Genomic DNA, 265,289 nt, shown 5'->3' on the forward strand with positions numbered 1-265,289 from the left:
TAATAATTGAATATTTCTAAAGAGCATATTGTAGTGCAGGACTTAGGACCTCTTACAGAGATTTAGAAAAACGAACTGTGGCAAAGCAGAAAGCAATGCTTCAAACCCCACACACTACAGCCACTTAAAAAGAAGGCAGATCCAGGTGACTTGTTTTCCAGAACACTCAAACTAGGCCATTTCACAATTCAAATCTAAGGAAGACTTGGACTGAGCCTGCTCTCCAGCAGTAGTGAATGTTTCAACAAGCAAGCCCACTCTGCAGAGAGCAGCCTTTGAACTTTTAGATAGTCCAACAGGCAAGGGGAGGGAGCTGATTTTTAAGGAGCTTCATAGCCTAAAACCTCTCAAAGCATACCAATCACTTTACATTTACAAAGCTCTCTCTGCCAGTAAAAAGTCCACACACTCTCTTTAGAAGTTAAAAAAATTATACATCCAATAAGGGTCCATTTAAAAAAAAATCAAATTACATATTGATAAGGTAGGAATGATAATTTCTAGAATCACTCATTGGCATTAGACATACCAACACAACCAAAGAAAAGCAATTTATAGAGAATAGTTGTACAAGTTTTATGGGTTTTTTTTTAATTTAAAAAAAAGTGTAGAACCAGAACACATGCATAAGAACTAACTTCCCCCAATTCAAGTTACACAAATTCACTCACAGTTTTATAGAATTATGTATTTAGCAGCACTGTTAATTCAAAGAGTTGAGCTGCAGTTACAGAACACAAAGGAGACCAACTAGTCAGCAACAGGCAAACATTTTCAGATTTTAAACAGGTTTCTAGCTTTCACATTGAGCACCAAAACATTCCAATAAACATAAATTAGAAAAGGAGATAAATATGGCAAAATTGAAAGCATACATGAGACATACAAACATATCAAAATAGAAAAATATATTCTCTGTAATAATATAAATTTTCCATCATAAAATACACAGGGGAAAATGTTCAAGAATTGTCTCATGCACCACACCACGGGTTGCAATATATTTCTGTTGCATATAAAGTAACACAGACATAGCTGGGGTCTAACAACTTTAATGGGTTGGTCAGGGGGGTTTGTTTTAACAATTTTTGGGTTCCCAGTAATACAAGCAAGAATTACAAAAGCACGAGTCAAACTTCTGAAATGTGCACTAGCTAAACTTGGGTAGCCAAATACCCAATGCATGTCTGCAAACCTGTGTGTTAGTCAAATACGTATGTAAACCTTGGCTTCAAGGGCACAGCGTGTTCGCACCCCTCAACTGGACATAAACATTAAGCACACATCTGAAAATCTGACCCCTATAACACGTTCTCCTCAGGTAGGTAAATTTATGGGCTACACAGATTGGTTATGTCTCTTTAAAACTCCAGCAGCCCTCTCCACCACCCCTTCCCCATATATATTCAATACTGCAATACTCCAGGAAGAAACTGTTGTGTTTGTTACAAACTAATTGTAACAGAACGAACATTCAGTAAACATACTCTGGAGCAAAGAAATGGTTTTGTCTGAAGCATTGTGTAGTATTCTACAACATCCACAACATTAATATAATATTTGGTACAGTACAAAGAAAAGTATCAATGATTTGAAGCTAGCTTTTAGTCTCTTCTCCTTTTTTTTTTGTTACAGTGAAGGCACAAATATCAAGGATCAGGTCAAGAATCCAGGCTTGATTCATGTTCTTCTGTTTCATCTGCCAGCTCAGCAGAACCACCACACACACTACTGTGGTTAACTGCAGACAGATTCAGCTCTTCATGTTCACCACCCACAATCTGAGTGGTTTCTTCCTCCTCCTCCTCTTCCTCTGCCTCTCCATCATCTTCTACATCCATCTCAAACACTCTGACATGACGGAGATTCGAACTTAGCTATGGAAATATTTAGAAGTTTTCATTAACAAAATAAACAGAAAAAAATTATTTGAAAATGTTGGCCAATGCCTTTAAAAACAGCACTTACCAAAACCCTGATTTTCTTTTAAATGGAGTGAAGTAAAGTAACAAGTTAGCGACAAACCTATTTCATTGCTACGGCTGATTAAGAATAAGGTAAATATGACTAAACTAACCTGTTCCAATCTATCTACACAGAAAGCAAGCAAACATTTAAGTTCTATTATTATAATTTTTTCGACTCTGGAGCGGAGATGCAAGTTGTCTCCTCCTTTCTTTCTAAGGATCTTGTAGAACACAGGATATAGAAAACATTTTTTTACAAAACAAATTAAGTGCCCTAAGAGTAACTGATGCAGAGTATCAATCTCTTCAGTCACTGCACCAGCAGACTATTTCCCTTAACGATTTATATGCTAGACTGTAAACATGATACTTACCACACAAGAAACTTTCCGAATGCCATTCACTGCAACATACTGAGCTTTCATATTCTCCAGTACTCTCCACTGACTTTCCAAAAAGATAGTACGTGTAGGAATATCATCAGATTGCTCATCCAGCCTACATTTGGTAAAAAACAGAAATTCATTGTGTGTGTGTGTGTTTGTGTAAGCAGCAACTCTACCCTGAGTAACCTCAGACAAAAATGACAGAATTAAAATTTTACTGTACCACAGGCAACAGGTTTATAAATGCTGTGATTCTCCTACTGCATATACTCTAGATTTCTGTTACTGGACATATTTTTCTTTACAGTGTACTGAAAATCTCTCTTCTCACCCTGAAACCATTATGGCAATATAAATAAGTATAGGAAGGCATTGATCCTGCTGTTTCGTTCCAAAGATAAGTTAGTTATGTTTTTTCAACAGATAGTGATAATACTCATAGGTACAACCACTGGGAGAATGAGGAAGAAATATTCCCTCAACCTTTTATTACCCTATCCCTCTCAGTGCAACTGCAGATCTTGTGCATTCACTCCTGTTCCTGAGTCTCTAGTACTCTTTTGAGTGGTGAGGCACAAAACCTCTTACACAGAAGCAGACAAAGTTTCTACTTCCTCAATACATTCTCAAAATTGCCTCTCTCATTTATTAAAAAAAGAGATGCGAAGTTCTATTATAAGAAATAGCATGCAATCTCAAATATGCACAAACATTAGATTTGGAAGTTGTAATCAATTGTAATCATCTCCCCTCAGAGGAAGAGAAAAAGTTATTTTTTTCCTCTTTAAAATACGTGTGTGTTAAGTGTATAACTGTATACAAATCAGATACTTGTATAATCCGCTTTTCAGCTCTTAATTTTCAGGGGGTCATGTTTTCATACCTTTTACTAGAATTCAAGCTGAATTCCCTTTCTTGGTCCTCGTCAACATACACTGAAGATAAAGGCAACTGAGCCAAGATTCTCTCTTTGCCTTCTTGTTCCGCATTCTCCTTAAGAACCACGGTTATAGTTTCATCATCATAAAAATGTGCATCTATACAACTGTAGAAGCTATAGCAAAACAGGTATGTTTATTTGTATTCTATCAAGTTTTACAAACAGTAAATGAAAAAGCTGAATGAATAAATACTGAAAGATCTTTAAGTAAGTTATCAGTATTTATGTTTCACATTTTAGATCCAAATTTTGCCTCAGCCCACAAATGACGTGTTCTTAACCTGCTAATGGGCTAATGATCATAAAGGTCATAAAAATACGCAGTCATGAACCTAAGCTTATAGAAAGCTTGGCAGTCCATGGTTTTTATGGCAATGCCATGTGCAGGCGATAGATGTTCAGGGCCAAAGTTTGTCTGATCCTTCACACAAAAAGGCAGGGAATGGGAATACTAAAAGACAGCAAGCAAGCCCCCAGGAAATATTTGGTATTGCTGAAACAGGTTGTCACGGTTCCTCCCCCACTCTGAACTCTAGGGTACAGATGTGGGGACCTGCATGAAAAACCTCCTAAGCTTATCTTTACCAGCTTAGGTCAAAACTTCCCCAAGGTACAAAATATTACACCTTGGACTGGCCGCTACCACCACCAAACTAATACTGGTTACTGGAGAAGAGCTGTTTGGACGCGTCCTTCCCCACAAAATACTTCCCAAAACCTTGCACCCCACTTCCTGGACAAGGTTTGGTAAAAAGCCTCACCAATTTGCCTAGGTGACTACAGACCCAGACCCTTGGATCTTAAGAACAATGAACAATCCTCCCAACACTTGCACCCCCCCCTTTCCTGGGAAATGTTGGATAAAAAGCCTCACCAATTTGCATAGGTGACCACAGACCCAAACCCTTGGATCTGAGAACAATGAAAAAGCATTCAGTGTTTTACAAGAAGACTTTTAATAAAAAATAGAAGTAAATAGAAATAAAGAAATCCCCCCTGTAAAATCAGGATGGTAGATATCTTACAGGGTAATTAGATTCAAAAACATAGAGAACCCCTCTAGGCAAAACCTTAAGTTACAAAAAAGATACACAGACAGAAATAGTTATTCTATTCAGCACAATTCTTTTCTCAGCCATTTAAAGAAATCATAATCTAACACATACCTAGCTAGATTACTTACTAAAAGTTCTAAGACTCCATTCCTGTTCTGTCCCTGGCCAAGACGACTACAGACAGACACAGACCCTTTGTTTCTCTCCCTCCTCCCAGCTTTTGAAAGTATCTTGTCTCCTCATTGGTCATTTTGGTCAGGTGCCAGCGAGGTTACCTTTAGCTTCTTAACCCTTTACAGGTGAGAGGAGCTTTCCCCTGGCCAGGAGGGATTTCAAAGGGGTTTACCCTTCCCTTTATATTTATGACACAGGTGTTGGCTGGTTAGCTCTGAAGGCAGTCGTATCTAGCCCTCCTTTGCTAGAAGGAGAAGTTGGCCTGACATGGCTTTTCTGAGATGTGGAGAGCAGAGAAAAGGGAAAACCTGGGAAGAGAATTCCCCAAAGACACTGCATTGAGAAAATTATGGCCAACCATTACACACTTCATGCATATTATTATTTGTGTCACTGTTTTTAAAGTGTCAGTATTCCATGTTTAGGCAAGAGCAGTTTCAGAACTAAACTAATTTTGTTTCCATCTAGCAAATTCTGACAGTTTCCTTGAACTTGAGTTCAAGTACAAAGTAAGCCACCTGCCCAAAATCCTGTAAGTTACTTCATGAAGATCTATGAGGATGCAAGCAGGTGCCCAGGTCTGCCCACAAAGACCCTGATCCTGCAAGTTGCTCTAAGTGTAAACAGCTGAAAAAAACATTAAGTAGGATAAGCAAACCCTTGAAGGAATATAATCTGACAAATTATTAAAGACCCTGTTTCCCAGATATACTAACCTTGTATCTGAGCTTTCATTTATACTGTTGTTCAAAAAGTTTCCAAAATCAACAGCAAGTAGTCCATTAGCAGCAGACCTAAAAGGAGGGAGAAAACTAGCTGTGTTACTCGTCCTTGAAGTTCCATGCCAAAATACCAGAATCCAAAGATTTACACCAACTACTGGAACAGACTGCAGAGCCTATTTGGATGAGAACAGACAGGCAAGCTATATGTTGCTTCCACTCTGAAGGATGGGCTGTGGAAGAAGAAAAGCAAAAGACAATATGGATGAAAGGACTGAAGTTACAGAATTGTGTTGTAGACCTTGGCATCAGGCGCTACTAACCACTGGCATTAAGAAATTAAGAGTATAACTGTCCGTATCACTGAGATCATCTTCCCATTTTTACAGACTGTGATAAGCTTTGTAATAAGTATACAAAGTCTATCACAAGGTTTGAGGTGTTGACCAAGGTGAATATTGATGAAGTAAGATGAAGAGCCCACTTAACATTACCATTACTGCTCACTGAAAGGAAGGAGCAGAGAATACTTGACACATTTCCTTTTCAATAAAGCATACAATCACAGAAGAGTAAAATAACTCAATCCAGCAATGAAGAGCAAGGTCCTAAGCCTGGAACTGGATCTAGATACATCTGGCTGCAAAATCAGGCCCCAAGAGCATACTTTTCCATTTCCAATCAATTTATTACCTGGAAACATCCGTGTGCCGCCTCAAAATGTAAATTTTAGAAAGAGAACTTTCTAACATCGTGAAGAGAACATAATGTAAGTTGGAGGATTTGTCATTCCACCTAAAATACAAAAACAAAACAAAAAAGTTAGACCCAAACATAAAACATGGTAAATGAAATACAGTACGAGAAGCAGTATACTTACATAAAGGGTAATTTAAATAATCGAGGGGTAGAGTCCTCACTAAAACAGAAAACCAAAAAAGAAAGTCAGAAGGTAACAATTACAATAATTCTATGCTCATTAACACTAAACATAATGTAGAAAAAAAAATGTACCTTTTAGATCCTTTGTATAGAGGCATGCAAACTGCTTGATGTACTGATTTTCCAATCACATCCTGAAACACACCATGAAAACATTCCAAAATGCAGAAAAAATTATTCAGTTACACACACACCTCCCGACTTTTTTAAAGTAATCACAACCTACCTGAAACAGACTGACTCAGCCCAGTTCCTTCTGAATAAATGTCCTTATCACAAAATCTCGTATCACTTGACACACTTTTAAAAATTATTTATTTAAACCACTGTACTGTTTCTTGGAAAATAAAATGAATTAAATTTAAAAATGGATTCTAGTTGTGTGTGTGTGAGAAGCAAAGAACTGAAGAGGCAGGGAGATTTAACCACCTTCTCAGCCCCATGACAGGCTCAAGACACACTGGAAGGGGAAGCTACATTACAGCCATCCTTGTGGTACACCATGTATATTAGGGGACTTCAGCCCTTAGGGCATGCAATGGGGCACCTTCAATGAGTACTAAATTCACTTTAAACAATTTAGAGTAATTAATGACAAGATCAAAAAACAGCAGCAACTGATGGCCCAAAATGCACACAGTTTGTAACAAACAGGACTTACAGCTGGTTTTTGTAGACACTGATCAATAATACCCTCCATTCGCCTTTTGACAAAATGCAGTGATTTCTGAGGGTAATAGGGAAACAGCAGTGGACTTTCTGCAAACAAATAATTAGGGTTTTTACTGAAAAATACAGTTTCTGTAAAGATACAGTTAAATGAGTTTGCATTCTAGCAGAAGTGTGGGTCTGGATATAGAAATCAGAACTGGAGTCTTGTTTGCCCTTTGTAGCTCTCTTCCCCACCAACTAATTCCAATAGTAGAAACATGAGACTTGCATCCAGCCAACAGCTAGCAATACATGTGTCATGAAGCATCCTGTTATACCAAAAAATGTTTTTTTCTTCTTAGCGAATCTACTGTCTGGGCAAAATGGAAATATTTTCAGCTAGAATTTCCTTGCTTTGAGACATGATACATTTGATGCACACACATTTAAGATTATTTGTTACTAATTATCTTCTGAAGTATATCTAATTCATTTCAATACAAAGATTTTACTGGAAAAATAATAAATATATGCTAAGTTAGAAGGTAATATAAACTACCAAAAACTGGAAATATAGCATCAGTCACAAAACCACTTATTATGTTCCTAGCTCCTTCAAGCTTACAGTTCTATGCAGATAACAAGGCAAGTGAATGCCTTAATACTTGCTGACTTGTGATACTAACAAGAAGCTGGTGTATACAATCATTCTCAAACTGTGCAGCGTTCTCTGCTGGTGGCAGAAAACTGGCTGGTTACACGGTGTTGGCTATTTCCAGTTACACGGTGTTGGCTATTTCCAGCCACTAAATCAAATGGAAAGATACCTAAATTATATTACATAACTTTCTAGATATATTTTGTCATATAAACAATTGCTGTAGTTGCCATAAGGATGCTACATGACTGTGAATAGGCAGAAAGGGTTTACAAGATAGTCTCTCTGTTATAATTTGGTCCATGCTATGGAAGAGTTTTAGACCACCAAGACAATCAAAAACAATTACGATGAGCATCAACTACTTGATGTCTAATTTACATGAGTGAGAGAAGAATATAAAAGGGAGAGGGATTCCATAATGCCTGAGGAAAAACAGTCTGCAAAACTGTGATCTTATTCTAGATTGAGCAGGGGCCTGTATGGAAACATCTTTATAGGGCAATGAGATCTGCAGGTTTGTTTCTACACCACTGATATTCTTTGCAACTGACACAGTATAATTTACTTGCACTCATGCCTACCCAAGTATGATTATTATCATCAAATCTGCACATGTATCTTTGATTGCACAGCATGCAATACCTTTAAGATGTGTGCTGTTTTGAAGGAAGTTAAACCACTGATTTCCCTCTGTGTTAGGTGGGGATACAAGGTCGTCATCTTCATCTTTCAAGTACTGCAAGAAATGACAGATCCATGCAGTAAACATTTAAGAACAAGATACTTCTGACACATTCACTGAAGGACTGTGTGAGAAGAATATGTGTCATAATATCTTCATTTAATTGGCCTTTTAAAAAAATAAATAACCCAGTTTTTGGGCCTTCTTCCCACATCTTTAGAAAATGTTTTATTGTCCATTCTAAATCAGATTATAACAGGTTACTCAAAATGCTGTGGAACTTCTTATCAGAGATAGTTATAAACCATTTCTCTTTGAAACTGCAATTTTAGATTCTAATACTAGTGCCCCAGGATTTGAAGGACATCAAGCAAACAGATTTCAATTTCATTCCATCAACATTAGTTTCAACCGTGTTCCACTTTTTTTTTTTTAAATACACCACACAAATGAAGGAAATAATTTATAAGATATGAATCCAATTAATTTTCCCTAATAATCAGGGAGATAAAATAGTATCCTCCACTCATAACACCTGTGTGTGTGTTGAGCAGCAGGAAGGGAGTTAGAAGGAGTGCTCTTTAGTAACTACATCATCTTAATACTCTAGCCCTTGCTCCCCTGTCCCTCTTTCCCCAGCTGGTGCTTGTCCGTATACTTTGTCTCTCTTATCTCAATATACAGCCTGATACTTTACCTGACCAACTCTCTCGACATTGAAGTATTTTCCTTTACGATTGTAGAGCTCTGGTGCCTGAACCAAATATAAAACAAATTTTAAACACAAAATACTGACTTGACAGTACTTAAGACAAGGGAAATTAGATGATTTTTCATAGTGAGACACTTTAAAAAAAAACAAAAGACAATTTAGTTTAACCAGCCTTTCCAGTTCAGTTGTCTGAAGACAGAATTAGGGTGCATGCATAAAAGCACTCAGTAAACTGAAATACCTTACCTCATTGAAGTGTTCAGTAAGAAAATCAGCAACAAATGTGATATCTTTTTGAGTCATCTAATGGAAATAAAAAGGGGAAAGACTATAAAATAACCATAATTCAAACAAATATAGAATGTAATAGGTTCCAAGGAGGCATGTGACAAAAGCCTACAGGTAGATATTAAAAAAAAAAGGTGACCTTAACAGAGAGCTAAATGTTGGGAGAGAGAAATGGAAAATTACAAGACGGTCATAAGAGCAACAACAGGGCAAAGTGGGGGACTTTGCTTACCATTTCAGATGTCTACACACAAATGCAAAGAGCATTGGGAATAAACAGGAAGAACTGAAAGTATTAGTCCATAAATTAAATTACTTAACTGGCATCACAGAGACTTGGTGGGATAAATCTCTTAACTACCGCACTGGCATAGAGGGGCATAGCTTGCTCAGGAAGGGCCCACAGAGGAACAAGGGAGATGTTGCACTGTACGTCAAGAACACACACTTGTTATGAAGGTCCAGAGGACGAGAGAGGCAGACCAATTGAAAGATAAAAGTGAGGAAGATAAAAGGGAGGAAAAGAACAGAGGCAATGTCATTACAGTGATCTATTACACACCAACAAATAAGGAAGTGGTGGTGGGTGAGGAATTTCTAAAAAAACAAAAAAAAACACACAGAAATATCCAAACATAAGACATCATAGTAATAGGGGATTTCAACTACCCAGACATCTGCTGGACAAGTAATAAGACAAATCAAAGTGTCCAATAAGTTCTTGGAATGCATTGGGGAAAACTTTTTCTTTCAGTAAGTGGAGGAAGTAACCAGCCCTTTTAGACTTGATTCTGACTAACAAGGAGGAATTGGTTGCGAACCTGAAGATACTTGGCGTGAAAGTGATCATGAAATGATAGATTTCATGATTCTAAGAAAAGGAAGGAGCGAGCAGCAGAATAAGAAAAAAATTGACTTCAAAAACACAGATATTAACAAACTTGGAGATCTAACAGATAAGGTCCTGTAAGAAGAAAAATCAGAGGGAAAAAGAAGTTCAGGAGAGCTGGAAGTTGTCTCAAAGGGACAATATTAAAAGGTGCAACAGCAAACTATCCTGATGTGAAGGAAGAAGATACAAAGAATAGTAAGAAGCCAATATGGCTCCCTTGAGAGCTCTTTAATGACCTGTAAATCAAAAAGGAATCGTACAAAAAGTGGAAGCATGGAAAAATTGCTAAGGATAAGTAAAAAAACCCAGCACAAATATGTAAGGACAAAATGAGTTGTACCTTGTGAGGGACATAAAAGGCAATCCAGAGAGGTTCTATATGTACATTAGGAAGAAGAGGAAGGAAAGTTTATGTCCTCTACTTAGTGGGGAAGGATAGTTAATAATGGACATCATCAAGAAGACTGAGGTGTTTAATGCAAATTTTGCTTCAGTCTTCACTAAAAAGGTAAACTATGACCAGATACCTAAAACAAATAATATTAAACCAGGAGAAAAGAACACAAGCCAAAATAAGGAAAGAACAAGAATATTTAGATAAGTTAAATAAATTCAAGTCAGCAGGACCTGATGAAATGCATCTTAGGGTATTTAAGAAACTAGTTGAAAAAAAAAAAAATCACAGAACCATTCTCAATTATATTTGAGAACTCATGGAACATGGGTGATGTCCCAGAAAACTGACAAAGGGCAAACATATCATTGTCTAAAGGGGAACAAAGAGAACCTGGGGAATTACAGACCAGTCAGCTTAACTTCAATATCTGGAAATATACTGGAACAAAATTATTAAAACAATCAATTTGTAAGCACCTAGAGGATAATACGGTAAAAAGTTAGAGCTGGTTAGAGCTAGTTTTGCTAGTGAAGAATACTGGGAAGCAACAATTTTCTTCGGAACAAATCAAACACAAAGCTTCACATTAGTAAAAGTTTAGATGGGCAGCAACTGCTTTTATATAGTGTCTAAAGGACTGCTGCAGAGAAGATCATGCAACAGCAGTGATATTAACTTAGACCCAAAGAAACAGAAGCAATGCTGACGGGGGCGGGGGGGGTGGTGGAAGTAGACACCCCAGTCAGGGCAAAGGTGCCCACTAGAGAGGGGAGCAGAGAGTAAGCCTCCTTCAAGAGGTGAAAAGATCCACTATACAGCCTACTCACTAAAATGGTCAACATATAGTTTACTCAATTTCAAAGAGAAAAGTGAGATTTTTTTCAGAAGAGTAATAGACATAAGGCTGACCACATTACAGCCAATAATGTGCAACTGAGGGCATTTCATGCCCTAACTATCCCAAAGGGCTAGCAGGACAGCATTATTCTTTAAATGCAATTTACTTTAAAGAAACAACCTTAAAAGGTTGGTTTTTGTTTCTAACTGCACTAAACCACTGGCTACCTTCAGAATTAGATTTTACATTGCATTATTATAAAAAAGCATCTAATCGGAAGAAGTTACTACTACCTTGTTTAGCTCTGGAAGAACATGATCTTCTGACATCCTCAGCATGGCTGGGGGAAAATAAGAACAGCGAAAATGCTATTTTTCCAATACACTTAAAATTTTCCTAAGGTAAAATATTAAGATACAGATGACAGAGCAGGAAAGTTTACTCTTTAGATGCAATATTGACTAGCGCAGGGGACAAGGAATCAAGATTCTTAGGTTTTATTTATTAGTATGATTCAGTATTAATATAGGTTTTGAAATGAGGAGAGGGAATGATTCCTCAATTAAGTGACTGCTCTTCATTTAGACTGGCCAAGAGCTACCACTGTTAATATACCAGAGCTAAACCATAGCCAAAGATTCCCTCCGCTCCGTCAATCACCTATATAAAGGAAAAAAAGTCACTTTAACTTGTATGAATTTCCAGGATAGCAATAAATAGAAAGTCATAACAGCAGCTCCACAACTGGATTTAGTCAGTCAATCTATTTTTTGCCAACATTTCAGTATTTAAATACAATACTGGCTCTTTTCATCATTTAATTTCTTTTTTAAAAAGCTATCAAGGAGCTTATCAAACTACATTTGTTAGAAGTCAATTCCACAGATTAACCCATAGGCAAATATTATTACACTAATTCTGGAATTGTCATAGAATATCAAAGCAAATAATTAAAATATAAAGGAGATATGAAATACTTAGGATATAATTAAGCTTACCCACATACAACCATCGGAAAAATGCTTTGAAGTTTTTCATACTACTGTCTATAACTCTGTATAAAAAAAAATGCAAATTGGTAGAAGACTTGATGTAAACAAAGGTCACAAGCTGCAAGTTTATGCAGAAGTTCTAACTGTATTATAGGTGGGGATGGCAGCAATGCCGTTTTGTTAAGTTGGCCTTTCGCTTCCCATTACAATACTACTTTCGGTTGTTTATAACTTTGCCAAACTTTAACTCTTTGAGCTGGACTTTCCCATACTAGATGTCTGCCTCAGGCTGAATTGTTTTGGAAAATTTCAGTCAAACTGGTTCAGTCATTTTGGAGAACGAGGCTAGTGAAAACTATGTTTCCCAGTTAAAAGATTCTGGTGACCTTTTCTTTGATACATTGTAGCACCCTCATGTTTTGGAATAGGGACTTGAAATTTGGAAGGAGGGCAGAAACTTGTGTCAGGGGGTATGTCTTTTGTTGTCTGCATGAGAATTCACCCAATATTTTGCCAAATTATAAGCCGGAGGGGGAGGGGGGAAATCATGGCTCACAAATGCTCAGTACAGACTTGCTAGACCCTAACAGCTAAAATCTCTGTAGATTCCATCCTCACTGAGCATGCTCCATCCCCAAAAAACTCCTATAGATGACAGGATGGTGCATGTACCATCCCCACAGAGCAGTGGAGCATGCTCCCTCCAGTCCAGGGCTATAGTGGTGAAGTTAGAGTTTTCTTGTAATTGCTGCTCCCAGCTGCTCTCTGAGCCACGCACTGGAACTGAGAGCAGGGAAATCTCTCTCCTGTGCTCTCAAACATCCCACTACTAACATCTACTGGAGGAGGAAGCCATTTGATTCAAATACTACTCCTGGGGGAATTCTGCACCCTGGTGTGTGTGTGCGCAAAATTCACATCCATCACAAAGTCCTTTGCTTCCCTACAGAAAAATTACTTTCTGACAGGGAAGAGAAGGGAAGCTGCAAGAATGGTCACTCACCCTTCCTCAGCAGTGCAGGTATATTGTTTCAGGCACTCAGAGCAGCCGGTGGGGAGGTAAATCACCACAGGGCTGGGGACACCCCAGCTGGTGGCTCCTACCCTGAGCTGGGATCAGCTGCTAGCTGAGCTGGAGGCAGGGGGAGGACAGGACTTCCTCTTCCCCTGCAAGGAACGGCTGGGGCTGGGTCAGACCCATCCCCAGAAAGCTCCCCCAGCTGCAGGAAGCTCAGCATCCTCCCTTGATTCCTACCCCCATCACTCCTCAGCCACGGGAGGAGGGGTCACTGTACGAGAAGCTGCTCCCCCATCCACCCAACCCCCTGCATCTGGACCTCCCCATACTCAGACCCCTCCCATCAAGCCTCATCCAGTACACCCAGAACCCTCCCCCTGAGCCCCAACCACCTTCACCTGGAACCCCCTGCAGAGTCCCACTTCTCCTGCTCCTGGAACCAACCCCACAACAAGCCTCTGTGCATCCAGATCCCCCTACACCTGGACCCCGACAATAAGCTGTCTGCATCCAGATTGTCCCACACAGAACCCTCTCACCCCACACCTGGATCCCCCCCACACTAAGCCTCTCCAAACTTGGATTCTGCCTGGTTGAGCCTGCCTGCCCCCTACCTTAGTGTGCCTGGCATGAAGGAGCAGAGCCCTGGGGTGTTTCTGGGGGCAGGCCCAGCCCTTGCATTGTGTCAGGGTTGGGTGCAGCCTCACTGCCAAATCAGTGTCCCAGGAGGGGGCAGGGGGAGGCTGCAGGGTGATCTCCCACCTCTGTGCAGCCAGTGGACTGTGCTTCCCACTGCCATGCTGGAGCCTCCACATTGATTTATTGTGCAAAATTCTGCAAGTTTTATTTGTCAATTTAAAAATATTGTGTACAGAATTTATAATTTTTTGGTGCAGAATGCCCGCAGGAGTAAGATGCAGAGGGGATAAAAGCCAGACAGGAGAGAGGGAAAGGAGTAGATTGGGACAAGGAGTTTGGTGAGACTAGGTCTAGAGGGGAGAGAAACTGGGACTTGGAGGTGGGGAAAAACTGAGACTGGTTGGGTGGGGAGGCTGGGAGCCAAATTGCAGGGAAGGAACAAGACACAAATCAGATGAGGTGTTGCAGGGACTGGCTGGGCAAAAAGCCTGGGACAGTGAACCAGGGACAGAATGGGGGGCAGGAGACTGAGGAGGCAGACTGGGACCCAGCTGGAGGGCAGAAAGGGGGAGAGAGATTGAACAAGGGGCTACGGTGAGGTAGAGAGGTACTGGCTGGGAAAGGAGACTGGCACTAGGTGTGGGGAAGTGGAGAAACTGGTAGTCAGTGGAAGAATGGGATTCCAAAAACAAGCCCAGAGGGGGAGCCTAGAATTGGCTGGGCAAGGAGATGGACTAGGATGAAAAGTCTGAGGAGTGGTGATTGGGAAGTAAAGAGAAAGGTACTGGGACAAGGAGACAGGGTAGGGGAGAGAAAGGACTGAGACAGGTTGGAGGGGATGGGGCAGAAGGGATCACAGCTGGGAGAACAGACAGAAGGGTCTAACCATTAGACAACACTCCCCTCCAGAGCTTGGAATGGAGCTCAGAATTCCTAAGTTTCACCATTCCTCTCATCAGTAAATATCTGTGAAGCCCAGTGGCAAAATGTGTTTCTCATCTTCTTGTAGTGCTGGTCCATACAGAGGGTAACAGCTTACTACTGCTGTTACTCCATTACCTCAAATGGCAGAGGATCTAAAGGTTCCAACTCTGCTGATGACCCATGTGAGTATCAAGATGATGCCACCTAATGGAATTTCTATTTTTTTTCAGTTTACTTTTCTAATAACCTAGGAAATTGCACATACATAAACTATGTGAAAGGAAAATTAAGATAGTTACTATATACTTAAGTTTAAAACTGCTCTGGTTATTGGAAATTACTCATTAAGAGAACTAATTTTGTTGAAATATGAACTGTGGACTAAACAATATCAAAAATTTTATATTACCCACAAATTTAGCTCGGTTAAAAGATTAACGTTAACCGTTATTCAGGTTGCAAAGTCAAGTGCATTTGCATTATTTGCATGTGCCTGTGCATTATGATACAGTCTCCAATTACATGATCACATGCTATTTTTCCCAAAGGACCCCAGTGTCTACAAAACTGGCACTCACAATGTAGAATAAAACGCCTCTATTGTACCAGTTATATTTCTTCTTTTCCTAAGATCCATTTTGGTTGCCCTACTCATCATTCCAATATCTCACTTGATCATTTCAGTTATGTTTTAAATAAAGGAGGTCATAGAACAGTTACTCGAGGGGATTATTCTAATACATAAAATGACATAGAAAAATCTTCAAACATTCATTTCAGCTATATGTTACATTTTTATATTTGAAAATTAGGACTGTCGCGCAATTAAAACAATGAATCGCACTGTTAAACAATAATAGAATACCATTTATTTGAATATTTTTGGATGTTTTCTACATTTTCAAATACATTTTTTCAATTACAACACAGAATACAAAGTGTATGGTGCTCACTTTATATTATGATTTTTTATTACCAATATTTATACTGTAAAAATGATAAACAAAAGAAATAGTATTTTTCAATTCACCTCCTACAAATACTGTAGTGCAGTGCTTCTCAAGCTATCTGATGTGGGGGGACCAGCAATTTTTTTCCCAATGTGCACGCGGACTGGCAGCCGATGGCTCACGGACCGGCACCGGTCCGCGGACCACCACTTTGAGTAGCACTGCTGTAGCGCAATCTCTTTATCATTAAAGTTGAACTTACAAATGTAGAATTAAGTACAAAGTGACATTTCAAATAAGAAGCAGACAGCAGTATCTCCCATAAAATGTAAACAAACTTGTTGTCTTAGAGACTGGCTGAACAAGAAGTAGGACTGAGTGGACTTGTAGGCTCTAAAGTTTTACATTGGTTTGTTTTTGAATGCAGTTTTATTTTGTACTTAATTCTACATTTGTAAGTTCAACTTTCACAATAAAGAGATTGCACTACAGTACTTGTATGAGGTGAATTGAAAAATACTATTTCTTTTATCATTTTTACTGTGCAAATATTTGTAAGGAAAAATAATAATATAAAGAGAGCACTGTACACTTTGTATTCTGTGTTGTAATAGAAATCAATATATTTGAAAATGTAGATAAACATCCAAAATATGTAATGAATTTCAATTGTTTAACAGTGCGATTAATCGCGATTAATTTTTTAAATCACGATTAATTTTTCTGAGTTAATCACGAGTTAACTGCGATTAATCGACAGCCCTATTGAAAATAAAATTGTGTTGCAACTCTCCAAATAAATACTTACTGAAGAAGCTCGTTTGCTTTCAAGATGAAGGAGCCCACAGCAGTAATAGCATCTGCAAAGAGAGCAACCATTTTTAGTTTTCACAACGAACATCAGCGTGATGAGTAGTAAGCCAATTACTGTACCTTCAATTCCTGCTGCGTCTAGTCCAAGAGACTCATATTTTTGTTTCCATGATGCCATTCCTTTCAGTTCACTCAAATGGTACAACAATGCCTCAGAGCCACTATTACAGAAAAGCATAATTTCTTAATCAAGTGGAGACTCGTTTAACTGACAAATATTTTACACATAATATCTTACTCTTATACAGCACTTTCTCATCCCTACTTTGTAAAGTTCTTTCAAATATATCATTATCCTCATTTTACAGAGAGCAAGCATTCTGTCCAAAAGCATTACCTACTTTTTTTGAATCACAGTCCCAAGTCCTTAAACATTAGCTACAGCACATTTCCTGTACAGTGTTAGACTTTTCTAGCTCTAATCAGTTAAATAAATCAAGTATTTCTTCCCTTACAATACTTTAGGGAGAAAAGAGTTAATATTCAAAATTACATTTTAAATTTTAATTTCTGATGTCACAAAATAATAACAGACTAAACTCTGCACGATCATGACAAGAAGTGGTTATGTTTTTCATTGGGCTCAGTTTCTTTTAAACTAAGGTTTACTAATAAATTTATCTCTGTAATTCATTAGGTGTTATATGACTTACCTCTGCAAGTGACTTATGACTAATTTTTGTATACTGGAGTACGAAGACTCTATGGACTGACCAAGCTTTTTTAAGCCCTGATAGAAAAGAGACATGCTTCATTATAGTATATTAATATGACACTTATGAAAGATACTGAAATAGACCATTTAAAGACAGTAAACATTACCATACCTTTACTGTTAGTTGGTTCATTAAAAGTGCTTGAAGTTCAAGGCTAAGTGACAAAAATTAAAATAAGTGTTCTTTCTTTAATCTGAATATGCATTTACAAGTTGAAACAGGAATATAAAAACCCAAGCAGCAACTACCTTGCTTTGCCCCACAACAGCAGCTGCATAAACTCATCCTGTACAGAAGTGGTTGTGTTCTTTTCCTGTTAATCAAAAATTACTGAAATAAACTGATGATTTTTAAAAATTACCAATTTACAACATTAGAATTGCAAACACCTCATTTAAAATACAGAGAAACAAAATACATCATTGAACACTGAAAATGCATTCTTGACCACTGGAAACTCAATGATTAAAATAGGAAAAAATATTCACTACTTTCACATTTATTCCATTAGCGATAAGAGTTTTGAACATTATTTTTATTAATTCAGAATGTATGTTACCAAACAATTTTTTAAATTTGTTTGTTAAATACTAGCAAGGATTACAAAATTTATGCCACTCCAACAGCACCTCATTGGTAGCTCCCTTATACATATTCTACTATACTTTTTCCTACTTGACATAGAGCCAGTGAGATGAACCAAGCTGCAGGTGCTCCAATTCAATAGTTATGATAATTGGAATCTGTGCTAGGAAATTATTTGCTTATAAAAAAGAAATTCAACTTTAGCCACTCACAAATTAAGAGTGTAAACGTACTGCTCAAGTTGTACACTTTCATGGACAGGCTGGTCAATCACTAACAGAAGTATACTCAGTGGGTTAGAAAACACAAATCTAATAAGAAGGCAATCAGCCAATAATTATATTAGTGGACAACCATCACTACTGCATGAACATGAATCCATTAAAATAATGAGATTGATGATGGTATACCAATTGACTGTTGTCAATGGACTAGAAAGTCACAGGATAAAACTACTGAACTCTCAAACAATGCTTTTTCAACTTCAAAGCACTTGACAAACATTAATTACTAATGGACTCCAGCTTGCCTCTGAATTTACAGAGACCATTATCCTGTGATAGCTGTTCATTACACACGATATAGACAAATTGGAAAAAGAACAGGAGTATTTGTGGCACTTTTGACGGATACAGACGAACACGGCTGCTACTCTGAAACAAATTGGAGAAAGTCCAGAGAAGAGCAACAAAAATGATTAAGGGTCTAGAAAACATGACCTTTGAGGGAAGACTGAAAACAACTGGGTTTGTTTAGTCTGGAAAAGAGAAGACTGAGAGGAGACATGATAACAGTTTTCAAGTACATAAAAAGTTGTTACAAGGAGGAGGGAGAAAAATTGTTCTTCTTAACACCTTGGAGGATAGGACAAGAAGCAATGGGCTTAAATTGCAGCAAGGGAGGTTTAGAAATTCCTAACTGTCAGGATGGTTAAGCACTGAAATAAATTGCCTAGGGAGGTTGTGGAATCTCCATCATTGGAGATTTTTAAGAGCAGGTTAGACAAACACCTGCCAGGGATGGTCTAATACTAGGTCCTGCCAGGAGTCCAGGGGACTGGACTAGATGACTTCTCAAGGTCCCTTCCAGACCTATGATTCTATGAAAGAAACAAAACTGAGATATGAAATAATTTAATATAAATAAGAAAGCTATTCATTCTCTGCCTTCCCCAAATAATTGCTTATACCACAATACCTGTACGAATTTGGTTAGACGTGAGTCCATCTGCATCAATATTTCTTCCCATGCTTCACACATACATGTCAATGATAACTTTATATACTGCAATGCAAAGAGAAGTTAGTGCAGTGACTTTTTTAAAATTGAGACTAAACATACATATGTTCTCAGAGGACTCTTATCTTTACATTTCTAAAGCGGTGCTCTATATTAACTTAAAATCAACCTAAATCCCTAAGTAAGCAAGTGTTTTATACTAATAGGGTTACAAAATCCAATGCCTGTAATAACTGTGGAATTAAAAAAAAGTCATAACAAAAATGTACCTGTAGGAGAGTTGAAATATGAGTAAATTTCCTGGCCATTCGAGTTACCTCAGGTAAATAAACCGATAGCAGACTGGTGTCCAGCTGTAATATGCAAGATAAGCAACAGTTATAATCAGATGGATGGTCTTTTTATTTTCTGTAACAATAGCCTCGATCACGTTCATTAAGGCAAAAACCACAGTCACTAAAATAGGGAATATTAAAATATATTTCCTACTATAATAGGGAATAATGAAATTATTTAGTTGTTAGTTTGGCAGAAAGGAGACAGTACATAAAAAGCCTTTAGAATACAGCTACTGTTCAGAAAAATGCAAACACTTCAGAGCTTCATCACTGTCAATCACGTATTACAACAATTTGAGTCAAAATGGAGAAGCCAAAAAACCTAAATAATATTACATGAACTTTAGAGAAGGTGGGAATAAAAATATTTTTATCGTTATGTAAATAGAAATGAGGACAATATATTAGAATTGTTTCATATGAGTAGTAAAAATAAATAGTTTAAATATTTTAACAGAACATTTAGAAAACACCACTATTTGTGTGTTTGCAGTCTGCATTTTACTCACCTGGAAATAGGTAATCTCCGGTACACTGTCTGGGGAAACTTGCACCTCTGTAATGACGGATAGTGATTTCAAATCACTAGAAAAGCATAATCCAAGGCAAGAACCTGCCACCTGAAAGAGTCCAATGTAAAGGGGTTAAAGTATCTCATTTTCTCAATAGCCCAATAGGTACAAGTACACTGATCTATTAACTGATGAACTGAACACATGCCCTTATTTCAAACAGAAACTGCATTCTATTTCTGTGTAAGTATCACCTGAAAAGAGAAATAAACATCTCAGCTATTGAGGGGAAACAAAAATGCGTGCATACTGTTTTGTTTTGTATAATCAATATTAAATTACAGAGTGGTAGCCATGTTAGACTGTATCAGCAAAAAGAACAAGTACTTGTGGCACCTTAGAGATTAACGAATTTATTTGGGCATAAGCTTTCGTGGGCTAAAACCCTCTTCATCAGATGCATGCAGCGGAAAATACAGAAGGAAGATATATAGAGACAGACACACACACACACCATGAAAAAATGGGGGTTGCCATACCAACACTAAGGAGACTAATCAATTAAGGTTTTAGAGTAGCAGCCATGTTAGTCTGTTTCCACAAAAAGAACAGGAGGAGTACTTGTGGCATCTTAGAGACTAACAAATTTATTAGAGCATAAGCTTTCGTGGGCTACAGCTGATGAAGCGGGCTAATAAATTTGTTAGTCTCCAAGGTACCACAAGTACCACAAGTACAATTAAGGTGCACTTTGTTTCAAATGATACAGGATTTGAAGATTTCCAGATGGAATACTAATTAAAAAACAAAATAAAAACCACACAACTATTCCTCTCTCTGGGTTTTAAGCATAGTAATACTGAAGTGTTGAAGTTGCAATACTTTACACTCCCAAAGATGAACTAAAAACTGTGTTTAATTAACAAAGTGTATTTTAAGAGGAGAAATAACAAGGGAAGTTAAAAATAAAAACAAAACAAAAACACTTACCCCTATTACTGTAGCAATCTTGTACATTCCATAAGCATAAACCTCAATGAATCCAGAACTGCCTCCAAGAACAAGGGCATTTAGCCTGATAACAAATAAGACTCAGAAATTACTCAGTGAGTTGTCCAAATGGGAGGGGACGGGGGGGAATCAAATTTTACTGGATTATGACAAACCTAGTCAGTAAATCACTAGTTGGCTATTTCTATTCCACATGAATACCTATTCTTAGGATTTAATATTTAAAAGTAATCAAAGTCTGTAGTGTGAAGATTATCACCAATATATAGTCAACATTAAAACAAGACAAAAATTTAAAATACATTAAAATATTGTTTAAAGAGAGAAATTAATAGCTCTACAAAAAAGTTACTAGCACCAATGTTATTAGTATAGATAGATGATGAGAGAAAATTTGATTTATACATACACCCTAACTAGCAATCTTCTTTCTAAAGAGTAGACAACAGCATATTTCCTCTTTTAAATCTTCTCTTATATTCAGCTAATTTTACTCTAATATAACTCTGAATATATCACCAGCAGTCACACAATGGCATTGCCCCACTCAATTTCAAATGCAATGAAAACTGAAAACAAATGTAGCACCTGAGAACAAGCACCAATGACAACAGCAACAGAAGAGGGAATCCCATCCAGTGGACAGGGCACTGGACTGGTCCTGAGAGAGTGGCATTTTGTTCCTGGCTGTAATGCTAACTTGCTGTGTAACCTTGGACAACTCACTTCATCTTTCTGTGCCTATGTTTCCTCTCCCATCCTTTGTCTGTCCATTTGTATTGTAAACTCTTTGGGGTAGGTGATCTATGATAGGGCTGAATCTGACCCTGTAATTGTAATTTTAAATTGAATAAGTATTTACCATATTTCCAAGTGGTTTCAGGCCCTGCTGAAGTAACAAACAAACCATTCCCTGCAAAAATAGGTCAATAGAGATCTTTTTTTCCAATTATATTAGAGGACGAGGAGGAAGCTGCAGTTAGCTATTTTTTAAGCATTTATGGTGTGTTTGATAGCACATTTCTCTAATCTAAGAAGAGGACCTATCCAAGCTACAAATGGGGGAGACAAAGGAAGGGAAAATGATTTTAAAGAATACCCATCACTTCCATTTGTTTTAAATAGGCTAGTTTTAAAGTGACTCTAATTATACTGCCAATGAGACAAAGGGTGGTTTTACAAGAATTTGTATGCTTAATGCTTATAAACTACGTCAGGGGCTTTAGGGTTTTTTTGCTAGTGGATTCTTTGGAAGCATGGAGAATTAGCTGAACTATGACATCACAAAAAACTTAAACGTGATCAGCTGAGAGATGAAGGGATTCTTTATCCGACTACAGAACAATTTAGTTTTGCTTAACATGTATTTAACTCAAGATTAAGACAATTTGAAAGAAAGCTCTCTGAAATATTCAACCAACTCTCCCTCTCTTTCAATTAAAGGGTAATACAGTTCCCACTTCAGTTCTATATTCCTTCAAGAAGTCCTCCAGCAAAGAGAGAGACCTGGGTCCATTAAATCCTTCTTTGCACTTTATAAAAGCCAAGAGACTTTCCTGCCACCCCTTTTGTAGGTCACCATTAAGAAAAAAAGTTACAATTTATTTTAAATCCAAACTTGCCGTTATTTTATGGATTTCAAAGAACAATACTTACCTTACATCACCCAAGAGCTTCATAATCTCATCTGATTTTTCTTCACTAAAAATATAAAAATGGTATGATTATGGTAACCCATAGGCAACCATAAGCATCATTATAAGAAGACATGAAGTCATCAATTCTTACCTGAAAATTTTTGCAGAGGTACTGTAGCTAAATTGAAGGCAAAATAAAGTTTGAGAAATAAGTGCCTTTAGTAAAGATGTCTTCTTATTTACTTCAGAACAGTTGTGTACTTTTAAACATAAAGAACCCATAAAATGACACCAAATGACAAATTAAGATATTTAGGTTTTTTAATTTAACACCTACTTTTTGGGCAATGCAGGTAATTTAGGCAGGAGAAGATTTGACTCATCCTCAGCATTATAAAATGAAGTGAGAACACTGAAAAAAAAGGAATCATTAAGAATTTCTTTGCCTTTGCTGCCAGACTTTAAAAATTGTAAAAGATTTTTTTTTTAAATTAAATGCCAGGTAGTAATTTAGACTTAACATATCATGTATGTTCAAAGAGTTACAAATCTCACAAGCATATCATTTGTTTTCTAAGTAAAGTCTTTTTAAAACACAATCACATCAATACAAGATGGCTAAAGAGCTCTCTTTTTGTTTTTATATCCTCTTCTTTTGACTTAGTGTTTCCCACATAGAAAGGCGAAGAACAAGTTTATATTTGCTGATTCAGTGGTTTGCTTCCCAAATCTTCCATTATTATTAATTATTTGCATTATAACAGTGCGGGGAGGCCCTGATCGTGGAGCACGGGACCCCACTGTGCTAGACAATGTACAAACACCAAAAAAAGAAAGATTTCCCCTGCCCTAAACAGCTTTAAATAATTCCTAGCATAAGTCTATGGGCCTGATCCAAAGCCCACTGAAGTCAACAAAAAGACTCGTCAGTCTAAAGCAAAGCCTTATTTACAACCTCATTTCAGGTTAACATATATCCACAAGTTAAGTGTCCAGCATATTACATGTTTATGCTGGAAGCATGAGGTTGCAATTAAAATTATGTAGAGATTACTGTAAAAGAGATTAAGGAAGCCCACAACATATTCTGCAGGAAATTACTTATGAAGATGCTGAGTGTGGAAACAGGCCACAAGGGCATTAGTCTACGGTTAAAAGATATCCCCTAGCTTAATATTTCCTTGCTGGTTCAGGGTTTGTGTTTATGGGGAGGGGGAAGAATGTCACACTTACCTAGCCTTAATCCCTTTTAAACAAAATTTTTGTTTATGGAATTTCTTGTTTTTTTAATACAGCCAATGTAGACTGGTTTGTGAGGACACAGAAATGGGGGCGGGGATGCCCCCAACTTCCCCTATGGCATGTGGAACTATGAAGGGCTCATATCAGATCTGTGCGAATGTCAGAGTGAACAGAAGCACAATTTATGACTAATGGCACACAACTTGCAAGACAATGGGGGTACTCTTATGTCCTGAGATACAAACATAATTAAGACAGCACTTCCAATAGCTCTGGGTTTTCCATCAATGCATTAAAAATAAACAAAATCACTAAAATTCTTGAAAATGTGGATAAAAATAATATTTTAAATTTATCACCTTCCATTGTCCAGGTACAATGAAGCAGATTACAGCAATACATTTGATATTGGTAGAACACCGTTACGTAAACTGAGCAGCAATTATGCAAGTCAATACTAGCTCATATATCTAAATAAATAAGCTATAATAAACTATAAATTAATAAATGGACGCACAAGATACTATTAAAAGTGTTCTTGTTCTTATAACTAGAAAACAAAAATATCAAACTTTTAGCACTAGAACTGCACTGTTATCAATAAATGTATGAAAAACCTACACTAGAAACAAAAAAAAGGGGATTTTTTTAAATGAAGTGGTGGGAAAAGTGACTGACCTATGTGACAGTTACTTTTTTTTTTTTTTTGCTTAACTACTATATTCCACTATTTAACTGTAAAGTTTTTAGAGCTACCTGCTTTCTTCAGTTACTTCCATCCAATGCATGTAAGTAATAGGAGCATCCACTGAGAAAGAGTGTAAACTTTCAGGTTTTTCTACATCACACAGGATAACACGCTTGGTATCAGCTAGGCCAAAAGCCAAAACTAGAGAAGTAACAGAATAATGTTAAATAATCAACACACAAAACATTGCAGCTACTCAAACATATGACAAGTTAGGAAATGTAATGATTCTTCAGTCATTAAATCCAAATACTACATACAATTTGAACTTTTTCTAATGTCACTTCTAATTTTAAACCATCTTACTAAAAAGCACACTTGAAGTCAACCTTTTTATTTTAAAATGGCATATTGGGTCACACCTGACAAAATGACCTGATCCTGCAAAGACTTACACATATGTTTAACCTAGGTCCATGCTTAGCTTTCTGTTACTCATGGGAGAAAACATAAGCTAAGCATGGATTAAAGTCTTAGCATATTTGGTGCCAAAAATACATTTGAGACACACTGTTCAATTAGCAAGGATATTTTATTGCAATGTAACATAATGCTAAGATTCTCACAAGAACTCATCCCTACTTGATTAGAACACTGACACGAATATTCATTGGGCAACATTTGCATAAGAACTTACATGAGTATATTCATCTTTTTGAACTAATTCATTCCCAAAGAATGCCAGGTTACAATATAATTGGAGATTCTGCTCATTCATATGCAGATGGATGATTGACATGGAACATCTCTGCACTATTAAGAGTTGAAAGCTGTGCCATGCAATTTGAAGAATAATATTCCCATAATTGCAATCAGATTTTAGATTTCACCTGTTACTTCAGTGCCACTATAATTTGGCCATTCTTTATACATCACATCACACATCAAAGGGGTACCTTTCACTATTATTTTAATAGTATTGCTACATAAAATTAATATTTTGTAGTGAGTATTTTCTTTTTGAGACAGGTGGTGCTGTGTTCACGAAAGGTATCTGCTGATTTCCAACACCATTTTTATTGCAGCACAAAACATCATATATTTAACATTACTTTTGCCATCTGGTCTCCAAGCAAGGGCTGTAACTTCTTTCCCTGTATTTTCATTTGGTGGCAAACTCCAAACTCGCTGAAAGTTTGCAAGTCGGTGAAGTAAAACCTGAAAAGCAGATAGATTAAATGTAGGAAACTTGAACATCTTCTCCTTTAACAATATTTTGTAAGTCAGCCACTAAAGTATCACTCCTTTTTATTAGATTTAAGAAAATCCCACATCCTGAAAGTCAGATCTAGAACTATTTGTATCAAGAAAGCAGTCATTCTACATACACACACAGAGTTCTGGGGCATACTGTCTACTATGAAGCAATGAAAAGAGGTTTTAGGTTAAGACCTGAAGTTTACAATCAACCTGGCTAATCGGAATAATATGGTAGATAGCAACTGTATTGTGGAAGCATTGCAGTTGATCTTCCCATGCATAGCCAGATGCATCATGAGGAGACCAAAGTGCAGAGGAGTGGTTTTTAATCTTTTTTCATTTGCGGACACCCTAAAAAATTTCAAATGAAGGTGCAGACCCTTTTGGAAATCTTAGGCATAGTATGCGGACCCCCATGGGTCTGTGGACCACAGGTTGAAAACCACTGGTGTAGACAGCAAAAAGAATGTGCTGTGGAGGGATAGAGGGAAACAAGGAAAACAGGAACTGACAGAGAGACCAGAAAAAGACATTAAAAAAACAATGCTCTCTGACAGAAGCAACCCCCCTACCCTGTCATCAGCAGACAGCACGGCCGTAAGATCAGAAGCAATATGTAGCAAACTGGCAAGGGAAGCTCTGAATTACGTTACCTCAAGAAATAAACTGAGATCTACAACATGTTGTTCCAGGACATACAGTCTGCCTCTGCACCACTAACCAGTTTTCGATGCTTCTATTGGTTTTAAAATTATTTTAAATATAAATTAATTTTTCTACACTTGTTAAATCACACACAAAAACATGCACTCTGCTGGGACACACAAAAAACCAGGTATTCAGCTGGGAATTACCATTTACTTAGATTCTGTTTTTTTAACAAAGGATAAAAGTAAGGCAAAAATTCTCCTATCACAAAATATATTCTAAAACTATTATATTGTGGACAAAGGACGACATATGTAGCAAAAAACACAGAGAGACAATATACCCACTCCACCCCCACCAGCAACTATTGCTCTTTACTCCCAGGGATCTTAACCTGAACATTTTGAAGATGAGTACAGAATCTTATGGTGACAGGATGAACATTTAAATGATACCCCTTTTCCAGAACACATCTGAAGAACATCAGGATTGTGAGAGAACATAAGACAGGAAGAAAATCAGCAAGCAATTTTTAAATACACTTTAGGAAAACAGGATGCTTCCCAAAGTCATCAGAGACTGAATATTTGAGATAGATTCAGATACAGCGTATTCAGGCATTGTGCCAGATTCTTCACACCACTGTTCCACCAAATTCTGCCTTGCAACACATCAAGCAGCTACTGTAAACCTGGGTCTCTCCTGCACTGATGCTGGCAACTGTGCCATACAGCCAGCATGAAAAGAACACAGTTCCTGGAACTGCCAAGATAGTAAACCCAGGGCACTTACCAAGTCATTCTCATGTGAAGGGTTTAAAATAAAACAAAACACTCATAAAGACACATGCTACGCTAACACTGGAGACAGCCAAGCACCACTATTCATGTGGCTGAAGAGGCCACAAGGAATAAGGAGGCGTGTTTGGGGTATGTCAGTAATGGCCATTGAGGGTAACCAATGCTAGCCCCCTTGGCACAGCACTGCCCAGCTGCCAAGGGGAAGACTAGAGTTCTTTCTCTCTGGAGTACCAGGTACGGGGCCCTGCCAGAGGCAGGGCACGGGACTGGATCCATGGAGCGGAGCCCTGTGTGGTGAGCCCTAAGGGAACTGCTCGTGGAGGGGCAGGCAGCAGGCCCCTCGCTGCGAGCGGAGACGGGCTGTCAGCCAGCGAACCCCGCTCCCCCTAGCAGGAGAGATCACAACAGCCCTGTCTCCGGGGGCGGTTTCTCTACCCACCATTTCCAGCTGGCTGAGCCGGGCCGACCAGCTGCTCCCCGTTACCCCCGGCCCCGCCTTACCTCCCCCACTTTGTTGGCAAGGGCGATGAGATCCCTCTTGGGAGACCAGGCCATGAAGATGATTTCCTGGGGAAGCTGCTTCTCCCCGACCTGCCGGAACGCCGGCATGGCGGGGGGCTCCGGCACCCTCAGGCTCGGGGCTCGCGGCCCAGCCTGCTGGGAAGCCCCCTCCTCTCACCGCCGATCTCCGTCCCCCTTAAACCCTCCCCACTCCCCCGGCAGCCCCCCTCCGCGCCCGGAGCCAGCAGGGACCCCGGCTTCACCGGGCGGCTGCCCACAGGACACAGCGAGAGCCCCCACGAGAGGCAGCTCCGCCCGGCGCTCCCGCCTTCCCAAGTTCCCGGCCGCCCTGCGCTCGTCACTGCGCGGCCGCCGGCTCCGGCTCCGCCTCCCCAGCCGGCCGTGCGGCGCTCAGGGGCCGCCCGTGCCGGGGAGCCAGGCTCCCGCCGGCGCCTCCCGCCTAGGCCTGCGCCGGGGGCCGCTCTCGGACTGGGGCCCAACGCCCTCGCTGGCCCCAGCCTAGGCCCGAGCGGGTGGCTGGCCCTGGCCCTGGGGCGGGCCCCACTCGTGCTGCCAAGCGGGGACCCCTCCGCTGCCACTCGGGCCATAGAAAGCCCCTTATCTCGGGGAGGGCCTTGGGATAGCAGCCTAAGGGGGGAATGTAAACCGGGTTAGGCAATTGCTGCAGCCGCCTGTGTGGACGCTCCTCCGTCGGTGTAAGTGGGTTTGAGTCAGCTGGGAACAAGCAGAAGTGGAACAGAAGTAAGCCGCTCAAACTGCACCAGGAGCATCCACACAGAAGTTTGTGCCAGTTTCACTGTATCCGTTTAAAAACCAATGCAGCTTTCCCCTATAGACAGCAAAAAATAACCCAGGGTTTGCCCTCATTTTGCAGATTTCAGTGCAGTGAGACTGGAGAGAGCTGCTTCAGGCCAAGTTGCTTTTGATCACTTTGTTCTCAGCAATATTTTTGGATTTTGAATCAGTGTCTCAGTTCCCTATTCTGCAAGTACACATGCTTAACATTAATCATGAGAGTAGGCCCTTTGGCTTAAATTAGACTACTCGCTTAAAATAAAGCACTTGTTTAAATATTAGTGTAAGTGGGGGGTGTAATTATCATTTGCTTTTGTGTGGGGTAGTTTGCTCCCGTGGTTTCACAGATTGGAGTTGTAGCTGTAATGCTAAATAGGAATGAGTATTTTCATTTCTGATCTTCCATTTTTTATGGTAGAGAGATTGTGTGCTGTTTGATGCTAGCAGACCAGGTGCCAGCTCATGCCAAACCCCCAGGCCTCACTGATGGATAGCTAGAAGATGGATACTTACAGATGGATAGCTAGAAGCCAGCTAATTCATTTGTATGTTAGTATAGATCAAAGTGATTGTTAAATGTGTAAGAGTGTATTTGGTGCTTAAAGTTCATGAAAATTAATGGAATTTTACCAGTGGTGCAAGTAGAACTCATTTCTTGCTGGTACACTGCACTCATGGGAGTGACACAAAGTGGGGGTGGGCACATGACCTCCCCACGTGACTCCTCTGCCTCCTGCCCCCCAGCCTGGGGCCCCTGCAGTCTTCTCATGATGAATATCCATCCCAAATTACCAGGGGTTGGTGGGGGGGCTCTGTCCTGCCTTCCGCTGCTGTACAGAGAGACCCCAGGCAGGAGGACTCAGGAAATGCCACTGCGTGGAAGGGCTGGGGGTAGGGCTGAAGGCAGTACAGCCACGCCGGAGGTGCTGCCAGCATGGGGCTGCCCAGCGGCCCCACATTCTGCTCCTTTAGCCACTGCGGTTCCCGGGAGATCAGGGCTCTCTGGAACCGCAGCGGCAAAAGGAGCACAAGAACATGGGGCCACCAGGCAGTCCCACACCAGCAGCTCCACCAGCATGGCTGTATCGCCCCCAGCCCTACTCCCAGCCCTTCCATGCAGCTGCATCTCCTGAGTCCTCCTGCCTGGGGTCTGTACAGCAGCCCGGTCAGAGGACAGGGCTGGGAGTGGTACAGCAGCTGCGCTGGAGGAGCTGCCAGCGTGGGGCTGCCCAGCAGCCGCACGTTCTGCTCCTTTCCCCATAGTGTTCCTGGGAGAGCACAGCTGTGCTGCCCCCAGCCCCTCCCCCTGCCCTTTCACTGAGATGTGTCTCCTCTGTCTGTACAGCAGCCCTGCCGGAGGGTGGAGCTGGGAGCAGTACAGCTGTGCCGGAGGAGCTGCTGGTGTTCTACTCCTTTTCCCCACTGCAGTCCCCAGTGGGGAAAGGAGCAGACTTCTGGCAGCTCCTCTGGTGCCTGTACCGTCCCCAGAACCAACCCAGCCCTGTCCTCCGGCGGGGATACTGTACAGATGGAGGAGACGCAGCTCCGTGGAAGGGCAGGGGGCGGGTGTGATGTTCCCTTGTTGTTATCTAAACCAGTGATCTGCTAGGTCACTCCAATCCTCAACTTTGGGAGCTAGCCTTACCCTACTCTGCTGTGAGAACCCCCACTCCTGTTCACACATAGCCTCTGGCATGAAAGCTGCTCCCAGCTACATGAGTGAGCACTTTTGGCCAGCTGCTGCTTGGATTGTGCAACTGAATGACACTAGCCAGTATCTCCAATCCCAGACACAACCCTAGGAACCTCTGTCTTGCAGTGTCCAATTATTCCCCCTGGATTCAGCAAGCTTATATGAGTTCATCAATTTAACAAAGAAAATGATATGTACCAAGCTTGTTATCCCAAGGGGAGTCTCTGACACACTTCAAACCAAACGCACTGCTTCAGGTAGAATAAACAAACAAATTTATTAACTACAAAAGATAGATTTTAAGTGATTATAAGTCAAAGCACAAGTCAGATTTGGTCAAATGAAATAAAAGCAAAATGCATTCTAACCTGATCTTATCACTTTCAGTGCCCTTACAAACTTAGATGCTTCTCACCACAGGCTGGCTGGTTGCCCTTCAGCCAGGCTCTCCCCTTTGATCAGTGCTTCAATTGTTTGGTGGTGGTGTCTGTAGATGGAGGTGGAAGAGAGAAGAAGAGTATGGCAAACGTCTCTCCCTTTTATCATGTTCTTTCTTCCCTCTTGGCTTTGCCCTCCCTTCAAGGTCAGGTGAGCATTACCTCATCGTAGTCCCAAACTGACCAAGGGAAGGGGGGTGACTCACTTGAGAGTCCAACAGATCCTTTGTTGCTGCCTAGGCCAGTGTCCTTTGTTCCTGTGCGGCTGGGCTGGGTTTGCCCCTTGCATGCCCTGATGAGGTGTGAACTGCCCCTCTTTCTGGAGTTTTGCCTGGACTTGTTTTAAGCCATGACGACACATTTTCAGCCTCATAACTACATACATGAAATTACAACCTGTAATATTACCATAACAACAATGCTCAGTGCATTGTGAGCCTTCCGAAGACACCCGACATGACAAACTTTGCATTGGATACCACACAATTGTTATACCAATAAAATAAAAACCAGCAGGATCTTATTAAAGGGGATAAGGCAAAATGCCACATTTATTTTGAATACAGAAAGAATCAGAGTAAGCAATCAGTTATAGCTATAACATCTCATTCACTCATACACACACACAAGTTCTGCAAAGTTGTTATAGTTACCAGCCTAGGAGTTGCTCGTGCCAAGTCACTGGCCAGGTGGCCTGGACATGAGGGTGGAGCAGGGCCTTGTCAGATGTGCATCCGATGCTGCTGGGGATTGGTTTGCAGAATCAGACCCAAAGTCCTCAGTCTTCAGGGTCTGTTCTTATAGGGATTTATTCTCATACAAGTTTAAAGGGTTTGCTTCATCATGTTGTTTTCATGTTTGAAATGATAATCAATCACTGTTCTCATGTTTGAGGTGATAGTCAATCATGCAGATGGCACAGAAATGACAAAATGACAGTATGTTGTTATCTTGTTCTTCAGCCCTCTTGTCCTTAGCCTGATAACCCTGAGGGCATACCTGTGCCATCTCGTCCACTGCTTTCTTTAGCCAGACGATCTTATTTTAAGGCTGGCACCTCAACCTTTAATCTTTCATTCCTCATTCAATCATACATACATGCATACAATCACACTCCAATGTATATCCTGTCACATCTGCATTTTATCATCTACCCATCCTTTAACAAACTGTTCTAAAATCAGTGGGACATGGCAGACTTCAATAAGTCTATTCATCCCACTTATTATATCTAAAAGGAAACGAACAAGATAAGCATGCAAGAGTGAGGGGTTCACACATCTTATTCAGAGTTCAGGAAAACAAAGTTGTACCAGCCATAAAGGCAGCTATTATCTTGTTACTTTTAGAACAATCTCTTTGTCTCTGGATGTGCTTCTACAATTAACACTGATCTTGTAAAACTGACAGGCAATTTCAATTAGCACAGACTCAGCAGGGTGGTTGAGAAACATATTTCTTTCTAATGGTCAGGCCAAATTCTGGGGTCTGCTGTGGAGTCACTCTTTCTTACATTGCCCATATCAGAAATATACCAGTTATCAATCTAGTCCAACATAACCATGTCATAAGGATGAACATGGGGATGCAGGGTGTTCCCCTGAAATACAGTGTCACAGCGGGGCTGGGGGCGGGCTTCTCCTTTGTCTTTCCAGTACGCTGTACCAGCTATAAATATCTTACTGGTATGGCCTATCGGACTGTACCACTGTACTTGTGCCACTGAATGTTACATACATTATAACAGGACACAGATAAGTGAAAACAATGTAATAGCAAACATTTACATTGTATATACTTATGTAACTATATAACTCCTCAAATATCAGCTCCCATATGGTCTAGTGGTTAGGATTCCTGGTTTTCACCCAGGTGGCCTGGGTTCAACTCCCGGTATGAGAACAGTGAAATTTTGGGGGTTGGACTAGATGACCTCCTGAGGTCTCTTCCAACCCTAATCTTCTATGAAATGAGAAAGAATCCTTGTGTAATCTGACTGAAAAACTTTAGCAGAAAAGTACTAATTCTTGCACATTTGAATCCAGAGGCAACTCTCGATTTAGTCCTGAGTGGAGTGCAGGATCTGGTCCAAGAGGTAACTATAACAGGACTGCTTGGAAATAGTGACCATAATATAATAACATTTAACATTCCTGTGGTGAGAAGAACACCACAACAGCCCAGCACTGTGGCATTTAATTTCAGAAAGGGGAACTATGTAAAAACAAGAAGGTTAGTTAAACAGAAATTAAAAGGCACAGTGACTAGAGTGAAATCCCTGCAAGCTGCATAGACACTTTTCAAAGACACCATAATAGAGACTCAACTTAAATGTATACCCAAAATTAAAAAACACTGAAAAAGAGCCACCGTGGATTAACAACCATGTAAAAGAAGCAGTGAGAGATAAAAAGGCATCTTTTGAAAAGTGGAAGTCAAATCCTAGTGAGGTAAATATAAAGGAGCATAAACACTGCCAAATTAAGTGTAAAAATGTAAGAAGAAGAGCCAAAAAGGAGTTTGAAGAACAGCTAGCCAAAAACTCAAAAGGTAGTAACAAAATGTTCTTTAAATACATGTGTCCATACAGGAATTATACATACTTTACAAAGCCATTACTATAGGTTTCTTGGTTCCCAGTCCATTAAATGTTGAAATGTTGGGATGTTGAAATGCCAATAGTTATTCTTGGGGACCCAGCCTACCCCTTGCTCCCATGGCTCATGAAGCCGTACACAGGCAGCCTGGACAGTAGTAAGAGGCAGTTCAACTATAGGCTGAGCAAGTGCAGAATGGTGGTAGAATGTGCCTTTGGACATTTAAAAGCTCGCTGGTGCTGTCTGCTGATGAGGTTAGACCTCAGCAAAACCAACATTCCCATTATTGCTGCTTGCTGTGTGCTCCATAATCTCTGAGAGAGTAATGGGGAGACGTTTATGGCGAGGTGGGAGGTTGAGGCAAATCGCCTAGTGGCCAATTTTGAGCAGCCAGACACCAGGGCAATTAGAAGAGCACAGCTAGGCATGCTGCGCATCAGAGAGGCTTTGAAAACCAGTTTCATGACTGGCCAGGCTTTGGTGTGACAGTTGTGTGTGTTTCTCCTTGCTGCAAACTTTTTTTATTTTAATTCCCTGTAAGCCAACCACCCTCCCCCATTCAATCACAGCTGGCAAAGGAAATAAAGTCACTATTGTTTTGAAACCATGCATTCTTTCTTTATTAATTTTTTAAAAAGTGAGATAACTGACAAGTAGCCCGGGTGGGGTGGGATGGGAGAGGAGGGAAGGACAAGGCCACATTGCTTATTGTAGCCACACTAAAAATCAAACTGTTTGAATGACAGCCTTCTGTTGCTTGGGCCATCCTCTGGAGTGGAGCAGCTGGGTTCCCTGGAGCCTAACTCCCGCGTTCTTGGGCATCTGGGTGAGAAGGATATGGAACCTGGGGAGGAGGGCAGGCAGTTATACAATGGATGTAGCGGGGGTCTGTGCTCTTGCTGGCTTTTCTGCAGCTCCAACAGATGCTTCATCATGTCTGTTTGCTCCCCCATTAGCCTCAGCATCACCTCCTGCCTCATGCTCACTTAATGCTTTTCCAGTCTCTGCCACTGAATGCCTCCATGCATTAAGCTGTGCCCTATCAGGGCAGGAGGAATGCATGAGCTCGGAAAACATGTCATCGTGAGTGCGTTTTTTCCCCACCTTCTAATCTGTGAAAACCTCAGGGACGGAGATGATAGGGGGAGCATAGAAACATTTGCACCTGGGAGGAGATAAAAAGGGAGAGTAAAATTTAAGATGATACATTTCTGAGAACAAAAGGGAGACTCTTTCACAGTGAATCAAGCAATTCACAGCACACAGCACATGTGCTTTAGGTACAAGGTTGCATTTTGCCTTTTATATTGAGCACCTGCCAGTATGGTGACACATCACAAATGGCTGGGCAACAGAATTTGGTTTCTAAGCAGCCATGGTAAGCCTTTTGGTACTCAGGGTTGGCTTCTTCCACCTTCATAATATGTCGGAATGGTTTCAAACTGCAGCGCCATCCTTTCCCATAGCAAGCAATGCCGGTTGGGTTTCACATTTAAAAAGGAGGGCCTGCGGTTTTCGAGTGGATGTGCAGTACACACCTCCCCTCACCCCACAACATGGCTATTCTGTGGGATGATCCCTTTTAGCCAAGCACAAACAACCCAGCATTAACAGGGTCCTTTTACTGTTACCTTACAAAAATTCCCCTATTTCAACCAGGTGACCATGAATGATATCATTCTCCTGAGGCTAACACAGAAAGATAAAGACCAAATGTTGCTCGAATGTGACCAAAACCCAGGACCATTTGTTGCCATGCTTTGTGCTGTAGTGATTCCAGACTACTTGCTACTGGCTTGACGTGGTAAAGTGTCCTACCGTGGAGGACGAAATAAGGCAGCCCTCCCCAGAAACCTTCTGCAAAGGCTTTCAGAGTACCTCCAGAAGAGCTTAATGGAGATGTCCCTGGAGGATTCCCGCCCCATCCCCAGACACGTTAACAGACTTTTCCAGTAGCTGTACTGGCCGCGAATGCATCCCAATTCTTCAGGGCAAATCAAACATGAAACACTATTGCTTTTAAACCCTGTACTGTACTTACAAATGTACATTCACCAGAGCTGCCTTCTCCGGCTTCAGGGTTGGGGATCCTGCCTTGGGAGGTATTGGCTCCAGGGTGATGAAAAGGTCCTGGCTGCCAGGGAGAATGGATTCACCGCTCACCTGCTGCGCATTCTCCTCCTCCTCTTCCTCATCCACAAAATCCTCCTCCCTGTTGAGTGAGACTACCCCTTTGCAGATGTCCATGGACAATGGTGGGGTAGTGGTAGGGTCCTCTCCTAGAATGCCATGCAGCTGATTGTAGAAGCAGCATGTATGGGGCTCTGACCCGGAGTGACCGTTTGCCTCCTTTGTCTTTTGGTAGGCTTGCCTGAGCTCCTTAACTTTCACGCGGCACTGCTGTGTGTCCCTGTTGTAGCCTCTCTCCACCATGCCGTGTGCGATTTTGGTATATATATTAGTATTTCTTCTTTTTGATCGGAGTTCAGCCTGCACAGATTCGTCTCCCCATACAGCAATCAGATCCAGTGTCTCCCTTTTGGTCCATGCTGGAGCTCATTTGCGATTCTGGGGGGACTGCATGGTCACCTGTGCTGCTGAGCTCGTCACGCTGACCAAACAGGAAATGAAATTCAAAATTTCCTGGGGCTTTTTCTATGTACCTGGCTAGTGCATCGGAGTTCAAAGTTGGTCACATTGGAGCACTCTGGGATAGTTCCTGAAGGCCAATACCGTCGAATTGCGTCTGCACTACCCCAAATTCGACCCAGCAAGGTCGATTTTAGCGCTATTCCCCTCACCAGGGAGGAGTACAGAAGTCAATTTTCAGAGACCTTTAGGTCGACGGAATGGGGTTGATTGTGTAGACGCAGTCATTTTAAAAATCTACTTAACGCGATTAAATTCAACCTAACCCCATAGCGTAGACCAGGGCTTAGTTGTTTATCAAACTATTTTTTCTTCCTGTCCCAGGATAATATTCTCCCTGTGTTCACATAGGTGAAGGAATTTGAGTGAGCGATAAACACTGTACTAGGAAAATTACTTTTTTATAACTCTCTCCTTTTAAGGTTTGAGCATTCAGAACAAGGTATTTGGCTGCTTTATAAACTTTAAAAAAAAAACCACCTTAAATTCAGCCTAGCATTCAACTTTGAACCTTACACTGCTACAAAACAAAATTGGTGTGAATATCTGATATAATTAAACCTATGTATCAATAAAAAAAATAGTAGTATAAAACGCAAACTGATGTTTTTCAATCAAGAAAGTGGAGTGAACCTGGATTGTAACCATGGGTGGTGGGTGAACGCCGGGCCCTGCCCCTCTCACCGGAACGCAGAGGTCCCCTCATGCAGCTGCTAGCCTTCCCTCTTCCCCGGCTGTCTGAGCACCCCAAGCCCCAGGCTGGTGGCACAGCCCCCCCACAGCCTCAGAGCACCAGGTGGGTGGGCAGGGAATATGGCCCTCCTCCCCTAGCCCGAGTTCTGGACGGTTGGGCGAGCAACACGCTTCCCCCAGCCCCAGAGTGCCGGATGGGAGGCATGTACCTCCACCCCCAAAGTTCAGGCCAGCCCCCATTAGCCGCAGCCTGGGCCCTGGCCACATGGGGGAATAGCCCTCTACAACACAGCGATGGGAAGCAGGAAAGGGTCGGGATGTGGAGCGTGGGCAGGGCTACACAAAGCTGTTTGGGGAGGATCAGACTTCCTCGGCCTTTGATACCCACCATCAATGGTTGTAACCTCAGACCTACACTTCAACATGCATGTCAATAGCTTATTTGCTCTACTGAAACAGCCTCTCAAACTCAGAATTCTTCCTGACCTCAGAGATAAATTGCCAGTTTTAGGCAGATAATTTCATTACACTACTGTGTTGCCAATATAAATGCTTAGAAGGATTTACATAATAAACATAATCAATTATTTAGATAATGGTATAGAGTACACTTATAAAGTTTGAAGACAATACCAAGCTGGGAGGAGTTGCAAGTGCTTTGGAGGATGGGATTAAAATTAAAAATGATCTGGACAAACTGGAGGAATGGTCTGAAGTAAATAGGATGAAATTCAATCAAGACAAATGCAAAGTACTCCACTTAGGAAGGAAAAATCAATTGCACACATAAAAAATGGGAAATGACTGCCTAGGAAGGAGTACTTCAGAAAGGGATCTGGGGCTCAGAGTGGATCACAAGTTAAGTATAAATCAACAGTTTGTAACACTTTCCAAAAAAAAAAAATATAGCAAACATCATTCTGGGATGTTTTAGCAGGAGTGTTGTCAGCAAGACACAAGAAGTAATTCTTCCACTCTACTCCATGCTGATTAGGCCTCAACTCAAGTATTGTGTTCAGTTCTGGGCACCACATTTCAGGAAAGATGTGGACAAATGAAGAGAATCCAGAGAAGAACACCACAAATGATTAGAGGTCTAGAAAACATGACCTATGAGGGAAGAATGAAATAACTGGGTTTGTTTAGTCTGCAGAAGATAAGATTGAGAGGAGACGTAACAGTTTTCAAGTGCATAAAAGGTTGTTACAAGGAGGAGGGAGAAAAATTATTCTCCTTAAGATCTGAGGATAGGACAAGAAGTAATGGGCTTAAATTGCAGCAAAGGTGGTTTAGGTTGGACACTAGGAAAAGGTGGTTTATCAGGGTGGTTAAGCACTGGAATAAATTGCCCAGGGAAGTTGTGAAATCTCCATCACTGGAGATTTTTAAGGGCAGGTTGGACAAACACCTGTCAGGGACGGTCTAGATCATAGAATATCAGGGTTGGAAAGGACCTCAGGAGGTCATCTAGTCCAACCCCCTGCTCAAAGCAGGACCGATCCCCGATTAAATCATCCCAGCCAGGGCTTTGTCAAGCCTGACCTTAAAAACTTCTAGGGAAGGAGATTCTACCACTTCCCCAGGTAACGCATTCCAGTGTTTCACCACCCTCATAGTAAAAAAGTTTTTCCTAATATCCAACCTAAATCTCCCCCACTGCAACTTGAGACCATTATTCCTTGCTACCACTGAGAACAGTCTAGAGCCATCCTCTTTGGAACCCCCTTTCAGGTAGTTGAAAGCAGCTATAAATCCCCCCTCATTCTTCTCTTCTGAAGACTAAACATCCCCAGTTCCCTCAGCCTCCCCTCATAAGTCATGTGTTCCAGTCCCCTAATCATTTTTGTTGCCCTCCGCTGGACTCTTTCCAATTTTTCCACATCCTTCTTGTAGTGTGGGGCCCAAAACTGGACACAGTACTCCAGATGAGGCCTCACCAATGTCGAATAGAGGGGAATGATCATGTCCCTCGATCTGCTGGCAATGCCCCTACTTATACATCCCAAAATACCATTGGCCTTCTTGGCAACAAGGGCACACTGTTGACTCATATCCAGCTTCTCGTCCACTGTCACCCCTAGGTCCTTTTCTGCAAAACTGCTGCCGAGCCATTCAGTCCCTAGTCTGTAGCGGTGCATTGGATTCTTCCATCCTAAGTGCAGGACTCTGCACTTGTCCTTGTTGAACCTCCTCAGATTTCTTTTGGCCCAATCCTCCAATTTGTCTAGGTCCCTCTGTATCCTATCCCTACCCTCCAGCGTACCTACCACTCCTCACAGTTTACTGTCATCTGCAAACTTGCTGAGGGTGCAATCCACACCATCCTCCAGATCATTTATGAAGACATTGAACAAAACCGGCCCCAGGACCGACCCCCGGGGCACTCCACTTGATACCGGCTGCCAACTAGACATGGAGCCATTGATCACTACCCGCTGAGCCTGACAATCTAGCCAGCTTTCTATCCACCTTATAGTCCATTCATCCAGCCCATACTTCTTTAACTTGCTGGCAAGAATACTGTGGGAGACCGTGTCAAAAGCCTTGCTAAAGTCAAGGAACAACACGTCCACTGCTTTCCCTTCATCCACAGAGCCAGTTATCTCATCATAGAAGGCAATTAGATTAGTCAGGCATGACTTGCCCTTGGTGAATCCATATGGACTGTTCCTGATCACTTTCCTCTCCTCTAAGTGCTTCAGAATGGATTCTTTGAGGAACTGCTCCATGATTTTTCCAGGGACTGAGGTGAGGCTGACTGGCCTGTAGTTCCCAGGATCCTCCTTCTTCCCTTTTTTAAAGATGGGCACTACATTAGCCTTTTTCCAGTCATCTGGGACCTCCCTCGATCGCCATGAGTTTTCAAAGATAATGGCCAATGGCTCTGCAGTCACATCCGCCAACTCCTTTAGCACTCTTGGATGCAATGCATCCGGCCCTATGGACTTGTGCTCGTCCAGCTTTTCTAAATAGTCCCGAATCACTTCTTTCTCCACAGAGGGCTGGTCACCTTCTCCCCATGCTGTGCTGCTCGGTGCAGTAGTCTGGGAGCTGACCTTGTTCGTGAAGACAGAGACAAAAAAAGCATTGAGTATATTAGCTTTTTCCACATCCTCTGTCACTAGGTTGCCTCCCTCATTCAGTAAGGGGCCCACACTTTCCTTGACTTTCTTCTTGTTGCTAACATACCTGAAGAAACCCTTCTTGTCACTCTTAACATCTCTTGCTAGCTGCAACTCCAAGTGTGATTTGGCCTTCCTGATTTCACTCCTGCAAGCCCGAGCAATATTTTTATACTCATCCCTGGTCATTTGTCCAATCTTCCACTTCTTGTAAGCTTCTTTTTTGTATTTAAGAGCAACAAGGATTTCACTGTTAAGCCAAGCTGGTTGCCTGCCATATTTACTATTCTTTCTACACATCAGGATGGTTTGTCCCTGTAACCTCAATAAGGATTCTTTAAAATACAGCCAGCTCTCCTGGACTCCTTTCCCCCTCATGTTATTCTCCCAGGGGATCTTGTCCATCAGTTCCCTAAGGGAGTCAAAGTCTGCTTTTCTGAAGTCCAGGGTCTGTATTCTGCTGCTCTCCTTTCTTCCTTGTGTTAGGATCCTGAACTCGACCATTTCATGGTCACTGCCTCCCAGATTCCCATCCACTTTTGCTTCCCCTACTAATTCTTCCCTGTTTGTGAGCAGCAGGTCAAGAAGAGCTCTGCCCCTAGTTGGTTCCTCCAGCACTTGCACCAGGAAATTGTCCCCTACACTTTCCAAAAACTTCCTGGATTGCCTGTGCACCATTGTATTGCTCTCCCAGCAGATATCAGGGTGATTGAAGTCTCCCATGAGAACCAGGTCCTGCGATCTAGTAACTTCTGCGAGTTGCCAGAAGAAAGCCTCGTCAACCTCATGCCCCTGGTCCGGTGGTCTATAGTAGACTCCCACCACGACATCACCCTTGTTGCTCACACTTCTAAACTTAATCTAGAGACTCTCAGGTTTTTCTGCAGTTTCAGACTTGAGCTCTGAGCAGTCATACTGCTCTCTTACATACAGTGCAACTAGATAATACTTAGTCCTGCCATGAGTGCAGGGGACTGGACTAGATATCCTCTCGAGGTCCCTTCCAGTCCAACAATTCTACGACACTTTAAGCTTTATATATCAACTTGAAAAAGTAACTACCTTTCCAACCCCTCTACGCCCAATCATTTTCCACATCAGAAAACGTTTGAATAAATAATGTTATTTGGAAACACAGAAACAGAACAGACAATTCAGAACACCATATGATTTAGTATTTTTTAGTCCTGCAGAACCAACACAGCTCTGGGCAAGTAAAATTCATTTTTCTTCTTTGCACATCAACAGATTTATTATAATTGCAGATATTTTGCAGATAATTGCAGATAAATTGAGCATATATGCTATGAAATTTAGTGAGCTTTAAAAAGTTACACAAATTATGACTGCGTTTTCTATATCCCTCTCATCTTCTCTTTCAATCACTGTGGTCAAGAAACAGAGCAAGATGACTGGGGTCTGAAATTAGCAGAGGAACTCCTGTTGCAAGATTTCATAAACCTGACAAATTATCCCTGCGGAAGATTTTGTTTTGCACACCTTAGCACAATGAAATTGTGTATTGGCAGATGGGAGAAGATAGACAGTGAAAAAATTGTCAATGACATCTTTGATATTTAATACTAAGTAGAAAATCAATTTCTTGAATCAAACAAGTACAGTTATAAAAAGAGTTTATTTCCACTGCATTTCTCATTTCATTTTCCTCTGAATTTGTTATATTCATGTCTAGCACAGAATCAAGAATAATTTGTATGAGTTTCCTTGAACTGCAGACTCATCACCACTAGTAAATGAGGTTACACATTTAAGTTTAGCTATTTTTAAAAATCCCTGATTTAAAAATATTATAACAAGGGGCACTTGTCTAGGAATTGTTTTGGGGAAGTTCTATAGCACAGGCTATAGCGGTCAGGCTAGAAGATCACAATGGTCCCTCACCTTAGAATCTATAAATCTATTGTTAAGTTTATCACTAAAATCCTAAAAATATTGTAACAGCTGGAGAACATCCTCTGAATTTTTGTTGTCTACAATGTGTCCACTGTGGCTAAAATTTAAAAACTACATACATCTATAGTTATCTAGAAATTATAAAGCACTGGTCTCCATTACTGCGGGTGAGACAATCAACATACCACAAGATAAATAACAAAAGGATGACTTGATATCTGTTAGACAGATGGCCACATTGGACGGCGTTGAGAGAGTAAGATTTGGGTGAAAATGTTTGTAAAAAAGGATGAAAATGTATGTGTTATTGTATAAAGGTCAATACCAAGATAACTGAAAGCTATTAAAATCCCTGTCCCTTTAACTTAAATCATCCTGTGTAATATTATTCCACTTTTTATTTTAGCACAGACATGGTTTACAATGTATATACACCGATTTCTATTTTGCATTTGAAAATGTACACAAATTGAAAGAGCAGCTTGTATAGCAGTTTTGTCCTACTGCCAATTACAAGTAGTAATTTTTAATTCAACCAGATTTTATCTGAAAGATCATATTAAACATTTACAGAAAATGGAAGCAAAAGTTGGCTGTAAAATCATTCACAGTTTTAGGTAACTGGAGATTAACAGGCAAGAGTGTTTTTGTTTTTCTTTTTCTTGTTCTTTATTTTTTTCCTTGAGAATGTAGCATGCTTCACATATGATCTTTTAACGATATCCATTTTTATCTTCTTGTTCTTTTTTAGCCTGTGATTTCTGTCAGCTCTGGAAAAAAAAAAGATAGACAAACCCATTACTACATGCTATCAAAGTACAGGGAATTATACATTGTCGTATACAAATACATAAATACAAGTTAAAAGACTGGACTGTTCATGAGCAAAAACTCAGAAGTATTATCACAAAAACAGCTATTAAAAGGAACATTTGCTTTGAAATTGGATTTGTGAGAGTCTAATTAATCTCCCCAGGGATAAGTTTATCCACTTTAACTTGAACACTGACACAGGATCACATTTATTTTGCACTATATATATATATATATATATATATATATATATATATATATATAAATCTTTACTCAGTCGTATAATTTTAGATCCAAATGCTTATAAACATTTAAAAGTGTGTGTGTGTGTGTGTGTGTGTGTATATAATCACAGATCAAATATAAAACATGGCAATTGTTGACACTGCATGTTCAATACTGAACTTCTCTGCTCACTTTACTATTGAAAAAAGTACACAATGTTTAACAAACATAATAATCTGCACAGAATACAGGAATGAAAACCTAAATAATTAACAAGTGGATTCTTTTCCATCTGTCATGGGCATCCAACATGCTATCAACTAAAAACTACACAATCTTTGTACTAACAATTGCATACATTTGCAGGTGTTTACATTAACTAGCAAAGGAAGCCCATGTTAATCCAACAATTCAATGCACTAGAAACATGTGGAGAATAATAATAAACAGTGGTCTGTAAGAAATACAGTATTTCAATAAGATATAGGTCTTTGATCTCACCAAAACCTGCCGGCATGCAAAGTTTCATGGAAAAGCAAGGTCACACTTATTTTCATGTAGATTTTACTTCTTTGAGGAAAAATATTTTTGGAAAAAATTATGAATGAGGATTTCCCCTACATTTTGGCTATATATTATCCATAATTAGAATGATTGGAAAACAGAAATGTTCAGCTAAGCCTTGCATTGATATTAGATAGCAAATTACACCTGAGCTGATGTAGTATGGACACAAAACGCTAATATAGTTTTTGGACTGTATATACAGAGGCATCTACTCATAGAGCCACAATTTCTGCCATCTCACCTATAAAAAGGAAAGGTTAAAACACTACATCATCCACTAATAAGTGCACATGCCTTACTAAACTTCAGTAACTGCATGATCTTATTATGGTCATCTTGGTTGCTCTGCTTTGGACAAAAAATAATGGATTTAAACTCAAAAAACTAAAACCTTACAGTAATTGTGGTTCTTAGAGCGGGACCCATGTGGACAAAACATCTCTAGGTGAATAGGAACCCCATGTCCACAAAATCACTCTTTTGGCCAACTGATGACCATGGAACCATCCAATGAGAGTCCCTCACTCAAATGCATAAAAGCAACACAGTCCCAACTGCTATTCAGTTCCTTCTTACCACCCCTGACAGTAAGATGGAACGCAAGTGTCCTTGTAGCTCTATCTCAGGGGTTCTCAAACTGGGGGTCAGGACCCCTCAGGGGGTCGCAAGCTGTCAGCCTCCACCCCAAGCCCTGCTTTGACTCCAGCATTTATAATGGTGTTAAATATACAAAAACGCGTTTTTTAATTTATAAGGGGGCGGGGAGGTTCGTACTCAGAGGCTTGCTACGTGAAAGGGGTCACCAGTACAAAAGTTTGAGAACCACTTCTGTATCTTCTCTTATTGTTTAGTTCTACCTAGTGTTAGTTATTTAGTAGCTAGTTAAGCTTGTTGACAAATTAAAATCTTTCCCCCCATTTTTAATAGTTACCTTGGTGTTAAGGCAGTGACTATGACTGAGTCTAAGTTTCCAGACTTAGAAACTTGTCTGGTCTGTGAGGCCATTCAATAATGGACATATTAAAGTGCCTTTATTACCTTAGAGAGGGGTATGTGCCTGGAATATGCTCAACATGCAGATCTTTTTTCAAAACACACCCACGAAAGGCCAAACACATCTATTTAAAATTGTTTTCATTAGAGTGCTTCAAGTGAGAGACTCTGAAGCGCTCTAGAAAGAAGCTCCTGTCTCTTTTAAAGTCACATCTACACGTTAGCTGGGGGTGCGAGTCCCAGCTTGAGGAGACATATGCTAACTCTGATCACGCTAGCACACTAAAAATAAAATGAAGCTGAGGCACTGTGAGCAGCTAGATGTGCCAAGTACTTGCCTAGCACCTCCAATGGGCATATATTTTTAGCACACTAGCTCAATCAGAGTTAGTGCAAGTATGTCTCCTTGAGCTGGGAATTATACCCTCATGTTAAAGTGTAGACAGCTAAGTCTGGCTCAGCCAATCATGGGTCTCCTAAGCTTCTTTAAAACCCGGCACTTTATCAAAACAGGCAGAGTCTCTCTCAAATTCCCCACAAAAGTTAAATAGATTGAGTGAGGGGCTCAAGGACAGGGTGCATGTGCAGTCCCAATGGACACTGTTGGCCAAAATATGACCCCAAATCCATGAGGCAATCCATGTGGACAAACACTTGAAGTAGTCGTATCTCCTTTTTATAGACAAAGCTGAAACAGAGATTAAATGACTTGGCCAAAGTCACAAAGGATGCAGGCAGCAAACAGCATGTGAAATGAAAAAACTCTCAGAACTTCCTCAATTTATTCATTATCACAGACAATTTGAGGTTACTGAACAACTGTTTCCCTACTTCTATCAAATCATTTTCATGAAATAATAGTCACGTCCCACAATTGAGAGGTGCAGTGTCAAACTTACTTGCCAGCTCTTTCAGTCACAGAAAGATTAGGACAGGTGCTGCGTTTGTGACCTGCTCCACTACAAATAAAGCAGACAGCTTTAGCACTCTCACAAGTGTGACCTTGAAGAGCACAGCGATTGCAAGTGTTGCAGTGAATCCAAGCTGAAAAATAACAGGGATTTATGATTTTGAAAAGACTCACAAAAATATATTAAAATTGAAACATGATTCTAACATCAAGAAGTTTACAGATTGCTTGCAATTTAAAAAGGTATTTTAAGGTTTACGTTTAGTTTCTATTTCACCAGCCATTTTTTTGTTTTCACTAAATGTGCTGGGAGAAAAGAAAAAAGGAACTAGGGACTTCCCCATTAATTCATTGCTTTTCTTTTAGTAAATCCAATAAATTGATAAAACTGTTCTGATGTAGTAGTACTATAGTACTAAGTACTATAGTACTAAGCTCATCACAGGGATGACAGTCTTAATCTTGGAAATATGATACAGTAGTTAAAGTAACCAAGAAGCTTTGGCTCTGAATTGATAAACTAGTCCTATGTATGCACAGACAGCTCCAAATGAGAGTTGCTGAGCTGCTTTCATGTATCTGAAATGATAAAACACCTGGCAGGGAGAGGGGACTAGGTTAAGAACCATTTATATATGTTTATAGAATTCAGCTGAGAAATCTATGTAAGAATTTTTTCATGATTCTACAATATACAGGAATCAGACTATTTAAGTTCTTCTATAACTAATACAGAAGGAATCTACTGTGCCTTGATTCAACAACAAAAATGTTTTTGTGCAGCTGAAATCCACTCAGACAAGCTGAATTTTGGGGGCTGTCTATGGAAGTTGGTTTTTTTGGTTTGGTATTTTTGCAAGGAATCATTGTGTCTTTTATAGTTTACTATTTTCATTTCTAGTTTTTGTTTTGACTTCTTTGGACTATAACTTATATAGTAAATGTACTTGTATTACTTAGAAAAATATTTTCTGTACTTACAGGGCTTTACGCATTTTTTGCAAAGAAAGCAATGTTTCCATCGCCTTCCATCCTATGAAATAGATTTTGTAAGTAATTTGTTAATTTTAAACACAAATATTTTCAAACATTACTAATGAAATATGTACTATAATTTTAAACTGTACTGTACTCCCAGTCTTCCTGGCATACATCACTGAAATATTTCAAAAATATGGCACATGCATGTACATAGTTGGCATATACAGATACCCTGAAAACACAGATCTTGAGCATCCTTTGGCAGCTGTTAGCAGAACTGATGTGCCTTAAAGGATAGCATATTTTTCCACCTTTCCAAACACAGGAAAAATGGTACATGGAAGCATGCTTTTGATTAATGGGGTCATGAGGGTGAAGGGCAAATGTGTAAACTTCTGGTGTCCTCCTTCCAACCCAAAATCAATCAGAAAAAGGAGACAGAAAATCCCACAGGACCTGATCAATAGCCCAAATCAACAGAAAGCCTCCCATATCCCACGAAAGATATACTGTCAATATCAGGATGGGTTTATAACAAAAGTATGCAAATACATCACTTTACAAGTGCTAAAATTCCTTTCCAGAAAGAGGGACTTACTTTTGATGTACATGAATTGCAGATCTCACAGTGCTGGTTCCCTGAACTAACATATCGCTGACACACAGAGCAAAACCTGAAACAAGCAGTTACAAAAGTATTGGTCTGCTGTTTGCTCAGAGAACCTTATCAATGGATCAACTCAACAAAAAGTTGCACAAGGAATGCAAATTTAGTTTGGTAAATTTAAAATCTCACTATCAAGCTATGGAATAATCAATTTGTTTTTTGTTTTTTTTAAAATACTGGCTGGAGTCACTTGCGCATACACTGTAAGCAAATCCGTTTATACTTTACCTGTAACCCTCTTCCACAGGAAGTACTATCATACTTGGGGAAATGTTGGTGAAAATACGAACAGGAGACTGTTTACGGCCTGTCTTTCCATGTTTATAAAGTGCATGATTATCATAGTCTACCTAGAAAATGAAGGCATAGGAAGAACAAATTAATTAAAAAAACCTCTAAACTTCCTCCCAAGTACTATGCTAAAAAGTGACAATGGCATTTAGCATGTTTACTCCCTTTCTACACCCTCCAAGAGGTTCATGTTTCTATGAGTTAGACTCCATCCCCAGTGCAAACAAAATAGCAAAATTAAATTATAAACTCTAGAGCAGATATTAGGTCATCATTATTAATTAGTGTGATTAGACTACTGGGGGTGACTCAGGGTTCCTATCACTTAACCTAGTGCATCTTCCCTTTTTATTACACTTTTGCGCTGGGTAAGGTTATTTTACAGTTGCTGCGGAGGAAAGAGATATATCTCCTTTGTTAAAATAATCCATTACTTAAATGAAAACTGCATCCAGTTTGCTCAGCCTGGCAGCATGAAAGTTCACAGGCTAAAAAGCATTTCTCATCCCACATAAAAAAGTTTTAATTACAATTACTATTTCTGAGCCTAGTGCTGGAAACTGGTACCTTGCTGTAGAAACTGTCACCTTGGACACTACCAAAATTACAGAGCCAAAAATGTAAACCTGTTTCCAATATAAACATATACAGCGTTTAAAAATATTCCCTTCTTTCCTCAGGCCATTGAACTGAAGTTAAGACAGGTTGGAAACTATTTACTATTGCTTGTCTTGGGCTCTCAGCAGTCAGTGTCAGAATTTCACAATAATAGACCGCAATCACGCATCAGACTTTCACAAGAGATGAAGCTCAGAATGAATTTTTCTATCTTAAAAACGTGCTGCATGGTTTATTTAAATAAGCATTTCCCCAAACCACCATGTCATAACTCAATGCAGAAGCAAACACCAGCCCTTGTTACTAGGAAACTGGCTTAATTGAATAAGTAAGGCGAGTTCTACCTTCCTAGCTTTAATTGTATGTATCAGTAGTGTCATGTACTCAGATGATATAGTGATGAGTACAATAGAAATGTAATATTGTTAGGACACCCAAGTCATTTTACACAATGGTATAAAAAACGGATACGCATAGTTCACCAATTTTAGTACAGAATATAAAAACATTTGTTTCACAAGGAAAGATGTTTTGTATGGATGTCTGTTAGAAATATATTAACACAATTGACCTCACAGATACAAATCCTTTGATATAGTACAACACTCAAACAATTTTACAAATTACATCTATCCACTCATGGAGCCAAAACCATTTCATTGCTTTATCCCTGACGCTTCGAACAAGCATTTGCAAAAAGAATGTTTGCAGTGGTATACAGATCCCATTTCTAGCCCTGATGGGTTGTGAGAAACAGACCTTCAGCTTTTCATTGGTCCAGGATTTAAAGTTATAAAACTTCACTGGCCCAATGGGTAAGAGAAATTCCACGTTTAGGAAAAGAAAACTGTTTGGGTCTTATTTATTTAAGAGAGCTGTTTGAGTAACTCAAAGAGCTTGTCTACAAAGGGATATTCAGGGTAAGTATACACTTAAAGTGCTGCATTCATGCAGCTGCACTGATGGAGTTGAGCCACTGTAGACACCAAATAGTCTCGGGGAGGTGGATTAACTAAGCTGATGGGAAAGCTCTCTCACATTGACTTAGGGAAGGGGTGGGCAAACTACAGCCTGGGGGCTACATCCGGCCCTCCAGACATTTTAATCTAGCCCTCGAGCTCCTGCTGGTGAGCAGGGTCCGGGGCTTGTCCCGCTCTGGCACTCCAGCCAGGGATCGGGGTCAGGGGTTTGCTCTGCTCCACACGGCTCCTGGAAGTAGCAGCTTGTCCCCCCTCTGGCTCCTACATGTAGGGGCAGCCAGGGGGCTCCACACGCTGCTCCCGCCCCAAGCATGGCTCCCGCAGCTCCCATTGGCTGGGAACCGCAGCCAATGGGCACTGCAGGGGCGGCACCTGCGGATGGGACAGTGCACAGAGCCGCTTGGCCATGCCTCTGCGAGGAGCCAGAGGGAGGACATGCTGCTGCTTCCAGGAGCTGCTTGAGGTAAGAGCTGCCCAGAGCCTGCACCCCTGCCCCAGCCTTGATCCCCCCCTCACCCTCCAAACCCCTTGGTCCCAGCCTGGAGCACCCTCCTGCACCCCCAACCCCTCATCCCCAGCCCAACTCCAGAGCCTGCACTCCCAGCTGGACCCTGCACCCCAACCCCCTGCCCCAGCCCGGAGTCCCCTCCCACACCCTGAACTCCTCATTTCTGGCTCCACACCAGAGCCTTCACCCCCTCCCACACCCCAATCCCCAATTTTGTGAATGTTTATGGCCCGCCATACAATTTACATACCTAGATGTGGCCCTTGGGCCAAAAAGTTTGCCCACCCCTTCACTAAGTCAACAGCACAGTTAATCTACCTCTCTGAGAAGCAGTAGCTATGTTGGCGGAAAAAGCTCTCCCACACAGCACTGTCTACACGGGGGGAGGGGTGTGTGTGTTAGGTGGGTATAACTATGTTGCTCAAGAGTGTGGATTTTTCCACACCCCCGAGTGACACAGTTATACTAATAGAGGTCTGTAGTGTAGATCAGCCCATAGAAATATTAATCCAAATTAACTAAAGGTGGGAATTTAAAATGGAGTAGCTATACTGCATTAAATCCCTGTGCGGACACACTCATTCAGAATTAAAGCAGCCATATTCACTTTGGAAATTAAGTAAATTAAACCGAATTAAGGCCACTTTAATTCTAAATGAGAATGTCCACACAGAGGTTTAATGCAGTTTAACTAATCCACTTTAAATTCAGACCGTATGGCTGGTTTATGCTGAAAACTTACATCTCTCAAGGATCTGAAAAATCCACCTTTGAGAAACATAGCTGGGTTGATGGAAGAATTGTTCTGTTGACCTAGCTAACATTTCTTGGGGAGGTGGATTAACTACAGTGACAGGAGAACCTGGCCCATCACTTTAATGAGTGTCTACGCTGAAGTCCTGCAATGGTGCTGCTGTAGCATTTTAAATATAAACATACCCTTAGTTAATGATTAACTTTCCTGAATGACCCCATGTGGGCAAGCCCAAAGCTTTGTTATATTAAAAGCATCTCAAGTGAGAAGGATTAGTGGATAGCGGGCTGCTGAAGTGTCAAAGGAGCTTGATGAAGGCATCACAGTGCTCCACAGTTTATCTGAGAGATCACCAATATAAATGTGGAATATATGTATCAGGTTAAGAAATAACTTGACAGATGTGGTGTTTGCTCTGCTGCACAGTAAGGCATGAAGTTGAAGACAAATTGCCTTTTGCACAGAAGTATTTTGATTATCTACAGTCCAGCCCATTTTAATTTCTAATATATGTAGGGTAAATTAAGAGCATTAATTAGATTTGGTCATACCTGGTAATCCATCATACTGAAGCTTGGGAAAAACTCAAGAATGCGAGACTCAAAGAAGTATGGAAATATCCAAAAAATGGGCAACTCTTTGCTACTGTGATCTAATAATAAAAAGATTCAGATATATTTTTTGTTAAATAAGGAAAGCAGAATGAACTGCATGAAAATGTACTAATATTTATGCACCCAAAGCAGTTGTGTGTGTGAGAATAGCTCAAACGGAACCAATTCCGTTAAGAGGGCAGAATGTTAGCCAGACCACTATGGGTAGTTAGCTTCCACCTGGACAACAACCAAGGACAGGTGTAAGTGACATTGATTTAATGTCTTATCCACAAAACAAACATAGAAGAAATTAAAAAAAGAAAAGAAAATGAAACTTTGTATAAAGAAAGTGATTTGTTGCAATGTCAAGACATTAGTCAAGAGCACCTCAACCATTAGTTAAAACATACATTTAAATTTAGCATATTGGTCTTACATCTTTAGAAACTAGAATGAAAATTTGTGTGCATCAACTCAAGAGTCAGGTACCATTTTAAACAGTAGTTTATTATTACGGGGTGATGAAGTTATTAACTCCATCATCTTATTTGCTTGTAACACATACCTTCCTCTTGAATCTCTCTCCATGTTGCAATCAGCTTTTTGAAACTAAAAGCCAAGGGCTCCACCAAACCTCCAAATGGGGGGTCAGTCACCAATATGACTCCTTCACCTTTCTCTTGATGCAAGAATTTTCTACAGATTTCATGTGCAGCCTGCAGGAGATATAGGTTACTTTCCAGAAAATGAGCTCAAAAAGTTTAAGGACAGCATTGGGCATTATTAAAAAATGTGTTTTTTATAAGTGTGCAGTTTCCTTTTAGAAGTCTGAAAATGTGTATTGCATTTTAATTTTTTTTAGTGAATTTAGTGTTTGTAAAAACTGATAGATTAACAACACTGAAAATGAGTCCTTTATATTTCATAGGCTAGATATAGTAAGGATAGCAACAGCTCGAGCTTCCTAACACTGCCCTTCTTATTGGGTCCTAACCCTGACCTGGAGAGATGGAGGCTGCTAGGAGCGAGAGAGTAGCTCAATCTCAATGCCAATTCAATATCTGCTCTTTTCCCTTGGCTGGCAATTAGTGCAAATTATGAATGCAGATGGAGAATAGCTACCCCACTAGGAATTAGGATAAATTCACCAGTTCATTCCATATCATTACCAAATCTATTACTTTTCAGAAACCAACATTCCATTTTGGAGCTGGATTTCCACTGATAGCCTTTCACATCTAGATTAGTATTCTACTAACATCTGTTAGGATATAGATATTCAGGTCTGTCTGTAAAGGCCTATACTCTAAGAATTTAGGTGTATTCTTATCAGTTGGCTAGTTCTAGAGGTATAAAATAAAGAATCAAAATCACTGTCTGCTGGTGTAAGGGCCTTCTCTTACTGTGACAGTCTGAGGCCCTGTTCTTAGCTAAGGCCTTTGGCTAAGCAGCAGAGGCAGCCATAAACAGGGAAGTGAATGGTCACATCCTCACATTCCAAACTAGTCACATTGAAATAAGGTGCTATTGGGCTGTTAGGAATACAATCCTGTCCTGATAGTTCCTATCACTTCCAGAGAAAGGGAAGCACCTAGAAAATGTAAAAGGAAACTTAGTTTGATAGCATCCTGTCTGGCAAGAACTCACTTATCAATAGCTGGGATGTGAAATCCTCACTTCTGTATTGTCTTGTCATTATAGTTCCCACTTTGCTATTGTTTGTCTGTATAATCTCTGTCTGGTTCTGTGATTGTTCCTGTCTGCTGTATAATTAATTTTGCTGGGTGTAAACTAATTAAGGTGGTGGGATATAATTGGTTACATAATCATGTTACGATATGTTAGGATTGGTTAGTTAAATTTCAGGAAAATGATTGGTTAAGGTATAGCTAAGCAGAACTCAAGTTTTACTATATAATCTGTAGTCAATGAGGAAGGGTGTGGGAGATGGGAACAGGGAATGGGGGAAAGGAAATTGCAATCATGTTTTGCTAAAGGGGGAAATGGGAACAGGGAATGGGAGTAAGGAAGTTGAAATCATGTTTGGCTAAGGGTAGGAATGGGAACAGGGACACAGGTGTAAGGCTCTGTGGTGTCAGAGCTGGGAAGGAGGATACTAAGGAAGGAAACTAGAATCATGCTTGCTGGAAGTTCACCCCAATAAACATCAAATTGTTTGCACCTTTGGACTTCGGGTATTGTTGCTCTCTGTTCATGCGAGAAGGACCAGGGAAGTAAGTGGGTGAAGGAATAAGCCCCCTAACAACATCCTACACAATCATGTACTGTTCCTTCCCCTATGAACCATGTCCAACTCTGTCTGGTGGAGGGGGTGGGGGGAAATCTTTATAACAACTTCTATTCATAAAAGTGCAGTGGTTCGATAGCCTCAAATAATTTATTATACTATTATGTATACACTTCTATAGTGCCAATCATTTGAGACTTCCCATAAGTTAAAAAATTAAACTACAATGGGGTGTAACTATCCCTAATTCACTTTTTTTTCCTTTTTCTTTTTTTTTTAAAGTGAGACACAGTAATACTTTAATAGAATGATAAAGGATTGGATTTGAACCAAGAAGGCAAGGAAAGTTTATTATGGGCCTGAAACCTCAAATAGCTAGTTTCACTCATGAACGTTATTTTTCTTTATTATTTTTGAGTCAACGTTAAAAGCTATGGTTTATGATGCAAAAATATGAATCCTAAGTGAAACCAAACTAAAGGGCACTGCTACAGATATATTATTATAAACTGGTATCTACAATAACAATGGCTCCAGAGGAGACTAACATTTATTGTGTAAAATTACTTGGATGAAGGTATTGTCAGAAACAATCTCAAATTTGTAGGTTATATTACAGTATGGTTCCACTCTGGAAAGTGACTATAAATATGGCATTGTGGGGTTGCATGTTTCTTTTCAATGATTTCCAGACCCAAAGTGATCAGTATACCAGTAAAAAGATGTTTTTGCTAACTGTCAACATTACATATTTGTCCTCATTTCAGACAGTCAAGCTGAGATATTTCGATCTTGAACACTTGTAGTAAATCCTGCCCTCAGTGGACCAGTGTAACCCCACGGTCTTCAGTGGGACTTCAATAATAAATTCTACTAGTGATTCACAAGTGGGAAGCTTGTTCCCTCTTCACTGTGTTGGATCTGCAAGACTAACTGGAGTAAAAAGCAGTAGCCAGCAGATAGGATTCTGAAGACACAAAGGGAGTAATCTGCTGAGAAGGGTGGGGCCTTTTTTTCTCCAAGTCACTTCTCAGAGTGGATCCTCACTTCAAGCTAGTATAAACAGAAAAATAAGATACAGCAGAACTTGATCACTGAGTACACCAGCTAACAGAGCGCCAACTACTAACGATCTGGGATTGAGGAGGAAATTTTCCTGTGGATGGATTATTGTCCATTATAGGACTTCTGACACCCTCCTCTGAAGGATCTGGCTTTGGCCACTGTCAAGACAAGATACTGGACTAATGGGCCACCATTCTAATCCAGCATATTCCTAACTCTGCTGCATTCCTCAATATTGTCCATTTGAGATGCTTTCTTTCTTATGTAAGAAAATAACTTGTACTGAAACTCTCTCTCTTTAATACAAAATAACTAAAAAGTATTTAAAGTAAAAGTAACTAAAAATATTTAAGTAGCACTAGTTAAAATAGGCAGTGATGTCCTTGGATATAATGGTATAAGTTACTGAAGAAATTGACACTGCTATTCTTTGATCTAAAGTAGAGTTTGCTGGGCATTACATTATGGTAACTATTTTATAATATGTTTGACCATATCGGTAATATGGACAAAGTTCTACATGAACAACATACACAGCTTTGAGAAAACATTCAGGGAATTTGACTGGCCCTTACCTCTCCACCAAAGAAATAATGGTTAAACATATTATAGTGGCAGAAGTCTTCCTCTGTATAAAACTGTGAATACCTGTAAAATAAGTTTTGAATGTAATAGAAAACATAAATTCCTGTATGTTAGTAACAAGATTTAGGGTGAAAACTTGTGAGCACAGGGCCATGACTGGTTAATTACAAAATATCTTGACAGGCTGAGTGCAGAGGACAAGTACTTATATTGGCCAATCATTGAGCTAGTTGGAAAACAAGTATACCACATGGATCCTGGCTAGGGGAAAAAAAGAACAGATGGCAAAAATTAAAAATGAAATAAACCACACAGAAAAAATAGTTTGTATATGTTCCCCATACAGACAGACACTTAACAAAACCTACCTGAAATCAATATCTAGCAGAAGGCTTTTAACACTGGACTCCTGTTCTCGTGATGCTTTTAATCGGATCAACTCATGAAGCCTGAGGTAATTAAAGCAAAGCAGTTTAACGTATCATATCATGAGTGCTTCAGAAAATAGTTAACTAGACAAAGAATGACCAATAGTTTTCCAAAGAAAACAGCTTATTTTTCAGATGAAATCACACTGAAATCTCCCAAATTCAAGTTATCAATCTTTCAGTTTCACTACTATTTAAAGTTAGAAAAAAACATCCCATTACCTGAAACACGATATTAGAGATTATAAAGCAGTGGAGATTGTTGAGCCCAACAGAATTCTCAATACTTTTTTTTTTTTTTTTTTAAATAAAGAGAGGCTTCTTGTGTCAAGGAGAAATCCAGTGCACTTCAGTGCCACTACCATGGAAGACAGCAAAATTCTACTTTCTAATGAAAGAAGACTGTTGGTACTTCACTATAATATTTATAAGGCCTTCCCTTCCTGTATCTTCATAAGATCTTCATGAGCTGCTTTGGCAATACCAAGTACCTCAAACCAGAGCTCATGAAGGCACTTTAATATCACATACAGAGGGAGAGAACCCTTCTGCTAGATACTGAATCACGTAAGAAAAAGGACTAAGCAAATTAGGTCTTGTCTATACTACAAAATTAGGTCGATTTTATAGAAGTCAATTTTTAGAAACCAATTTTATACAGTTGACTGCGTATGTCCATACTAAGCACATTAAGTGGGCAGAGTGCTTCCTCACTACTCGTGGCTAGCATCAACTTACAGAGCGGTGCACTTTGGGTAGCTATCCCACAGTCTCCACTGCCCATTGGAATTCTGGGTTAAGCTCCCAATGCCTGATGGGGCAAAAAAATTGTCGCGGGCAGTTTTGGGTACATGTCGTCAGGCCCCCCCTCCCTCCTTCGCTCCCTCCGTGAAAGGAACGGCAGACAATCATTTCGTGCCTTTTTTCCTGGGTTACCCGTGAAGACGCCATACCATGGCAAACATGGAGCCCACTCAGCTCACCGTCACCGTACATCTCCCGGGTACTGCTGGCAGGTACTGCATTGCTACACAGCAGCAGCTCCTTGCCTTTGCGGCAGATGGTGCAGTAGGACTGATAGCCAACGTACATCTCCTGGGTGCTCCTGGCAGACCTCGGTGAGGTCGATCAGGGGCGCCTGGACATACATGGCTATCCTCCTCTTAGAGCACCGAATGGGAGTCAGAGACTCCAGGTCATTCTCTTCTTTAAGTTTTGTCTAATGGAGATTCAGTCCTGCCTGGAATATTATGTGAGCTGGAGGCCTCTCCCTCAGGCTGCTCTCCCAGCCAGCAGCACCGCGCGGTCGCACCTACCCCAGCCTACCCCTTGCTCCCATGGCTCATGAAGCCTGGACAGTAGTAAGAGACAGTTCAACTATAGGCTGAGCAAGTGCAGAATGGTGGTAGAATGTGCCTTTGGACATTTAAAAGCTCGTTGGTGCTGTTTGCTGACTAGGTCAGACTTCAGCGCAACCAATATTCCCATTGTTATTGCCGCTTGCTGTGTGCTCCATAATATCTGTGAGAGTAAGGGGGAAACGTTTATGGCAGAGTGGGAGGTTGAGGCGAATCGCCTCTCGTCCGATTTTGAGCAGCCAGACACCAGGGCAATTAGAAGAGCACAGCAAGGCGCGCTGCTGCACATCAGAGAGGCTTTGAAAACCAGTTTCATGACTGGTCAGGCTTCAGTGTGACAGCTGTGTTTCTCCTTGCTGCAAACTCACCCCCTTTGTTGATTTTAATTCCCTGTAAGACAACCACCCCCCCCATCTCGAAATAAAGTAATTATTGTTTTGAAACCATGTATTCTTTCTTTATTAATTAAAAAAAATATGAGATAACGGACAAGGTAGCCTTGGTGGGATGGGAGAGGAGGGAAGGACAAGGCCACATTGCTTATTGTAGCCACACTAAAAATCAAACTGTTTGAATGACAGCCTTCTGTTGCTTGGGCCATCCTCTGGAGTGGAGTGGCTGGGTGCCCGGAGCCTCCCTCTCCCCAGTTCTTGGGCGTCTGGGTGAGGAGGCTATGGAACATGGGGAGGAGGGTAGGTGGTTATAGAGTGGATGCAGCGGGGGTCTGTGCTCTTGTTGGCTTTCCTGCAACTCCAACAGATGCTTCATCGTGTCCGTTTGCTCCCCCATTAGCCTCAGCATCGCGTCCTGCCTCTGCTCTTCGTTCTCACTTAATTCTTTCCTGGCCTCTGCCACCGAATGCCTCCATGCATTAAGGTGTGCCCTATCAGTGCGGGAGGACTGCATGAGCTCGGAAAACGTCATCGTGAGTGTGGTTTTTTTGCCTTCTAATCTGCGATAACCTCACGGACGGAGATGATAGGGGGAGCATAGAAACATTCTACGCTCTACAGTTCTGGGGAGACTGCATGGTCACCTGTGCTCCTGAGTTCGCCACGCTGACCAAACAGGAAATGAAATTAAAAAGTTTCTGGGGGTTTTCCTGTGTACATGCTAGTGCACCAGAGTTCAAAGTACTGTCCAGAGCAGTCACAATGGAGCACTCTGGGATAGCTCCTGGAGGCCAATATCATCGATTTGCATCCGCACTACCCCAAATTCGACCCAGCAAGGTCGATTTTAGCGCTACTCCCCTCATCGGGGAGGAGTTCAGAAGTCAATTTTAAGAGCCCTTTAGGTCGACGGAACGGGGTTGGTTGTGTGGACGCAGTCATTTTTAAAATCGACCTAATGCAGCTAAATTCGACCTAACCTGTAGTGTAGACCAGGGCTTGGTAACAAGAATTTCTTGCAAGACATATTGATGCTCACTAACATACCTTGGTGTGCCAACACAAAGCACTCTTTTGAATCCTAGAGCAATAATAAGGTCCAGCAGAAACTGACAGCTTCTATCTGCAAACAAATACTGTGCATTTGTCTTCTTATTCTTCAGTGGACACAAAAGTTGACTGGGCCTTTGTAAATGGGCAATGGAGAGATCACTCAGTATTTGATGGCCAGAGTGTTTTCCCCACTCCATTGGCAATAGCAACTGCTGGCATTCTTGACAAAATTTCCTTTTTGATAATGGCAATAGACCAAACTGCTTAAACCTTCAAATACAAGATAAAATGAGGAACCAATTTTAGAAAACAAACTATTGAATGAAGGTATGAAATTAGTCCAAGTATTTTATAAAAGTTTAAACAATACAGTAGCACTATTTCAAAGGTACTGAACCTCAATCAATTAATGGTTAGGAAAAAAAAAATGTTCAACAGCATGCTTGGGAAAAGCCTTACTTGACAAGAAAAGGGTGTAGCATGGGGGCTAACTGTGTTGTGAATCTCAACAGAGATTGGTATACATAGAGAAGAGCCTATTCCTGCTACCAGCTAATCAGCTACTCCTTTAACTTAAGTGGTAGAAGCCTGTTCCTTTGGTGCTAAAGGTTCAAATGACCGTAGTAACTGAAGAAATTGGGCCCCCTCCAGACTTCTAACAGCAACACGGTCAGCAATACCCTTGGACTGGGGCAAAAACTTCTTCTACAAACTCTGGAGTAGGATGATAGCAAGACCTTTATGAAATATTCAGTAGTGTACATTTCTTTTGTGCTATCCAGCTCACTTAGTCGAGTAATTGGCTTTCATTTTTATATTATTTTCCAACTGCATTCACTACTTGATTTGAACTCCTACTACTGCTGACCTACATTATTTTTATTACCTTAGCACCCACGATGTGCTAGGCATTGTCCACTCATACAAAGATACAGTCCCTGCCCTGAAGAGATCACAATTTAAGGAAACTTTTCATGTAATTTTATCTTCATAGTTTATTGGTTCTTATTTTCCCAAATCTTGTCTGTAATTTTTCATATTTTTAATCAGCATAATGGAGGGATGATCAGTACATATGATGTACCTAAACTATCTACATGCTCATATTTAGTAATGAAAATGCACATAGTAACAATACCTTTCCACGTTCTGTCTGTGTGACAAAGAGGGTTGACAACTTCTATTAACTCCTTCTCGTGCTGAAAGTCTACCTTCTAACACCTGTAGATATAGAAAATGTAAACAAAGATGTGAAACTAACTATGCTATACGAAAAGTTCACACTTCTCTGTTGAAAAAAAAGTATGGATTCCCAGAAGACCTAACATTTCTATTTCAGCATCTGACTATCCCTGCAAAAGATCCTACTACTCAGAAGAATTCCCACAATCCCTGCAGAGATCATGGCAGCATTCAACATACTGGAAAGGTGATTCCCTGAAAAAATTCAAACAGCCTATGAAAGGATAGATTCCCTTCTTTTCATCCTTCTACAATAATAAAACCAGGAGTGGGAAATCAAAAATGTTCTGTTGCAGTGGAGTGAGAGAAGGATTTACCCACTGTTAAAGGATGCCACAGTCTTAAATGAGATTCTAATCCCCTTACGGAGTATAAACCTGGTCCTGCCACCGAGGACAATGAGAATTTTGCCATTGGCTTCAATAGGTGGAGGATCAAGGCCTTGTAGCTGTCCTGAAGGTATGACTGACCCTCCCCAAGTATTTTAAAAATATTTATTTTATTCCTATAAGAAATTCACACTTCCTGTCAGATTTTATTTAACCTTTTTAATGCAGCTGCAAAACATCTATAAAGAAGCGACAAAACTAGTTTATTTAAAGGACACAATGGAAGGCTGTGAAGTTTAATGGACTAGGAACCAAGGAACCTAAAGTATGTATAATTCCTGTATGGACACGTCTATCCACTGGCAACACCACTTCACTCCACACAATCCAGCGAATAGCCATCTCACACAGTTTTCAAGTTAGACAACTTTTCATCACTTCCAAACAGCTGGGTTTGAACAACAGACCAAATGGTGAAAGGCTTAAGAATCGGATTGATAAACGTCCATGCTAATATCATCCCCCAAGAAGTGAGTTTTAAGATCCAATTTGAATCATGCAGACATGTTGAGAATAGTATTGGAAAAAGAGATAAGTTACACACTCATGAATGTGAAGAAATGATAACACTAAGCCCAGTGGGAAGATACTGTGGCAAGCTATTCCCTCCGAGCTCCACCAATGCTCATCAATCCTAAGTTAACATTATTTTTAAATTGTCTGAGCAAAGACATACAAATCAGGAAAGGGTGCAAGGAACTGTATTGTGTTTTGTAATATTCACACAGAGTGACATTTAACCTCAGCTGTACTTCCTTTGAAAGCAAATCCTATTTGAAACTGGATCTCCAGAGCTGCAGGGATATTTCACCATTTAGCCCATTCTCTTTGTCCAACAGCTGGAACTTTAGAAATAGTAAATATTATTGCTTCTCAGATAAAAGAAATCTTCAGTTCAAATATATATATATATACACACACACACACATACATATACATATACACACACACAGGAAAAAAAAACATTAACCATATCTTAAATAGTATTTTCTTACCTTTTCATTTTCCCACTGAAAAAAATTGCAGTCTTTCCTATCTCTACATGCTGAACAAGCATAAAATCTTCTTCCCTCTTCTTTTCCTTGGCTAACCTTTACAAACAGAAGAGTAGGACCTAAAGAAGAAATGTGCTGAGATCAGTACCTTTAAAAGAAAAAAATGCAATTTTTGCATTTGCTACAACACCAGCTATAAGGGATTATAGAATTAGATTTGAGATATATCTATGGCCATCCCTCCCCGAACCTGCCTACGTCCCCTCTGCTACAACTCGCCCCCATTCTCTCCAGCCCCTTCCCGTCCCGAGTTCCCTCCCCATCAATCTCCGCTGGCCTCTGCTCCCCTCCAACCAGCCACCATTGTCCTCAGCCCCACCTTCCCTTCCCTTCCCCTCCCCTGACATCCCTCCCCCCGCTCCCCTCCTCCCCAGCCCTTTGGCTCCCCCCTGCTCCCCTCCAACCAGCCCCACCTTCCCTTCCCCTCCCCTGACATCCCTCCCCCCGCTCCCCTCCTCCCCAGCCCTTTGGCTCCCCCCTGCTCCCCTCCCGGGCTCCGTCCCACTGGCCGGGCTCAGGACAGCGCTACCCCGCGACTCACCGTGCGGGCAGCAAGGAGCGGGCCGGCCGGCCTCCTGCCCCAGCACCACCGCCACCCCCGAGCCCCGCAGAGTCCTCTCGCTTCCGGCCGCCGCATCCCCCATGTCAATCGCCAACCCCCGCTCCGCGGAAGCTGCCATGCCACCGTCCCGGCAGCCTCAGCGCCCGCCGCCAGCATCGGGTGGTGATGAGTCCTGCGGACGAGAGAACACCATGCAAACCCCACGCTGCGTGCGCCGGCTGCAGCGCCACCCCGTGGCCGGAGGAGCGCCCGCCCCAGCTGAGTAGCACCTGGGATTTGCAGCCCTAGTTAAATGACAAACATTAAGCGTTTTCCTCACTTCTGTCCCTCCCCTCGCCCCCATCCGCACAGAGAGCTGCGGCTGCACCTGCCCAGCCCAGGCCCCATTTTGAAATTTTATTCTCGCACATCTTTTAAAAACATGATCTCCTTGCTGGAGGTGGGGAGAGCTGAAGGAGTCCCATTAGCTCTGGGTTTTCTTGTTCTGCAGGAGCTGCGCCTTGGTTCTTGTCAAGGAAAACTTAGCACATGTGACTCCATTTTGGTTTGGGGCCCACCATTGTCCAAAAACAAGCACATCATGCACCAGGAGGCCTGTTCCCTAGCTACTGCATTCCTGTGAAAATCCTCCTCCTTGTCTCCAGCCTGCCTTGACTCCCAGTATCTGTTCTTTGTCAGTCCCTAAACTCCCTATCTCCTGGCCTTTGATGTGAGGTCTCCCATCCTTGGGGGGGGGGGGGGGGGGGAAGGGATAGCTCAGTGGTTTGAGCATTGGCCTGCTAAACCCAGGGTTGTGAGTTCAATCCTTGAGGGGGCCGTTTAGGGATCTGGAGCAAAAATTGGGGATTGGTCCTGCTTCAAGCAGGGGATTGGACTAGATGACCTCCTGAGGTCCCTTCCAACCCTAACCTTCTATGAATCTATGAATCCTGATAATAAAAGTTACTGATGCATGGCTTTAGGACCATGCTGTGTAATTAACATACTAGTTTAGCATGAGGAATGCACCAAGCAGGGATAGGTGGTAGATAAGAAAAGGGTTTGTTTATTGGCTAAGGTTTCCGCTGCACAAGGGCAACATGCTTTGCTAAAAAGTATATAACCTTTGTATAATCTGTATTCGGGGTCCCCTCCTGGTTAGCAGGGGGGCACTACGTTTCAGCATAATAAACTTAGTGTCTTTTGGGAACTCTGCAGTTGTGGACTTCGTTTATGTGCCTCAGCCTAGATTTGAACTGTGCATGACCTATCAGGTATAATTCGCAGCATTTGTCTGCGTTTCCTACCAGGTATAATTCGCAGCAGTTGTGTGCGTGTCCTCTCAGGTATAATTCGTAACATTCTCACAACTCTCATCATTTGCCACACTCAAAACAGGCTTTTCAAAAGTAGGGGAAGTCTACTCCTTAGACTGCAACAGGAACCATTTGAACTGGAACTGTATTTTAGTAGGTTTTATCCGATTTTTCTGTATCACTGCTCTTGAAGTGCGACATCCATATTTTCATGTGTTTATACTTTAAAAAGTTACCTTTTAAATTGATATTTTTCATACACATTGACTTACACAGACAGAAAGGGTGGTTTTGCACAGGTAGGCCTCACGGTGGGCCTACTCTGAAATTTGACTTCAGCACAGGAAAGTTTACGTGTGCAGCTGATCCCTTTGCACAAGCGTTGTTTTCCAATTTCAGTCACAAACAAGTTTTTACTGCTGTGGATGCCTATTTCACCTACAGAATCAATATAGCTGAGAGTGGATGAACTGCATTCTATTCCTTCTCAATCAAAATTCTTACTGAGTGCTCATTTATACAACCCCACTGAATATACGGGAGTTGCACAGATGTCACACAGAGCAGAATTTAGCCCCCACAACCTTTGTTACAAGTCATAGATATAAGAAAACCCAGCTGGTGTCTCAGGTGCCAGGTGGAGGTTATTCACTGTCAGATAAATATAGAAATCAGCTACCACAGAATGCCCTTCTGACGGTGACAGTGGCTTCTTTAAGTAGTACTGGTTCTGAAACTAGGGGGTGAAAAGCATCTCTCCCTGTGGTAAAAGTGCAGTCCTTGTGACTCCATAGGACCTCTGCTCCTTCTCAAATGTTACATACATATACACACACACCCCAGAAATTTAAAACAAGGCGTCACCCTCCACTAAAACAGCAAAGAAAAAAGGGATGTGGAAAATCCTACTCTCTTAGAATCATAGAATATCAGGGTTGGAAGGGACCTCAGAAGGTCATCTAGTCCAACCTCCTGCTCAAAGCAGGACCAATCCCCAATTTCTGCCCCAGATCCCTAAATGGCCCCCTCAAGGATTGAACTCACAACCCTGGGTTTAGCAGGCCAATGCTCAAACCACTGAGCTATCCCTCCCCCCTCTTCCTTGGTACTTAAGGATATGTCTAAACAGCAAAGAAAAACCTGCAGCTGGCCCATGACAACAGATTCAGGCTCATGGGACTCAGGCTTTGGGCTGAAATCCAGACTATAGGACCCTGCAGGGCCTGAGAGCCCAGAAGTCTACACAGCAATGAAACAGCCCCACCGCCCCGGCCCTGCAAGCCTGAGAGTCAACTGGTGAGGCCAGCCATGGGTTTTTCTTTGCTGTGTAGACGAGTAAGTGTGCCAAGTACATGCTATCTTGGACAACATATGGGCACAGAACACAAAGGGAAACGAGCAGGTAAAATACCATGTTTTTAAGGTTTCAGAGTGGTAGCCGTGTTAGTCTGTATCAGCAAGAAGAACGAGGAGTACTTGTGGCACCTTAGAGACTACAAATTTATTTGGGCATTAGCTTTCATGGGCTAAAATCCACTTCATGAGATGCATGCAGCGGAAAATACAGTAGGAAGATGTGTGTGTGTGTGTGTATATATATATATATATATATATATAAAAATAAATCAATCTTCCTACTGTATTTTCCACTGCATGCATCTGATGAAGTGGGTTTTAGCCCATGAAAGCTTATGTCCAAATAAATTTGTTAGTCTCTAAGCTGCCACAAGTACTCCTCATGTTTTTAAGAGTATCTAACTATAGATCATTAGGTAGAGTCAAGCTGCCTGCACTTGTTAGTTTCACAAGCATATTATTCACGGTATTTATAAATTCAGCCAAGAGGAATTCCTGTTTGCTCTTTACTATTCATTGGCAGGAGACAAGTTGTAACAGAGCAGCAGCACATACGTTTATATTGTGTAAGGGAAAAAGACAAACTGCAGAGTATTATTATTTTAATAACTTGTGGAGTGATTATAGAAATGGCAGTATTCAGGACTCACTGTTTTCTTCTGTTGTTGGTGCTTGTTAATTTAGATCGGTAAAGAATAGCTAAATAATGTAACCATTTTCAGAATACCTATTCTTGTTTCAGTCTCATCATAGATGAATGGCTTCAATGCCACATGGCTGCCTGAACAGCTTCTTCACAGCGGGTACTTGAGTCTCAACAGAATGTTAAGTACGCAAAAATAAAGTTAGTATCCAAGATATCCAACTGCTTATTAGAAATGTGTAAGTTTGTTAGTATAGTACTAATGGCATTGCAAGAGTTTTTTGTTGTACTCTTTCCCATTATATGTAATACTGAAAAACTTCTCATAATGTTCTACACCATGTACATTTTATCTTGTAGAAAGTGATTTGGATGCAGACTTTACAAAAGATTAAGTTAAGGTCCTCTTCCTGCTTAAGAAATAAGACACTTTAGGCAAAAACTGTCCATTTCAGACTGACATTTATTGTTGCAAGTAGGCATGCCCAATACCTTAAATATACTCTTTAAATTTAAGAAATTGTTCACTAAAAACTGAAGCCATAGAACTTTATAAAGGTGGCTGCCTCAATCATATTTTAAACACCACAGTCCAGTAAATTCTACATTTAAGGCTTAGACATTTTAGTAAATCAAGGGAATTCCTGACATGCTACAATATGTACATCAACCCAAAATTATATAAAACAGTATACAAAGATTTTGGTTTTGGGATTAATAGTATTGCTTGGAATTATAAAATACAGCAATGTCTGAAATACTTAAACTGTAGGTTTCCTAAAAGCAACAATATTTGTAACAAAGGTTTTTCCCCCACCCCAGGTCCTAACCTTCCAGGACATCACTGAAGTAAAAATAATTTACCATATCACATAAGCCACAGATGTGAAAGATGAGTCTATATTTTAAACTGTGTAGCTTCAACATAAAAACAAATAAGTGGCAGGCAAACATGGGGTTGCAAGGAGTCCAATGACAGTGTTGCTGTACTCTACACATTGCAATCTATTTTCTGCCTTTGCTGGTCCACATTAAATAATGGAGAGCGTTTAAACTGAAATGTTGCAAGTGGGATGGCTCAACAACCAACACTCCAGTGTTTTCATCAATCAACAATGGCAGGGAACTACTTTGGTGTCAGTTAATATACTCCATTGACTTGTCATACATAGCGTTAGCCATCAATTCTAAACAAAACTATGTAGTATTTTGTTGTCATGATGGAACTACAGAATGCTACCTATGGAGTAAATATAGTACAGACAATTTTCCATAAGTTATTTAAATATACAAGTGATCCTTAAAAGGCTAAAGACCAAATTTCACCCAGGAATACATGTACATAACTCCCACTGAGGCCAAATGAAGTTGTGTACACATATGAGGGCAAAAATTTGCCCTAATTCTGATTAAACTAAGATGTGCTTTTTTGGTCCCCAACTCAAAAACCTTTGGAGTATTTTTCAAGTTTCAAAAATTGCAACTAATGCACTTTTTTAAATGCATGACCATTTTATTTGAATATTTTCCAACTCACTAGGCTATGAAAACCCATGGAATAACTTATGACATCTGTAAGCAGTAACACTGAATAGCATTTTACAATCAAAGAAAGAGAACATGCTGTGCTTCATTTCTAAAGCATATATAAAAAGGATCAGTTTATAATTGTATGTGCTCACATTTATATCCAACAATAAGCATTTTTTCTATGTTGTATTCAAAAGTAGTCTCAGCATATGTAAACTGTAAGTTTTCCCTTTAGTATGAATTCAGCCTATAAAAATACAGTATAGACAAATTCCTCTCATTCCCTGACATAAGGATTCACAATTTTGACACAAAAATTGTAAACTTTGATTACATTCAAAATACAATGCTTAAATCTTTACATTTTCAAGTTAAGTTTTGAGGTTTTGGCAGTCAAAGCCCTCGGTATATAGCAGAATTACATTATTGCAGAGCCTTTTGTGTAAAGTAGCGTACTAAATTACAGTCATTTACTTTCCTCTTATGTTGCTACCAGGAGGAAAAGAAAGGCTTCCTGCTATGAAAGGTCTGTGTGAATGCATTACTCAGATGAACAATTCGGCCCTGACTTCCAGTACTACTACGCTCCACAACCACGCGTGGCATCTGAACTAGCTGAATTGGACTTCTTCCATCTTTTAATGCCTGAGTGAGATTTAGTATCTGCAGAAATAAAATAAAACAAAGTAAGTGGTACCTAATGAAAATTTGATTGTTCAACCTGTTAGATGCTGCTCTTAAAAAAACAACCAACCAATCCCATAGGGTTCTGGTAATTCTATTTTCTCAGTTATCTTTCTCCTAAAGAATCACATTGTTTTTTAAACTGCAAGTAAAACAACATAAGATATTACTGGGCAGCTGAACGTTCCACTAATCTTTTCTCTTGAGAGCATACACACCAAACCCTGCCTTAAATACCTCTTGTGAAGCAAGTTCTTTCTGAACTACTGGAATAGGTTACAAATGCAGAAATGCTTTCAGGTCTACATAGTCTAGCACATCTCCAAAGAAACCCATATATTAAAACACAGGAGGGCCATCAACATTTTCTTAGCCTAGAAGTCTGCCAGCTAAAATTTTAGCTATGAAATGACTGTCTCACATCACAAGAGAATGATTACAGGCTAACTTAAAAACCCGTCTAAAATGCAGTTATCCTAGTTATTCTCTCATGTCTTTCATGAACCCTGGGAACCTTTGAAACAGAATAATTTTTTTTCTATTTTACGTTACAAGATGGAAAGTTTTAGGGCATCCAGACTATGCTGAACTTTTGTGATGCTATTATATAGCCTTTACACAGGTAAGTGTCTAAGCTTTTAGTTACATGGATCCCTGAACGATACATGGCTTAAAGGAAGAGAATGTCTCTTTATGCAGCAAGTAATGGCTAGACCTACTTGGTTTGTGCTGAATCCAATGACTCTTGTGAGTTAACAGACATTTTGGTGTAATTCTTGAAATATCTTCAGAAAATTGCTTAGAATACAAAAGGGTCTAAGAATTCTTAAGAGAATATGGTATTGAACAGTAAAATCTTAGCTGGATCTCTATTATTTTAAAAAAGGCTTTTCTAAACTAGAACTTGTCTTGATTCTAAATTATTTAACAAAAGAATTCTGCAAAACCTTTAATCAATTTTCAATGACAAGTTACCGGCGTGTCATGAGAAGGTTACTCATTGGAATCAGTTTGGTGCTTGATGAATACTTCCCAGCGATAAAACTCTGTGAAGAAGGGGATGTGACTTTCATATGTCCACACACCAAACTTCTTTCACAAGTTCTTTCAGAAACCAGGCCTAACAGTTCATTTTGACAAATATGCTTTTACTGGCTTTTTTGCCAGAAGAGCTACTTAATTTACCAGAACCATATTTGACTCAGCGAGCAGGAAAGCAGTATCAATGCCAGAGACTTCTGTGAAAAGGGGTCAGATTAACCCTGTACAATGCCACTGTAAAACTGAACATGCATAACTTCTGCATTGTTCAGACAGATCATGAGCTCAAGAAAATCAAATTCATAGAGTTTAAGGCCAGAAGGGACCACTAGATCATCCCATCTGACCTCCTATATATCACAGGCCCTTAAATTTCACCCAGCTATCCCTGTATTGAGCCTCATAACTGGTTTTTGGCTAAAGCATATCTTTCAGAAAGGCATCCAAGTCTTGATTTAACAACATCAAGGGATAGAGAATCTATCATTTCCCTTGGTAGTTTGTTCCAGTGATTAAATCACTCTCACTGTTCAGAGCGTATAACCTATTTCTAATTTGAAAATGTCTGGCTTCAGCTTCCAGTCATTGGTTCTTATTATGCCTTTCTTTGCTAGATTTAGGGGCCCTTTCTCTTCTCCCTGTGAAGGTACTTATACACTGTAATAAAGTCATCTCAATCTTCTTTTTGATAAAGAGTTCAATCTGTTTAGTTTAAGACTCTCACTACAAGGCAGTTTTCTTCAGTTTCAATCATTTTTATGGCATTTTGCTGTACCTGCTCCAGTTTTTCAACATTCTTTTAAAAATGCTGAACACAGAATTGAACAGAGTACTCCATTACGTCTCACCAATTCCTTATGTAGAGGTAAAACTCACTTCCCTACCTCCAAGGATTGCGTTAGACCTTTTTGCAATAGCATTGCATGGGAGCGCATGTTCAGTTGTTTGTCCACTATGACCCCTAAATCCTTTCCAGAGTCATTGCTTTCCAGGATACAGCCCCCCTTTCTGTAGATTTGGCCTGCATTCCTCATTCCTATAACTTTGCACTTGGCTGTATTAAAATCATTTTGTTTGACTGGGCCCACTTTACCAAGCAATCAAGATGGTTCTGCATTACTGGCCTTTTCCACCAGTCTGTGTGCCATCCATAAATTTGAATCAGCAGTGTTTTTATATTTACTTTCAGATCACTGACAAAAATGTTAACTAACATGAGGCCTAACACTGATCCCTGTGGAACCCCTCAAAAACTACCTCCATTCAATGATGATTCCCCAATGACAACTACTTTGAGATCTGTCAGTGAGCCAGTTCTAAATCCATTCAATGTGTGCTCTAGGTTTTACAGTGCCCCTTTTAAATAAAATGTTATACAGTACTAAGTCAAATGCGTCACAAAAGTCAAAGGTAACTGTATAGATGCAACATACTTAACCCCCAAACTCGTAAATCTCCTAAAAAAGAATCAAATCACCTTTCTTGACAAGACATACTTTCTGTCAAACCAAATCTTATGTTCAAGTCATACATTAATTAGCACACAGACTAGCATAGCACTTCAACTTAAAATAGTAACTTCAGTGGGAGATCTATTGGCTTACAAAGTTTTGACTAGATAGCTAATATAAAATGTAATATTCTAAAGTTATGGTGGCAGAGACTTCGGTCTCCAGGAGGGTTACTTGTATATTAAAAATAAACACCAAAGCGATCCGACCAACTAAAGATTGATGCAAAAATGAGAACCACCCGTTTGTTACATGCTAGAGAAGCCAGCTAAAAAAGAAGGTTGTCTAGTACTCCAGTGCAAGACCAGTGGAAAGAAATTATCCTTTTGATATTTCATTCAATAATTCTGGGAAGCAGGTTTATCTGTGTTTGCATAAACTGTTAAACTACTCAAACTGGAATTATTCACTGCTTATACATCATACTAAAAAGTATGCATTTTGATCAGAATTCAGTCTCAATAAAACCATTACATAGAATTCTATACTTTATGATTAAGTGCATTTCAGTTAAACTGCAATTCAATTTGTAAATCCCAAGGTGTAAGCATGTGGTACAACGAATGATTTGTAAGGAGTTCCTGTTGCTTTGTCACACACTTATGTGCTAGGTTTCACAAAACTGTCTTTCAAGAAATAAACATACAGTTAAGGTCAGGTGTTGTTTCCTCAGCATTCACATTTATCTCAGTTAACTGCTAGTTTAATTCAGCTTCTCAATTGCTGATTGAGCTGTATGCTGGTTTCTCTAAATACAGTTTATTAATCAAAGTTTTTCACTATATTTTGTTGAAAGTTCATAAAACCCTTTTACGAAGCTTTGATTTTGAATTATTATAGAGTTTGTTAGAGATCCTAAATTAATAGCATCAGAAATGGAATTTCTTTAGCTGTAAAACACAGACAGAAAGACCAACATCAATATAAGCTTCCTTGCTGCCTCCTTTCTATCCTAATGCATGAGAACAACCTCTAGGAATGAAACATTAAGTTCAGTCTTCATGGCCATTTGGCTAGATTTTTCAGAGATATTAATCACCCATAACTCCCTTTCAATTTAACAGCAGTTAGTTTCAGGTATATCTGAAAAATCAGGCAACTATTAAGAAATACAGCAACTATCTTAAATATCTTACTAAGTGGTAAAATTTTTTAAATGGGTCATGATAAGGAATTTAAAAATCAGCCATACCTGTCCCCTCATCACTGACATTTGGTTTTCAAAAGTAGCCTTGTCAAATCCTTTATCGGTCTTTATTCAAAATAAAAACAGAGCAGTTATTTTCAAAACATTTTACCATTCTTAAAACCAGATGTATTTGGAAAAACAATCTTATTCTAAGAATTTAACTGACCTTTTGTAAAATTTTAAAGTTTATGATTGAGACAAACCATAACTAGGAAGGAAATTCCAAGTACAAAAGCAATTATAAAATTAAGTGTAGTAGCTGTGTAAGATGACAGATTGGACTTGGACACTGTCAACATCAAAGTGAATTAGAAGTAGTTTCAGATACTACACCTGTCCCCAGTTCTCTCTTTTTGTAGTTTTGAAACTGCATTTTAAAATGTCTCTCACCTATTACTGTGTGAAAGAACCACACAGGGTGACCAATATAAGGGAAACCGGGAAGCAGACTATAAAATAGAGAGCTATAAACTGCACGAAGTAACTGAAAAAAGATTCTTTATTGTCTTTCAGTTTTAATTAATTAGGTATTACCTATAACAGTAAAAAGTTTCAGATACTGCATAAGTGGAATATTTCTGTTGACAGTACCCTTTAAGACATAAGAGGAACAGCATGAGCAGTAACTGTGCAAGCTTAAAATCACCTTTTCACAAATGTTACTCAACCCCAATGTGCAGAAACTACCTATATGGGAAAAAGGACAGGTCTGTCTCCAGATCCATTAAATCCTTCACATTTCTGCTGTGACTAACAATGGGTGCTAGTTAGTGCCAATTTTGATTGTGGTATTTTAATCATTTTAAGTCAGACAAATACAAAATTACATTAATGAATGTGTTTCAGGACTCTACTTTTCCAATCAGAATTGCATTTTTAGAAATGCAAGTTGTGCACAAACACACACCCCCACTATGGTCATCTGGAGCATTCAGCATGGTAAATGTTTATATTTTACAAGATTAGAATTTGTATAAGTCCCCTTTACTAAGATTACAGTTGTGTTCAATGCTTTAATAAACAGAGTAAAAGGAGGTGTGTGTGTGTATTCACAACAATATATAGTTTGAATATCTTAAAATGAAACTGACAAAACCTCTGTCTGGAAGCCCATTCATTAATGGAATGACACAGGTTTTAATATCGCTTTGAAGGCACATGTAAAATGAAATATTTTAAATATGTACCAGCTGGACTAATACCTGATATTACAGTGAGTGAAGCTTTTTCCCCAAGTTATTACTGTTTATTTCAAGTGCATGTTGCCAGGCATCTTAAGTGACAAATATATTTAAATGCATGTTTTAGTTATTAGTTTAGTGTTTTTTAATTGATTATATAAAATTTAAGTGTAACAAAGGAGGCTATTACCCATCAGTAAAGTTGATTACCAACAATTTCAAATCTTTCATGCACAATACAAGGCCATACATTTACAAAGGGGGATGTATGACTACTGTGTCAGCCTATGTACCCCTTTTGCCATCCTAACATTAGTGGTAAAGCATAAGTAGTATCACATATTGTGAAATAATTAAGTAAAGTAATACAAGTTTCTAAGTTAACTTTTAACAATTAAGTTTTCCTTCCACATATACTACTCAACTAACTATCCCTTCTCAATTAAAAATTAATTCTGATTCACCTTGAACAGTTCATAAAGATCTTCACAAAGATCCTGTACAAAGTTCATGTCAGAAATACGAGGGAGAATCAAATCTCTGGTCTCTTGGGAAAAAGGAACTTTTGCTTGAGAAAGCCAAGCCCAATGAAATGGATCTAATGGGAAAAACAGTTCAATTTCTTGATTAATTAACAGGTAGAAGTTAGAATCAAATGATCTGCTACGGGCAGAAATCTTAGGAAATAACTTGCTATTCGGTATCAAAACATGAAACCATTTGTCAGTCAGCAGTTACCAAAGGTTATTTACATATATAATATTCCCAAATTTGTTTGCCACTATTACATTCACTGTGTTTGCCTGTAATTACAAGTTAAATTTGATTGCTGTAAAGGCTTTAGTTTTTAAGAGACTACAGAAGACATTTTAAAAGGTTATTAGGGTCACAACAAATATTTACTAGAACAAATAAAAATTAAAAAGGTTAATTGTTCCAAAATAAAAGTCCCTACTTTCCCCCCATCTCCCCATCAGTTATATAGTTTGTCTTGGAGTGTCTTGTCTTTGATCAAATAAAACTACTTCCAGATAGTTGATTTGATTTAAAAATATAATCTATAATTTTTAAGTAAAGATCAATCTTAACTTACTAAGACATTTTCTAAAAAATAGCTTGAAAAATAAAAATTATTAACTATAACAAGGGTCTTTTCTCAATCCTATAATCTGTGAAAGAACATAAGATGAAGTTTATGTACATTATATAATGCTTTTTAGTTAGAGAAAAGCAGCTCTGCATCCCAGAGCTAAGGCTTTTGAACCACACTGAGATAGATATTTTATTTTTAGAAGTAGTATTGCACCAATCTTGTCCAACTTAAAGAAGTTTATATGCTGAGATTAATAAAATTTATACCGAACAGAAAAATAGTAATGCTCTTTAATTTTAGTATCACAATACAGTGGATTCCACTTATTAACAACATCTCAGTTCTCAGCAAAAAATTACATTAACTGGAAGTTGCCCATAAGCAGAAGGCAGGTTTGCAGGGCTGCAGCTAGGGAAGGAAGCACTGGAACATACCTTCCATGGCTGCAGACCCGCACGCCAGCCTGCAGCCAGTGCCTGGCACATTCCTTCCCTGGCTGAAGCTCTGCAAGCCTGCCTGTGGTCAGGGCCTGGCACATCCCAGTGTTTCCTTCCTTGGCTGCAGCCTCACAAGTCTGCCTGCCTTTCTTCCAAAAAGTGTTAATAAGCAGCATGCCCGAGGCCAATAGCCAAATCCCATTAGGGATCAACTCTCAGCAAAATGTTGCTCTTAACCAAAACTTAAGATTGGTATTGGTATTAACCAGCATCCACTGTACTTAAGTTTGCTGTCCCAGGTAAAGGTTACCTTAACCTCCGTACAACAGAATAAGGCTGAAGTTATATGTCACTTTGTATTTGTCTACTAATTTCAATAAGCATTACAAAAGGATGAAGAATAGTTTGTTTTGTAATAGGAAGAAATAGGACCATTCCCATTTATAGAAATAATCTGGGAATTTTAGCACTCAAGAGAAATTCTATGATAGCAAGCAGAAAGTGCACATGAAAGATACATCCCTAAATCCCTTCCAACCCCACATATCTAAGTAGGTATTCATATTAATGCATCCTATTAGTCACCATCCATTACTGGTGGGGTGAAAAACCAGCTAGTGAGTGACTATGAAGCACAAACACATTCCAAAAACAGTAAAAAGCCACTCAGTATTTGCTTATTTTCTTGAGGGAAAAAATACACCATTATTCAATAAAAACAAAAGTTAATATGGTGAAAATATTGTAAGTATTCTCAAATACCACCTGAAGACAATTATTCCCTCAAACTGAAGATTAAAGAACTCAATACTCACATGCTCTCCACTCGTCAGGATGTTTAAAGGGAAAAGCTAAACCATTATCAATTGCAGCAATTTTAATAACAGGTTCTTTACTAGTAGTCCATTGGATATCCTAGGATAAGAACATTTTCAAGTTACTAGTAATTGAAATATCGATAAGGTTTTCACAAAATTAAGTATACAGTAAACTGCATTATTATTTTTTTAATATAGCGGGTTTAGCAACACCACAAGTGCTTTAGACTGAACAAAAAAAATAAAATAAAATGAAGGCATTAAGTGGGAGTACTCAAAACGAAGGCCAAACGTCAGGTGCATACGGTTTGGATCCATTTATTCACTTCTGTAAACAGTATAAATGACCAAAAGCAGCTACATCAAGACAGCCTGAAGATCTAATTTAAATCAACAAAACCAAGATTAAGTATTAGATGAACAGAGCATATCAGTAAAGTAGCTAAGATACTGCATTTATGTGCAAGCAGACAACTTTATTGTTGAAGCACATGTGCTACAAAATGTTGCTTCTACTTATTTAGTTTAGTTAAATACGAAGTTCATTAATGGTTTTATCCAGGTCACTCTGTAATTTAATTTGACCAGACGGATATAGCTACATATTTCACCAGGAGTATACTCTATCACATTCCTAGTTAAGGCACACTGTGCATCAGCATTCCAGCTACACTGTTCAAATTTTATGAGTCAACTGACTAGTTTTGAAAAAAAAAATTCTTCTTACCTTATCTGAAAGATCAATATCATCAGCTTGCTTTTCATACCTGACTAACCAGTTATCATTGCCCCTGTCTTCAAAAAGGGAAACAAAAGTTGTTGTGGGGACGTGCAAGTCTTTTACAATTAGCTGATCTTAAAATAATGTTGTAAAACAATTTGTTTCTATCATAAACTGAAGATATTTATTAGAAGGACAAGGGAAAATATTCACAAAAATATTTTTCCATCAAAATACACGTGTTTTAGAGTTTGTTAAAAAAAACTAGTATTAGATTAACTGGAAAGATGTAAATTTTTTCATGTAATTAATTCAAATTTTGTGTAGAGTCATGCACTAGTAGTTCAGCTTCTCTTACTAGCTGAGCAAACATGTAATATCAGGAACGTCAGCAGAATTCATTTTAACCTGTTTTCCCAGAATAAGTTGGCTATGTTGTGTATGTTCTCGCCAACCAAGTCTGGGGGAGGAGGAGGACGGAAGTGTCAGTAGCAGCAGCAGAAATTTGGCTCTGGGCTGCTGGTGGGGAAAGGGCAAGGCCCTCCTCCAAGATTATCCATGTTTTAACAAATTTAGCTAAGCACACAAAGGGGAAAGGTCTATTTCTGAGGGAATTCTGTGCCACTGCACAAGCACAGAATTAACGTCCCTTGCAGATTCCTCCCCCCCCCGAATATCAATTGATTCTGACGGGGAGGCAAAGGAAGCTGCAATTACACCTTTCGCCCACCCAGGGCTGATGTTGTGCTAAAGAGAGGGCAGCTGGCTCATGGGCCGGAGCAGCCAGCCACAGAGAGGGAGATTCATAGATTCATAGATACTAAGGTCAGAAGGGACCATTATGATCATCTAGTCGGACCTCCTGCACAATGCAGGCCACAGAATCTCACCCACCCACTCCTGCGAAAAACCTCTCACCTATGTCTGAACTACTGAAGTCCTCAAATCGTGGTTTAAAGACTTCAAGGAGCAGAGAATCCTCCAGCAAGTGACCCGTGCCCCATGCTACAGAAGATGTCAGAGACTGTCTTCCTCACAGCACTCTGCCCACAGGGCCAGGTGGAGGCAGCACAGGACATGGTGGGGAGGACAGAGCAGGTCACACAGTGCTGCTGGGGGGGGACACACAAACTGGGGTGGGGGTACAGGAGCTAGTGGGGTGACAACATTGAGCCAGGGGATGAACATTGAGCCAGGGGGTGCAGGGCCACCTGGGGACAGGGGGAGTGGGAGTGGCTGAGTGGGGCTTCAGTGATACATATGGACAAGGGCAGAGGTGCATGACTGAATGGGAAAGGCTAGGGGTCAACCACGGTCTGCACGGAGGAGGCTCCCCAAATCCCTTCCATCGCCACGCCCCCTACCCCACTACCCAAAAAGCCCAAAACAAAAACACAACCCTCCAGGTTCACTCCCAGACCCCCTCCCAGCAATTACTTCCTTCTCCCCTCGGTTCTTCCATTGGCCCTGACTCCCCGAAGCTATGCACTGCTTCTGAGGGGTGCAGGAAATACATTTATTTATTGTAGTTTAAATGAATTATTACTCAAAGTTCTGTATTAATATAACTAATAAGGAATCTATTTGTCAAAAAACATTTCCTGAGTCTTTTTTGCTGACATGTAACAAAACAGACAACAAGTATGTCTGTATTTTGAAATGTTACCAAAATAATTGAAACTGGCATGATTATATTGTATTTTGACAAATAAAATATGCACAATTTTACAATATTGTGCACAGAATTTTTAATTTGTTGGTGTACAATTTCACCAGGAGTAAAGGTCTACCCAAAGATGCTGAGAGGAGGGGAATAGAAGACAATCTTCATTCCTAAGAGGATATTCTCTACCAGGAAAACACAATGGTACGTTGTAAATTCTTTCACAGGGTCTGCTGGATTTTGTGGGGACAGAGGGGTGGTGTATTTAGATTCTTCATAGATTTGGATAAGCATCCAAACTTTGAACATTTTACTGTTCCACTATTGCTAGTTTTGTACATAATTTGGTTGTGTGGATGCTGCTTTACATGTTTGGTTTTTAACTTATTCTCTTAAAGTAATATGGCGCAGATCATGAAAAATCTGTAAAAGTCTGGAGACACTGAGATCAAGCTTGGAAACTGGCTGCCAAACCGTAACAGTGACCAGAAAGCACAATGATATCTTTATCATCGTACTTTCTTCCTTCAGGGAGTTTAAAGTGATATGCATCCTCAACAGACTTTCCATGAGATATCCTCAACCGGCTTTCCTGCTACATTCCTAATTGCGCGGGGTGGGTGGGGAGAGGAAGGAAAGAGGAAATTGCAGTGGTAGGACCTGTAGAAGAGCAAAAGAAGGAACCCACTACTGGCAAAGCAGTGGAGGAAATGTCCATACCAACTACCTTCACACTCATGAGGAAACTGGACTCCTACATAGCCAGCAACAGAACATCAGCCTCCAGCTACAGAAAAGGAAGTTTGGCCAGCATGAGATGCTGAGGGCCAAAGTTCCAGGGCTTGCTCATGCTGAATAGGACCAGTTCTGAAGTGATATGCAACTGGGCTGCCATCTTCTTCCACTCAGCAGAAAGATCTGGCAGCAGATATTGCTCCTCTTCCTAGTTAAGTGGTCTTGAAACCCCAGTGTGTCCCTCACAGCTTGGCTACGATATGGAAAGTGGAAGGTAAGGGCACATATCCTGGGAGACTTCCCTCTGCTAGTAATGGAAGAGAAACCAGAGAGCAAATATCCCCAACTCACATCGAAAGGCTAATCGCTGGCTGGGGTTGTGTGCTTGATTTGCTACATATTGCTCTAGCCCTCAGTGTGCCTTACAAAAGCCAAAAACTGCTTAAATGGCTGCTATGATACTTGATACATTTCAAAGACAAAACTTTTGTAGCTTCAACGGATTTCACAAGTTCATCTGCAAAGGAGTTTCAGATTTGTGAAAAGTATGTGAAATGCATTAGAAGAATGTTACTTTCACTCAGCACTATTTTCTGACTCGAATGAGCAAGCAGATATAAACTGGGGGACAGTATGTTAGATACCTGTGTTTCTGATGACATAATCTAAAACAACCAATCTCTCAAACTGTGACTGAAATTGTTTCCTAGTATTCTCAGGTAAAGGATCAGTTTCAAATTTCCTGAGCCAGTACTCAGCTTCTTTATATCCTTCAACGAACAGCTGGAAGGAGCCAACCTGCAATTTTAAGAACCTGCATTTAGAAAATGTAATCAAATAGGTGAACTTTAAAAGTTAACTGAAAGAACTGAACATAAAGAGTTCTGAACACGAAGTGTTTGACAGTACTACTCAGAGTAAGCTACATGAAATATTAAGTCTACAAAATAATCCCCTGCTTCCAATTTCTAGATAACCACATTTTATAGGTTGAAATACAACTGAACTATTTCCAGTTTCAGAGTTCTTTATGATTAGAGTACTACACCAGAACAGCATTCTAGTCTTAGTTTGCATATAAGCAGTATGTCAGAAAAGAATAGTTGAATGTTCAAAAACAAAACATAGCAATCATATTGATACATGATATAAATTTACTGAAAGAAAAGCAGCAACTAAAAAGTTTTACTACTGTCATAATTTGAAAGCAGTTCAATACAATCAAACTGGAACTACTTCAGGAGCCATACAAGAGATGGCAAAAGGAAAACAGAAATGTTTCACAGCAGTAGTGAAGTAACTGGAAGCAACAGAGGTTGGCTAAAGTGACTGTATGCGTATATCCTGATTTCTAGACCAGTCCTCATTTTTCATGTGCATCTTGGTACCTCAGAACTTCTTTTGGGATCCCTGAAATGTCCCAGCTCTTCTATTTCACCACTCAAAACATCTGTTTTTTACATCTGTTCAATAATTTGCTCTATATTTACTAGGCACAAAACAGTCCAATGGACTGAATGTTCACAGTGATGAACAGCCTTTGGGGCAACAAGAAAATCAGACTACGCACTACTAAAGCTGCTGTTCTGCTCAAAGTGAACATCAGTGACGCTTGGTTCAGTGTTTCATGATAAGCTCATCCAGAACATTAAGTTACTAGAGAAAATCCTCCATTCTCACAAATATGCACCTTTCATGTCTGAGTCAGAGAACTGGCAGCAACAATACCAGCACACTTTTTAAAAATAAGAGAACTTTTGTATGACTTTCATGACCCCAAAAATCATTTCCACAATAGTATCTGAGGAAGAAGAAAACTGTGTGAAAGAGGACTGCATGTGAGAGAGGGCACACAGCAAAGAAAGAACACTCAGGAGGAAAGAGAGGCTGTGCTTGCGTTCAGAACAAAAGGCTGCATGTTGCTATGCATCTATGTAAGTAGACAGAGACTTTCTGGGAAATGCATGCCTAACAAGTGTCATATGGAGTGCTGTTGTGGGTAGCCTGCACGTGTCAGCAGATAACGGGGGAACCCACATGTGTGCATTTGCTTGATTTTCAAGAGAACATGGTTGTGAGATTTTGGGGATGCAAGAAGAGCATGTCTATGATTGTATGGGTGAGGAAGTCGTATATGAGGCTTTGATCAGGGAGACAGGAGAGTCTATAAGATAAAATGAAGGTGGGCATTATGTACAAATGGGGAAACCAAGAGAGGAAAGAAAAGACAGACTAAGTGAGAATGACTGAAAACACTGGGCAGTTGGATGAGAAAACACCACAAAAAAGGTGGAGGGGAAGAGAAAGAACAATTATTATACCATATAGAAAAGATACTGACGGGAAAATAGACTGCAAGGCAGGAAAAAATACCTAGAAGAAGAAAGGAAAGATGTAAAGAACAAATACAGTGTGGAGACAGTAAATTTTAGAATCCTCTTGGTAGAAAGTGTAGATGCAAAATGATGCAGTAAAGTCACCAGATTTTAAAATATGTTTAAATAAAGGGATAATATCTGATATGCTTTGTGGACAGAAATTTGTTTAAAGCTAGCTAAGGCTGGCAGTCTTTTTGTTGAATAGGGGCATGTCTACACAGCAATGTAAACCTAGGGTTAGTGGGACTCAAATCAGCTGATTAGTGTCAGGGAATCCTGGGCTTGAGCATCTACACTGTATTTTAACCCTAGACTAAGAATTTTCTGACCTGTGCTTGAACTCAGGGCTCTGGCATCCACACTGCAGTGCACCCAAGTCAAAGTAAATATATCCCGAAGTGCCTTGCGCCCCAGCTCCCCCATGTTGGGACTCTAGCCCTAGGAAGGTGGTGCACTGTGGGAAACTCTGCTGCCCACCCTGTTTCCTGACTGTGGCGGTGCTACTGATGGGACTCCCATAAGGAGTACGTAATCTACATAATTAGCTCCTTTGGTGGCTGTCTTAGTATAATGACTACAGTTTGAGAAGGCTTTATACTGAACTGCTGCCTAATCTGAACTGGGCTCTCTACCTCTAGGCTGAGTCACATTGCCAGGAAAATGCCCACGTGCACCAGTTTGGAGGATAATTAGGATGTTGGTCTCCAGGACTATCAAACCACTAAAGTAAAACTTTGCAATTCTTAATTTTTACAATGGGATGTTCAATGAAGGTGTTTTCATTTGTTTTTTTTTTGTATTTATTTGTCTGTTTGGAAGTTTGACATAAAATGTAGATGCCAGAGGAAAAACACAAACACCCTCCCCACCCAACCTGGCTGCTGCCAGCTGCAGAATGGTGAAGTGCATATCCAGGGCTTGGGGTACAGTGTGCTTCATCATCCCGTAGGGATCTCTTATCCCTACCCCCGCTGCACCCTGGGAGACAGGGATAATGGATCCCCCGGATGCTACAGGCAAGTTTTGGGACTGGCTCCCACTCACTGCCCTCACAATGGATGCTGCCAAGATGCCTCTGCATATGCAGCTCCAGGGAATAGCAGCCCCAGGTATCCGGGAGCAAGGGCCAGAGAACGGAGCAGGGACTAAGCAGCTGCCCTGCAGGGAGTGGGAGTGGCAGAACTCCTGGCTTAGCACTTCCAGGGGAGGGATGATCCCCAAACATCCTGGCAGCCAGGAGCTGCCTCCCACTGTCAGCTTTGCTCCCTGTGCTGGGCAAGTTCTGTGCAACAGCAAAGAGGAACCAGAGCCACTGCCACGGGAGGCTGCAGAGAAGTTTGGAGTCTGGCACCCACTTGCCACTGTGAGAGTGCACATTGCACATGCAGCACCAGGGAGGGCAATGGGGGCGAGGGAGGGGGCAGAGTTGAGTGTGAACCACAGGCAGGGGGAGCGTTGGGCTCCCAGGTCAGCACAGCCAGGGAGGGATGACCCCAAATATCCTGGTGACCAGGAACAGCCTCCCACCTGCCAGCTTTGCTCCCTGCTCCAGGCAGCAGTGAGGAGATGGAACAGGAAGGGGGGAGTACATTTAGCCAGGTGGTAATGTCGCTTCTGGCCACTGCGCTGGCTGCCTGCAGTGCTACTTCTCTGCAGCCAGGAACTCAGATACATCTGGAGGACTTCCAGGACCCGAGTCAAGCTGGAGCCACATGCATCCAGCAAAATAATATGGCTCGGATCCTACATCCCAGTTTAACATGGGCTCAGACCCTCCAGAATCCTGCGACCTTGGTCCAAGCACTAGGTTAGCTCAATTAACACGTGGACGCAACGGGGTTTTGGCTTGAGCCGGGGTTCACACTGCTGTGTAGACATAGCTGGTATTAGTTTAGGGTTTCTTCTCCTGTGACTGAAACTACCCATGAATGTCCTCTTTTTGATTCAGCAAAGTATATATCCTGTATAGACAAGGCATTAACAAAATACTACAACGTAAAGCTTCTCAGAAGAACTTACCTTAGGAGGTAGTCCAATTCGATGAAATTTTTTACCAACTTTTGGCACTTTTTCTAAAGCATATTTTTTCCCTCTTGATTTTGCACGATCTATTGCACTGTAGTTAAAGGTTTCACTGACAAGCCAGACAACCTTAAAAATATCCAAGTTAAAACATGGCTCAAAGTTGCTTATCATTTCAATTACAGATTGACAATAAGATTTCGAACCATCATAAAGATGCCACGTAAATAGCAATATTTAAAAACACAAGCAAATTCAATGCAAAAAAAGCTGCACACATGCAACACTGCAGATGGCAGAAAATTTAAATGTACACATAGGTCTGGAAATTCTAGACTACAGTCCTTAGAACTGGCCCCCTATTTTAATATACAATGCTTTGTATTACCACTATATTGAAAGAACTACATTAAAAGAATGCTAAGATTGCAAAGTCAAGCACTCAGAAGTTAGGAAATAATGAATTAAAGTTGCCCAACCTTATGCAACCTTAATGTATATACAAAAGGGGGCCAAATTATGTTTGTCTAACATGATCATTTACTATTTTTCCGCCCTTGACCTCTGCTTTATTCAGTGAATATGTAATTATTGAATATTTTTTAACCCTCTCATTCAGTCTCTCCCTCCCAGGTCTTATTTATGCTCACCATCCAAACTCTGTACTGAATACAAAATTATTAGTTTCCTCGTGGTCATTTCTATGGTGCTCTCACGAATGTCTGAGTGCTTCACAAACATTAATGACTTTATCTGTATAATTGTGCTATGAAAGTAGGTGGTATTATCCCCATTTTACGGCTGGCGAATGTAGACCTGGAAAGATTAATGTCAAAATTGTGCAAAGTGTCTAGACAACTAAGCGCTTAATTTTCAGAGGACTTGGTATTTTTAATAAAACTTTATACATTCAAAGCACAGCTCCACCTGACTTCAGTTGCAGTTCTGACAATTCAGCACTTCTTGTAATTTGGCTCTAAGTGTCTCACATTGATCACCAAGCAAATGCACACACAAATAGCGACCAAATAGGTATTCAATTTCCTTAACCACGACAACATCCTTTCTTTTCTTGCAGCCCCCCGCCTCATTCGCTATTCACCACACTTACACCTTCTGCAACACACAAGAGGTTCTACAGACAACATCCTCCTTCGCTACACAGTCCTGATATATGCATACAGCACTATCCATCCTAGGCACTGAATTAGGGAGTGGTTTTGAAGAAAAAAATAGTATGATTGCACATATAAAGACCGTCTCATAATGCATATGCAAAAAGGCATGAATTAAAGCTGCAAGAACAATTTCCTAACTTCTGAGTGCTTGAATATACAACTTTGAAATAACTTCAAAGCAGCGTTTTTAATGCAATTTCCTAGGGTTGTTTTTTTTTTTAAATTAAAAAAAATCCCATCCTGTAAAACCATAATGATCCCCCACATTGGTCATCAGCAGGATTTGGAGCTTTATATCCACAGTGCAGACCTCATCATATGAGCTAGGGGACAGTTGATAGCACTAGTAAGCATTATTTCCTATGTGGACCAACCACTGGAGAGGGATGAGACATGCATCTTTCTGATTGGTTTAACAGCTATTTGCTGAAGGCAGAGAAATGTGGGTTCCTTTCCCCAGGACTCCTAGGTTCCATTACAGGCTCTGGAGAGGAGCATGCTATAGTGATTAGACACAATTTTGCCACTGGACTCCAGCTTGTCTCTCCCTCCACTTGGCTTCTATTCAACCCTCTCACACTGGCTCATGCAATGCACATTGAATTGTTTTTCTCCAATATTAGTTTCTCTCTCTCAAGTTGGGGATAAAAATACTCAGTTTGATTCTACATTGCAATATCATATCCTCGTTTATTCTGCACACTTAAGTTGTAGTGTATTAAGAAAGAACTCTTTTACCTTAGTTTTAGGTACCACTCCTAATCCTAGTTTGGTGTCCACAAGACAGGCACCAGTTTCAGAAAGGTATCCCTGATTAGGAACAAGGCACCCTCTGCCAAAGCAGCAAGGACAACAGATCTTGTGAAAGTATTTGGTCCATTTTGGATTCAGATGACCATAAGGCTCTTCAGATTTTGGTTTGAACACTCCAATAGTTTTCTAAGAAAAAAAATCCAAAGTTAAGTAACACATAATAATTTGAAGTGTAAGAATTAGTCACAACAGTTTTTACTGAAAAATTCACAACTTGCATTTTAAGATTTATAGACTTGGAAAATAGTTTGCCATCGTTGATGATATTCTGCTTTGTACTTGTTCATTTTGGTCTAAACAAGGAGTTGAATAGGAACTCTAAAATGGTAATGTCGATTCACAAGTTTATAAAATGAAATGCTTGTCTAAAATGTACCATTCAAAATAAAACTTTTGTTCACAGATATTTTAAGATAGACATCTTTAGTGTTTGGGTTTTATTTATATTAAAAGGGATATGGTCAATCTTAAATTTTAAAAATTAGTTAGAAGTAGTAATCAGATTTTCTAATTTAAGATGTTTTCTCTCCCACAATACTTGTGAAAGACGCACAGAAACACAACTATACTGAAGAAAGTGACACTTACATAAAAAACTGAAGTAAACTAGAAAATATTTTTCTTTCCTCTAATCAAATTTTAGGTGTTTTTAGTGACAGTATATAAAAAAGTAATATGTTTTTTTAGTTTGTTTACATCTATAGGGGCTGTATTGTCTTATACAGCTGCTTCAGACTTAGTTTCTCATAGCAGACAATGCCTCAAACCATCAAGTCATTTACCTTAAAGGTAAACAATGAGCTTGAAATTGTCCTTATTGTTAAAAGTAAGTTTAGGGTTTACTTTTAAGTTTCTGTTAGAAATGTCCATCTGACTGATTGTCTCCAAACTCAGTTTCAGGTAAATCAGTATGCTGACCACAATAAGGTTCAAGTAGGGATCATGTCTTCATTCTCTCTATACCAGTGGTCCCCAAACTTTTCAGGGTCAGGCCTCTCATTCCCCCTCCCCCCTCCGCCTACCCAGAGCTAGGTCAGAGAGCAGGGCAGTGGCTCCTGGGGGAAGGGGGGCAGTCAAGGGGGACAGAGGTAAGGGGACCAAGGCTGGGGCTGCAGATGGGGACAGGTCTGGGGACAGGAGTAGAGCTGGGGCCCTGGCCAGGGGCCAAGGCTGGCAGCTGTGGCCTCAGCCAGAGCAGAGTGGGGCTGGGTGGCACTCCCTCCCCATGCCCATAGGGGATGGCCCAGGCCCTGCCGCACCCTCCTCAATGTTCCTCTGTGCCCCCCCCGCCCCGGGGATGCATCCATTCAAGTGAGCTGTAGCTCAAATAAATTTGTTAGTCTCGAAGGTGCCACAAGTACTCCTTTTCTTTTTGCGGATACAGACTAACACAGCTGCTACTCAAACCTTTTTAGATAAGAGTTAAGCTCATTTACCTACTCCACTTGACTCAACCATTTGTGTTTTTGTTTGTCACTTGTAATCCTTTAAAGCCATCTCATTCTTATGCAGATGTGCTAATGAAACAACCCATATTACCATGGACAATATAACACTAAATCCCCACAGTATAGCATTTTTTTTAAAAAATTGAACAGTTGAGTTTTGTTTTCTTTTTTAACAGCTGCACATAGCCTTGCCCAAAAATCATTAACACAAAAATTCCCTTTGGAAGGATATTTATCTATAAAATAAATGATAGATCTGACAGTCAGAAATATATGGTGATTTCCATTTTTATTTTGACATTTTCAATCCTTTACCTCAGTAGTCCCCGAACTTTTTAAGGTGCATCACCTTACCTCTAACGTAATTCCCCCGCCCAATCCCCGAGTCACAATTGGGAGTCAGGGCTGGAAGCAGGGCCGTGGTTGGGGCCAGAGCTGTGGTTGGAGCTGGGCCATGGCCGGGAGCCAAAGATGCGGCTGGGGGCAGGGCCAGGCCGCAGCCAGGAGCCACGGCTGGGGGCAGGGCTGGGTGGTGCTCTCTCCCTGCCACCCACTGGGGCTGGCCCGGGTCCTGCCACACCCCCCCGAACATTCCTCCATGCCCTCCAGAACGTGGGTGTGTGGGGGGGTGGCACCCCAATTTGGGGATCGCTGCTTTAACTCATCATGTATTGATATTCATTCATAAGCGGTTCTTTTTAAGAGTCAAATAACCGCTGTAAAGTTAATATTAAAGCAAACAATTTAAAATTTCTAATCTATCATCTTTTTATGAATGATTTAATAAAACAGTTTACATTACTACCTTTAAAAAGACAGAACAACAAAAATAAAGGGTAATTGCTTGACTAGAGAACTGAACATTTCTAGTTCTAAATAAATAATGCCACAGTCCAAACAACTTTAATTATGATTTGCATTAGCTAATTCAGATGCAAAAAGAGCAAAACAATGACTGACAAGCCATAGGGCAATATACAAAATAATCAAACAGTAATGGAACCATATGAAATCAGACTTCACATTTTAATTCTATATACTCATGGACAACAGCAGTGCACTGACTGCTAACCTGATAGTGTATAGATCAGTCAAAGCTTCCCATAAAATGTTTCCTATAATAGATCATTCTTGCCTGAACAATTTTGAAGGGCTTAGTGTATTTACATAATGAAGCTATCCTGACTAGCAAGCATTCATCATGAATCCCAATACAAATTTTAATCACATTTTTACCGTTTCTGTATGTAGAAAAATACCATTTAAATTTTACTTCTGTGCTTTTTTTTCTGTTTATTGTAAAGGAATTCCTTAAATTAAGCAGTCATTAGTAAATAAGTATTCTCAGAATTTTAATGTTAAAATGATCAATATCTATAAAAGGGATTCATGAAAAATCAAATTGCAAAGCTGAAAGGAACAGTTCGGTTCAACTAGACATGTCACACATATTCATTAAAACACTCAGAAAGGTTCTGCCTGCACTTGAATTTTAAACTACTTTTATAACCAATTAGTGACACCGTTTGCTCAAAACAAAGTCAGTGGCCATAAACGATAAGTTTAATACACAGTGAACATGGTACAGCATTTCACTCCATCAAAATTCTACTCTGGTGCATGGTTTTCTCCCTGAAAGAGTTTCAACCCACCATTTCGTTGTATCATTTTTATTTCTGAAATCCCTTTTCCTCCTATTACAGAGGATATCCAAAATGCACTTCCCTCACAAGCAGCTGATGCTGCTTTGTGCAAGCCCTCTAGACACATACATTCTATTGGGGTAGTAGTGACAGTTGCCCACATTTTCCCAGAATGGCAAGGAGATGCTTGATGAAGACACATAAATATGGGTCAGCTCTAACTGCAAGGCAGAAAGCTGCAGAGTAAACAACTCAAACCACATTTGTTGTGAGTCAGTCAGATGAGCATGTCACAACCATGTTTTTGTATCCAGTTTAACTTTTAGCATGGATGGAGCCAAGACAACTTAATACCCTTGAACTGAAATGGGTAGCACTGCTTGAACACAGATGTTTGTGCACTTTCTAGGAACAGAGGACCATCACTTGCTTTAATTGCGCATGCTTTACTAGGTAAATGCTTTTTACTGTACTTGTACAATACTGAAATATTTGTTTTGCAATCACTAGAGGAATGTTTCTATTTAAAACAACTATATATTGCTTTGCTTTTTTAGTTCCATAACATTTTGAATACTGGATTTATTGAGTTTATTTTGTTAAGTCACAAGTCCAAAGTCAGAGGCTTGGAGGAAACACTGACAGGTAGTTTAGTTGCTGCTACCCAAAGCAATCAAAGCACAATACATTTATTTGAAGAGTCTACAATACTAGTGACTTCTTCATTTCCTAGTGACGAGTTGGTAGATACAGTAGTATATGCAGCCTGTTAACCCTATAATCAGTCTCGTGCCTCCTTGAATTACACTTTTAACCTACCAAGTAAGCAATCAATACATGTGCCACATTAAAGGAGTCCCACCCATTCCACCAGTTGACTGGACCATGATGTATTTTCTCTGTATTGTCAAATCTAGATTATCCAATCCCAGATATGGCCTCTAAAGTTTGACTGAAGCACTGATCTTGCTGAGCTCTACAGGTTCAAAACTGTTGGGCAGCATAATTGTGCAGAGGCTTTTAATGAAGAGGAGTTACAGAGCCACACAGCTCAATGTTTAAGGAAGTCTCCATAGCAGGATTTGAAGTCTACACAAGTCTCCTGATTGACTCCACAGGTTACCTAATGGTTTTGTGTACTCTATACACTTCCAAGACTTCAGGACAGTTAGTCCTTGGAGCAACGATAATATCATCTATGTTCCGTAAAATGCAACGCACATTAGGATTGGGGGTGAGGGGGCTTAATAAAATATTTTAAACTGCAGCTCAATTACTTTTACAATATTATATTTGAATTTAGATTTCATTAGCCTTTTTTTAATTTAGTTTCCTTTACCACTGATAAGCAGGGATGGTGTCCCTACCTCTGTTTGCCAGAAGATGGAAATGGGCACAGAGACTGTATCACTTGATGATTACGTGTTCTGTTCATTCCCTCTGGGGCACCTGGCATTGGCCATGGTAGGAAGACAGGATACTGGGCTAGATGGACCTTTAATCCGACCCTGCATGGCCGTTCTTATGTTCATTACCCAGAGGTATTTTAATACACAACGAACTAAGAGCATGATGGTAGTTTATTGTTTCACTTCTGTTGGCATCAAATAAAAGAGCTAAGGAGAGGGAGGCAAAAATCCACATGTTCAGTTTACGTATATTCTGGGAAAACAGGTTATCAAGACAATGATACAATCACAGGGATGTTAAATACTGTAAAACACAGAGTGAAGAAACAAAATACTTTGACTACCTATTTCCCAACACAAGGGAGAGAGGACTTATTTTCCCTACCCACAGGGGAATGGGAGAAAACACATCAGAAAAGTAGTTTGGTGTGAGATGATGCAATACTGAAATGTCAAGCTGAAAAAGGCTTTAAAAGCCAGCTTAAAAGAAAGGGGCTTGGACGGTAGAGATGTAAATTTAACCAGTTAACCAATAAGCACACGGCCGGGGTGGCAAAGGTGGGGGACAGGAGGCAGCCAGGACCCCGGGTGTGCGGGGGGCGGGGAACAAAGGGAGGAGAGAGGAGGCAGCAGAACCCTGCGTAAAATGTGGGTGGGCTGCAGCACCCCCGCAGCCCTAGTTCCCAGTTAAACCGATTGAATTTCAATAGATTAAACTATTACTTTTTTAACCCTCTATTTACATCCCTATTGGAAGGCTGACAAAGGAGTGTCTGTGGGGTCCAAGAAGCACAGCAACCTATCCTGAAGGACAACCCATCACTCTCACAGATCTTGGGAGACAGCCCAGTCCTTGCTTACAGACAGCCCCCCAACCTGAAACAAATACTCACCAGTAACCACACACCACACAACAGAACCACTAACCCAGGAACCTATCCTTCCAACAAAGCCCGTTGCCAACTGTGTCCACATATCTATTCAGGGGACACCATCATAGGGCCTAATCACATCAGCCTCACCATCAGAGGCTCGTTCACCTGCACATCTACCAATGTGATATATGCCACCATGTGCCAGCAATGCCCCTCTGCCATGTACATTGGTCAAACTGGACAGTCTCTACGTAAAAGAATAAATGGTCACAAATCAAACGTCAAGAATTAGAACTTCAAAGACCAGTCGGAGAACACTTCAATCTCTCTGGTCACTCGATTACAGACCTAAAAGTTGCAATTCTTCAACAAAAACACTTCAGAAACAGACTCCAAGGAGAGACTGCTGAATTGGAATTAATTTGCAAACTGGATACAATTAACTTAGGCTTGAATAGAGACTGGGAGTGGACGGGTCATTACACAAAGTAAAACTATTTCCCCATGTTTATTCCCCCCCACCCCTCTGTTCCTCAGACGTTCTTGTCAACTGCTGGAAATGGCCCACCTTGATCATCACTACAAAAGATTCTCCCTCCCCCCCAGCTCTCCTGCTGGTAATAGCTCATCTTAAGTGATCACTCTCGTTACAGTGTGTACACCCATTGTTTCATGTTCTCTGTACATATAAATCTCCCCACTGTATTTTCCACTGAATGCATCTGATGAAGTGAGCTGTAGCTCACGAAAGCTTATGCTCAAATAAATTTGTTAGTCTCTAAGGTGCCACAAGTACTCCTTTTCTTTTTGAGAATACAGACTAACACGGCTGCTATTCTGAAACCAGCAACAGAAATGATGGACCTGGACAGAACCCTGAACTGACAAGCACAGAGACTGCTGGGAGAACGAGGCAAAGCTGTAAATCAAATGTAATAAATCTTCTTGTGACCCCTTAGCCAATACTTTCATATTCTGAAATAAAGCTATTGCCTACCTACCAATATTTTTATAAATATTTAGTCCAAGCATATTTGAATATTTTATGACAGTTTCCTCCAAATATATCAAAGTGTGATGAAATGACTCATTTTGGGAACAGTAACTGTCAGGCACACAGGAGGGAAAGAAAACTGAACTCTGACCTTAAATGATGCTGAGCGGAAATATAAGTAACTGCTTCAGCACTCAGAAACAAACAGGAAAATAAAGGACTCCTCCCAAAAAAGTGCCACAAAGAAGATTGCCAAGGATATCATAGGCATTGGGACAGTCAGAGACTTGAGGGTGTTAGGCATTGTTACATACATATAGGACTGCCAGAATTCATGGGTGTTTTAATGTGTCATGATTTCAACAGAGAATATCAGTTTATGGTGCCATAGCACTGACCGGCCCCAATCATGGATCAGGGTCCAACTGTGCTAGGTGCTGTATAAATAAAACAAAAAAAACAGCCCCTGATCTGAGGAGCTTTTATAAGATCTGACTTGGATTAGGATTTCTACTAGTATTGTGAGTCTTAGCTCCTTCCTATGAGTGTGATGGAACTCCCCTCACAAGGTGTGTGGGGTTTTGTTTTTTAACTTTTGAAGGCAGCGCGGTAGAGCACGAGCCAGGCTTTCTAGTGACTGTAGCACACTGCTCCAACAAGTACTGTGTTCTGAAAGTTCTAGTCTCTCAATTCAACTGCAGGAAGTGACATGTCACAGAAAGACAAGGTTGGGGAGGCAATATCGTTATTGGACCAACTTCTGTTGGTGAGAAAGAGAAGCTTTCGAGCTTACACAGAACTCTTCTTCAGACCTAAAGAACTCGGTGTAAGTTCAAAAGCTTGTCTCTCTAACTAACAGAAGTTGGTCCAATAAAGATATTACCTCACCCGCCTTGTATCTCTAATATCCTGCGATAAGCAAAGCTACAACACCACTGCATACATCACAGAAAGAAAAGCCAATTCAAGATAATTAGAATAAGAGTACACTAGAAAAAGATGCACCCAAAACCAGCAACTTCCAATCTCCGAGGAAAGATGGGTGGGCAAGCAAGAATCGTGCAAGTTGATCTTTTCATAGGAGCAAAATTAGTAAATATTAACCCCTTCTCTAATGAGATCATCTGTGCATGATGACCTCTCCAAAATCCAAAAAAGATTAATAGCTGTTCCAAGGATATAGGAGTAAAAAGCTCCACCATGCAGTAGCAACAAGGCAGTTGTGTATAAATAAGGAGTGAATATTTGGCATGTAAGACGACAGGTACTTCCACTAAGGCACAATACTCAGCCTGTAGAATGATTCTCCCCACCCCTACCCAAAAACTCCCCCCCCCCCCAAAAACTACCTATGCAAAACCAACTGAAGATAAAAGCCATCCAAAATAACTGTTTTGATTCACGACCAGCCAAATCACAGCAATTTGAAATACAATCAGACAGCTAGTTAAGGCATGGTTAACAGGACTGCCCAGCAGACTGGTGTCAGAAGTTGGATGGATTTTCTAAATGCATCAGTCCACACCAAGCTCTTTTCTAGAAAAGTTCTTATACCACCCTCTTCACCACAGTAACTGAATACCTTCCAGAAGTTCAATAAGTGACATGACTAACATCTGTCATGTGTGGTCCATTCTCTCATCCTCCTCTCCGCACTGGAGGTTGGTGGGGGACATGTGTGCAGAGTGGTTTTTGTTTTAGTAGGTCTTTAAAAAAATATGCACACACTGCTAGCTGTTTATATTAGATAACATGAGGTTAAAAAAATGCACATTTCACTAGGAATGGAAGATGGTGACGTTTGTGATGGTCCTTAATTCCTGGGGGAATTCCTTCCGTCTCTGACCAACCTCTGATGCAGCTGTGTCTCCTGCATTAATGAACTTTACTTACCCTTGTGGTGGGAAGTTCCACTGTGGCTGAGAAGTGGAGTTGTCAACCACTGTCCTCATCCTGGAGGCGATCTTTTAGAAATCTTGAGCCCAGGCCATCGAGCACCTTGAAGATGAGGACAGACACCCCAGATAGAAACCCAAAAGCCTTTTATCAAACAAGTGGAGAAAGACTTCAGTGCGATGGGCATGTGGCAATGGGAAAAATGTTGTCAGGTTTATAAACTCTTTAAGGTGGAACTCTGGTAACACCTTAGAGAGGAATTTAGAATGAGTCTGCAGCACCACCTTATCCTCATAAAATCTGGAATGAGATGGGTTGGTCAAGACAGCTTGAAGAGTTCACTCACCCTGTAACTTGTAATCACTGTCATCACGAAAGTGACCTTCCATGTAAGAAACTTAAGATCACAGGAAATGAGTGCTTCAAAAGGAGGTTGCATCCACTTTTTCATAACCACATTAATATCCCAGACACAGGGATTTTTAATGAAGTTTTTTAAAACGGTCGATCCCCATACAAACCTGATAACAAGGATCATTCTTTTAGGGATACAGAACAACCATCTGGAAGGTTGACTGAAAACCTAATGCTGTCCCTACACTGTACAGTGCTCAAGATCCAAATGCCAAAGGTGACCATAGGTATTCAAGACGAACAGGCTTCTAGTCTGCATCTAATTGGGAGGTCTTTGCAGACTACTGGTAAAAGCTGGCCAGCTAAGCATCTAGAACCTTCCAAAAACCCTCTCTTTTTGGTGCTTGCTGAAACATCCCTTTGGCTTTTGGAAGTGCTGAGGACTTCAGATAGAGGTGATTAAGTTCCCTCAAAGCCAGCTGGCGATGTGAAGTCAAATTACAAATCAGAGCCTCTCTTTTTAGTACACATTAGGGGTTAGAATCAGTCACAAGAATGGAATGAGACCCTTGGATAACATTTTCAAAAGCACTTAAAGTCACTCAGAAGCCTAAATCCTACGTCCCTGTCTCAGATCACCATGTACACTTCACTCTCCTGAGTACTAACTTCTCATGTTTGCTTACAACATTCCTGCTAATACATCTCAGAATGATGTTATGATGTTAGCTTTTTTTGCAACAGTGTTACACTGTTGACTCACATCTAGCTTGTGATACCTGGGGGTTATAGTATTTCTTTCCACAGTGCTCCTTTCAATCCAGTCATTTCCCATTTTGTATCTGTGTGATTGATTGTTTCTTCCTAAATCGAATATTTTGCATTTGTTCTGATTGAATTTCACCCTATTTACTTCAGACCATTTCTCCAGTTTGTCCAGATCATTTTAATTTAACAAGAGATGTGAAGCTGAAGCTGAAATTTAAGAAGCAGAAGAGACTCAAAACGTGAGCAGGGAAACAGAAAAATCCCTATTAACAGAATTTAAAAGAGAAATTTTAAAGACCTCTGTAAAACTACTTGAAATAGTGTGCTATCAAAAGCTTCAAAACATTCAAGTTTTTGAAGTTTATGGTATCCTTTTAAGATAGTCCTTTTAAGATAGTCCTTTTGATATTTAAAGAATATCAAAATTTTACACAAGGTAAGAAGAATCCTTGACTTGTTTTCAAACAGTAACAGAGATCCCATTCCCCATATATTTTGATTAAGCATCAGCCATTCAAAAGTGCCTGAATAAATTCCACTACACAGGAATAAGAATTATTTTCAGATTATCTTGTTTTGCAAGCTACCTGATCAAATTGATTTTCACAGCCGTGCTATTAACGCATCAAAATAAATTAAACTAACATGGCACCATTTATTTAAGGGAGACAGTTCTTTGGTTACCAGTTAGAGAATGCCAGTTTCTTCCACCTTTTCAAATAAAATGAGTTGTGTTTACCATGTCTGATTAGTCAATAGTGCACTCACCCCCTTTGGATCCTTGACAAAATAGCTCCCACTAGATCCTTGGGAAATTCGTTCTGGAAAGACTCCACACTCGATAGCTTGTTCTGTTCTCAGCACAATTTCTGCAAATTCTGGATCATCCAAAAATAAGTTCATCTCTGCAGTACTTCCCGCGTTTCCTAAAAAACAAAAAGTTATTCCTCTAAATGTTATTGAACTATCTTAGACAAGGTTCACACAATAAATGGCGAGTAGGAAAAAATTATATCAGTTCTTCCTCCTTTAGTTAGAAAACGGCACTAACATTCACTGGAGACCAAGGGTGAAATGCTGGCCTCCCTGATGTCAGTTGAGTTTTGCTATTGATTTCACCAAGACTAGGATTTCACCAAGTGCCAACAAAGTATCTATTGTTTAAAAAAGTTAAGCATTAAGCCTAGTTTGTGTCAACTTATCTGAGTTCAATATTGTAAAAATGTTTGTCATCAACTTTAATACAGAATAAATAAAAGGGAATATGAAAAAACATTAAATTTAAACATGTAAACAACTCATGTTTCTTTTGTTCTTATAGTCTTGTTTCCAAAGGAGGGAAGTTCAAATGAGTGGACTAAAAAGCTTTTATTGATCTTTTTTACTAATATCTGTCCACATATGTAAGTTGGCCCTGTAAAGAAAGCTAGATGAGTAAAGCATTTCAAGCAGCACTGAATATTCAAGGATATAGTCCATATAACAGCTTTGCTTAATATACTTGTTTTTTTACATTTTCAAATCCTCTGCCACAAACTAAAGTATGATAATATTGTTCACTAGCAATCCATTAAGCAGATCATTTGCAACTAGCATTAACATCTGGTTTAAGTTCTGAAATGCTTGTTAACATTCAAACTTTAAAGCATTCTAATTAACTGATCACCAGAGGGTTTTTTGCATACCAATAAACATAGAAATTACAGCTCTGTACAAGTGTGAAAAAAAAAATTGAAGTACTATGAAAACAGTTTCCATGACTTCGCAGTTCTATTGCAATTGATACATTTTGAAATCTGTTTTTATCAAAAGCTTTGAAATCTGAAGTATCTGACAAGTTCTCCACAATTTTTTTTTTTAATTTTTGGTTAGGACTATATTTTACATATGCAAAGTTCTTATAGCTAGAGAAAATATTTTAGGGATTCTAATGCAAAAGTTAAGGCTGGTCTATCCATGGAATTATACAAGCTGTTCCTGAATAACTCCATACGTGGACACTATTCCAGAATAAGAGTGCCTTGTTCCTGTTAAGTGTGTTAAGCTCTACTAACTGCCTGACATGAGGGAAGGAGAAACAAGCTCAAGGACACTTTAAACATCTCTTCCTGGAGTGAAAGGGGAGGGGGCAAGGACCCAGAAAACTTGATGTACCAGGGCCCGAAATTTCTCGCAACAGGCCTGAGTGTAGACAGGCCATTATTCAACCTTGTCTCCCACATACCTTACTCTTCTCCTCCCTCTTTTTGTCTCACCACTATCTTCTGATTCTCATCCTTAATTCTTTTCCCATGGGAGAACGTCACACCATTCAGCTCACTGGTTCACAGATGTATAAAAGACATGTTGATATTACTGAAGTCAGAGGTAAAGTTTTGCCTTATAATTACAAAGAATGTGGTCTGTGTATTATGTTACTGTACATATTAAATACAAAATTTTAGTCCTTATCATCAAGGCATTCAATGGCATGTGACCAGAATATCTAGATTCTACAAGATTATAGAAAGCTCCAGGATGAGGACAGTGCTCAGTAACTCCACTGCTCAGGTATTCTCAATTCTCCTGGGGGAAGGAGGGGAAATGACACAGAATGAATGACATTTGACAGATGTTAGTCATGTCACTTTTGTGCTAATGGAAGTTGATCAGATACTGTAGTGATGAAGGTGGCATGAGAAATCATACATGTTTAAAGTGTATGGGACCTTTATAGAAGGTCAGAGCGTCAGTGAAAATGATGTGAATATGATGTTTGGGGGCTAAAGTATGCCAGAGGATACCTTTATGGGACATTTTTTGCTTTTAAGGGTTTGTGGATGGGGTTACCCTTAAGCAATGCTAACTTTTCTTAACCAAGTTTTTGTCTTTGGGGGGATACACTATTGTCAACCATTTTTGATGTAGTCCCCAATACTGCAATCAATCCTGAGCAGGCAGATCCCCTTTCACCTCAGCTTCACTTCAGTAGGGCTCTATGCTGGAACAAGGGTCTGCCCACATCTAACTACAGAATCAGATCACTAAACAGCTTAAAATTCAAATGAGAGTCTAGATAGTATAACTCACGTCTTCTGAGCACCCTCAGCTTTTACGTATAGCAACTTCACTTGCTTAAGCTTTGTCTAGACGTATGTTTAAGCGTGCAATATTAAAACATGTTAGCTAACATAAAACATTTTAAAGGAGTAAGACAGAAAGCAGCAAATACTTTAATACATGCTAAACTGATTGAGTTAAAACCGGGGCTCCCCCTATTCTATTCTTTACAGAATATACACTGTGCTCACCACCATAATATCTGAGCTCTTTCCAGTAGTGCATTAAGCAACATGACTATCATCTCTCATATACTGTTCTCTCAGACCCTCCCCAGTGATAAAAATGTGTGCAGTTGAGAGTTGTTGTGACACTCTGTACCTTAAAATAGCATCCTGGAACCTCCATATTCACCACGGTCATATGATTATGATATGTTTTGTACAATGAGTGCCTTGTGAAGTATCATTTTAAAATGATCTGTCCTAATCTGTTGAATTTTACTATCATTGTATGTGAAGTCACGAAGTATTGCTATAGGTTTGTTAATCAAATGTCGTGTGAAGTTGGGAATGCTCACAGCTAGCCTTTCAGTGGGGACAAAAGAGTTACATCAGGACCAGCCAGACATGTGTTGATTGCCCATCAGGAAGAATCCACTATCCCCGAGACTTAGAGAGGGGATGTACCCAATGAGGTCTAACTAAACCCGACCTCACAGCAAGGATCTTTCTAGTAGCTAGAAAAAGGTATAAAAGAGCGACAGTGAAATCATCACTTGGCCTCTCTCCATCCCCCATTTCAAAACCTGGAAGACTGTTAGGAAGATAAAACTTTGAATTGGGGAAACTGGTCCCAAGTTGGGAAGGGGATCCAGCCTGTGTAAATTGGGGTGAGAGACGGTTTGATTCAAACCTTACTTAGGCCTGGTCTATACTGGGGGGAAGGGTGGGGGATGCAAGGTAAGTAGGTCTAAGTTACGCAACTTCAGCTACGAAAATAGCATAGCTGAAGTCGACGTACTTAGAGCTACTTACCGGGGGGTGTCTTCACTGCGGTAGGTCGACTGCTGCCGCTCCCCTGTCGACTCTGTGTACTCTTCTTGCTCCGGTGGAGTACTGGAGTCAACGGGAGAGCGCTTCGCGGTCGAAGCGATAAATCGACCCCCGCTGGATCGATTGCTCGGGAGGTAAGTGTAGACATGCCCTCAGACTGTAGAATTTAGACTGCAAGATTATTATTTCTTATGTAACCAACTTTGATCTCTATGCTTGCTACTTATAATCACTTAAAAATCTGTTTTATATTTTATCTAAAACAGTGTTGTTTTTGTTGAAGTACTTGGGAAATCTCAGCTCAGGTTAACAAGGGTTGTTGCATATCCACTACCCTTTGCAGAAGTGGCAAACTAATTAATGATCTTGCACTATCCAACTCTTGCACAGCATAAGACGGTATATTGCTGGGATGACTGGCTGGTGCTGATCTCTATATAATTTGTGACTGACTCATGCAATTTATCTGCGTGTGGGGCTCCACATGCTGATGGCTGAGTGATCACAGCACCTGGAAGGTGGCATAGCACCATGTCACTGGCATAGCACTGAGAGAGAGAGCCCAGGTTGGAGAGTTAAGGTGCACAGCAGTCCCACAGTTCCATGTTGTACCCTATGAATCCTGTCAGTTGTGTTCTGGAATTTTTATACATAAATATATAGCAATGTGGGTGTACATATTTGAAAGGCAAAGTCAAAGAAATGCTCCTTGCACTTTAGTCTGAATGGTGGAGAGGTTTATTATGGTCCCTAGTTCCTGAGAGAGTTAATTTCTGACTAGTACACAGACAAGCTTTTACTATTATTGCAGAAAGTTCTATCATATCAAAGAAGCAAAGTTGTTGACAGTCTTCATTCTGGAGCTATAACACAACCAATTCAGCACATATTTAAAGGCAACATGCTTCACGTACTGTACACCATACTTTTAAAACGTGTTATGTCAGAACACATGAGCGAATACATTTTAACATAACTTCTTTAAATCTTAGGCCTGGTCTATAGTTAAAAGTTTTGCCAGAATATGGCAGTTAGAAATAAGAAAAAAAAAAAATCCCATCATTCCCCCTCTCCCCTCCAGAAAACTGACATAGCTATGCCAGCAATAGCCAGAATGAAGATGCAGTTGTGCAAGGTAACATTACTTTTTTGATGATATAGTTTATTTCATTTGAGAAACTATTATAAAATAAACTGGAAAAAGGATTATTTTACAGCTTTAAGCTACATCTCAACTAGCAAAGTTTGCTGGTATAGCTATACTAATAAACTTTTTCTAGTACAGGCAAAGCAGTTTAGACAAGGCCATAGGTTTACACTCCTTTACTGACCTGGAGAGGCTTGAAGAGAGGTATAAAGTCATAAGAAAGACAACTAACAATTTGTTAGTTATTACTTTCTTGCTACAACCCTCTTTTTGGCACTTTTGCATTTGGAATTTCACCGACAGACTGACTCACTTTAAAATTTGGACACTTTTCCCTTGAGTACTGGGTTTCAAAGACAAGAAAGCAGTTATTAAAAGTCAATTTCATATTGCCAGAAATGTACACACCTGACACACTAATACAAAGCTCCCCAGTCCTATAATAGGTCATAAAACCAAGCACTGGATCACTTTTCACAGAATGGAAAGTGAATAAATATTATTCACAAGAAAAGGAAATTGGACAGTCCTTGAACAAGCAAGTCTGAAGGAGAAAAATGAGAAAGCTTTGCCAAGTTGTCAGGAATGATAGACTGTTCCAAACACTAGATACAGCATGACTACAGATGTGAAGCCAGAACTTGAAAAAGATGACAAGAGCTGTTAAGTGAGAACTGAGGGCAAGTCTACACATAAAACGCTGCAGCTATGCCACTGTAGCACTTAGGTGAAGAGGCTACTTACGCTGTCCACGTAGGTACTCTGCCTTCCTGAGAAGCAAATTCTCCTACTGACTTAGCGCTGTCCACACCAGGGGTGAGGTCGATTTAACTGTGTCGCTCAGGGATATGGATTTTTCATACCCTGAGCAACATAGGTATACCAACCTAATTTCCTAGCGTAGACCTGACCTGAGAGGAAAACAGGAAGCAAGAATACACAAGAGTGGATATATAGAGGCAAGTGACCTCACATAGGGTCTTACATATAGAGACAAGGAGTTTGATTTTTAAGTTAATTTACAGTAGCAGCGTTCCTTAAAGCACTGTTTTTAGAGGATGGTGGTCCCAAAAATGATTACATTGCAATATACTCTCCCACCGTTCTAGACTAACAGTGACTGAAAGTAGTTTTTACATAACAACTGACCCACACGTTACATGATACAAATTGGTGGTGGTCTCCTGAGATGGATCCTTGCTGGCATTTTCAAAGAGGTATTGGGTACTGAGACTCAATTACCTCTGTAGATGAGAGGGTATCCTTACAAACAAACTAGCAGGGAAGGGGCTGTCACTGTCTATACTGTAGCCATTCCCTGAGCAAACAGGCCTTCAGTTAGGCAGCTCTTGCAAGCAGCAAAAATAGCTTTACAATGATCTCATACTACACCCCATCCCCTCCCCTCCCCTCCCGGTAAGCTCTCTCAAATCGAATAACAATTACAACTTTGATCTTGTTCCAGTAACAGCGCCTGTTTTGTTCCGGGCTCACTTCTTTTAAAAAGTTATTTAAACTAAGTAAGTCGTATTCCAGAACATGGAAGCAAGAGGAAGGAGGGTAAACCCTCGTTTTACACGGTGTGGGGGCAGGCTGTATGTGTGTATATATAGGAAGACTGTGAGGTACTCCCCTTTAGGTTTCCTACCCTAACAAGCCAGCAGCACCTCGGAAAGAAAAGAGAAAGTGAACTGGATAAACGCTGAGTCAAGGGATCAACAAACCAAAGACAAGGCATGAATGGAGGGGTGGTGGTGAGGAATCCCCGCGTTCCCCCGGGGGGGGGGGGGGGAAGGGGACAAAGAGTAGAAGCCAAGGGGAGCGCTGTGGAAATTGGGGGAGGGGAGGCAGTCCCACCGGTACACCAGCTGTCCCAATTTTATAGCTACAGTCCTGATATGTGGGGCTTTGTCTTATGTAGGCACCTATTACCCCCACCCCCTCCGGATTTTTCAGTCTTGCTATCTGGTCACCCTACCCACCGGGTGGGTAGTTTGTGTGTGGACAGGGCTCCGCTGTACCTGCAGCAATGCGAGTCTCCCTGTCCCAGGGGGCACCGGCGCTCCGGCTCCGGCGGGTGGCAGATGCTCCTAGCAGCGGCTCTTCCTCACCATCACCCTCAGGGTCCGTGTCTATGTCCCCATCCTCCTCCTCCTCCAGCCCCGAGGCCCCGCCAAGCCTCACGGCCCCGCCGGGAGCTGCCTTCACGCCGTGGAGCCCCCGCGCGGGGGGGCTGTCCTGCAGCGTCGGCTCCGAGAGCAGCAACAGCCGCTCGTCTGGCTCCTCAGGGCCCGGCTCCGCCATTAGCGTCTGCGGCGGGCTGGGTAAGATCCTGCGAGCCGCCAGGCGGGCTCACACGCTACCGGGGGAACGCATTGCGCAGCCAGCAGCCGAGAGTCGGACAAACACGCTCTGCGGCGGCGCCACCTCTCAGCAGCCCTCACTGCACATGCGCGCCGTGGCCGAGGAACGTAGAATACCTCGCCACCCCCTCAAGGACCAGCTCCAGGAGCAAATGGTACAGCAGGGAAAGACGCGGCCGCTGAGCCCTTCCACCCTTGTCCCCTTAGCCTACCTAGGGAGACACTCTTCCAACACCCGCCCCCGGCGCACGCCCTTCAACAGGGAGACCTGCACTCCCAAGGTAGGGTGACCAGATGTCCCGATTTCATAGAGACAGTCCAGATTGTTGGGGCTTTTTCTCATATAGGTACCTATCACTCTCCACCTCCTGTCCCGAGTTTTCACACTTGCTATCTGGTCATCCTATCCCTAGGGGCCTGCCCAAACACACAGGCACAGAGCCAAGCCACACACTGCTTCTCTGCTCTATTCTCTGTTGGGAAGCTTGAGTTGACAATATCTTTCTTTACACATTTATCATTTTTTATTCTCTTGCTTTGAAAGTGAATTTTGGGGCCAAGGCACCAGCTCCAGTAACGCCGCCACCCCACACAAGTACATTCAGGACGATTGAGGCAATCTACAGGCCTGGGCTGGCTGCATTTCGTGAAATTTATACCATATATGAAATTGCTACAGCACAGGACTGCTTGCTGCAAAATGACACCCTAGAATCTAAGTTGAATACATAAATTGATTGTAACTGATATTATTGTGGGAAATTAGTCATTTTATGAAATTGTAAGGGTCCTTCAATGTGCTACTTGAAAAACCTAAATAAAGTTACTTTTTTCAGTGACTGATAAAATAACCAGTCAAATACCTGACTGGTCTGTTTTATCACAGCTTAACTGCGGGACATGGACTTTGGAGCCCGCTCATGTATCATTTGCTTATATAGCTATTAATATCTGTAATCTCATAGAATCTCTTCATATTTGCATTTCTCTTTTCATTTGTTTCTGGTGAAGATGAGCAGAATGGACCAAATTTATCCCTAGTGTAAACCCAAACAAATTGGCCCTTTATGCCCAGTAAAAATTACATGGAGACAAAAGATATGGGAACTGATTTTACAGTGTGGCATATTATATGGTCATCAATCCCTGTGCACAGTGGGTGTAAAAAGCTACCAAACCATAATGGCAGAAAATTCTACACCCACTCTGCACACTGAATAATCAGGTCCCGTGCATCTCCACATAGGTGAGTTAGCTGCTACTGTTTTGTAGCTATTTCAATACTGTCCTATAGCATTGGTGAGACAGAACCTCCTTTAGAAGATTCCAACAAGTTTGGGATTTTTTTCTGCCAATAATGGGGGATGGACTGAACAAGAAATATGTTTATATTTCCCTCTCCTACCCCATTTTTGTATACTGGAGTGGAAATGTTAACACTGTTTGGATCTTCTGCTCATGTAATGGGAGTTCTGTGATTTGCTCAAACACTCCTAACCTAAACAGCATTCATGATAGCTCACTCACTGACTCATGGTACAGATCTCAAACAGGAAAATGCCCATAATAATAAATTATTAAATATATAACATACATTATTTACAAACTATTAATATTGAATTCAAATTATTAGCTCATGTTTCTGGATTAACAATGGTCTTTTTAAAAATGCTGAAAGATCTGGATTATTTCATTTTTTTCATATCTTTTTCATCGATTTGAACATGAATCTAATCCTTTAGTGTATCTCACCTTGTAGATATTTACCTCTTACAGTGGTGTCTGAACCCTAGAACAAAGAAAATATAAAAAGAGGCTAAGTACAAATAGAAGTAAACCCCCATGGTAGCTCGCTCACATTCAGTGTGTTTTTAGCTTTAGGTGGGCACCCTCTTGTGATACTTTCAAATAAAGAACAAAATAAATAATGTCCCTTGTTGTATGAAAACAAGATTAATTCAGTGCATCATCACATTCCAGGTACAACACAAAATATTTTAATTTCTAAGGGAAAAATCTTTTAGAATGGCTCTTCTATGTTCAAACAGGCTGAATAACAATCTATTAACAGGTTTCAGAGTAGCAGTCGTGTTAGTCTGTATCCGCAAAAAGAAAAGGAGTACTTGTGGCACCTTAGAGACTAAATGCATCCGATGAAGTGAGCTGTAGCTCACGAAAGCTTATGCTCAAATAAATTTGTTAGTCTCTAAGATGCCACAAGTAATCTATTAACAGTAAAGTGTGAGCCAACAATTATTCAAATAAGTTTAACATTAACAACTTGTGAGGCTTGTTGATGATGTAATCAAATCGATTAAAGCTATGTTCAGTAGGGTCAGTGAGGTCACTATGTATGTTTCCCATGTTATTTAACCATCTAAACATAAAACTGAAGTGGAAGAACCAGATAAGACTCCAAAAGTAAGTTTTAAGGGGCCAGTTATATTTGCTCAAAACTAAACATCAGAAGTATGAACTCAGGGACCTATCCGACAAGCTTACTTTAAAAAAAGTCTCAGTCAGTCCTTTATTTCTTATGTATAAAAACAAATAACCAAACATTCTAAACTAGAAAAGATTTTGTGGAGACAGAATACATTGCTCCTAAAATTCCAGTTCTACTAATTCCTCTCTTTTAGTCCTTCCAACCTCAGCCTGACAGAATGAATTGTTCAGGCACTCCTCCTGCTTATAAAATGCAGGCAAGAAACAAAAACATCTCTAACGGAATTCCACATGTCAAATATTCAAAACAGTAAAGAACTGACAAGCAATCCACAGCTTGAAATATTTTCATACTAAATTGTTATTTCAAATAGTTAACCATTTTTTAAAAAAAGTATCTGCTTGAGTGTCAAACTGAAAAATGGCTACATCTGATTAATAAGCTTCACTGTGACTAAACTGACCAGTTATGGAAGTGATACTAAACACCTAAACAAAACTGGGCTGAATAAAAGTTACTCTAGCAGTTTCAACCTAATTTCTGCTTGCTTCTTCAACCTAAACATTGCTTCAATGCATTGTTTGTGTCTAGTTTTAGATTTAAATTTACTTTGCAGACAAGATATACCACATAATAATGAACCACTCAGGAGAATGTAAAAACGTGGTTGTTTAAATAAGGTGGTCTTTTAATACAGATGCCAGAGAAATTTATTAAAAAGCTAAAAGGAAGACCTATAAAAGAGTAAATACTTATAGGACATTAAATATATTGTATCAGTTATTTAATAAAACAAATACATTTCAATTCAATACTTGAAATACTTAAAAAATTATGTTTAATGCATTAAGAAGTCTTGTGTAGTCCAAATATAAAACTGTCTACAAGGCACCCACAGATGAAATCAGAGTGTAAAATCTATTTTGTTGCCGTCTGGTGTTTCATAATAAAAAATTTAAAGCAACACACAGAAGTATGCAAAACGCAATCTTTTGTGTATAAACTGTGGCCCCAATCCTGTTAATACTTACACACATGCCTAACTTCCAAGTATGTGAGCAATCCCACAAATTTCAACTCATAAGTAAAGATAAGCATATGTTGCTGTTGCTGGATCAAAGCCTTTGTACAAACTTTACACATCTAAAGTATTTCAGGTGGGCTCATAGAACTGTAGAGGTGCGTCTGTCTCTAGTTCTGGGTGTTTTTAGAGTGCATTAAGAGGAGGTTTCAATAAAATAATTTAATACTGTAAATTGCTTGGCAATGTCCTGAAATGGGAGTTCTGGGCCTGGTCTGCACTTAAAAGTTTTGCTGGCATAGTTATGTCTGGGGGCCGGGCAGGCGGGGAATCACAAACTATACCAGCAAAAACACTCTTTTGCCAGCATAAACTAAGAAGGTTTGCTGGTATAGCTGTTCCAGTATAACCCTTTCTAGCATAGGCAAAGCCTTAATGAATGTGGGATCTTCTAGCAGAGGTTTTGAGTGAAATCATGCTGTTTCAAGTGATTTAATTACTTAAATATAAGGCTCCTGTGTAAGAATTTGAGATAGCTAGGCAGCTTTCTCCATGAACGAAACCAGTTTAGTTTTCTGTTTAAAAAAAACAAAACAAAAACCAACTAAATATTTATTTTATTCTCCATTAAGTTTTTCTGTCTCAAGGACATAACTGACTTTGGAAATGCAGTAGAAAGGCACTAGCAGTTAATGTGGTGAAACGGGTACAAACTTCCACAGGGGTTCAATAACCCAATTATGACTTGTCTACGCACAAAAGTTGTACTGCATTAATTATACCAGTATAGCTAAAGCTGCAAAACACCCTTATTATAGATGTAATTATACCAATATAAAGATGCTTATAGTGGTTCAGTTTATTCCCATTCCCTTATGGGAACTACATTAGTATAAGGCACCTTGAATTGTGTCCACACTAAGGGTTGTACTAGTGTAACTATTTTAGTAAACAAGCACATCCCTAACCACAATAATTATAATGGTGGAAGAACTGCATACAGCAGCCTGACATGCATGCTTTTAACTTTAAGAAATCCTATTAACCACAAAGGGGGACTAATCATAAACTTTAAGTTAAGCACCTATGGGAGTGTGAGCAGCCTCAAGACCTAGGTTTATTTCTAGTCCCTGCAGGAATACAGTATCTTGCTTTTCCTCCTTTGTGTAGAAAAAGGGTTTTTCAAAGTTACCAAAACCTTTCACCTCTCTAACATGTTCAGGCCTGGGTAGGCTTTAACAAAACGGCAATTCCACAGTCAGCTCCAGGACAGCCCAGCACGCCCCTGCTATTCAGGCCTAAACTAAGCCCACGTCCTAAGGGCGCCGCCTGAGTTATTCGCAGGCTGGTCGGGCCGGCCTGTGAGGGCAGAACTGGACCTTTCCGAGCCCATCTTTACTGGACGTTGGTACATCCACGGGCCTGAGACCCGTGCGCTTGGTCAGTCTGGCTGAACTCAGGCCAGGGCACGGCGTGCGGAGCCCGCCTCACCTCCGCATGGAGACACCTGGCTGCAGTCGGCTCCACTCTGCGGGCTGCGGCCGTTGGTGGCTGCAGGCAGGCTGAGGAGGCAGCAGCGCCCCCGCGAGGCATAGGCGTAGAACACTCCGCGCGCCAGGAAAAAGGCGCCGCACCGCATCCCACCCCCAGGGGGCGCGGCGTGACGCGTTCTCCACGCGCATGCGGGCAGGCTTTTGATTACTGCCTCGGAGTTGAGCGTGTCACCTCACGTGGTGTCACGGCCCTTCGTTCTACGGGGTTGCGCCTGCGCTGAGGCGGCAGGAGCGTCTGGAATCTGAGTGTGTTTGTCAGTTTCTCCGCCCACTACTTCCGACATGAACGTTGAGAATTTCGGCGCTAGTGAGAGGCTGGTGAACGCGGCCTACGTGCGGCAGGGGGCGCAGGGCCGGCGCGCGCATGAGCTGTGCCTGCGGGTGTTGCTGGAGCAGGTAACGGTCGTTCCTACCCCGCTGCCCCAGGGGTTCTAAGGGCGCTCCGTCAGCGTGCGCCCAGCCCCCAGCTGTTGCGCAGCGCGCAGCCTCCCTCCCTCCGTCCCTCGTGCGCACTGATTAGAGCGGTGGCTCTGAGCCCCGCGTCCCTACCCTCAGCCTGAGGCACCTGGCCGGAGTTGGGAGGATCCCCAGTAAAGGCTCCCTGCCCCCTCCCCCTTCTGTGCGCCCTTTAGGGCAAGAGCGCGTGTGGCACTGCTGTGTCCTTCCCTGCTTATGGAGTAGCAGCCGTGTTAATCTGGATCCGCAAAAAGAAAAGGAGGACTTGCGGCGCCTTAGAGACTAACACATTTATTTGAGCATAAGCTTTTGTCAGCTACTGCTCACTTCATCGGATGTATCCGATGAAGTGAGCTGTAGCTCACAAAAGCTTATGCTCAAATAAATGTGTTAATCTCTAAGGCGCCACAAGTCCTCCTTTTCTTTTAGTCTGGTTATGATTTGTCTGCCCCCTAGCGCACAGGAGCCCAGCCTTTGGGTTGTGTTAAGGCTGTACAAACACAGAACAAGCTCCTGGCCCTTGCCCCAAAGAGCTTACAAGCCAAGTGTAACTCCAGAGGATGGGTGGATGCAGATGGACTGGGAAATAGGAGGAACCTTGTCATTGCACTTGGTGCCTTTCACCTCTTCCTTTGTGTAGGGCACACACTTTGAAAGCACATGGAGGGCCTCAGGGAAGATGCATTGATTTTTTTGGTTAGAAGGAACCATTATATTCATCTAGTCAGATCTTCTGCAGAGATGCATGCTGGAAGCATTGATATATCCCCCCAGAATAGCCATGCAGCACCTTGTCTGGCTCCAGCATTGTGGATCTTGGGCTTTGCTGGTATGGACTCCAAGCAAGTTAGAGGTTTCTGTCTTCCTGCTTCCTAGCAGAGTGCTTTGCTGGGGCCCACATATTACCAGGGGCTCATCTACACTACAAAGTTGATCTAGCTACATTGCTCAGGGTGTGAAAAATTCACTCCCCAGAGTTAAAGACACCTAGTTAAACCAACCTGAGTCCCAGTGTAGACACTGGTAGGTCGACCGAAGAATTCCTCTCAGAGAGGTAAATTAATTACAGCAGTCGAAGAAGCTTGTCCGTTTCTGTAGTAAGGCCTAGGCTATGCTGCACGGTTAGGTTGAGATGCCTTGTGTTGACCTAGCTGTGGAAGTATCTTCACTTAAATTTGGCTCCTGCTGATGTAAGTGCCTCTCTACGCTGACTTCGTTACACCACCTCTGTGAGCGGCATAGAGTCACATGTAATTAGGTCAATTTAGTGTTAGAGTAGACACTGCCTTGCATACATCAACTGTTACTGGCCTCCAGATGCTGTCCCAAAATGTCCTATACTGACAATATTATCAATAAACGTGCTTCTGGTGAGGACACGCACTACCAACACAAGAAGCACATGGGCACATGCACAAAAGATTTAATAACAGGTTGACGTAATTTTGTAGTGTAGATGTGACCTAAGTCTCTCCACTACAGTTTGCAGCTGTTCCACTTTAGCGTTTCTAGTGTAGATTTACTTCATTATTTTTGCAAACTCTACTGTGACCACTTGAAAAAAAGTATTAGATGCTTACAAGCAAGAGGTACAAAAGACAAATGAGGGGCAACAGGCAGGGTCTAGAGCCAGTGCCCTGTGAAAAGCATAGCCTCTATCTGCTGCTCAGACTTTTACTGGTTTGTTGTCCCTAGGTCCTACTTGAGGGCTCCTATTTCAGGTTAACTGCTTCTTAGAATGGGTCTGATAAATTTGAAATGCCCTACCCCCTAACTCTTGGAAGTGAGAAGGAGCTTTCTCTCCACCCTTTCAGAACGCTCACAGTGGCTGTAAGGGTTGGGTCTTCAAAACTCTACCCTTCTCCCACTTCTGAGCTTTCTTGCTGCCATTGAGAAGGGGGCCTGAGATAGACCTAAAAATGCAGTAGGAGTAATGTTTCTCAAGTCCCTTCTCATTACTCTATTGTGAATAACTCCTGTGACCTTCTTGCTGCTTATGGCTTTCACAAGCAGCAGCCTGACACTAACATGGTTTGTGATGGTTTCAGTGTTGCCCATAGGGTTCTGAGTGTCAATTGTGAAACTGACCAGAGTCCTTTAATTTAGTTCTTGTGCTGCTTGGTAAAGTTTTGAGCCTCACAGGTGTACTCTGTCTGGAGATTAAAGGGCTTGTTTACAGACCTGGGTTAAGAAATAAGGCATCCTTTTCTGGATGGAGTTAATCAGGGACTGACAATCCCTGAGGAAAGTAGCACTTTGTCAGTTTACATTTGGTAGACTGTAACCATAAAATCTCTGCTTTTAGCACTTAGGCCATGTCTATACTACGAAATTATGTCAACATAAGTTACAACGGTATAAAGCCACTGAAGTTATTACATTGCTTGTGTGCGCATGCTTGGCTCCTTGTGTCAGCAGTGTGTATTCTCATCAGGAGCTCTTGTATTGATATAGAGTGCAATGTACTATGGGTAAATATCCCACTGTGCAACTCGCCACCATCCAGTGCAGGATCTTTTGGGAAGTTCTTGCAATGCCTGATAGGACCAAAACAAGTCACGCAGGGGTGACTAGGAGCATGGGGTCAACTTCCCATAATGCATTGTTGTCCATTCCATAATTTCATCTGCATCCCATAATTTTCATGCCTTCTTTTCAAAATTCCACAAACCCATGTGTCCCTCCTCACTGTCCGCCATCTATGACAGAAGCATGGAGTCTGCACAGCTCTGTACTTTTGTCATGAGCATGGCAAGCACAGGGCATGTGATCCTGCAGTATTTACAGAGCTGTCAGAGGAGCCACAGGGAATGTGATGATTCCTTGGAGGCTAGATTGCTGTGGGACATAGTAAGAACCAATTCAGGATTGCGGGTGGCATTCATGGAGCAGTTGGAGATGGTGGAGTGTTGGTTCTGGGCCTGAGCAACAAGCATTGACTGGTAGGATCGCATCGTTATGGAGGTATGGCATGAAGAGCAGGGGCTGCAGAACTTTTAGATGCGCAAGGCCACGTTCCTGGATCTGTGTGCAGAGCTCTCTCTAGCCTTCCAGTGCAGGGACCCCAAAATGAGAGCTGCACTGACAGTTGAGAAGTGAATGACGATTGCACTGTGGAAATTTGCAATGCCGGATTGCTACCAGGTAGTCAGAAATGAATTTGGAGTTGGGAAATCCACCACGGGTTGTTGTCAAGCAAGTGTGCAGGGCTATTAATCATCTCTTGGTATGCATGACTGACTCTCGGTAATATGCAGAACATGATGGATGCTTTTGCAGCAGTGGGGCCACTGAACTGTGGTGAGGCAATAGATGGCATGCATATTCCTATTTTAGCACCAGACCACCTTGCCACAGTACATTGACAGAGGGCTACATCACTGGGGATGCTTTACTGACATCAGTGTGGGCTGGTCAGAGAAGGTGCATGACGCGCACATCTTTAAGAACACAGGATTGTTCAGAAAGGTGCAGGGACTTTCTTTCCCAACCAGCAATTACCATTGGGAATGTTGAAATGCCAATAGTGATCCTGGGTGACCCAGCCTATGCCTTGCTCCCATGGCTCATGAAGTTATTCACTGACCACCTCGACAGCATCAAGAAGCGCTTCAACTACAGGATCAGCAGGTGCAGAATGACAGTTGAATGTGCCTTTGGTTGTTTGAAGGGTCACTGGCATTGTTTACTTATAAGTTTGGGCCTTAGGGAGAGAAATAGCTGAATGCCTGCTGTGTCCTGTATAATAGCTGTAAAAGAAAGTGGGGAAAGTTTCCACCGGGGTGGAGGGCGGGACTGAAGCGGCTATCTGCTGAAATAGAACAGCTAGCTACAAGGGCTATAAGAATTGCTCAACATGGAGCTATATGGCTCAGGGAGACTTTGAAAGAACATTTTAATAGTGAGTCAGAGTAGTATGTTTTGCTGTAGTGTTCTCTTCCTGGCCTTGCTCTTTTGCAGCCCCAAATGAATCTTGCAGTGATTGCTGTGTGTGTAGCAGTATAAGTAGGGCCCTACCAAATTATGTCCACAAAAAACGTGTCATGGACCATTAAATCTGGTCTTCTGTGTGCTTTTACCCTGCATTATACAGATTTCACAGGGAAGACCAACTTTTCTAAAATTGGGGGCCCTTCCCAAAAGGGACTTGCAGTGGATCACAAGGTTATCTTAGGAGGGGGTTGTGGTATTGCCCCCCTTACTTCTGAACTGCTTTCAGACCTAGGCAGCTGTTGGCCAGGCACCCAGCTCTGAAGGTAGTGCCCTGCCAGCAGCAGCGCAGAAGTAAGTAAGTGTGTGTTGTGATTCATTACCCTTGATTTTTATTTTTGTTCTATAATATTCTGAAATTAGTAATTAGAAGTGAGTCTCCCGGTTATTAATGTGGAATATTGCGGTGCCTCCCTTATTCTCTTCTTGTGTGTTCAGACCTAATTTTCTGACCATTTAAATGGACACTATCATTTGTCTACATTTTTTCCTGTTGTTGTGACAAATAACTAAGATTATTGAAGGAGACTAGCAGAAGATAGTCTCTTTTTTTAGTGTTTAAAAACATACAGAAAGAAGAAGAGAACAGGTGTTGCATAGCTATTTGTTGCTGTGTAGTAATGCTTTGTGTTTTCAGAGTGCTTTTCATCTAAGCTAGGGGTTCTCAAACTGTGAGTCGCAACCCCAAAGTGGGTCGTGACCCCTTTGCCAGGGCTGATGTTAGACTTACTGGGGCCCATGGCCGAAGCCTAAGCCCCACCACCTAAAGCCAGAGCCCTTGGTCTTCAGCCTTGGCTGGTGTGTGGGGCTCCCGGGGTCATGTAGCAATTTTTGTTGACAGAAAGGGGTTGCGGTGCAACCTGATCTAAGCACGTTACAAAAAGTGAGTATACTACACAAAGGAATGCAAAGAACAGTTGGCCGCAGTCTTTGTTTGGTCAGTCTCACTGTTTCCCCTGCATAAGTAGTCAGTTTCTCTTGCTTTAGTGGTTTTTTTTTTTTTTTTTTATAAAACAGTAACAAAGAAGAGGAAAAAATAAGTAGGAAAATGTGTAATACCTGAAATTACTTTTAACTTTCTTTGATTATTAGTATTCTTTCTTCTGTTATCCTAATTGTCTTTTACTTTATCTTCTCCATGTCTCTTGATCAGTGTTATACTCCTAATGGACTAAAGCTGCATGTAGTATATCAAATATCCTGTATATCCTTCATAAGGTGAATCTCAGAATCATAGAAGATTAGAGTTGGAAGAGACCTCAGGAGGTCATCTAGTCCAAACCTCTGCTCAAAGCAGAACCAACCCCAACTAAATCATCCCAGCCAGGGCTTTGTCAAGCTGGGCCTTAAAAACCTCTAAGGATGGAGATTTCAGCACCTCCCTAGATAATCCATTCCAGTGGTTCACCCTCCTAGTGAAATAGTTTTTCCTAACATCCAACCTAAACCTCCACCACTGCAACTTGAGACAATTGCTTCTTGTTCTGTCATCTGACACAACCGGGAACAACCTAGCTCCATCCTCTTTGGAACCCCCCTTCAGGTAATTGAAGGCTGCTGTCAAATCCCACCTCACTCTTCATTTCTGCAGATTAAATAAAACCAGTTCCCTCAGCCTCTCTTCATAAATCATGTGCCCCAGCCCCCTAATCATTTTTGTTGCCCTCCACTGGACTCTCAGCAATTTGTCCACATCCTTTATGTAGTGGGGGCCCCAAACTGGATGCAGTACTCCAGATGTGGCCTCATCAGTGCTGAATAGAGGGGAATAATCACTTCCCTCAATCTGCTGGCAGTGCTCCTACTAATGCAGCCCAATATGCCGTTAGCCTTCTTGGCAACAAGGGAACACTGTTGACTTATATCCAGCTTCTCATCCACTGTAATCCCCAGGTCATTTTCTGCAGAACTGCTTAGCCAGTCGGTCCCCAGCCTGTAGGAGTGCATGGGATTTTTCTGTCTTGAGTGCAGGACTCTTCACTTGTCCTTGTTAAACCTCATCAGATTTCTTTTAGATCAGTCCTCTAATTTGTCTAGGTCACTCTGGACCCAAGCAAGAAACTTCCTAAATGCTCTTTGCTGCTTCTGTTTATGCATCCTAGAATGCTGTACTTGGAGACAAATACATCTTAAATTTATTCTTTCTGGGAACATTAATATCAAATTGCATCGAGTATAGGAGCAATTTATTATGTAGCTTTTATTACTGAATGTTCCAGTTTCATGTACTAGGAAGGGGAGACTAGAAGATTTCTTTAATGCTTTAAATCTGCTCAGTGCACTAAAGAAGATACCAAAATTAGCAAAACAATCTACTTACAGAAATCTTATCAATTTTAATTATCCACATCTAGGAAGTATTTTTATTATAGTTATAATTCCTTCTGAAGGGCAAGTGTCCTGAAAATGGATGGGATGAAAGTACCATCGAACTCTTCCTCCATGAACTTGCCATTATGGATAGCAACAATTTTCTGAGCAACTGTGGTGTGGGTGAGAGGGAAGGAAGAGTGGCATCAGGATTAGTTGCCCGTCGGCATTACAGGTAAGTCTGACAAGTAATTTTAATGCTACTGTTTTATTATGTTTGTTTTGCTTATTTTAATATCTTGTTATCAGAGTTTGAAAGCATTTGAAAAACAACATTTCATTACAGACAATTACATCAGTTTCAGATATCATATTTTCCATTAGCAAATCATGAAAAGTTTTGTAACAAGATTTTTTTGTTAAAATCTCTCACTGTGTTCTCACAACTTTGCTCTTAAGGAAATTGTGTGTGTTAGAGATGCAAAATTTTGAATTGGACACCTGACAAAGCAAGAAGGAAAAGAAGAGACTTCTCTGGTTAAAAAATAACTTGTGTTACTTGTCCTTTAAAGTTCCGTTTATAGAGCACTGCATTAACCCATCTGTATATTATTCAAAACTTCTTCTTTCTTCTAAATATTATCCCTATTGGAAAAGATCCCTTGCATCCAAATATTGATTGTTGTAATTATTAACTCATGACAGAGATTAATTGACATTACCATAAACCAGTCCATTAAAATTGATTCAGAGGAGGTAGAGCTATGAGACAGGGAGGGCTTCTAATAGCTTGAAGTCCTGAGTCTTCTGAGATTTGATGGGTGCTTTGGATATTGAATTTTAGAGACTCTGTAGATATTGCTTTATCTAGATCTGCTGTTTTGGGTTGCTGTCCTATGCCAATTATCTGCATTCTATTGTTATGTCATCTGTAATGTCAGCAGAGTGAAATTTACTGAAATCCCCATCTCTGACATGTTGGCACAAGGACATATCGGAGACCAGTATTCTAGTAAATTCAACTTTCACAAGTTAAGCTCAGTTTAGCCCATCCAGTTTTATAATGGGAGACCTCCAGAGAAAACCAGGGAACTGAATTCCTTTTGCAATTGCAACTAAATATGGTATTTTCCTTCACTTCTTGTTCTAAATTGCAGTTCTTTAAATTTAATGCGTGGTCATAGGGATCTAGCAGTTTTTGAAGGCCCCTGCAATTCTTCTTGAGGAAGAATTGTTCTAGTGGAGGACAGACCTGGAGGCATCACCTCTGTCTTCTTTCTCCCATTCCATCTACTTAATTCTGTAGTCAGTCTCTGGCTTGATTGAGCTATGGGATCAGGGGCATCTTCGGAGCATCTCTCTCTTTCCAAAAGTGCTGCTACCTAGCTTTTCTAAAGGAATGTGGTAGACTAGGAGTTGAACATATTGCAGGTGACAGAGCTGAGGATGTTCCTTAACTTTTGCTGGGCTGGGACAGTTCTGTCGCCTTATGTACCACTTATACCTACTAGCTTCAGTAGTGGGAGAGAGAAGGAATTCTTCTAAGAGTTGTCCTCCATTACATCCCCACTCCATTCTCCTGCAAATTAGGTAAGTAAAAGAGTGGGGGGAAGCGTCAGGCAGCGGTTTGAGAGCACACTCTCCTTCTCAGCCATATTAAAATCAAAATGAATGGGCAGAGTGAGCCCAGCGTCTAGAGACCCAGGAAAGAGAGATAGGGAACATGTAGACTGAGAAAAGGGGGACCAGGGGAACAAAGCATTTTTGTAATTGTAAAGTAAGGATTATGTGCAAATTTTTCAATTATCAAACCAATTAACTATTGCTGTAGTTACACTGAAAGTGGGAGAAAAAAAAACTTCGATATAAAACCACCCTCCTAAAAGTTCTGCGTTCCTTCTAGTCCATCAACTCTTCAGTGAATGGATGTATATGGCTGGAGTCCTCGCTGTCCCCAAGACAAAAATGGAATTCAGGTTGTCAGTAGTTGTATACTGTTGCTGAGCTTTCTTAGGCAGCTGCTGCATTTCACCAGTGGGTGAAGTTATTTCTGTAAGTGTGTAGTTCATAAAAAGTTATATGATCCTTCAAGCCTGAAAGGTGCTAAATAATATTCCACATTTATAAATGGAATTTGAGTGGTATCAGAAAGATGCAAGAATGTGAAGAAAGATGGGACTGCACAGAATGAGAAGGAGGAGGTAGTAGAATGCCGGGTGGGTATAGACAAAATGTGGAGGGAAACACAGCGTATATTAACGTAAATGTTTTAAAATTTATTTTTAACAGAGCATATGTAAACCACTTCATTGCTCTGTTGTTGTGAAACGTTTATCAGGCACAGCATCTGTAAAATCCCATGGGTGTACTTTGCATTGTATAATACTGCTTTTTATTCTTCAAAAAACATGGCTGCAGTGTGTGCGCAAAGTGTGCTAGCATTTGTAGCATGATCTGGGGGACACAGATTTCACAGCCCTTTCTTCCGGTAAATCTACCTGGTGCATAAAGTAATCACTATTATAGGCCTTCTCAGTTACTCTGTTTAACAGGATGTTGTTTTTGATGGCTTTACTGTACAGAAGTGAGTGAAATAATGAATTACCATACCTTATAATAGTAACATGAAATTGACTGATTTTGGTGTTGCATTGGATAAGACATTTTATCAATGTTTATCAAATCAAATGCTCTTCAGAAAACAGGAAATATTGCTTTAGGGCTTGAAAAATTCTTAATATAAGTTTTCAACCTCTTTTGTTCAGGCTAATCCATGGAATTGGGAGGTCAGGAGATATTTCTGCTGTCCAGCCTAAAGCTGCAGGTTCTAGCCTTTTGAACAAACTTACTAATTCAATAGTTCTGGACATTATAAAGCTGGCTGGTAGGTATGAAACAAATGTTTCTCTTATGTGGGTGATATGGCAGTTAGCAAATATTCTATGCTACTACCTCGTTTGTTTTTATATACAGGTGTCCGGACAGTGACCAATTGCTTTGTGGTTCCTATGGCAACTGGCATGAGTCTAACTCTGTGTTTCTTAACACTGCGGCACAAGAGACCAAAGGCAAAGTATATTATTTGGCCACGCATAGATCAGAAATCTTGCTTTAAATCTATGATCACTGCAGGTAAGAGGAAGAAGGTGGGATTGACCATGCAATGTGGCATTCTAACTACACATGTTTAAAACTATCCTGTTGATAGTGGTACTGGATTCATAAACTTGGTGTCTGGAAACAATAAAATAGACGACTAGAAATCCAAATAGAATATGGAGATATGTAAGAGTAGAGATAAAGATATCATCACTCTGCATAAAAAGAAAGTGAGGAATGTGTCTAGAATGTCGTGCCCAACTTCAGGCACCATATTACAAGAGACCAAAGAACTGGAAATAGTTCAGCAGAGGACAACAGTTGAGTATTTAACTAGGCAGCCATAGCATTCTCTGAACATAGGTAATTATCACTCTGCATAAAAAGAAAGTGAGGAATGTGTCTAGAATGTCGTGCCCAACTTCAGGCACCATATTACAAGAGACCAAAGAACTGGAAATAGTTCAGCAGAGGACAACAGTTGAGTATTTAACTAGGCAGCCATAGCATTCTCTGAACATAGGTAATTATATGAAATGTGGTTTATTTAAGATATTTGTAATACCTGCTTATATACAGAGGAGAGGTTAAGAAAAATAGATTTATATTAGGAAAAAAGAGTAAGAGGAGACATGACTGAATTGTTCAAAACTTTTATTTAAATAAGATGGATGCCACCAAATTAAAGAATGAATAAGTGTCTCAAAAAAAAAAATGGCAAGTATTGGATGTTTAGGGATTGGTAATGTTTAGGGATGCAGAGTCTCTTACCCCTACCTCACCAGTCTGAAACCAGCCTAGGTCAACAGTGACTAAGTCATTGCAGTATGATGGTTTCAGGTTGTCTAGTCCAAGTTCTTGTGGACAGGGGCTCACTCACAATTTCATTCCTCCATGACAGAGCTGAGGCATATTGTTAATCCAAGGAGGGAAGACCCACAATGATGCTGCCATGCTAGATTGGAAATCGAAGAATTTAGTTTGGTCAACTCAATCCTATTGCACTGGGAACAGGAGCAGGCTTGATGGGAGTTCAGTACAAACTTCTTTGCATAGATGGAAATTAGTGTGTGAAATGGACTGCTAAAACTGGCAACTTGGGATGTATGAAATTTAAATTTATAAATAAAAAAAGGGTACAAATACTACTGAAAGAGGTGACCAGATATAGATGGATCACATGACTTCCTTCCATAATAGGAAATTACTTTTTAATCCTTATTTTGCTTGGGGATGATAGTTTAAATTACTTTCATTTTTCTGTTTGCATGCCATTCAGTTAAAACTGATGGTGGAAAACAAAACAGAACACTGGGGCCTTTTTCTTTACGTTTTAGTTGGTACACAAAGTATGGAGGCTAAAAGTAGTGAAACTTCTAGACTTGCTAGATCCACTGTGGAGGAAAATATATGGTTCTACAAAATCACACCATATTTTAAGTATCAAACTAATTATTTTCAAAGAAGTGTTTTGAATTTTAATAGAGCCTTAAGTTTGCAGGCCTGTTCATATAGTTAACATGCATAATTGATCTTTTCAGTAACTCCATAGGTTTTAAATTATGCCATTTTGTCATGTACTGAAAAAACTTACATGTGGCACTATGGACTTGTGCAATTGGATAGTTCCTCAAGCAGTGGCCTAACTGAAAAATGAATATATGTGCACAAAAGCAGTTTAACCATTTATGACTTAGTGCATTTGAAAAAAAAATTTAAACACATCTGTCTCTTGGGTATGATCTTCAGTGAGGAATATCCACATATAAAGTTTGCAGTTCAACTGTTTTATTGAGTCTTTGTATCTAAAGAAGTCTTAACACTTTTTAATGTGATTCTTTTCTTTAGTGTTTGCTTAACTCAAACATGATTAGCAAATTTGGCTCAGATTTTCCAAAAACAAAAATTTCACTTACAGAATGAGACCAAATGTGGACATTTCAAAACTCGAATGAATATTTGAGAGTTGAGAATGAGTAAAAACAGGATTTTGATGAAAGTTGAGTTGCAGCCTTAACTATAGCATTTGCTACAAACTGATTTTATTTTTAGAAGCTGTTTGATTAGTATTTTTAGCATTTTTTTCCCCAGCAGTACTGTTTTAATGTACCTTGGAATCTTGAAAGGGAAATCCTTTTGACTGATTTCACCTGCCTCCCTCATATTGAATATTTAAAAACAGAATTGGGAGTGAAGGGGTTAATCTGCTTCAGTAAGGGAGATTTCCTTGAACCTGTTGCTGCTATATGATTCAGCTTGCAAAGAGCACTAGCTTTTACCTAACGCCCAAGCTCTCCAGTGGGCACCAGTGAAGTTGTCATTTATGTACTTTTATGTTCTAAATGATTCTGAATCTCTGAAGTAGTCTCTTACCAGAATAAGTGAGTAGAAATAAAAAAATCTGAAATTAAATCAGAGCCAATAAGCATGCATCTAGCCTGAAGATATAGACCTGTAAAATTACTGCTTAATACACACTCTTATTTTTATTGGCTGGGTTAGGTTTTGAGCCAGTGGTGATAGAGAATGTATTAGAAGGTGATGAGCTGCGCACGGACGTAAAGGCGGTAGAGGCTAAAATCCAGGATCTTGGGGCTGAAAATGTTCTCTGTGTTCATTCTACTACATCTTGCTTTGCTCCAAGGGTACCTGACAGGTAAATAATCCTCATATAATGCTTGGTAACTATTACCAAAGTTTTAAATAACCTTCACATTTATGCTCATCTTTCTAAAATTGCTTAATTACTACTACCAATAGTTAATGAAGCAAAATAGATACCACAGTGAAAGTTTATTTCCAGTTTCCTCCTGGAATTCAGGGAGCAGGAGGATGGAAATAATGCGCCTTCTGCAAAAAAGCATACCAGAAGAAGCAGAAAAGGACGGACAAGAAACAGGGCAGATCTTTCTTTTCATACCTGGCTGAGGATAATAATCTCATTGCTTTTGGTGATATAAATGTGATTGTAGCCAGCAGTTTTTCATGTGATTCCACAGAAGTGGGTAAAAATGGTCTTCTGTGGAATCATACAACAGAAGCTTCCCTGGTAAGTCAGAGGTCACATTTTTCTTGGTTACAGTTCCCTATGCTGCTGTCTTCTTTAGTTCACTGATCACAGATGAATTTTTGGCACCTTAGAGACTAACCAATTTATTTGAGCATGAGCTTTCGTGAGCTACAGCTCACTTCATTGGCTCACGAAAGCTCATGCTCAAATAAATTGGTTAGTCTCTAAGGTGCCACAAGTACTCCTTTTCTTTTTGCGAATACAGACTAACACGGCTGTTACTCTGAAAGATGAATTTTTCTCATTTGACACTTTTGATAGCCCAAGGTGGGATGTCTGTCCACTGTGCAAATACCAGTGTAAATATACTAGTATAGCTGCAGCATTGCAAACCTGAAATGTAGATGTACTGGATGGATATTTAAAAAAAAAAAATTTGCTCTGGTTTCTTGGTTTGAGCACTTACTAGCTGATCATGTGATGCTGGCACTCTGTTTCCAGCTGTTAAATCACATTAAAATAAGCTTAACATACATTACATTCTTTCCTAATATTACATTTCCATGCAAGCTATTGCTGTAATTGCCACAGGGATGTTATTCAATCATTACTGACAAGGGAGATGAACCACACAGTCAAGAATGGGAGATAATATGGTCTTGAAACACTATATTAAGATGTGGTCCGCACTATGAAATCTTTGAAAACTCTTGTTCTGGAAACGAGAAATTGGATTCTTATGGCTAAATGCACTCAGTATGTTGGGACAAATTTTCAAAATGAGACCAGTGATAGTTGCTTGGAAAACCTGCTTTTGTGAACGTAAATACTGTCTGCATATGCAATTAGATAATAATAAACCCAAATACTGGGTTTTGCCAGTGTACAGTTGTATATCTGTGGGCTCATTTGTGTTCACAGTACAATTTGTTTAAAGTATAGGTTTTAATAATATTGTTGAGGTTTTGAAAATATAGTACCTTAACTTCAGCATAAGAATTGCTTAAATTAGGTATAATTCCAAAACAAAATGATCTTACTGCTGTTATTTTCTTTCTGCATCATATGTATCTATTTGCTTTAATTGCTTTGATACCTAGAAATTCATAACTGAATGTCTGTGAAGTTAGAAATGAAACACTATCATCTTACAGTTGAAAAATGGCTAGTGAAAAATATCTTTCACTGTTATCCTACATTAGTCAAAAGTGTCCCACATTTTATTGATTTAAAAATAAACCCAAACACTTATACATGTTGGAAGGAAAGTGGGATGAATAATTCTGTCAGAATACAATGAACATTACCTGAAGATGAGTTGGAAAATGTATTGGCCAGCTTGAATCAAAACCACCAAATCAACTAGTCTGTTTTTGAACTAGCGTAAATTTCTTTCACTCCTCTGCCTCCTCTCCTTTTTTGAGAAGGTAGTGTTCTGTCCCCTGTGACTCTGAAATAAAATATAAGTTGGGGCTGCTTTATAGCACACTACAGATAGAGGGTTTTGAGCTTTTTATTAAAAGGATACTTCCAACCATCAAAGACCACAAGACGCATATTCATAAAAGGAAGGTGAATCCCATACAAGATCCCTGCAGGATACCTTTTTATATGCATGTTTTTAAATATCTGACATTTTTGTTTTAATGCTCTGTCATAGAAGTATGCTGAAATGTAAATTTTAAGCAAATGTCATGCTACATGAAATTTAACATTTTTATTTTTTTAAAAGGTCTTTTTAAGCCTAAATTCATTGTGTGCCCCTTTCTAAGTATTACCACTCTTTATTGGAAAGAACAGAGCCGTAACAAGGGATTTTAGTGCCCGGGGCAAGTATATTTGTGCCCCGTAGAGGTGATGGGTGGAGGAGGCTTGCAGGGTAACATGCCACCCCCCCCACCCACTATTTTTGCCTTCTATTGAGTCGTGCCCCACAGTTTGAAAATAGTTACCTCTTGCCAGAAGCCAGTAGATTGGAAGCTAGTGGGAGCTGCGTGGGCCCCTGGTTCTTTGCACTGTGGATTTTGCATGTGTGCAAAATCCAATTGAAAAATTTTAACTTTTCAAAGAGAATATTTTCAAAAATAAATATAAGAAATGTACACAAGTGGGGGGGGGAAATCAAGGGATTTTAGAGAGATGCCAGAATTGGAACCCTTTTCCAATGTACTAAAAGCAAAGATCTTATAAAATACAAGAGGCCCGGAAAGTTCAGTGAGCTCTGCCCGGTGAACTCCTGCATCTATGCAGAGCTTTATAGACTTTAGTGGGGTCCAGAGGTCCACCCACATGGAGCTCATTGCAGCTCTGAGCCTGTATGGTAAGTGAAAGTTTATCTGGATTGTGAGAAATCAATTCCAGCAAGGTGCTGATCCATGGATCTTTGCAGTCAGCAATTATAGGGCTACCTATATATTAAGCCTAAGGAAAAATCTCTTTTGTTAGTAAGTTATCTGAGTTATATGAAAGCAAAGATATTGGCCCAAATCTTGAAATGAGTGTTGCTTGAAAAAGAAGAGTACAGGATTCAACTTAGTGTAGAGGAAAGATTTATTGGTAACTAGTAAAATAAAATGAAGATGGTAGAGAAGACCCAAACACAGAGAAATACCAACCATCCAGATATGGTACTAACTAGGACCAAGTTCATGTGCCTTTAAACTTAGCTGGGATCAAGCATATTCAGACTAGTATAGCTGTCCTCTTTTGGGGCCCGTATTTGGGAAAGCGCTTAAGTCAATGGTCTTAAGAACATGCTTGCCTATATTAAGGGCCTTAAGCATCACCCTCTGACCCTGCAACTGCAACATACTTTGGTTACTATATTGTGGTTATCTGAAGATACAATAATTTATGTGCAACATCATTTGACTTTCTATGCTATTTGCTTTAAAATTGTACAAATCTCTCAGCAGGTTCCAGAACACACATTCTTAATTTAGATTTATGTGCAGACAAAGTCTAAAACAAAATAATTTGGTGTGGCAAAGGTGTCAGATTGGAGTAATGGGAGCCCAAAGTCTACTTCCCACAGAGTACATATAGTATGAGCAGCAGGAGTGCATGATTCTCGTCCTAGATCTGTCAGTATTTCTCTCCTCTTCTGGAGGAACCACTTGTATTGTCAAGAGGACAGAGTTACTTCCATTCCAAGTTACTCCTTGGTCTCTGCTTAGCATGCAGATGAGCACCAATGGATGTCAAAGGTGCTGGTGGTTTTTGAAATATGATTACTAAGGTTTGTACTGAGACTACCAACCCATTAAACATAGGCCACTCAATAGCTATCAGAGGGTAACAACTTTAGTCACTACCCAGCTGGGTTAGATTGAACTGGGAACCTAAAGGTGAAACGTTCCCTATCCTGTGCTACTTCCAATCTCTTTAGACATTTCATTCCCCACACAAATTTTGAAACTTCAGTCAAACCCTTTGTGGGGCTTAGTGCTATAAATTGAAAAAAATACAGTAAGCTGAAACATGCTTTAAAAAACCATATTTGCAACTCCAATTATAGTTTTTTGCGGGGGTGCTTTTTACTAAAAAGTTCTTTGGAATCAAGGTTAAGCATGAAAAATTTGAGCCCAACCCAAAAGGTTAGAGAGTGGGTATAGGTAACTAGGAATGTTGGTTTAACAAAAAAACCTTTCCATTTAACTATCAGGTCACAATGGTAATACTAAAGTATGTCTACTCTCAGCTGAGAGCATGCCTCCCAGCCTCGGTGGACAGAGACTCGCTAGTTCTTCTTGAGCTTGTATGCTAAAAATAGCAGTGTGGACTTTGTAGTGCAGGTTAACTACCTGAGTTAGGACTGAGGAAGTCAGGTGGGCCTGTACTCGAGCAGCTAGTCTGTGCCACTGCCCATGCTCGGAGGTCTGTACTGGTATTTTTAGTACACTAGCTCAAGGAGAACTAGCATGTATCTGTCTACCCAGCTGGAGGCATACTCCCAGTTGCAGTGTACCCTAATATAATTGTGGAGAAGTTTCCTTTTCCGTCACTTGCCCCCATTTTGATCTTCTTGTATTAATTAGTCCTTAAATGGCCTGACTCATACCATAACTTCGTGTTCGGTTATAAGTGTTTTCCTAATTTGCACTTTTATGTTTGTAGACTGGAAGAACTGGCTGTGATTTGTTCTAATTATGACATTCCTCATATTGTCAACAATGCATATGGAGTTCAGTCTTCAAAATGTATGCATCTCATCCAGGAGGTATGAGGCTTGTATTTCAAATGAGACTTTTTAAAATGATATATTTATATTAACCTTTGATATGCAGTTATCTAGAACTACAAAATGCACAACATGGGCACATTCTGTCAAATGTTTTTGCAGACTTGAATCTAATCCCAGGCAGTTTTGCATGTCTGAGCAGATTCAAAGGACAGAGTAGTTTTTCAGAGCTGCTTCCCCCTGCTGACAAAGTCAAGTGGGACAGATTGAGCAGAATTGGTTTCCAGCAACCTTCCTACATTTCAGACTAAAAAGGGTTTTCTTGAAGGGTTATTTGGACTCCCCACAACTTCTCATAGTTAGGGGCTTGAAGTAATATTCATTAGCTTCTGATTATTATTCACACTACAAAATCAGAAACATACAAAGTAAAATTGAAAGAACAGGAAGAAAAATAATTTCCCACAAAACTTGGGATTTTTAATTGTCAAAAATATGGAAGAGACTTCAGGGTATTGGTGATGCTAAATCAATAAAGTATATATAAATAATTTGTCAAAGGTAATGCACCATGTGAATTTGAGGCTGAGGAAAGGCAAGGTAGTAGAGGAAAGAGTAAGGAAAAGAAAGGGGTTGGGGGGGAGGAGAGTTCCAAACTGTTGTTTCTCAAAATGCCAAGCAGTATGTGGCCCTTCCAGCTGCTTCTGATTCTTTTTCTAATGTAAAAATTAGGATGGAAGCTTTTCAGTATTCCAGATGTCATTATTATAGAAGAAAGTGAGTTAAAATTGGCAGATGGTCAAGCAAACTGCTGCTGAAAGTGGGGGACGGAACCACAAAAGGATAATCCTTTTTTAAAGTGAGAGAGAGACTTGGAAGAAATAAATATATGCTCACCTTTTCTCTACTGTCTGGAACATAACATTTTCCCCTATCTTTGCTTCATTTTATTAAGAAATACTTTTCATAGTGGAAGGATGTTTTATGTCTTCTTAAAACTGCTTCCTAAACTTATTAGAACAATTATATTTAAAATCGTGGACTGTAATTGAATAGGAATTAAGACCTCTTCAGGATGTGAATTATTAGGTACCTTATTCCTGATGCACTTCTGAGGTGGCTGAAGGAATATGACAGAAGTGCCACAACATCTTACCAATGTCCACCTCATCCTTGCTCATTGCTACAAACTGTTCCAGGGAGAGAAACAACTGACTGATACTGGATAAGCTACTTTGTTTGTTTCAGAGTAGCAGCCATGTTAGTCTATATTCGCAAAAAGAAAAGGAGTACTTGTGGAACCTTAGAGACTGTTAGTTTCTAAGGTGCCACAAGTACTCCTTTTCTTTCTACTTTGTTATAATGCTACTTTTTAAAAAAAATGCCTGTTTTGGGAGAATTGTTTGTTAAATGGACATTTCCTAATATGCAGCATCAGCAATAAAGCTGTTAAAACCCTTTTATCAGTAGTTGCAATCTACATGTGTTTTTTTTTTTTGGTCAACAGCACCTTCAGAAGTGTAGATTGAACAGACTGAGGTCTTTAGGTATTTTGATAACAGTCCTTTTACTAGAAGTTCATGGAAATTCCTTGTTTGAAAGGGACACTGTCAACTTAAATCTTTCTGAGAAATGTTTTACTGACTGTTACAAACGTCTAATCTGGCTATAACTGAAAGATTAGAGGAAAAGACATCTTTCAGCATGTTTAACATCTGACAGCACTTTTTGTATCATTTCTAATATTTCCCTTTTGTGTTGGTTCTCACACATCAGCAGGATAGAGGAAAACATTTTACAATCCCTATTTTTTCCAAAAAAAAACCACAGGCACAGATAAGGGATATTACTTTGGGTCTAATGCCTGAAACTACTATTTTTAAAAAAAAAACCCTAGATTTCAGGTTGATGATGACCCTTTAATAAAATTATATTGTTTAATCTTCACAAGCATTAATTTTTTAAATAAAAACATTTGAAGTGAGATTATGGCTGCTATGTGCTCTTGAGTGGTTGAAGGCCCTTGGCAAAACATATTTGAGACATGAGGATGGAAAAAAATTTCTGATGTTTTATAGTTTACTTGATATTTATTGTACCTACATTATAGTGGTTTTGTGACATGTAATTGTTTGTGAAGCATTTTGATTTTCACATGGATGGGCTGTGTAATTGCTGAGTATTATCCTACAGCTAATGAGGGTTTCTTATCAGAGAAACTATATTATTATAGGCTAAACTTATGATCAGAATGTTAAGAAACTTAATTTCCTGTGTCAACTCAAATGGAAAAAATCATTTGTAATGATAATCTTGTCAAGAAACACTGAAAAGCACAATTATGTGCATTAGTGTATTGGGCTGTGCATTTCTTTCTGGCTTGTAGCTAGATATTTCTTATGATATAATCTTAAACATTTAACTGAAGTCATTATTTCAGAGTTTGTTAACAAAAGAAATCTCTTTTCTTCAATAGAAATTATACAATCTAGGAGGAAATTAATTTTAAGGTATATTTAGGAGCCAATGCGTTCCATGATAACAGTGGCAGAATTTGTCAATGGTAAGGGATGTCTTGGAGAATCATGGGCCCTGGGAAAAGTTCAAGGGTCCCAAACCACTATCATCCTCAAGATATTGGGAAGTTGGGGCATTCCACCCCTCCAATGTAATGATAGATATCGATGGAAGGGGAAGCTACATGAAGTTCCCAGGGCACCTGCTTATCCATGTTGTCACAAGGCAAGTGCGCCTCATGGCCTCTTGGGGTGGGGTAATTATTTCCCCACAGTCACATCCTTCCGATCACCCCTTGTCTTGGGGTAGTGTGGCCTAGTGGTAAAAGTCAGTGTGGCTACTCTCTCAAGGTTGTGTGGCCCAATGGCCAGAGTCAGGGTGTGGGACCTAATGGTCCAAGTGAATATGGCTTCCCGGTTCAGCCAGGGTGTATAGCCTAGCAGCCACAGTCAGTAAAGCCACCCTCTTTCAGGGCCGCATGGCCTAGCGGCCACAGTCAAAAAAGTGGGCCACCACCCCAGGGTGGCTGACAGCCAGGTAGGGGGATCTGGGCCCTCCCTGCTCCACCATGTCCAAGCTCAGGGCCATGTGAGTGGCAAGTATGCCCACCACTGAGTCAGCAGGGAATCCGTTCAAAACATGCTGACCTCACTCAGCACCACAACTTCTCTCCCTGAGCTACTTCCTACCTGGTTCCTGATGCCAGGGATTCTGGGCTCCCCAGTCAGTGAAGCTCCCAACATCGCCGCCACTCCTTGGCCATCCTTCAGAGTCTCAGCATCCCTGGCTTCTGCCATCTGGGGCTTCTGCAGTTCATAGGCTGGAGTTGCAGCATGCATTTTCTCTCTTCAACAGTCAGCCCTGAATGGGCTGAGCTGCTCCCTTTTATACCTAGTCTCCAGCTGGAGCATGCCCAGCAGGGCCGCAGGGGTGTGGCCTCTTCAGCCCGGAGAGTAGAGTAAATTCTCACAGTACCAGTGCAGAGCAAGTGTACCCCGTCACACTTGTACACACTCATTACTAATAGACTAATGGATTGTTCATAGGTACCATGATGAATGCCAGAAAATAAATGCTAGAAGGATGGATCCAACAAACCAAAATGGAATGGGAGGATGAGAAGGAAAAAAACTAGATTTTTTTTTTTTTTTGAAGCCGGGGAGTGATCCTGTTCCCAGTACCCTGTCAACTGCCCCACTTTTCCCTTTCCCCCAACTAAATGCAGGTGTTAAACCTCTGGCATTCATCTCCGCACCAAAACACTGCCAACTCATTGGCTCCCTCCCACTCACCACCCAAACAGCTGTTTAAAAAACAGAAGTGACAATACATGTTCTATGTTTTGTTATTGTCACAGATACTAGTAACATTCATGTAGCTTGATTTAATATATAAATAAATTGTGTGCTTGAGTATATTATACTGATTTCATGCTGCTACAGACGTCTCAGCTAACTGGAGAATTCATAAATTTGTGGCTTTTAAAAGGCCAGAAAGGACCATTGTGATTTTTTTCTAGTCTAACCTCCTGCATAACACAGACCATAAGACTTCTCTGAATTCACAGGATTTGTGCTTCAGAAAACGGAGCCTTGATGCAGTATTTACATCCTGTGTCTTGGAGAATACTTAGCCCCCTGGTTATAATGACAGTTTGTTTTATTGAGGGGAACTTGACTCCATTTGCAGTAGTGGAGTTACTTGCATTTTCATATTATAGGCAATCTTACATGATACAACTAACTGAAATCTTGGTAAGGACAGTGATTGAGTGTTCTCCCACAATCATCCACTGGTTTTAATGGGAATTATATATCTGCACTGAGAAAAGACTCTGTTTTCTCAATTAAACATAGCTACACCGTGGCCATTTTTATATATAAATATAATCCCTGATTGAGACTCAATTTGGTAAACTTTTGAAATGTTGTGGGTTACTGACTTTTATAGGAGTTATACAGTTAAAAATCCATGCAGTACTTTGAAAATGTACCGCATTGTGTAAGACTTCAACTTAGTTCAGTGTTTCAATTCCTTGCAAAATAGGGATTAATAGTAGAATTACAGATAGATGAACCTGTGGTGATATGTAGCAATGCAACCATGTTCTTAGTAAACACTACTGAGAAAAGGAACTTAACCATTTTAATTTTGTTTTAGCTCTAATGTATTTTCTATGAGAGTTTTATTAATGTAACTTGCTGTCCATTGCTTTTACACATAATACAATTGGATGCTGTCAAACACTTGTTCCTAATGTGTACATGTGTGTGGGGTGGTTGTGTTGTTTTTGTTTTGTTTTTTTGTTTTTAGGGTGCTCGAGTAGGTAGAATAGATGCTTTCATCCAGAGTTTGGACAAAAATTTTATGGTTCCAGTAGGTGGTGCTGTCATTGCTGGCTTCAATGATTCCTTCATCCAGGATATCAGCAAGATGTACCCAGGTAAATAATTGACAGATTGATTCATCTTTGTGAAATAACTGCAGAGAACATGAATATCTGCTTGTGTGTGTGTGTGTGTATGTATGTATGTGTGTGTGTGTGTATATATATATATATATACACACATTCATCTTTGTGAAATAACTGCAGAGAACTTGAATATCTGCTTCATATAGAAGCAGATATTCAAGTTCTCTGCAGTTATTTCACAAAGATGAGTGCGTGTAATCTGTCAAAATATATATATATTAATAGACATATATTTTGACAGATTACACACATTCATCTTTGTGAAATAACTGCAGAGAACTTGAATATATGCTTCTATATGAAGCAGATATTCAAGTTCTCTGCAGTTATTTCACAAAGATGAATGTGTGATATATATCATTTTATGTGTGTGTATATATATATATACACACATAAAATGAGAGAGAATTAAAATAATCTGTATATCATTGCTTCAGGAAGAGCATCAGCATCTCCTTCCTTAGATGTCCTCATTACACTACTGTCCCTGGGTGAAAGTGGCTACAGACAGCTACTAAAAGAGAGAAAGGTAAGCTTTCTGGCAAACAGCATTTCTTTTTCTTTGTAAATACAGTGCAGTCACAGTACAGCCCAGGAGCATTCATATATGAGTATATGCAGTTTGCCTGTTTATCACTGGATCCCAAACTAGAAAATTAATCTAAAATCCTTTACTGTATTTCAGGAGCCACATGCCTCATTGTTTAAAAATATATGTGACTTCCAAAATAAACCTTTTACTTTTGAAAGCAACAGCAGTGCAAATTCCAGACGGTTTCTGACTTTGAAAACAAAATTGCTTGAAACATGGATCATTTTTTTAAATGTTCATGTATTTGGCCTGAACATTTCACTTCAAAAGCACGCAGTTCACAGGAAGAATACTAATTGAAACTTGAAAACAGTTTGTAGTAGAGTTAATGGGAGTGGTTATGCTTTAGTTGGACCATCTAATTTCAGAAGCGCTATCAATCTAGGCAAATACTTCCTTTGTGGCTGGGTCAGGCATTTTGCAGCCTGTCAGTTATACATGACCTAAAAGAAAGTTGTGAGGATTTGATTTTATGTAAATGTCTGCATCTTCTATTACTTTATTTTGTATTGGGCTTAGACATGGTGTCTCTTGTCTATTTGTGCATATCACATGCGTGAAATAAAACAGTCTGAACTTCATAGTCTCTCTTGTTCAAATACAATTCCATCTAATACCTTTAATCATTAGATTCACAAATAAGGTGGTATACAGTAGTTAGCTATATTTTGACTAATGAACAAAAAAGCTGAGATTTGCATCAGTAAATGTTTCCTTTTTCTTCCACCCATTCCCTTAAATAATTGTAAACAAATTAATTATGCCTTTCCGTAAAATTAATTTTGATTGTGCGCTTTATAACGATGGTGAATATGTAATGTGGAGCTGTAGGAATTGTCCATGTCACAAATATGGTAATTCTTTAACAAATAAAATGTCTTAATGAATAGCTGTATATTTCAAAAGTAATGACATTATTTTCCTGGAACTAGGATTCTAAAGTGAATAAAACATCAGATATTTACAACTTCAATAGGCAGGTCTTTTTATTCAAAATGTGGCTCTACGCTGTAAACATACTTTATGTATGGTGTAAATATTTCCTTTATTGGATTTGTGGTAGGAATGAGAACCCTTTTTGTTTAAATGTTCTTGCTCCTGAACTGTATAACTCTAATAGTGATGTTTATTGTCTGTGCTCTGTGGAGGCAGAGCTATTATGCTCTCAGCAGGAGCTATTTATAGCTTGACATTGAATACTTCTTTCTATATTGGTGCAGCCTACACCTACTCAAAAAAGAAGTGAAGCTATAAAAAACTCCATGTATTTTTTCTTTCTTTTCTTACCTTATCCTTATTCACATCAAATGTTACTTCAGGTTATTTGAGCTCAACTCAAAACAAAAAGCCCAGATTTTTAAATAAAGAAGGATAATCTCTTGCAACAGAGGGAAGCAAGAACCAGACTACTCTGTTTCTGCCCTTCACTGGGGAGAACTGTGTCAAGGTGTAAAATGTTATCTGGTGGCAGAGAGAGGAGTGTGCATGCAATAGGCGGGCCCAGAGGTTCAGGGCCTACGGCAATATGGAGGGAGTGGTTGTGTGACCAAGGGCAGAGCAGTGAGGGGATCTAGCTGATTCGCAGGGCTCGGGCTAAGGGGCTGTTAAATTGCCGTGTAGATGTTCAATCAGTCTGGCACCCGGGTTCTAGGACTCTGTGAGGTGGGAGGGTCCCAGAGCTCAGGCTGCAGCCCGAACCCAAACGTCTACACCACAATTAAACAGCCCCTTAGCCTGAGTCAGCTGGCACAGGCCAGCTGCAGTTGTCTAATTCCAGTATAAACATACCCCAAGTGTGCACGTATTTAGAGTGCAAATGGCTGGGGCTGGCAACAGGTGAACCTACATGAGAGACTGATGTGTCTTTAAGGGACAAATGCAGTGGGTATGTCTGGGAAGGAAGAACTGATCACAAACACCTTCACCGCTGTTTTGCTGTCTCCGGGGGTTGTGGGGGGGGAATGAAAGCAGTTTTTTTCTTTCTCCCCTCTTCTAGCCCTGTCACCTCCATCATCACACTTAACACCTAGTGACAGTATTGCCTCATGCATTTTATATTAATTGACACAGGGACTGTCTCTTGCTATGTGTTTACAGACTGCCTAGCACAATGAGTTCCCAGTCTTAGCTGGGGACTCTAGGCACTACTGGAATGCAAAGAACAATAATAGGCACATAGTCAAATATGACAAGTACATGAATGTTTTCTCTCATTTTGAATTCTAGTATTATGTAAAGGTTAGATTTCTAAGAGGTGATCTTTTGGTGCTCTTACATAATATGCTTGTTGTGCATCAAATTCTATATTTCAGGTTTTAACATGAAACCTATATGTTATATACTTATTTCTTTGGCTGAACCAGACAATATGTACCAAACATAGTAGTAATACAATTCCTGACACCCAATGCAAAATATTACTCATGCTGAGGAGCAAATGTTAATAAACTCAGAATAAACATGACAACCAAGGAACCTAAATTACAGTATCAGATTTAACATTGGTTACCTATACTGTGGAGAACATCTTACTGCTCTGTCTAACTATTTGATATGTTGGTGATATCAGGAAGGCAACTACAGAGTGTTGTGCTCAACTATTTAGCATTTTCCTTAGTTTTCTCAATAACCTAATGGTCAGGATGTATTGGCTACCGGTGAGACACAGCCAGCATATGTTATTTCCTGCTTTTGAAATGCAATGCAGATTTTGTTTTGGTGACTAGGTGTTTCTAACTTTAGTTATTTACAGAGCCACTCATATTCCATAATGACACATGAGTATGAAGTATTTAAAACTACATGAAAGAGAAAGGTACAATGGAGAGGAACATTTTGATTTGTAGCTGTTTTACATATGTGTTACCAAGAAAATGTAGACTGTGTTGATAAATATGAATGTACTATATTTTGTCTCTACAATTCAAAATCAAGTTATATTGCTGCTCTGCTTACAACTGAACTTAGGAATAGTGAGAGAAAATACTCACAATGCATATTAAGACTGTTAAGTTTTCAAAATGTTAGTACTCCAATACTTTCACTTATTCAGATGAGAGACATTTGTTGCTGTCTCAGAATTCGTGAAGTGTTAGATTCCCATGTTATAGTTTGTGAGATTTTTTGAGTTATTGCAGGATTTTCTCTTTATATGGAACTTTCAGATGCTTTGTAGAACCTGGATTCAGACCCACAATTTCCATGACTTTCTCACTTAGCTGACGTTAATGCATAAATTTAATATCTTAAATTATGTTTTGCAATTATGCAAGCACATGGTATGAGTAAATGGTCAAAAGCAGTATACATGTCCAGAGTCTGTATTAGAGATGCATGGATCTAAAGGTCATGCAGACACAGAACAGTGTGCATGGTAGGATTTACATAGTTGAAAACAAAAACAATTAAGTTTAGAACATGAGGATCCCGTTCAACAATGTGTCGTCATCTTACCTGAGTGGTGGAGGGTTGGGCGTTTTTGGTTTGTTTTCTTGCATTTTTAAGCAACTATTTTGGAGCATTTAACCCTCCATTTGTAATCCAGTTTCCATTTTTAAAACTGACATTAATTATATACCAGTGTTCGGAACAAATGAGATTTCAGCTTAAGCTCTGTGTCATTTCAGAAATTGGACTCTGCGTTTTAGCAAGCTGTAGTTCTCAGTGGTTGCAGAGGGGTTTTCATTTTTAATTACGCTTTTCAAATTCTTCTACTTTGTGTTTTTCTTGTGGATTCTTAAGACTATAGAATGTCTAATCTTGTATTTGTAATCAAATACAGACTATATAATTGTTTTAAGCATTTAAGTTCTTTACAGTATGTTGTCCAAAGGTGTCTTCAAACAAGTATATTGAAGGGGCTCTCTCTGGAACCATAATGTGTGTGAGTAGATTTAGTATGGGCTGGAAGACAGGAACTTCTAAGTTCTAAATTTCTGTGTCACTTACTTGTTATAAGGTCTGGGGCAAGTCATGTAGGCCTGGTCTGCACTAAGAATTTATATTGGTAGAGCTACATCCCTTAGGGGTGTGAAAAATCCATACCCTGAGAGACATACTATTCCAGACTACCCCCAGTGTAGACAGTGCTAGCACAATGGAACCTAACTGCCCCCTCTGGGGAGGTGGTTTACCTCCGTCATGTACTCTATTGGTAATATCTACACTGAAGTGCTGCTGTGGCGCAGCATCATTTTAATTTAGACATATCCCTAGAGACTGATTTCAAAGGTGCTGAGCTCCTGCATTTCCCATTTACTTACATTGGAGCTGTGGGTGCTTAGCCACTCTGAAAATCAGATACAATAACCTCTCTGTTCTAGCTTTTTTATGTGAAAAATAGGAATTGACAGGGGTTTTGAGATTAATGGGTTTGTAAACTGCTTTGAAGATGCCAGGTGCTAAGGATTAATTCTGAACCTAAAATAGTTCAAATGTCACAAAAAAACCAAACCCACATACCTTAGCTTAATTTCTTAGGGTGAGATTCTCATACTATCCCATCCTCATTAAGCCAGGTAAAAGGGACAGGGCTCTGAAATCTCTATATCTGGCCAGGGAGGCGCTGCAGAAGATAGCTGTAAGGCTATCCTCTGAGGAGCACTTTGCAAATCCTGAAATAGGAGTGGGATGGAGCTCTGGTCAGGAGAGGTGTATTGGGGGAAGGGTCACAGCATGCATATAACTATGGAAATTCTGGGCAGTGCTGCAGCTCACAGGGCAGACCCAGGAGGCTGCCATAACTGAGGGTGTGTCTAGTGCTGCAGCTGTGCTGTCATAATGTAGATGCTTCCTACATCAACGGAAAGGGTTTTTCCATTGATGTAGTTAATCCATCGACCAAGCTGCATCTACAGTGTCTATATACAATAACTGGGTCGCACAGCGTGAAGCATTTTTCACTGCTTGGAGTGATATAGCTAGGTCTGTCTAATTTTTCAGTGTAGACCAGGCCTTAGTCAGGCCCAAAGGGCTTTCTGTGTTATGCCAGGGATGTCTCCATCTCTCAGAGTAACCCAGGATCAAGAAGGCGCAAAGATGGCTTAAAGCCATGATCGCTCCCACCCCTCCAGAACTGAAGATCTTGCAGAAGGAAATGATACCATAGTTGGGACCCTCCTTCCAGGTGATGATGTGATATCCTGTCGCACTGAGGATACCTCTCTGAGGGAGGGAATGCCAATTATTAGGAAGAGACAAGTATTAGTAATGGGCAATTCAATCATTAGAAATGTCTATAGCTGGGTTTGCGATGAGCGGGAGAACCGCATGGTGACTTGCCTGCCTGGTGTGAAGGTTGCGGATCTCTCAAGACCTCTAGATAGGCTCATGTGTAGCGCTGGGGAGGAGTTGGTGGTTGTGGTACATGTAGGTACCAATGACATAGGGAAGGATAGGAGAGAGGTCCTGGAGGCCAAATTTAGGCAGCTAGGTAAGAGATTAAAGTCCAGGACCTTCATGGTGGCATTCTCCGAAATGCTTCCAGTTCCACACGCAGGGCCAGTTAGAGAGGCAGAACTGCAGGGACTCAATGCGTGGATGAGACGATGGTATAGGTAGGAGGAGTTTAGATTTATTAGGAACTGGGGAAATTTTTGGAAAAGGGGGAACCTATACAGGAAGGATGGGCTCCACCTAAACCAAAATGGAATCAGATTGCTGCCACTTAAAATTAAAAAAGTTGTAGAGCATTTTTTAAACTAAGGGCTGGGGGAAAGCCGACAGGTGCGGAGGAGCACATGGTTCAGACATCCCTTAGGGGAGGATCTGTCAAATGAAAAAAAGTCCCATTCAATTACATCATGTAATGGCCAGCAGCTTAAAATGTTATGAGTTTTTAAAGTGCTTATATATCAATTCTAGAAGTCTAAATAATAAGATGGGTGGATATAGATATAATAGGCATCACAGAAACTTGGTGGAATGGGGATAATCAATGGGACACAGTAACACCACGTTTCAGAGTAACAGCCGTGTTAGTCTGTATTCGCAAAAAGAAAAGGAGTATTTGTGGCACCTTAGAGACTAACCAATTTGAGCATAAGCTTTCGTGAGCTACAGCTCACTTCATTGGATGCATACTGTGGAAACTGCAGAAGACATTATATACACAGAGACCATGAAACAATACCTCCTCCCACCCCACACTCCTGCTGGTAATAGCTTATCTAAAGTGATCACTCTCCTTACAATGTGTATGATAATCAAGTTGGGCCATTTCCTGCACAAATCCAGGTTTTCTCACCCTCCGCCCCCCCCCCCCCCCGAAACTCACTCTCCTGCTGGTAATAGCCCATCCAAAGTGACCACTCTCTTTACAATGTGTATGATAATCAAGGTGGGCCATTTCCAGCACAAATCCAGGTTTTCTCACCCCCCACTCTTTTTTCCCCCCCAAAACTTTAGATAAGCTATTACCAGCAGGAGAGTGGGGTGGGAGGAGGTATTGTTTCATGGTCTCTGTGTATATAATGTCTTCTGCAGTTTCCACAGTATGCATCCGATGAAGTGAGCTGTAGCTCACGAAAGCTTATGCTCAAATAAATTGGTTAGTCTCTAAGGTGCAACAATTACTCCTTTTCTTTTTAGTAACAATATTGGAAGGACAGAACGGATCGTGCTCGTGGGGGATTGGCACTATATGTGAAAGAAAGCGTAGAATCAAATGAAGTAAAAATCTTAAATGAACCAAACTGTACCGTAGAATCTCTGTGATAGTAATTCCATGCTTGAATAATCAGAATATAGCAGTAGGGATATATTACAGACCACCTGACCAGGATGTTGATAGTGACTGTCAGGGAGATTAGAAGGGGCTATTAAAATAAAAAACTCAGTAATAATGGGGGATTTCAACTATCCCCGTATTGGCTGGGTACATATCACCTCTGGAGGGATGCAGAGATAAAGTTGCTTGACAGCTTAAATGACTGCTTCTTGGGGCAGCTAGTCCTGGAACCCACAAGAGGAGAGGCAATTTTTGATTTAGTCCTACGTGGAGCATAGGATCAGGTCCAAGAGGTGAATATAGCTGGACTGCTTGGTAATAGTGACCATAATATAATTAAATGTAACATCCCTGGAGCGGGGAAAACACCACAGTAACCCAACACTGTAACATTTTAATTTCAGAAAGGGTAACTACACAAAAATGAGGAGTTTAGTTAAACAGAAATTAAAAGGTACAGAACCAAAAGTAAAATCCCTCAATTTAAATGTGTACCCCAAATTATAAAACATAAAAAGAGAACCAAAAAAGAGCCACTGTGGCTAAACAACCGAGTAAAAGAAGCAGTGAGAGGCAAAAAGACATCCTTTATAAAGTGGAAGTTAAATTCTAATGAGGAAAATAGAAAGGAGCACAAACTCTGGCAAATGAAGTGTAAAAATATAATTAGGAAGGCCAAAAAAGAATTTGAAGAACAGCTAGCCAAAGACTCAAAAAGTAATAGCAAAATTTTTTTAAAGTACATCAGAAGCAATATTGCTAACTGCTAAACGACCACTGGACGGTTGAGATAATAAAGGAGCACTTAAGGATGATAAGGCCACTGCAGAGAAACTAAATGAATTCTTTGAATCAGTCTTCACGGTTGAGGACGTGAGGGAGATTCCCAAACCTGAGCAATTCTTTTTAGGTGACAAATCTGAGGAACTGTCCCAGATTGAGGTCTCATTAAGAGGACTTTTTGGAACAAATTGATAAACTAAACAGTACTAAGTCACCAGAACCAGATGATATTCACCTAAGAGTTTTGAAGGAGCTCAAATGTGAAATTGCAGGACTACAAACTGTCTGTAACCTATCATTCAAATGAGCTTCTGTACCAAATGACTAGAGGATAGCTAATGTGATGCCAATTTTTAAAAAGGGCTCCAGAGCAGACCCCGGCAATTACAGGCTAGTAAGCCTGACTTCAGTAGCGGACAAACTGGTTGAAACTATAGTAAAGAACGAAATTGTCAGACACATAGATGAACATAATTTGTTTGGGAATAATCAACATTGTTTTTGTATAATGAAATCATGCCTAATCAATCTACAATTCTTTGAGGGGGTCAACAAGCATGTGGACAAGGGGGATCCAGTGGATATAGTGTATTCAGATTTTCAGAAAGCCTTTGACAAGGTCCCTCGCCAAAGGCTCTTAAGCAAAGTAAGCAGTCACGGGATAAGAGGGAAGGTTCTCTTATGGATTAGTAACTGGTTAAAAGATCAGAAACAAAGGTTAGGAATAAATGATCAGTTTTCAGAATGGAGAGAGGTAAATAGTGGTATCCCCCAGGGGTCTGTACTGGGACCAGTCCTATTTAACATATTCATAAATGGAAAAAGAGATAAATATTGAGGTGGCAAAATTTGCAGGTGATACAAAACTACTCAAGATATTTAAGTCCCAAGCAGACTGCGAAGAGCTACAAAAGGATCTCTCAAAACTGGGTGACTGGGCAACAAAATGGCAGATGAAATTCAATGTTGATAAATGCAAAGTAATGCACACTGGAAAACATAATCCCAACTATACATATAAAAGGATGGTATCTAAATTAGCTGTTACCACTCAAGAAAGAGATCTTGGAGTCATTGTGGATAGTTCTCTGAAAATATCCACTCAATATGCAGCAGCAGTCAAAAAAGTGAACAGAATGTTGCGAATCATTAAGAAAGGGATGGATAATAAGACAGAAAATATCATATTGCCTCTGTATAAATCCATGGTACACCCACGTCTTGAATACTGCATGCAGATGTGGTTGCTCCATCCCAGAAAAGATGTATTGGACTTGGAAAAAGTTCAGAAAAGGACAACAAAAATGATTAAGAGCATGGAACAGCTTCCATATGTGTTGTATGAGTGCAGGGCCTAGCATGGTGCAGCCTCTAGGTATTACCATAATCCAAGGCAAATAATATTTTTTAAACCCACCATCTCCTAAGAGATGGAAAGCCCTTTAAGTCTAGTTTAGCTTCTCAAAACTAGAAGAATTCTGCAATATAAATATGTAGTATGATTCAACTATTTGTGAGAACATATCTTCAGTAAAGATTCTGCATTAAAATGTAAAGATTCCAAAATTATTAATGTCCAATAAAATAATTTTCCTGTCCAAAAATGGGTATGTGTGTATTATGCAATATGTATATCTGCACTGAACGGTACATATTGTAGTAGATGGCTTTAATAACGGCTAAACCTAGAAACCATAAATCCCATTTCTAAAGACTTTCCCGTGATATTCATAGACTGGATTTTTGTGTTACTACCTCACATTTCATGGTCGGTCTAATATGAAACCTCAGGCTAGACTGATTTCAATGAAGCTGTGCTAATTTACAGCAGATGAAGAACTGTCCCTTTATATCCAGGTTACCAAAATTGGCTCCAGAAACAACACTGATTTTTTTTGCTCACTTCTTCAAAAGTTTCTTGATAGTTTTATGTATACTTCTGTGAAGCTTGTGATTATATCTAACCTGACCATGTCATTTGGCACTTCTGATATACGCTGCTTCTAGGATTAACTGAATTTTCAGTTTTCCGTTAGATGTGATTGTTTCAGGGGGTTAGAAATCAAGCTAGAATGCCAGAAGTGCAATATATTTTCATATAACAGCATTTACTCAATAGCTAGCTAGTTTGTGTGGTACAGTTGTTTCACATTTTCATTCACTCTTCCCCCTAGCAATTTAGCTGACATTTACTGTGTAAGTAATTCAATACACCTTTTAGTATGATAAGTCTTTTAAAAACTGAATTATAGTGCCTACCACATAAAAAATCAATTGTATTTACCTACATTTCTTTTAAGAGCTCATTGTATATATTTGCTTGGGGTGCTTATAAATTTTCCATGCAGCAGAAAATGATTTTATAATAGAGGTCAACTATAGACTTGACCCCCCAAAATATTGCCAAATCTGAAAAGTCATTAATTTATTGTACAGTGAACTGCTTAGCTAACTATTTATTTATAGAAGATCTAGATGTTGTTAAATGGAAAATAAAAATTCTAAAATGCAAAGCATGCTATTTTACAAAAACAGGAAAACATTTAAATTTGTATACAGAGGTTTTCAGTCAGTTTGATGAAAATGCAGATACCTAGGTTTCCTCTCCTACTTCTTCATTCTTCCCTGATTCATCTAGTCCCTCCACATGCAAGTAACAATTCTGGGCTAATTGAGTGGTTTAGATATCTAATCATAAATGAGGAAAATGTACTGCTATAAGTAGCTAAGTTAAGAACTCAATTATACAAATCGGAAGTTACTTTATTAAAGGGACATTGTCAAATGTACTACACTATAGGGAAGTCCTCAAATGAGACACCCTTAGAGTGTTAAATTGTTGGGGAATATCTTACTGTTCTCATCTCTAACTTTCTCTCATCACCATTCTCAATAAATGTATTCTGAGAACAGCCATTGTAAATACACTCCCTTGCAGTGTTATCCTCTGTTGCTGCAGAAGTAAATAGCCAATAGAGGGAGCACAAAATAATGAACAAATCAGATTACAAAAATGATACTGATCTAATAGATGAGCACATTAGAGATGCTTATTTACTCCTGAGGGAATTCTGCACCAAAAAATTGAAAATTATGCACAGTGTTCTAAAATTTTGCAAATTTTATTTGTCAATAAATGTGGAGGCTCCAGCATGGCAGTAGGGAGCACAGGGCACTGGCTACACAGAGGTAGGAGTCACCCTGGACCCCTCCTAGGACACAGACTCGGCAGTGGGGCTGCACCTGACCCTGACACAGTGCAAGGACCAGGCCTGCCCCAGAAACACCACAGGCCCTGCCCCTCTAATCCAGATGCACCAGGTGTGGGACAAGCAGGTTCAACCCAGCAGGATCCAAGTGTGGAGCGACGTAGTGTGGGGGAATCCAGGTGTGCGGTGAGAGGGTTCTGTGTGGGACAGTCAGTGTGTATGTGGAGGATCTGGATGCACAGGGGCTCGTTGTGGGTTCTGGGTGCAGGGCTAATGGGACTCTGCAGAGGGGTCCAGTGAAGGTGGTTGGGGCTCAGCTGGGAGTGTGTGTCTGGGTATGAAGGGATGGCACTCAGCCGAGGGTGTGGGGGAGGGGAGTGTCAGGTGTGTGGGAGAGAATGGGGCTTGGTGGGATGGGAGTGTGGAGGGCTCAGCGAGTGGGTGGTCCACGTGCGGAGGGCGGTGGGACTTATTGGGGTGGGGGTTCGAGTGCGGGGGTTCAGCAAGAGGTCGATGCAGGGGGTGAGGCTCAGTGCAGGGGTTCGGGTGCAGGGAGCTCTGTGGGGAGGTTCTGGGTGTTGGGGGATTGAGGCTCGATGTGGGGTCTGGGTATGGAGGGGTCCAGATGCATGGGTGGCGGGCAGCTCCCCCACAGTGACCCCTCCCTCTGCAGCTGAGGAGTGATGGGGCAGGAAGCGGGAGGGGGCAGAGCTTCCTGCAGCCGGGAAAGGTTTCTGGGGTCTGACTTGGCCGCAGCTGCTCCTTGCAGGGGAAGAGGAAGTCCAGTCCTCCCCCAGTCCAGCCAGGACTAGCAGCTGGGCCCGGCACAGGGTAGGAGCCACTGGCTGGGGCATCTTCATCCCCACCCCCTTCTGTGATTTACCTCTCTGTCAGCTGCTCTGGGTGCCTGAAACAATGTGCCTGCTCTGCTGGGGAAGGTGGGTGACCACACTTGCAGCTTTCCTTTGCTTCCCAATCAGGAAGTCAAAGAAATCTGTGGGAATATGAATTCTGCGCACACGCTGTGGCACAGAATTCCCCCAGGAGTATAACTTATTGTGACAAGAAAGTGAATAACAAATGAATATGGTGTTTGTCTTCCACGAGGAGCAAGAAAAATGTGCCTGGATATGGGAACAAATGTTACTTTTAAGCTTCTAAGAGGATACTGTAAATAAAGCCAACTGCAAACTGTTGTACTCAAACCATAGAAGTATTGGGTTTGGTTTCAAATTGCCGCTGTAAAGCAGTAATGATTTGCCACAAGTTTCTAGTAGTCCTCCTCACTGCCCATAGAAGCCTCTTGCAAGTTTTTTTTCTCTAACTAGACATCTCAAAAGCTTCATGCTGTTGTCAGTGAACTTAAAGGTAGTTTGATTAATTTTGTTAGGTGGCATGACACTATTTCTCTGTGTTTGAGTGAATCCATCCCATGTGATTAAGAGGGTCAGCTCAGGAGCCATTTTCACTTGATTTCTCTAAGATGGAGGCTACAATTCAGTTCATCGCAGTGGCCCAGGAAAATGAGGTATACACATTTCTCAGAACTGCCCCCCAACCCAGTTGGTTCTGTAAAATCTCTGAGGTGCTACCTACAATGGTATCTTTAATTCACCAGAGCTAACTGGTTCCAGTCAGAGAGGTACATGTCAGAAGGTAGGATGATGATCCACACATGGAGGATGCTGATGCTGCTGTGTGTAGAAAGGAGGGTTCTTTGTCAAGTCCTAAAATTGATGAGGATGTCGAAGCAATGGCCATGAGAAAGAATGATGGGGAGAAGTAGCAAGCAGGCAGTTGTACTGAAGTAAATGGTGAACAAAATCATTATAGTCAGGAGGAAGAACAAGCTGATATCTAATGACCAGGAATAGGCTACCCAAACTTAAATCCTCTTTGCCTTTGTGCCCCCCCCCCTTCTCTCTCTCCCTATGTCTACCAATGTGAAGTGCTGAAAATGACAACTCAGAGGCCATAGGAAGTGTTAGGAAGAGTGGTGTTTGTTCTGACTGTTGTCCATCTGTTCTGCGCTGAGGTGTGAGGGGATCATCACTAACACTGAATTGTTTGGTTGGTGAAGACCTGAAGCAGCTGTGATGTGTGGGCTTTTTTTTTTTTTTCCTAATATCGTGATGTCGCATATGCATTAGTCAGGATAGGTAGGCAATTCACGTAGGCATCTCTGCTTTTGGCATCCTTTTCAATAAAGGAACTGTCTGATGAAATGACATCTGAACTTTTGATACCCATCTATAATGTTTAGAAAGCTTGAGCAGCAGCTGCAGGGTGACCAGCTACTTTTCCCAGAAAGAGGACAGGGACGGGAACTGTCTGCATGGCATAGTTGACTGTGGAGAAGAATATAGCGTATGGCACAAAATACATTCATACTCATACCAATGCTCTCTTGCTTAATGTGAAGGCAGATCAGATGCTGACCTATTGTCCTTCTTGTGTAGAAAAAGAGGGATCCTTTTAGGAGCTGATGGCAGTTGCAGGCCTCTAGTGACAGATGCCAAACTGCACTTTTTTTCTACACTCAGACTGTTCCAGATTAAAACAGTGCAAGCAGCAGTTTGGCATGACTTGGCCTGCAATGAAGGTAGAACAGTGTTCTCCTCACTTTAGACAAGTGGGTCCAAACCTCCCCAACTGTTTACCTTTAAATAAGGGCTTTGGAGCTGTGCTCCGGCTCTGCTCCAGCTCCAGGCAAAAACCTGCAGCTCCACTGCTCCGGAGCTGCTCCACGCTCCAGCTCCAGGCTCTGTTCCAAAGCCCTGCTTTAAATCAATCAAAAAGCAAAAAAATTGATCTGATTGGTTAACAGTTAATATTTAACCATCATTTGTATCCAGATCTGTTGATGCTAAACAGTAGAAATATTCTGATTCATCACAGAACTGTTTCAGCTGGTAAAAAACAAGAATATTTTCTTCTCAGATATTGATGTGATGGAACAAAATGTGCTTTTTTAGTGTTGTACTGGGAAGTTAAAAAAGATGGATGAAAGGAATGCTAATTCCTGTTTTCTTTGGCATCATGCAGGGTTAATTTTTTTTTTGAAGCGGCTATTTATTGATAGAATTTGTGCTCAAAGATATCATCATGTTTCACCAAAGGTTCAGCTTCTTATGTCATGAGTGTCACAGCTATAGTCCTATCTGCTGTACTTGGATATGAAAGATGCCGTGGGACTTTTGTAAGAGTAGAGGTTTGTCCTGGTGTAGTGGGGCAAAATTTCCCTCTAGTCTCCTCAACATGTCTTGTTGACGTTCAGAGTTATGCACCAGTTGGTTGCCATACTCAACTCCAGTGGTGTGCTATGTTATATACATTTGAAGTGTTTTGGGCTCCTTCAGGATGAAGGACACTAAATATATGTAAAATATAGTATTCACCAAGAAATATAAAATATGCTCCAAAGAATGATATCTCAACTTTTTCACTGAACCAGTGTGTCCCCTGTCCTGATAAATACTATAGACAAGGGCTTTGTGTGTGACTATTTCTGGAAAGATTTCCTTGTGGCGATTCCCCCACAGTGTCTTGTTGGGAGGGCAGGGTTTGTTGAGCTATGGTAAAGCTCTTGCCCGAAAGCACAGCAGACTGGCTGCAACCCTGCACCAGCTTTGGCCTTGTCAGCTCTTCTCTAACTCCCTGGTTCCCTGGCAGTGGCTGCCCTGTTGTGGTGAACAATTTAGATCAGAGATGATGTGGGAGTACAGGTGGTCTGCTATGTTTGCAGATGCAGCCTCTATCACAGCAAGGCCACCCTGCTCCTTCCTAGGATGGATGGATGGATTACCTTTTCTATATAAATTCTGCGGAGCCAAAGAGGGATTGATAGGAATCGTAAGCACAGGTGCTGGCCCACATGGAGCTGCTTCATCTGGTCAGGTGGTGAAGACAATGGTATGGAGGCAACTGAGCACCCCCTCTCTGTATGGAGGGATATCTACAAAAGAAGAGGCTTCCATGTGCAGCTCAAGGGCACTGTCTGACCTATTGACTCAAATAAATGGCTGATGCTTAATACATATGAAATGGGGACCACTTAGGTACTTTGATATATTCTGGAGGCTGACAACTTTCCAAAATTGATATTAACTATTCAACAGAGAAAGAGAAAGAAAGAAAATTGAAAATTGTTGCTTTTTTCCAGGAAATGTTTTCCTACCTTTCAAGTCAGCTGAGGAAGCTAGCAGAAGTCTACAATGAGAGGCTGTTGAACACACTACACAATCCTATTTCCTTAGGTAATTTCCGTTCAGGTTTGAACTAAGCCAGCACTTCTGAAATCTTCTGTATTTTTAATACGCTTGCATACACAAGATGAGCTTGCATATGGTTCACCCTTCCATTCCATTAATCTTATGCCAATACGAGCCCATGGAAATCAATGGAATTACATCAGCCTAAAAGTGGAGTAGTGTAGTTAGTGACTCAGGCCCTGTATTTATATACCTAACTGCTTGTGATCAAAATATGCTTAGTTTGATCATGAGAGTAAAAAGACTGACATGTTAGCATTTAGTACTACAATTTATTTATTTCTATACTGTTTAATAGTTATTTCAACCACAACTGCTTGGCGCCGAATTTCAGTAAAACAGACTACTAGTGAGTCCCTTTATTTACTTGGGATTTTCATTGTAAGCAATAACTCTGTTGAACCTGGAAAACTGGAATGTCTCTCTCCACACAGTATCTCAACTGTATAAACAGTCTAATAAGATAATGAAAGGATATATTTAGTGGAAAACTGAAAAGACTTAAAAATAATAGTAAGAATGTTCATCTTAGTTATATTCTAAGCCAAATACTTAACCAGGTTACCATTGTTAGATAAAACTTATCAATGGTTCTTTTCTGATGAAAGAGGAGCTTTATTACACTTATTATAACACAGCTATTTATGTCTTCAGCTATGTCACTAGAGAACCTAGATAAACACAGTGACATGGCTGTCACTCAGCTTGGATCTATGCTTTTCACAAGACAAGTTTCAGGAGCAAGGTGAGCATCTGAGATATTTTAAACATTTTTCATATTCAGTGAAGTTTGCTGTGCTGTGATGGTTCTTAGGACTTTACAAACTAACTGAGGTATAATGTGTACACATGTATCTCTCGCACAAATTTGAAGCTGGTTGTAAAGAGTCAGAGTGATGCATTCTTCATTCTGCTGCTGTCGCCCTTCACTGTCTGTTACTTAAGCTTTCCCCAAAGTGTCCTCATGCTTCCTCCCATGCTGCTCCATATGTACACAAGGAGCTTCCTGTAAAAATATGCTAAACCACTAACTACATAATGTCTGGCAAACCTCTCCTTAACTTGCCACTGTCAGGATGCCTGCGAAACACTGAATGCTGGTTAGACAATTGGTGTGCTACGATATGACCACTGATTACCATGTTACATTGTACTATCCCTGTCTGTTTGCTTTAGCACCTGGTGCCACTAATCTTAAGATTGTCCTTGTCCCAAATTATTCATAGTCTTTTTGTTATGTGTGGCAGTAGTGCCTAGCACAATGTAGTCCTGATCCCTAATTGGGGCCTTCTAGGTGTGATACCACAATACAAATTGGTGATAATGCATCTTTCACTAGTGGTGGAAGCTGTTACTGTACTTGACAAAAAACTGAGGGTTGTAATTTTAGAGGAATATTTAACTTGGCTTCAGCTGTATTTTAAAAAATCATCTTTGTGCCGAAGACCTGGGAAACACATTGCTAATCTCTGTTGTTAGTTGCTTTTTGGAGTGTGAAAGAAAATCCTACTTTCCAGAATTAACTTCAGCCACTGTAGGTGGAAAAATTTTACTGCTAGACAGTACATGGCAAGGGAAATGCAGACCAAATAATTTTTAATGATTTCAATTTAAACCTTTTAGAAGAAGAGGATGATCTAAAACTTGTTTTGGCAGAATTCTTTAATCTGAATATTGCTGCTGTCAACCAGCTGCTGCTACATAGTTAATGTCACTTTCTCTGGCAGAGCTGAGTATTTTCACATCAGAAGACATGCTTCATTAGCTTGGATTATTCCACTTCTTACACAGATGAACTACAGTAAATCTGTATGTACTGCAGTAAGATGGGTGGGGGGTTTTTTGGTTTGCTTGATGATAACTGTTACTTGTCCTGCTATTATAGTCCTCTTTGTGTAGATTGGTCGCAACAGATACCATCTTCGAAAAGTTCAGGGTTTCATCAAGTTCAAAATTTCCAGTCCTATTTGTACCTACGCTGTTTTTTTTTCATAATTCTTGATTTTAATGTTCTTTAATAATTGGTTCACTTCAGGTACTTTTATACAAACTTGTTTATAATTTACGCGTGTTGTTATGCATAGAAATGCTTGTAAATGATTTCAGAATACTGTGCTTCCTGTAAACAGCCCTGAGCATTTTTAATTGAATTGTGATTGTTTTTTTTCAGGGTGGTTCCCCTTGGGTCTTTGCAAACAGTGAATAACTACACTTTCAAAGGCTTTATGTCACATGCAGATAACTATCCCTGTGCTTACCTCAATGCTGCTTCAGCAATTGGAATGAAAAAGCAAGATGTAGACCTATTCCTAAAAAGACTGGATAAGTGTATGAAGACTTTTAGAAAAGAAAAGAGCAGTGGAAAAGATGTGCCTGAAATGGATAACTGTACCAAACATACAAGTGCGGGAGAGACTGAAGACTAGAACAAGATGTGAATTTTGGAACACACAAAGTTTGGTGTGATGATTTTTTTTTTTTGATTCTGGGAAGTTTGTATCCTATTTACATTGTGGAATATGCAATACAGGGAATGGGAATTTAAATTTTAAAAAAACTTGGGTAAAATTCAGATTTTAAAAATTATTGGGTAATATTCACCGCTGTGCAGACAGCAAACCATGAGGCTTTTGCACCTCTGAAAGCCCACTTAAGTACTCAAATAGGGCTTAAATGGTATGAAGGCTCTAAGATGGGTCTTTGTCTAGAGATGAATGTGCCCCATTATGGTTGGAACTGGACAAATATCTAAAGAAAATTTCAGTGAATATTGATTAATATTTTAAAGTGAATTTGCTTCAGCAGTGTTTTGTATCCCTTCTGATTTTGCTATTGGTGTTCATTTAGCAAACAGTCCTTTTTTCCTCACAAAAATGTCTGTGGAATGAGTGTTCGTACTTGTGAGTATTTGCTCATGAGTGCTTTCACAGCCATCTCCTGCTACATCTCTTTATGGGCATGAGAGGGGAGATAGATATTATTAAATGAAATTTTAAAATAATCTGAGGATGAGATACAATGGGGAGAGATGGTTTTTCCAAGTCCCTTTCCTGATAGTAGTTTGAACAGCTGCAAACAGGAGCCACATGTTTGAAGCCTGGACATGTTCTTAGGTGGGGAACACCATGAAAAGGCACAAACTCCCTGTGGCAAAGGGAAATCTACAACACTTCATACCCAGCCAGTCCTCAGCCCCTGGAAAGTTTTGCAGGATTGAACAGTCCCACAGGAAGCATATGGGGGTAAACAGCAAGGAAAGAAGAGGGCTGCAGTAGGAAAGCAGTGAAATGGGAAGATCTCCCCTACCTCTTGCATTTGATTTGTGCCTTAATAATTGCTCTCCTGAATGGGAGCAATCAGCAGACCTGCAGTAATGGGAGATTGGTTCTCCTATGGGCCCTGAAGAGGGACAGCAGATATTCATGGGGACTCCCAGGAGGTTAGATTTACTCCAGCACTTCGATAATTTTTGAGACCATGCCTCCTAATTGTGAACCATCTCCTGCGGGTGGTGCTGCTGCTACACCAGCTATATTCAGTGGCTGAGTGAACTGGTTAGCCTAGCTAAGGACCCATATCACTGAATTTGCTTTTGTTGGCTTAGGCTTGTAAAGTTTTTCATTTTAAAAAAGAAATTAAAATGGATTCATGCTGTATATGCAGAGTGGCAATTTGGTTAAATTGAAGATATTCCAAATCATTTATTGGCCGAGTGGAGCAAGATCTAACGCTCAACTCAGTGGCATTTCTCTGTGTTTGTCCATAATGTGATATCTTTGGCACGCCACATCAGATCAATTTTAAAAATAATGGAATGTTCTAGGCATCCGTGGGCCCACTTCTATTAGTTCTGGTGGAAATCAGAACACCAGAAGAGCCCAATTCAGAGGAAAAACAGGGCCCCAGACTGTTTGTTGCCACATGCAGAGGAATCTCTGCTGCCCCCTGTACATAACAGAGGCAGCAGCTTAACTTATTGAGTGGGGAGACTGTAGCCTGGACTCTAACAGAAATGAGAGCTTTCCAAGGATTGTATATAGGGAGGGAAGTGGGGCGGGGGGCGGGGGGGAGAGTTGGGACCCAGAGAGGGAGGGGGCCAGGGTGAGGGGATGCAACAGGGACCAGAGGGATGGGGTAGTCATGATGGGTGAAGCAGGGACCCAGAAGCGGGGGAAAGGGAGATGGAGGGGGAAGGATGCAGGAACCCAAAGAGGACTAGGGGTCAATGGTGCTGTGGGAGAAGCAGGATCTGCAAGAGAATGTAAGGGATGGGGAGTGGTGGTGGTGAGGGAAGCAGGGGCCCAGAGTGGAGATGGGGGGAGGAGAAAGTAGGGGTGGGGAGTCAGGAGGGGCAAACCATAAATACTTGGGGGTGAGGAACAAGGACCTGGAGAGTGGGGAATGGTGATGGGGAGTATAACAGGGCATAGCAAGGCCCCCCGTGGTCCTGCCTCTGCACCACTCCAAAAACCACTCCAAGACCTTCTGGCTCAGCAGTCACCAGTGCAGTTTATTTGCATAGTGCCACCCCATCACCTTCTCACCAGGTACAGCTTGGGGGCTCTAGCCTTGAGGACTCCTTAGTCTCTGGACCCAGAAGGGCAGAGCTACCACACTCCTTCCCTGGCTCACACTTCTCTCACTCTCTCTCCCCTTTCCCCCCGCTGTCTGCCTCTGGGCCTGTATATAGACCCAGGCTAATCAGGCAGCTGTTTCTCCTTTGCCAATTGGCCACTGGTTTCCCCCAGCCAACCCCAATTTACCTCCTTTAATTGGAGTTGGAGTGGCAGAGGGCTGGCTCAGCCATTTCTGCTGAGTACCCTGTCACAGGGAGGGAGATATGCAGGGGAGACACACAGACTGGAGCAATGGGGGCACACACTGAGCCCCTAGTATGAGGAAGGGGGTGGAAGAGTTGTAGGGAGACCCTGAAATAGAAGAGGATGCAGTATGACACACAATGAATTTACTGCGGGGAATGAAATGGAGGAATGCAAGTAGCCCCTAGGGGCACATTGTGCTTCGCCTGCTGAAGCTATGAAGAGTGTGACACCCCCATCCCCAGTTTTACACACACACACATTTTGTTTTGTGGTACCATTGTCTTGGCATATTTTTACTTTAACGTAATATCACTGTTTAAATGCTGCATTAATTCTATCAAGTTAGATTTTATTAAACTTACTTGTTCATAAGCATGGTTTGTATGAGCCACTGTAAAATACTTTTATACAAACTAAGGCCCATAAATTGTAGAATTCTGCCAGCCGGAACAGAACTGCCAGACCTCCTATTCTGCCAGTGCCCCAAGCCTTTGTGCCCCATTTGTCCACTTCTTTCATGGGCATCGTCAGGGCTTCTTTCCCCAACACTAATCTCTATGCCTGGAATGCCCTGCAAGGGCCACTATTCTCTCTGCAATCAAATCCATTCTTCTGGCTCACATCGAAGACTCCGCAAATGCCCTCATGAAGCGAGTCAATTTAATATTTTTTAAAAAAACCTTGTACCATCATGATATGCATGTGCCTTAAACTAAATACCTCTGTGATGTTATTGCTGCTACTCTTGTTTCTCCTCACCCCGTTGTTTGTCACTCTCACTTGCTGTGTCGCTGTCATTTGTTATGTCATGTCACATCTTAATTTAGACAGTAAGTTCTGAAGGCCATATGCTGTGGGTAATTTAATAACTTGAAATGAAATTTGATTTAAATAATCCAAAGTCAAATGGAAAAGAATTACCAAACCTTTGTGTTGGTCTCTTACAATGCAGAGCTAGTTCTGTACAAAAGATCTGAGCCAAATTATTACACAGGATGCTTTTAAAGGAAGATTATAACGTCATTGACCACTATCCGCCAGTATGTATGATAAAGTAAGTAATGTACATTCAAGTGATGCTTCAGTTACTGACTTAATCTTTCCATATGTCACTTATAATAACCAATTATGGACAAGGTCCCCTCAAGACGATGGGAAATACTACCCCTTGGAAGTGGGCAGAGTTTCACAGCACTGCTGCTAGAAGGTGGTGATAGAATGGAGGCAGCATTGTTTGGAGGTAGGGCGAGAGGGAAAAGCTGACAATGGCTGCCTTCCATGAAAATTTTGCAGTGAGATTTTATGGCGAAGGGGAAGAACTCAAGAACTTTTGCCGCACTGCACCCAGCCACAAAGTTCACAGGAGGGCATGAGTGAACTGACATTTGACCTGATGATCATGTGGAGATTTTGAGCAACTGCACTTTCAACATAAGTAAGGCCACGGGACCTCCCACAACTCCTCAAAGAAAACCAAATTAAGTGGTTGAGAGGGGGTGGCTTTGTGTGTAGGAGGGGGCCAGTGCTGTTTCTTCTCAGGGTGTGCGAGATGCAATGCTTTAGTTCCATTTTACCATGTAATAACTTGTGCTAATTAGATGTTCCTGAATGTTTGACATGTCTGATTAATTGTGTATTAAGATCTCCTATAATATCTTACTTTAAATGATCAGGGGCAAAAATACATAATAAATGTTTTAATATATTTGTCTTTGCAGCCTTGAATATTTTTGCCTAGCTTTTATGTAAATCTCATTTCAGAGGATCAAGCAAATTCTTCAAGTATTTACCACATATATTGCACTGTTGGTGTGCATCATGTCTGTCGGGGGCCAACTCTACACCCTGAGTTTACTCATGCCTCCAACTGAGTGTTTAAAGGATGGAGGTAGCCCCAACCACCCACTTCCTTCTTACCACCTGTGGAATTTTCAGTGTCTCAGCTTGCTCACTGTGTGATCTATCAGACCTGATTGAGGGAAAGGGGGATAATTATTAGATCAGCCTGAGAGAGAGAAAGGGCAGGCCAGCAGGGCCAGGGTAAAGGAAGATCACTGCATGGAGTGTCTCTGGCAAAAATGATGCTTATTGTATGACACAGTGAATAAACTGCTATGTGGGATTCTAAGAGGGTGGTGATTGATACAACACAAATAAAGTACACAGTAGTGGTTACAAATTGGAGGTGTCAGAGCGATTTGTTCAGGGAGACCGGAGCAGAGGGCAGCTCCCTGTCACAGGACACCATCTCCAAATTTGCTGACAGGATTCCTCAAGATGGCAGAGAGGCGTTTAAATCCTTTAGCTTGAAGGGGCAACTTGCATGTACATCCCTTCAGTTAGACCATGCAGACACAGGAAGTGCCAGAAATTTCAGAGGAGGAAACCATCCATCTTCACCACCATGTCTTCTCACCAGCCCTCATTATCATAAGACAAGAGATTTGACTCCTTAGCTGGGAATGGTGTACAACCTGTGTTGGATCTCCCTCTTACATCCTCTCTATTTAAGTGCCATTTATTTTATTTTCATGGGGTGTGGATTTCTACAAATCATTGGGTCCTAGAAATCATAGAGGTGTGTTACTCAATACAATTCTAGTCCCTCCCCAACCATCTTCCCAGACCCTACTAAGGGCCTGCTCTCATGAGAACATGTTAATCAAATATGCCTTATTGTAAGACGAAAGGAGCTCTCTTTACTTAGCTTAACAAAGTGAAGGTTAATTATTGACTTGATCACAGTCTATAAGTACTTATATTGATAACAGAAATTTGATAATAGAACTCTCTCCAATCTAGCAGACAAAGGTATAACAAGATCCCGTGGTTGGAAGTTGAAGCTAAACAAATTCAGACTGGCTGTAAATTTTTAATAGGGAGGGTAATTTACCAAAGGTCATGGTGAATTCTCTATCACTGGCTATTTTTGAATCAATATTGAATGGGTTTTTTTAAAAAAAAGATATGTTCTAGTTCAAACAGGGGTTACTTTGGAGAAGTTCTATGGGCTCTGTTATACAGGAGATCAAACTAGATGATCACAATGTTCCCTTTTGCTCTTGGAATGTAACATTCTATGAATCAAGAGGTGCAGTCACTTCTAAATCTTGGAGCACTGGAAGAAGTGCCTCAAGAACATAGTACAAGGGCAGGACTGGGGCCATATGGTGGACCTGAGACAACTGAATGCTTTCATTTGCAAGCTCAAGTTCAGGGTGGTGACTCTGGCCTCGATAATTCCAATCTTTGGTCCACTGGACTGGTAAGCAGCTATCTACCTCCAGGATGCTTATTTTTGTACAGCAATTCATCTGGCTCATTGAAAATATCTAATATCCATGTGGGCAATTACCCCTACCAATAGACTGTCCTGCCAATTCATCTATGAAAAGCATTAAGGGTATTCACAAAATGCCTAGCAGTAGTGGCAGCTTACCTGATGAAGAATAAAGATTTACCCATACTTGGATGATTGGCTCATTTGTGGAAAGTTCCTAGAATAGAATCTGCCACTTTTCACCTTCCTAGGATTAAAAGAAAACAGATAAATCAGTGTTAGTGCCTACTCAAAGGATAGCATTTTTAGAGGCAGTTCTGCACTCCCATCATATCAATTGTCTATCTGCCCCCAAAAAGATTATATTAGATCTGGTCAACCACCTGCAAAGTCATACTCCGACATCTGTGAGAATTTGTCTGAGACTTCTAGAGCACATGGCCTCCTATACATAAATAATTCAGTATGTCAGGTTTCACCTTCAGTGAACATAAGGATGGTTAAAGTCTGTATATTAGCCCAAACATCACCTGGATATGCAGGTGCCCCCAGAACTCTTGTCATCATTAAATTGGTGGAAGGCCCCTCTAAAAGTTTGCAAGAGAATACCTGTCTCTCCACTATTTCCATCAAAGACTCTGGTGACAGATGCCTCCATCCTGAAGAAGCCCCTGGACAATCTTCAAACACATGATCTATGGAGTTTTCGAGAAACCTGGGTTCACATACATGTCTTGGAGCTAAGGCGTATTCATCAACTGGGCACAGTTTTCCTTTCAGTTCTGAAAAGCCTGGTAAGTCAGATCATAATGGACATCACTACAGCCTTGTTTTATATAAATAAACAAGTGGGAGCAAGAACCACCCTTCTGTGTCAAGAGATGTGCATCTGTGGAACTACTGTATCAGTCACAAAATTACTTCAATAGCTCTACTACTGCCAGTCCTGCAAAATGTGCTGGTGGATCACCTCAGCAAACAGTTTGCGAACAACCATGAGTGGTCAGTAAAGGATACCTTTATTTGTTCAAAATGTACTCTTCAGATCGGGTCATCCAGCCATAGACATCTTTGGCACCAAAGAGAACAAGAAGTTCCATAAGTTCTGCTCTCGAGGAGGGCAGAATCAGGGATTACTGTCCTGACACATTCCTTATCCTCCGTTCCCCAGGTCTAACATATGCTTACCCTTCGATTCCATTGATCCCAAGTTTCTCAAGAAACTCAGGATTCTGCCAGGATGATCATGGTAGCTTCAGCCTAACCCAGGCAGTTTTGGTTCTTGGATCTGATGAATCTCTCCAACCAAACACCAATACAATTGCCTCTTTAGCCAGATATGATATCTCAAAGAGATGGACAGATCCTCCATTAAGATTCACTTTCCCTGCATCTACTAGCATGGATGCTAGCTGGTTAACATCAGTAGAGGGGATCTGTTCTGATGAAGTACAGAACATTGAGCATTCTCAGTCTACAAGGCTTTCTTACTCTGCCAAGTAGAAGAGTTTCACTATCTGGGCAGAATACCACCAGTTGTCTTTGTTTGAAACTTAGATACCAGGTATAGTGGATTACCTTCTATCCTTAGAACTCTGGACTACCTAATGAACTCCCTGAAGGTCCACCTAGCAGCCATCTCTGCTTTCAACCCTCCCATTCAGGAATATTCTACTCTTTCCATGCTGTGCAGTAGCTAGGTTCCTGAAAGGCCTTGTGCAGGTATATCCCACAGTTAGAGAGCCTCCCCCTCCTTGGAATCTCAATATTGTATTGATGGGTTTAATAGGTCCATCTTTTGAGCCACCAGCTGGGTATTCCTTCATTCAACTATCCATCAAAATATCCTTTATAATAGCAATAACACCTTCCAGAAAGGAAGGGGCAATATAAACTTGCATGGCGTGATCTGTGTACATGGTTTTTCATAAAGATAGAGTAGTCTTGAGACCTCACAGAAAGTTCCTGCCTAAAATAGTCTGATTTTGAACATGTAACACTTCTCCCTGTTTTCTTTCCAAAGCCACATTCCAGCAAAGGAGGTGGGGCTAAAATTATACCCCAGAGATTCTTAGTGCATTTTCTTTCTACCTGAATAAGACTAAGCCATTTAGGGCATTCCCAGATTATTTGTAGTTGATGGGGACAGGATGAAAGGTCATATCAACATGGAGACATTCTAACTGGATTTCTGCAGGCTTTAGGTTGTGCTATGAAATTGCCCGCTTAAGACCCAGTGGTGAGAGTGATGGCCCACTCCACAAGACCTTGAGTAGCTTCTGCATCTTCTTTGAGAAATGGTCCGTATTAGAGATATGTGGGCAGCTTTCTGGGGTTTTGTGCTTATGTTTTTGCAGCATTATTTCATAGTATAAGCATCAAGATCTGATTCCCCTTTTTGGCAGAGCTGTCTTACAATCATTGTTCAATATTTCCCACCTCCTGTTATTTAGTCACTACTTGTGTGTCACCAACCATGGAATATAAATAGCCAAGCACTCAAAGAAGCAACAACAGTTACTTACTTTACTAACTGTGGTTCTAAAAGATGTATTGTCCTTATATATTCCATGACCTATCCTCCTTTTTTGTTACCAGGAGTCTGACAACACCTGTATTCTGTACTGGCGAAGGAACAAAGGAGCAGTTGGGTTAGCCCCAGCTTTTATGCCCTCAGTCAAAGGCATGAGAACACCAAGTGCAGGCATGGCCACCTACCCCAACAAACACAGCTGGCAAAAAAAATCCGAACTCAAGTGCATAGGGGACATGTGGACCAACAATGGAATATATATATGGACAACACATATCAAAGAACCAGTGTTACTGTAAGGTAAGTAACTGTTTCTTATTATCTGTGAGATAAACAAAATTGGGAACCATTTGTGCAGTAATCTTATTATCTGTTCATGCTTTGCAATGACTGTATAGGAAACAGAGCAAATAAAGCCTACCAGATGCAGCAAACTCTCTTGAGCCTAAGAAAGCAAAAATGTAATGTTGCAAATGTAAATGCTGGCATTGCAGCTTAATATACATATAAGCCAAGTAATCTATATTGTGTGATCATCATTTTTTTAAGAAAGGCTGGAGCCCAGAGACTAATAAATGTCCTCATCTGCAGTGTATCAGCAGTTCTCAGTCCTGCGCTGATGTACAGATAATAAATCTAACTGAAGAAATATTACATGAATCCACATGTGGATTATAGATGGGTTACAGCCTTTTGCTCATGAAGCTTTAAAGACTCAGTTGCCGTTTTCATTTTTTTGTTTTGGGGGTGTCCAAAATACCTCTTATTTTTAATTCAACATTTTAATAACACTGGCTTGAGGGGTTTTGAAATCCCAAGTAAGACAATTTAAGAAGCTGACAATCATTTTTTTTAAATCCTGTCCATTGCAAACTTGAACTGGTTACAAAGTGACCCTCTTCTGGTATTAAACAGAGGACCTATGGTGAGAAACCAATATTTGAATAATTGTGCTGTGTGTATTCAGAAACTGTTGCTTTTCATTTATTTATAAAACTACCTTTGTAAATAATGTGAGCATACTAGAGTGCATTGTAATCATTCTATTTAAAAATATTGGTTTAAAAAACACTATCTCTAGCCATCTGTCACAGAGTGTCTCTGTCACTGCCCAGTGAATTACAGCTGGACTCCCATACCTACTCCAAAAGGCATGACAACAACAGGAGCCTTTGCCTTGGGAGAATCCAGTTGGAAAAGACCCTGACTGTTCAAGGGCCCAGATCCCAAAGTCTCTGAACTAAGGTAAAAGCCCTGAAGCCCTTGCAGGCACTGAAAGGCTTCTCTGTGATCAGACTTTCTTTTCTTATACTCAAAAGGGGTGGACTGGGAGGTGTAACCTGGGTGGTGGGGGCTGAGCCACAAAAGAAGAGACAGGCCCCCCATAAGACTGAACTATAACTAAAAAGGGGGGATGTCAGGGTGGGAGACAACCTGCTGCACCCCTGCCTGACCCCTAGTGGCACTGGTGGTGAGCATTCCCCTTTACAAGGCCTAGTGATGAGACATAATATTTGACTTAGATTTTGGATTCAAATCCCACCCGTGTCAGTAGTGGAAAAATTATAATCTGGCTATTTTTTGGCCTTCTATGTGTGAAGCGAATATAGTGGCTCTCAGTGGACAGATGTGTGCACCACAGTTGACACTGATGGGAAAGCAAAGGAGCCAAGAGCCAAAACACTTACTCACCCTCCCACACTTAATGGTGGTTTGAATAAATCAAATTGTTGGAGCACTGTCGGGAAAGTTTGCTCTCTTGCTGCTGACTTTGTTCTCCAAGTACTGTCCCTCAGTTTTTGTGAATTAAAGGATTGTGAAAAAAAATGTTTTAGCAGAAATATGAGAATAAAGGCATGGTACCTCCTAGCAGTAGATTTAGGAAGGTCTCCTGATAGGTTATGAGGTGATGGCTAGTTTAGTGTGAAAAAGCTTCCACTGTAGTTACCCGATTGTACCCAATCTGTGGCTAAAAAGCAAATGGCACCTTCCATTGCTGTCAGCTGTTTAAATGTAGACTGTACCCTTTTTTTCAGTCCACTCTTCTACAAGTTGACCTGTGAAGTTGTTCTTGCTATGTATAAACTGTCAAAAATGCTTAGGGTCTCATTTTCTGCCCATACTGCTGTAAATCAGAATAACTGGACTGAAGTCACATGCGTTACATCACTATAACACCCCAAGTTGAATTTGTCACTTCAGAACTGCTGGCTTCCATTTGATGCAGGGGAAAAGTCGTCTGACAGCAGAGTGAGAGAGCTCAGTATCTGAGCATTTTGGTTTGATAATGGGCTAACAAACAAATGATGATGTTTAGTACTAGATTGTGAATACTTGGTGAGAGTTACTCTGGGGGCACAATGGGACCTCAGTCGTTGTTGGCTTTTAGGTACTACCATAATAAACACTACCAACAATAAACACAATTATTGTTAATAATAGTCCCATGAGTAAGCCTTCTGGAGTCAATGGAACCACTAGTGGGAGTAAGAGGGCTCACCAGTGTGAGCAAAGGGCTCTCAGTTTGGCCCTTGATATGCTCAAAAAGAGGAATGTAGATAGACAAGAAAGGATTTCCCATCCTATCAGATTTAAATAGAAGTATTTTTATAAGCTTTCTTACAATATAGTGTAATAACCCTTGTTTAAATACAAAACTCTCCAACAATCTCTCACAGTCCATCTCCCTCTTCTAGATGCTCCAGCAGTGACGTTACAATGCTTTATCTAGTTTATGGTTTTGCATCGCACTCGTCATTGCAATTTTAGAAAGTACCAGAGAAATGGACTAGTGAGCAACAGACAAGCAAGATGATAAAAGGTATGTTTTTATATGTATATATCTAGAGAGAGAGAGAGAGAGAGTGTATGTTTATAAAATATAAATTGCACTGGAATTGACATGCTTCTTGTGGCATTGTAGAAGCAGAGAATCTTCTGGCAGGATTTGAATAAATAGCTATAATAACACCATACCACATCATGATAAATATTTATCTTTTTTAGAGCCAGTAAATACTGCCTAATACATATTTGTTTATTTTACCAGAATGAGTGTCCACCTGTCAATTTTAGGAAATGCTACAACTTTATTTCCAATAATGTTGTATTTTTCTTTGACTTTTTTTTATTGTTCTTTGTGTTTTTTTGAGCCAACTTTGCAGTGCTACGGTACAGGAAAAAAAAAATGCTTACCAGTATATTACCATCCCCATGGATGCAGAACTTAATAGGCATGAAATTGACTGATGCACTTAAAGGGAGCAGGTCCATGTGCATATGGTGCCAGCAGTTTTTAGGGTTTATAATCAGTAAATGGATTTTAATACAGAAATGGTTTTTAATAATGATATAATTGATACTATTATAACTCCAGCTTGTATTCTACACAGTGAAAACTGCAATATTCACTTTTTTTGTTTTATTTTAGAAAAATTCATCTGAATGTCAAATCTATGAGCTATATCAATGCAGCACCTTATTTTTCAGGAAAAGACAGCACCAGTCTACAATGTTAATTTTTTATACCTTGATTACCACCACCAATGCCTCTCATCTCTGAGACAGTGGCTTGGGATTCTGAGCCTATTATGTTGCTTGGAATCTTAGGTCTGATTCTAGTCCTCCTGAAGTCAATGTGAGTCTTTCCACTTACTTCAGCTGGACTCGGATAAAGCTGTCTGTGATTTTCATCCATTCCTTAAGGTGAAGATCTACTCTGAAAACCATGAGCTGTCATGATGACTGTAGGTCAGTGACTTCTAGGTCAGACTTTATTTAAGTTTACAAGCAAAGAATTGTTGTTTTCCGTCAACAGGACAAACTGTTCTTTATTGCTCAAGCTTCATCATCAGTAATAAAGATTTAGGAAGCAAAAGTTCCGACCTGTTTGACATTAATGCTTTCAGTAGAATTATACAGGTGTAACTGAGGGCAGAATTGGGCAGTTGGAACTTAGTTTACATTCTGTTGATGTGTGAGCCAGAAAAGAGTTCAGCTCTTTCCTGTAGATGTGATCGTTCTGCAGTGCTACCAGGAATAAAAGATAATTAAAATGTATTTTTCTCATGGAAGCAAGTAGATGTGACTCAGAATGCACTCAGGGAACAGTTCTGCTGAGTTAAAAGATGCCATTTTTATTTGGTCACCATAACTGCACTGTTATGCAAGAACAAAGTGGCATAGACTTAACCCTGCACTCATTAGGCCTGATTCATATCTGCCCTGCAGCTTGTATAGTCATTTACACCATTGCAATAGTCAACTGTTCTGATCTGATACCATTTAATATATATGCTGCACTGACTCTGCACAACGGGCAAAGGAGTGGGGAATTAGACCCACCGTTTACATTTTAGTCCAAAGGACATAGAAGTCAAACATCCTTCTCCCCGTCCACCATGCTCTGCCATTAACATCAGTTAGTTTTTGTAAAACACATTGCATTCCTTTCCCCAGGAAGCTGAGCACATTATCTGCACAACACTCCAATATATTGCTAGAAACATTCCACTGTTAAGTTTTTAGAGAGTTCTTTTCATAGCTAGCAACCTTGATGTGACCACAGCACCTGTTTTTACCTGATAAGATCATTAATTTTTTTCCTCTCCAGCATTTGTGTTGAGCATAAGCAACTCTTTGTTTATACGTGACAATTATTGCCCGGATATCAGCTTGCTGGAACGCTGACCCATATTTCCTGATTTAATAAAAACAAACAAACAAACCATTAAATGACCAATTAGAAGAGAGCACTTCAACAAAAGTGGAATGAACTGTATTATTATGAGAGCGCAGGTTTCTCATTAGCTGAAATAGAGCTAAGACCACTCCTGGAATCAGTCATCATGCAGCTTTTCAGCCGTCACTCTGCTGCAGCAGCGGCCGTCTCTTAGTCAAAATGACAGCATAGCACTGATCTATATAGTTCTCTCAGCAAGAGCGAGAACAGTTGCATATTCACAATAAATGTGTTTCTGGAATAAACACATTGGGAAGTACAGCTTATTTTTTTAAGAGAAATTTTCTTATCCTCCCTCTCTCCTTTTTTTTAAATTTAGTAGGTTGCTGTCATGTACAACATTTTAGTTTTGTAACTATTCTAGGCAGAGCTTTATAACTGTAGTCTATGGAACTTATGATTTTGTTTTTCTGCATACTGCAGCTTTACATTTCTAAAAGTCTGCTGGTGGCAGCTGTCATTTTGTGTTCAGTTCAGATGTGGACTAACAGAAGAGAGACGTGCTCTGCTCTCTCATGAGCCAGCTGCACCAGTGTTTAGCAATCCTGGGAGCCCTAAGATAGCAAGGCTCCTAAGACTGCAGCTTTTATCAGCGCTGTGTTGAATAGACTTGCTCTGGGTGGGTTTCAGTGACACATTGCTGAAAATGGCATGGAGTGGGAGAGCCATTATACAAGGGCTCCCAGAATCGATATCACTGATTCAGTTATCAAGAGTGGAATTTTCTGTCAAAAACCCTAGTGTAGACAACATTCTGGAGTCTTTACGTTTGCTTTTTCTGGTTTTGCCCTCATCTATATGAAGAGTGGTTTGGACTTAAAGTACGTAGTTGTGTATCAGATTCTTTAGTGTCAAGGGCCCAGATCCACAAAGGACTTAGGTTCCTAACTTCTGTTGATTTGTCTGGATCAACGGCCATATACGTACTGTGACAGGGTCGGGCCAGATGGCTACAGGAGAGTGCTAGAAAGCAGATATATTAGCCCCAGGTTAAGTAGGTCCCTTTTCCCTGGGTAGGGTAACAGGGAAGGTTCCAGAACAATCAGGAACTTTCTGGAAACAATTAAGGCAGACAGTCTGATTAGAACACCTGCAGCCAATCAAGAAGCTACCAGAATCAGTTAAGACAGGCAGGCTAATCAGGGCACCTGGGTTTAAAAAGTGATCATGAGCTAATTCAGTTCAAACTGAATGGAAGGATTAACAAAAATAAATCTGCAACTAGGGTTTTTGATTTCAAAAGGGCTGACTTTCAAAAATTAAGGAAATTAGTTAGGGAAGTGGATTGGACTGAAGAATTTATGGGTTTAAAGGTAGAGGAGGCCTGGGATTATTTTAAATTAAAGCTGCAGAAGCTATCGGAAGCCTGCATCCCAAGAAAGGGGAAAAAATTCATAGGCAGGAGTTGTAGACCAAGCTGGATGAGCAAGCATCTTAGAGAGGTAATTAAGAAAAAGCAGAAAGCATATAGGGCGTGGAAGAAGGGAGGGATCAGTAAGGAAAGCTACCTTATTGAGGTCAGAATATGTAAGGATAAAGTGAGACAGGCTAAAAGTCAAGTAGAGTTGGACCTTGCAAAGGGAATTAAAACCAATAGTAAAAGGTTCTATAGTCATATAAATAGGAAGAAAACAAAGAAAGAAGAAGTGGGACCGCTAAAAACTGAGGATGGAGTGGAGGTCAAGGATAATCTAGGCATGGCCCAATATCTAAACAAATACTTTGCCTCAGTCTTTAATAAGACTAAAGAGGATCTTAGGGATAATGGTAGCATGATAAATGGGAATGAGGATATGGAGGTAGACATCACCATATCTGAGGTAGAAGCGAAACTCAAGCAGCTTAATGGGACTAAATCGGGGGGCCCAGATAATCTTCATCCAAGAATATTAAAAGAATTGGCACAAGAAATTGCAAGCCCATTAGCAAGAATTTTTAATGAATCTGTAAACTCAGGGGTTGTACCGTATGATTGGAGAATTGCTAACATAGTTCCTATTTTTAAGAAAGGGAAAAAAAGTGATCCAAGTAATTATAGGCCTGTTAGTTTGACATCTGTAGTATGCAAGGTCTTGGAAAAAATTTTGAAGGAGAAGGTAGTTAAGGACATTGAAGTCAATGGTAAATGGGACAAAATACAACATGGTTTTACAAAAGGTAGATCGTGCCAAACCAACCTGATCTCCTTCTTTGAGAGAGTAACAGATTTTTTAGATAAAGGAAACGCAGTGGATCTAATTTACTTAGATTTTAGTAAGGCGTTTGATACTGTGCCACATGGGGAATTATTAGTTAAATTGGATAAGATGGGCATCAATAGGAAAATTGAAAGGTGGATAGGGAATTGGTTAAAGGGGAGACTACAACGGGTCCTACTGAAAGGTGAACTGTCAAGTTGGAGGGAGGTTACCAGTGGAGTTCCTCAAGGATCAGTTTTGGGACCAATCTTATTTAATCTTTTTATTACTGACCTGGGCACAAAAAGTGGGAGTGTGCTAATAAAGTTTGCAGATGATACAAAGCTGGGAGGTATTGCTAATTTAGAGAAGGACAGGGATACCCTACAGGAGGATCTGGATGATCTTGTAAACTGGAGTAATAGGAATAGGATGAAATTTAATAGTGAGAAGTGTAAGGTCATGCATTTAGGGATTAATAACAAGAATTTTAGTTATAAGCTAGGGACGCATCAACTAGAAGTAACGGAGGAGGAAAAGGACCTTGGAGTATTGGTTGATCATAGGATGACTATGAGCTGCCAATGTGATATGGCTGTGAAAAAAGCTAATGTCGTCTTGGGATGCATCAGGAGAGGTATTTCCAGTAGGGATAAGGAGGTTTTAGTACCGTTATATAAGGCACTGGTGAGACCTCACCTGGAATACTGTGTGCAGTTCTGGTCTCCCATGTTTAAGAAGGATGAATTTAAACTGGAACAGGTACAGAGAAGGGCTACTAGGATGATCCGAGGAGTGGAGAACTTGTCTTATGAAAGGAGACTCAGGGAGCTTGGCTTGTTTAGCCTAACTAAAAGAAGGTTGAGGGGAGATATGATTGCTCTCTATAAATATATCAGAGGGATAAATACCAGAGAGGGAGAGGAATTATTTAAACTCAGTACCAATGTGGACACAAGAACAAATGGATATAAACTGGCCACTAGGAAATTTAGATTAGAAATTAGACGAAGGTTTCTAACCATCAGAGGAGTGAAGTTTTGGAATAGCCTTCCGAGGGAAGTAGTGGGGGCAAAAGATCTATCTTGCTTTAAGATTAAACTCGATAAGTTTATGGAGGAGATGGTATGATGGGATAACATGGTTTTGGTAATTAAATATTCATGGTAAATAGGCCCAATGGCCTGTGATGGGTTTTTAGATGGGGTAAGATCCAAGTTACCCGGGAAAGAATTTTCTGTAGTATCTGGCTGATGAATCTTGCCCATATGCTCAGGGTTTAGCTGATCACCATATTTGGGGTCGGGAAGGAATTTTCCTCCAGGACAGATTGGAAGGCCCTGGAGGTTTTTCGCCTTCCTCTGTAGCATGGGGCATGGGTCACTTGCTGGAGGATTCTCTGCTCCTTGAGGTCTTCAAACTACAATTTGAGGACTTCAATAGCACAGATATAGGTGTGAGGTCTTTTTTAGGAGTGGTGGGTGAAATTCTGTGGCCTGCATTGTGCAGGAGGTCAGACTAGATGATCATAATGGTCCCTTCTGGCCTAAATATCTATGAATCTATGAATCTAAAAAGGAGCTCACTTCAGTTTGTGGTGTGCGTGCAAGGAGCTGGGAGCAAGAGGCGCAAGAAGTTGAGAATGAGAAGGCATACTACTGGAAGACTGAGAAGTACAAGCATTATCAGACATCAGGAGGAAGGTCCTGTGGTGAGAATACAGAAGGTGTTGGGAGGAGACCATGGGGAAGTAGCCCAGGGAGTTGTAGCTGTCACGCAGCTGTTACAGGAGCCACTGTAGACAGTTGCAATTGACAGGGACATGGGCTGGAACTCGGCGTAGAGGGCAGGCCCGGGTTCCCCCCATCCCTCCATCCCCCACAACACCCTACTTGATACTGGAGGAGTTGACCTGGACTGTGGGTTCCACCAGAGGGGAAGGTCTCTGGCCTTTTTCCCAATCCACTAGGTGGATCAGCAGAGACTGCGGGGATTGTTCTTCTTCCTTTTCCCCATGCTGGCCAGTGATGAGGCTAACTGAGTGAACGGCAGATTTGAGTCACGAAAGTGGCCAAACTGAGGGCTGCCATGAACCTCTGAGGCGAGCAAATCTGCCAATAAGCGCAGGACCCACCAAGGCAGAGGAGGAACTTTGTCACAGTACCTAGATCAACAGATTGATTATACCATTATATTTTCTGTTTGGTGCAGGTGTGAAGAAACTCAGTATCTCAGGGTGACCGTCAGGCCACTGGTTCAAATTCAGATAAGTTGCTAGTATCAATGAGTGTCTTATTTAGTTTGGCCTTTCAGAAAGGCCTCTGAACTCCCAGTGTTTGATATCAGAAATGGGCAAAACAGACCCCCAAAATGGTTTTCAAAAAAATGCCTGAAACATTCTGCCATTTCATTTCATGTGATCTTGAAGCCCCATAAGTATTTGGTTTTACAAGATTTCAGGAAAATGGACATTTTTTGTGTTGAAGTATGCAAAAAACAGAGAAGCAATTTTTTTTCTTGAAAATGTGCACTTGTAAACATCTAACCTTAGGTGGAAGGAGTCTGTGTCCATTTGTATGGGGAGTGTGTCCCCTCCTGGACAAGCTGCATGTTTGTCTAGTGCAACACAGGCCTCAAACTGTGGTCAGTGGGTCACTGTTAGCCCATGGAACGCTTGCTGGTGGACTGCAGTGAACTGGTTTGGGAACATTATTCCCCTTAGCACTTCTGTGTAGTGCTAAGGATATATTATGACAGGAAACTGAGCCACAAATGACAAGATCCTCAGCTGGTGTAAACTGGCATCACTCCATTGAAGTCAATTTACACCAGCTGAGATTCTGGCTTAGAAAGTGTGTGATGAGCCTGAGGGAACACTGTGGTCTAGTAGGTTAGGCATGAGTCCGGGCATCAGGACACTCGCATGCTATACTGGTGCTGGTATTTACTTGCTGGATGACCTCAGGCAAATGATTTAACTTCTCAGTTTTCCAGTTTCTGCATTTCTAAAATTAGGGTAATTATATTTATCTACTTCATAGAGTGATGTGAGGCAGAACTAAATAAGGTTTGCAATAGGATTATAAGTACAAAGCCAAAGGCAGGGTGTAGCAGAGATGGGAGTAAAATACAGGAGTGTTTGACTCCCAATCTCATGCTTTACACTATAACTAGTCCCTTTGGCTATGTCAGTGTAGGCCCAGGACAAAATGGACAATGGAAAATGCATAACCTTGTGAATTCCCTCTGGCTCAGGATGATCAACGTGGGTAATACGACACTGCCATTAACCCTACAGCTACCTGTTCTCTGGATATGCACAAACAGAATATGTCTGCTTCCACTGCTGCCATTAGGCCCTTTTCATGAGAACCTAAAGAATGCCTGCAATATTATTTGAATGACCCCTTGTCCGTTATGCAGTTTAACTCTTTGGTCTCAGCAATGCTCATACAGCTCCTGTAAAGTTAGCCAAACAACTCATCTGTGAGGAATAGAGGTATTGTTAGATCATATAAGTTCTTCAGAGGAATCGTTCCTTTCTCAAGATGTAACCAATTGGAAATAACATTTTGACAGTGAACATTTCCAATACTACCATTTCATCAGAACCCAACTCATTCATTTTCTATCCGGCTGAAGCTCATAGTAGATCTTCCTCTTCCAAGTTTGACAGGTTAGGGAGTCCAGAACAACATACATATATATTCTTCGTTGGAGAGTAATCTGTTTTCTAGTGCACTGGTGTTGATTTCCCTTTAAATATAGAGCTGCATGGAGCTCCACTTTCAATTTCACTGCAAAGGTTTAAGCATGGGCCGCGGGTGAGCCCTATGCTTGGGTAGCTAACCCCTGGCCCAGCCCGCCCCTTTAGCCTGAGGCCCCTTCCCTCCCATCGAAGACCAGAGGCCCCCCCACGTGGCTGCCAGCCCCTCCCCCCCAGGCCGTCCTGCCCCCCACCCCCCCGTGCGCCAGGCAGGTGGCGTGACCCCTCTCCCCCAGCCCCGGAGCGCAGGCTGGCCCCTATTAGCCCCAGCCTGAGCCTGGGACCTGGCCATGGGGGGAAGAATCCCCCACAGCACGGTGCTGGGAAGCAGGAAGGGGTCTGGGGGTGGAGCCTTTCCCTGCCTTCGGTACCTGCCGCTCATGGGTTTAAGCCACAGAAGACATACAACTTGCATGAACACACAAGAGAGGACATTCCCTAAGAAATGCTTCTGGGGAAATAAAATAGGCAGCTACTAACAATTTATGCTCAGTTCGAACAGTTTTCTTAGAAAATCTAATGCCACAAAATCAGAGCATTTAAATGATTCTGGTTCCAACCACACCCAAAGATTTTCTCTGAGATTTCACTTTTGAAACAAATAGCTGTAACAGAGAAGAACCTTTAAAATATCACCATGTAGCCCTGACATTTTCTAAGGCATATGAAAATAACAAAAAATAACATTCAAAAGACATCAAACATGAAGAAACCTCCAAAGGCCAATCTTTCTTCCAAGCCTTGTAAACAATATACATGCATACTGTAGAGAGACACATAAAATGTGCGCTCTGCATTTCAGGTAAAGTTGTGATCATAAATGGAGTGTAACATAAGTAGAATATTGATTACTTCCACTGGCAGACCATGAACAAACAAGTCCCAACAGAATTGTTCACTGTTGCTTGTGCCCTTTATTTAGCCGGGTTTTAGATGAAAGAAAGCTAACAAAGGTATGAGATAAAGGACTGGCAGTTGTGAGCTCCTTCAAACAATCCAATTGCGCACTAATAAAGTCTGTGGAAATAGGGCCTGACCCTAAGAAGTGCACCCCCCAAAGTATCTTCTGCTAAAGCCAATGGGAGCTGCAGGTGCTCAGCACTATGTTGCTTGAGGACTGTGGTTTCTGACAGACATTAATTAAAGCCTCTTCACAGAGGCTTCTTACACTAAAATTAACACTTGTTTGAACTGCAAATCAGTCGGAGCATTCCGAGTGCAATTTGTCAAGCAAAGAGGAATCAATCCAAGTGAAGCAAAGATGGAACACTTTAACTGTAGGCCTTAATACAACCCTAACAATATTTCCCAACAATCCTCTCACATTCTTGCTGGGTTTCCATAAGTAGGATTCTCTAGCAGGAATTTCATTTTCCTCTAACTTCTTACAAAAAATAACAAGGTAACATACAGTCAAATGAACAAGTACGATATTTATCGGTAAGCACTTCAGGGCAGGAGCCATCTATTACTCTGTGCTTGTACGGTGACTACCACAACGATGCCTTGTTCTTGGTTGGTCTGTAGGCGCTGCTGTAATAAAAGTTTATTATTATTAATGATACTAAGTAAGCACATTGAGCTTTAAATACAAAGAAACTGAAGCTATGTCTAAATGACCCTCAGGAGCATTATATCATTTATCATCTATCATTTATAAAACCTTAATCTAAAAATCTCTCAGGAGTCCTAGACATCTGTATTCCTAGGCTTTTCCTGAAGAGATGGATTGATACATGTAGGACAGTCTCATTGGTTAAATGATTACCTATGGTGGGCAAATACCAAATGCAATTTATATTTTGACCAATTGAGTCAGCTTTGGGAAGGAAGCATAAGTCTTTGTATTATAGATGTAAGCAGAGACAGGGTGGGCTAAGCAGAGACAGGGTGGGCTCCACCCTGACATCTGGTGGTGAGGTGTGGCAAGTTGTGGAAAAGAACTTCAGGGGCTGATCTCATTTGCATAGGCACACCCACCCCGCCTAGAATGAGGCCATAACTGCCCAAATCGTCACTTTGGCTGCTGTGGGATCCCCAGTGTCTCTGTTATTGGGGCGGGAAGAATAAATTGTTAGTACCCTGATTATGGGAACTGTGCTTGGAACTGTACTTGGCCTTTTTGTTATGATGGAGGACTCACCATCAACTGAGTAGCACTCACTAGGCAAGGGACATGGGTTCCAAAACTCTGTGAATTGAGAGAGACTTGAGACAGGTATTAGTGCCTGGTGGTGTAGGCCCCTTTGTGAGGGCCTGAAGCACCAATTGCACCTCTGTCTCTCTCCACTGTGGAATGTCAGAGCTAATTTTGGGTCTATTAAGAGTTTTGTTACAGGTACTGTGCTGAATTCACTTCAGCCTTATAGTGCACCAGCACTAAGGCTCCCACTACTATGAGCTGAAATCACTGAGAGCTGAAATCACTGAGCACTGTGTCAAGTAGTGGGGAGCCGGAAGATCTAGTGTGCAGTGGAGCCGGTCGTGAGACAGCGGTGTGTTCGTGAGACGGCGAGCTGAGCGGAGCCGGTCGTGAGACAGCGGTGTGTTCGTGAGACGGCGAGCTGTCCGGAGCCGGTCGTGAGACGGCGAGCTGTCCGGAGCCGGTCGTGAGACGGCGAGCTGAGCGGAGCCGGTCGTGAGACAGTGAGCCTCCTGCAGCTAACTTACCCCTATTCTGCACATCTGAGAGTGAGTCTGAGGAGGAAGACACAACCCTGGTGTATCCTGGGATGGAGACAAGATTTCAGTCTCGACCAGCTGAACCAAATGAGAGTTCTCCCTTTTCCACCCTAAACCCTATGGCGGAATTATTTAGGCCCCTTTCTGACACCCCTGTGCCGCTGATGAGACCCCCGTGTGATGACACACACAGGTTATTGGCCAGTGGAGACACTCAGGTAGAGGATGTCCTGGGCACCTTGGACCCTCCCGCGTTAGAACTAGGAGTGCAGGGGCCTACGCCAGTAGCCAAGAGACCCTCAAAGGAAGCCTCTCCATCCATCAATCAAGAGGACGTTCCCCTTACCTCGGCAACCGAGATTCTCAATAGACGAGACAGGGTGATAAGACCAGTAAAACGGTTAACTTATGATGCACCTGGGGTGACTAGTGAGGAGCCAATACATTTAGCACACAGGATTGTGGAAGCCAAAGTGGGCTTTCTGAGGCCTTTTGGAGGAAATCAATGAGTTGGTATAAAGGGAGTATGATTTGTCGGGATGCCAAATTCTCAGCTGGGGGGAGGATGTAAGCAGAGACAGGGTGGGCTCCACCCTGACATCTGGTGGTGAGGTGTGGCAAGTTGTGGAAAAGAACTTCAGGGGCTGATCTCATTTGCATACGCACACCCACCCCGCCTAGAATGAGGCCATAACTGCCCAAATCGTCACTTTGGCTGCTGTGGGATCCCCAGTGTCTCTGTTATTGGGGCGGGAAGAATAAATTGTTAGTACCCTGATTATGGGAACTGTGCTTGGAACTGTACTTGGCCTTTTTGTTATGATGGAGGACTCACCATCAACTGAGTAGCACTCACTAGGCAAGGGACATGGGTTCCAAAACTCTGTGAATTGAGAGAGACTTGAGACAGGTATTAGTGCCTGGTGGTGTAGGCTCCTTTGTGAGGGCCTGAAGCACCAATTGCACCTCTGTCTCTCTCCACTGTGGAATGTCAGAGCTAATTTTGGGTCTATTAAGAGTTTTGTTACAGGTACTGTGCTGAATTCACTTCAGCCTTATAGTGCACCAGCACTAAGGCTCCCACTACTATGAGCTGAAATCACTGAGAGCTGAAATCACTGAGCACTGTGTCAAGTAGTGGGGAGCCGGAAGATCTAGTGTGCAGTGGAGCCGGTCGTGAGACAGCGGTGTGTTCGTGAGACGGCGAGCTGAGCGGAGCCGGTCGTGAGACAGCGGTGTGTTCGTGAGACGGCGAGCTGAGCGGAGCCGGTCGTGAGACGGTGAGCTGTGCAGAGCGGAGCCGGTCGTGGTGGAGCGGAGCAGAGCCCTGTGGGGCAGTCAGCTTCAGGACACGTAAGGTGCCCCTTACCTCTTTCCCCCACACCCAGGCACATTTTAGCCAGATTGGGGAGTAACACTCTGCAGGTGAACTTTTGAACTCCGGGGCTGGACTTTTTTTGGACTTTGGGTGATTTGTGGATTGCTGGACTCAAGAGACGTTTGGTTTCTGGGACTCAAGAGCCTGAGGGAAAGGATGTGGCCCAAATTTTCTGGGGTGGGTCAGTGTTCATGGTTTGGTTAATGAACACTAGTTGTGGTGTTTCCCCAATTTAATGCTGATGTTGTTTGCCTCATGTTATTAAAGATTCTCTACTACACCAAGACTCTGTGCTTGCGAGAGGGGAAGTATTGCCTCCTTGAGGCGCCCAGGGGGTGTGTAAGATTTTCCCAGGTCACTGGGTGGGGGCTCGAGCCAGTTTTGCATTTGCTTTAATGAGAGGGAACCCCTGTGTATTGAACCCGGCCCTTGCTGCTATCAACTTGGCCTGGCAGAAGGGTTACATAGATATTTATTTTTGTTTTCTACATTGTAATGTTTAAGCAAGTAAGTCCTTTGCAAACACATTAACAAAATTAATAGACATAAGAGTAGCATTCTTCCTCTCTGTGCTTTCTCTTGCTCTAATTGAAGTCAGGATCAGATCTCAAACTGGGTCTTTGTCTGTTACATTCAAGACTACATATTTCCCCAGTGCTGTTTGTCTTATTTAAAATCAATCCAAGATGCATTATTAATAGAGTGCAAAGAGAGAATCCCATCTTTACAAACTTCTGACTTTGTGGACTTAGGCAAACTGAGTCTAGGTCTACGTATCAACTAAGAGTCTGTCAGGCTTAATGCTGGTAGAACATTATTAAGTTGTTAAAATTGCAGTAAAATGCAATAGTGTTTGGATTTTCCTAAATGCTGGTGACTGAATGACTGTAATACTCATGTGCTAATCTCTCCATTTCTCGTGTTAAGAGTAATATCTGTACCTGTGTGTTACATAACTTCCATATGGCTGGCACAGACCTCATAATAATGAGCCATTAATCATTGCTGAGTTTTGCCCACAGAAATGGCTACACCCCTTTGCAGGAGAGAGTGGTCAGTTAATAAGCATTAAAAAGCCTCAGGTCCAAAGGAAATGCCTTGATTCTCAACACAGCAGGTAGAACCAGTTTAGAGGACAGTGTAGAAGGGGAAACACCCACCCAGGGAGGAATCGCACAGGATTACTTCACCAAAGAATTGGCTCATGGACCTCCCCCCAGTCCCCTGTGAACCCTAGAGTCAGAATGGTCACATGGCAGGATTATGGATAAAAGCTGCCTAGCAGAAGGAAACAAGGTTCTTTTTACCAGATTGGATCTTTAAAGGGAAGGACTTTGTCTTCCAGGTGAAGGACCTCGAGATACCTGTGACAACCCCCAGGGTACAACCTGGACTGTGGGACCACTGTGTCCCCTTTACCTCTCTGGATCAGAGTACCTCTCACATTGCTCTGCTAGTGACCAGCAGCCCCTTCAGGCTTCGCTGTCACATAGCCATTAGCACACGAAGGCACACCCAAAGTTACATACAGGCTCTCACAGCCTCTCATGAACTATACACAGTGAGATACCAGCAAATCTGCCCAGCACCAGCCTTGCATACCAGAAATGTACAATCTTACACTGTTCCAGACCTTCTTGATCAGTGCAAGCTCATTAATTAGTTTGCTACTTCAGAAAAGGATGGTGGACATGCCCCAACCTTTTATAATCTGAGCAGATTCCCTAAACACTTTAGACAAATTTACTGGTAAAGATAAAACATTAAAATAAGTTTATTAACTACAGAAAGATAAATTTTAAATGATTATAAGTGTTAGGCATAGAGGTCAGAGTTGGTTACATGAGAAATAAAAGGTAAAATCACGGTTTAAATCCTAAACGTTATCAGACTAAGCAAGATTTGAATCAAGCAGTTTTTCTCAGCCCACTAGGCATTGCAAACAGTTCACAGTTCTTAATACACAGGCTGAATTCCCTGCTCAGCCTGGGACCAATCTCCCCAGTTCAAAGTCTTTTCTTCCAAACGTTTTTGTTGCCTTCAGAGTAGGTGGGGGAAGAGAGAGGTAAACTCATGGTGTCATTGTCCCTTATTTTAGACTCTCAGTTCATGTGCCTGGACAAATATTGGCTCACACCATGGAGTTAAGCATCACATATCCTGATACCTTTATGAGTTACAGAGTTGAGCAATCCCCCATAGTGCAGAGCTTGAGCAACTGTCTTTTATTGAATTGTAAATCTCATATTTATAATTCCCCTAGTGGTCAATGGCTGGTGATAGTCACTTAACACCAGTCTGGGTGTGGGTCACCCACTTTGTTGCCACTGGAGAAGTATCTGTGAGCATCCCCCAGACTCTCAACATACTGTATTTCAATAACAACCATATAGCAAAATCTCATAACTCAATATACAATGATGCTATACATATTTTGACAGAACAGTGAGTTTCGGCGAATCATGATTTTTCAGAGGATACCTTAAAAGGCATTCTTTGTACAAAATATCATAACCATTTACAAGTGGTGATTGTGGGGGTTACAGTGTGCTATTCTGAAGTACCAAGTGTCACAATGCCACAGCTGGGGTAAGCCTCAGAAGCTGAACTATAAGACCTTGTTACGGTGAACAGAAATTTGATAAGATAATAGACTTTGCCTATCTGAGTCTTTAGTATTTTTAGCATTGTGAAAATATCTCCTCCTTCATTTTCATTCAATATATAAAGCCTACGTAAGTTTATTTCAGGATTGGACTGACTGTTGCCCAATTGGATACAGGAGGGAGATCTAAAGAGGATTTGACCAGTGGTATGTGTCTGGTCTCTTTGGAACAGAGGAACTTGGATTTTCTGTGACATTAAAGTAAAAGGGCCCAATATCACAGAGGTTCACTTACTTGGTGTCAAGATGTACTGAGGATCCCAAGAGTATTGTTTAAACTGTATACTGAGGCTGGCAAAAGCCTAGGAAGTTAATAAGCCATGTGATTAACTGGTGTGTCTAAGGAATTAGAGCCCTAGCTGACACTGGGTTAAATTCCCTATTATTGAACAGTTCTGCCCTGAAGTAGAACCTACAGTCTTGAGATACGCAGGGGCATGACGCATACATTATAACTTGTCACTGTTAACAGATCATAGCAGCAATACCTTTCTCTTCTCTTTTCATAGGCTTACTTGGGAATAAGCAAACAACATTTTCCAATCTACAGCTTCACCAATGAATTGTGCTAACAATTATTAAAGTCAATATTACATACACCTCTTTCTCCTCCAACAAGTGCTCCTCCACGAGGATCTTCCTTCAACCCTACTTCCTTGCATGATAAGTTGTTCCCTTCCAACCCATGCTATCAATGTCGGTAGAGCCACTTTTGGAACTACTTCTTTGCTATGGTTACCTTCTCACCTCCTGCCCCGCACCAAGTTGCCTTGTCCCTTGGTCATTGGGCTTTCCCTTTACTCCAGTTGGCTGCAGCCAGCATCCTGGCAATATCTTTTGGGAATGAGATTCCCATGCCCATGGCTTTAGCTGCAAATCCAGCCAGGTACTGTTGTCCCTATTCAAAATCCTTGAGTACTTGTTGGTGTTTCCCTTGCCATAATAATGGTGTGCACTTGGTCTAATATAATCATTCACTCCAAATTATCTTCACAAAAATAAATTTTTCTTTATTTTGGAAAGTGGAGGGAAAATGTAAGGAAATGAAGCTACACAGAATATAGCATCTCTAGGAAAGGCAAAATGATGCTAGGATGTATGATAACTCTGGTGGCTACAGTCTTTTGACTTAAACCCAAATACTCTTTGAGTTCATTGGGTCCGGAATTCAAACTGATAGACTCCATGTTTTCATTGACTCTCTAGTTCAGTATGACATGCTCCTGCAGCTAGCAGATACTGTGGGTCTAATTATCGTTCCAGCTACACTGGGGTAAATCAGGAGTAACTCAGCTGAAATCCATGGAATTACTCCTGAGTAGATGAGGAGCATTAGGCTCTGTATTTTTTCAGCTGTCAGTGTTGCAGATACAGTTGTTTTGGGGACCCGTGGAGTTGTCATGAAGTGTAAATGACTACTAGATAAGAAAGGGAGTTGAGCCATGTTTCCACTGATGAGGTCTGCATACTTAGATCTTCTGTAGCTGTGACACTGGGGGTACATATATATATATATGAGCATTTGGAAGAGCCCTGCTGAGCTTCGCTTCTTTCATCCAGTACAGAAAATGTCAGCACTCCCTCGGAGAAAGCAGTAGATTTACCACTGAGCATATTTTCACTATAGTACGTTTCATAATGGGGCTTTTACTCAATAAGTAAATGGTCTATTTTCCCAGGATTTAAGATTTCTACTCAGCCCTCTTCTTAAAAGACTTAAACTCGGGGGGAATAGTAATTCGTCAGTCATCACAGCCCAGTCTTGGCCTTCTCTTACACAATCTTCAAATTCTACTGGATATTTTGTGTAGGGATTTTAATTCAGACTATAGTCCTTGTAATGATAATTAGGGTTACTTTCCTTCTCTGTCTTTTATTTAAGTGAAAAATATAACAATAAAGCACCAACTATGACTCGTGAACTTGTGAATGGGTGAAAGTAAGTTAACTTACTATGTAAAAGACTTTTTGATAAAATGGTTTTCGTTATCTCATCTCTGTGATTTATGGGTGCTAACAGGTAGTCAAGATTCCTAGTGAGGGAAATAGAAATCTGAAAAAAGATGCATGAATTGAAAACACTAAATCCCCTTTGGCTGGGAGGTCAGTCCCCTTAGAGCCTGGTCCAAAGCCCATTGGAGTCTATCCATTAACTTCAATGAGCTTTAGATCTGACCATGGTTTTGTGAGTGAGGACTGGGATCCTGAGCTTTTTGTCTCCCACAGGTTTTACAACAACATAGCTCCAGTGTTGCAGTGGAAATGCTCCTAACTGACAGCAATGTCAGGATCAGGCCTAGAGGCACTTATAACTCGATCAGTTATTTTCTCCTTAATCTATTTATCTGAGTTTCCTTAAGGGTTTTACATGTTGTTGCCCCTTTGCCAAGCAGTAGCACATGTGAGGGCTCTGAAGTTGACTTTCTTGTTGGAGGAGAAATCAATGATGTGCAGTCTGTGCAACTTCTTTATTTTACACTGTATAACCAGTCCTTGAACAGCAGTGGCTAAACAGCACACTGGAAATACTCTTTTTCAGGAATCTTGGACAAAATACCAATGTCCAGTATCCAGGAGCAACTCTGTGCCACAAACTGACTCTAATTAGAGATATTAAGGCAGTGAGCAAACTCCCTTGCTTCTGGCAATGCTTTCTACAGAAGAAAATACCTCATAAAACTAACAACAATGCAGCATTGTTCAAAGACTGAGCAATGCTTAAATGGTAAATTAAAGAACTTGTAAAGCTATATGTAACAGCCAACTGGTAACTCCTGCAATACAGTATTTATTGTGTGGTTAAAGAGTTGACTGGTGGTTTGAGCTGTGTTTTTTACTTTGTAATTCATGAACACCTACTGAGCACTAAGTAGGAACCTGTTTGTTATCCTATTTAATCTTTATATAACTGGTAGGTAGTTAGGCACTCTAATGATAACAAAGTCAAAGCAGATGTTTGAACAAGTTTAATTATGGCAATTTAGTTAAACCTGTGAACTTTTCTAACATAGACAAGTCCTTAGATTCCATTTTGTATTTAAAGCATCTTGTAGGACAACGCACATTTTTTTATATCTTGGCTGTTTGTTGATTTCGTTGCTTTCATTTTTTCTTTGGTTAATGTCTTCAGACTATGTTAGGAGATTAAAGATCAACTGCAGGTGCAGATCTACACAAAGATAGGTGGTATCTAGTGCAGGTAGCTGTGCTAAACAGTCTAAAGGGGCTGGAGTTCTGCCCTCACCTCTTCCCCTGCCCCAGCCAATGTAGTAGGCCCGGCACAAGGGGAAAGCAAACATTTAATCCTTTTAAAAGTTCCTGCTCTGGCATGGGCTCCCCCTGTGCTGCAGAGGCATTCTGACGCAGTTGGCCAGAATGCATTTAGCTAGAATATGTCTGGAGACTGCCTCTGGGGCAGAGTGCACTCACACAAAATAGGATCATGGTTTTAAATTCCAGAATAAAGCCTCTACCAAATACAGTTTATTTTTCAACTGTGGGAGGGGAGAGGTAGCGATATTGTTTTCTAATACATAAGCCCCCATATAGCACTTTACAAACATCAGCTAATTAATCCAGAGGCCCAAATTACTCAAATGCACATATAATTTTTTCTCCCTGTAGTAGGAAGAGCGCCTGAAACATAAGCCCTTTTATCAGAGGCCTGGTATGAGACAGGACCTGCTCACAGAATCTGGCAAGAACAGGGCTGATATTGCAGAAATACACATTCCTAAGAAGTGCTAGTTACGGTGTACTTATGCAAACACATTGTGATATTAAGTGGTACCAGAACATCCTGATTTTAAGTATGGTACAGAAACATTCCCCAAAAGTAACAGGAACACATTGACCCTCCTAAAAGATAAGGTCAGGATGACAGTACGTAATAGAGATGTTTTAATTTAATCAACATGTACAAGGTGATGGATAATAACTTACCATGTTAGGGGGCAGTAACTAACTATGCTAGAAGGGAAGTATTAACTTCTTTGTATGGGGGTATAAAAATGTATTTCAGAGGGAGTATTTTTGTTCTGCCATTTACTGAGTTGGTCCATTGTTATGGCATACATGTATTAGTGGTCCGGTAGAGTTTGCTGGATACTAATACCGTGCTGTGTTGACAATAAACCTGGATGGGTGCCTTTGTCCCTTAACGGATCTTGTGGTTATTGGGTGGTTTGCTTGAGGTCTGCTGTGCCAGCTGTCTGCGCAGGGCTGGGGCAGCACACAGAGGGAACACACACACGCAGCCAAACATCTGTTATCATTTTACCACACTGGTGACCCACAACCGCTGATCTGGTAAGTAAGCGAGCTGTCCTCTGTGGGAACTGTGATCTAACATAACAGAAAACAACAAGCTAGGGAAGATTTTTGCTCCGAGTGCTGAGAGTAAGGGCAGGAACATAAACCCATCTCCCAGCAAGATTTTCACCTTATTTAATAAAACAACATTTTTATTACCAAGACATGTTAGGAGTAAAAATATGATAGCCTCTATTTTATGTAGCCATTGATCTTTAATCTGCAAGGACCTGGAGGTTTTCCACATTGTCATTGCTTTCCAGCCAAAATACGTGACTGCAGGGAAATGGATAAGTGAGTGCCAGTGCAGCTTTTTTTTTTTTCCCTATGAAAAGACTGAAGTTGCTTTGTGTACATGTGTGGAAAATGCTGATATTTTGTTTCTATAAATATCTTGCTGCCTGCATGCCATATTTCATTTATGCCGTTTCCTAGGAGTATTTGGCTTCTTATCACTTTGACACAGGGTGCTGAATTCAAATGAGCTTTTGCTACAGTTTACCTGGCAGACTATATTTGGAACAGTGGTGACTGTTGTGCACTTCCTGAGCAAGAGTAACTACTGAATGAAACAGATTACACTGAAGCACTGCAAAACACTAAGGTTTATAAAGCATACACTTGCTATATAAATACTAGAGAAAATACAGACTTTCTGGGCAGGTAGGTGTGTAAATATATACTGTGTATATATGTGATGTAACCCCCCACCCCCTGAAATAATTCAATACTATTCTTGGGAGTTTAAACACATGGAAGTAATGAAATTCAAAGTTTCAGTTCCTGTTCACAATACCACTGTCCCAGACAATCCCGGGTTTCAGGTCACTGCCCCAAGCCTCCTGTCCCAGTAGAAGGGAATATTTCCTGCATTCAGGGTTGCCCAGAGGAGGGGCAAAAGGGATAGTTTGCCCAAGGCCTCCTGTTCGAGAGGGCCCCGAAACCAAGTGGCATTGCAACCTGATACACGTGGCTACAGCGCCACTCAGGTTTGGCCCAGCCACCCCCTCCATCTCCATCTGCAGATGAGCCAAACCTGAATGGCACTGCATCCCACTATAGCCACGGGAAGTTAGGAGGTCTTGCATCCACAACTCAGCCCCTTTTGTGGGTCATGATTTGTATTGCTGCGTCTGCCATACCGTATTCATAGCCCATATTTCCCAAACCAAAAACCTGTATTACCATGGAGTTAAGGTTGAGTGTATGTATCAACAATTCCAGAGTTAAAAACACGATGCTGTGTCCCTCATTTGGCTGCCAAGCAGGGTGAACAGACCAGTAGAGCTGGTTGAAAAATTTCAAACTGACATTTTTTCACAAAGAGCAAGGTAGGGTGACCAGACATCCCAGTTTTAAAGGGACAGTCCCATATTTAAGCCCAACTGCAGGTGTCCTGTCTTTTTTTTAAAAAAAGGGAAAATTTGTCCTGTATTTTCTGTCTTCCTCTCCATCAGTACTGGCAGTACCCACCCCTGCTCCACCCCCTTCCCCCCCCCACTTCACCCCTTCCCCCAAGCCCCCGCCTCACTTCTTTCCAGCTTCTGCCTCCTCCCCCAAGTGACGTCAGGAGCTCCTGGGGGCAGGGCGGAGTAGGCTGGAGTCAGGTTACTCGCTGCTGCTAGTCCCAGGTCCCCCACTAACCCTCCAGACCGCTCTGGACCCTGCGTCCCCTGAAGCACAGGGTCCCCCACAATGTGGGGCCCGGGGTGGTCGCCCTGCTCCATCCTAGGGACAGCACGGCTCTGCTTGGACCCGTTCTGGGCACCACCAAAAATTATACAAACCTGGTGCCCATTGGCATGGGGAAGCTAAGCTCTGGAGTGATGAGGGGAGAGCGATTTCCCGTCTGTTCATGCCCCAAAACTGCAGGCTCCACAGCATCAGGGTAGGGGTTTTGCACCCTCTTCGCTGCCTCCCACCCAGGTCCTGCTCCCAGGAAGCACGGGGCTGCTTCGTCCCCTAGGAGCCCTCCTCTGTTGAGCCACCTCTCTGGCCAGGTTCGCGGAAGCCCCTGCAGTCAGGTTCCCTGGGCAGGAGTGCACAATGCATCCTTAGAGCTTAACCCCTTCCTGCCCGTGCTGTAGCCGGGGGACAGGAGGTGGCTGGGTTACCTCGGTGCCCAGCAGCAGCCTGGAGGTGTTAGCTGTCTTTTGACGTTGTGCAGGTAGGAAGGGACAAGTTGCTTCCAGCCACGCAGGAGTGGTGAGGAGGGGGAGAGATGTGCTCTGCAAAGACACAGGTCAGGTCATCCCTTCCCCGCCCCATCCCCTGCAGCTGGAAGCAGCTCCCTTCCCTCCCACCCAATGCCAAAAGGCTGCTGCTGGCCACATACTGGTGTGAACCCTGGCAGAAATCTGGGGAGCGGGGCATGTGACCCTGCGTGCCCCCCACATGTTGCCTCAGGAAGATCAGGTACCAGGAGAGGCATATCCATCCCAGGGGCCCAGCCAGGCATAGAGGGCAGAAAGCTTTGGGCAGGGAGGGTCAGGTCTGTTGATCACATCCTCTGTGTGAGAGAGGTGTATGGGAGTGTGTGTGTCACCCCCCGCCGCCGCCCCATGTGAATCTTAAAGATAAGAAGGTAAATAAAAAGAATTCACTATGGAGTATTTCTTTTTAACAGGGGCTCAGTCAACTTGATGTTAATTTGAACATTTGTACGATTGATTGCCGTTGAACTCGCTTGAATATGAGTAATTTTACCAGGTATCCCATATCCAGCATAGGGAAATATGGTCACCCTAAACCAAGGATAATTTTAAAACCAAACTTACAGCCACTGTGGGAGACTTTTCCAATGCTCCCAGGGGTTTGGGCTGTCAGCCCTTGGTGGTATTTGTAAACACTGAGTGCCTAAAGTCAGGCATTGAAGTCATCTGGATCTGCTGTACACTCAAGGCCTGATCCTGCACCACTGAAGTTAGACTCTTCCGTAAGTTATGTTACTGTACTGCTGCTGACTTTTGTCTATTGCTTGGTCTCATGCACGCTTAGCTGCTTGCATCTGTGCTGTGTGCACTCACCATGAGCAACTGTGTGGGTGGAAAATGTGATGCACCGTGGTAAGTTTCCCAATGTGCCCCGTGATGCTATCCGGTGCAGTACCTTGTGGGACATTTTTGCAGTTCTTTGTGTGATACTAGTGATTCGCTCAGGGATTTCTGGGAACTAGGAGTCAAGTTCCCACAATGTCACTTTATCCATCCCATAACGTTTGTTCCATCTCAGAATTTTTGCACTATTTATAAAACTCCCACAATGCCATGCTCTGCTTTTCGGTTTCTGCCATCTCCCTGGCAGAAGCATGGACCCTGCAGAGCTCAATGCAATTGTAATAACTGTTGCTAATACAAGTTGCATGATTCTCCTGTGTCTGAGGAACTTCTGTGAATACTACTACAGCCAACTGTATGATGAGGAGGAAGAGGAGATGCTCAACCATTACTGGATGAACATAGCAAATAAAAATACCAAGTTGCATCTGGCATTCACAGAGCAGCTCCACACAGTGGATCACTGCTGCTGGTCCCAGGAAATGAGCAATGGCTGGTGGGATCGCATTGTTATGCAGGTTTGGGATGGTGAGCAGTGTCTGCAGCTTGCAGAACTTTCAGATGAGAAAGGCTACATTGTTGGATGTGTGTGCTGAGCTCATTCTAGCCCACCAGAATGAGACCTGCATTTATAGTGGAGAAGTAAGTGGCAGTCATGCTCTGGAAGCTTGCAACACTGGATTGGTATAGGTCACTGTGAAATCAGTTTGGAGTTGGAAAATCCACAGTGGATTGTCATTGTCATCCAAGTACGTAAGGCCATTAAGAGTATCCTACTGCACAGGACTGTGACTCTTGATAATGTGCAGGAAATCATGAATGGATTTTCAGCAATGAGGTTCCCAAACTGTGGTGGGGCAATAGATGGGACACAGCTCTCTTCACTGGCCACAGTAGTGTTATTGTGATGCTTTTATGAACTGGTGTACCTTCCTCTTCAGAGCTTAAATATGGGTGGGTTACTGACTGCTGGTATGAATTTTGATACAGTACTGCTCTGCAGCTTGAGCCATGGTGAGTATGGCATGGGGGATGGGGGGAAGGCTAATTGCATGGAAAGTTTAGAGGCTGGGTGGCCCAGGCTATGAGTAGAGAGAATGTGCACTGAATATTTCCAATATTCTCAGAGACGCAAGGTGGGGACGTAATCTCTTATTGGACCATCATCTGCTTGTGAAAGAGACAAGCTTTGGAGTTACACAAAGCTCTTCTTTACAGTAACACTGCAAGTAATATTTTCACAGGCAGTGGTAAGTTTGGCTGATCTCTCAGTCCTGAGGGTAACAAAACCTAGCTGCTACTGGTATCCCAAAGCCACCCAGGCGTGCATGCTGCTGGCCTGTTTACTGCCATGGTGCCAACAGAAGTCATCAGAGTGGTGTGGGGAAGTCTCTTATCACAGGGAAAGAAACAAGGCCACTAATGTTTGAGAGAGGATTGCAGAGTATCTACATGAAAGTTTCCTTGAGAATGCTCAAGAGGGACATCGCTGTTGAGATTAACAAAGTACTTTGCATGACTCCCCTTGCCTAATTCAACAAGACAAAGAATGGAAAAGCCTACATCTTCTCAACCTCTCTCTTTTACTGCTATGAGAGCACGGGACACTGATCTGATATGGCACTGCTGCTCATGCCTGTTGTGCCCCAATTTTAGCATCCTCTGTGCAATCTGCACATAGCTGTAGATATTTCTACGGCTGTTCCATAGCTGTGCTTACACAGTCTCATCTCTCCCCCGCACAGGCAGGGGAGATCTGTGACTTCTTTCCTGCTCCAGGCAGGATCACGTCTAGTAGCTCTATGTGCGTGAAGCCAGCCTGGTCAAATGTTCACAGCGGTGGGATAGTAGGTGTTCGTTCCCAGGTGGGCATTCAGAAAAAGGAATTTAAAAAACACTCTGGGAGTTTTAGGAGGGGCCGGCCGGGGGGGAGGGGAGGGGCGGCAGGGCGGGCGGGCAGGCAGGCAGGCAGCTTCTCATCTCTGTGACCCTGGGCAATGTTGTCCAAAATTGTGACTGGCGCAACCACTGTCACGGGGACTGGGCCACTGTGGAGCAACCACTATAGGACTGTTAGGATCGACACAGGTAATGCAGTATCTACATTTGCACTGCACTTACAGAAGTAGGACAACCATGCTCTGCATCATTCAGGGAGGTGGTGTTACTGCATCACTGTAACAGGGTGTTTACATTGGTAGGAGACAAATGCAGGGGTAGACACATGCAAAACTAGGTTGAAATTAGTCAATTTAGGTCAACCAAACTTTGTAGTTCAGACTAGGCCTGAGAAGGACCAAGTAACGATGGCCCAGGCACCATCTTCAGAAGGAGTAAGAATATTGGAAACAAATGGTTACATATAAAACAAAATTATAACATGCTTTTTAGAGACTAAATTTAACAGGTTACCCTCCTATCTGAAGAAGGATTATCCCACTCAATGCCTTCTGCAGCTTTTCAGTCAAGATAAGATGAGACCCTGTTTTCATGAAGGTAAATGCAGTACTTTTTTACTTCCTAGATGCACAATAAGGGGGTGTCTTTTTGCCTTCTGCTTTTATCCATAAAGTTCATTGTCTGTACTCAGAGACAGGATAACCTCTGGAGGCTTAAATTTTCCTGTGTGCTGCTTCTCTGTTGACCTCACATTTCCCTGCTGACCTCCTATGTAAATGGGTATATGTTGTGTTAGCTGACAATGCTTAATTAACATCCCGACAGAGACAGAGGGGAGTAAACATCTTCTGTCTGTTAGAAAACCTGTTTTTCCAGTTACAGAATCTAAGAACATATTTTCAGTATGTGCATACTGAATTCCTTACATAGTGTCTGTACATGCATTTCTCAATGATATTAATGACCAGTGCAACCCCAGTTTTCATTTAAGATCTCACATTCTTTGGCGAACCAGAATCGGGACATTCCTGTAAGCCTCTTGTCAGGTGGCATTAAGGGGTTCTTGGGTCACAGAACCTGATCAAAGGATCAACCCTCTTGCAACACCCTCTTGCTTCCAGGCTCAGCTTCTCCAACCAAGCTGAATTTTCCCCTTTTTCTAGGTGCTGCTGCCTGAGGCTTCCAGACCTCAGTGGTCCCTAGGTTTGGTCAGTTCTCACCAACAGCTTTCCTCCAAGCTCCTCACTGGCAACTCACAGTTACTACTTGCCTTCCAAACTCTGTTCCCTGCCAAGCAACTCCTCTTCCTTGCTGCTTCCTATCTCTGAATCCTCTCTGGCCGGGCTCGAACTCTCCAGGTCTCAGTCTCTGTCTCTCCTGGTCTCAGACAACTCTCGCTTGCCAGTCGCCTCCCTTTAGGGCACAAATGACCACTTTGAAGCCCAAATGGGGCCAAGTGACAAATCACAGATGCACTGGCCTCTTGCCTCGTAAAAGGCCAGTGATACCCCACTTGAAAATTAAGCAGCTAACTTTACCATCAAAGAAATCCCTTAGGGTTTTTTGTTCATGAATCATACATTTTAAGGCCAGAAGGTGCCATTATATACATCTGGTCTGAACATCCACATTCACTGCCAGAGAACTTCACACAGAAATTTCTACATCAAGCCCATATCTTGTGTATGAGAGAGAGTGTATGTTTTAGAAAAACATCCAGTCTTGATTTAAAGTGATGGAGAATCTTCCACGTACCCTGATAAATTGTTCCAATGGTTAAATACCCTCACTGTTGAAAATTATCTTATCTCTAGCCTTAATTTTTCAGCTTCCAGGCATTGGAATATCATTCTTTTGATAAAATTGGCAGAAATTACATAACATGAAACCATTAATCATAAATAAGCAAGGTTTAAAAATAAGAACCTGTTAATAAAATTATCAAAAAGTCTTAAATACTGATGGTGAAATCTAGCTCTCCTGAAGTTAATGGGAGTTTTGACTTCACTGGGGTTGGGATTTTATTCTGAGTGTATATATTAATCAGAGGGTTTGAAGAAATAATTACTAATTCCTTTCTCAAATCCAAGCAAAATATATATATATATAGTTACTAAAGACTATCAGTTTAAAGCTTTGGATAGTTTAAATTTCCAGCCAAAGAGCATATGATTTACGAACAAAAGATTTAACAGTGCAAGTACATTGAGGAATAAAAAAAATCTTCTAAAATTTCCATATCTTTCTCCTCTATACTTTATTTTTTTTTATGCAGTTGAGACCTTAATATTATAAGCTGATCAAAATAATGTTCTTTCTTTTATCATTCTTAACTGCTCATAATTTGCTAGGAAACTTAAAAGATACACAAAAACCAGTAAGAGTAGCTGGACAGTGTATTGTATAAGAATTGGGTGGTGTCCCTTGAAATAATTTCTGAGCACCACCAAAGGACTCATAGACTATTTGAAGGGCTGATACTCAGTTCCTGAACATGTAGACCTTACATGTTGTGTACATTTAGTAAACATGGTTCTCTGGAGCCCCAATGTGCCTGTCCGGTTTCTACATATTTTGTCGTTTAAAGTGCAAAAAATGGAGACAGATTAATGGGCAGAGTTGAGGTCAGACGGCTGGATGATAAATGCAGTTGATTACGTGATGCTACAATTTGTTACATGATTCTGCAACTTATCAGAGAATGTGACCACCACATATATGGTATATATTAGTCTATATGTATGTCCACTATATTCCATACACAGGTCTGTCTAGGGTTGTTGAGGTGCTGTACTAAGCTAAGAGTAGGAACTCATCATTTTGTTTCAATTGTACAATTGTAATTCTATCTCATTGATTTTAAAGGAAATAAACCTGCTAGGAGTGCTTCACTTTTCAGTGGATAACACTATCTTTAAGCACATAGCGCTAGATTCTACTTTCATGTACAAACATAAATCAGGAGTTACTTTGCCAACTTTGAGCAAAATGGATAGGTAGAAAAATATCTAGTTCTTTTTTGTGCAGGGATAATCCCAAAATGGTTGAATGATAACATCACATTTCACATGTGGCTTGGTTTCAGTGAAGTATAGCCATCCGCTAAATCTGAAAAGCGTTTTTTTAAAAGAGGGAACTGTGTTTTGTGTGTATGTATCACACCATATTTTAGGTTCTTATGTCAACACTTGGTTAAGAACAAACAAGGCATTTGGACAGTAATGTTCATTTTAGAAATGGCTTTAATACAGTATTACTGAATTTTGCTGCGAAAGGTCCACGTATGTCACTGGATGGTAACATAGGTGAGGTCTTATGGGCAGAAAGGACATTGCAGTTTAACACACACACACACACACACAGGAGAGGTTTTCTTTTTGGAACTAAGTTCATGGTTTTATATGACCTCTATTGATGCCTTGGTTAAACCCATTTTCCTAAAGAAGAGAGGATTTTTGTTTCCATTTTCACCTCCATTTTTTTTTTTTTGGTCTTAAACGAGTAAGAAGGAAATTAAGTGCAAAAATGTAAAGAAACTTAGGGGGACTGTTTTTTAAAGGTGCTAAATGTGCATGGTTGCTCCTAGTTTCCACTCTGTTACTTAGTCATAGAATCTCAGGGTTAGAAGGGACCTCAGGAGGTCATCTAGTCCAACCCCCTGCTCAAAGCAGGACCAGTCCCCAATTTTTGCCTTAGATCCCTAAATGGCCCCCACAAGGATTGAACTCACAACCCTGGGTTTAGCAGGCCAATGCTCAGACCACTGAGCTATCCCTTCCCCAAGGAGCAAAAAGTCCCTCTTGCTCCTACTGGCCCCTGTACTGCTCAGCTCCTATTGGATTCATACTTCCAGATGTGCACCATCTACTGGGGCTGACCTTGGAATCCACCTTGGGGATGTCTATACTAAAAGGTGTGATTTGAGTTAATTGATTGCTAATTAACTTGAGTTAACTAACATGTTTGCGTATGCTAGGCTGCATACTCCATAAAAGTTGATTTGCCTAGGGTAAACCGCTAAACTTTGTCTCCTGAAACAAATGTTTGTAGAGTATTCAGACTACCAGTGTAGGTAGCTAGAGTTAATTAGCATAGTTAATTCAAGTTAAATTCTCTGTGGTTCTACCTGTGGAGAGGAAAACAGACTAAGTTAATACAGTCACAGGATGTACTAACCTCTGCTGGATTTGTGTGTGGAAACATCTGGAGGAACCCAGATGGTTCCCTTCATCCCATCTCTCCACTTTGACTCCCCTCCAAATCCATAGATTTGGAACCCCACAAAGTCCCCACAGAGGGAGAGGCAAGGGCAAGCGTACAACAGAAGATGAACTCTTCTCTTCTTTGGGGGCAGATTCCTTCCTGCATGTGTGTACATGTTGGGGTGGGGTCTATATGTAGCACTCATATTAGTGGACTACTTTTGGTATAAGAGGTGGATGGAATGCCAGGGTTATATTTTCCAGGACCCTGTCCCTTTAAGAGGTGGAACTCTGCTGAAGAGGCAGAGGGACACAGCTCTGGTGAGCAGGTTGTGGTTGCAGAAGGGTTTGCTGCTCCTGGAAGACTCCCCAGGTTTTTGCAAGCTGTGTTTTGTTTTGTTTTTTTTCGGTTGGATTCAGAGAAAAAATGTAATAACATGCTCATGTTAAAACAGCCCCTGGCCTTGGAGTGTGACATATAGTTACATTTGGACAGAGAAAACTACCGTTGTGCCTCACTGAAAAACATTTGCAATGGCACAGCGGGCACAACCTATGGAATGGTAAGGTGCACTAGAGAAGTCAAAAGCCAGAGGTCTTTAAACCTGAACAAGCAGACGAAACATTCAGTACAGACACTGAAAAAGACTGAAGAGAAGGCATGACAAAGTACTTAGCACTTTGTAGTCCCTCTCCTGTAGCAGTCAAGCAGTCCAAAGAAAATAATCACCCATCACTGAAGGGAAGGAAAATACTCAGCAATATGGATATTATTCAGAGCACTAACCCTCTTACCCTCTCTTCTACCAGAGTCACAAGTGAATTAAGATCCCTAAATAGAGGAAACAATTCTGATAACACTATCTCCTCATCTGAATTTTTCTAAGTCTTGGAGTGTGGACAAACAGGATCAATGACGATACCACCAAATCATTTCACCACCCAGAATTTAAAAGAAATTATATAGGTGAAATGATAAAGGATCATTCCGTCCCCTGGCCTTCACTGTGGTGAAGTGTGTTGGGTGAATAAGTGAACAGCTTTCTGTACACTGCCAAAGTCAGGACATCTTACAAAGATATATTGCAGTAGTTTATTATTATTTGTATTCCCATAGTGCCTAGAGGCCTGAGTCATGGACCAGGACCCCAGTGGGTTTATACTAACGTTATATTAGAGAAGGTAGGAGACATTGTTAGTCAAAGGAATATGTGAGGATAGAAAATGAACGTGAGTTCTGGACATGGTTGCAGGACCTAGAGAAACAATTCATAAACTACACATGGAGATATTTCATTGTGCTCTTTATTTCGTGGTTATACCAAGCTCAGACAATCCCATCTCTCCTCACAAGTGAAGATGTGTTAGAAAACATGGGCAGGCAGAGATTTTGGAGAAAGGGAAGAGAAGGAAAGTGAACCTCTTAGCTGGAGCAATGACAACAACCTTCTAAACATGACAAGGTCTGTGTCTGAACCCAAGACATTTAGATGATGATCAGAACATTTCACTTTTAAAACATTTTAAAATTATTCTCCCACCAGGCATCTGAATGAGCACACAATTCAGCTGTATGTGAATGCCCTTAATGTGTGATCCAGGAATTGCATATCCTTGTGCACACTTGATTGTATTGACTATTTAAATGTGCAGCATATTCTATCTTTATATCATGCTCATCACCGAGTGCTTCTTTGATTGTGTTGCCTATTTTAAATGCATGTACCTATGGATAGTTGATAGCATGAACATTCATATGCACTTGACTGCATTTATTTGTGTGATGACTTTAAAAGGTGAACCTGCAAATCTTCATAAAAAATCACCTCATATACCAAAAGTTAAGACAAGCAGGACCCTGCATGCACACTGTAGTGTTATTTCCTAATCTTGAGAACCTTATTTTAAAACCATATTTTTTCAAGGAAGGGAGGATACTTGTTCTTATGCACAGCTAGTGTATGTACATTGCTAGGTTTAATGTTTTAAAACAAAGCAAATTTTGAATGATCTGATGTGCAATACAAAACCAACCAAACATTTGAAATAACTTTTTAAATATATAATTGTTTTCCATGCTTGGAAAACTCAGAAACAATTAATTTATTTTGAACTCTCCTCACAAAAATTGTTTTTGGGATGAGACAAAGCATAGGAAAATTTCGGCCCCCAATGTAATTTTTAAAACAAGCTCTGAATGAAAACAGAATTTCCATTTGTCAGAGAATCATAGGGTTAGAAGGAACCTCAAGGGTCATCTGGTCTAACCCCCTGCCAAGATGCAGGAATTGTTATGTCTAAACCGTCCACGACAGATGACTATCCAGCCTCCTTTTGAAAACCTCCAGTGAAGAAGATTCCACAACCTCTTGAGACAGTCTGTTCCATTGTCCTACTGTTCTTATAGTTAGGAAATTTTTCCTGAGATTTAATCTAAATATGACAGGTTTCAGAGTAACAGCCGTGTTAGTCTGTATTCGCAAAAAGAAAAGGAGTACTTGTGGCACCTTAGAGACTAACCAATTTATTTGAGCATGAGCTTTCGTGAGCTACAGCTCACTTCATCGGATGCATGCAAGCTCATGCTCAAATAAATTGGTTAGTCTCTAAGGTGCCACAAGTACTCCTTTTCTTTTAATCTAAATATGGTGTAGTTTGAACCCATTGCCTCTTGTCCTGTCCTCTGTGGCAAAAGAGAACAACTTTTCTCCACTATTTTTTATGGCAGTCTTTCAAGTATCTGAAGACAGCTATCTTATCCCCCCTTAATCTCCTCTTTTCCAAACTAAACATACCCAGTTCCTTCAGCCTTTGTGCATATGGCTTGCATTCCATCCCTTTGATCATCTTTGTCGCTCGCCTCTGGATTCTTTCCAGTTTCACTACATCCTCTCTATACATTGGTGACCAAAACTGGACACAGGACGCCAACGGAAGCCTAACCAGCACCAAGTAGAGCAGTACTATTACCTCCTGTGACTTGCAGTTGCTTTTTTTTCTTTTTTTGCAACAGTATCGCATTGCTGACTCATGTTGAGGTTGTGATCCACCACAACTCCCAGATCCTTCTCAGCAGTGCTGCTCCCAAGCCAGTTTTCCCCCCCATTCTGTATTTGTGCATTTGGCTTTTCTTCTCTAAGTGTAGCATCTTACATTTGTCTTTGTTGAATTTCATTTTGTTGTCTATAGCCCAGTTCTCCAGTTTATCAAGATCCCTTTGAATTTTAGCTCTGTCCTCCAAAGTATTGGCAAACCTCCCCCCAGCTTTGTGTCCTTTGCAAACTTGATCAGTATACTCTCTATACCTACATCCAGATCATTAATAAGGATGTTAAACAATACCGGACATTACACAGTTCCCAGTGGAATCCTACGTGAGACCTCCCTCCAATCTGACATCATTCTATTAATAGTTACTCCTTGTTTGGGGTTGTTTAACCAATTATGTATCCACTTAATAGTAGTTCTGCTGAGCCTGCATTTCTCCAGCTTACTTATCAGAGTGTCATGTGGGACTGTGTAAAAAGCCTTGCTGAAGTCCAGTTTTGTTACGTCCACCACATTCACCCATCCACCAAATCAGTTGTTAAAGAAGGCAATCAAGCTGGTTTGGCATGAGTAGTTCTTGGTAAATCCATGCTGGCTGCTAGTGATGACCCCTTCATTCTCCAGATATTCACAAATTGAATGTTTTATACATTGCTTTAGTAGCTTTCCAGGTATTAAAGTCAGGCTGACTGGTCTATAGGTCCCTGGCTCCTCCTTTCCCCCCAAAAGTAATCTTTCTTAAAGATGGCAGAGGTTACACTATTGCATTATTGAGTATGATTTTATTTTATTATCTTATAGTAGTGCCTAAGATCCCCAATCAGGGCTCCATTGTGTTAGGTACTATAGAAGCACATAATAAAAATACAATTCCTGCCCCAAAGAGCTTATGATCTAAGTATAAGATGACAGACAACAGACAGGGGAGCACAAGATAGCAGTAAGAAAGTTATAGTTTTATTAACCCCAAATAGTGAAAAATTATAAGTTGTGGCTTCAAAAGTTCATGAGATTTTATTAATTGAAATTGGGGGTTCTTTTACTTTTACTTTAGCTTCTGCTTTCTGAGCCTCAGGCTGTACTTGGGTCACATTTTCAGTGTTTCCTCTATGACCCTGAGGGCTAGAAACGTTGTTTTAAATGAAAGCTGAGATTTGCTTGTAATCACTTGTCTCCAGGAGCTGGGGTTTAAGTAAAACATCAAATATTGTGTGCCAACTCTGCTATTATGATAAGTTAAAAAGCAGTGGTTCCAGCAGAGGTCCCAACAGCCCTGGGTTTCAAGGGATTGTCCCACTTTGGCCTACAAACTCCTCTCTCTCCATTAAAGCAGCTTCTATCCCATAGGGTTGGCTGGGTGTGGCTTCCAAGTCAGGACACTGCAACCTGGCCCCTTGCACGTGGGGTTGCAGCGCCACTCAGGTTTGGCTCAACCCCCCTGACAGGGAGGCAGGGCAAATTTGAGTGAATGGCACAGTGACCCCATGTGCCAGAGGCCAGGTTGCAACACCTGGAGCCCAGCCAGCCCCATGGGACAGAAGCTGCTACTGCAGGGTGGGCTTGTCTGCAGCTCTGCCCCTCTTCCCCCTCGATCTCCTACCCCCCAGGGGCAGCACCTGACGTGCTTTAGCCCCTGGAGATGTCGAGAGGTATAGTAAGCTGCGCGTTTGCCTATAAGAGTAGTCAGCCTGAGGAAAACATTAAAATGTTCCTCCCACTGCCAGCTCTTGTCATGCAAGTGAGAGTATGTGTTGATTCTTTAACTCTGTAGCAGGAAGCAAGGCAGGAAGTGACATGAAGAGGTTCTGGGTAGAAGCTCAACAGAGAGAGACAGGGCAGATTAAAGAATAACCATGCTCCTTATTCTAATAATGTTCCTTGTTCAACATCAGAAGAAAGTGACTCCTTCACTGATTTTTTTTATTGTAGTCAGTCCTATATTCTCTCTAGCACACAGCTGTACTTTCTTCCTGCTGCCTTTCACAGTGCTCTCAGGACTTGTTCTTTCCCCAAACTCACTGCTGCAGCTTCCTCCTAAGTGCTTGCTAGACCTTCTCTCCCCACCATGTCCCTAGCAGCTAGCTATAGCACCAGATATGGACCTAAATACAAGGCTGCCAGGTATCACCCACTCAGCAGTCCCTTCACACATCCAGCAAGGTTGTAGGGAGACAGCTGCATTCCCCTATAATTCATCCTCCCCACCAGTGGGGCCGCTGTGTGCCAGCTTTAATGATCACACACTGCGGTGGCTGCCTACACAGGGCTTGTTTTTGTTGTATTGTATTGCACTTTATACATTTAGTCTGTTAACTTCTAAGGGCAGGGACTCAGTTATTTGTGTGGATGGAACATCCTCTGGGACCAGCACTTCTGGGAGAGAGCAGTTGTGCCTTCTCATCACTCAACACCACTGCTGGAGGCAGCTGATTAGTCAGGGAAGTCTCTAGGATATGTCTGTGTTGCAGTGTGATTGCAGCAGGTGTGATTGCAGTTGGTAGACCTGGGCTGGCTTTGACTGAGTTGGCTCGCTAACAATAGCAGTGTAGTTACAGTGGCACTGGCGGCGGCTGCCCAAGTATGTCCTGGATGGGATTGCATGCAGGGAGCTAGCCTGCATTGCCTCCTGATCTGCCTTGGCTACACGGCTATTTTTAGCGAGCTACCTCGGTCAAAGCTAGCTCAGGTAGGCCTACACATGCTGCTGTCACACCTCCCAGTTGCAGTGTAGATATGCCCTAAGGGTATGGCTTCACTGCATGCTAACCGGGGATTAAGCTATGTCAGATTAGTCAGTGTGTAGTAGCCTAACCCACCGCAGTGGGACCAAATTGTTGATATGGGCTCATGGCTGTCATGCCCCATGTCCTCACTGTGGCTAGATTTGGCTGTGAGAAGCAATACAGCTATCTTGGTGCATAGCCTGTGATTCTTGGCACCTCAACTCCCTGCATTGTTCAACGCTCACATATGCAGGTTCTTGGGGGGTAACTTGTCTGCACATTATGTGGGTTGTGGAGGAAATGGTTTACGCCTGGGAGGTTCATCTCCTGGCAGGAACCAACTAGCGTGGTGGTGTGCTGTCACTCGCCCCTTTTCTTCCAGGACCAGGACCAGCCCCAGTCAGTAGGGAGTAACTGTGCCTCACTGTTGCTCTTCTCCATTGCAGTCAGGGGATGCCTTTGTAAGCAGGGTCTGAATGAATGCTTCCCTGACCCCTAGCTGGGAGGGGGAGAGACTTTGGGTGTGTTTACGTAAATACAGTTTGCTCCTGTTCTGCTTACATATTCAGCAGAAAGAGTGGTGTCCAAGTGATCAACTTTGGCTGGTATTGAGTTACAAATCACCTTAGTACTGAATGCAGGGGTAGTGAAATATGGTTACCAATGTTGTAATTATTGTGGGAATACAGGGAAGCAGGACTGTACTTAACCTGTCCCAAATGAGGGGGGTCACTCTCAGTTGACAGAACCTCATTAAACCAGGGGGTTGAATGCCAGGGCCCTGAGAAAGTAAGGGCGTGGTAGCAAGTGTAAGTAGTCTCTGGGCCTATCTAAGGCCGTGATCAAGTGTCTTGATGTTTTTGGTCTTTTGGCCTTGAGATGAAAACCTTGCCTGTGTCTCTTAGACCTTGAAGTGAAAAAATTATCTAAGCTATATCCTGGTTAGGAGGCTGCAAACCCTTCCCAAGGGTCCTTCTTGGACTGGTTTAAGCTGTTCTTCTCTTCCCCCCCCCCCAAAGAAAGAGCTAACTAGGCTTAATTAGGAGCCTCTTTGTTATGTTAAATGCCGAATCAGAGCTGAAATCAGTTGTGGTAGGACTGTGTTTCTGCCCTGCCTACTAACAGCTAAAAATCCCTGAGAGTTGAACTCACTTGAGATGGGGCAGCCTGCAAAGAGATGAAAATTACTAAGAGACTGATGTGCAGAGGTCACAGCAGAGAGGCAGGTGGAAGCAGAAAGTGACTGACAGTCAGCTGGTGAATGAGTGGCTGGTGCAGCAGAGAGGTACGATGAGCGGCGGAGAGGCACGGCAAGAGCAGGCAGCTGGCAGGAGTGTCTGTTGAGTGGCTGACAGAGAGGGTCAGTGAGCGAGAGCCCGAGCAGCAGAGTGAATAAAGTGCTTCTTTACTCCACCCAGGGCGGGAGGTGAACTCTCCAGATGCACCTCTGAACTTTGGGTCTGCACTGATCGAGGACAGCAGCTGTGAATGGGGCGCGGAGAAGGGTCGGGCACATGAAAGGGACTTTTGGGTTGCTGGACTTAAGAACCTGAGGGGGAAAGGACACTGCCCAATCTACTTGGGGGTGGGTCTTTTACTCATGATTTATATTTATGAACAGTGTTTGCAGTGTTTTCCAAAATTAACGCTGTTACTTCCCTCCTTTTATTAAAAGTTTCTTTTCTACACTTGGACTCTGTGCTTGCGAGTGGGGAAGTATTGTCTCTCAGAGGCACCCAGGGGTGGTGTGTAAATATCCCAGGTTACCGGGTGGGGGCTCGAGCCAGTTCTGTATTGTATCAATGGAAAGGAACGCCTAGATATTGAACCCGGCCCTGGTCCTTGCTGGCTCTACCTGGCAGAAGGGTTATACCTTTAAGAGCCAGACTATCTTGTATTGGGACTAGCACAAGCCTTCCCTAAACAATAGTAGCGGCAGAACAATCCATAGCATCTCTCCTGAAGACAGGGCAAGAACAACCCACACAACAAAGTGGTTCTAATGAAAATAGGATTAAGAACATTTTAACTTATGTATATGGCACCTAGAGAGACAAGGTGGGGGAGGTAATATCTTTTATTAACCAACATCTGTTGGTGAGAGAAACAAGCTTTCAAGCAACACAGAGCTCTCTCTTCTTCAGGTCTGGGAAAGGAACTCCCAGCATCACAGCAAAATGCAGGATGAAACAGGTTGTCTCTCTCACCAAAAGAATTTGGTCCAATAAAAGATATAACCAAACACACCTTGTCTCTCTAATATCCTGGGACCTACATGGCTACAACATTGATGTACTCAGATATGGGAATAACTTAGAGGGTTATTTTTTTTACTTCATAATCATTGCAAGCTCCTATCTGGTGGGCACCTAGTTAGTAAGGGAATGGACACCTTACAAATCATAGCAAGCAACGTGGGCCAGTGGACAAGGCAATTATCTGGGAGTCAAGAATTTGGGTTCTGTTTGTGTCTCTGCCACTGACCTACTGAGTAACTTTAGGGAAGACATCCCCTTTCTGCCCTTCCCCCTCTGTAGAATGGGGTTATAGTATTTTCCTTCCTTCACAGAGTTCTTTTGAGGTCTACAGATGAAAAGGACTAAACTAGTACTGCTATAGTGAGGAAGGATGACATTGTGGACTGCAAACTGGATCTGTATTGAGTTCCCAGCTTTGCCACAAACCTTGTATAGTCAAGTTTAAACTCCTTTTCCTCACTCTCAAGGCCCTGCGCAAACCTGCCCTACCCTGCAGCTCAGACCTTGTCTCCTATTGTATTATCCAATGGTTCGTTAATGCCTCCTCTGTTTTCTTTTCCCATTCCTATCTCTGTGCACTTTCCCACACTGCCCTTCCTAGTGCACTGATTTTACCTGTTACCATCTTGCTCCTAAACCTCCTATAAATTCACTTCTTCCCTGATGCCCACCAGATAGGAGCTTGCAATTAATTATGAAGTGTGGAAAAAATAACTCCCTAATTTATTCCCACCTCTGAGTATCCCGATGTGCCCTGTCTTCTGTGCGCCTGTCATGTAGACTGTAAGGGCTTTGGGGCAGGGTCTGCCTTCAGATATGTGCATTGCGCAGCACTGAGAACTTTGTCAGCACTAAACATGTTACAAAGAAGAAGAAATGATGGAAGAATGTCACCGGTTTTCCAATCTCCTAAAATGCTGTTTATACCACATGGTGATTTGGAGGGCGGGGGGCGGGGTGTCTTTAAATTATTTAAACTAATATTGTCGCCCCCCCCCTAGCCTACCCCACTTCTGCAGAAAGGCGCTAACATGCTGTGTGTTAGGCCTGGAATCCCCCTTCTGTCCCAGGTCACTGGGAGCAGCAGTCCTGGGGTGCTCCGCACCCCTTCTTGCACAGGAAATGAACATTTGGCCCCAGTCATGTGTGTGGCAGATATACCCCCCTCTCCCCCAAGGTCACCCAGCTGCCTCCTCTCCTCGCTAGTGTTCAAGGAGAAACCAAGGGGAGGGGGAGGGGAAAGTGAAACAGAGTCCTTTGAGCCCCGGCTATTTGGGGGATTATTTTTAAACTCTCCCTTGCAGTGGAGCCTTTGATAAATTATTCATTGGACAGAAAAGGCTGCCGCTGAAGTGCTGATGTCAGGAGGAAGGAGTCTAGTGCAGCAGCCCTGGTGCTGCTGCTGCTGCTTCTGCTGCAGAGAGACACTCAGCCTGAGCGTAAGGGTGCAGCATGCTGCCTGGCTCCTACTCCTGCTCCAGCATCTTGTGCAGTAGCAGCAGCGGCAGCAGGGCCCGGGCCAAGGGTGCAGGGCCAAAAGGGGACCGCGAGGAAGAGGAGAAGGGAACGGTATGGCTCTCCTCCGAAGCAGTGGCTGCAGCGGTGGTTCTCTCTGTCTCCTGGTTCTGGCGGTGGCATGCCTACTGCAGCGTGCCCAGGTGAAGAAGCCAGTCCGATGCCCTGCCACATGCAGCTGCACCAAAGAATCCATCATTTGTGTGGGGTCTCCTGGTGTGCCGCGAATCATCCTCAGCGACATCAGCTCCTTGTAAGTTTAACCTTCCTACACCAGAGTTCTCCTGGGCAGCGGCCGGGGGCCCCTCACCCCTATTCCTTCTTTGTGGTTTGGGCTTCTTTTCTGTAAGTTGGGGTTTTAGTTTCCCTGCTGGATGCTGGCTTCTTGAGGGATGCTAAGATCCCAGTAATGTGCAGTGTAATTAGCGTATGGCAGTGTCTGTGCTTTCCATGCTGAAATATTGCACTGCCTTGCAGCTGCAAAGGAGTTTGATTTCTATATCTGAAACACCTTTTCAAATGAGAAATCTTGACTGCACCATTTCTACACCACATATGTAAGGGAAGGAAAATGCGTGCGCGTGTGTGTGTATATATATATACTTACCATGTGTAAATCTTATGGACCTGAGGAGATGGCAAGTGGCCATATTAAAGTGCTGTAGACTTAAAGAAAGATTTACTCCCTGGTAATTATCTTAGATGGCATTATTACCGTGGGGAAAAGACTACACAGACTTCAGGAACTTGAGAGTTAGTTAGATGCATTTTTAATGTGAGTAGAACTGGAAATGATGGTGTTTTTAACTTGCACCACTTTTAAATCTCATGTGCTTTTGCTGTTAATCCTGTTTAACACACGTACTAATTTTCTTTTCTCTCTCCCTCTCTCTTTTGTTCTTTCTTTATAAAAATCCAAAAATACAAGTGGGCAGACAAAACAATCCTCCCCACCCCGTGGAGAGAGGTTGGCAAGAGGCTAAAAGTGCATGGTATTAAAGATTAATGTGAGGATACGGTGAAAAGGGAACTTCCCAAGCTTAGTGGGGAGAAACAGGGACAGGAGCAGAATTAAACACCCTTTAAACATGAATATTGACCCCATTTGCTGGGATATTATAAAAAGGGGCCAGGCCAACCAATGGGGCAGATATTGGGATGCTGCTAGTGAAGGTGATGATAATGAGCCTTATTTAGTTGTTGGATTTTCCTGTTTTTTTCCTCTCAGGAGCCTGGTAAATGGAACCTTTTCTGAAATCAAGGACAGAATGTTTGCCCATCTGCCCTGCCTGCAGCTGCTGTAAGTACTGCACTTCCCAACAAAACACAGCTCTAACTAAAACTTTTGCCAATATCCCCCTAGATATAGGCACCGTGGTATCTTCAGAAAGAAGATAATGGATAAGTTAATCGCTGGGGTAACTCCATTGACTTCAGTGGTGTAACAATATGCCAGGGATGAATTTGCTTCATTGACAATATGGCGTAAAACCATTTAGGAAATTATTGCTAATTTACTAAATGAAGACAATATGTTTCTCTGCTGTTTTAAATTCTTTTTTAAGGCCCATACTAAACACACTTAGGATTGAATTCGTCTCTTGGAGTCACACGATTGATCTAACTCCAACATCATGTTCATTCTATGCTAATGAATCTGACATTAACCGTGCGGGTGGGGGGTGGTACTGATATCCGTGGTGATTTGCTCTTCTCGGGAGAGTGGACTGTCAGAGTCCAGATCATTCCAGTACATTTGAGAGGAGAATTTTGTGCTACCTGTAAGAGTTCAAAGTCTCTTAAGCAAATTGTGTTGGGTTGAATGTGGCTTAATGGAAAGTGTTGGGCTTTGAGGTCACAGGTTCCAGTCCCACGAACCTGTCTAGGAAGTGGTGACTATTCTGTAGGAAGAACAGTGCAGTGGTTAGGGTGTTAAGTTGGGATATGGGAGCCCTGTGTTCAATTCTCTGCTCTGCTGCAGACTTCCTGGGTGACCTTGGACAAGCTGCTTAGTCTCTGCTGTGTTTTGTGCTGCCATGCCGAACTGATTTAGGAGCCTACATCTCATTTTCAAAAGGGATGTAGGTACTTAGAAGCCTAAATCCCCTTGACAGTGCCTCAGTGCCACGTCAGTAAACATGTGGATAATAGCACTTCCCTGTGTTAGAGGGTGTTGTGAGGATAAATACATTAAAAGATTGCAAGGCACTACAGAAATGGGGGACATGTAAGTGCCATAGACAGATAATTTAAAACCGGGGTCTGCTGAGACAGAATAGCCCCCAGTGGCGTCCCGTAATGAGGGGCAAGTGGGGCAAAGCCCCACCAGTTCAATCCTCTCGCCTTTATTTCTTTGAATAAACAAAAACAAATACAATTGTGCCAAATTCCTTCGTTTCCTTCTTTCCAGCAGCACAGTGGAGAGAACACTGGGGAGTGAAGGGAAGACAGGACGAGGAGAGGCCTTCATCCCCTTCAGTGCAGCACCACGGAGCGCAGCTAGGAAATGGAGGGGCTGGCAGAACCTCGCATCTTCAGTACAGCAACCCCCTGGCCTTTGTGTTTAGTGGGAAAATGCATTGGGTTAGAAAAATGTATTAACTAACCAGCTGCCACATTTGAAAACACTTGTGTGTGCGGTAAGGGAAAAAACATGTTTAACATGGTGCTAGTTAACGTGTTTGCTAATATGATGCTTTTTCTCACTATAGACAAGGCCATAGAGGGCACTCAGGGGAAGGAAAGTCTGGCAGCCTCCAGCCCTTAAGACCTGAACTCTTCCCTTCACTGAAAGTGTAGAGCAGGGCGGAGATCAGAACATGCTCAGAGGGAACTTTCTTAGGCCTCTTTGGGGCTACAGAAGATTTGCCCAAAAGAGCTGGAGTGCAAGTATAACCCACACACCTCCTGGATGTGGTGTTCAGTCCCATCTAGTGGCACCGAGACCACTTAGAGAGAGAAATTAATGAATCTGCTCTACAGCCTTAGCTAAGGGCCATGTAGCTTTTAGCTCATGCATCGGAGGTTCATGCACTGATGTCCCAGGTTCGATCTTGCCCACTGACAACTGGGGTTGTCGCTGTTACACAAGGTCAGCCCCAATGCCGAGCTCCATCCCATACCCTTCAGAAGCAGTGTGAGGAGTCCAAAGAGGGGAAGGCCAATGCAAAGGGAGTGAAGACCTGGCCTGCCAGTGATTTGAAGGAGATGGCAGGTAGAGGCTTGTATCCTGAGGGGAGGGCAATGTGGAAGGGGCTGCCTGTTTATTTTTTTCAGAAGTTGGGGTAGAGTGGTGAGATTACCAGCAGAGGATATTGCGCAGTGGGGGTATCAGATTGTTCAGTGCGGGAGGAGGAAGAGCCCCAGCAAGGTTAGTTTGTTCATGTTATTGGGGAGGGTGTCTAAGTGCCATACCAACCACTTATCTTGTCCCCCCCGGCAACAGTTTTTGCTGACTAATGTATTTTATAGTTTTGCCTTCAAACACAGGAATTTGAATGATTCAAGATATGAAGGAAGTAGCTTAAGGTGTGAACTGAAATAACCATTGCTCTTTGCAATCTTTGGCACTGGTTCTTATTTGTTAGTAACACTGGTAAAATAGCAATACCAGGATTTATTTTAATTGCCATCTCAATCTTTCTTGGATTTCTTTGGGTTAATTTAAAGAGTATTTGTCTAGAATTAGCATACTGACCTAGGATCACAGAGCAAGTTTGCATTTAATATTCATTATTTTTCCAAATTAATTTTAGTAAAATACCTAAAACTATGCAAAAAAAAAGGATTACTAAGTGGTTATAATAAGTGATAAATGCGGACATGCTCACTTGTAGCTGCTGGGAGTTCCAGCAGCCCTCGTGAGATTTTAGAAGTAGTCTTTCATTTGAGTGGGGTTTCCTTTTCATAGATTAACAGGATGAAGAAAGAGCATATTTTTGATCAGATACTTGTATATACGAGGATTACAGGGCAGATTCTCCACCCCACGTTGAGTAGAGCTATGGCTGGCTGTAGTTCCCTGATCCCCAGCCTCACAGCCGTGGCACAAGTTAGAGTTGCTCCTGCCCAGCACTGTCAAACTTACATTACTGACCTAAGGTTCTGTGGGTGGGGCAGAGCTGCCTCTGCTGGCAGAGGATATAGGGGGAATTCTCTGCGGACTATCTATGGCCACTTTGCACCACTGATGTGGCACAAGATGGCCTTAGTACACCAGAAAATCTAGCTCTCTGTGCCTTTCCACTAAGGTGGATGATAATGTCATGGAGTATACTTTCTATAGCATGGAAGATATTAATAGCGGGTCAGATTATGCCATTGATTTTTTTAAAGCAGCACTCCAAAATATTTTCCACATGCTGTATTGATAGGATAATATGGGCCTGAGTCAGTAAGATTAGGCGATGATAGTCAATAAACGTAACTGGCATAATCCTCTGTGTCAGGTTTTCATCTGCTTTCCTAATGGCTGCTCTCCATTTTCAGCTTGCTGAACTCTAACTCGTTTACTATCATACGGGATGATGCCTTTGCTGGTCTCTTCAATCTAGAGTACCTGTAAGTTCTATATTTTACATATTTGCCAGTCTTTTATAAACCAAGATGTTTTGATGAGTTGCCAAAACTCCTGCCTTGGAGAAACCATTTTCCCTGTGGTTACTGGGGCCAAGGAAAATGGAGGGATTTATGTTCCATTTTCTGTCCAAATGTCTCATGCAGCTACCTACCATTTTTCAGATGTTGCAGAGTATTTTAAAAATATGCCATATATGCTGGGGTGACTCTGTATAGACAGATTTTAGAGTAACAGCCGTGTTAGTCTGTATTCGCAAAAAGAAAAGAAGTACTTGTGGCACCTTAGAGACTAACCAATTTATTTGAGCATAAGCTTTCGTGAGCTACAGCTCACTTCATCGGTGAAGTGATGAAGTGAAGTGATGAAGTGAGCTGTAGCTCACGAAAGCTTATGCTCAAATAAATTGGTTAGTCTCTAAGGTGCCACAAGTACTCCTTTTCTTTCTGTATAGACACAATTCGCTGAAATGGGGTTGGTGATCTAGAACTGGTGCTAGATTTGCAGGCCAATTCCATCTATTATATGTAATAGAGGAGTTTGAAATGTCAGTCAGTAGATAATGGCTTGCTGACAAGTCCCAGCAGGTGAGGTGCAGAGTATCAGAGTCACTCTCTTTTGTAGCCATGATCCCCTTTTTCTTCATTCTCCCCTCCCACTCTCTCTCTCTCTGCAGTATCTTTGCCACCCCAGTATTTCATTTATACTTCATCCTCTCTCTTCTTAGCTCAGTTTACTCCTTCCCTTTATTTCTGCTTCATTTCCTCTTCTTACCACCCTTTCTTTCTCTTTTTTTAAAAAGTGTACTAACCGTATTATCTGGTTATCCTCACTTCACATTCAAAGGGCTTTCCAAAGACTCACCTGCTTTCGTATCTCAAATCAGGAGGTAGGTTTTTAGAGTCTGAACACATTCTGGGTACAAGATACATCCCTCCAATAACTTTTCAGTGTTGAAAGAAGCTTCCCTTTCTATAGATTCTCACTATTATATTGCTGCCTGGAGGAGTGTCATGAACGCTAACCTCTGCTAATGCCTTTATACGTCTATAGGCAGTTACTGCTAAACATGCTGCATTCAGAACTAATATTATGGTATGGAGGAGCAGCCAGCAATAGAAGTAACAGACCCAGAAATAGTGGAATATGGCAAACGGCATATGCTGTAATCCATGATTCTACAGCATCTGGATTTTTCAGTGACAGCAGTAAACAGTTTTACAGGTGGAGGCATCAAAATGTAAAAAGCTTGTGGAAGGCAAAAAAAAACCAAACAAACTTTCAAATTTGGGTCTGTTGTGGGCTGGCTTCAGCTTCCAAGTGGTGCTCATGAGGAGCCCAAGATAGAGCATGTTACAATAGCCTATGTTTGTGGTGACGGATGGAGTGGGCAGGCCCACATTTGAAAGAAAAGTATGGAGTGTCTTAGTCATTTGATCAAATGTAGCATTCTATCAAGAAACAGAGACAAATCTAACAAGACCCCAAGACTGAAACCCCCTTTAACCAATGCCAGACAGATGATCTCAGCTGAGGCTATGATCAACATCTCTGCCAATTCTTCAAAATGTTTCCTCCTCCCAAGAGACCTTACCTCCACCTTTTGTAAATTGAAGCTAAGCAGTGATATTTCCTCCACATGAATGCTAAGCAGCATTAATACTCCAGTATTCAATTTCTTCCAGGCATTGGTCACGCAGCATAGGGGGAAAAGAAACCTTTCTGGCAAATGAGAAAGTTTCTTTGTGTACAAAATAAGGGATCAAGGAGGAGGGCAGGCCAGGGAGTATGCATAACAGGTAATGTTGCCAAAAGTAACTACATCATGTCTACACCATTAAGAACAACATATATATAAATACTGCTAAGACTAATGGGCTATGTTAATAGTGTCTGAATATATATGCCTAGGAGCTCTGAAAAAGGACTGGGTAATATACTGTCAGTCATTAGAGAGTGACACTAATAGGTGCATTCTCACTGAAGAGTCCCTTCAGAAGATTCAGTGATGCAGGAATCTATATTTACTGGGCCATGCAGTCACTGAGTCCCAGTCCAGACATCCCCATCTTGAAACATTGAGTTTGATGGAGATATGTTTATTTACACCAACTGAGGAGGCAACCAATCTTGGTAAGGCAGAAAAAACCTTCTGTCTCCTGAGAGGATGAGAAAATAGCTCCAGCTTCCTTGGGTATGGTGTATGGGGAAATCTGGCCTTTTGGAGTGCAGATAGAATTCATGACTCAAAGCAACCTTCTGACAGAGTAGACTGACTCCTTTCTCATGTCCTTATCTGTGCTCTTGATGTGAAGAGGGGTCCCTGTCACTTCATGAAGATGAACAGTTACTACAGAGCTGGGCACCAATATATGAACCTAGACAGATAGTGAAGAGCCAAGGACAATGTAACTGTTCACAGCAGCTGACTTTGCTCTCTAACCCCCAACACAATTATTTCTCCAACACCTTAGTTCCTAGAAATGTAGGGAGTCATTCTGCAATTTCCTTGGCCAGTCCTGGTGGTGACCCCACAAGGTGTAGCCCCCAAGGAGACCATACAGATTTCAGTCCAGATGCTGAAATGTAGGTAGGTTCATTTTATTGTCCTCACTTTTGTCCCACCACTTTCCTCTCGGCTGCTATTGGCTCTCTTCATTTTGTTCTTAACTTACTTTGTCCAGAGGAGCTTACAGTTTGTCTTCACACCACCACACATATCAAATAGCATTGCTAAACACTGTGGAACCCTGGCCAACTCCCCCTCTCAGGTCTGTCAGGAGAACTCCTCAGGGGATGATTAACTAGTTGTGAAATGGGGAATAGGGTTATCCACACTGTCCATGCTTTTCCTTCTTTCTCTTTTCAGCTCTTTCCCTTACATTCTCTCTCTCTCTTGTTCAGACTGTCACCTTTTCCTTCTCTTGTGCTTTGGCCATAAGAGAAAGGAAAAGGGAATGTAAGTACCTCTACTGATATTTCTTCAGCATCATATATGAAGGAGCCTATGTAGATACTAAGTTAGGAGGCGATAGGTTAAAACATACATACTAATACTGTATTTAAAATATATATTTATTATTTTTTCTGTATAGATTTATTGAAGGAAACAAAATAGAAACCATTTCAAGAAATGCATTCCGTGGCCTTCGCGATCTGACTCACCTGTAAGTCCTTTATCACTTATTAGAAGTTGTTTATACATTGCCAGATGTTCCAAAACTCATGCCTTAAGCACTTCTGTAATTGTTTTTACTGTTAATGGTGGAGGCTTTTTCTCCTTTAAAGAAAACTAGTTTTTGTGCTGTGTAGGACATTTCCATCTTAATCTCTGCACATCGGCTAATTCAGACTGTTACAATGTGGCTTCCAGTAAGTTTAAAAATATTCACTGTTCTGACAATACTCCAGGGTTTTCACCTGAGTTACACACACTCAAAACCTGAACATGCAACCTTTACTTTGCAAGCAGTTCTTATTACTAATACCTTAGATACAGCATATTAAAGTATAGTTAAAATTCCATTTACTTTTCAGCATTTTACTGCTTGTATTTTTGTGTATTTCATTCCTCTTGGGCAATAAAAAACAATTGACCAATTTCACTTTTGTTTCTAGTCATCTTCACTTTCTGTTCTCACAGATTAGCAAAGATTCACAAGGTGGAAACACAGTGTTTAATTCATTCATGATCCCATTAGTCATGGTCAGTACTAGGACTTAGACAACATCAAATCATTAGCATTATTTAAGTGACGTTAGACTTGGTAGGAGTCAAGATAATAAGATCTAACTTTCTTTTCTAGTTCTTTGGCTAATAACCACATTAAAGCTCTGCCAAGGGATGTCTTCAGTGATTTAGATTCTCTGATTGAATTGTAAGTAATGAAAATCTTTTTATTGGTTGCCTGTCATTGTGACTCTATTAATCTGTGCTTTAAGTTCCGGTTTTTTGGTGTTGTAGCTGAAATCCATGCTAAAAATAAATGCTTATTGTGTTGTATTAGCATTCTCATTTTAATATTGTTTGCTCAGTAGGATTAAATTAGACTTCACTTGTTGTTTATCACAATAGTGCATATGACCAGCATTATTACTTATTTTCTGATCTTTCATGAAAAGTCTTGAGTTGAAGGGACATCAACTTTAAAATCACAGTTTGTGTGAAAATTTTTTAATCTACTGTTGCTACAAGTAACCCCTAAAATTACTGTTACTGAAAGAGATTATCTTTTTAAAAAAAGATTCCCCCCGCCCCCCATTTTTTCATTTTGTATTTGACAGCACTTTGCTCAGGCTGTGTCAATATTTTTCTAGTGGTTAGTCACTTTCCCCTATTATTTGCCAGAGTCTGTCACACAGCAACAAGGTAGAGCAAAACTTTAAAAAAAAAAAAAAAAAAGTTGGAAAATGTGATTGTAAAGCCACAAACTTTGTCAAGAGGCTCAGAGACAGGAATTGTACCTGGAACTACAGATATCTTATTTTTTGGAATTGACTCAACTTCACATTGATGGTGACCCTTTTAAGAATTTAAACACACTGTGAACATTTCAGATGTTTGTGGAATTAGTCTCTGTATGCTCTGTTTCAATGTAACATAGAAACTTCACTGATAAGGCTGTTACTGTCAGCCGCCTATGTACTGGAGTGGTAGAGTGAAGCAAAGGAATCTGTGAATTTCAGTGGAACTCTGAGACAATGGAAAAGCAGCGGAGTGGGAGGGAGCCGTCTTGTGAGGATTTTTAGTGAATTATAGTTCCAATCCTGCTAATGCTTATGAACGTGAAACACCTGAATAGACCCGTTCCATGCATAAAGATACACATGTGCGTGTTTCCAGAATTGGGGCCTGTATTTGTTATAAACAACGTTTCAGTGAAATGTAAAGAACAATACAGTTAGGATAAGAGATGGAAAATATTTTCCATCCTCTGTTCAGAATCAATTTAAAACTATTCAGCTACTTTTGAATTAAGTATGTCAACGTGCTAACAATTCTGCAGTTTTCGTATCACTACCAACCATTTCAAATATGTTTATTTCTGTGTGTTTTTTTAGAGATTTAAGGGGAAATAAATTTGAGTGTGACTGCAAAGCCAAGTGGTTGTTTGTGTGGTTAAAGATGACAAATTCCACTGTTTCTGATGTCCTGTGTATTGGTCCAGCAGAATACCAGGATAAGAAGTTAAATGATGTCACAAGTTTTGATTATGAATGCACCACTACAGGTATTCAGAATATGTATTTCTAAGCACACTACAAATGATTAAAGATTAGAAATTTAGATTAATCCCATATTACTGTATCAGAATGATTTGGGAAGAGGGAGAAAAGGGTTCTATATAAAGCACTTTAGAATAACAGAATAAGTCTAACTATTGAGAAGATTAAATTTAAAAGCCAAAGGAAGTAGATGAGATTTTATTTGGATTAAGTGATAAAAGGGACAAGAGCTATGATTTTCAAATTCCATAAGGTTTCATCATGACTCTATGACTCAATTTTCAGTCACAGATCTTTTGCTGTTGTCTGGAATAAGGCCGTATATCTATGTCAGAAGAATTTCCTGAAATCAATCTCCATTTCACAGAATGCTACATAATACCACTGTGTCTGTTGTCTTCGTTCAGCAGGCCACAGCTTAGTAGCACTGTAATAAGTATGTGTCAGCAGTGTTTCCAGCAATTAATTATGCAGACCCATAATAAAGGAGAGAAATACTGGATAATACTAGTGCTGCATGGCTTAGGAACCTGGTATTTGTTTTATATTAGATAGTAAAAAGCATTCTCTAGGATGTGGAGACAAAGTTGCATGAAGTTCTGATTGTCAGAAGATGATTACAGACCAAACATAACAATCAGTTATCTGTGTTTGAATACAATTGTACTATATTAAGAACATTAGCCATTAATGTTAAGTTGTTCTTATATATGATGAGAGCAAATTGCACCTGAAAGAAGTTGGTCCAATAAAAGATATTACCTCACCTACCTTATATCTGTCACCTGAAGGTATGACAGTCATATTAATGGTAGTTGAGTTCTCATCTCTGCAAAAGCAAACTGTCAAGAATGAGATAGAGCTCTTAAAAGCTTGTGTAAGAGACAACATAAAAGTTAATTGACAGTATTGTAAAGATAAACTTCCAAGCCAAGGTATGAAATATAACCCAAGCACCATATATAAAAAGTAAAAAGAATAAACTCTAAGTTAAAGCCCCAACGTATGTCAGGAAAAGCATCAGAGGTGAAGGATGATAATTCCTTGTGTAGACAAATTGATGTCAAAAACAGAAGACAGAAATTCCTGCGAACCGTACCAGAAATTTCCATTACTGTGTCCGCTGATCCACAATGATGCAAAAACACCAAGTGTAATTTACCTCAGTCTGCATTCATTAAATGTTATTGTTGCACAAGCACTGGCTTAGTGCTGTGTAAACCTTGACAGCCAGATCCTCAGAGCTGCCCTGATTTACAGCAGCTAAGGATTTGATTTAGATCTACTCTCTCTGTAAACGTATGACAGTATATGTGTAATTGTGCAGTTTTCATAGGCAAAATTCTATCCTGCTGTTACTTCACTGGCCTGGTGTAAATGAGGTTACGCTCGGAATAAATCTGACCCGATTTATGTGGTGTAATGACTGACTGCTTGAATACTTGTGCCACTGCAGTCAGAGAAGCGTTGAGACAGGGTAGTATAGGATATTTTCAAACCCCACAGCCAGTTAGTTGCTAGCTGATCTGAACAAAGAAGAGCATGCACCTCACCAACAATGGCGTAGTCAGCAGCATGCCTGCCAGTTTTTTTAAGAACAGCATGAGAGCAAATTGTAGAAAAGTTGGAGCTGTGACATAGGGCCTCCTTAACACGTGTTTGTGGGGGGAACAGACTTTGAGGCCATGGCACACCTGGTGACTGAGCTTTGTGACTTTGTCCTCACCCACAACCATTTCAGATTTGGGGACAGCTTATACCTTCAAGTCAGTGGCACTGCTATGGGTACTCACATGGCCCCACAGTATGCCAACATTTTTATGGCTGACAATACTCCAGAAGAAGTGGGTTTTTTACCCACGAAGGCGTATGCCCAAGTAAATCTGTTAGTCTTTAAGGTGCCACCAGACTCCTCACAGTCTTTATGAAGAAACAGTTTCTGCAATAGAGAAAAAAATCTTCAGGGAGTGCACCATCACCAAGGCAGCATAGTACCCCAAGTGTGGAATTAAAAACTACCCACTTCTGAGCTCTAATCCCCACTCTGCCCTTGACTCTGTCAGTGGCATCAGGCAAAACACATAGCCTGTCTGCTCTTACTTTTCCTAGCTGTAAAGGGGAAATTGGGGCTTGTCTACAGTGGAAAGTTATTCCAAAATAAGGCAGAGTGGGAATTTAAAAAGGCATGGAATAGCTCCCTGTATGGACACTCTTATTCCAGAATAAGTGTGTTAAACAAGATCAGGAAAAGGCATTAGTCTGCCAGAATAAGTGTGTCCACACAGGGAGCTGTTGCAGAATAGCTTGTTCCATCATAGCTCTTCTGTTCAATTTCCCCTCATTTGGTCTGTGAAGATTAATTAATTTGCGAGTTAATGTTAGTACAGTGATTTGAAGCTGTAAAGCAATATATACTGTAAGTGCTAAATGTATTCTCCTAGTCACTGAAGGACAGATGGTTATTCTGCTTTTTGTTCCTATCCCTCAGTATAAATCACTTTCATATAGTTGTTCACATTAATCTTCACTATCATCTTTCCTTCCCTTATCATGCATGGTTTAACAGACCTTTCAATGTATTATACTCTTCAGTGATCCACATCAAGTATTACATGGATAATCCGGGTAATTTTCAAAATACCTTTGATTTCAATAGGAATTTGTTTAGTAAGATTTCCATCTCAGTGGCTCCATTGACATACCAGACCTGGTGAACTGAAGAACAGTAATGAATCACAGGGATGCTATAAAATTGAAACACTTTTTAACACAATCGATTATTAAAACTGAAAGAATTTTAACAATCTAACGTTACTTTTAACCATTTTATCACGGTTTAGTTTTTTGCATGTCTCACAGTTTGGACAATGAACATAGATTAATCTATTTCACTTTTGTTTCTAGTCCATTATACTTTCACATTCTCCTACAATGGGACAGGGCTGCAGGGGCTTGGTTGCAAACACAGCAAAGCAATGTTTGTTTATTTTTAAAAATTCTTTCCAGGTTTCGTTAAATCTTATTTTTATAAGGCCTGCTTCTCTTTGACTCTAAGGCCCCTTTACATTGCTCTGGCACCACAAAAGGGGCTTAAAGTGGGTGCACATCTGACAATGTAAAAAGACCTTAAAGTGGGCCAGTTTACACGGGAATAATCTGGAAAACTAATCTAAATTAACTAAAGGTGCTAAATTAAAGTGGATTAATTAAACTATATTAAACTCCTGTGTGGATGTTCTCATTCAGAATTAAACTTTATTCAGTTTAGCATAATGTAATTAATTTAAAAGAAACCAAATTATGGTCACTTTAATTCTGAATGAGGTTGTCCACACAGAGGTTTAAGTCATTTTAGCTAATCCACTTTAAATTCACATCTTTAGTTCATTTGGATTAATTTTCCTGAGGGGTGAGATCGATAAAGCACTTTACTGTATTGCACTCTAACTGCCCCACGTAGACCCTCCTGGCACACTCTAATATGTACCTGGTTCACGTTAATGTATATAGCTTTCTTGAGCAGGTCAGCAGCATCTTTATGTACCTTTTAGAAAGCAACGGTAGAGCGCTTTACAAATCACACCCTTCAAATGCACTTTGCCCTAGCTGAGCCCTGAGTGTCCCTATCTAGATAAGCCCTTGTGTCCACTTGTGGCCTCTCTACTGCTAGAGTGACATAAAGGGGTCTTAGTGAAAATGCAAATCAGGCCCATAAAGTTTAAGTCAGAGGACAGATGACAGCACCTCTCTACTGCGTAACTCCATACCAACTACAATGGACAGTCTTTTTTAAATATGTAGTAAAAATATTGTGTAAATTTTTAGTGGCTTTCACCAGTTACTGTGAACTATTTATCAGTTGATTCAGTGAGAATTTGATCAGTAATACTTCCATTGTTACTGATCCAGTGATATAATAAACCCAGTGTCAGGTGTGAGTCAAAATAGCTTTGTTGATATAGTATCACTTCTGAACAAGCTGTGAGCCATATGATGCCAATAGGCAGGTTTGTTTTAATTCACAAACTTCATACACTTGCCCTAAGACTGTTTCAAAACTGTTGTGATGTTCTGACAGATTTATTTAGTTTTTAATACCCCCCCACACACACACACTTTTTGTATCACATTGTGATAAAGCGGCCTCACTTGGAGCTCCCGCAGCATGACCAATGTGCCTGCAAGGCTAATTTATTACAGATAACGTCCCATACTTGTAAAACATAACAAATCAAGTGCCCAGCAGTCCATCAAAATGCAGCCCCCACGCCTATCATCACACTCAGGCTCTCTGCAGCTTCAGCATCTCTCACTGGGTTCACCTCGTAAGTGTTGTGCCTGCATCTCTCACTACGCCTCATTGCAGCCTTCCCTCTCTGCCCCTCCAGCTGCAGCTCTCCAGCTCAGAGAGCCAGGCTTCTCCATGCCTCTGTTGAATAAATAACAGGTTGAAAACGCAGACTACAGGCTCAATTCCAACTTCAGATTCAGCCTTCAGCCCTCACTGGCCATGGCTCTCTGGCCCTGCACTGGCTTCCTGGCAATTCCTCCCTCTTTCCAGGGAAGGCCTATATAGCTTTCTGCTTTCTCAGAGACCTCCTCCAGTCTCCTGATCTTTGGCAACTCTCACTTGCCAGTCTCTCCCCATATACATGGCCCAGGTGCCTTCTCTTAACACCAGTTGGGAAGCAGCTGATGAGACACAGGTACAACGGCCTCTTCCTTCTTAAAGGGCCAGTGCCATGCTGTGACACACACTTTTTAAATATATGTTTATCAGTAACGGCTAGAGTCACTGTTCCATCCTTAACTACATTTTTATGCTTTCATTTATTTTTACGCTCCATATATTTTACCTTCCAGTTTTCTCCAGTCCTTTAATTTTTCCAAAGGAATTGATGATAAGAACACCCTTACTTTCTAAATGTACTTGCTTTCACACCAGCATCACTGATATTATCAGCACAAATACACATGGTTTTGGAAATAGGATCTGCTATTTCAGTGATGCAGGAGAGCTTGCCACAAAACCTCATGCTTTGCTTTTGGTAGTCACCAGAAAAATGGTGGCAGTTCTCTTTTTTAGCTGTGGAGTGGTAGATTTTCTGTTTGTTTAATTGTAGCTATCTAGTCTTACCTCCTGCAGTATGACTCCACAAGGGTGGGCCTTTCAAGTATGCGTAGATGTAAAATCCAACATTTGGAAGCAATTAATATTTACTTTGGAGAGGAAATAAGGACATGCCTTAAACCACCACTGAAGTGCACAGAACTGGGCAAGAGTTTTTAAAGGGTAAGAGTGAGGACATGATTAAAATGTTGCTAAAATTCATGGGCCATCAGGCCCTTCCTGAATATGAAAAGTTAGCATGCACAGCATGGCACAGAGCTCCTAGTATGTAAGGGTGTCTGTGGGCCTGAGATGAATCTTCATCTTAATGAAAGACTCATCTTCTCCCACAAATATATTTTCCCCTCCTTGTAGACAGGGTTTGTGTCACCCAAACTAGACCTGAACTCTGTTAATGCTGCTCTTTATTGACCAACAGGTGTCACCCTAAGTCTCTTTCCCTCATAATAATCTTGGCTCTGACCTGCCAAGCTACTGTTGCAACAGAACAAGTATGAGATCCTGCTGCGCAACATATAAAATGAGCTCTTGGTTTAAGTGAATTTTAGAATAAAATTGACACAGAGGCTGGGATTTTCAAAAGAGACTTAGGGCAGCAATTGGAAGTTGGACTCTCAACTCTCTTAGGTGCTTTGGAAGCCTCAGCTGCCACCCTAGGTTTTCCATTAGATGATAACAGTAAGGCAGGTCAAATTTTAAACCTAAAATACTTGACAGTGTTCCTTTAAATTATACTTTTATTCAGGTTTTTTTAAATTAAATGTTCTCCTAGGTATACTTGGTCCTGCCTCAGCACAGATGACCTTTCGAGACCCCTTCTTGCCATACATTTCTGTGATTGCAGGTGTGGGGTAGCTGGGATGGGGTTATCCCAAGGAATTCACTTCATTTGCTTTAATTGGAAATGTGCAGAAGTGTCTGTGTTGAATAAATAACAGGTTGCAAATGCAGACTATGGGCTCAATTCCAACTTCAGATACACATGTGCAATAACGAGATTTTTGAAGACACGGTACATAGCAATAAGTGACCAAAAGTTACTGTTGAAGTTGGAGTCTTGGTTTTTTGGGGTAAAATCCTGACTCTGTTGAAATATATGGAAAAATTCCCATGACTTCAGTGGTGCCAGGATTTCACACTTTACAGTCTACTCATAGACAGTACTCCTACATAGTACAATTTCTAGCTTTCTTTCTAGGGAAGTCAGTGGTCTGATTTCACAGATATCAGGCAAGATAGAATGCAGATTTTGCAGCTAACACCAATCACATGTCTTGATCTTCTTGTGAATTGAATTTTGGAAGGGAAATTTACACTGCACAGAGCAGCAAACTGTTCTCCCTATTGCTGCATGCCTAATTGTCACTCAGTGACACTCCCTGTGTTAGGGCTGTTACAAGCTTAATCCTAAATCAGAGTTCTTGTTCTTAAAATAGTGTCCAATAGTACTGATTAGAAAATAGGAACCATGTGTCAACTATTTTGTGTTTACAACATGGGATTTATTGTAATTTTTTTAAACGTCTGTTTCTAGATTTTGTTGTTCATCAGATTTTGCCATACCAGTCAGTTTCAGTGGATACATTCAACTCTAAGAACGATGTGTACGTAGCCATTGCACAGCCTAGCATGGAGAACTGCATGGTACTGGAATGGGATCACATTGAAATGAATTTCAGAAGTTATGACAACATCACAGGTACACACATGAATATATCAGATTTATACATGAAGTGGTGGTATAATCAGTGTGTAATGGGAGAAGGGAAGAGTTGGAATATGGAATTCACTGATACATCATGGAGTGGACACTTGATGCTATATCCTGTTATCATTCCACCTTTGTTGAAACCCCCACATTGAAGGCAATGGATCAAGGCCATAATGTGGACTAGATTGCTCAGAGAGCCATATCGTTCTTGTAGGAGACAGCTCTTACCAGAACACAAGCTTGGCATTTGTCTCTGTGATATTTAGTCTTCAGCAAAGGACAGGGTAGACATGGGTGGGTTCTGCTCCTGTAAATTTTTCTCCATGAGTGGACCCTTATATCCCCACAAGCCCCTCTGAAGTTAGCTGGGCCTCCACACAGGAGTTGCCCTTGTGGAACAGCTTGCAAGATCGGGGCCTTGTCTACAGGAATATGGGAACTGCCATGTTCAATCAGACCTGAGGTCCATCTAGTCTAGTATCATGTCTCGGACAGTGGCCAGCACTAAATGCTTTAGAGGATGGTATAAGGGCCCTGCAGTAGGCAGATTATGTAGGCACAATATTAGTATAACATTTGAATTAGTATCCATTCTAATAGAATTAATTTTATCCAGAGAGTGTGAAATCCCAAACTGATCTCTTGACGAACTATCTGGCTTTTCCGCATACAGTTCATCTAGACTAGTGTTTCCCAAACTTGGGACGCAACTTGTTCAGGGAAAGCCCCTGTTGGGCCCGGCTGGTTTGTTTACCTGCCGCGTCAGCAGGTTCAGCCGATCTTGGCTCCCACTGGCCGCGGTTTGCTGTGCCTGGGCAATGGGGGCTGTGGGAAGTGGCGTGGGCCGAGGGACGTACTGGCCATCACTTCCTGTAGCCCCCATTGGCCTGGAGTAGCTTTCCCTGAATAAGCGGTGTCCCAAGTTTGGGAAACACTGATCTAGAAGATTAACTATTAGGGTTCACTTGACATCATGTGCTCAAGGAAGTTCATCTTGCCTTCATACTGACCTTCAAATGTACAAACTACTACATGGCAAAATACACGCAGTGCGCCAAACTCTGTTCTGTTATACCTGTGCAACACCACTGAAATCAATGGGACTGTACAGGTGTAAGGGAGAGCAGTATTTTGACAGATTTGAATTAGTTTTCTTTATGTTTACTCCTGGGGAAATTTTGCGCCACTGTGTGTGCATATAATTCATGGGCCGTGCATATTTTAATTTTTATTTTTTTGCAGAAATTAGCTTCTGCCATCAAGTTGCTGCAGTTCTGCCTTTTGCCCACCAGTGGGCTCTGTGGCGCTAGAACAGAGCAGCCACTCCTGACCAACTAGGGAAGAGAAAGAGCCTATAGTGCGGGGGTGGGCAAACTTTTTGGCCTGAGGGCCACAACTGGCTATGGAAATTGTATGGCGGGCCATGAATGCTCACGAAATTGGTGGTGGGGGTGAGGGCACTGGCTGGAGGTGCGGGCTCTGAGGTGGGATGAGGGATGAAGGGTTTGGGGTGCAGGAGGGGGCTGCAGGCTGGGGGTGGAGCAGAGGGGTTCAGAGTATGGGAGGGGGCTCTGGGCTGAGGCAGGGGGCTGTTGTGTGGGAGCAGGTACAGGCTCTGAGCTGGGGTGCGGGTTCCAGTGTGGGGTCAGAAATGAGGGGTTCAGGGTTTGGGGGGGGCAGGAGGTTGGGGTGGGGGGGCTCTGAGCTGGGATTGAAGGATTCAGGGGGCTGGGGCAGGGGGTTGGGGTGAGGGCTCCGGCTGGGGGTGCGGGCTCTGGGGTGGGGTTGGGGATGAGGGGTTTTAGGGTTCAAGAGGGTGCTCTGGGCTGGGACCGAGGGGTTCAGATGGCAGGAGGGGGATCAGGGTTGGAACAGGGGGTGGAGGCGTAAGAGGAGGTAGGGGTGCAGGGTCTGGTTGCAACTTACCTCAAGCAGCTCCCAGAAGCAGTGACATGTCTCCCCTCTGGCTCCTATGCAGAGGTGTGGCGCTGACCAGGTGGCTCTGCGCGATTCCTTGTCCGCAGGTGCCACCCCTAGAGCTCCCATTGGCTGCAGTTCCTGGCCAATTGGAACTGCAGAGCTGGTGCTTGAGGCGGGGGCAGCATGGAGAACCCCCTGGCTGCCCCTATGTGTAGGAGCCAGAGGTGGGACATGCCTCTGCTTCAGGGAGCTGCGCTGAGCCTTGGCACACGCAGCACACCCAATCCTGCTTCCCTGCTAGAGCAGGGCAAGCCCTTGACCCTGCTCTCTGGCAGGAGCTTGAAGGCTAGATTAAAAGGTCTGCAGGGCCGGACATGGCCCACGGACCATAGTTTGCTCACCCCGGCTGTAGTGACTTCTTCACAGCACTTGTTGGGCCAGGTCAGGAGACAGAAGATATGGGGAAACAGACAGCGTGGAGTCGCTGGGGGGCCAGACAGGGACTGATTAGGGAATGTAGAGGAGGACAGACTGGGGCAGGGGCTGAATGGGAGTGGAGGTGCAGGGGCAGGGGGAGGGAGTGCAGGGCTACATAGGGACAAGGGAGGTGCCTGGGTGGGGGCACAGAGACACATGAGAACAAGGGCAGATGTGCCTGACTGAGTGGGAGAGACTAGGGGTCAGCCAGGTCTGCATATTGGAAGCTCCCTAACAATCCCTTCTTGCCCCCCCACCCCAAAATCTGTTCCATACTTTTCTCACCCATACCCAACAGCCCTTCAAGTTCACACCCAGGCTCTTTCCCAGCAATTACTTCCGTCTTCCTCCGTTACCCCTGACTCCCCCTGCACTGCTTCTGAGGGGTGCGGGAAATACGATTCGGTATTGTAGTTTAAATTAATTATTACTCAGAGTTCTGTATTAATATGCCTAGTAAGGAATCTATTTGTCAAAAAACATTTCCTGAGTCTTTTTTGTAGTCTGTATTGTTACAGACATACTTGCTGACAGGTATTTTGAAATAAATTACCAAAATAATTGAAACTGGTGTGATTCTATTGTGTTATTTTGACAAATAAAATATGCAGAATTAAAATATTGTGCACAGAATTTTTAATTTTTTGGCACAGAATTTTTCAAATATTTTTGCGCAGAATTTCCCCCGGAGAAAATGTTGCTGTTGCAGAAGTAAAATATTTCCCTTTAGAGAGGATGTGGGGGAATTCTCTTCAAAGTTATCTTATAGCTTTATACAATATGTACAGAAAGATATCGAGGTCGAATATAAGTGATTATGTTTTGCTGACTTGACAGTTTTGGGGGAATAAGGGATTTCACAAGAAAAAACTGGATTAGGAGTAGCGGCATAAGGAGACAGGGTACGAAGGGCATGTATTAGCCTATCACAAAGCAGTGTTCCTACCTACCTCAATGTCACAATGTTAAAATAGGGCTTCAGAATACATATGCTCACACTCCAAATCTGCACATTTCAAAGACTTCATGTCATTGGACCAACTGGCTTCATTGTGCTGAACTGACAGGCCTTGAAACAACAGCGCTGTTTCAGGAATGCAGATTTGGCACATTACAAGTGACTCGTAACCCAAGAAGAATGGAAAGCTGCTTTAAGAATTTAGGGTTGCCCCATTTGGCCTGAATGGCTAGTCAGAATTCAAGGTCTTGCCAGGGTGATTCAGCAATATGTGTCAGGTGTGTTCTTGTTGTACTTTTGTTTATTCACAAAAAGTGTACACAGAGTGGTTTCCTTGAACACAGAGGAAACAAACAGCAGCAGGCAGTTTCCTTGCTAAGAAATCCCCAAGTCTGCCCCTTCAGTGAATTCTGTGCCCAAACTATCTATATGCTTCCTCTCAGGGTCACTGTCACAATTCCTTCAACTAGCTTGCCCCCTCCAATACACATAGTCCTCCAATACCAATATCTTAGCTACTGAAGCCAAGGGTTTCACTGCTTGAGAACCCTGTTGTTCCTTAATATCTGAAGTCGCCTTTCCTCACTTGTTGCTGGATCAAAAAAATGTGATACGCCTCATGCAGTATGAATGAAAGCACTGCCTCATGCTGCCATGTAGAACATGAAAAGAAACTGGCAGCAGTTAAGACAACAAAATGAGGGATAAAGAAAGAGGGAACTGAGTAAATCTCTCCTTGTTTGAGTGGTTGAATTGTACGGTACTAGTATTTTTTGCTTTTTGTTTGAGCAACAGGTCAGTCCATTGTGGGATGTAAAGCAATCCTGATCGATGACCAGGTCTTCGTGGTGGTGGCACAGCTCTTCGGTGGCTCACATATCTACAAGTATGATGAAAGCTGGACAAAGTTTGTCAAATTCCAGGACATAGAGGTCTCTCGCATTTCCAAGCCAAATGATATAGAGCTGTTTCAGATAGACAGCGAAAAGTTTTTTGTCATAGCAGATAGCTCTAAAGCTGGTCTGTCAACAGTTTATAAATGGAATAACAAAGGATTCTACTCTTACCAGTCCCTGCATGAGTGGTTCAGGGACACAGATGCTGAGTTTGTTGATATAGATGGAAAATCTCATTTAATCCTGTCGAGCCGCTCACAAGTTCCCATTATACTTCAGTGGAACAAAAATTCAAAAAAGTTTGTCCCACACAGTGAAATCCCCAACATGGAGGATGTCTTGGCTGTGAAGAGCTTCAGGATGCAAAATAGCCTCTACATAACGCTCACAAGGTTTATTGGTGACTCCAGAGTCATGAAGTGGAATAGCAAGCAGTTTGTGGAGATACAGGCTCTCCCGTCTCGAGGGGCAATGACACTGCAGCCTTTCTCCTTTAAGAATAATCACTACCTAGCTCTAGGAAGTGACTACACCTTCTCCCAGATATATCAGTGGGATAACGAGAAGAACCTCTTTAGACTATTTAAAGAAATCTATGTGCAGGCACCTCGCTCTTTCACAGCTGTGTCAACTGATCGAAGAGATTTTTTCTTTGTTTCTAGTTTTAAAGGAAACACACAGATATTTGAACATATAATTGTTGACTTGAGTTTATGAGGGCTGTTGGAGTGAAGCTCATGTACAATGAGACATTTTCACTTATCAGAAACAGCAACAAAAAGACAGATTATTCATCTCCAAAAATAGGGTGTACTTGTGGAACTAGTAAGAAGTTTTCTGAACTTTTAGAATTTGCATATTAACCAGGAATTGCAATGACTTGGTTAACTGCATGACATGTCCATTTTACCATTTTTAAAGACATTTTAAAACCTGTAATTATTCAAAGGAGTGTGCAATGCATTAGGATTAATTCTGATATCTAAGACAGCTATGTGAATTTTACCTAAGAAATTGAATTAAATTGGACACCTTGTAGAAACAAGAGAGGAGAGAAAACAATGTCAAACATGGAAACTATTCTTTCCTTTAAACCTAACATTTCAGTAATGATACTTAAGAGTAAAGTCAACTGCACATATTTGTTGATGAATTGTATAAATTGACATCAACCTTCAAAAACATTTTTTGGTCATTTTGCAGTTGATGGGCAGCATCTCTTTGTTCTTTATAATAAAACAAAGGTCATTGTTTTAATTCATATTGATACTAGATGAGAGGGAAAGTTAAAAATTCTTTGACCTCTTCCTGTTGATATCAGAGAGGAAGCATGGATACAAAAAAATCACTGTGGGTGATGGGATGGCAATGAAATACAGGGCCTTTCACTTCTAGATAATGGGTTCCCTTCAGCTTCAGGTCAATAGTGACTGAAAGTGGCTGATAGTTGTTTGCTGGCATATCTGAACTCAGCTGGTCTTAGTTCAATTTGTAGCTCATAAGTCTCTGTTTCACAAATGCAACTCTCTAACTGGCACGAACTCACACCCCTACTGGTAGTCTCAGTAGTCTGCCAAGGATTTTAATGAGTATGGAAACTGAACTACTCTGTCACTCTTAGGCCTGGTCTACACTACAGGGTTACGTCGACCTAAGTTACGCAACTCCAGCTACGTGAATAATGTAGCTGGAGTCGATGTAGTTTAGGTCGACTTGTTGCGGTGTCTACACTGCACTGGGTCGACAGGAGAAACTCTCCCATTGACTTACCTTATGCTTCTCATTTCGGTGGAGTACTGGAGTCGACAGGAGAGTGATTTGTGGTCGATTTAGCAGGTCTTCACTAGACCTACTAAATCGACCCCTGGTGGATCAATCACCGCAACATTGATCACCGGTAAGTGTGGTCATACCCTTAGAGGAGGTCCTGCTTAATCTAGATTGAAGCTTACTTATGGGTCAGTGCAGGGAAGCCTGTGTTAGTGTTGCCTGTGCTGAAGCTGTTCCATACATAAAGAGAGCATTTCATTCCATAAAGTTTCTCATCTCCTAAATTAGATTTCTGAAAACTGCAAGCTGTATTTTGAGTGATCCTCCCACCATATGAAAGCCATATTCTCCTCTGGTATAATCAAGTCCACTGAAGTCAATGGAGTTGTAGCTGCCTCAGATTAGTGCTAATGTTAGCAATAAAAGTACAGTGCTAGCTAAGAATTTTCACTTAGATCACCCCACGCTATCCAACTGACAAATGGCTCTGGGAATGCCAAACTATGGAAGCTCTATTGGACCATATTTAGCAGTCTTTTAAACTCATTTTTGGGTGAATGCAGGCTATAGTGTTTATTCATCATCACAAATGGGTCAGTTGTGGCATAGTCACCATGCATAGTCACTCTTCCAAGATGACAGAGAGGGGCTGTGCATTCAGCCACATGAACAGAGCCTTATGGTGGAAGCCATGTCTCTCTACATGCTTTTGAGACAGTTTTATTATAGCAGAGTCCTTTTCTGACTCACCACTACAAATGCCACTTTACATTTTCATCTTGGATTCACATATTAAATTTTCTACTTTATCATGAGACTTTTTTCTGCATGCTATGGAATTTATAAGGCTTTGTAAAGGAAGCTGAACAAATGAAACAGGTCAATATCCTTCCCCAGGCAAGGTTATCACAGTCTTGCTGCTCTGAGCGAGCCTAACATTTCTCATCACGGATAAGTAGCAACATGCCCAGTTATTACAAATGTAAATGTCTCTTGCTGACTTCTGGTTTAAAGATGCCCAGCATGTAAGCAATACTGCATGAGCGGATTAGGATGTGACAGCTCCTCTCCTTGAAATAATAATCCACCTATGACCTGAAGCATCATTGCTTTCATTGAAAATATTCTAGATCATATGAAATCAAAACATTACTGGCCTGCCAGAAACATAGTTCATATTATTGACATTTGTAAATTTCATTTAAGAATATTTTCCACTTAGCGGATAATCCCAGGTTTTATTTTATCTAAATATAAAAGCTGTGGGGATGCTTTAAGTGATCCTGCACTGCTACTTCATAGTGCTAATGGCCCTCAATTCCTGTTGATTTCAGTCAGAGCTGAGGATTGTATGACTGGGCCCTTAGTTGCTAAAGGCAGTTGTTTTGTAGTTGTATTAATAGGTCTTCTAAGACTAAATTAATGGGTCCTATGTGACTCAGATATGATAACCACATGGCTGACAGCCAACCACATTTCTTCCATTATTCCAGCGTGCTTGAGGAAGCCTTATCGATTAAAGACGCTCCTGTACTAGTACAGCCATGATGTAGATGGCTCTTTAAATTCAGGAGCCGTCAGAAAACACTGTACACAATGTAGCCACTCTTCTATATGTATCCAATATGAAAATGTAAATACATTTTCGTTTTCTGTCCAAGAGGAGCATATCCCCGTGTGCTAACTCTTTCTTTCAGGGATCCTTGCCAGTGTTATGTACACAACCGGCCTTTTTGAGCACGGTCCTGATCACACATTTGGGAAGAACCATAAATGAGAAAACTTACAGGCAATAAAAATGAATCCTGAAGCCCAGCACCTGATTTCAAGAGAGATGATGGTGGTCCGGAATTCCCCACCACCACCCCCCACGGCAAGAGACTATATCTTTTTTGGGGAGTGGAGGAGGGGGAAGTGAGGTGTACTCACTTGTGGGTAAGGAAGAGGATTTCAGGCTCAACTATCAGGGCCAGTGAAATTAACATTGTCCTATTATTACAACCATGGCTACAGAGACAAAGTGATCTACAGAGGCTAGCTTATTCCCATTGGACCTAAAGAACTGATTAAAACAGATTCTTTGGGTAGACTGATGTTTCTGCTGAACAGGTCAGTTGCCCAGAGAGCTGAGATCATCAGTCCTTTTACAGCTTCTGCAGTGAGTGTGTAGTTGGAAGGTGGCCTACCTTTTCTGCTGAATAGGTGTAGTGAGATCAAAGGAACTAGGAGGGAGGTTGAAGGGAAATAAGTGGATGAAGAAAAGGGATTACAGTAAGCCTCCCATTGTTAAATAAATGTAGTATCTGGGAAGGATCCTTGAAATTCCTAGTCTCCACTGTTCCTGCTCCAAGGAGCTGATCTATAACACAACCATGAAAACTGAAATTAAAAAAGGGGATAAAAGGAGGGGTTGGATTTTGTTGTGAAAGTAACCAAGAGTCTAAAACATAAAGTGCAAAACTTCAATAAAATAAAGTACACATTTTCTTCTGTCTATCCAAATACAGCTACTATATCATCTCCATTGCCTCTATAACTTTGGTTTTGAGTAATAAATAAACTACACATACCCCATCATTTCACTGAAACTATCAGAAACATCAGGAAGGGCACTGGCAAAGGATAACACAACGTACCATTTGGTACAGTTTTTATGTATTTTAAAATGTGTGTAAAATGCAGTAATTTATATAAAATACATTTACTACAGTATGAAGGCTACAATGGAAGAGCATTTTAAGGCTGTATATACATTTAGCTCTTTTTGGTAAGGAGATAATGACTTAATCTGTGCGAGTAATACACATGTAATCTTTAATTATATGAATAAAAAGTAGTTACTGAGACAAATAATGATGCACTTTGTATATTAAAATGATGGGGTTTTTGCTCAGAAAGATGAAGCACCCAATATGAGGTGGTGCGGTAATGATATCCCAGCTCCATTTTCCAAGGAATATTTCCAACAAAACGCTGGAGTTCTTCAGGATTCATTGATAATAGAGCCTACATGTTGTAGGCCTGGATGGAGCCCTTGGCATGGCTAAACGTATGAACCACAGTAAGGCTGTGAACCAAAGTAGGCCTTGTTAGAATAGTAACCACTAGGAATCAGCTAAGTAACATAAACATATTCCTAAGAGAATGGTACAGGAACATACAGCCCCTTGCAAGATAAAAATGGAATGATAGGATAATGGATGAGGCTGTTTTGTTTGAATATCAGACACAAGGTACAAGGATGGCAACTGATAACATCTGGAATGTAATACATAACTTGTTTGTATCAATGCAGAAAAGGAGAGTGGTAGGAGGGGCAGGTTTGTATTGCCTAGGGGTCAACACTTCTGTTGATTGAGCTGATACCTGGTCACCGACATGCATGGGTTAATGTACATGTGACTGGCTGGATGGGGTACTGAGAACATGCCTTATTGACAATAAACCTGGCCAAGCCTTAGCCATAGAACTGAGCCTGTGGTCTTTCTTTATGATTAACATCAAAGTCTGCTGAATCCACAATCTACGCCAGTGCAGAAACACCACAGCTCCAAAGGACAGCATGGGAGTGACATCCTTCATGTGTGATTCAGTAACCTTAACTCTCCTCAGGTCAGCTGCAGAGCAAAGAATCTTTTGTCTCTTCTCTACTACTACCAAATGTTAAGGACAAGCCAGCCCTTGTGTCCATATGTGCAGCTGGCCCACAATGACAATGTACTAATGACTAAACTGAGTGTGGGCTAAAAGAACCATGGGAAAGGGCTGAAAAACTGACACGGACCCAGAAGCTGGTAGCTCTTTAAATAAAGATTTGTTTCTTGCTTTTTGTCTGCATGAAAGCACGGTGCTAAGAAGCATGTAACAGACGCTGCATTACAGTCTTATTAAGGGAGGCATGTTGACCAGATGATAGGTAGTGAGCTATGGCTCCCACAAGTAATGGTGGAAACTCTACCACTTAAAATATTTAAAACAAGAATGGAGAAAGCAATATATCTTGTACCATCAAGGGAACTCGCTAGCTGACCTAACAAATCTTTTCCATCTCTGATTTCTATTATTCACTCTGTGCAGAAAGACCCAGTGTTGTATTTTGGCTGCAGTAATGAAAAATGAGTAGACTTAAGGTGCTTTTTTTTCTCCAAGTAACTCAGATCTCCAACATCTTGCTGGTATCTCAGTTCTTCACACTTTCCTCACCCCACCCTAGTGTTATCACATGTATACTGCAGCTACTATTTCCTGATCAATTCAGTTAGCATTAAATGTAACTCATCTTCAGATTTTTTTTACTTTTATTTTTTTAAAGACAGAACTTTCAAACTGTAAAATAGTTAAGTAGACTTCCTACATTTATAATTAAGAGGTATAGTAGTAACCAAACTCTAAAATAACCTTATGGGTGTCCTTATGGGTGTTTGTATCTGAAATTTACTCTTCCTTATGACTTGCTGAATTCTTTTACATTATTTGGATAAAACAAGAATAAATGTTGAAATGTCATCATTAAATACATCATATCCAAAAACTTGACCCTTTTTCTGAGGCAACTCTAGAGCCATTCTGTCTCCCACCACCCCCTTCTGTTTTTCGAACATAGCTCAATTCGCTTTAGCATTATGTAGGTAAGGATGTGGGGACTAGAACCTAGCACTGTAGAGGCTGGGACAGCTAACATTTGCACAGTGCCCTCAGGAGCTCATATGGTGCTATAAACAGATAGCACTTTGGAGAACAGGAACCACAGGAAGTACCACCCAAGAGAGTTAGTGTGACAGTACTCTGCGGCCCACTGATTGGCCAATCACCCTATCTAACCCTGAGGGTGGCCCAGAAAGTTGTCTAGGCAATGATACAGACTTTGGGTCTGCTGTGATTCCACACCTAACCGCCTGATGTTTGACTCTAGCCAGGTATTACCACTGATCTCTGACTCTGACCCTTATTCCTGCCTCCTGATTACAGCTTGGTACAACCTCTGGTCTCTGATGCTGGCCTGACTTTGACACTGACTCTGGCTTATTAAACCTGCCTCCAAAGATTTCTCTGACCCCTGCTCACTGACTACTGTGGACTCCAGCCCAGCTGTGACTCCTAGGCCAGAATGTCTATGCCCTAGTCCCTTATAATATATGATCAGACTTAGAGTACCACAAATGTCTTTTGCATCAAACAAGATTTTACTTGAGCTACTGTCAGACCGTGCTGTTGCCTCAGTTTCCCCTTCTTGGCTTCTCAAAAGCTGTCAGAGCCTTGCAAGTCAAATAACACCACTCCTTGGGGCCTTGTTTACTAAAATAACATCACAGTTTGAACATATGCTTAAATCAAAACATGTCTTTCCCCACAGTTTATACATTCTTTTGGTGGGCTCACTATTTCTTTCCCAAAAATCAGATCCTGCTGCCTAGTGTTTCCTAAAGTCTTTCTCTAAGGCTTCTAGTCCTATTTCTCACTGCAGGTAGCTTTAGGGCCTTTTCATCTACCTGATGCGTAAAGCCCCACTCTTGAGAAACCTACAAGAAGGAATTGTCACTAATCAATGCCTCTCAAATCCATGGATCACCTGTGGTCTGCAAAGGTTGAAGTTCTTGCTAGATTATTTAATGCTCCCTTCTGTCCTTGAAAGCTATGAAAATACTGACTGCTCACATGGTGCTGGCTCCTCCTTCTTGTTTCTAGCTGCTTCAGCACATGAATAGACAGCTAAGAATACCTGAGACACTTTCCTAGTATTACTTTTCCATGTAACCAATTGCTGTCATTACTGTATGGTACATAAATCATCCAGAATCATAAATATGGGAGGAGGTGTTCTATGAGAAAACGAAAGGGAGGAGAGGTGTCCAGAAGACCACCTCTCTTTTAAGTTGTGGTCTACACTATTAAAATATTTGGAGAATTCCTGCCCTAGATAATTTTTTTAAATCTAATATTTTCAATCCCTCCTCCCGCACTGAAGAAATGGGTCTTCAAGAGGGCTCTAAATGAGGAAAAGTGGTGGCCTGGTGCACAGGGGAATTAGAGGTCATTCCACAGAAAAATGTACAAAGACAGCAGTGTAAAAAGAAGCCAAAGGGCTTGTTGAGGTTGATATCCTTGTTCAGAGTGAAAAACGACCAGAGGCAACATCACAGGAGAGGAGAGCCAAGATGTTATGCAGGGCCTTGAAGGCAAGGATGTTTATGGACTTGATATTGTCAGAATAATCCGAAGATGGGGGGAGTGCTGTGGTCTGACTGGTAGACAAGAAAGATAAGTTTTCTGTAATGTTTTTGATGGATTGAAAGGAAGCAATAAGGGCTGAAGGGAGACTGGAGAGGAGGAGGCTACAGTAGACAAGACTAGAGATAACCAGGCAGTAGAGAAGTGCTTCAGCCAATAGGAGGGAAAGGAAGGGTCAGATTTTCGAAATGTGGAGAAAAAAGTAACAAGGATTAGTAACAGGCTAGATGTGTGGGGAGCTGTGATGTAGTGCCCACTCACCTGAAGGGTTAAGGTTGCTTGGAAGGGGCAAATTAACCTAATAGGCCACACCTGGGGGAGAATTAGGATGGCTATACAAACCCTAATGGAAGATAAAGCTCAGCTGGGCAGATGTAGGCTGGGCTGGTATGAAGCTAGGAAGCTGAGAACAGAAGGCCTGTAGTCACTTTCTGTGCTTAGAGAGGGAAAGGCAGAAACCAGGAGGCTAATAGAAGCCCTGGGATCCTGGCCCTGACTGAAGGGTATACCCAGAGGAGGGTGAAGAAGGAACCTGATAGAGACAAAGTACAAAGCAGACCTGGGAAAAGCAGTGAGGTTTGGGACAGTGCAGACCTTGACTACAGATTGTAGGGTCCCTGAGCTATAATCTAGAGTAGTGGGCAGGTGGGCCCACCTTGGTTCCTCTACCATCCCCTGGGGAAGTGGCACAGTCAGGGCATTGAATAGGAAAGCTACCTGAGACTGTTTATATGGAGAGACTTTGATTACCCCCCTTTGAAAGGGGAAAACACATAGTGATCTATCTGGAGGGGCCAAGCCACAAAGAGTGAACACTCTGAGGAGGCTGTGGGGCATACAAATGAGTGACGAAAGGGAGTGTCAAACCTGGAAGGAGCTGATGCCAGGAGGAGGCACCCTAGCAGTGAACGACCTTGTGCCAGGAGCCTACATTATTTGCTTTTAAATAAAGCTGAAGGTTCAGGAATGAGAGAATATGCAGGTTGAGTCTATTAAATATTTTTGCTGCTAATTACAGTGCATGTTTGGCCTCTGCTTATTCCTGAGGTCACAGAGAGAACAAAATCTACGTCACTTTATTCTTCAGAGTCACCCGAAGTGATAATTAATCTGTGCAGGATCTCCACACTTTAGCAAAATGCCCTTTTCAGTCCATTGTTTGCAATTTGCATTTTTGAAGGGCATTTTGGGCAGACTGTCATCACCATGCTAAAATAATTGTACTTTGCTTTTGGTAATGAAGCCTGCATTTTTGTTCATTTGCAATTGTGGCTTTTTTTCTCCCCTCTGAATATCATTTCTATTTCCTGCTGGCACATTAGTGCTGGATTGTGTGAGAAGTGATGATTTTCTAACTTTAATGGCTTTTTCAATTCTTTTAACTAACTCAGCAGTCCTATCAAGGGTTGAATCATGTTCCAGCTGCAGGAGTTCTCTTGCAATTATTTCTCTAATTCATTCTGGTAAATACAAGGTCAGTGGTTAATAAAGTATTTACCATTCATTATTGGTTAAGTATATGGTTCCAGACTTCACATGTTTAATGGAAGACAGCCTGGAGGAAGCATGGGCTGCAGTGGCAGCTGTATGCTAATGACAGCAAGCCTTACATATACATCCCTTCTGTTCCTGCCAGGGTGGTGAAGTGGTGTGCCCAAAGGTTGATGGATAGTGGGATGTAAATGAGGGCTGTTGTAATAATTGAGCCTACAAATTTAGCCTCATGGTGAGCTCAAATGTAAGAAGTGAGTGGAAGTTCATAAGATATCACAGGAACTTATTACAACAAATGTTGATGGGAAAAGGTACAAAAGAGAAAAATTGCATTAGTTCAAATAAAAAGGCCTACTGATAAAATTCAAGGATTGTTAAAATTGCACCAAGACCACAAGAGATGTGGGACTGAAAATTAATGGCCCAAACTTGGTGCATTGCAAGTTAGGCCTACTTAGAGGGCAAAATAACGATGGAATGCGCAATTCCACCCATAGCTCCTTTTTGGGCTTCTTACTCCTCACTGGGGAGGCCTCAGTTGGAGCATGGTGTCCTGTTCTGGGTGCTTTAGGAAAGATGTGGACAAACAGGAGCGAGTCCAGAGAAGAGCAACAAAAATGATCGGTTTAGAAAACATGACCTATGAGGAAACGTTAAAAAACTAGGTATGTTTAGTCTTCGGAAAAGAAGACTGAAGGGGGACCTGATAACATGCTTCAGATATGTTAAGGGCTGTTACAAAGGACTGTGATTAACTGTTTTCCAAGTCCACTGAAGGTAGGGCAAGAAGCAATGGGTTTAATTTGCAGCAAGGGAGAGTTTAGGTTAGTGATTAGGAAAGCTTTCTAAGGCCTGGTTTACACTATGAGTTTATGTCAGATTTAGCAGCGTTAAATTGAATTAACCCTGCACCTGTCCACACAACGAAGCCATTTTTTTCAACATAAAGGGCTCTTAAAACCTATTTCTGTACTCCTCCCCAATGAGGGGATTAGCGCTGAAATCGACATCATCGTTTCAAATTAGAGTTAGTGTGGACTCAATTAGAAGGTATTTGCCTCTGGGAGCTAACCCACAGTGCACCATTGTGACCGCTCTGGACAGCACTCTCAACTCGGATGCACTGGCCAGGTGCACAGGAAAAGCCCCGGGAACTTTTGAATCTCATTTCCTGTTTGGCCAGGCGAGCTCATCAGCACAGGTGACCATGCAGTCCCAGAATCGAAAACGAGCTCCAGCATGGACCGCACGGGAGGTACTGGATCTGATCGCTGTATGGGGAGAGGAATCTGTGATATCAGAACTACGTTCCAAAAGATGACATGCCAAAACATTTAAAAAAAATCTCCGAGGCCATGAAGGACAGAGGCTACAGCAGGGACGCAACACAGTGCTGTGTGAAACTTAACGAGCTCAGACAAGCGTACCAGAAAACCAAAGAATCAAACAGACGCTCCGGGACAGAGCCCCAGACATGCCGCTTCTATGCTGAGCTGCATGCAATTCTGGGGGGGAGGTGCCACCACTACCCAACCTCTGTCTGTGAACTCTGATGATGGGGTACTCTCCGCCATGCCTGAGGATTTTGCGGACGGGGAAGATGAGGAGGAGGACGAGCTTGAGGAGAGCACACCGTTCTCCCTGACAGCCAGGATCTTTTTATCACCCTGACTGAAATACCCTCCCATCCCAATGAAGCCAGAAAAGGGACCTCTGGTGAGTGCACCTTTTTAAATGTAATACATGTTATAAAAGCAAGCATTTTTTTAATGATTAAATAGCCCTGAGGACTTGGGATGCATTCGTGGTCAGTACAGCTACTGGAAAAGTCTATTAATGTGTCTGGACTAGAAATCCTCCAGGAGGTACTCTAAAAGCCTTTGCAGAAGGTTCCTGGGGAGAGCAGCCTTATTCTATCCTCCATGGTAGGACACTTTACCACGTCATGCTAGGAGCAAGTAATCTGGTATCACTGCATGACAAAGCCTGACAGCTTATGGTCCTGGTGTTTGCTGGCATTCAAGCAACATCCGTTCTTTATCTCTCTGTGTTATCCTCAGGAGAGTGATATCGTTCATGGTAACCTGGTTGAAATAGGGGAATTTAATTAAGGGGACTTTCAGAGGTGGCCGTTCCTACTGGGCTGTTTGCCTGTGGCTGAAAAGAAATCCTCCCCGCAGTTAGCCACATGGTGGTTGGGGGGAGGGCATTGGCGCTGAGCTGTTCGCGTCTGGCTAGCAGGGATCTTCCCTGATACCAGCCTCGCGGTGGGGTAAGGGGTAAAGCGATCATCCCAGAGAATTGGATGGGCGGGGGGTTAGTTTGGTTTCTGCTGCTGCACGTTAACAGGAAAACCACAGCACTAAATGGCCAACTCAATGTGCTTTGGTTGGTATGGGAGCGGAGGGTGCTGCTGTTACGAAGGTTGCAGAAGCCGAAAGACTATGGCTTACCATGGCCGCCTGCAAGCCGAATTCTGTTGCCCGGCTCTGCGTGTGTGATCTCTAACACCAAAGCCGCAGGCACTCAATATAAGATGCAAAATGCGACCTTGTACCAAAATCACATGTGCTATGTAATGTGAATAGTGGTGTTTACCGTGAGAGAGTATAGCCATAGTTCTGTAAAATGTATCTTTTTGAATACTTCACTCCCTTTTTTTCCTCCAGCACATGTTTGAAGCCTCCCTCCTCCGTCCCAAAGGCTATCTCAGATAAGGCGGCAAAAAAAACGCACGCGCGATGAAATGTTCTCTGAGCTCATGCAGTCGTCCGGCACTGACAGAGCTCAGCAGAATGTGTGGAGGGACACAATAGCAGAGTACAGGAAAGCGGCCGACGAACATGAGGAGAGGTGGCGGCAGGAAGATCAGAGGAGGCATGAGGAAATGCTGGGGATACTGCGGGATCAAACGGACATGCTCCGGCATCTGGTGGATGTTCATGAACAGCAGCAGGATCACAGACTGCCGCTGCAGCCCCTGCTTAACCGCCCTCCCTCCTCCCCAAGTTCCACAGCCTCCCCACCCAGATGCCCAAGAACGCGGGTCGGGGGAGGCTCCGGGCACCCAACCACTCTGCCCCATGGACAGCCCAAGCAACAGAAGGCTGTCATTCAACAAGTTTTAAAATGGCCTTTTCCTTCCCTCCTACCCTTCTCCCACACCCCACCTGGGCTACCTTGTGAGTTATCTCCCTATGTTTATAATCAATAAATAAAGAATAAATGTTTTTTAAACAATAGTGACTTTATTTCCTATGCAAGCAAGCTGTGATCGAAGGGGGGAGGGCGGGTGGTTTACAGGGAATTTAGAGCCAACCAAGGGGGCGGGTTTTTATCAAGAAGAAACAAACAGAAGTGTCACACTGTAGCCTGGCCAGTCAGGAAACTGGTTTTCAAAGCTTCTCTGATGTGCACCGCTTCCTGCTGTGCTCTTCTAACCGCCCTGGTGTCTGGCTGCACGTATTCAGAGGCCAGCAATTTGCATCAACCTCCCACCCCGCCATAAACATCTCCCCCTTACTCTCACAGAGATTGTGGAGCACACAGCAAGAAGCAATAACACTGGGAATGCTGGTTTTGCTGAGGTCTCAGCGAGTCGGTAAACTGCGCCCGTGACCCTTTAAACATCCAAATGCACGCTCTGCCATCATTCTGCACTTGCTCAGCCTATAGTTGAACAGCTCCTGACTACTGTCCAGGGTACCTGTGTACGGCTTCATGACCCATGGCATTAAGGGGTAGGCTGGGTCCCCAAGGATAACTATAGGCATTTCAACATCCCCAACAGTTATTCTCTGGTCTGGGAAGTAAATCCCTTTCTGCAGCTGTTTAAGAGTTCCTGAAGACGCAAACGTTATGAACCTTTCCCGGCCATCCCACATTGATGTTGGTGAAACGTCCCTTGTGATCCACCAGTGCTTGTAGCACCACTGAAAAGTATCCCTTGCGGTTTATGTACTGGCTGCCCTGGTGGTCCGGTCCCAAGATTTAGATATGCGTTCCGTCTATAGCCCCACCACTGTTTGGGAATCCCATCTAGTATGACCTGCACATTTCCCAGAGTCACTACCTTCGATAGCAGCAGCTCAATGATTGCGTTGGCTACTTGCATCACAGCAACCCCCCCAGTAGATTTGCCCACTCCAAATTGATTACTAACTGACCGGTAACTGTCTGGAGTTGCAAGCTTCCACAGGACTATTGCCACTCGCTTGTGAACTGGGAGGGCTGCTCTCATCTTGGTATTCTTGCACTTCAGGGCAGGGGAAAGCAAGTCACAAAGTTCCATGAAAGTGCCCTTACGCATGCGAAAGTTTCGGGGCCACTGGGAATCATCCCAAACCCGCAACACTATGCGGTCCCACCACTCTGTGCTTGTTTCCCGGGCCCAGAATCGGTGTTGCACAGCATGAGCCTGCCCCAGTAATACCATGATCTCCAAATTGCTGGGGAACGCGGTTTTAGAGAAATCTGTGTTCATGTCCTTATCACACCTCCTTGCCTGTTTTTTCAGGTGCTGGTTCTGCATAAACTGCACGATAATGTGCGAGGTGTTTACTATGGTCATAACTGCTGCGGCGAGCTGAACAGGCTCCATACTTGCCGTGCTATGGCGTCTGCTCGGGCAATCCAGGGAAAAGGGCGCAAAATGATTGTCTGCTGTTGCTTTTATGGAGGGAGGGAGGGTTGACTGACGACATTTACCCATAACCACCCGCAACAAATTTTTGGCTCCATCAGGCATTGGGAGCTCAGCCCAGAATTCCCATGGGCAGCAGGGACTTCGGGATAGCTACCCACAGTGCACCGCTTGGAATGTCGACGCTTGCCACGGTACTGTGGACGCACACCACTGAATTAATGTGCTTAGTGTGGATGCATGCACTCAACTTTATACAATCTGTTCTCCGAAATCGACTTCTGTAAAATCAGAGTACTTTCATAGTGTAGACATGGCCTAATAGTTAAGGGTAGTTAAGTTCTGGAACAGGCTTCCAAGGCAGATTGTGGAATCCCTGTTGTTGGAGGTTTTTAAGAACAGCTTGGACAAACACCCGTCAGGGATGATCTAGATTTACTTGGCCCTGCCTCAATGCAAGGGGCTAGACTTGATGACCTTTTGAGGTCCTTTCCAGCCCTACATTTCTACGATTCTTTGAAAAGAAAAGACTTTAAAGGAAAAAAATCAAGTAGAAGAAAGAAGCTGCCTGCCAACAACCACTGCAGTGAGCTTTACCATCATATCTGCCACCTCCACCATCCCCTGGGACCCCAGGATCTACCATAAAACCACTGGGCCTTCATTGTCCTGATCCCAAGAGATGTTCTGAGCAGAACAGAGAGAGGAACCTGGATGATATTGCCACCTCCACCCGACTAGCCTCAGCTAAATCCCAAACACCATCTGGGATGTGAGATTTTGTCACACACACACATCCCACTTTGTATGTCCTTTCCCCCCCCCAACCCCAGCTTTCTTTCTTTCTTTCTTTTCCTATCACTCTCCTTTTGCCTTTTGTTTAGTCAGCCAAGACTATACTCCAACAGTGAGGCTGCAAATGAGAGGCAACCATTGCTTAATTTGTAATAAAAGAGGTGCTGGGGTGCAAGCAATTTTTTTTTACTTTTACATAACTCAGGCAGCAAGCCCAGAGGTGCTAGGGCTATGAATGGCCAAGCCTAGAGGTAAGCCCTGGCACAAATTAAACATTGGAGTAAACACCAGAGACAGAAGCTTCATGTTCTCTCTTTTCTCTCCCCTCTTGTGTGTGTTTGTCTGGTTTTGTCTTTTAGGAAATGGGATTGGAGTTCTGCAATAACAGCTCCAGCCCATCTCAACCCACTTCTCTCCTCCCCAAAAAGAACAATTATTACCACCGAATAAGTGGTTAAGTGTGTGTGTGTGTGGGGTGGGGAGTGTTCCTTTTAAAAACTCTCTCCAGCTAAAGGGAAGGAAGCAAGGAATGTTGTTAAAATTGAAAGCCTTTTTTAATACTCTATATTTCAAATGCTTTAACCTTTCCCCTCCCTTCTTTTCTGTATTTTTAATAAAAAGTTAAAAATACTTTTAATGGTGTTTGCCATGGTACTAAGCAGGCTGAGATCTCTGTAAACCAAACCCTGACCCTGGTTTAATGCTGTTTAATGATGGACAGTGAAAGGATCATGTTAACACCTTTGATTCTTTTGGCCCATATATTCCATCTAATAGAACGAGGGTAAGTGGCTGAGACTTTGATTACCATATAGAACATTTCATCTTGATCGCGTTTGGAAATTGTAGCTTATACCTAATGCAGTGGGCTACTATTGCACAGTATTTCTCACCAAGAACATACTAAATGTGTGATCCATAATCAGTACTGGATACTAGTTGATTTTTTTAAAGTGAAGATTACTGTGTTAAGCTATGAACCCTGAAATGATTTGGGCCACAGGGCCTGGAGCAACTGCCATTCTCCCCATAGGATTCCACAGCAGTAACTGTCTCTCTCGGATAGAAACTCTAGGAGTGGCCGGGGAGTTCAAATAAATCAAAGCACAGACCAAAAACCACAAGATAATGTTTAAAAAAAAATATTTGGGCCAGTCCCATGACTTTTGGCCTTTGGGGGTTTGAGATCCTGTTCTGGGCTGAGATGGGAAAAAGGAAGGAGCTGATCTTAATCAACTTTCCATATGAGGATTGCAATGTGAGGTATCCAAAACCCCAAGAAATCCTCATAATGAGAAATATTGCATATTCATGCAGGAAGCAAGCCTTCACTAGGGATTAATTCCTCTGCTCTCTTTGTCTATTGTTCTTCTCTAGACTCATTCTCCAAGTTCCCTGACTGTGCCTAAGTATTCATTGCATCTACTAACTCCTGTTCTATTCAGTCCATATTAGATTCAGCACCCATGTTGTGGGGGATAGACAGATGCTAGAAATCCATGGATCAAAGGTGGTGTCAAAAAAAGTCCCAGAACACATGCCAAAAGTAAAATAATATTTGCAATATGAAATGGTAATGTAGTACAAGTAGAAAGCTAGTCATTCTGTGATCACTTAGTCCAGTGCTTCTCATTTCCTCACCTAAATATGCAGGTAACGTTACACTTTCATATTTTTCATGGTGCCAAAATGTTTTAAAATCAATTGTTTAATAAGCACAAATTTGAAAACCACGTTAGGTATAAAGGCCAAATAGGTAGCAGACCTAACAACCGCACAGTTCTGCTAAAGGCATTCACTTCTCTCTGTCAGCTGAATTTGGGTACTAGGAAGGAGCAAATGGTCTAAATGTACCTTCTGTGCTTTTGTCTTTGCTGATACTCCCCATGATCAAGGGTATTACATAGACACACTTATGTACATACTATCATATACTAGCCTCTACAAAAGGCTACGTACCCTCCCATTGCTGACCAGTTAGTGCATTTCCCACTCCTCAAGTGGAATGCATAGTTTTGGTTGTGGGCTGTGTTGCTTTCTTCTTTTAGACAACATATTTTCCTGCTTAAGCTTGTTCTCTGGCATCAAACAAATCAAACCCCAAACTAAAAAAACTCTTTTAAAAATTGTTTAAAACATTCAATGTTGGATGCTGCATCCCTACTAAAACACTGCAAAAATCAGGGGGATAAAAGGTTTTGTAAAGGTTTTTCTCTCCTTACCTTTGTTACTGCTTCTCCTTCTCTTTCCTAACACCCACGCACACTTTCACACATACGCATACAAAGATGTTAAAGTTTTATCAAGCACACACATAAAATGAGATCCATTTCTGCAGGTGCAGTGAAATACAGTATTGAGGGTCATGGCAAAAGACAGAAGCAAAGCAAACTGAAGCTCTTTTCAATAACATGCAAGGTTATGCGGAACATACTGGCATTTACAACTTACAGAAATAGCAAAATAACACTCAACTTCATAAACTGACTACAAAGCATTTGATTGTATTTACATCTTTTACAAGAGAGATCTATTTTGTCTTTTGACATTTACCACCAAAATATTTGCATTTCCTCCCATGACAATGAATTCAAATCCCTGTGTAAATACATTTGGATTTTCTCCAGTAATATTCATTGCAATCAAATTAAGAAATTATTGTCATAACAGTACAGGAAAAGAGATGGAAATTCAAGAGAGGTAAAAAGGAGAATTCACACAATATGTGCTCTGCTGCGCACACCAAACAACTGTTCAGGTGTTCCTGGTCTTTCACACTTCAGGTCAGAAAACCTTTGCAGTATAGCTGAAATAACATATTCACCATGGGCTGGGTAGGAGTAGAATAGGTCTTATATTGCTCAACAGTGAGCTCTCTGCTTGAAGAAGACATATACTGTCTGCAGAGGGAGGCCTTTCCACTCCTGCTTGGCTGAACACTGAAAGAGACAGTGGGCTGGTGGTTACCAATGGATTAATGACGTACCCTGTCAGGAAATTATGCTTCAACTGGTGCAGGATACTCTGTCTTGCTGTTCTGCTCTCACTACAGAGGCTACCTAGCTACAGGTCAGTCTCCAGAGTGACCTTTGGATAGAGCGAATCGGGGCGACCACTCTGGGCCCCACGCTTTGGGAGGCCTGCGCTTTGATAAAATTGGGACTGTCCTGTTATTTAGCCCTTTGTCCTGACCAATGTACGATGGAGATGCCATTTGTCCCAATATTCAGGTGAGGAGGCAGGTGGGGAGAGGAGACGAATGAGGATGCGAGTGGCAGGTGGGAGTGGGTGAGGAGGCAGGCAGGTGGCCCGGACAGATGGGAAGGAAACTAGCAGGGAGGCAAGTGGCGAGCAGGCGGGTGAGGAGGCGAGTGGCCGGCGGGCAGACACCAAGGAGGCGAGAGGCGGTTGGGTGGGTGCGCACAACAGGCGAGGAGACTAGTGGGAAAGCTGATTTGTCCTGGGCTCCGCGCCTGCTAGGGACAGTCCCGTCCAGAGTCACTGCTGCCTATACACATTGTCAAACTTAGTTGACGGGACCCAAACAACCTTCCTGTCAGCAAGGGTCTGAGGTGGCCTTCAATTCCTGGAGGCCCAGATGATGCCCACACCATACGGACACCCTTTATTTTTCAATACATAAAAGCTACTCAGAAACTGACAATCTAACTGCAAACAGTAATACCCCCACAAAAGGCAGAAGAAAAGAGAAAATGATAGGGGAAGCATCAAGAACCCTGTGTGTAATCAGTCCAAACTCGCTGCGCTTTTGGTGGTTAGAAGGAACTGATAGAGAGTTGGGGCTGTCCCCCCATTAATGCCCTCAGAAACCTGCACAAGGGAGGGGAGTGAGTGGGAGCGAATGAGCTGCTCCGCTCTCTAGAAGATTCCAGGTGCAGATGCCTTGATCCCACAAGTGGGACTACGCAGAGTTGACACTCTTCAAGTAACCCACTTTTTCTTCCCTTTAGAAGGAGGCTGTGCAGCCTGTTTGAGTGCAGTGCACTTGAGGTTGAACGTAAAACAGTCCAGGGACTCCCAGTCTGTGCCACATACAGCCACCTAACGCCTCAAAGGGACAGGCCACTGTGATCATATTGCCCCATCCTCTGTTCCTTCCACTGGCTCACAGTCTGCTTCCGGGGTCAGTACAAGGCTTTAGTCCTGATCGTTAGCTAATTTAAAGCAAGATTTATTGTTCTTAGATCTTTTTGTGCGAATTTAGTGCTTGTAAAAGGTGGTCAATTAACGGATCTGAAGAAAGAAGCCCTCAGATTACCCACAGAATAGGTCCACTGTGAGCAGTAACAGTATAAATTTCCCAGCACTGTGCTTCAGCCCTGACTTGACCTAAAGAAACCAGCTGTAGAACTGAGAAGCTAGATCAGTCTCCATACGTGTTGGTGTGATTCAGTCATTACCAGCCTGAGTCATTATCAAGTGGCATTAGATCCTATTCGATGAAAGGTGCTAGAGAAGTGCAAAGAATTATTATTGTTGGTGAAAGGTTTTGTATTTCACTGTGATTCACTCCCTCTTGTTGTTCTTAGTTTGAAGTACAGTTTTTGGAAAGTCAATCATACAAAAGCATCTAGTATACAAAATGCTCTATACCCCCTCACATGGAAGGGCTCATACAAAATATAAGGCATTATATATATGTTGATCTTCCATAGACTTTCAGATGTCTTCTGAGCTTAATCTAGATTCAGCATAGGGAACATCAGCTGAATAGGGTCAATGAGCATTCTCAACTTCCTTGCATCTATAGCAGCCTGTAACGCTGACCTTATCAGAAAGTGAAACCAACATTATCAAGTATTTGTGTTCCAAATTATTGGAAGCCTTTAATCTACCAGAGACTTATATCCTCCGCTTGCAGGTATATGAATCTAGGGTTACTTTCCCAGTTCTAATTTACATGGTTGTTAGCCCCCTTGCCAGAAGCTCCAGAGGGAAAAGAGCTCTTTACTCCTTCTATTGATGAAAAGGGAAAAGTGTTGCCCTAAGAGATTCATTTACATAGTCTATTTACTCATGATTCCTCTAGTAACACTTTGGGAGTCACATAGCTATCAATGAGCTTGGATTTTGGGGAGTAGTGGGCTCTCAGAGAGAGGAAAGAGCTCATTTTCAAGCAGCTAGAACTCTGCTCCAGGATCCTTTCCAGTGAGAGAGATGATGCAGAGGATATCAGCAAAGCAAAGTGGGCTTTGGCGAGTCCTTGCCTAACTGCAACTTTAATAACACTGAATCACTAATTGGGCCCAGCCTGTGGCACCTCCCAGGGAGCAGGCATGTTGTTCTCTTGGGACTAGAGATAGTTCTGCAAAGAGACGCTCGGACTATTGCTGCTTGCTGATCCATGCTGTGAGTAGAGTTTGGTGGATGGGTGAGGCATGTAGCCAAGGGGCCATTACCTGTGGGACAGTCTTACTGGTGGGTGGAAAGGGAGTTAGATGGGCTGTTGCCAAAGCTATTGAAAGGAGATGGGGTGGGTACTTTACTCTTTATTTGCTTCTATATTCTGTTGCTGTGCTTCCCCAAGCTTATGACTGCATTCCCTTTCTCCTAATACAGATTGCCTTGTTTTTACACTATTTCGGAGTGCTTGAGAGTAGGGTGGTTCTGCCTAGTGCCAGCTGCCCACAGAGGGTATGTTTAATTTTCCAAGGTTTCTGGGTGGGAGCTCAAGCTGGTTAAGGGACCCTAGAAATATTAAATCTGGCCCTTTTTGTTGCTGCTAACACCTGACAGAAGGGTTACGTGATCATATGTTCCCAAGACAGTATTGGAGTACATAATGATCAGGCTTATTGATAAATATGTGGCCCTGGCATAGGTAGTCAATAACCTACTAAGACTAGTGCCCTATCCCACCAATCACTGGGGTTTATGGAAAATCTAAGATGGAGTGTTTGCAGGCTTTATGTGCTTCATTTGTTCCATAGGTCTGGTGAGGACCGTGAAGAAGATTTTTACACAGATCCCTGCATTAGCTGCACAACAAGAATTGCAAGGAAAAACATTTTTAAAACTCATAAAATCAAGTAAATCTGGGAGGTGCTTCCCTGTGACTCTCTGGCCTTGAGCTCCTGGCTACCAGTTTAATTTACACTACTGGTGAGCACTCACATATTTGTCCCTTGCTACGAGTTATAGCTTCTCTGGCTGTTTCTGCTTGTTCTTTCTTCCCACTCGTTTCATCCGCCAGCATGAACAGCCAGTTAAGTGGGGAGGAGGGAAATGGACAGGAGGGAAAGATAAAGAGGAGCTCCATCCGTAAACTCGTTTAGGCTGTGTCTACACTGCAGTCAGAGGTGTGACTGCAGCATGGGTAGGCATACCTGCCCTAGCTTTCATCTAAACAGCAGTAAAGATGTTGCACCACCTTCAGCAGAGACCCGCGCTACATGGACGTACCCAGGGTCTCCACAGTGCCTGTACAGTCTACACTGAAGCCCGTGTTGCCATCGCTTCATAGCTTTCGTTAGCCATGCTGGAGAGATCAAAGCTAGTGTGGTTACGCCAACATGTGCTGCCGTAACATCTCTGTTTGCAGGTAGTGTTAGTGGAGTCTCAGGTACCACTGCGAAAAGTTCAGGTGGGTGGGAACAAGACAGTTTGGGGGACCCTCCTTATTCCTTGCTTGTCCTTATGTTCAGATTGAGGCACTAGTTGCTGGCCAATGCAAAGTATTGCTTTGGAGCTCTATTTTGCCACCATTCCTGACACTAAGTAATAATTACATAAGTAGTCCCATTAACTGCAGCGAGAAACCTTACCTGAGTAAGTACCATTCAAAGGAAGAAGTGAAGCAGGCCCATAGGATTTAGTCAGTGCTTCAGACTAGCCACACTTCAGCTCATTAGCTGCCAGCCCCTTTTAGGTCAACACATTTCTTCAGAGGTTTCTTCCCATGCTAACAGCTCTGGGCTAGGTTCCCATTATTTAGCAAGGGGACTCCCCTGGGAATGCTGCTGCTGCTTTTCTCTCACAACCTTGCTCAAGAGGAATATCTAGTAGAGTCCTCTTTGCAGTGGAGTAACATTTAACAAAGCATCACCCCCAACCTCCACATCGGTGCAGTGGCTAGTTGCTCACTAGCATAAGGAGGAGCACTAGGCTCACCAGGTAGTTTAAGCATTGTACTGATAAGCAAAGATGCAGCAAGCAGAGAAGAAATAGGTTAATCACAATGAGATTGCGGCTTTAACAGCAGCTGCTGATGACATGCAGCAGCTGCATTGGGTCTGTAATCAGTTCAAGCTATACTTTAGATGTTTAAGTGCCTTTTGGGTTGTTTTTTTTTAGCAGTCAGAGAATTATGCACATAGCCCCAGTTACTGTGCATTATAGCTGTGCACCATCCTGAAGAAGTTTCCTTTTGCAAATCCCCTACTGCCTGCTAAAGCCCTAAAACAAACAGTGTGGCTTAATCCCTAACGAGATAAGATTCTTCTAAATCCTAAAAGATAATTTGTTTGAAGCTTAATTTTAGTTTGCCATTACACACAGGGCCTTATCTTAACACAAAGTTGTCAGCAAAATTAAATGAGCCGATTCAGACAGGAAATGAATGAGTAGCAAGTGCCCAGTGAAATGCAGTGCTTAACAGTACCCCTTAGAAAACCTCAGGGCAGATTCACCTGGTGCTGACCAACCTGCAACCACAGGGAGCACTATGTTCATGGAGATCCTGACCACCAGTGATGGGTAGATGGTTATTGCTCATGCTGTTTTGCCGTGTGGTGCAGAGTACAAGCTGCTTCTGAGAGTTCAGCGAGGATATTCATCAGCCCCCTGGGAATCGAGACATCTTTCCTTGATTAGGGCCCTGGCTGGAGCACACTGCAAGTTCCTTATGCCCTTCCATTCAACAGGAAACCTCCCTCCGCAGTTCCCCAACTCCCTTCCAGAAACACTTGCAGCAGTTCTGAGCATGTTTCCTGCTCTCCTTCAGACCCATGGGAGTGAGCCCTTCACCCCTAACTGGCATGACCTAGGCCTCTTGGGCAGGCACGGTAGAGGAGGTGATACTTTTGAAGTACTGAGTCTCATTTAAACTGAGGGCCCTTTACACCAGTCTGGAAGAGTGGTGAAAAGGGTCTTACTGTAAATGAGAATCAGGCCCTGACTCTTGTGTCATGCAGGGGCTCAATCATGTATCTTCATCCGAAGGGCCTGTTTTAGTTGGTCTGGTCCTGGGAAATGCTTGTTAAATGAGGATCAGTACATTGTGTGATTGTTTTGGGCCAAATGGAATGAAAATGCCAATATAAATTGACCAGGCCCACGGGCTTCATAACAAACTGCTTCATACACTCAGTTTGTCTTCAGTCTTGCAGAGTCTTGAATTTGTGAAATTTAAGATATTCCTAAGATAAATGGCTGCAAAAGTCACACTTACTAACTGCAAAAACTATAGAATAGACTCCCAAATGTAGAAAGGGACAGAAATAAGTAATAGTGACTAACACTAGGGGTGGCCTTAGGTAAGTTGCAAAAAGTACAATTCTGTTAATTACTGTCTTTAAATCTGGTTCTTTCTGCCAGTGTCAGTGTCTCTCTTACACTCATAGGACCCTCTGAGCTCCCTCTGGTGGTTACATGAATAATGATAAGCTATTACCAGCAGGACAGTGGGGTGGGAGGAGGTATTGTTTCATGATCTCTGTGTGTATATAATATCTGCTGCAGTTTCCACGGTATGCATCCGATGAAGTGAGCTGTAGCTCACGAAAGCTCATGCTCAAATAAATTGGTTAGTCTCTAAGGTGCCACAAGTACTCCTTTTCTTTTTGCGAATACAGACTAACACGGCTGTTACCCTGAAACATGAATAATTGAATATTCTTCTGCACCAAAACTGTGAAACCCAGGTAAATAGCTAGTTAACTTTGGCATAGAAAACAGGATTTCAATGGTGGTGTGGATGTGAGCTCGGTAAAAGTGCCCACTGAGTCCAGTAGTTAAGGTACTCGATGGGGATGCCAGAGATCTGATTTCAATTCCCTAATCTGCCCCATACTTCTTGTGTGACCTTGGGCAAGTCCCTTGGGCAGGAGCAGGGATATCCACAAAGTTCCTTAGGTGCCTAAACTCAGCTTTAATTGTCTAAGTCCCCGACTGTGATCTACAAAACTCCCACCAAGCACTGTAGACACTTAAACTCCCTTGGCACCTAAGTTTTTCAAAGTAAAAATTCCCTAGATGCCTAAGCTTTTGCCTCATAGAGCCAAACATAATGAGAAATCTAGGTTGTCCACATCGTAAAAAAATATTTATGATGCTTTTTCACACCCCAGTTTACATGAAGGGCACAAAGCAAACAGGAACAGTGGCCGCTTGCAGATCTGAAAGCCAATGCACAGTATCAGTGAAAAAAACATTAAGTTCTGTATGCCATGAAGAGCAGAACAAGTAGGCTGAGGGTCTGTCTACACTTGGCACTGGAGTTGTGATTGGCTCACAGAGACATACTTCCACTAGCTCTAACCGAGCTACCATGCTAAAAATAGATGGTAGCTGCGGCAGTGAGAATGGTGAGATGGGCTAGCTGCCCTGGGGACGTGCCTGTGGTTTTGGATGAGTATTCTCAGGGTGGCTACAATACCTGCTGCTCATGCTGCTGCAACTACACTCTATTATTAGTACACTAGTTCCATGACAGCTGGCATGAGTCTGTTTCCTAGAGCTGGGAAACACACCACAGCTCCAAGTGCAGGCATAACCTCCTTGTTTGTTTTTAGAGTGAACTAAACAATGCTAATGGTATGAAGAAAGAAGTGCACGTTTGTTTCCTCAGGGCACCTTCATCAGTGTTAATCAGACTGTAGAATACATTATTATTGTGTGTAAGTGCTGACAATGTGTTTGGTGCTGCCCAAGCTGCAGGATGAAGACAGTTCCTGCACCAAAGAAATTAGGCCCAGATCCTCAAATACCTCTGAGGCTCGGGGTTTTACAATCTAAGTTCCTAACCCTAGCTTCAAGCCAATGTAAATTTTGCCACAGAGTTGAATGGAAGCAAAATCAAGCCCTAAAAGCCTACAATTTTGATTGGCAAGCAGTTTGATTGGCAGTTGGCAACGGGTTTCGTTGCAAGAACAGGTTCCTGGGTTAGTGGTTCTGTTGCCTTGCAACAAAGTCCGTTGCCAACTATGACCACATATCTATTCAGGGGACACCATCACAGGGCCTAATAACATCAGCCACAGTATCAGAGGCTCGTTCACCTGCACATCTACCAATGTGATATATGCCATCATGTGCCAGCAATGCCCCTCTGCCATGTACATTGGTCAAACTGAACAGTCTCTATGTAAAAGAATAAATGGACACAAATCAGATGTCAAGAATTATAACATTCATAAACCAATCGGAGAACACTTCAATCTCTCTGGTCACTCTATTTCTGATCTCAAAGTGACTATCCTTCAACAAAAAAACTTCGAAAAGAGACTCCAAAGAGACTGCTGAATTGGAATTAATTTGCAAATTGGATACAATTAACTTATGCTTGAATAGAGACTAGGAATGTTTGATTCATTATAAAAAGTAACCTATTTCCCCTTGTTTATTCCTCCCCCCCCCCCCTTCCTCAGACGTTCTTGTTAAACCCTGGATTTGTGCTGGAAATGGCACACCTTGATTATCATACACATTGCAAGGAGAGTGATCACTTTAGATAAGCTATTACCACCAGGAGAGTGGGTTTGGGTGGGTGGGGGGGAGAAAACCTGATTTGTGCTGGAAATGGCCCACCTTGATTATCATACACATTGTAAGGAGAGTGATCACTTTAGATAAGCTATTACCAGCAGGAGAGTGGGGTGGGAGGAGAGAAAACCTTTTGTAGTGATAAACACCCATTTTTTCACGGTCTGTGTGTATAAAAACATCTTATGTATTTTCCACAGTATGCATCCGATGAAGTGAGCTGTAGCTCACGAAAGCTTATGCTCAGATAAATTGGTTAGTCTCTAAGATGCCACAAGTACTCCTTTTCTTTTTGCGAATACAGACTAACACAGCGGTTACTCTGAAACCTCTCTTGTAACTGTGAATCATGTGGTTAGCTAGACTAGCTACGTGCACTCCTAGATGGAGCCAAGTCAATATTTTCAACTATAAGTTTCAAAATATTTTAAAAACAGATATCAAAACTGCTATTGGCATCCATTTGTTATCAGTTGGAAGCTTCCCACAGGCCTCATGCTAAAAATAACCTTGAGGGGAGATTTGAAAGAGGCCAGGGCAGTAGCTTTACAGACTGGTTTTGACGGTGTCCCATGCATGATGGGTGGCATCAAAGTAAGAATGAAGGTGTTTCTGGGATAAATGGGGGAAGAGAAGCTGACAACATTAGCAGAGTGAAAGAGGCAGAGGTGACATGACAAAGTATGAGCATGGAGAGGTAGGGTGGGGTTAAGTTGAGAAGGACCTTGAAGGTGAGGTTAGGAGACTTGTAAATGATGTGATGGAGGGACTCATAATGGGGACTGACACAGATTGACAGGTCAGAACGATAAAGTGTGGACCTGAGTGAGGCACAGTGGATCAACACAACATACGTGAGGCAGTGGATATATTTGGGTTTCTTTGACTTGTGAAAATCCTTGCAGTTTGCACAACAGGATCATTGTAGTCCTTGTCCATCTGAGATCCAGTGGTACTTGTTATTGAAAGATGTCCAGTTATTAACTGCAGAGCATTTCATTTGGAGTCCCATCCTGTGCCCATGAAAACCAATGGCAAATTCCCAATTAACCTGTATGGGAGAAGAATTGGGCCCTATGGAGTATATGGTGTCCATATAGTTAGTAACAAATATGTTGTACAAATTTGAGGTTCCTTATTGTAAATAGTTTCTCCAATTAAAAATTACGTTTTATTCCAAATCTCAGTATTCCATATACAGAAGCCAAGTATCATAACACTTAGTTGTTTCCGTACATATATTGATGTATCATCTACTTTCAAGTAGCTAATAAACCTTTGCTTCCAATTTTACAATACCTGTTTTACATTTAGTATTCACAAATTCAATATTGCATCTTGGCAATTAATAAAGAGACAGTAATTGTTTCTAAACCTTTCCTATTGTTAATCATCCACGTTTTCAAAAATGGAATTTCTGGTCATATCCAAATGAAATTTCTGCATTTGGTCCCAGATATTGTGAATCAATCTGATTCCCCAGTACTGTGAATCAAAATCAGTATCACAATCAATTTTGGGAATCAGTTTGTGGGAGGGTAGTCCCACAACAGTGATAAAAGGTGAGCTTAGGTGTGAGACAATTAGGGGATTTTGATAAATCGGGCCGTGCATTTTTGGATATTAAGTGGCTGTAATACACTCTGTAGGTAATTAAATACTGCAGTTGGGCATATCTATAACCAGCTGAGACGTCACGTAGTATATACAGAACTGTTCTCCAGTGGTGTTCTGAAATTTCTGGGACTCTCTATTTCATGCCTGTGCAGGGTTTATTATCATATAATGGGTTTCAAAAAAACAAATAAGAGGACAGATTCTACCACACTTCTGCTCATTTAATATTATGTTACTCTAAAAGTGATCCCAACTTACTTCTTAATCGGGACTACTTGCAGAGTTAGGCACCAGTCAGTGTTAATAAGGGTGTGGGCTCAAATTATTGTATACATGTTGAGTGGGGTGAGTAACAGGATAAATTTTAAATCAGTTATGTGTGCTGTATGCCCTTCTCAACCATGTTGTTTGGGCCATTCTGGGGAGAGTCCTACAATTCCAGATATACTTCGTAAAATGAAGTAAGTTGCTTTAAGAAGGCACCGTTAAAATTGTGGAGCATAAAAACTGATTTAATTTAAACAGTTGGTCCCATATTGAAGTTTTTTCCTTCAGCATTCTTTTCACATATTTGTTTTGGGTTTTTTTTGTCAAATGATCTATTTTGACTTTAAAATATGTAAAAAAATAGCACATGTTCAACTTGCTGTGAAAGAATCACAGTAAACAAATCAGTGCATGCACGCTATCTCTTAGCATGAGTTATCTTGCTGTAAAGTATAACAGCATGTTGTGTATCTCCTTAGAAAACAAATATTTTCAGTGACAGTCTGGGTAGGATTGCAAACTATTTACAATCTACAAACAAATAAAATGCCTTTCATTCTAGCAAACAGATGCCTTTGTAGACAGCAAGCAGAGTGAGGTGTCTGGGTAACGCAGATGTTGGTGGGTTGTATCTGTAGGAAACCCATGTCACAAAGAGTGCCCCTTGCACGCTTGTCCTGAACTAGAACTTCTTTTACATTGTTGCTAAGTCTCATGATTTCTATCATGAGTCTTAGGATAGGTGGTATTTTTTCTTAAAGCCCCAGCTCCTGGAGTCAAGCAATTTTATTAGAATCTCAGCTTTCAAAGAAAAAAATAATAATTTCTAGCCTTCATGGCAGCAGAAAAACCTTTGCCATGAGTGAAAGCTAAATTCTCAGAAACCAGAAGGCAAATCAAAAGAGCCCAAGCTATTCTTTAAAATCTCATGATTTTAGAATGTTTGGGGTTGGTAACACTGCTTTTATATAGAGTAGTTTTATTATCATTATTTCTGATATTCCTGACACTTTGACATATGACTGTACAGTATTTTTTATGTTTTCAGTGTTTCAGAGTATTTTTCTCTGTACAGTGTTATAATTTATTTTTGTGCATTTTCTCTACCAGTTCACTTAGAAATGTTTTTCAGGTACATACTTAAATAATATAAAATTTATCTGGGAATGATTCCAGCATTTTATTAGAAGTGCTAATCACTGGACTTCCGCCCCCTCACAAAAGGGCCTGATTGGCAGGACGATATACCAATGAATGGCCTAGAATCAGTCATGTTGTTTCTTCCCTGTAAGAATTGTACTTGGGGAAGCTTATATTTTAAATGGAGATGCACCTGAATCAAAAACCTTGATCCAAACATCCCCAGACTTTGAGGGCCAGGATTGTTTGAAATTTTCACCCAAATCCAGATCCAGGTCCCCATTTTGCAAATGGACTCTATCTTTAAAATGGTCTTACTCAAAACCCTAGTCTGAACACCCCACATATCACTGAGTATGACATCTACATCTGAGTCCAAATTTTGTTGCTTGAGCCCATTTCTGGTTTTAAGGGAGTCTATTTTTATTCCCTATTTATTTACTATTATTTGACACAGTATGTATTGGATTCATTTATGAGTAAGCCCTGAGGGTTGAAATCCATGGTTTATTATAGAGGTGGAACCACTTTAATTTTTATTTATGGTTAGTTTCTATTTAGTGCCTCCTTCTCCCTGGAGAATTCATCCTTGGTGAAACTCCACTGTCTTAAAAGAAGTTACTCTAAAGATGAATTTAGCTCCTTCTCTAAAAGCTTGTCCTGACAGGAGAGAAACACTTCAGTTGTAATAGGAATGTAAAAAGGTTATTGTCTATGAGAGGGAATTGTTTACCGTTGGTCAAATGCTTTCCTATGGATTGCTATATCTTCTGGTTTTTCTTATATGTGTTACCAATCACTTGTCCTACATCGTTTGCCGATATTGAATCATAAAAATATAGGGCTGGACAAGACCTTGAGAAGTCATCAAATCCAACCCCCTGTGCTGAGGCAGGACAAAGTAAACCTAGACCGTCCCTGTCAGGTATTTGCCTAACTTGTTCTTAAAAACCTCCAGTGAGAGGGATTCCACAACTTGTCTTATAAGCTTATTCCAGTACTTAATTATTCTTATAGTTAGAAAGCTTTTCCTAATATCTAACCTAAATCTCTCTTGCTGAAGATTAAGCCAATTACTTCTTGCTCTACTGTCAGTGGACATGGAGAATAACTGATAAACAACCTCTTTATAACATCCCTTAATATATTTGAAGACTGATCAGGTCCTCAGTCACTCTTAGTTTCTCAAGACTAAACATGTCTAATTTTTTTAACCTTTCCTCAGAAGTCATGTTTTCTAAACCTTTTATCGTTTTAAAAGTGCTCTTCTGGATTCTATTTGTCCACATCTTTATTACTATATTTAGAACTGGACACAACACTCCATCTGAGGCTTTACCGGTGCCGAGCAGTATAACAATTACCTCCCGAGTCTTAGATATGATATTCCTGTTAATATACCCCAGAATATGAGCCTTTTTTGCAACTGTGTCACGTTGTTGGCTCATATTCAATTTATGATCCGTTATAACCCCCAGATCTTTTTCTGCAATACTGCTGCTTACCCAGTTATTCCCCATTTTGTGTTTGTGCGTTTGATTTTTCCTTCATATATGTTGTACTTTGTATGCGTCTTTACTGAATTTCATCTTGTTGATTTAAGATCAATTCTCCAGTTTATCAGTCCATTTAAATTCTAATCCTGTCCTCCAAAGTACTGGCAACTCCTTCCAGCTTGATGTCATCTGCATATTTTATAATCATAGTCCCCACTCCATTATCCAAGTCTTCAGTGAAAATATTAAATAGTACCAGATCCGGGATAGACTACAGGACTTGTTAGATGAACTGCCTTGAATACCATATAATTATTGTAAAGTTCAGTAAAAAATACAGTGTATAAAAGTTGACTCTTAAGATAAGAATTTAAATATGGAATCTACATATTATCACCAACCCTGGGATCTCTCAAAAATCATATTTGTTTAAAACTCCTGCCATTTTATATAAACATAAGATTACTTGTGGTTTTTGTTTGTTTGTCTGTTTTTGTTGTTGTTGGGTTTTTTGTTTTTTTCCCTGCCTTCTGATTTTTAAAACTTTAAAAGATGGGTGGAGCCTTGGACCTCCATTTTGTGTGTGCGCATAATTTCAGGTTGAAAATTCAACCTTAAAATGCACCCACAGAAAAGCAGGCTTCTCCTCAGTTGGTCAGAATGGGACTCCACTTACCATCTCCTAACCTACTGCCTAGAGGATCACTTTTGCTATCCCTAGTTGTTCCCCTCCCCTGCTAATCTCCAGCGTTGAACTTGCGGTAAAGGAAAGCAAAGTTGATTAACAGCCTGAATGTAAATTGGCATTATCCATCACAAACATTGGTCCCCACACTAGCGTAGTACGAGGTTGTAATGAAGGCTACAGACATGCCATTGACAACTCTGAAAATACAAAAGAGGGAAGTCTGTCTGGTCTAGAGATCTTTAATTGTGAATTACTCCCACTGGGGAGCCCAGAGCTGGAAAGCAGCTCAAAGACAGACAAACAAAATAAAGTCAAATAGTAAAAGAGTCAGTGTGAAGCCAAAGGGAAGACAGAAGCCAAGAATAAATCTTAAAAAAAAAAACACAGAGGCAGAGAGAGAGAGTAAAGGAAATGGGCCAGTTCAGAGTCAAAGAAAAAAAGGGTAAACCAAAAGTTAAGAGAGTTAAGCACAATAGATTAATGCAGAGCCAGTTGAATATAAGGTAGAATAGTCCTTCCAGCAGGCTCAGATGTTCAGGTCAACCACTGTACCTTGTCCTCAATTCAGATTTATGTTTTGACTTTGTTTGGCCTTTTCAATATTAACAATGCTCATGAAGTTAAAAGAGGGAGATGTACTGAAAGGCACTAAAAGGATGCTTATTGTAGGTCTCACGAATGACACCTGGGTAATGTTTCTTGAGTCTCCCCTGGGTTATCACTAAAAATCTCTGACCTCTGTAGTAACCACGCGTGTTCCTGCCTACACCACAACATGACAGTACCCTCATAAAAGCTGTATAATAGAGGGTGAAATCCTAGCTCCATTGAAATCAATAGCAAAGTTCCCATCAACTTCAACAGAGCCAGGATTTCACCTTAAGTATATATTAAAAACCAGAACTTAAATATGGAACTTATTCAGTATGAACAACTTTATGATTTGAAAACCATGAGTCATATCTAAAAAGTTGGCAGCCAGTTTATCTTCCACATTCACTAATGTAAGTAGGTGTGGGAGTGACTCTCCCAGAGTTACTGGGAAGACTTTCCATGATTTGTGTAAATTTGTTTAATTCTGTGAAAAAGCAGTGTTCTGTATTATGCATGGGAATGAAGGTTTCACAGAGATTACCACAAAACAGGAATCTTCAAACAAGACTTCCAGTCAGGAGGTTCTCCCCTCCAGCCAGAGCATTGTCTCCTCCTCCTCTGTTGGTGCGTACAGCACTTCACAGACAAGTACAAAGACAAACCAGATCTCTGCTCTGAATGTCTTACACCCTAAGTAGATTGATAACATAATGGAAGCTGAATACAGCTATATTCAGAAATAGTTGAAGGAGATCATCCTCAAGTCATGGACAAACACAAACTCTGCTACTCACTCCACATATGTCTCTTGGTCTGCTTCTTCTTTTTACAGTTGCTTTCCCGCCTAGCACTCTTCAAAAATAGCAGTTAAGAAATCAAATGTCTTTTTATTCTTCTCACAAATATCCTCCTAACTTTTTAGAGGGATTCTTATCACACTACAATTATGTTTTAGAGTTGGCGTACTCAAATCCTCACTGATTTTGAGAATAGTCTTAAATCACACATTATAAAGCCTTATCCTCCGGCATTCTGATTGCTTTGGATTTACAGTCTCAGTTAAAGTCACATCTATGAAGGAAGATGACATGAGCAAGCACCTTGCTTCTCCCTATGCTTTTAAGCCCCCAAATTGATTTGGTATCTTAAGTTATTGCTATAGTTTATACTGAGTCCGCTGAATCAGTTCATTGAATTTTAGCGGCAGCTATATAAAATCCCATATAGTAAAATTATTTGACCATACTGAGGATGGCTAAGCCCTGATCCATCAATGCCACTAACTGCCAGCAATAAAGGAATCCTCCATCCCACTCATCACAATGAATTTTTTCAACTATTATTGAACATCTGGAATACACTCTCCTAGGTTTCTAATTATTTTTTTTCCTTTGGGTAGCACATCAATAATATTCATATGAATCACACTTGACTGGTGAGTGACTTCTATAGCTGTCAGAAAGAGACATTGGGAGGATCCAAGGAAATACAGACTTGTAAGTCTGGCTTTAATAGTCAGAAAGATAATGGAAACATTTATAAAAGACAAGATTACAATTCAGTTAGAGATGTGATTTAGTAAGGGGCAGCCTGCATGGATCTGTAGGAAAGGAAAATCGTGTATGACAAAACATACTAGGGTTATTTCAGTGCATTACTGAATTGAGAACGATGAAATTGTTGACATAATTCATCCAGATTTCAGGAAAGTATTTGTTACTGACTGCACAGGCGATTGGTTAGCAAGGTCAGGAAGCAGAGTACAGCGGACAACTTTTGAAATGGAATACAAATTGGTTTGGGCACAAGAAACAGATGGTGTCCAGTAAAATGAAACGATTCAGGGTGCAGAAAGGTTGAGACATGCATGAATACGAATGCTGAATACCAAAATTCAGGTCCAAAAGTATTTGTTCCACGAGGAATGTGGAAATGGGCAGAACTTCACGACTTTGGAATGAAATGATTTGCAAAGCTCTTTAAGGTGACTGATTGAAAACTACCATTGAAATGCAAATCATTGTAGAGAAATCCATGCAGTAAAAGTATGATTAAATTTCTCCATGGCATAGAAAAAAGCCTAAAATTCACAGGTGATTAACCACTTCTATCTGCCTTTTAACACCATCTGTGCACCCTGTTAAATAACAAATTAAAATAAATACATTTTAATTGTGTGTCGGAATCATCCCATCCATTGAAGTTGGAAAAACTTACACTATCATTAATGGATCCATCAGCTGTGAGGAATCTGGGGGTCAGAGGGCGTAGGAGAGCCATCCCATGGTTACACGAGGAAGCACCTCAACCAGCTCTTTTGGCTTTTCTCCTCTCTGTGTTTCTTTTCTTTCTGCTTGGAAGCTGAGAGCAACAGGATAATGGAAGGATTCTCGAAGGTGGAATTTCTTCACCCAAAGTCATAGGCTTTGGGTATTCTGCACACACAGCTACATGCCATGGGCTATCTTGCCCAACCTTGAGAACATTATGGGCCTTGTTAGGAAGATTATTAAGACCACTAACTGAATCGTATGTGTATTAAGTTTGCCATAGGTCAAAGGATAAATGCTAAGAGTTAGATTACTAAAAGTGTTAGAAATTCCAATGGCAGTTAGGGACCTATGTTAGGGGCTTTTGAAAATCCCACTAGGCACCTATCTGAATCTTCAGGCATGCAAAGACCTTTGAAAGGTTGACCTAAGGGCCACATCCTCCAGTGGTGTAAACCAAATAGCTCCATTGATTTAATACTATCTAGTAGCACTGTCAAGTGATTAAAAAAATCGACCATGATTAATTGCGCGATTAATCGCACTGTTAAACAATAATACTGTAGTGCAGTCTCTTTATCATGAAAGTTGACATGCATCCATGCTGATAACGGGTTCTGCTCGATAACAATCCAAAGCAGTGCAGATCAACGCATGTTCATTCTTATCATCTGAATCAGATGCCACCAGCAGAAGATTGATTTTCTTTGTTGTTGGTTTGGGTTCTGTTGTTCCACTTTGGAGTGTTGCTCTTTTAAGACTTCTGAAAGCATGCTCCACACCCAGTCCTGATCAGATTTTGGAAGGCACTTAAGTTTCTTAAACCTTGGGTCAAGTACTGTAGCTATCTTTGGAAATCTCACACTGGTATCTTCTCTGTGTTTTGTAAAATCTGCAGTGAAAATGAACACGTGCTGGGTTATCATACAAGACTGCTATCACATGAAATATATGGCAGAATGTATGTAAAACAGAGCAGGGGACATAGTATTCTCCCCCAAGGAGTTCAGTCACAAATTTAATTAATGCATTATTTTTTTAACGAGCATCATCAGCATGGAAGCATGTCCTCTGGAATGAAGGGGCATGAAGCATGAAGGGGCATACGAATGTTTAGCTTTTCTGGCAAGTAAATACCTTGCAATGCCAGCTACAAACGTGCCATGCAAATGTCTGTTCTTACGTTCTGCTCACATTGTAAATAAGATGAGGGCAGCATTACCTCCTGTAAATGTAAACAAACTTGTTTGTCTTAGTGATTGGCTGAACAAGAAGTAGGACTGAGCGGACTTGCAGGCTCTGAAGTTTTACACTGTTTTGTTTTTGAGAGCAGTTATGTAACAAAAAAAATCTACATTTGTAAGTTGCACTTTCACTACAAAGAAATTGCACTATAAGGTGTTTGTGTATGTAGTGCTTGTATGAGGTGAATTCAAAAATACTATTTCTTCTATAATGACAGGTTTCAGAGTAACAGCCGTGTTAGTCTGTATTCGCAAAAAGAAAAGGAGTACTAGTGGCACCTTAGAGACTAACCAATTTATTTGATCATAAGCTTTCGTGAGCTAGCTGTAGCTCACAAAAGCTTATGCTCAAATAAATTGGTTAGTCTCTAAGGTGCCACTAGTACTCCTTTTCTTTTTATTATTTCTTCTGTTTATCATTTTTACAGTGTAAATAATATACACTTTGATTTCAATTACAAGATAGAATACAATATATATGAAAATGTAGAAAAAGATCCAAAATATTTAATTAATTTCAATTGGTATTGTATTGTTTAACAGAGCGATTAAAACTGTGATTAATCACTATTCTTTTTTTAATCACAAGTAATTTTTTTAGTTAATTGCGTGAGTTAACTGCGATTGACAGCCCTATTATCTAGCCTCTCTCCAGCCATGAATTTGTATAGCTCTGTAAAGCAAAGTTACTTGAAATTAACTGGTGCTGAAAAAGCTTGGAACAAAACTCACAAGCAGATTAATAACATATCCATTTGTATTACCCAATGGGTACAGCTACACAGCAAGTCTCAGAGCCTAGGTTCACTAGCGTGGGCTTCCATTATGGGGTGCTAAAAATAGTTGTGCAGATCTTGTGGCTTGGGATGGAGCTTGGGCTCTGAAGCCTCGGGAGAGAGGTAAGCTGGCCAGGCTGGCTCTTCTCTCTCTCTCTCTCCTGTAGTTGGTAGTTGTGTGAAGAGACTAGCTTCTCCCCCTTCCCAACGTAGTTTTGGAGAGAGCTAGCTGTGGGATGAAAGCTCCTGTGAAGCTGGGAGCTTCTGGTCCGCTGGGTTCCTCTTGTTGAGAAACAAAATGAAGTTCTTTCTCCTACTCTGCACAGAATAATTATGGGGCTGCATCTCCATCTGCTGCTAGAACCCCGCTCCCTTACCTCCCTACAAACAATGCGTGGGGGGGGTGTGGGGGGGAGGGGAAAGATGCATGTATTGGTCTGTCCTGACCATTTGCAGGCGATCCTGAGTGTGGGTTGGGGGTCCAACCATGTCAAACTCATAGCCAAGTAACACCTCCTCTTCTCTGCCCCAGCCTCCATTGCTGTGTGGGCCTCAAATATAGAGGTCACATAGTAAGTTTCTTGTTCCCAGCTGCTGACTCTATGCTGTCTGTGAGAGCTGCTTCTCTCAACCCCTATAAATTAACTTATTCTGCTAGGAACTGACCCCTAGACTGCTGTCCATTGTGTTCTCTAGCTTGTTCTTCGCCTGTTCTTCTTTATATTCTATTAGAGCTTACAAGGTGCTAGGCATTGTTTCCACATACAAGATGTCACGGTCCCCACCCCAAAGAGCTTAGTCCCTAGTATAGTCATAGCAGCTGAATGGAAAACCTAATATGTCTCAGAGATGATCAATCAGCTTTCAGAATACGGAGTACCCCATCAATGAAAAATGAATGTAGCCTCAGAAAAGATATTCATACATCATATCTGCTGACAATACCTAGTTAACCTTGACAAATTACATTGTATCATAAAGTAGACTGAATGCCCCAATTTTTCTCTCCTGACAAAACTATTTCCTGTGTATTTAGGGTTTTTATAGTACTGATTAGAGTCTAAATGCAGTACACCTTTCCTTAGTACCCCTTTCAATTGTGCCTGTCTGAGCCGCTAGACAAAATACTTTCTCTAATAAGTAATTGCATTTTTTAACTGCATCAATAAAAATATTATTGGGGGAAAATAATGCGGCAGGAGGACAGTGAGAAACTGGCAAACTGTCTTGACAAGAGGAGTCTGATGCTTCTGGGAAAACAGCATTCACTTTTTCAGAACTCTAAATTAAATTATAATGGCATTTTCTTAAAACAAGCAAAGGCAAACTATTGAGCCTGTGCTCTGTTCTGTACTGAAATGTTCTGATTCTTATTACATCATCTTTATTCGTAGGGTCACAAGAGAAAGAGTCAGGAAAGAGTTGTATTGTACATACAATAGCTCAATCTTAATCCTTAGGGAGTTAGCCACTTCCCAGGTGGATATACCCAAAGGACCACTGAATTGCTGCTATAGGGCAGAGGGAGGGGGGCTCAGGACTTCTCCCTGCAGTTAGTATTCACCTGCTCAGCCTCCACCAGGGGGAAGCACATTCTCTCCCTTAACCAGTCCACTCAGTGAGAGCTAAAAGAAAAGGAGTACTTGTGGCACCTTAGAGACTAACCAATTTATTTGAGCATAAGCTTTCGTGAGCTACAGCTCACTTCATCGGATGCATACTGTGGAAACTGCAGAAGAAGTTGTCTTCTGCATTTTCCACAGTATGCATCCGATGAAGTGAGCTGTAGCTCATGAAAGCTTATGCTCAAATAAATTGGTTAGTCTCTGAGGTGCCACAAGTACTCCTTTTCTTTTTGCGAATACAGACTAACACGGCTGTTACTCTGAAACCTGTCGGTGAGAGCTGTTTCCCTCTGCCCAGGGAATTTTCAGATATGGAGCCCAGTGTAACTGCTGAAGAAACAGGCAGCTGCTGACCAAGTGGATGAGGAGAGTAAAGATGGCCACCTGGTACTAATGAGTAACGTAGTTCAAAAGGCCAGAGTGAAGGGCTAAGGTAAGGACTCTTACTGAGGAAGAAGAGGGAGGAAACGATATAAGAGAGAGAAGGGATGTACTGGTGGGGAGCTCAGATGCATTTGAAATGCAGTGTATTGAGGATAACTATATTCAATACAGTGCAGTGTATTGAGGATAACTATATCCATCCACAAAGACCTAGTAATCATTATAGTGTCACTTCCTTTCTGTTTGAAAACCAGAGTGCAGCAGAAGCAATCAGACCTACAGTTAAGGGAGGCTCCAGTCCAACAGGAAGGGAGTGGCTGACTCAGGACACATTCCAATAATGTGTCCAATGGTTCAAATCCCACCCAATTTGGAAGTGAATGAGAGCTGCTTAATGACCCATGTGAAATGGACTGATTGTCTCAGTCCAGGTTCTAGTGGAGAGGTATCACCATCACATTTGCACTGCCTTCCTTGCTAGCAGTCTCAATGAAGAGACCTAGAAACTGCCTCGATATAACGGATGAACTATCCTCTCCATGTAGCTGATACTGCTGCTGCTTGTTGTACTATACCTTTTTTTACAGCTAAAAGGGGAATTTCACTTTCCCAACCTGTTAATCTGGCACCTTTCACAAACACAAAAACGCGCTTTAAAAAAAATCATCTTAACTTTTGTCACTAGATTCTAAAGAGGATCCAGTTTATGCAGAAAAATATAATGAAAAGCCATTCAAGATCATGCCTGCTGACAGCAAACCTGGATTCTAACATTTTCTGATTCCTACAAGAGGGGTAGTCTTTCTAGGTGGTCAAAAAATAGAAAGGTGTTTTCAAAAGGTGCTAAGATCCTAATTGGTTTTTAGGTGTGAGCTTGATTCACAAAGCAAAATAAAGGGATTTTAAAAGATTTCATATACACTGAGAAAATGCATACATTTGGGGAGATAAAGTAGTGGCAAATGTACTTTGGAAGAAAAGCTCCCAGGGGTAAGACTCTCATGGACTTGACTCAGGACCTTCCATAATCAGAATTGTTGGGACTTTGAAACTGGGACCATTATGTCTAATAGAACTTGAGTTCAAATCCACTGCTCTGGAAGAACTCTTGAATCACCTTGTCTCTTGTATTTTGGAATCTGTTTGTGTTGCTGTGTTTAGATAAATGCAGCTATTTGAACTGTCAGAGTACTTGTCAGAGAATATGGGTAAAAGTTTCAAAGGCACCAGTCACTCAGGAGCCCAAATCCCATTTTCAAATGGGACTTAGGGTCCTAAGTGTCTACGTCTCTTTTGAAAACGGGACTTGGGCTCCTAAGTCACTTTGGTGCTTTTGAAAAATTTATTCTAAGTGTTCTTATATATAAAATATTACACACAAAAAGACTACATTAAAATTACTTTCCTAAAGCTTCAAACTCAAACATTCAGAAGTGAGGAAATGCCAGAAGCAAGGCTGCCTGTACATATTTAATTTTGGGCCCCTTGGCACTATGTTATGATACAGTTTTTAATTACATGACCACATTCTTTTTTTTTCCACATACAATCTCTCCCTTTTCCCACACCCAGTCTCTGTCTCCTTGCCGAGCCAGTCTCAGTTTCCCCCTCTCAGCTCCTCATCCAATATGTTTCTATCTCCTCACTACCCCGATCCTGCTGGTCCCCAGTCTCCCTCCTCGGGCTCCTTATCCAATCTGGCTCACCCTTCACCTTACCTCCCACCCTTGTTCTTGTCTTGTCTTTTCCCATCCCATCCCAGTTCTCCAGCCACATCCCAGCTCCTTGTCAGAGCTGACTCCCTTCCCTCTGGCCCTGTTCCCCCACACTGGTTCATAGTCCAGGCCTCTTTGCGCCCTTTCCAGCTGTTGGGAACACTGGGGCATGGCCACTAGGTAACTCGAGGGGATGGAAGACCACGAGTGTTGATGAAGCCCCCATGCACTAGGCCCCGGTGTCCTTGGCCCCCCCCCCGCCTGGAGGCACTCGCAGCAGCTCTGCGTGCTAGGCCCAAGTGTCCTTGGCCCCCCCGCCTGGAGGCACTCGCAGCAGTTATGCTGAGAATCTGCAACAGTATGTTGCAGAGTCAGACTGCCTGAAACTAAGCAAGGCCAAACAGGGGAGATATGGAAGAACAATGCTGAATAAAGCAGCTTTATGTATAGTTTAACAAATGATACAGAGAATCAGGAAACTAGCTGGGAACTGGATTGGCTGGCTATATGAATACTTGGAGCAGCTTGCTATTGGATAAGTATGCTGGGAAAAAGGATGTATAAAAGCCTGTGTAACTTCCTGCTCTGTTGTACAGGATTTGAGATTCAAATCTCCCTGTACCTTTTTGAAGCGTCAAATAAACTTTTCTGCTTCTCCACCCCGTTGTGATTATTGGGTGTAGCACACTGGGTAACGAACCAACTCAAGCTGTTGTTCAGCCTCTCGGCACTAGGTGCCGGCAACAGCTTTTGGCGTCCCTGGGTGGGCTCGAGGCTGCAATTTAGCCTTGCCCGGACCCCTCCTGGAGGTCGAGGATTGCGGCGAGAACCGACACCCAGCGCGCACCGGTGAGTTCATCGGGGGCCTCGGAGGAGACGCGATTTGATCGACCCCAGAGGGCATAACGGTGCAACGCACTCATATAGTGGAGAAGCTGTTGTGGACGGCGGTGAAGAACCGGTCCCTTAGACGTGGGGGAGGAGCAGCTGCAGGACGGCGGTGAAGAACCGGTCCCTTGGATAAGGTAGGAACCTTTTAAAATCCGGATTATATGCTCTGTTGGAACCTGGGGACGCCCAGAGTTACCCTGTAGGTATGGGACAGGGACAGAGCTCAGAGGTTAGGGCATGGTGTACGCCCCTAGAGTGCATTCTAGCAAACTGGAAGGTATTTGGTGCGGATCCGATGACTAAGAGCCAATTAAAACGATTCTGTACAGTTGACTGGCCTCAATATCAACTAGAGGACCAGGAGTGGTGGCCACCAGGAGGGTCAATTAATTACAACACGATCCTTCAGTTACTCCTGTTCTGTCAGAGAACAAGGAAATGGAATGAACATATGTATGCGCATTTGTTTCTGACTTTATGTACTCGACCAGATATTTTACAGCGCTGTAATCTGACTCCAACTGGTTCGGTAGCAGCTAATGTTAGTCCCCAGACCCCCACCCCCACTGTAATGGCAGAGCCGGTGTCCCCTTCGGCCCCTACACCCACACCTTGTAAGTCCCCAATGGTTGGCCTATACCCCTTAATCACCGAAACTAAAGTCGCCCGGTCTGGATCAGACAGGCGTCCTGCCACAACTATGCAGGTTTATACTCATGTGCCCTTTAATCCTGTGGATTTGGCTGCTTTCAAAGCACAGGCAGGAGAGTTTTCCACCAACCCAAGCAGGTTTATATCAGTCTTTGAGGGGTGTCTCAGTAGTCACAAGCCAATTGAGATGACTGTAATATCCTCCTGAGAACCCTGTTGTCTGAGGTGGAAAGGGATCAGGTTACAGCGAAGGCAAGGGGAGCGTCAGCTTTCAAGCGAAAGAAAGGAAGCTATCTGTCAAGTTCCTACCCCAAGTAACCGTAAGCGGCTCAGGGCATTTCTGGGTATGGCAGGCTTTTGCAGGATATGGATCCCAGAGTTTGGACTGTGGGCTAAACCCCTGTACGACTGTGTAAAAGGAGCAGATCATGACCCCTTCTATTGGACCCCAGAGGCTGACAGGGCATTTAAAATCCTGAAAAGAAAATTGATGGAAGCCCCGGCTCTGGGCCTGCCGGGTCTCTCTAAGCCGTTTCAGTTGTATGTACATGAACGAAGGGGGGTGGCCCTAGGAGTGCTTACACAGCTGTTAGGAGCATGGACGCGTCCTGTGGCTTATTTTTCTAAGCAATTGGATCAGGTTGCAAAGGGTTGGCCGGCATGTTTACGGGCGGTCGCAGCTACTGCCCTATTGCTTGAGGAAGCCGAGAAGCTAACATTGGGAGGGGTTATGCAAATCTATACTCCCCATATGGTCCGAGCCTTATTGGATGCAAAGGGAGGGCTTTGGCTCACCCAGGCTCGGATTGCTCAGTACCAGGCTAAGCTGTTAGAGAACTCTGAAGTCACCTTACAGCCTTGCCCCTCCCTTAACCCATTCACTCTCTTGCCAGAAACAGAGGAACAGAAACATGACTGTTTAGAGATCATAGATGCCCAGTACTCCAGCCGTCCGGATTTAAAGGATGTACCTCTCCCAAATGCAGATTATGAGTGGTACACTGATGGTAGCAGTACTGTAATAGATGGGCAAAGGAAGGCGGGTTATGCTGTTGTGACCCTCCATGACACTGTGGAAGCTGAAGGTTTGCCTGCTGGGACCTCTGCCCAGCTTGCCGAACTAATAGCCCTGACCCGTGCACTTGAACTGTCAAAAGGAAAGCGGGTCAACATTTTTACTGATTCAAAGTATGCTTTTGGTGCGCCGCATGCTCATGCTGGCCTATGGAAGCAAAGGGGAATGCTGACAGCCCAAGGCTCCCCAGTCAAGTATGGGCCCCAAATCCTCCGGCTCCTAGAAGCCATACAACTTTCCTCAGAAGTGGCGGTGGTACACTGTAAAGCCCATCAAAGGGAGGATCAAGATGTGGCCAGAGGTAACGCCCGGGCAGATAGAGAGGCTAAGCATGCTGCCACCCTGCCATCCCCTCAGGCTGAGAACGCCCATATACATGCCCTTATCCCATCAGTAGGGGAGCTTCCAACCCCTCAGTACTCTGGGGAGGAGAGACAGCTAACTGACAAACTCGGTCTCCGGGAAAAGAAGGGATGGCTCCATTCCCCAGAAGGGAAGGTCCTCTTACCAAAGGGCCCAATCCGGCCAGTGCTTCAGAAACTACATCAAACCACTCATGCTGGCAGGGAAACACTTATCCAGCTAATGGGAAAATACTTTATCACTTCCGGACTCCGACCCCTGGCTGCCCAGGTACAAGCGGACTGCTTAGTCTGCCAAAAGAATAACCCCCGACCGGGACATCCTGTGCCACCAGCTGCCCTAGAACCCACTCCGGGCCCCGGACAAGTGTGGCAAATAGACTTTACTAAGTTTCCCCGGACCCAAGGGTTCAAATATCTCCTTGTTATAGTGGATCAGTTCAGCGGATGGCCAGAAGCCTTCCCATGCCGTAACTGCACTGCCAGGACAGTGGCCCTCAAGTTTGTTAAGGAGCTCATTCCTTGCTTTGGACTCCCCCTGTGGATGGAATCTGACAATGGGACACACTTCACGTCAAAAATCATTCAAAGCATCTCACATGCCTTACAGATCCCCTGGAAACTCCATACGCCCTGGAGACCGCAAGCCAGTGGTGTAGTGAAGCGTACCAATCAGACCCTTAAACGGCATGTCTCAAAAGTGTGCCAAGAAGCCTCACTGTGATGGCCTGATGCTTTGCCCCTCGTCCTACTCCGTATCCGCGTTCTCCCAAAGGGTAGATTAGGGCTCAGACCCTTTAAAATTATGTTTGGAAGGGCATGGCCCATGAATGGCACCCCGGTTCTGTCAGGGGAATGGGAGTTGGGTAATGGTTTTTTGTCACAGTATATGTGTTCCCTGTCTGCTGTTCTCTTGTCTCTTCACAGGTATACCAAGGATTCCCAGCCTCTCCCCTTGGACTCTCCCGTTCACTCCTTACAGCCCGGTGACTCTGTGCTTGTTCGCACCTGGAAAGACGAGCCTCTCCAGGAAAAGTGGAAAGGACCCTATACCGTCCTGCTGATCTCCCATACAGCGGCAAAGATCGAGGGACACAAGAACTGGATCCATCACTCTCGTCTGAAGGCCGTACCTGCCCCCTCGTCAGCAGAACAGTGGACCGTCCAACCTGCTGACTCCTCATCTAGTGACGATCTCAGGCTAAAGCTACTGTTTAAAAGACACAAATAGCGGGCTGGGGTTTGTCGTCTTGGCTTGGTGGTTTATTTAGCCTGCTATTGAAATTTCTCTTTCCTGTATTGCTTGTATTACTGGTATTATGCTGTGCGGTATCATGTGTCAGGGCCCTTTTGCAAAAGTTAATAAGTCATTCTCTTCAGGGCTATCACAAAGTGCTTATGCAAAGTCATATTGTAAAAAAATAAGTAGCCCAAGTGAGAAAACTCAGAGCCAAGGCTGTTGAGTGTTCTCAAAGGGGGGAGTTGTTGGGAACACTGGGGCATGGCCACTAGGTAACTCGAGGGGATGGAAGACCACGAGTGTCGATGAAGCCCCCATGCACTAGGCCCCGGTGTCCTTGGCCCCCCCCTCCTGCCTGGAGGCACTCGCAGCAGCTCTGCGTGCTAGGCCCAAGTGTCCTTGGCCCCCCCGCCTGGAGGCACTCGCAGCAGTTATGCTGAGAATCTGCAACAGTATGTTGCAGAGTCAGACTGCCTGAAACTAAGCAAGGCCAAACAGGGGAGATATGGAAGAACAATGCTGAATAAAGCAGCTTTATGTATAGTTTAACAAATGATACAGAGAATCAGGGAACTAGCTGGGAACTGGATTGGCTGGCTATATGAATACTTGGAGCAGCTTGCTATTGGATAAGTATGCTGGGAAAAAGGATGTATAAAAGCCTGTGTAACTTCCTGCTCTGTTGTACAGGATTTGAGATTCAAATCTCCCTGTACCTTTTTGAAGCTTCAAATAAACTTTTCTGCTTCTCCACCCCGTTGTGATTATTGGGTGTAGCACACCGGGTAACGAACCAACTCAAGCTGTTGTTCAGCCTCTCGGCACTAGGTGCCGGCAACACAGCCATGCCTGACACATTAACCCAACTCCCATCCTACCTTTACCCATGCCTCCCAGTCACAGTGTTTCTATCCACCTCCAATCCCAGTCTTATCTGACTCCTTGCCCCAGTCTACTCCTTTCCCTCTCTCCCCCGCCCCATGTTGGGCTATTGTCCCCTCTGTATTCGAATCAGATGGCTTCCTCCTCCATTTTGCATGGGCTCAGCAGAAAGGACATAGAGAGCACTAGAGTGACAGGCTCCCTGTTATCAGTTTTGGTGTATCTGATTCTAAGGGTACGGCAAGTATCCAGTATCCAAATGAGTATAATATATTAAAAGTCCAAAATCACAGAGGAGTAAAAAGGAAACACCATCACTTCAAAACTCTCCAGTGTTTGTCTAAGAAGTGTCTTTCAGGGACATGACTGATTGGGCATGAAAGGATTCAAAATAAATGAATAGCAGCTAAACTGCTTCTGATCTCAGTTCATATTGTCTTGCTGACAGACCATGCATGTGAACTAGAGGAGTTGACAGATAATAGTGGAACCAGCATTGAACCTGAGAAAATTGAAGAGGCACAGCAGGAATATAAATGGACAAAAAACAGCCTCAAACTAGATACCAGAGACAAGAAGGCACAACAGAAGTAGAGTGGATACCTAGGGGAGAGGGCAAATGTTAAAATTAATAATATTGCCACAAATGTGGAGTGCCTCCAACAGAATGGGTGCACAAGGTTGCAGGATGTATTTGTGTATTAGCAGACTAACAGAAGTATAAAATGAGACTATTGCTGATATAGATTACCACAGGTCCTAAATGCTTGTGCTATCCATAATAGGTGATATCTTCATTCAGAGGTACTTAAACCTTGATTAAATAGTTGGAACATCTGTAGAGAGCAGGACCAAATTATTCTTCTGCGGACAACCATTACATACTTTCATTAAGCTTCAATGACTTATCCTGCCAGAATGTATCCTGTGTTTGTCTTTTTACCATATATGTCTTCAAAGCAGAAGATGGAAGTGATGATCATGTTAGTGCAGTAGATAAACAATGAACACAACAAAAATAAATAACAAAGTTGTAGACGATCCCATTTACTGGCCTAGCTATAAATAAAACAAAAGGGCAAGCTTTCTAGAATGACGCTGACTGACTGACAGGAGACTGATTTCTGAAAGCTAAGTTTTAAAACTGTGGGCTAAATCTTCAGCTGGTGTAAATTGGTGTAGTTTCACTGAAGTCAATGGAGCTATGCCTATTTACACTAGCTGTGGATCTGGCCCTGTGTTTTTAGTTAGTCCAGTAAAAAGGATTACCTAGGGAACTAAGAGGCTCAGGGATTGGTAATGGTATTGCACTGGTGATCAACACATACATGGAGGATAAATTGATAAAGAGATCATGTGAAAAGCAAGATAACCCAGGAGAAGATTTGAGAAACAGAGTCAGAAATGTGAGAGTAGACAGAGTGGCAAACAGGGGTGGAAAAGGGGTAGACAGTGAGGTGGCAAAGTTTGCAGATGATACTAAACTGCTCAAGATAGTAAAGACCAAAGCAGACTGTGAAGAACTTCAAAAAGATCTCACAAAACTAAGTGACTGGGCAACAAAATGGCAAATGAAATTTAATGTGGATAAATGTAAAGTAATGCACATTGTAAAAAATAACCCCAACTATACATACAATATAATGGGGGCTAATTTAGCTACAACTAATGAGGAAAGAGATCTCGGAGTCATCGTGGAGAGTTCTCTGAAGACGTCCACGCAGTGTGCAGCGGCAGTCAAAAAAGCAAACAGGATGTTAGGAATCATTTAAAAAGGGATAGAGAATAAGACAGAGAATATCTTGTTGCCCTCATATAAATCCTTGGTACACCCAAATCTTGAATACTGCGTACAGATGTGGTCTCCTCATCTCAACAAAGATATACTGGCATTAGAAAAGGTTCAGAGAAGGGAAACTAAAATGATTAGGGGTTTGGAACGGGCCCCATATGAGGAGAGATTAAAGAGGCTAGGACTTTTCAGCTTGGAAAAGAGGAGACTAAGAGGGGATATGATAGAGGTATATAAAATCATGAGTGATGTGGAGAAAGCGAATAAGGAAAAGTTATTTACTTGTTCCCATGATATAAGAACTAGGCGCCACCAAATGAAATTAATGGGCAGCAAGTTTAAAACAAATAGAAGGAAGTACTTCTTCACACAGCTCACAGTCAACCTGTGGAACTCCCAGCCTGAGGAGGTTGTGAAGGCTAGGACTGTAACAGGGTTTAAAAGAGAACTGGATAAATTCATGGAGGTTAGGTCCATTAATGGTTATTAGCCAAGATGGGTAAGGAATGGTGTCCCTAGCCTCTGTTTTGTCAGAGGGTGGAGATGGATGGCAGGAGAGAGACCACTTGATCATTACCTATTAGGTTCACTCCCTCTGGGCACCTGGCATTGGCCACTGTCTGTAAACAGGATACTGATACCAGTCAGGATACTGATACCAGTTTTTGGGGAACCAGGGTGCAGTATCTAGCCTGTCTAACTCATGAAAGACACCCCACCACCACCAGTCTCTTCTTGAACCAAAACCGATCAGAGAAAAGGCTTGCAGAAAGCAGTGAAGGGTGTTGGGAGACATACCTCGACCCCTCCTGACAAGGGTGACAAGATTAAGACATCTCCATTAGCATACAGAATGGAGAACAGAGAACTGCACTGAACTCTGGGATCAGAAAAGCAGGGATGCACTGTATCATGGGAATCTCTGCTCCAGATGGTAATGAACCTATGCCTGCACACACCCAGCTCAGCAATTATCAGACCAATTCTAGTAATAAATCCTTGATTGATATCCAAAATACTGAAGCAGCCTAGTTGCATTGTGAGCTCCCTGGAAGAAAACACTACCAATAGCCGAGAGTGATCAGCTCCTATTGTCTAGCCCAGGGGTTGGCAACCTTTTAGAAGTGGTGTGCCGAGTCTTCATTTATTCACTTTAATTTAAGGTTTTGCATGCCAGTAATACATGTTAACGTTCAAATAAATTGGTTAGTCTCTAAGGTGCCACAAGTACTCCTTTTCTTTTTGCGAATACAGACTAACACGGCTGTTACTCTGAAACCTGTTTTTTAGAAGGTCTCTCTCTATAAGTCTATATATCATATATCTAAACTATTGTCGTATGTGAAGTAAACAAGGTTTTCAAAATGTTTAAGAAGCTTCATTTAAAATTAAATTAAAATGTTGATCTTACGCCGCTGGCCCGCTCAGCCCGCTGCCAGCCCGGGGATCCATTCACCTAGGCCAGCAGCAGGTTGAGCAGGGCCTGCGGCCGGGACCCCACGCTGACAGCAGGCTGAGAGGGGCCGGCAGCCGGGGCCCCAGACCAGCAGTGGGCTGAACAGCTCAGCCCGCTGCCACTCAGCCCGCTGCCAGTCTGGGGTTCCGTCTGCCGACTCCTGCCAGCCAGGTTCCTGGCTGCCGGCCCCGCTCAGCCCACTGCCGGTCTGGGATCTCGGCCCTGGCCACATAGAGTAGGTACCTACCTTCTCCCTGGTTCTAGCCCATTCTCTTCCTCTCTCTCTGCACTGAGCTGAGGGTGGGAGTGCACTGGGGGCGAAGGAGCAGGCTGGGGGTTGGGGTGTAGGGTCTGGCCAGGAGCTATAATGAGGGAGGGGGCTCAGGGTTGGGGCAGAAGGTTTGGGTGTGGATCCCCAAAGATTGCTTACCTGGGCAGCTCCCATTTGGTGCGAGGGTGCAGGTGGGAATGTGTGTGGGTGGCGGGGGGGTGCAGAAGCTCCCGTTTTGTGCTCAGGGTGGGGGTGGGAATGTGGGGGTGCAAGAGTCAGGGCATGGGGTGTGGGGGGCTGGGTATGTGTGGGGGTGTAGGGGTCAGGGCAGGAGGCTGGGGTGTGTGGGTGGTGCAGGGGTCAGGGCAGAGGCCTGGGGGTGTGGGCTAGGGTTGTGGAGGTGCTCCCAGTCCCCTGCCCAGAGCAGCTCACAGCAGGAAGCTGCAGGGGGTATGCCCTGATTCCACCCCACCTTCCCCAAGGCCCCATCCCCACCTCTTCTGTGCCTCCTCCCAGGAGCAGCGAGCACCCTGTGGCTCCGCTTCTCCCCCTCCCTCGCAAGGGCCATCAGCTGATCAGCGACAGGGAGGGAGAGGGGGAGGGGCAGAAACCCAGCAAGCTGGGGGGAAAGGCAGGGGAGGGGGGAGCTTGCCTGCCCTGCAGCAGCAGCCGGCAGGACCAAGCTTCTTCACCCTGCCACGCGGGGGGAGGGGGCAGAGAAGAGCAGGCCGGGGCGGGCAGGATTTTTAATGGCATGCTGCTGCCTGCCGGGGTCCCTGACACTGGCCCCACTCAGCCCTCTGCCGGTGTGGGTTCAGCAGCAGGCTGAGCGGGGCCGGCAGCTGGGACCTGGCAGGCAGCAGCGTGCCATTAAAAATCAGCTCACGTGCCATCTTTGGCACACGTGCCATAAGTTGCCTACCCCTGGTCTAGCCTAAAGAAAACCCTTGAGTCATCAGTTTACCAATAAACAAATCTAGTGTTCTCCCTTGAACCACTGTATTTTCTCTACAAAAATCCTTACTCACACTCCAGTCAATGTTCCGATGCTTAGATCCAAACTATGCATCAGTTCCACTGGGAATCCATCTTCTCCTGACTGATCCTGCTGGGGACTCTGCCTGTCTCCAGCACTCAGCACCCTGAGCTACCACCATCACCTGGGAACCCCGACCCGTTCAAGCCTCATGGAGTGGGTGAGATCCCCTTCTTTCTCTCTCTGTTTTCCTTTCTACCTTAGGTATTAACCTTTAATGTATGTTATGTTGGTTTAGCCCTCTTTGTGTAGTTATCACTATTATTCAATAAATAACTTTTATGGTTAAGCTTGTTGCTTCTCTCTCTCTCTTTCTGAACTTTACTCTTTTGTGTTTTTAGCTTCCCCCATTTACTCTGCAGCAACACTTCTTTTACCTAAGCTAAAGAGCCCTGTAGTGCCCAAAAATACCGTGGGGTTTGCTCATCAAGTGAGTTACTGCCAGTACAATTGTGACGTGAAAGTGAGATAGGGATGTGTTAAACCTGGGGCACATAGGGGAGGGGCAGCTGAAAGTGCTGCTCAGCCCAGCCTATTGAGACCAGGGGCACGAGAGGGTGACAGCTTGAAGGTGCTGCTTAACCCAGCCCATTGAGTACAGGGACATATGAGGGGATCAGCTTCAGAGTGCTGACTGACCTGGTCCGCTCAGACTTGCTCTGTTACTGTGTGTGTGTGTGTTCATCTAGTTTTAGGGCTGGAGAAACCCAGTCCTGGGGAACCTAGGTACTGCAGGATAGCTCCATTGGGAGGGGACTTGCAGAAGGAAGGAGTAGAGCTCCATATGAACACAGAAGTGACACAAACAGTATATTAATAGAATTACAGAACCCCTCCTCCCCCAGAGGAGTAACCCTAATAAATGAGCATACCCCAAGGTAACAGGCACATCTGGTAACATGGACCTTTGGTCTGACCCAGTATGGCCATTCTTATGTTCTTATGTAGAGTTTGGAGTTACACAGACAGTTGCAAGTTATCTGCAGAGAGGTGAGAAAAAACCCCAGAAGCAGACAAGATTGTCTGGAAAGAGTATGAAAGAAGAGACTGAGGACAGAACCCTGAACAACATCAACAGAGAGGGGAGACAAGGAGTCTAGAGACAAGAAGACCGGATTGAAGTTGGAGAGGGAGGTAGGGCTATGAATTTTTTTTCCAGATTACGAATTACAAGAGTAGGTTATTGGTGAAGTGATGGTGAAGGCACAGTAACTGAG

General features: G+C 41.7%; 5 protein-coding genes and 1 non-coding gene across 18 annotated transcripts; 3 read left to right on the plus strand and 3 right to left on the minus strand.

Annotated features, from left to right (window-relative positions):
* Positions 1-647: 647 nt before the first annotated feature.
* ANAPC4 (anaphase promoting complex subunit 4) lies at positions 648-28,270 on the minus strand. 6 transcript variants are annotated; one of them, XM_073342362.2, is made up of 28 exons: positions 27,881-28,251; positions 25,784-25,889; positions 24,740-24,872; positions 23,079-23,153; positions 22,893-22,919; positions 22,761-22,805; positions 21,084-21,168; positions 20,091-20,201; positions 19,513-19,596; positions 19,202-19,288; positions 17,668-17,732; positions 17,531-17,573; positions 17,357-17,433; positions 16,764-16,864; positions 16,639-16,690; positions 12,306-12,361; positions 11,601-11,647; positions 9,139-9,195; positions 8,878-8,934; positions 8,141-8,234; positions 6,848-6,945; positions 6,259-6,320; positions 6,125-6,163; positions 5,938-6,039; positions 5,239-5,316; positions 3,237-3,407; positions 2,342-2,465; positions 648-1,877 (listed from the first exon to the last, which is right to left on the minus strand). In XM_073342362.2, exons 1-28 carry the CDS (start codon positions 27,986-27,988, stop codon positions 1,662-1,664), a joined length of 2,400 nt encoding a protein of 799 aa, XP_073198463.1. In that variant the 5' UTR covers positions 27,989-28,251; the 3' UTR covers positions 648-1,661. The 6 variants fall into 6 exon arrangements, 4 of the variants coding, with proteins under 4 accessions (XP_073198463.1, XP_073198462.1, XP_073198464.1 ...); XM_073342361.2 differs by having other exon boundaries at positions 11,598-11,647; XM_073342363.2 differs by lacking the exon at positions 22,893-22,919 and having other exon boundaries at positions 11,598-11,647; positions 27,881-28,252.
* Positions 28,271-32,656: 4,386 nt separating this feature from the next.
* On the plus strand, positions 32,657-32,728 carry TRNAE-UUC (transfer RNA glutamic acid (anticodon UUC)). The gene has a single exon. It is a non-coding gene; the product is annotated as a tRNA-Glu (tRNA).
* An 8,776-nt stretch (positions 32,729-41,504) lies between these two features.
* ZCCHC4 (zinc finger CCHC-type containing 4) lies at positions 41,505-61,247 on the minus strand. 2 transcript variants are annotated; one of them, XM_073342365.2, is made up of 13 exons: positions 61,061-61,246; positions 60,460-60,578; positions 58,972-59,054; positions 57,828-58,103; positions 54,971-55,051; positions 54,593-54,665; positions 51,270-51,420; positions 50,660-50,760; positions 47,186-47,307; positions 46,889-46,964; positions 46,291-46,342; positions 45,299-45,443; positions 41,505-42,571 (listed from the first exon to the last, which is right to left on the minus strand). In XM_073342365.2, the coding sequence occupies exons 1-13, from the start codon at positions 61,197-61,199 to the stop codon at positions 42,430-42,432; spliced, it is 1,560 nt and encodes a 519-aa protein (XP_073198466.1). In that variant the 5' UTR covers positions 61,200-61,246; the 3' UTR covers positions 41,505-42,429. The 2 variants fall into 2 exon arrangements, with proteins under 2 accessions (XP_073198466.1, XP_073198468.1); XM_073342367.1 differs by lacking the exon at positions 46,291-46,342 and having other exon boundaries at positions 42,481-42,571; positions 61,061-61,247.
* A 3,573-nt stretch (positions 61,248-64,820) lies between these two features.
* PI4K2B (phosphatidylinositol 4-kinase type 2 beta) lies at positions 64,821-100,454 on the minus strand. 2 transcript variants are annotated; one of them, XM_073342368.2, is made up of 10 exons: positions 100,019-100,454; positions 93,525-93,682; positions 83,295-83,495; positions 81,376-81,507; positions 77,623-77,776; positions 74,587-74,654; positions 73,857-73,956; positions 71,976-72,109; positions 70,334-70,393; positions 64,821-66,568 (listed from the first exon to the last, which is right to left on the minus strand). In XM_073342368.2, exons 1-10 carry the CDS (start codon positions 100,299-100,301, stop codon positions 66,395-66,397), a joined length of 1,464 nt encoding a protein of 487 aa, XP_073198469.1. In that variant the 5' UTR covers positions 100,302-100,454; the 3' UTR covers positions 64,821-66,394. The 2 variants fall into 2 exon arrangements, with proteins under 2 accessions (XP_073198469.1, XP_073198470.1); XM_073342369.2 differs by lacking the exons at positions 73,857-73,956; positions 74,587-74,654.
* Positions 100,455-105,583: 5,129 nt separating this feature from the next.
* On the plus strand, positions 105,584-168,899 carry SEPSECS (Sep (O-phosphoserine) tRNA:Sec (selenocysteine) tRNA synthase). Of its 5 annotated transcripts, none has more exons than XR_012158702.2 (12): positions 105,584-105,776; positions 112,217-112,371; positions 114,902-115,020; positions 115,110-115,268; positions 117,738-117,891; positions 122,362-122,464; positions 127,256-127,385; positions 127,853-127,944; positions 153,699-153,933; positions 154,715-154,878; positions 156,330-156,454; positions 166,656-168,899. XR_012158702.2 is itself a non-coding variant. In XM_073342382.1 (12 exons), the coding sequence occupies exons 1-11, from the start codon at positions 105,663-105,665 to the stop codon at positions 145,421-145,423; spliced, it is 1,467 nt and encodes a 488-aa protein (XP_073198483.1). In that variant the 5' UTR covers positions 105,593-105,662; the 3' UTR covers positions 145,424-145,457; positions 153,699-153,787. The 5 variants fall into 5 exon arrangements, 3 of the variants coding, with proteins under 3 accessions (XP_073198484.1, XP_073198483.1, XP_073198482.1); XR_012158701.2 differs by having other exon boundaries at positions 154,749-154,878; positions 166,656-168,898; XM_073342382.1 differs by lacking the exons at positions 154,715-154,878; positions 156,330-156,454; positions 166,656-168,899 and adding exons at positions 142,889-142,982; positions 143,652-143,742; positions 145,168-145,457 and having other exon boundaries at positions 105,593-105,776; positions 153,699-153,787.
* LGI2 (leucine rich repeat LGI family member 2) lies at positions 168,277-220,370 on the plus strand. 2 transcript variants are annotated; one of them, XM_073342379.2, is made up of 8 exons: positions 168,277-168,352; positions 195,283-195,354; positions 198,543-198,614; positions 201,726-201,797; positions 202,437-202,508; positions 203,692-203,861; positions 210,522-210,686; positions 214,849-220,370. In XM_073342379.2, exons 2-8 carry the CDS (start codon positions 195,323-195,325, stop codon positions 215,664-215,666), a joined length of 1,401 nt encoding a protein of 466 aa, XP_073198480.1. In that variant the 5' UTR covers positions 168,277-168,352; positions 195,283-195,322; the 3' UTR covers positions 215,667-220,370. The 2 variants fall into 2 exon arrangements, with proteins under 2 accessions (XP_073198480.1, XP_073198479.1); XM_073342378.2 differs by lacking the exon at positions 168,277-168,352 and adding an exon at positions 193,303-194,307.
* Positions 220,371-265,289: the final 44,919 nt, after the last annotated feature.

Source organism: Lepidochelys kempii, chromosome 4, assembly GCF_965140285.1.
Source record: "Lepidochelys kempii isolate rLepKem1 chromosome 4, rLepKem1.hap1, whole genome shotgun sequence".
Taxonomy (NCBI): Eukaryota; Metazoa; Chordata; order Testudines; family Cheloniidae; genus Lepidochelys; species Lepidochelys kempii.

Coding starts and splice junctions, on each gene's coding strand:
- ANAPC4 (XM_073342361.2), bottom strand. CDS start 27,988: ATGCCGGCGTTCCGGCAGGTCGGGGAGAAGCAGCTTCCCCAGGAAATC. Junction 25,890..27,880: donor TTGCCAACAAAGTGGGGGAG/GTAAGGCGGGGC, acceptor TCTGCTTTTCAG/GTTTTACTTCACCGACTTGC. Junction 8,935..9,138: donor TTACTGAACACTTCAATGAG/GTAAGGTATTTC, acceptor TATTTGGTTCAG/GCACCAGAGCTCTACAATCG.
- ZCCHC4 (XM_073342365.2), bottom strand. CDS start 61,199: ATGGCAGCTTCCGCGGAGCGGGGGTTGGCGATTGACATGGGGGATGCG. Junction 54,666..54,970: donor CTGCTAGATATTGATTTCAG/GTAGGTTTTGTT, acceptor CTTATTTTACAG/GTATTCACAGTTTTATACAG. Junction 42,572..45,298: donor GTGACTGAAAGAGCTGGCAA/GTAAGTTTGACA, acceptor TTTTTTTTCCAG/AGCTGACAGAAATCACAGGC.
- SEPSECS (XM_073342382.1), top strand. CDS start 105,663: ATGAACGTTGAGAATTTCGGCGCTAGTGAGAGGCTGGTGAACGCGGCC. Junction 127,386..127,852: donor TATCAGCAAGATGTACCCAG/GTAAATAATTGA, acceptor TCATTGCTTCAG/GAAGAGCATCAGCATCTCCT. Junction 142,983..143,651: donor ACACAATCCTATTTCCTTAG/GTAATTTCCGTT, acceptor TTATGTCTTCAG/CTATGTCACTAGAGAACCTA.
- PI4K2B (XM_073342368.2), bottom strand. CDS start 100,301: ATGGCGGAGCCGGGCCCTGAGGAGCCAGACGAGCGGCTGTTGCTGCTC. Junction 83,496..93,524: donor TTGTCAAGGATCCAAAGGGG/GTGAGTGCACTA, acceptor TTTTTTTCTTAG/AAAACTATTGGAGTGTTCAA. Junction 72,110..73,856: donor TCCTGACGAGTGGAGAGCAT/GTGAGTATTGAG, acceptor TTTTCCCATTAG/ATCCATTTCATTGGGCTTGG.
- LGI2 (XM_073342378.2), top strand. CDS start 194,111: ATGGCTCTCCTCCGAAGCAGTGGCTGCAGCGGTGGTTCTCTCTGTCTC. Junction 201,798..202,436: donor CTTCGCGATCTGACTCACCT/GTAAGTCCTTTA, acceptor TTTCTTTTCTAG/TTCTTTGGCTAATAACCACA. Junction 203,862..210,521: donor TTATGAATGCACCACTACAG/GTATTCAGAATA, acceptor GTCTGTTTCTAG/ATTTTGTTGTTCATCAGATT.